Source organism: Triturus cristatus, chromosome 6 (assembly GCF_964204655.1).
Source record: "Triturus cristatus chromosome 6, aTriCri1.1, whole genome shotgun sequence".
NCBI classification, from domain to species: Eukaryota; Metazoa; Chordata; class Amphibia; order Caudata; family Salamandridae; genus Triturus; species Triturus cristatus.
The window spans coordinates 856,892,432-857,180,789 of record NC_140589.1 but is presented as its reverse complement, the minus strand read 5'-3'; the positions used below and the strand labels follow the sequence as shown (position 1 = coordinate 857,180,789).

The 288,358-nt window shown below is 44.1% G+C and overlaps 1 protein-coding gene across 1 annotated transcript; it reads right to left on the bottom strand.

Annotated features, from left to right (window-relative positions):
• Positions 1-88,695: 88,695 nt before the first annotated feature.
• LOC146817963 (uncharacterized) lies at positions 88,696-243,056 on the bottom strand. Its single transcript, XM_085609276.1, has 5 exons — positions 243,039-243,056; positions 227,651-227,743; positions 119,760-119,872; positions 100,312-100,516; positions 88,696-89,868 (listed from the first exon to the last, which is right to left on the bottom strand). The coding sequence occupies exons 2-5, from the start codon at positions 227,730-227,732 to the stop codon at positions 89,744-89,746; spliced, it is 525 nt and encodes a 174-aa protein (XP_085465402.1). The 5' UTR covers positions 227,733-227,743; positions 243,039-243,056; the 3' UTR covers positions 88,696-89,743.
• Positions 243,057-288,358: the final 45,302 nt, after the last annotated feature.

Sequence of the window (288,358 nt, the reverse complement as noted above, 5' to 3'; positions counted from 1 at the left end):
TTTCTATTGGTTGAAAACCAACCCTTTTCCAAAAGTACCCTTCCCCCAACTTGACTTCTGCCTAGTACCCTTCCCCCAACTTGACTTCTGCCTGCTACCATAGCAACAGCTCACGGAACACTGCTGTGTGGAGTTAGGTCAGAAGTTCGCCACACAATGTTTCAATTCCACAGAGCAAGAGTGCTTGACTTTTCAAACCTAACAGCAAATCCATAGTACTGTTCTTTGGTAGCACATTTTTTTGTACCAATACAAAACATGCTTCTATTAGTTTACACATACAGCCTAGTTTTTATTCTAGAATGGTATGAAACAGCCAATCAGTTCTTTTTGTTTTGAAAAAAATATGTATGCCTCCATTTCCAAACTGTCTTTCTTTTCATATTGCCATTCTACTGAAAGACACCTCCTGAGTGCATCCAGTTCTCCTTTGAAGATGTTCACAGTGTGGATTGTAGGGCACAGCTATGTCTTCTGGAGTGAAAAGTTTGCAGAGAAAACAGATATGGTGAGAGACCTTGCTTTGCCAAATGTAGACATTAAATGGATTGGTCAGAGAGGGTTAAAGTGGCACCAATTGATGCCATTGGTGAAATCCTTCATGCAAATCCAACACCCTGACCTCATAATAGTGCACTGTGATGGCAATGACCTAGGCACTTTGACTGGGGTAGGTCTGGAAATGCTTATGAAGGACACCTTTGCACAACTGTTTTCACTTTTCCCTAAAACTGCCTTTGTGTTTTCCAACATATGCCAAAGGCAAAAATGGAACTGGTCCAATCATTTCTGTCCGCAGATTGACAAAGCAAGAAAGCACGTCAACAAATCTGTTTCTGCTTTCCTCCGTGACTATGGTATGGGTGCCATTTACCACAACAACTTGCGTTATGACATGCAAGACATTTATAGAGGAGATGGTGTGCACTTCAATGATGAAGGGAACAGAGTCTTCCTCTTGAACCTTAGACTCTGCATCGGTACTTACTTGTAGGTACCACTAAAAAATCATTTCATAAACACAACGGCTCTTTTTAGAGCCCCCTAATATCTAAACACTTAAATCTGAATTTCATTTATTTTTTTATTTTTTTTTTCTACCGTACGCTTACCGTAAGCTTACCGTACGCGTACCCCGTGATTTTTTTAAAAATCAATAAATGTTTTCTTTGTACTTTTCAGTCCTTCTTTGACCCCCTCACAAATGTAAGGGGGTCTGTAACTCTCCTCATTGCCCCCTTTTCTTGTTTTCACTCTTTTTTTTCTGAGTGAAACACACAAAATGGCAGCCGCCGCTTCCTGGTTTCGGCCGATTCGAATGTTTACTAAGATCTAACAGCCAATCAGAATCGCGCTCGCGCACGCCACCGTACGCGTACCGTAAGCTTATGGTAAGCGTACGGTAAGCGTACCGTAAGCGGGCTCAGATATATATATTGATTTAAAGGCTATTTTCTCAGAATCTACTGAACAGATTTACACCAAACCTACAAAAGGCACTTCCTTGACATAGGGACTACCTCTCTGCCAAATTTCTAGTAATTCTGTTCAGCCGTTCGGGCTGTAGCTCGTTCTAAAGGTCCTATGGAAAAATGCATGGGAAAAACGCGTTTTGGGACCCCCCTTTTATCTCAGCCCCCGCTTGACGTATCCCCCCGAGACTTTCAGGGTAGGAGCGGAGCGTAGCGCCCCACCTATTTTGAGAAATTCGCGAGGATTCATCGACCGGCGCCAAAGTTATTCAAAATAGAATGTTGCGGATTTCCTATGGAAAAGGGGTCCTAACTATAACTACCTACTGGCGACCGCCAGTAGGTAATATATATATATATATATATATATATATATATATATATATATATATATATATATATGAACCAAATGCTCTCTCCAGGTAGATAGAAAGCACGACACAGCTCCGGGGTACAGAAAATGGCTTTATTGAATTTCTTGCGCGCGGTGTCACAGGTCCATGAAACGCTTTTGGCAGACGCGTTTCAGCCTTGATTGGCTTTCCTCAGTGCCGGTTTCATGGGCTCCTTGTTGTCCTTGGGGGTCAAACGCAGATGTTATAATGACCACTCCCTGTCAGGTGATTACTTGCCCCTCCTCCATCTCAAGGGTGTGTCAAACCTCTCGCATTCATCCTGCCAGGCGCATTGCATGCTGGAAGTTGGAGTCCTCTAGGGTTGCCTCTTAAGTAATGACGGCAAGCCCAACACCAAGTGATGTCCCAATAAATATTGGATATCGGGCCCCACACCAGCTTGAGTGCCCAGGGGGATGCAAAAGCCATTAAAGGATCCCTTATCAGGTAATCAATTTACCTCCTCTCTCCCCGTTGCAGAAATCCAGCTTCAGTAGTCCATCAAACTGCTGGGGGGGTAGCGTGTGATTGCAGTACAATGCAGAGTCCAAAGGTGCCGTTTTAACCACGTTACTCCTGAACGAGAGGGCGTGTCGTGAAGCCAGCGACAGCTTGCTGGCAAAACATGAACCAAATGCTCTCTCCAGGTAGATAGAAAGCACGACACAGCTCCGGGGTACAGAAAACGGCTTTATTGAATTTCTTGCGCGTGGTGTCACAGGTCCATGAAACGCTTTTGGCAGACGCGTTTCAGCCTTGATTGGCTTTCCTCAGTGCCGGTTTCATGGGCTCCTTGTTGTCCTTGGGGGTCAAACGCAGATGTTATAATGACCACTCCCGGTCAGGTGATTACTTGCCCCTCCTCCATCTCAAGGGTGTGTCAAACCTCTCGCATCTCGCAGCGGACTCACTCTTGGTGAGTCCGCTGAAGTTACCACTTGGACTTCGATGCGGAGCGGGCTGAATGCTGTGCTTTTAAACAGGAGGCGAGGCTGTGGACAATTGAGGGGTGCCTCGTACGAACTTTGCTTCCCAAATTGAAAGACTTTGGTTACAACCCACTGAGGTTTAATTTTCTGAACCACCAGTCCCACAATGCCTAGCGCGATACTCACCTGTGCGCTATTTTTTCATTAAATACTGAGGGGATTGTCTGGTGGTCTCCAGTGCCATTTTCTTGTTGGTAAAAGCCCATGGAAGAAGGGCGTAATGCCCGAAACGCGTCGGCTGGAGCTTGAGGCCCGTGTCCCTGCTCGATCCGCCTGTGAGTTCACAGCCAGCCTGCGAGTGCTGCTCACGAAACGGCTGACTTTGAATCATATATATATATATATATATATATATATATATATATATATTTTCACAGAAAAAACCATAGGTTTCAGGGGTGTTATAGTTAGCTGCCCATTTCACTCGTACAAAACCATAGAAATTCCTCCGTTATAGTTAGTTATGCTAACTATAACTCACGCGCCTGCAATGCACTGCTGATGATGTCACATATTGCATCATTCATGACATGGTCAGTGACATCACTGATGACATCACTGATGACATCTCAAATGACATCACTGATGACATCATCCACTGAATGTGGTTTAGTTTGAAATTTAAATATGTATTATATATATAGCAATCTGTATTGAAGATTGAGTGGATATATAACTGTCTGGATGGAGGATTTAGTAGCTGTCAGACTGTCTTTTTAAGTGAGTAATTAAAAGTGTCTCACTTAATACATGGATTAGTAACTAAACTATGTGAATGTGTGCAGCACTGTCTCTGTTGTTGTATAACATGCTGCCTCAGTTGGTCACTAACTACATGAGTGTGTATATTAGTTATTGATTAGTTGGGTGAGTATTTGTATGGGACACTGAGTTTGTGTGTGGTTGGATGGGGTGTGTGTAACTCTATGCATAGATGTGTGAATGGTTGATTGACTAGGTGTATGGGTTTAAGAGTGCATGTGGAAACAGTTGTTTGGGTGACTGAGTGTATTTATTTGTGTGTTGGTGAGTGAATATATGTTTTAGTTGTACATCTTCAACAAAGTAAAAAAATAAAAGGCATTGTATGTGAGAGTTGGTGTATATAAATAAGTTTGTGTAAGAGTCAGTGATTGTGAGAGTAAATATATGAATGAGTGTATAATTGTAATGGTGCTTTTTTAACATATTAACGATGAGTTACTATGTGTTTGAATAAATGAGGTGTCGTTGGATAATTGTGTAAGTGAGTAAATTTAAGTGCGATACATTTTTTTCATGAGTGAGTAGGATGACTGCATAACCGACTAAGATGACTGCTGATGTGTCAATGTCTATATATGTGTATAAGTGCATTTGATAGTGTTCTATTAATTAATGACTGCATGTATAGATGATTCTGTTGTTGAATGGGTAGTTGTGTGTGTAGACTTAGGAATCAGTGAGTGGGTATGTAGTAACTGGTATTGGTGTGTCAATGGTTTCAAATATGGTACTCTGTATTTTACAGTGAGTGATGAAAGGTTATACTAGTGTATGATGTGGTGTATCAGATTGTCAAGTGGATGATGCCATCAGTGATGTCATTTGAGATGTCATCAGTGATGTCATCAGTGATGTCACTGACCATGTCATGAATGATGCAATATGTGACATTATCAGCAGTGCATTGCGGGCGCGTGAGTTATAGTTAGCAGAACTAACTATAACAGAGGAATTTCTATGGTTTTGTACGAGTGAAATGGGCAGCTAACTATAACACCCCTAAACCTATGGTTTTTTCTGTGAATTTCTAAGGTTTTTTAAATGCTAATTTCTAACTATAACGTCTCTGAAGCCTATGTTTTTTTCAGTGAATTTCAAAGGTTTTTTAAATGCTAACTTTTAAGTGTGATAGTAGTTATATCTATTTTTTGTACTGATTTTCTACAGTTTTTTTTAACTGTTTATTTATAAATATTTTATTCATTAAATAACATTAAATATTTTTCTGAATATTGCAAAAAAAAATTTTTTTATTAAAACTGAAATAGATTAATTTTCTTGTTTTCATTTTTTATTTGAATATATTTATATCATTTTCTTTAAAAAACAAATTCCATTTTTTTTTGCAGTCGCGCACTCAAAGTGTACACATCACGGTGGGTGCGCGCATTCTAGCCGCCATTTTAGAAAAGTCATGAAGGATCCGCGTATGGTGTGCGACGGCTGCGTGTTTTTCAGTTACATCATATACATTTAATATCACATGATATGCGCAAATGGTATGCGACCAGTCTGCGACTCCTGCTCCCGCGCATTCGCGACACATGCGCATTACGGTACGAGATGTTTGTGCGCTTGGGGGTCCCGCGTGACATCATATATGTGCTGGGGCGCGCTGGGTGCGCGACTCCAGCAAAAAAAAATTATGTTCCAAAATGATATGTATGTGTCTTTAATATACATATTCAGGCAAGAGATTATGTAAGATATTCATCAAAATAATATATTTGTACTTATAAGAAACTTATATTATTTTTAAATATATTTTCGCGAAGTCGGGTGCATGCGTCGTTAGTGCAGAAAACCAGGTCAGCAGAGCTGCTGTAGAGCCAGAGAACCAGGTCAGCAGAGCTGCTCTAGAGCCTAAGAACTAGGTCAGCAGAGCTGCTCTACAGTCATAGAACCAGGTCAGCAGAGCTGCTGTAGAGCCAGAGAAACCAGGTCAGCAGAGCTGCTTTAGAGCGAGAGAACCAGGTCAGCAGAGCTGCTTTAGAGCCAGAGAACCAGGCCATCAGAGCTGCTTTAGAGCCAGAGAACCAGGTTAGCAGAGCTACTTTAGAGCCAGAGAACCAGGTCAGCAGAGCTACCCTAGAGCCAGAGAACCAAATCAGCAGAGCTGCTTTAGAGCCACAGAACCAGGTCAGCAGAGCTGCTTTAGAGCCAGAGAACCAGGTCAGTAGAGCTGTTCTAGAGCCTAAGAACCAGGTCAACAGAGCTGCTCTAGAGCCAGAGAACCAGGTCAGCAGAGCTGCTGCAGAGCCAGAGAAACCAGGTCAGTAGAGCTGCTTTAGAGGGAGAGAACCAGGTCAGCAGAGCTTCTATAGAGCCAGAGAACCATGTCAGAAGAACTGCTTCAGAGCCATAGAACTGGGTCAACGGAGCTGATTTAGAGCCAGAGAACCAGGTCTGCAGATCTGTTGTAGAGCCAGAGAACTAGATCAGCAGAGCTGCTCTGTAGCATAAGAATAGGTCAGCAGAGCTGCTCTAGAGCCAGAGAACCAGGTCAGCAGACCTGCTGTAGAGCCATAGAAACCAGGTCAGCAGAGCTGCTTTAGAGAGCGAGAACCAGGTCAGCAGAGCTGCTTTAGAGCCAGAGAACCAGGTCAGCAGAGCTGCTCTAGCTGACACTGACTGACTGAGACTGACTGACTGACACTGATTGACTGACACTGACTGACACTGATTGACTGACACTGACAGACTACTCTCTACTACTGACTCTCTACTACTCTCTACTACTCTCTCTCTACTACTCACTCTCTACTACTCACTCTCTACTACTCACTCTCTACTACTCACTCTCTACTACTCACTCTCTACTACTCACTCTCTACTACTCACTCTCTACTACTCTACTACTCTCTACTACTCTACTACTCTCTACTACTCACTCTCTACTACTCACTCTCAACTACTCACTCTCAACTACTCACTCTCAACTACTCTACTACTCACTCTCTACTACTCACTCGCTACTACTCTCTACTACTCACTCGCTACTACTCTCTACTACTCACTCGCTACTACTCACTCTCTATTACTCACTCTCTATTACTCACACTCTACTACTCTCTACTACTCACTCTCTACTACTCTCTACTACTCACTCTCTACTACTCACTCTCTACTACTCACTCTCTACTACTCACTCTACTACTTTCTACTACTCACTCTACTACTTTCTACTACTCTCTACCACTCACTCTCTACTACTCTACTACTCACTCTCTACTACTCTCTCCTACTCACTCGCTACTACTCTCTACTACTCACTCTCTACTACACTCTCTACTACTCTCTCTCTCTACTACTCTCTACTACTACTCTCTACTATTCACTCTCTACTACTCTCTACTACTCACTCTACTACTCTCTGCTGCTCTCTAGCACTCACTCTCTACTACTTTCTCTCTACTACTCTCTACTACTCACTCTGTACTACTCACTCTACTACTCTCTACTACTCACTCTACTACTCACTCTACTACTCTCACTCTACTACGCACTCTCTACTACTCACTCTCTACTACTCTCTACTACTCACTCTGTACTACTCACTCTACTACTCTCTACTACTCACTCTACTACTCACTCTACTACTCTCTCTCTACTACGCACTCTCTACTACTCACTCTCTACTACTCTCTACTACTCACTCTCTACTACTCACTCTCTACTACTATCTACTACTCTCTCTGCTACTCACTCTCTACTACTCACTCTCTACTACTCTACTACTCACTCTCTACTACTCTCTCTTTACTACTCACTCTCTACTACTCACTCTACTACTCTCTACTACTCTCTACTACTCGCTCTACTACTCTCTCTCTACTATTCTCTACTACTCACTCTACTACTCTCTCCTACCCTCTACCACTCACTCTCTACTACTCTACTACTCACTCTCTACTACTCACTCTCTACTACTCTCTCTACTACTCACTCTCTACTACTCACTCTCTACTACTCACTCTCTACTACTCTCTACTACTCACTCTGTACTACTGATTCTCTACTACTCGCTCTCAACTACTCTCTACTACTCACTCTACTACTCACTCTCTACTACTCTACTACTCTCTCTACTTCTCACTCTCTACTACTCTCTCTACTACTCAATCTCTACTACTCACTCTCTACTACACACTCTCTACTACTTGCTCTCTGCTACTCACTCTCTACTACTCTCTAGTACTCACTCTAATACTCACTCTCTACTACTCTCTACTACTCTCTCTCTACTACTCACTCTCTACTACTCACTCTCTACTACTCACTCTCTACTACTCACTCTCTACTACTCACTCTCTACTACTCTACTACTCACTCTCTACTACTATCTCTACCACTCTTTACTACTCACTCTCTACTACTCTCTACTACTCGCTCTCTACTATTCTCTACTACTCACTCTGCTACTCACTCTCTACTACTCTCTACTACTTTCTACTACTCACTCTACTACTCACTCTCTACTACTCTCTACTACTCACTCTCTACTACTCACTCTCTACTACTCACTCTCTACTACTCACTCTCTACTACTCACTCTCTACTACTCACTCTCTACTACTCACTCTCTACTACTCACTCTACTACTCATTCTCTACTACTCTCTTTCTGCTACTCAGTCTCCACTACTCACTCTCTACTACTCACTCTCTACTACTCACTCTCTACTACTCACTCTCTACTACTCTCTACTACACCCTCTACTACTCACTCTCTACTACTCTCTACTTCTCACTCTCTACTACTCACTCTCTACTACTCACTCTCTACTACTCTCTCCTACTCACTCTCCGCTACTCTCTCTGCTACTCTCTACTACTCTCTCTCTACTCTTTACTCTCTATTACTCATCCTCTACTCTCTACCTTTCTCTACCTCTCTCTCTACTACTCTCTACCTCTCTACCTCTCTACCTCTACACCTCTACCTCTACACCTCTACCTCTACACCTCTACCTCTCTACCTCTCTCTACCTCTCTCTACACGCACACATATGCACATATATGCATATGCCTTTATATATATGTATGTGTATATATATATATATATATATTCACAGAAAAAACCATAGGTTTCAGGCACGTTATAGTTAGGAATTAGCATTTAAAAAACCTCAGAAATTCACTGAAAAAACCATAGGTTTCAGGGGTGTTATAGTTAGCTGGACTTTTCACTTGTACAAAACCATTGAAATTCCCCCGTTATAGTTAGTTCAGCTAACTATAACTCGCGCGCCCGCAATGCACTGCTGATGACGTCACATATTACATCACTCATGACATGGTCAGTGACATCACTCATGACATCACTCATGACATCTCAAATGACATCACTGATGACATCACTGATTAAATCATCCAGTGAATGTCTGTTTTTCTGAAAATTAAATATGTACATCTCAAGGTCGATGGAAGAATAAATGGGTATATAAGTGTCTAAATGGATGATTTGTTTTTGAAAAATTGATTGTGTAACTGACTGATTAAGTGTATCATAGTGAATACGTGGCTTAGTGAGTAATGTTTAAATATGTAAATATCTGTATCAGTCTCTCACTTAGTGTATAAGTGGCTGCATGGGTTGGTGAGTAGCTACATGGGTGTCTATATAGGTTATTAGTTGGTTTTTTGAGTATCAGTCTGAGTGTCTGCATGGTTTGGTGGGGGTATTACGTAGTGCATAGGTGCATGAATGAGTGACTCACTGTTTGTATGTGTTGAAGACAGCATGTGTGCAGGACTGTATGGGTGGATGAGTGTGTGCATGGGTGTGTTAGTGAGTGAATGAATGTCTCAATAGTGTCTTGATGAGTAACTACATATGTTTTAAACTAGTATATGTGACTATTGGTGTATATAAGTGAGTATATGTGAGAGTGAGAGATTGAAAGAGTTCCTGTATGAATAAGTATGTGTTTCTATAAGTGATTGTTTAAAAGACTAAGTATGTGTAAGTTTCCGTAGAAGTAAGTGTGGTGGTGTGTGTATAACTGTATATGCAAGTAAATGTATGTTTGATTCTTTATTAGCATGAGTGACTATGTGTGTGAGTAACTCTATGGATGAGTGGCATTGTGTAACAGGATGTATAGGTGTATGAGTACATATGATGAGTGAGTACATGTATGAGTGACTGTATAGGACTGTTGGTGAATGAGTGGATGTGTATGTGGATCTTAGAATTACTGAAGAGGTTGTTGTAACTGGTATTGGTATGTCCATTGTTTTGAAAATTTTAGTCTCTATTTTTGAATGTGTGTATCAAAGGTTATATTAGGGTGAGAGGAGGTCTGCCACTCTATCACAAGGATGATGTCATCAGTGATGTCATTTGAGATGTCATGAGTGATGTCATGAGTGATGTCACTGACCATGTCATGAGTGATGTAATATGTGACGTCATCAGCAGTGCATTGTGGGCGCGCGAGTTATAGTTAGCTGAACTAACTATAACGGGGGAATTTCAATGGTTTTGTACAAGTGAAAAGTCCAGCTAACTATAACACCCCTGAAACCTATGGTTTTTTCAGTGAATTTCTGAGGTCTTTTAAATGCTAATTCCTAACTATAACGTGCCTGAAACCTATGGTTTTTTCTGTGAATTTCAAAGGTTTTTTAAAAGCTAATTTCTAACTATGCCGACAGAGATAGGACATGTGAAGAAAGAAGAAAAAATGCACAGAAAGAAAAAAATGAAGTGCAGAAAGAAGCAACAGAAGTCCTCAAAGACGAAGAAAAGTGCAGGAAGAAGGATAACGTGCAGAAAGAACAAAAAGAAGAGCAGAAAGAATCCTTGTTGCAAAATCATCCTGTACCCTCAACTTTTTCAGACGGATACTGGTGGTAACTGAGTCTGACTAACCAGTCCTAGAGCCAGTGCTATGTTAAAAGACACTTAGAATACAGTGAAAACACCTACATACACTAGGGAACATTGTGCGTTGGGGTCCCCCTGTGATTAGCATGACCTCCTCTGTAAGACCCTAGTATATAATAGGGCAGGGGGATTAAAACTACCTCTTAAAACAGGCCACAGGGCGTTTTTGCACACGTTAACTCAGGCCCCGTCCCCTCCCTTCACCACTGTGTAAACACGCCATGTGTCCGTTTTTAGTTGGGAGATTAAGTTCATTTGAATCCTGAGGGTCCCTAGGGTCCAACTAGCCCACTAGGTACCTCCAGTAAGTGCCACAGAGCTGCGTTGCAGAGAGGTGTAAAAAGTGGCACAGCCTGGACCCCCTCTCTGCAACGCAGCTCAGTGGTGCTTACTGGAAGCACTTGGTGGGCTAGTTAGCCCCCAGGGGCCCTCAGTATTGAATGGAAATTATATCCCCAATTTAAAACGTGCCATAGTGCGTGTTTGCACACGTCACCTCAGGCCCCGTCCCCTCCCTTCACCACTGTGTAAACGCGCCCTGTGGCTGTTCTAAGTTGAGAGATTAAGTCCCCTTGAATCCTAAGGGTCCCTACGGTCACACTAGACCACTAGGTACCTCCAGTAAGCGCCACAGAGCTGCGTTGCAGAGAGGTGTAAAAAGGGGCTTGGCCTCAGAACACCTGTCTGCAGCGCAGCTCCCTGGCGCATACTGGAGATGCCTGTTGGGCTAGTTGGCCCTCAGGGACCCTCAGTATTGAAGAGGAATTAATTCCCCAACTTACAACTCGCCAGGGGGCGCGTTTGCAGAGTGCTGCAAGGAGGGGGCGTGGCCTCCGGCACGATGCCAGTCTTTTATTTATTTTAATTTTTAAGAAGGGGGGCTGTGTGGTTCCCCTTCTTATTCTAATTTATTGGCCCTGATGACCCCATCCCCCAGGGCCTGTCTCCTAATTATATTTTTTTACCCCAATCCCCAGGGACGGCCACTGTTTTTTATTATTTTAAAAAAATATATATTTATAGACACACCTAGGACATGCTGGACAAACCGTACGTACCTATCACCATGACGATTTGAGTGATATTCATTAAAAGGCGACTATGCATACAATGAATCCACGTGGAATGTATTTACACCACTAGTGAAGCTCTGACATGTCTGATGCCCTACCGTGCCTAATCCCGGTGGACACCCTTGTCGTTTATTTATACAAACATGGGTAGCTATTGACGGGCACATTTAATACACATGAACACCAAGCCATTCAAAGGGGATTCGACAAAAATTCGACCAAAACTATGTAAGAAACCCCCCTCACGGTTAATAAAACACACATCCACTGCCGGATGTGTAATACTTTTTATTTTACTCTCTGGAAAGGGGACGAACATCAGTTGAGACTCACAGCGCGCTCCTGGCAGAGCCCAATGCTGTGTTACACCCACCATTGCCTGCAGAGTGCCACACACCTCTGTGTTGTATTCCACCAGCTAGTGCATATGCTATGACACTCTCTAGCCCATGTGCACTGTAACACCACCCGTGAATATGTCATGCCACACTTGTCTTCGCACGGGTTATATTGCCCCATCTAACGTGCCTTCCTCGATGCCTATGTTATAACGCACAGTGCTATGCCATACATATTACAATCTGGGATCCATATCTTTGTCACAGTGCATATGCAACGTTACACTCCCCAGCACATATTTTATATTACAACTTTAGAGACTAGTTAGGTTACACAACACTGCCCTGTGCATATTACACTCCAAGGCGCACATCGCATAGCACACGCTAGTGCCTGTGCTATCTCGCGCTCTCCAATGAATCTGTCATTGCGCACAATGTATTGCATATTATATTTCACACCCGGTTCATCTTATATCACACTTTTTGGTGCATAGTTTATACCATACACTATATCTAGTTTTCATTTGGAATCGTGCTCTCAGGACTATGTTCTATATAACACTGTGTTCACCTACCCTTTTCACGGGCATTACATTTTGCGATAGGGGGTGGAGGGTCAGGGGGTGTTTCTGCCAAGTGAGCCCGGAGTCACAGTCACAAACGTCCTCTTCTTCCTGAATAAAAGTGAGATTATGCTGCATACTTGTTCATATTTTAAGTAGTTCGCACAGACACACGTTTTAAAAACAATAAAGTTCCTAATAACCGCCTTCTCTGAACAGTTAGCTTGCTGCCCCATCCCCCTCCTCCCTATCCTCTGTTGTGTGAATCCATGGACTAGCCTCCTCCCTCCTGCCATACATGGTCTGATGTACTGCCACTGCCCTCAATTTAGTATGATGTACCAGTCCCCTCCTCCTGCCCTCCATTGCCCAATTCTATGCCCCATCATTGACCTCCTGCTTAAACTCTGTGCTTAGCTTGCTGCCCCTATTCTCCTTCCCCCTGCCCTCCGATGTCTTTGTGCATGCCCCTGCTCCATCCTTTTTGCCCACCATGTTCCATGGACCTGCCACTCCTATCTACTCTGAGTGTTCTGTTGAGCTGCCACTCCCCTCCCACCTGCCTAGCATTGTCAGATGACTGTAACCTGTCCCTGCCACCTCCACCCTGCCTGTCCACATGCCATGCCCCTATCCTCTTCCTCCTGTCCTACATGGTCCATTGTACTGCCACACCCTTCTGCCCTCCCTGGTCTGTTGTGCTGCAACTGCTCCTCCTGCCTGCCCCGTGCGGTCTGTTGTGAGGCCCCTTCCCCTGAACTTTCTTGTCTGTGCACAGGTCCTGACCCTCCCTTCTATCCTCCATCGTCCTTTGTGCATGCCCCTGCACCCTCCTTCTTGCCCATCATAGCCATTGTGCTGCCACTAACCCTCCCACTTGCCATGCATGGTCTTCTGTGCTGCCATGGCCCCTCCCACCTTCCCTGTGTGGTCAGTTAGCTGCCCCTGACGCCCTCCCACCTTCCCTCCATGGTCTGTGTGTATGCCATCACAGTCTCACTGTTGCTCTTCATGGTGTGTCTTGCTTCTAGTGCCCATCCTGCCTGACCTCCATGGCTATCTTGCTGCTCCTGCCCTGCCCCCTTGCCCCCAGCCCTCTGTTTACATGTGCAGACCCCTACTCTCTCCCTCCTGGCTTCTCTGTTCCATTGTAATGCCCCTGATCCGTCCCTCCTGTCCTTTATGGTCTGTTATGCTGCAGCTTTCTCTCCTGTCTGTCCATTATGGTCAGCTAGCTACCATTGCCTCTTGCCCCTCTCTTCTCTGTTGTCCATGTGCATGGTCCTGTCCCCTCCCTCTTGCTTTCTATGGATTGTTGTGCTGCACTCCCGTCGCGCATGCCCTGTGTGGTGTATTGTGCTGCTGCAAACCCTGATGCCTGCCCTGCAGGGTCAGTTTGGTGCACCTCTCCATGTCCCTCCTGTCCTCTGTTATCCAAGTCCATATCCCTACCCCATTTCCTTCCATGATCCAATGTACCATACTTGCGAACATTTTGAACTTGGTAAGAGGGAGATTTTGAAAAAAAACTGGGGTATTGATTTTCCCCTTTGAGTTACATTGAAAAAGAGGAGATTGTAGACAGGAGACAGATCAAATAAAGCCCATTTGAGCTTAAAAACATTGGACGTTTCCTGGCTGAATCGGGTCTGTTGGCATGTATGGTTGTACTACCATTGCCTCTTCCTTCTGCCCACAATGGTCTATTACATTGCCACAGCCTCTCTTGCAAGTCCTGTATTGTTGGTTTGTTGCCCCTGCCCCCCTTTCCACTGCCCTCCATAGTCTGTTGTGCTGCCACGGCCCTTCCTGCCTGCTCAGTGTGGTTAAATTGTTGCCTTTGCACCCTCCTACCTGCCTTCAATTTTCAGAGTCCGTGCCCCTGGCCTCTGCCTCTCAACAGTATCCTAATGAACAACTAGATTGCTAACATTCTATATTTATTACAAAAGTGTGGAACGCCTGACGTCATCTTGATGTAATCAAAACTGTAATACCTAGAGCATTTCCTTTAGAAATTACATATATGAGAGGGTCTTATTGGCATCAAAATTATGGTTAGTGCTCTAAAAGACTAAAATAAGGACATATTTTCTGAGTTTTCAAATAGCGACAAAGCACTTTTAAATTATTTGTTATCTTTATGTTTTTTTATCCAGTTGACCACTTGATTAAATGTTGCACTTAGGGGAGAGGATGTGGTGTTACTTCCAGAACTGCAGACTTTGCACCTGGGGAACCAGGTTGGAGTTTCTGCTTCAGCTCGACATTCTGTGATTCTGGTCAAATCACTTAGTCTCCCCATGTCTACAACCAAAATGAATTTATTCTTGTGTGATGTAACCAATGCTCATGTAAAGCACTCCAATACCTGACAAGTCTGCACTATATAACACTGCAAAAACACAAAATAATAAGTGTTTTGCACACTTCTGTCATTGGGCTATATTTGGGCTACATCTGGGTGATTTTGGGCTACATTTGGGCTCTTTTGTTTCTGGTGGCCATCTTGGGAGATTTATTTGTTATGAAGTTTCCTAATTTCCTCATGTACTGCAGTCTCCTCAGTAGGAAATGCTTTCAGTTTTTTACTTTGATTCCATCATGAAGGCATTCAGATATGTCACACATTTGCCATACATTCTGAAAGTTAGCACTCTAGTTGCTCATTAGATCACTGTAGTAAAACTACTGTTCACCATGGAAGTCTGCTCCTGGTATTAACCCCTTCGCTGCTGCGGACATTCCGCTGCAGCGCTGGGGGGGGCAGGGGGGCAGCGCGGTGGGCCTGTGCTCATGACGGAGCCGCTCCGTCATGAGCCACAGTTGAGCTGTGCTCATGACGGAACGGTTCCGTCATGACTCCGCCCATTTGCGTTGTCGCCCCGCACAGGCGGGGAAACAGCGCCGCACAGGCGGAGCGGCCGCCGACAGGATTGTCATGACGGAACCGTTCCGTCATGAGCACACGCCAACCGTGGCTCATGACGGAACGGTTCCGTCATGAGCAGGGAAGGGGTTAAAACTGCATGTTTCAGTCTGCATGTCAGAATTTTTTAATGAAATAGAAGAGGATTTGAGAAGTCACTCAAAATGTGCCCTCATTTTCTTTCTTCAGTATTAATCATAATTTCTATGGCAAAATGAACCCCCTCATTGTGTTCCTTTTTAAATTAAATGTTTTAAGTGTTATCAGTTTATTCCAATCAAGATGGCTTCAGGTGTGCCATACTTTTGTCATAATAAAGACAGTAAGCGCTCTAGTTGTTTTTATGAACACTCTGGGACATTCTGTCATTGGGCTATACTTGGGCTACATCTGGGTGATATTTGGGCTACATTTGGGCTCTTTTGTCTCTGGTGGCCATCTTGGGAGACTTATTTGTTATGAAGTTTCCTAATTTCCTCATTTACTGCAGTCTCCTCAGTAGGAAATACTTTCAGCTTTTTACTTTGATTCCATTAAGAAGGCATTCAGATGTGTCACACATTTGCCATAAATTCAGAATGTTAGCACTCTTTTTGCTCATTAGATCACTGTAGTAAAGCTACTGCTCACCAGGGAAAACTGCTGCTGGTATTGAAAGTGCATGTTTCAGTCTGCATGTCAGAATTTTTTAATGAAATAAAAGAGGATTTCAGAAGTCAAAATGTGCCCTAGTTTTTCTTTCTGCAGCACTAATCATACTGGTTATCGAAAAATTAACCCCCTCATTTTGTTCCTTTTTAAATTAAATGTTTTAAGAGTTACCACTTTAATCCAAGCAAGATGGCTTCAGGTGTGCCATACGTTTATCATAAGTAGGACTGTTAGCGCTCTAGTTGTTCTTTGGAACACTCTGGGAAGCTGCAGTAGAACACAAAGGAATCAACTGACAGTCTCTGCCCTTGTTGGATGTACATGTTTTACTATGAATGTCAGACTTCATTCTCACATGACTGAGAAAGATAATGTGAATTTACAGAAAATAAGCTCTCAGTTTAGCTTATAGATCACCTTCCAAACCTCTGTGGGAAAAGCATGAGAAAATATTTTTCTCTCAATCATGATATCCCAGCAGAAGGCTTTTTCACATGGTAAAATCACCTTAGAACATACCACAGTTCCTAAAATGAGTATGGTACCATCAACAAATGATTTATAATGTAACTAAAGTCTTAAAACCTTCTATTAACTGCAATGCTTTTTAATGAGGTGCTATCATGTATATTGGTCCCAAGATGGCAGCTAACACTTCTTGGATGAAGTGCTGACAGCCAATCAGATCTCAGGATGAGATGTGTGGTTAGGCTTCGCCCACATATATATATGATTTTACTTTTGATTTTCTCAGGAACTACTGAACAGATTGACACCAGACCTGCAAAAGGCACTTCCCTGAGCTGAGGACTACCTCTCTGCCAAATTTCAAGTAATTTTGTTCAGCCGTTCGGGCTGTACTTTGGACTAAAGGTCCCTATGGAAAATTGCATGGGGAAAACGCGTTTTGGGACCCCCCTTTTTTCTCAGCCCCCGCTTGACGAATCCCCCCGGGTCTGTCAGGGTAGGAGCGGAGTGGAGCGCCCCACCTATTTTGAAAATTTTGCGAGGATTCGTCAACCGGCGCCAAAGTTATTCCAAATAGAATGTTGCGGATTTCCTATGGAAACACGGTCCTAACTATAACTATCTACTGGCGACCGCCAGTAGATAATATACATACATATATAAACATATATATAATCTGCATATCTATATAAATACAAATATAAATGCATGCATACATATACATATATGCATGTTATGTACATGAAATTTTGAAAAACACTAATAAAAGCAAAGCTAAAAAGCCACCTAATTACAAACAGAATTGCTTTAACTTAAACGAGGGTGAGACCTATTGCATTTTCAATGCTTGTTTACTTTGGTTCCATCAAGAACGCATTCAGAAGTGACACATTTGCCATAAATTCTGAATGGTAGCACTCTAGTTCCTCATTAGATCAATGTAGTAAAGCTACTGCTCACCAGGGAAGTCTGCTGCTGGTATTCAAAGTGCATGTTTCAGTCTGCATGTCAGAACTTTTTAATGAAATAGAAGAGGATTTGAGAAGTCAAAATGTGCCCTAAGTTTTCTTTCTGCAGCACTAATCATAATTTCTATGGCAAAATGAACCCCCTCATTTTGTTCCTTTGCAAATTAAATGTTTTAAATGTTACCACTTTATTCCAATCAAGATGGCTTCAGGTGTGCCATACCTTTGTCATAAGTAAGACTGTTAGCGCTCTAGTTGTTCTTTGGAACACTCTGGGAAGCTGCAGTAGAACACAAAGGAATCAACTGACAGTCTCTGCCCTTGTTGGATGTACATGTTTTACTGAGAATGTCAGACTTCATTCTCACATGACTGAGAAAGATAATGTGAATTTACAGAAAATATGCTCTCAGTTTAGCTTATAGATTACCTTCCAAACCTCTGTGGGAAAAGCATGTGAAAATAGTTTTCTCTCAAACATGATTCATGATATCCCAGCAGAAGGCTTTTTCACATGGTAAAATCACCTTAGAACATACCGCAATTCCTAAAATCAGTATGGTACCATCAACAAATGATTTATAATGTAACTAAAGTCTTAAAACCTTCTATTAACTGCAATGCTTTTTAATGAGGTGCTATCATGTATATTGGTCCCAAGATGGCTGCCAACACTTCTTTGATGAAGTGCTGACAGCCAATCAGATCTCACAATGAGATGTGTGGTTAGGCTCCGCCCAGATATATATATGATTATACTTTTGATTTTCTCAGGAACTACTGAACGGATTTACACCATATATGCAAAAGGCACATGCCTGACCTGAGGACTACCTCTTTGCCAAATTTCAAGTAATTCTGTTCAGCCGTTCGGGCTGTACCTTCGACTAAAGGTCCTATGGGAAAATGCATGGAGAAAACGCGTTTTGGGACCCCCTTTTTTTCTCAGCCCCCGCTTGACGAATCACCCCGAGACTTTCAGGGTAGGAGCTGAGCGGAGCGCCCCATTAGTTTTGAAAATTTCACGAAGATAAGTCAACCGGCGCCAAAGTTATTCAAAATAGAATTTTCAGATTTCCTATGGGAACTCGGTCCTAACTATAACTATCTACTGGCGACCGCCAGTAGATAATTTATATATAAATTATATATATAACCTACTGGCGGTCGCCAGTAGGTAGTTATAGTTAGGACCCTGTTTCCATAGGAAAACCGCAACATTCTATTTTGAATAACTTTGGCGCCAGTCGGCGAATCCTCGCGAAATTTTCAAAACTAATGGGGCGCTACGCTCCGCTCCTACCCTGAAAGTCTCGGGGGGATTTGTCAAGCGGGGGCTGAGAAAAAAGGGGGGTCCCAAAACGCGTTTTCCCCATGCATTTTTCCATACGACCTTTAGACACAGCTACAGCCCGAACGGCTGAACAGAGTTACTTGAAATTTGGCAGAGAGGTAGTCTACAGGTCAAGGAAGTGCCTTTTGTAGGTCTGGTGTAAATCTGTTCAGTAGTTCCTGAGAAAATAGCATTTAAATCAATATATATATATCTGTGGCAGCTTACCGTGCGCTTACCGTGCGCTTACGGTACGCGTACGGTGCCGTGCGCGATTCTGATTGGCTGTTAGATCTTAGTAAACATTCAAATCGGTCGAAACCAGGAAGTGTCAGCCGCCATTTTCTCTCTCGCACTCTGAGGGGGGGAGGAAAAACAAAGTTGGATAACATGAAAAGGGGCAGGCTAGACAGCTCCTAACCACATAGCCATGGTTAGGGTGTCCCAAAAGAACCCCCAAGGCCAAAAATTCAATTTTATTTTTTTGTGAAAAAACGCCGATTGCGCTTACCGTACGCGTACGGTAAAAAATAAATTAAAAACAAAAACAATATCCACATATTCCCCACCCCGTGTGCAAAAGGTGCCCGCAGGGCACCTTTTGTGCATGACATATATGTCAAAAGAACAATTAATAGATAACCTTTCACAACGAAACGCATAATATGTCCTCCGTGTGCGGACGGTGCGCGAAGCGCATCGTGCGTACATGGCCCATCGAGCGTAGCGTGGGCACGCGGTGCGCGTAGCGCACCGCATGCCCACCGTGCGTGCACGGCACTAACTGCGTAAAGTGGGCGCGCACGCCACGAACGGCGTAAAGTAACTTAGTATTTAAAAAACCGTACAAATTCACTGAAAAAACCATAGGTTTCACACACGTTATAGTTAGGAATTAGCATATAAAAAACCTTGCAAATTCACTGAAAAAATCATAGGTTTCACACATGTTATAGTTAGCTGGACATTTCACTCGTAAAAAACCATTGAAATTCCCCCGTTATAGTTAGTGCAGGCAACTATACCTCACGCGACCGCAATCCTCTGCTGATGACATATGTGTCTTTATGAAAAAAAAATATTTGTGATATATGTATAGCTAAAATTTAATGGAAGAAGACATGGGCAAATAAGTGTCTAAATACAGTATTAGCATCAGCAGAGGATTGCGGTCGCGTGAGTTATAGTTGCCTGCACTAACTATAACGGGGGAATTTCAATGGTTTTTTACGAGTGAAATGTCCAGCTAACTATAACATGTGTGAAACCTATGGTTTTTTCAGTATATATATATATATATATATATATATATATATATATATATATATATATATATATATAATTACTTACTCTCGGTCGCCAGTAGGTAGTTAAAGTTAGAACCTAGTTTCCATAGGAAAATACAACTTACATATATACCTATAAACTTAAGCCACAATTAAAGCCATCTGGAAGCAAACCCGAGCGTCTTAGTGCCTGTTTAGAAATGTGAATGGGTATATTGAAATATATATATGTGTTTATGTATTACCTACTTGGAGCCAGCAGTAGGTAGCTATAGTTAGGCCCTATTTTCAAAGGAGAAGTGTTTATATATTTGGTGCCATTTGATGACTCTTTCCAAAATCTTCTAAAAAAAAAAACGGTGTCGGTGATTCTTATTGTGCATTGAAAGTTTCACGATGATCCGTCAATCAAAGGGCCAATTATATGGGGGTGGTCAATAAAAGTAATTTTCCCATGTTAAATCCCCCAGAGATTTTAGACACAACCACAGCCTGAACTGCTGCACTGAATTGCACCAAATCTGGCAGAACGCTAGCTCTTGATTCAGAAAGTGCCCTTATTCGAGGTCGAGTCTAGACAGCACTTGCGCTACTGCTTAGCAAACTGTTGTATATGCTTTATGGAGTTTCAACTCCATTCATTGCTTGCCTTTGCTTTTCATTTGTCTATGTCAGTGTCCTTTAAAAATCCTTGCTTGATAGTGGTCGGTCCAGCCTTCTTGCCCCTCCGTTTTCTCTTCCGATCCTCCCATAGAGCAGGAACTAAGGACTGTCTCATTACACTATGGTTCTTTATCTGTTCCTTGGGGGACTATTTTTTCTAGGTTTCCTGCTCTGTTACCATTTGCCTGTGTTCAGCTTTGGCATTATAGCTCCTTACATTTATATATGGTATTCGTCCCTAACACCTCCTCTTAATGCTACAGTTATGTTAATGCCGCCTCCCACGTCGTGCCCCCCATTATGTTGTTTGTATTGATTTAATCTTTTAGCAATTTTAGATGTTCAGCGTCAGTTGGGATTTGATTGGCAGGATATTCATTTTGTTTTCAGTTTCTTTTAAAAGGAGGAATGAGCTTTTTTATTTGTTTCTTCCTTTCCTTCTGCTGTCCTCTTTCTATTTCCAGCTCTGGGAGATTGGAAGCAGCCAACCTGGGACTGGTTTCAGTTAAGTGAGTTCTTATTATTGGAGCCCACGCAGTATTTGTTATAGCACAAAGGACGCATCTGGTTTAATTTTTTAGGTCTTGCCTGCTGGCTCTTCCCCCACCTCCCACATCCCTGCATCAACTCCGAGCAAGAGAAAAGGCAAGAAGAGCTCTTAGAAGAGCTAAAAGTACTAAAGATCCGGAGTAGCAAAACAGAGAGGAGAAGAAAAACTCAAAGACCCTTTTAAGAGCCATTCAACTCTTCATGAGAGAGCTATTTTACTAGTAGCATTAGACCAATAAAATGAGTTATGACACTATGTTGCATTAATGTTTCAAAGCACACACAGCCAGCCAAAGCTGTCAAAACTACAATCCCTTGGTGACCGGGAACAACCAGATAGCCTGGTAGTCGGCAACTCACCAGGTAGGGTTTGAGTAAATTCGGGAGCATGCTCCAGTGTGATGAGTTTGCTTTTCACGATCACAAGATTACACAGTTGGAGGGCTTGGTCTGGCCACGAAGGAGGATGGCCACCTGAACGTGAAGCTCCGCTATGAGACGGACCCTTAATGGAGGCGGCGCACTTCATTCTTCAGCCAGGACCACCTTTGTCACAGATATGGCACTATATTGCAGCGTTCTCACTTGTGGCTGAATTTCGGACTCAAACAACCCTTTTTATGGTTAATTCTGACAGGAATACTTTTTGCTCCGGTAAGCGTAACCTGGGCCTTGTATTACGACAAAGCCTCGGCCCCCGCGTAACTGGAGCGCCCCCCCGCTGCATTCCTGAGAGGGCTGCATCATTCTGAGTGACGGAAACTGGCTTATTTCGCTCGGTGCCTCAGTAATTCTAAACCGTTAAGATGTTTCTTTGCCGTATTCATCAGTGAATGACTTTATGACCAAATGACCCTTTTCAAGGGCAATTTTGACTGAAACAAATGCTATTTTATCAAGCTTTTTTCAAGTATCGGAGCTCAGATGTTCCACTGAAGCACCTCACATGCTGTCTTTCTGCATTGCAATTACCATATGTTCCGTCAGAGCTTTTAACTGTGATTCTTTAAAAAAGCTCTCCAGCTCTCATCCAACAACAACTACAAAGAGAATCATAACGTATGGAGTTTCTTAGGTAAGCCAACACTATCTGTATTTCTGTGACATATTCCCGGAATGTCTCCAGATAGACTGATTTTGTTCATTAAAGGCATCCTTTCATGAGGGCACAACGTTATGACTACAGCATCTACGTGAGCTAGTGAAAAGAAAAGTTTTTCTGCTTTTGAAGTATTTTGTGTGAGGAAATTTTGTGCCGCACGCACTTCCCGCTTAACGCTTTGATCATCTTGTCAGCCTCATACTGCATTTTCTAAAGGTTCAATGATTTTATGTACAATATAACAACTAGTTATTTATACTGATATTGTTTTAAGTGACAAATGCAAAATATTTCATGTTATAAGATACTGCACGTTGTTATTTGCGACAAATAACGCTTGTAACTACCATTGGTAATAGGCTAAAATTCTTCTTTTACAAGAGCCTTCTGGATTAAGTGAGGTATACTTTTACATTCTCATACTTGCACATATATGCCTGGTCTTTGCAACACTTTGAAGGAAAGCATTTTCAGATGTCTAATCAAAAAACTGCAACAAAAATTCCAAACTGTCTTCTTTTACAGACGCGCACAAACAGTTGCGTACTATTCCTGTTAAAGGTTCACCTCCATCACCAACTAATCCATCTTTAGTCACCTCAACAGCAGAGTCTGGAGCAACTATGAACTGCATTTTACAGGAAATTGTATCTATCAGCTGCCGTCTGACAGAGATGGACAGCAACATTTCTTCCCTCACATCAGAAACCAAATCCATTAGAGCGGATATTGCGCAATTCCATAAAAAAATAGAAGGATTGGATCGTCGATTAACAGTAGTAGAAAATAAACTTGATTCAGCACAAAGCAGTGATCAAGATCTTCTGTTTATTCGCAGTAAGCTTGTTGACTTGGAAGATCGCAATAGAAGAGACAATATTCGCTTCTTCGGATTTCCAGAGAAAATTGAAGGCCAGAATGCTTGGCTATTCCTATGTAATCTTCTTCCTAAGCTACTTGGCACTACTTTTGACCCACCATTGGAAATACAACGCGCTCATCGTATTGGACCACCACGTAAAACTTTGGACACTCGACCAAGACCCCTAATTGCTTGTTTTTTGCGACATGAGCAAGTCAGACAGATACTAATGTTAGCCCGCACACAAAGATCCTACATTTATGATGGTCATCAAATACAAATGGCAGCTGACTTCTCGAGAGAAACTAATGAAAGAAGGAAATTATTCTTATCTATGAGGCCCCAATTACAGAAATTGGATATCAAGTATGGCTTGTTCAACCTAGCACGTTTCCGCATTACTAAAAATGGTGAGTCCAGAGATTTCTACAAGCCTGAGGATTTACAACATTTCCTTGACAGCCTACCGATTCAAGATATGGATGTACAACATGTCTCTCACAATCAGTCTGGTCACAGATCTGCACAACCTCAACAGTTAGCAGATAGCAGACATCGCAACCTTGAAGTTCGCCATCGAGGTAGAGACATGGAACACCCTTTTTGTGCACACGGTGATCAAACATCTATTTTACAGCCTGTAGTCACTTGTGCACAAGATCAACGTAGAGATAAGTCTAGATCTCCCTTGAAGTCTGAATCAGATGAAAAATAGGTATAGTTGTTATATACAATCCCCATAGTTGCATCCTCTGTTAATATCCTTTGTTATCAACTTACCTGGCTTATGGAGCTGAGCTAATACACACCTTCTATGTTTTACCTGTACCCTGCCTTTCAGCCGGGGGGGAAAAATGAGCATTACTTATTTATTGTACGTGCTTACAATATATTATTGAGGATTTAGCTTTATAACTATATTTAATATGTATCTTATTTGAGACCTTTGACAGAAGAATTACATCTCCAATGGGCCTTTGTGCATTACCTGTGGGTTTGTGGCAGTGATAATCCTCCTTTGTGCAGCAGTGTTCCGGTCCTTGCTTCGTCCCGTTTCCCGCCGCCGCCGCCCTAACACCTATAGCGGCCGCGAGTAAAGCCAGGACTACGGCTCCCAGTGTCCCCTGCGGCAGGAAGCCGCCGACGCCGTTTGCGCGCCCGGAGGCGCTTAAGAGGCAGACCCAACCCCGGCCGAGCGGGCCTTTGTGCATTACCTGTGGGTTTGTGGCAGTGATAATCCTCCTGTGTGCAGCAGTGTTCCGGTCCTTGCTTCGTCCCGTTTCCCGCCGCCGCCGCTCTAACACCTATAGCGGCCACGAGTGAAGCCAGGACTACGGCTCCCAGTGTCCCCTGCGGCAGGAAGCCGCCAACGCCGTTTGCGCGCCCGGAGGCGCTTAAGAGGCAGACCCAACCCCCTGAACTTCCTGCTGATAAAATTGAACCATACATGGCCCTGAAGAATAAGGTCATGTATTGGCTCTGTGTAAATAGACCCCTGCCACCTTATCTTGACGGGGAAATTATGATGGTGCGCAGAGTGGAATGGGTGGGCAGGAGTGTGAAAAATATAAGGGGTGACTGTATCCTCATAACTTTCAGGGACAAAGGGGTGACTAAGTTTCTGGGGGATGGAGGATGGGCTAACCCCTCGGATGGAATCCAATCTCTTCCCCTCTCTTTTTTTATCCAATCAAAGTACCCAATCTTGAATTAGTTCCTGTGGACCAAACTGAGGTCATGAGGGAAAGGGGTAGGGGCCCCTTTGGGACTAGAGTGGCCCCTCATTATGATCCATGCCCCCCTATCCATTGTCACAATAGGTTCAGTACCCTCGATCTTGTTGATTGACTGCATCCTGTAGGTGAGGCCACTAAAAACATCAGACCTCAGGGGGTGTGTCACACTCAGGCGGGAAGACAGGAAACTCTTTCTGGACAGAGTAAGGCACATGACAAACAAGTATGCTTAAGGGTAGTACCCACTGCTTCACAGGGGCTACTTCAGCAATTTGATTTGGCCTTGGAATGTGCTCAAGATTCTAATAGAATTGAGACTAGTATCGCTCCCACCCAATTAATGACTGTTAGTCTCCCCCTATCTGCAGAGGTAACAGAGAATGGGGGGGACACATCTGGACAATCCACACAGCTCCACATGGGCCAACAAATAAGAGCTAACAATATCCAAAAACCAGAGTATGGAGCGGGCCTAAAAATCCTATCCTGGAACTTGGCAGGTATCGGCCCATTGCTGGACTCCCCGGACTGGGGAGAGTTCATAGATGGTCACGACATATGCCTTTTTCAAGAAACCTGGGCAATGAAAGCATGTCATCGCCTTGGGTTTGTTACGTACTGGGTTTCGGCAGTAAGGGCCCTAAGGGGGGAGACCATCAGGTGGATTGTGCATTTGGGTAAAAACACATTTGGGGTGCGCAATCAGAGTAATTGATACTGGCTCATTGGATATTATGTGTATAGTCTTAATATTTGGGGATCACCCCGAGCTGAATCTAATTAACATTTATTCTCACCCCGTGAAGAATGGTAAAAAATCTAGTACCTTGTTAAAACTAGACGATTTCCTGTGTATATTACCCACGCAGGAACATTTGCTTATAGGTGGTGACTTCAACTGCCATTTCGAACCATTGAATGGTGTGTCCAGTTCAGTTACTCAAGAAGAGGATCAAGTATGGGTAATTCCCCCTTGTAATTCATATCCTATGAAGGGATGGACACCCCTGGATCTTCAACTCACCACACTAACCCTTACCCATTCCCTGAGGGCATGTAATGGAAGGCACCCAGCAGACAATCCTGGCAAATTCACATTCCAACGGAATAGTTATGCCTCCATTATAGATTATATAATGATTAAATTGGATATGTGGTCCAGGGTCTTGGATTTTCAGGTAGTAAATCGCAGTGAAAGAGATCATAATCTCCTTGTATCTATTCTGGAAGGCTATGATAATTCCCTATATCAACCTAGGGACACTAATCATTTACCCCCTCTGGTTACATCATGTGGAGGTCGGAGAGTTAGATGGGAAAAGATTGCCCAATCCCAAACTGAGCTTGGAGATATGTACAGGGAGATTTATCCACTTTTAGAGCGAGCTCTGGATCCTGCTGTAGCGGGAATTACCCCTTTTCATCAGGGTAATATAGGCTCTACTCATGCAGAGCTATGCGCAATCTTAGAGGGGTACTTTTATCGGGGAACAAGGAGGAACTCCCAAGATTTGAGAGAGAGATCTTTATGGTTTACCAAAACTTGTAGAGAAGCTAAGTCATCACTCCTAGTAAAACTAAAAGGGGGGAATAAGGTATTGATTAAGGAGGCGAGGGGTCACTATAAGAAAGTGATTACAGACGCAAAAAAAGAATGGGAGTATAATAGATGGGAGGAAATTTCTATCACATTAAGGAAAAAGGATTCCAGGGCTTTCTGGAATTTGGTAAAAACTGGGTCCTCTGTCTCCCAAGTAGCAGTCCAACCTAATTTAGGGGAGGACGTTTGGCGCCGGCACTATCAAGCCCTTTATGCCAGTAATCCAATAGCCCCAGAACCCCATGAATCACTATCCAGGCAAGCCCCTTTTTTGACTATGTGTGATGACGATCTATGCTCACTGGAAGAGGTTAAATTGGCCCTGAAAAAAGTCCTCCCTAATAGAGCACCCGGACTAGACAGGATACCGGGCGACCTGTATAAGAGCGAACAGGTTGTATGGGCTCCCTATCTACAAAATCTTTTAATGCAATTTTTTTAGGAATGCAACTGCCTCATACTTGGGCCGGTGCTGAGATCATCCCGATACATAAAAAGGGTTCGCCCCTGGACCCGGCAAACTACAGGCCGATTAGCCTAATAGACGTGGCACAGAAGATCTTTGCACGTGTTCTATTGGGGAGGCTCCAAGCATGGATGGATGAGTTTAACATCCTGACCCCCTTACAGGTGGGCTTTAGATCAAAAATGTCAACAATAGATCAACTGTTTAGATTGCAGATGATCTATTGGAAAGTTATCAAACTGGAAGGAGGTAGTCTTTACCTTTCCTTTGTTGATCTAAAGTCTGCCTTTGATATGGTAGACCGACGACAGTTGTGGGACCTTTTGAAGGGAATGGGTGTCCCCCCATACCTATGTTATCTCTTGGAAACTTTACACAAAGACACCTTTGCCAGGGTAAGGTATGACCAAAATGGCGAATTAACATCCCCCTTCCCCGTTGAAAGAGGTGTGAGGCAGGGTTGTGTGCTTGCACCGACCCTCTTCTCTCTTTTCTTAAATGGTCTTGTGGAAGAATTGCTAGCTTTAACAGATATTGATGCACCCAGGCTAGCTGGAAGGAAAATACCTGCACTAATGTTCGCAGACGATACTCTGCTCCTGTCCAAGACCGCCATGGGGATGGAAAGAGTCTTGGAGGGCTTCGCCACATTCTGCAGAAATAGGAACCTGGTTATTAATGTTAACAAGACCAAATATATGGTTCTGCATGCGGACACAACAAATTGTCCTATTCCAAAATTGGACAATCTGCAGTTGGAGCGAGTAACTGTCTTTGATTATTTGGGGTTAACACTAAGCAATAAAATGGATTGGGGAGCCCAGATATCGAAGGCCAATTTGAAACTGGTCCAAGTCACTGGGGGTATCCTGAAGATGTATAGGGACAGCCCGATAAAGCTAATCAGCCCGCTTGTAGAGGTTTATAAGGTCCAGGCAAGAGGTGTGGCGGCCTATGGCGCTGAACTTTGGGGCCATAGTGCAGTCCAGTTTTTAGCAAAGTCAGAAAACCATTTTATGAGGCAACTTTTAGCATTACCTAAGAGTACTCCTCTTCAGCCTCTTAGGATGGATTTTGGCATCCAGCCAATTGTAGATCTGGTTGCCTCACGCCCGGTTATGTACTGGCGTCGACTGTGGTGCACACCAGAACTTAACAATTTCAGGGAGGAATTAAAATCAATTATGACACTCCCAAGGGCTGGTACCATCCCGTGGCTTGCATATATTAAAAAGTTCTTAGGTGAAATTGGAAGGGAAGACCTTTGGCTTAATCCAGAGGAGACATGTGTTGCCCTACCAAAAAAATCGCTGGCCAAAGCGATAGAGGATCATAAATTGACCCAAATATTACGCTTAGAGTCCAGTACTAATTTGACCTCTGTATTTCTCGAAATGAAAATAAGTTACAGTTTTGAGCCAGCGCTGGACTTGATCCAATCATCGCTTGCCAAGAAACTTTATATACAGTTTAGGCATGGATCTCTTCCCCTATTTTGCAGGACGAACAAATGGGAAGGTTCTATAGGTTGATCCTGTCCAGGGTGCAGCTTGTATGAAGAATCTGAGGTCCATGTATTATTCTTTTGTAAGGCTTATACAAATCCACGCAAAAAATGGATCATCCAATTAGCTAAAAACCTTGGTGTAAGTAACTATAGAGACCTACACAGGGTAATGAAATATGATACTTCTCCCCTTTTTATCACAGTTACTGCTAAATACTTATTCTCAATGTGGGTCATAAGAAAACACCTAATACTGTAATGTTTTTCTCTTTTCTTGCAAGCCAAGTCTCTTTTTATTCTATCTTTGTCTCAAACATTATTTATTTTTTATGAATATAAATTGTACTAAATTATTCTTATATGAGAGGTTTTAAGATTATTGCTTATAAATGTATATCGTTTTTAAAGCTGATGTTTGTACTTTTATGGCATTCTCGCCGAAATAAAGTTTTCTGACTGACTGACATCTCCAATGATATACTGTACCGGTCATCTGTTATATTTTGTGATATAAGCTTTGAATAGTTTGATATTTTCATCTTTTATGAATAGGTTCCTTATCCATTCCTATGTTTTTGACACTCCCTCTTAGACAACATTAATGTTCATGTTTATAGTTATTTATCTTAGCACATTTTTTAATTATATGAATACTATGGAAATTGTATTTATGAATGATGACTTTAACAGTTCAATTTAATTTCTGGAATATATTTTTCATTTCTTTATTACTTTTAGGTATGTTTTATTGTTTACTTATGCTTTTTAAAGAAATGAATTTTCCCTCCTAACACATGCTATTATATGCATTCGGACCTCAGGGGTTTTTATTCTCTCTTTAGTTTTCCTAATTTATTGTCCTGTCTAATACTCATATTAACATTCTACTCTCCTGAGGGGGTTCGCACTCGTGGTGGTGCTCCAGTGAGCCCAGACCCGCGGTTAAAAGTTAAAAGTTGTAGCCAACGGACTTCTATCAATTTTGATTCTCCTTTCTATTTCTCACAGTTACAGTTATTCTGATTGCATAGTATAGTTTGATCTTCTTAATATATTCCTATAGGGTCTTCCTTTTACCTTTTCTTATATCTCCTTTTCCTTCTTTACTACATTTCTCACCCATAAGTTTCAGATACTGCACCTTTTCAACTTTTAAAACTCTTACTTTCTTACACTTGTCTATCACTTAAAAGCCAGAGTAACCTTCTTCCCATCCTACCCTATTCCCTTTCATTGTATTCCCATTAACATTTCTTCTTTTTCTGTCTGATTATTACATTCACTCTTAATTCCTTTTGACTGTATCCCATTATGGCTAATACTCATCCTCTATCTATTATTACATGGAATGTCCATGGCCTCAACCATTACATTAAAAGGAAGAAAGTACTTTCTTACTTACAGTCCAAACATGTAGACATACCTTTATTACAGGAAACACACCTTGATGAGATTGAATCTGCCCATTCTTAGCAGGCTTTACGGAGGATCCAGGTGAGATTAATAATATTATGCTTGCACATTATCAGACCATCTATGGCCAACTTCAGTCAGTCGATGATCTGCTGTTGAAAAAGTTTCTGCTTCAAAATCCACCACCCATGTTGATGAATATAGATAAAAATCTCATGGCCCGCTCGTTTTCTTCAATAGAGTTGGAAGAGGTGATAGAGAGCTTACCTAATGCCAAAGCATGTGGCCCAGATGGCTTACCCGCCGAATTTTATAAATTTTTCTTCAAGGCCTTCGGTGAATTCTTCCTCTTCTTGATAAATTCTATGCTAGATGGGGGGGGTATTCCAGAATCTTTTAAACAGGGAAATATTGTTAGCTTTCCGAAGAAGGGCAAAAACAAAAGGGATCCTAATTCTTATCGCCCAATTACATTGCTGAACTCGGATTACAAAATTGTCACAAAACTTCTATCTCTCCGGTTCAATGAATATGCGGCAAAATTGATACACGCTGACCAAAATGGATTTTTGCCGGGCAGACAGTTAGCTACCAACACCCATTTTCTTGCCGAAGCTTTGGATTATTTTGAAATTAAGAAAATCCCCGCGCTAGTTCTATTGCTCGACGCGGAAAAAGCTTTTGATTTGGTGGTTTGGAAGACGCTGTTTTGTATTTTGAAATCTTTTAATATTCCAACGTCTTTTATACTCTTAATTCAGAATTTATATAAGAATGCAGTGGCAAATGTAATTATTAATTCAACCGTGCCATGGTCCATTAATATTAAGCGTGGCACAAGGCAAGGATGCCCTCTATCTCCTGTATTATTCGCTTTTTTTATTGAACCCCTGGCAATTGCAATACGGAACTCCACAGATATCCTTCCTCCAATCCCAACTATGCCGGTGTTAAAACTTTATGCAGACGATATTATGCTGTTAATTAAGCCCACAATAGAAGTACAAATCAAAGTCTTCAAACTATTTGAGGACTTCGAAGCACTAGGAGGGTATCGAATAAACAGAGCCAAAACGGAAGTTATACAATGTGGGAGAGCTGTCTTTGACCTACATCCAGATATCCAAGGCTCAGCAAATTTCAACCCAAAAAGATATCTGGGGATTTTCTATTCCGCGTCGTTCGAAGATTTATTTAAATTAAATTACATGCCACTAAAGAAAGTTCAGGGGTTATTGACTCGTTGGAATATTCTTCCTTTATCCATTTTAGGTCGTGTTGCTCTTATCAAGATGTCTATATTACCATTGTTTAATTTTCTGTTTTCTTCAATACCATGCACTTTATCAAGCTCGTTTTTTTCTCAGGTTGAGTCCATGTTTACAACTTTTTTATGGGCAAAAAAAACCCACGTTTAGCACTTGGCACTTTATATGAAGATGTAGATCAGGGAGGGCTCGCACTCCCGAATCTGAAACATTACTACGACGCTTACTTTGCACAGTATCTATCTAGGTTCAAGCCTTTACCACAAACGCATTTTTATTGTAATTTCTTTTTTAATTTAATTTGTACTGAAACTCAGGTTAATTCTCTCATGCTATTGTTCAGGTACCCAAAGCTGGTACGATATAAATGTCTCCAATGTATTTTTAAAAGACGTCAGGCCTTCTTTAAAAAATATTCTATCCCAGTAATTAATTCAGCCACCTTAATAGAAGAAATCCTCCCCTTAATAGGAATTAAACAACCTACCCACTTGACATCAAAATGGGTGGAAGTCGGCTACTTTAAAGTATCAGGCTTCTTAAGGGATGGCAAATGGATGACTGAGCAGAAATTTCTCTAGGGATTGTTACGGATTTTATTTTGGTTAACTCTTATGGCTGTATATATAAATATCTAGTAGAAGTAAACCCCATCTCTGTTATGACCCAAAATCAGCTTGTAGAGGATTTGTTAGCCAAAGCAGTCAATAAGAAACCAGGGGTTTGGAAAACATTCCTGGCTTCTCTCAAACAACCGGATCTTGAGTCAAAAGCTATTAAGAAATGGGCTGATCATGAGAATTGTGTAGTCTCTCCTCAGATTTGGTCTACAATTAATAAATTAAATTTTTGCACTCTTAGAGGGGCCAATTGGCGTAGGATGTTGTTTTTTAGTAAGTGGTTATTGTATCGAACTCCCGCTGTTTTAGCCAGGATGTTCACTAACCAGTCCTCTCAATGCTTTCGATGCATGAATTATACACACGCCAATTGGTCACATATTATGTTGAGTTGCCCAAATATTAATATTTATTGGACTGAGGTATTTTTTTTCTTAGAACAAGAGTGCAATATAAAGCTTGAAGTTAACAGTAGGCTAATATTACTTGGTTATGACCCAGATCTTCTCTTCTCGGAATCCATGACTAGGTTACTTTACATAGCAATAGCGATCGCAAGGTCACTTTTGCTGCAAAATTGGCGTTCGGATTCCATACCCTCTGTTATGAAATGGGTTCAGAAGATGAGGAGGGTCAAAAAGAGCGAATATATCTATGCCGCACGCATTGGAGGCCTTTAGAAATTCGAGAAAACATGGGGTACCAAGTTTGATTTTGATTTTGATTATTAGCCTTGGGAGATATATGAAATTGCTATTAAGACGTGACTGAGTCAGGGGAGGCTTGAGCTTTATTACGAATTCTACTAAAGTTGCCTTTAAGAAATTTTTTTTGTCTTAGATTTCTAAACAGGCTGAGGATTTGAAATATTTTGTGATCTATTAATTAATTATCTGTGTTGTAATATAATACCATGTTTTAACTCCGGTTGCAATAAAAAATATAAAAAAAAAAAAAAAAAAAAGAGATTGAATCTGATAAACTCTGTAGAGATTGGGTGGGGAAGGTTATTCATAGCAGCATTCACAAACATGACTAAAGATGTCCGTAAATGCGGAGTTGCAATCCTTATTCGGAGATCACTTCCAATTACGGTTTCCAAGACCTGGTCAGACCCTGATGGTCAATATGTGTTTGTTAAATTGCATATAGGGAATTCTTACATTTGTCTTGGATCAAGCTATGCCCAGATTGGCACTAAAACATTCTTTTTTACTTCAACTGAATCGTCTTCTCACAGAGATTGATGCCTCACAATATCTCATTGGTGGGGACTGGAATGTGGTACAAGATCCTATCCTAGACAAAACTGGCCAGTTTGATAGAGCTAATGCAGCGGATAGAGCTATTTTAAAAGACAAACTTTGATAATGGTTTAGTTGACCATTGGCGTCTCAGTCACCCACAAGATACGGACTATAGGTTCTTTTCATCCTTGCATGGCACATTTTCCCGCTTAGACTACTTTCTTCTATCACACAAAGCGGTCCAATTGGTCACAGAGTCTCAAATTCTGGAGCGGCCTTGTCTGATCATTCTCCTGTTCTTTTATCTCTAGATTTAGGTTTATCCCGACCGGGGCGCAAACCATGGCGTATGAGCATCCAGAAATACAGGACACCCACGGGTAAACTTAAATTACAATCCCATCTCCAAGATTGTCTCTCCATTAATCAGGGTTCTGTCACTTCTAGGAGAACTGTATGGGAGGCAGCTAAGGCCACCATTAGAGGACAGTTAATGCGTGACGCAGCTCTCGTCAATAAGAATAATATGACAAAACAAGCAGAATTAGAATGAGACATTCAATATTATTCTCATTTATATATATCAGATCCCACTTTACAAAATCGCTAATTATTAGAGCAAGCACGCTTGTCCCTTAATGGTCTCTTTACATCTAAAACTGAGTATGCTTTAAAAAAGAATGAAAGGGAGACATTATGAACAAGGGGAAAAGGATGGGCGGTTGTTAGCTGCACAATTACGTCAAAGAGAAGCTGCAATGGCTATTCCAGCTATCCGATCGACTCAAGGTGACATACTTACAAGGCCCCAAGAGATAGTTAATGAATTTGCCTCCTTTTACCAATCTTTATATACTCCAAACAATCAAATTGACCTACATACGATGTCCTCTTTTCTAGCAAAGGTGAATCTTCTGCGTCTCTCTGATGTTGGCAGAGCTTTGCTTGATGGTAACATCACAAGAGATGAAATCTCCAAAGCTATTGCTGCTCTGCCTTATCATAGAGCCCCCGGACAGGATGGTTTTCCTGCTGAATTTTATAGATGGGCAGGTCATAATATGATTGATACTTTGCATGCTGCATTTCTCGAGGCTGATAAAGAATTGTCATTGGGACCTCTTTCTAATAAGGCAATTATAGCCGTTTTACCTAAACCTGGCAAAGACCCTCTTTTAAGTGGTAGCTATCTTCCTATCTCTTTATTGAATTGTGATATTAAGATTTTAGCTAGTATTTTGGCGTCTCGTCTCCGCAAAGTACTGCCCTCCCTGATACACAATTCTCAAGTGAGTTTTGTCCCAGGGCATTCCTCTCGGAATCATCTCCGTACATTAGCCCATACATTATGGTCTGCTAAACATCTTTCAGAAGATGCCTTGGCCCTCTCGCATGATGCAGAAAATGTGTTTGACCGCATTGAGTGGGAATATCTTTTTACTATAATGCACAGATTTGGGTTAGGTGATCAATTCATCGCTAAAGTGCGTTTATTATATGAAAACCCCTCAGCTCAGGTAAACTGTGGCGTATTTTTATCTACTACATTCCCAATTCGGAGAGGTACGCGCCAGTCTTGCCCATTGTCCCCCCTCCTTTTTCTCTTGGAAACTCTTGCTGCTGCAATCCGACAATCTGATGATATTATAGGTGTCCCCCTTCCAATTGGGCATTCTAAAATCTACTTCTATGCAGATGATATCCATCTTACTCTAACTGATCTTCCCCGATCTCTCCCATCCCTCCTTCAAATTATTAATGATTTTTCCTCCTTTTTGGGTTATAAAATAGATTGGGACAAAAGTGAAGCATTACCCATTTCGGATGGCACTACAAAGTCAGCAATTTATGGATTTCCTTTTCATTGGCAGTCTTCACATCTTAACCCCTTCCATGCTGCGCAAATTCCGCCGCTGTGCTGACGGTTTCTTGCGCGGGCGTGGTCATGACGGAACGGTTCCGTCATGAGCACAGCTCAACCGTGGCTCATGACGGAACCGTTCCGTCATGAGCACCGAAGGGGTTAAGTACTTAGGAATTTTAGTCAATAAAGGTTTGGAAAATATGGCTGCAGACAACTTAGCTCCTCTATTTTCTCAAATGCAGAGGGATTTTGATAAGTGTAAAGCTCTAGGACTATCTCTTTGGGGTAGAGTTCAAGCTATCAAATGGTCACTCTGCCACGTTTAATTTATATTTTAGGTATGCCTCCCCTCCAGATCCCTTTAGCTACCCTCAGATCAATAGATTCCAAGATTAAGCTCTTCATCTGGGGCTCAGCTAAACCGCGTCTTGCTGTGGCAAAATTAAAGGCCCACCAGTTATATGGAGATATGGGTCTTCCATCCATCAAACTCTATTCCCTTGTTTTACACATCTCCCAATTCTCTTCTGCCAGAAACTAAAGACATTCCGCAATGTGTCTCCATCGAGCGTCATCTTTTATCTAAGGATTCAGGTCTCTCTCTTTTATATGGTAGTGGCGCTAGTTCTTCTGACTTTAAAAATCCGATCTTATCAGTCATGCACAAATCTTGGCAGAGGGGACATCGCATATTAGGTTCAAATGCGCGTATTCATGTTAAGGCTCCCCTATGGTATAACTCAGCTATCTGTATCAATGGTCGCACTTTATCCTGGCCTTTATGGCAAGAAGCTGGCATTTATTCCCCAGATCAACTTCTCCATGATGGAGATTTTAAAACCTTCTCTCAACTATGCGAGGAATTCAATCTTCCTATACAACTCTCTTCTAAATACTCTCAACTTCAACAATGTTTGAAGAAGCACTTGGGATCTCCCCCTTGGTTGCTCCAGGCTTCTCCAATATTATCTTACCTTAATTTATGGGGGAAGTTCAAGGGAATTACCTCTGGTCTTTACAAAACCTTTGTGATTCCTCTTTTTTCGCAGTCTCTTTCCCACACTCTTTGCAATAAATGGCAATCCCGCTTATCTATTTCATATACAGTTTCTGAATGGGACCGGATATTGGAGTGATTGCATAAAGGAGCTTGTGAAGCAAGGCTTAAATTCTGCATATTTAAAATTCTCCATGACTGGCACTGGTCACCGATCAAATTACATAAAGCTGGACTACTCTTGCACACTAATTGCTGGAGATGTTCCAACTCTGGTTGCGACATAGCCCATATCATTTGCGAATACCCACAAATTAGGTCTTTGGCAAAACTCCGAATTCCACAATGTCATTATCTTTACCACTTACATCTGCCACCATCCTTTTACATGCTTTACGCCATTCTCCAAAACTTTCAAAGCCACAAATTTGTCTCCTTCATACTGCACTAGCTACAGCCAACATTTGCATTTTGCACCATTGGAAGTCTTCATCTCCACCTTCTCAGAAAGAATGGTTGGTGGCAATGATGCAGACGGCCTTACATGAGCGCACAATCTACAACCTCCAGGACCAAGTTGCCATTTTTCTTCAAACTTGGTCTCATTTTTTGGAAACTAAAATCGACGATGCTTCCAATTCCACTATCTCTTCTAATGCAAATAATTGAATCACTTAATTAACTATTTCACATCCTTTTCCTCTATTTCATTTTCTTACCCCTTGTCTCCCCCCCCTTCCTTACTCTGGCTCTATTTATTTATTTATTCTTTATTTTCATTCTCTCTCACTGTTTTGCTTTATGTTCCTTAACTTATTTTCTTTTCCTTTCACTTTTCATATCAACTTTTCACTCTTCTTTAAACTTTTGTAACCTGATTTTATCAATATAATTATCTCTATAAAGATATTGTTTTTACTTACATGCAAGATATATTCATATATTTTATATATTGTTATATATTATAATGCATTATAATGTATACATTGTCAATCTCTTTTCATGTTACTGTTACTATTTATAAATTCACTTATTTATCTATTTATTAATCTAAATATTAATATTTCAATATTTATACATAATGATTTCTTATTTAGCTTAGTTAGGTTTATCCGTTCCTATTTATCATCACAACGTGTATTTTCTATTTATCAATGATCTACTGTTTTACTAAATTGGTGTTTACTATATATTTTATTGTAAAATTCAATAAAAAATTTCAACACAAAAAAAGATTACACAGTTGGAGGGAGGGAAGCACTGGTCTCCATGTGGGGGAACCTGTCACACAGGGTCTATGTGTTTGTTTCTGGAGAAGGATGTGGTGCACCTGGCTCAACCCTTGTGCCACCCCCTCTCTCAGTTACTCATTAAGGGGGCTGTGATGGAACTTCAACGCCGCTGATCCCGGCCCATCAGCATTCCACATCCTTCCCGGGAGTACAGCTGCACGCCAATTCCAGCGCAGCCAGCACCTGGCTCCCACAGCAGAGAGAAGGCACATTTACGTTAAGCGTGGCACACTCAACCAGCAGTCCGCGATTGCATAATCCATTTCCGTGCTCATGGTAACTTCAGAATTATCAGATCATAGAAAAGATGTCATGGCCCCCAGTGTCATAAAACAAAGTGGCCTCTCATGCCCTGGTTTGATAGTTTAAAACAACTATTAATTGGAGTGCAGTGCGCCCTGGTGCCATTGCACCTGCTGCACTAATGGTATCCATGCCCATAGAGACGTTCTTATGCTTTAACTATGTGATTACGGTGTTGTTCGTTAGGAGAAGGGACTTTACCCACGCTTTTTTTAAAGATCAGTGTTAGACTTAAAAATTATGCAATATAATTTGTGTTTGGGACTATACATTTTACTCGCCCCTATATGCACCCCATCTTGCTGTACGCTCCATTTTGCTCTGTATTACTAAACCTCAATGTTCTGCCCCCCTCCTTGCCTACCCCCAAGTTTTCCTTTGATGTAAGTTACATTGTGATTCTACTTATTCTCGTGCTTTCTGTCACCATCTGCACCCGTCTCTGACCATGCATCCTATTATCGCACTTGAACTCCATACACTCATTTTGTGGAGTTTTTTTAAACACCACCAGGCATTTTATATCTGTTTGCTGTTAGCATTGCTTGTTTTGTATCGACCTCCATTCTGTTCCGTTGTTTGCAACATGCTTTCCTTTTTTTCTCTCCACCCATCTCCAAGCCTTCACCCAAACTAGATCTGCTTGCCCCACTGCTGCAATAAACGTACACACAACCATAGAGCATTAACAGTTTCTTTTTGATAAGATCAATTGTTTCTTACTGATCTTTCCTTCAAACATAAATACAAGTGGGTAGTTAAGTAGGGTAATTCTCCCTCTCCTCAGTAATCCCACTAACCTGCCTGGTTTATTTTTGGCTGTTTAAATGGTGGACACTTCATTGAGGAGTCAAGCAGCTTTCATTACCTTTGTTTCTCTTATTTCAACTCCTGTGTCTTTCTCCTAGGCCAGGGGTACTCACAAACTTTCTCTTGGGGGCCAAATTTACAGTGTGGTTTGTGGCCGAGGGCTGCACCGGTGGGGGCGGGGGCAGTGGGGGAGGGGGCGGGGCTAGAGAGAAAAAAAAAGTGACCATGAGGTTGAACACAGGCCCCTGCAGCAGACGCCTTCGTCCACTGAGCCACCAGACCCGGCATTCACACATCTCTATCTATCTATCTATCTAGCGCTGTCTCCCTCCCTCCCTCCCTCTATCTATCACTCTCCCTCTATCACTCTCCCTCTATCACTCTCCCTCTCTCTGTCTCCCTCTCTCTCTATTTCTCTCTCTCTCTCTCTCTCTCCCTCTGTCTCCCTTTCTCTCTCCCTCCCTCCCTCTGTCTCCCCCTCCCTCTGTCTCCCCCTCCCTCTGTCTCCCCCTCCCTCTGTCTCCCCCTCCCTCTGTCTCCCCCTTCCTCTGTCTCCCCCTCCCTCTGTCTCCCCCTTCCTCTGTCTCTCCCTCCCTCTGTCTCTCCCTCCCTCTGTCTCTCCCTCCCTCTGTCTCTCCCTCCCTCTGTCTCTCCCTCCCTCTGTCTCTCCCTCCCTCTGTCTCTCCCTCCCTCTGTGTCTCCCTCCCTCTGTGTCTCCCTCCCTCTGTGTCTCCCTCCCTCTGTGTCTCCCTCCCTCTGTGTCTCCCTCCCTCTGTGTCTCCCTCCCTCTTGTCTGTCTGTCTCCCTCCCTCTTGTCTGTCTCCCTCCCTCTTGTCTGTCTGTCTCCCTCCCTCTCGTCTGTCTGTCTCCCTCCCTCTTGTCTCCCTCCCTCTTGTCTCCTTCCCTCCCTCTTGTCTCCCTCCCTCTTGTCTCCCTCCCTCCCTCGTCTCCCTCCCTCCCTCTTGTCTCCCTCCCTCCCTCTTCTCTCCCTCCCTCTCTCTTGTCTCCCTCCCTCTCTCTTGTCTCCCTCTCTGTCTCCCTCCCTCCCTTTCGGTCTCCTTCCCTCTCGGTCTCCCTCCCTCTCGGTCTCTCTCCCTCCCTCCCTGTCACACTCACTTTGTTGGTCTCCCTTTCTCTCTGTCTCCGTCCCTCTCTGTCTCCCTCTGTCCCCCTCCCTCTCCCTCTCCCTCCTTATCTGTCTCTCTCTCGCTGTCTCTACCTCCCTGTCTCCTGCTCTGTCTTCCCCCTCTCCCTCCCTCTGTCGCACTCTGTCTTCCTCCCCCTTTAAACTCACCCCCCACAACCCGCAATACACACACACACACACGGCTCCCAGCACAAATTAAAACAAACTGGTAGTGGGTGCACATATGGAGGGAACACTGGTTATATCCTGGCAAGTTCAGTAGCATCTGGGGACATCCGGAGGCCACCCAATGCCCCAGGGGCCACCGGAAGAGTGAGGGTGGGGGTGGAGGGGGGGAGGGTAGGAAGGAGTGAGGGACACGGGAGGGGTGAATGAAAGTGGGGGGTGAGAAATTCTGGAATCAGGAATGAGACTGGAAAAAGGGAAGCCACAGAGGGATGGGAGAATCAGGGCTGGGGAACGGTGAGTGAAATAGCGTGGGTGAGGGAGGGTGGAAAGAGGGGACACTGGGGGGGTGAGGGGTAGGAAGGGGGCTCGGGCAGAGGGCCTTCGAGGGCGCCGGGAATAGTGGGTGGAATGTTGGGTGAGGTGCATGGGGAGGGTCCTCAGGATGGCGGGACACCAAGAAGCAGGGGAGAAACCGGATGTGGGGAGAGAGGTGAGGGTCAGGGGCGCGTGAGGGGGGCTGGAGTGCTGTTGAACAAGCCAGAGGATGGTGGGGGGCAGTGGAGGGGTCAGTTGGAACCGCAGGGTCGAAGAATACTGGAACGCTGATAGGATGATGAAGACAGATTTATGAAGCCCACAGATGCTCCTGGGAGTGACATGGCGCTAAATCATATTTTCGGAGAAGGCCGCCATACTCTGATCTGGCAAATCCACATTCAAGTGTTCCCGAGGGCAGAGGAAGCAGCGAGTAGCAGGAGTCCCAGCGCGTGCATATGAAATGGACCACCCTACAAACTTGTTTGCTAGTAAAATTACCAATGCTCGGGTGCAGTAGGCTTCTCTCTGTTCTGAGCCCCGGCCCAACTGCCCGCCAACCCCCCCCCCCCCGGCTCCCCCCTCCGTCACCTCACCCCGCTCTGATAAAGCTTCCCTGGAACGCACACAGCCGCCGCACCCACGTATTTCACAGGTCTTTTAAAGACCATTCACTTGTTAATGAGGCTTTGTTGTATTTCATCTCTTCTTAGCGCCCCTGCATCTCCTCTCAATCAGAGGGGAGATGCAGGGGCGCTAAGAAGAGGTGAAATACAACAAAGCCTTATTAACAAGTGAATGGCTTTTAAAAAAAAAATCGCCCGGCCCCCATAGCTCCGCGCTGCTGCAACCGGCGGTGCTTGCACAGGTACGATGTCTGCAAGGTCCGCGGGCCGCCAAGGAAGGCTTGCTAGGCCGCTGGCGGCCCGCGGACCGTACTATGAGTACCCGTGTCCTAGGCACAGTTGGATTTCTCGTTAAGCCAGCTGACTAGGAACAGGTAATCCTATTTTCAACTTGAGTGTGCTATTTATGGGGCACTACTTTAAAGTCAACCCTCGTGTTTTATTTAAAGTCTGTTTACTGTATTTAGCCCTGTGTGGTGCCTAAAAGGCATGTTCGAGAACTAACGAGGAAGTATGAATTCAGATTTACTGTGACTACATATGTATTCGTTCTAACACCTGCTAACGACGGCGCTTAGGAGTTCTCCATTACATTCAAGGATTGGTAAACCATCCACTGTCTCTTATTGTGCATGCAGTGAAAGCAACGCTACAGCGAGCAGCTGTGTGTGCATAGATAACATACACCCAGACAGGCATGCATGCACTGCCTGTGTGGTGCATGGATGCATATGGTCTGTATGCGTGTGGGCCATTCGAGTATGTGTGTGTATGTGCTATGACATGTTGCACGCGTGGTTGTTGTCTATGCACATATACTCCCCAACAGTGAAGCAATACCTGTTGACTTTGCTAATGATGCTATTTTATTGTGAGTGCGATTGTGAATTGTTGCTGCCCATGTCATGTCTTGGCTAATATTTTCTCTTCTGATGTATGCTGAAGAGCATACAATTCTGGTGGCATTCTCCTGTCAGTGTCTTCATGTGTTTTGCTCGTGCTCTTTGGAAGGGGTGTGCATAACTTTGCAGGTTGATAAGACCCCATGGGTGTAATAGTCAGCAGGATGTTTAGTTCCAATGTTGGCATGGCAGCCATAAAAAGCATGCTGGTGGCTATTTTATTTTTTACCTATGACATTTAAAAATTACTTAGTACTGCTCCCCAAGTCAGATTTACGTTTCCTAAATCATAGTCCTCAAACATCTTAAGAACTTTGGTTGACAGTTCTGAGAGTTCTGTTGGCTGGGAAACGGGAACTCAAAACTGACCTTTAAACGTTTTGCTGTAGTTGAATTTAGAAAACATAAAGGCACAGTAGGCTTAAGAACATTCTCTCTTTCTCACAGTACCATTTCGTGGCACCGGAAAATCACTTTTTAGACTCGCTATTAGCCTTAAATGACACAAACAGGCGCTTGAATCGTATTTCGTTGTAGTGTGAAATGGCCTCTGTTCCTTCCAAAATTTCGATCACTGTATGTCTCAGAAAAAATGCCACGCACTGAACCCAAACTTTAAAAAAACTGCTAATGTTTTTTTAAAATAAAAAAATAATTGTGTGTAGAACAGGATGGTGACAAATCTAATTGCTTCACTATGTTTTGATGCGCAGTCAAGCTATATACTAGTGCAGTGGACATACATGTTAGGGCGGCTGAGCGACAAGGAAAATAACAAAGCATTACTTAACAAATTATGTGTCTCTGCTTCTTTGGTAAAATCCTTCATCTGGTCTAGGTTTCTGACTGCTTTGTCAACTCGATGCAGAACGCATTGATGCTTTGCGGAGGTGGTTTGCATTGCCAATATGTAGCAAAGGCCAAGATGAAGCAAACCTTTCACAAGTATTGCAGAAACAACTGGAACCAAGCTGCACCTGACTGAAGAAGCCAAAATAGACTCAAAAGGTGGTAGATTTCTCCAAGTGTTGGAATTATAAAATATGTCACAGGAGTTTGTAGTAAGAGGTGCCTAGGTTAATTGTAAGACCAATGCTCACACAAACAGAATTAAAGTAAGAGCTCCATGCTTATACAATAGGCACTCTAGTCATGGTAGAGGGCCCAGCCCTTTGGACAGCTCGGAAAACGTAAATGAAAATGCATTCAAGAAGTGAGCGAAGTTTTACTCTATAAATCCATCATTGATCAATGAGGGAATTTGGTTATTAGTGAAAGAGCCTTAGTATGCTGGGCTCCAGGGGGTGGGGTCCCCGGGTGAAATTCAACCCAGAGAGGGGGGCCTGCAGCCCCCTTTCCATTCCAATAATTGGCTGGGCATCGCGGGTTGGATGCCTGGGGCCAAAGTCAGGCGGTCCCCTCCCCCATTTGGTTTAGGTCGAGTTCCAGGGAATGGGGTCCCTGAGGCCCAATTTTAAAATGTGCTAAACTGTGCACTCTTGTTGGATGCATTCTGGCCCTGATTCTTATTTCACAGAAATGAAAGGGGGAAGCACTTGCAAATATAAACTTAGCATGTGCCTTGAAGCTAGTGGAGAATGACCTCTTTGTAGTCTTGTTGTCTTCTCCAGAGGAAGATTCCTGTTATCATAGATTTCTGGATAAAGACGCACAACGAACAATCACATTGTAAAAACTCACACAAGGTCACTGCAGACATTTTCTCACGGTCCATTATGCAGCTGTAGTGCAGAATACAGACCAGACATTTACCCAATAAGGTACCACTTACTAATTAACCAGCAGAAAGTACTGAAGTTGGGTCCTCCTCGCCAGGACTGGTGTTCGGAGCACCGTCTGATGCTCTTGCAACAACAGGGTCTGTCTTTGCTACAGAAAGGTGCAATAGAGATTATTCCGCAGCAGAAAAGGGATCAGAGATGCTACTCCTGGTATTTCCTGATCCCAAAAAAGTCAGGCCATTGAGGCCTAGACCTCAGGGTTTGAATTTTTACCTTAAACAGGAGAAATTCAAGATGTATATATATACATACATACATAATTACCTACTGGCAGTCACCAGTAGGTAGGTATAGTTAGGACCATGCTTCCATAGGAAAAGCATTTTTGACTTGCCTATATTGTTGACGAATCTTCACAACATTTTTCCACAAAAGGGACCCGGTGATTCTTGTTGCTCATGTAAAGTTTCGGTGCAATTCGTCAAGCGGGGGCTAAGACAAAGGAGGGGTCAAAAAAGTGTGTCTTCCAAGTTAATTCCCATAGAGATTTTAGTCGCGCCTACAGCCCAACCGCTGAATGGAATTACACTACATTTGGCAGAAAAGTAGCTCTTGGCCCTGAAAGTATCCTCTTTGTTATTTGGTGTAAATCTGGTAGTAGTTTTTGCAAAATTAAAAAAAAAAAAAAAAAGGATATATTGCAACACGGCTCCTCTGAGGATCCGACAGTCCAGTGCTGAAATGTGATTGGCTGCCAACACTTTAAACCGGAAGTGTTGGCAGCCATCTTGGGACTCGGCTTCAGCCGAGTTCCCCAAAAATCATTAAAAAAAGGGAAGGGGGCAAGATAGAAATACCCTGGCCTCCTAGGCCTGTCAGGGGTCACCACAGGGACCCTACCTGGAGCAAAAAAAGCTTTTTTTCAAAAACAATTAAAAAAACTGGGAGGCCCACCACCTCGCTGGGGCCAGCCTGTGCAGTTTAAAGTAGGGGGCTGCCTCCTGGAGATAATAATGACCCTGGGTGCCGCCATCCCCCAAGGCCTGACTTCTGCTATGTCCTGGAGTGTCCACCCCTGAGACATTGCTGTGCCATAGCCGCCAAGTCAGAACAAACACTCTGCTTCCAGCAAGTGAGAGCTGATAAATGCTGCTGCTGCTTGTTGAAAGCAGAGGTTTTGGCAGGGAAACAGATAAAAGCATTGCTCCTGCATGGAAGTAGCTGCCTTTCAGCAGCTCCCTCAGTGCAGCAGCAATGCCAGCTTATGCAGGAACAGTCAGCTGGTTGAGACTGCAGTCCCAGGGCAGTGCAGAAATAGGCAAAATAAAGGTCAGAAACGAGCAGTACGAGGCTAAATAAAGGTCAGCATGGAGCAGAAAGAGGCAGGATAAATGTGAAAAATGAGTATAAAGAGGCATACTAAAGGTCGGAAATGAGCAGAAAGAGGCTGAAAAATGTCAGCAATGAGCAGAAAGATGCAAAATAAGGGTCACCAACTAGCAAAAAAAGGCAAAATAAAGGAGAGCAAGGAGCAGAAAAAGCAAAATAAAGGTGAGAAATGACCAGAAAGAGGCAGGATAAAGATCAGCACAGAGCAGAAAGAGGCAAAAGGGAGGTCAGAAACAAGCAGAAAGAGGCAAAACAGAGATCAGAAACAAGTATAAAGATGTCTGTTACTGCCTCATCGCATTGCTACCACAACCGGGACAGGGTCAGGACCACAAGACCCAGGCTCCTTTGCGGCCTGCTGCCGCCAACTTCATCATCAGTGCCAGGAGGCACTTCAAAATCCATTGCAGGCTCCCCCGCACAGGACACGCATGTGCGTGCCTGGGCCGTGCCCGGACAAAGCCCGGGCCAAGGGCGGGCCTGTCAGGAGGCACTTCAAAATCCATTGCGGACTCCCGCTGCACGATACGCCTGTTACTGCCTCACTGCATTGCTGCCACAACCAGGACAGGGTTAGGACCACAAGACCCAGGCTCGTAATGCGGCCTCCTGCAGCCAACGCCATCATCAGCGCCAGGAGGCGCTTCAAAATCCATCGCAGGCTCCCCCCGCGCAGGACACGCGTGGTCATGCCTGGGCCAAAGGCAGGCCTGTCTGCTCCCAACTGTGGCAGGACAAGGCTGCGCTGGGCCACCCCCTTGGTCCAACGGATGGGATAAAGAGCTGGCAAGAAAACCATTCACAATCATAACCTAATTATAAATACTAGCTTGGGATAATGGGTAAAAGGAAATTACGGTCAACTAATGAAAAGCATGCAGGCAAAAATGTGGCAATTACTAATTATATGAAAAGCGCCTTGGGACTGATTAATAATGAGATCCTTCAAGTGGAAGAGCATCTGACTGCTACAAAACCAGCACCTAATGCAGCTTTAAAAGAGACCAGGTCAGACTTGATAGATTTTGTGGATCCAGAACCTGAAACAGAACTCGCCTCGGAGGATCAGGGTAATAGCAAAAATAAGGAGGACAAAGTACCAAACATGGATAACCTAAAAGAAGGCTCTTGCATATCGATGCTCCCACTGGAGATATCTGCACTAGCAAACAACTCTGACTTGGTTTCCCCACCGTCCAAAAAGAGAAAACAACATACACAAAAAATTAAAGTACCACCTTCAAATCAGTCAATAAACCTGAAAACCAAGCTGAAGAAAGGAAAAAGCTCCCAAAGGGAGAATAAAGGAACAGGGGCGGGCAAATTAATAAATTATACGCAAAGTTTTGAAACCCTTTTTAAAGATTTGCACAGAAAAATTCATAACATTGAAAGACGATTGATGTTGGAAATTAAGTCAGTGCAAAAAGATGTCACCGATTTGACTGAAATGGTTACAAATCTACTGTCCACGAGAATTTCCCATATGGCAACACCGACTAGAGAATTGGACGAGAAGTCAAAAGCAGGGAAAAGTTTCCCAGTTGTAACTGAAAAAAACCTATCCAACGACAGCATCACAAACAAAGGAAGCTTTTAATACCCAACCAGTTGTAAAGCCAAGGGATTATAAATCAAGTAATATAAATTACAGAGGAAATGAAGGCATTAATCACGAGAACAAACTCATTGCGAATTGATGGCCAATGAAGCCTGGTGAGGTTTCTCTCCACCTACCACTCCAGGCAACCCCCTTTGTGCAGAGACATGGTGGACTCTAAAAAATCGGGTAGTTCATTGGTTCCCTTTAAATACTAACTGCAGCACTAATATACTCTATCAGAATATAATAATGCTAAGAAGAGTAAGTTGGGTGGGTAGTACAAGGAAATTATGTCAACCTTTCTGTTAAACATAAATATAATTTAGAAATTATGGAGTTAGGTGAACATGAGGGAGAAACCAGTGCCCAAATGTATGAAGGAGCGAGACCCTCGTCGAACATCGACCATGCCCTAGTATCAGGGAATTGTAAGGGACTAGTTGAAAATGTTTATATCCAGGCAAGTCTGTTTAGTGATCACCATCCGTTATTCCTGATCCTGAAACTAAGTTTGCCCCAACAAGAAAAGGTGTGTGTGGCCGCTGTTGATATTAAAACACAAGGAGAAAACCGAAATTTTATTAAATGGTCAGGTGTTAATCCTACAATATTTATGGAAAATACAATCCAAAAAAATCAAGATCATATAAACACCTGTTTGGATAGATATTTCCTAAACATAAATATTGTAAGTGCATTCCACAACATTGCAACTGCAATGTCTGGAGACTTAAAAAATAAAAAACAAGAAAAATAGCAATCATAACCGCAGATGGTTCGACCAGCAGTGCTCAAAATTAAATAAGGAATTAAAGGAAGCACTAAAAGCAAGACCTAGGGATAGAGAAACGATTTGCATACTAAGGAAAAATTACAAACAAACTCTAAATAGAAGAAAACTAGAAATCTGGGAAAAGGAATTCTATTTTGGAAATCAATAGAGCATCCTTTTTTTTAGGCTAAATCAGCTGCTAAAATAGAAACTTTAGTAAACCCTGAGGAATGGCTGATGCATTCTGAGCATATATTTTAGTGGATACTGTTAAGACAGCACCCTTCACCCTAGACGAAATTAAAAATGCCTTAAACAAAAGCGCAAATGGTAAAGCTGCAGGACCAGACGGGGTACCTATAGATATTTTTAAGTCTAATATTGACTTTTGATCATCAATTTTATTAAGTGTTTTTAATGCTACAATAGGAGGGGTGTTTCCTGCAACTTAGGTGGAAAGCATAATCGTACCCATTTTAAAAAAAGGTGATAGAGGGAACGCAAAATGCTACCGACCCATATCCCTGCTCGATTCAACATCTAAATTGATGGTCAGAATCATGTTTGTAAGATTGGAAAGCTGGGAAAATGAGAATAACATCTTAACTGACGCCCAGTATGGATTTAGAAGGGGTATAAGGACAGTAGAGCAGTGCGTAAACCTCGAGATATTGATAGGGAAATATACCCTTGCCAAAGAAGATCACCTGCATCTTTGTTTCGTTGACCTCACCAGCTCTTTTGGTTTAGTTAACCATGTTAAATTATGGCAAATGTTGCAAGGGATGGGTGCGCCACACAATATTATAATTTACTTATCACAAACATATACCCTTTTACCTTCAAGAGTTCGTTTTGGGGCAAAAAGAGAATGCACCTCCGATTTTAGAGTCACTCGTGGAATTAGACAAGGTTGCGTCCTTGCGTCCATTGTATTTTCTCTTTATATTAACAACGTTGACCTATTTCTGCAGAATTTAAATACTGATGCCCCTAGAGTTGGTACAGGTGTAACTCCAGTACTCTTGTATGCAGACAATGCAGTCCTATTATCAAGGACTACAAACGGGCTTCAATGTTTAATAGAAAGTTTCACGCAATTCATGACTGCAAAAGACTTAAAACTGAATCTTAGCAAAACCTTTGTCATGACTTGTGGGAAAAGTAAAATAAAAAGTTGGCAACATCACGTGGAAGGCGTACATATCGAAAGAATAACATCAATCTCATATTTAGGACTTCTCTTCAATGGAAATGGTACTTGCGGCGCACATATTGACCTATGTAAGTTAAAAATGTTACGATCCAGTGAGGGTATTTTTAGATTTTATAGGTACCCTACATTAGCAGTTCGCAATCCCTAGAATGGGCAAGTGGAGCTATGACCTCCCAAACTGTCCCTGTGATGGAAAGTCTTTACAGACTACATTGCACTTTATACTTGTTTGTAGTTTTTATCGGGATATCAGGAAATCTGTTTTAAGACCCCTATTTTTAGTTAACAAATTGTATTTTTACAAATCTGCTTTTAACTCTATCAGTAGCCTTGAAAACGGTAAAGTTATCAATGCAGTTAAAGTTTTAATACAAATGGCAATCAGGAGAAGAAAGGATTATTCCCATCTGGAAGCCTCAACATATGAAAGCAAGTATATTTTTTAAGGCTCCATATATTTTTGTTAGAAAACAGCCATTGCATTGCATCTTTGCGTTCTACCCCCTCAGAGTTTTGTTTACCTAATTACTGTGATTATTAATTGTGAAATTACTTATAATGAACTACTATTATGCACTGCACTTTGTATTGCGACTGTGAGTCTAAGTTTACATAACTATTGTCTTTTAAGGTAGAGATGCATTTCATATTCTTTTATCCTGAGTATGATCATGCACTGAACTGTTTTTAATAAGTTTACATTATTATTATTCATATGTTTACTGTGATTAATAATGTAGTGGTTATAAGTACAGACAAGCAAAGATGGAGTATTAATATGCATCAAATTGTTTTTAATTAGCATAAAAATTATAGTGATTAATAATTAGGCTATTTTTATTATTACAATGCTTTTATGGTTGTATATTATATATCGAATAAAGCTTGATTGAATTAAATTGAGTAGAAAGATGCAAAAAATAGATCAGAAATGAGTAGAAGTTTACAAAATAAAGGTCAGAAACGAGTATAAAGAGGCAAACTAAAGGTCAGCAACTAGCACAAAAAGACAAAATTAGAGATCAGAAACAAACTGAAAGAGGCAAAATAAAGGTCAGAAGCAAGCGGAAAGAGGGAAATTATAGGTCAGAGAAGGGTATAAAGAGACAACAGAGATCAGAAATGAACAGAAAGACAAAATAAAGGTCAGAAACAAGAAGAATGGCAAAATAGAGATCAGAAACGAGCAGAAAGAGGCAAATTAAAGGAAAGCAACAAGAAGAAAGAGGAAAATTAGAGAACAGAAATGAGAAGGGAGTCCTAATTTAGCTCAGAAACCAGCAGAAAGAGGCACAATAGAGGTAAAAACAAGCAAAAAGAGGCACCCAACAACCATCCGCAGCCAATGGGACATCATCCCCAACCAGTAGAGGGCCAGGAGGCGCATTTGCAGAGTGGCTGAGAAAGGGGTCGGGCCTTCAATGAGCTCTAGTCAATCCCATTGTGGGGGACTTACTGGTGGCACCAATAGGGGTTCTTGGCCCCCAAGGACCCTCAGCAGCCAAGGGGACATCATCCCCCAACCAGTAGAGGTCCAGGAGGAGCGTTTGCAGAGTGGTTGAGAAAGGGGGTGGGCCTCCAATGAGCTCTAGGCAATCCCACTGTGGGGGACTTACTGGTGGCACCAATAGGGGTTATTAGCCCCCAAGGACACTCAGCAGCCAAGGGGACTTCATCCCCCAACAAGTAGTGCATCAGGAGGCGTGTTTGCAGAATGGTTGAGAAAGGTGGCGGGCCTCCGACGAGGTCTCAGCAATCCCACTGTGGGGGGCTTACTGCGGGGAACAATTGGGATTCTTGGTCCCCAAGAACCCTCAGCAGCCAAGGGGACTTGATCCCTCAACCAGTAGTGTACCAGGAGGTGTGTTTACAGGGTGGTTGTGAAAAGGGGCGGGACTCCAATGAGGTCTCAGGAATCCTGTTTTGGGGACTTACTGGTGGCAACAATAGGAGTTTGTGGTCCCCAAGGATCCTCAGCAGCCAAGAGGACTTCTTCTCTTAACCAGTAGTGCACCAGGTGGTACCTTTGCAGAGTGGTTTCAAAAGAGGGTGGGACCTCCAAAGAGGTCTCAGCAATCCTGCTGTGGGGGACTTACTAATGGCAACAATTGGGGTTCTTGACCCCCAACTATTCTTAGCAGCCAAGAGGACTTGATCTTCCAACCAGTAGTATGCGAGGCGGCGCATTTGCAGAGTATTGCGAAAGGGAGTGGGGCCTCCAATGAGGTCTTAATAGTCTCGCCGTGGGGGACATACTGGTGGCAACAATAAGGGTTCTCGCCTCCGAAGGGCCTTCAGTAGCTAAGAGAACTTAATCCCTCAACCAGTAGCATGCCAGGAGGCTCAGTTGCAGAGTGGTTGTGAAAGGGGGCAGGCCTCTGATGAGATTTCAGCAATCCTGCTGGGGTGGACTTACTAGTGGGAACAATAGGGTTTCATGGCTCCAAACTATTCTTAGCATCCAAGGGGAATTGATCCTTGAAATAGTAGTGCGCGATTAGGCGCACTTGCAGAGTGGTTGAGAAAGGTGGCAGGGCCCACGACAAGGTCATAGCAATCCTGCTGTGGGGAATTTACTGGTAGTAACAATAGGTGTTCTTGTCCCCCAAGGGCCCTCAGCAACCAAGGGGACTTTATCCCCCAACAAGTAGTGCACCAGGAGGTGCCTTTTCAGAATGATTGCGAAAGGGGGCGGGCCTCCAATGCGGTCTCAGCAGTCCCACTGTGGAGGACTTGCTGGTGACAACAATAAGGGTTCTTGGCCCCCAAGAACCCTCAGCAGCCAAGGGGACTTCATCCACAACCAGTAGTGTGCCAGGAGGTGCGTTTGAAGGGTGGTTGAGAAGCGGGGCAGGGCCTCCAAAGAGGTCTCAGGATTTCAGGATTACTGTCAAAGCTCACCTTTCTTGACTATCACAATATACTGGCATGACTCATATTGTTCCTCCCAACACTGATGAATGAACAAATGTCTTGGCCCCTGACTTTTGACCAAATTGCCTGCTGGTGGTCATAGCTAGCTGCAGCTGGTGTTCCCCGGTTTGGTTGAAGAGGCTTAATAGATTTTACAAATGTTTTCCCATGCAAATGCAAGGTCAGGTTTCAGGCACCACAGAGACATCCAGAAACCCCACCAGAATAAGCATCAAGCAACCACCATAGATGACCTCAACATCAACCTTCTGGAAGACAGCCCTCATCAAATTAACCCCTTTCACCCATTACTCGCTATAAGCAATTGAATGTGACAATTGTGAACATTCTAAAACACCTTCTAGAAGACAGCCTTATCAAATGAATCATCTGCATCTTTTCCTCGCTATAAGCAATTCGAATGCTACCTTTGTGAACATTCTAAAGCACCTTCTAGAAGGCAGCCTCTTCAAGTTAATTATCGGCACCTGTTCCTTGTTACAAACAATTAGAATGTACCTTTATGAATGTTCTAAAGCAGTCCTATTGAAAGAATGTCCACACTTCTATCCTTTGCTTAGCCTCTTCACCTGTCACTTAGTTGTTTCCCGGCTCCCAGTACTCTGCCTTGACAGCTCCCTTGATCATTCTGCTTCACACCTGGATGGAAAAGAACAAGAAGAAAAGGAGGGACGCAGTAACATACTTGATTTTACTACACACTTAGCTTAGTCCAACATTGTGCTGCAAACAAAGGTAACCAGTGTTTTGTTCAACTCGTACATACTGTTGGCAGGGCTTTGCTAGAGAGGTTTTGAGTGAAGTTAACCACGCCCAATTTGCTTGTGGGTTTGATGCTGAAATCATACTAACTCCAGTTTCAAAAATGATGATAAAGGAGCCTCTACGGACAATCTAAATGAAAACAAAACAACTTCAAAACTAAAGGTTGATTGAGAGATGATCAGCTTCTGTGAGGTGATACCTTAAGAGATAGACTTAATACTAGGCTAAAGTCTTATTATTTGTTTGTTTATAGGTACCATATCTGCCAGTACCATTCATCAAACTGGTGAGAAGGCCTGCTGCAGTGTTGCTGTTGAGTGGTACGAGCCACAGCATTTTTTACTCTAAACGTTCTCACCATCTGAATCCCCTTCCCCCTGGGATTTGCCACTGGAACAATGCCTACTCCTGTAAACCGAGGGCAAGTCTTGGGAGGATTCAGGAACTTGCATCGCCGCACCATTGGAATCATCTGGGATCCAGGTAGGTGGCTTATGATACAGGAACCCCTCTGTGAGGGACTTACTGGTAGCAAAAATAGGGGCTCTTGGCCCCCAAGGACCCTCAGCAGCCATGGGGACTTCATCCCCCTACAAGTAGAGCACCAGGAGGCACCGTTGAGAAAGGGGGTGGGGTTTCCAACAAGGTCTCAGCAATCCTGCAGTGGGGGACTTACTAGGGGCAACAATAGGTGTTCCTGCCCCCTAAGGCCCCTCATCAGACAAGAGGAATTGATCCTTCAACCAGTAAGGCATGAGGAGGGCTGTTTGAAGAGTGGTTAAAAAAGGGGGCAGGGCCTCCAATGAGGCCTTAGCAATCCTGCTGTGGGGGACTTACTGCTGGAAATATTTGGGGTTCGTAACCCCCAACTACTCTCAGCAGCCAAGGGGACTTGATCCTCCAACTAGTAGTGTGTGAGAAGTGGGTGGGCCACTGATGAGGTCCTAGCATTCCCAATGTGGATGTTAGACCTGGCACCTTGGCGTGAGTCTCCCTTCCTCTTTTTGTCGCTGTGCCTCATGTGTTTTTATGGTGTTGGCCGCTCAGCGCGCTGTGCCACTGCCAACCAGTGTCGCGGTGCGAGTGCTCCCTATGTAAATTGTATATGTTGGTTGGATTCCATGATTGGATTGTTTGATTTACTGTCAGACCCCAGTAAAGTGCGCCAGGAGCGCCAGGGCATGTAAAGGCAAACACCGCTGGTGGGCTTGCAGCACGGGTTGTGCCACCCACCGAAGCGGCCGGTAAAATATGTCTAAGGTCTGCCATCGCAGAACCTGTGTGCAGTCTTGTACTGACATGCTGACTGGCAAGTGCCCACACTTGCCGGTCCCTAAAACCTTCCCTTAGCTGCATGTTAGTCACCCCTCTGGTAGGCCCACGGGCAGGGTGCGTTGTAAGCCTAAGGTAGGACAAGCCTGGATGCGTGGCATGTCCTAGTAGTGAATGACCACCATCTTGTTGTTCACTACTGCAAGGCTACCCTGTTCTCATAGGCCAGTATGGGCGGCCTGGATTGTTACACCCTATGATCCTAACCGACCCAGGGAACATGGTAGAAGATCGAGTTTAGTATGCCTGAACTCGGAATAATAAGGTACATCTTTTTGCAAGGTTTATTTTAATATTCCGGGTTTGCAAATGCCGCTTTTAGAAAGCTGGCCTTTGCTTGCCTAACATTTCAGCCCGCCTTTGCGTGATGTGTATCTGATGTCTGGCTGGTGTGAGTGACAGGGCTGGGGGAACCCAGATGGGCAGGGCTAGGTAGCCTGGTGGTGAATAGGACGATCGACAGGTAGATGGGTGGGAGGAGTGCTCCTATGCTCTGAATAAGACAGTACTCTGCCACCTCAATGCCGGCTCCGCCCCCTGTGGAGCGTCTGATGACTCTGCCCTGCACTCTGAAAGAAGAAGCCTGCATCGCGTAAACAAAGTGCTCAGAAACCGGACTGAACTAGGCAAGGGCCCCCCTGGCCTGGGAGAACAAAAGATTTGCTGTATAAATGGAGGAGCCCTGCTCCTGAGAAACTAGATCCGCTTTTGACCAAGAAGAATCTCTGCCTGAGGAGGAGGCACCGGGAAAGCTGTAGGAGGAAGACTGTCCCTATCCTGGGGGATTGGCCTGCAGTGGTGACCTTGCTGCCAAAGGGGAGAAGAAAAACTGTTGCTGAAGACTTTGCTTTATTTTTACTTTCAAGACTTGTGCTTTTTCCAAAACGATCTCCAAGGGCTTGGAACTGAGCTTGCCCCCTGAACTGAGCCCCAGGACCATTGGGCTCTACCTGATCTTCACTCGCCTGCTGCTGGACTGTGGTGTCCTTTCCCTCGCCGGAGCTGTGACCCTCGTGCCCCAGTCCCTCCTTGAGCCGTGACCAGGACTGCTTAGCCGCCCCTGCCTTGCGAAGAGCCTCGCTCGATCGGAGCCGCTCCCCCTACGCTGTGCTGGGCTGCCCCTGTCACCTCGCTCGTTGGAGGCTCGCTGTGCACCTTCACCCTCCCGCCGGAATCGGAGTTGTGAGCATCTCCAAGCCTCGGACGGCCCGGACGTAATCTGCGTGCCCGGCTGCCCCGCTTTGTTCACCCGCCACCTGCAACACCCCGCTCTTGTCGTGAGCCTGAAGATCAGACACCCATCGTGAAGTGTGGGAGCCTCGGACACCGCCTCGCCCTTCTGTCGAAGAGCCGCTGAAATCCCGCACCCACCTTCGCGTCAAGAAACAAGGTACTGTGCTTACGAACTCGACCGCGAGCTCGCATCGGATCCAGGGTCCGCAACGTTCTGATTTCCCGGTCATCTGCCGTGTGCTTCCCGGTCGCCGCCTCAGCACGAAGTGCGCTGAGGCCTACAGTTACCTTGTGCCCGCCTAAAGAACTTTCCGTAACAAAGAGAACTTTACCGTATTCCTAAGAATTGTGGCCCCATCAGTTCAACGTTACTGGGACTTGTATTTGAATCTGCTGAATCTACATAAAAGCTTATTTTTATATACTTCCGGATTGGTGTCCGTTTGTGGTGCATGCAAGGGGTTTACTGTATGTGTAATTGCATTTGCTTAACCGTGTACGCCTGAGACTTAGCCTAGACTGCTCGCGCCATGCACCTAGAGGGTGAGCAGGGGTTACTCTGGGGAGTCATCCTTCACCCTGACAAGAAGTAAAGGGTCCCTGCTTGTTGTGGGTTCACACCTGCGTCAACCAGAGCCCCCTCATTTCTAACATTGGTGGCAGCGGTGGGGATTTACGGATTTGCATTTGTGGTTTGCGTATAGTGAACCACTGATCACCACGTAGTGTGAGCAGACCAGTAACACAGCCACAAGACTAGCAGTTGTTTTTGTTTTGCCAAGAATCTCCGTTGTTAGAACCATGCCTGGTTCACTTCCCGCCGGAAGGGCAGCTTCTATAATCTCTGGATTTGAGGACGTAGATTGGGAAGAAAGCGCACTTCAGAATTATACCAATGAAGAGTTGAGAGGTTTTTGCTCCAAGTTCAGAATTGCCCAAACTGGATTGAAAAACAAGACCCAACTTGTGAAGGCGCTGAGGGCCTGGTATGAGTCAAAGGCACCAGAGAATCAGGTGGAAATGGTCCCACCAGAAAGTGTCCATGAGTTTGGCAGAGGCCTGTCGCCAGAGGAGTTGGCAGACAGGGCAGCAACCCGGGCACACGAAGTAGAGATGGCAAAACTTCATGGGCAGATGGATATGGAAAAACAAAGATTAGCCATGGAAGAAAAGAAACTACAATTAGAGCATGACATGAAGCTGATGGAGCTGGAGCTGAAAGCAAAAAGTTTGGAGCTTAATCCCTCTGGTGGCAGCACACCGCCAGTACCGGCGGAACCAAGAGTTTATATTCCCAAGGATGTAGTGAAGGAGTTCTTCAAGAATGACGACATCTGGCAGTGGTTCAGAGCCTACGAGGTAGCCATGTCTTCCCACCGGGTCCCTGAGAAAGATTGGGGAGCGGGGTTGTGGGGACGGTTCCTGAGTGAAGGGCGGGACACACTGGTAGATTTACCTGCTGATGTTCATAATTCTTACGCCCATATGAAGGAAGCATTGATGACTAGGTATGGGTTGACCCCTGAGTTATATAGACAGAGGTTCAGGGGTTGCACTAAGATTCCCAATAGTACGGATGTGGAGTATGTGACTTTCTTTTGCAGAGCGCTGGATGGTTGGGTAAAGGGTAGTAAGGTAAATGATTATCAAGGGCTTTTTGATTTAATGGCATGGGAGCACTTGTCCAGTAATTGTTTTCCTGAGCTACGCCAGCACCTGATCGATAGTAGGCTGACTAACCCGAGGAAGCTTGCTGAGGAGGCGGACCGCTGGGTCAGTACCAGGGTCCACAAGGGTACCGTGGGAGATTCCGCCAAAGGTGGGCAGGGTCCCCAGCAGAAGAGTGGGGGGGACAGGGGTAAACAGAAGCAGTTCCAAAAAGGGCCCCAAAATAGTCCCCAAGGGAAGGGTTCTCAGCCTCCCCCACCCCAGAAACCGACCGGGGCCCCGACAGGTCCTCCTGTTCAGAAGGGGCCCGTCAGATGTTACAGGTGTAACAATTTGGGGCATTTTGCCTCTGATGTAAAGTGTCCCTTGTTTGGTAAACCAGCACCCACTGGTGCTCCACCCCGGCAGGTGACTAGTGTAGCCTTGGGGGAGGAGAGGGATGTCCAAGGTGGGTGGGGTCCCGCAGAGATGTCCCTGGTCTCGCTAGGAGACCGTGAAGTGGTCCCTCCAACCCAGCTGTCTGAGAACACTAAGAAGTACAGGCAGTGGGTGACCATAAATGGCCATAGGGTGGAAGCTCTTAGAGATACAGGAGCCAGTGTGACAGCTGTCAGGTGTCACCTGGTGTCTCACGAGCAGGTAGTCCCCAATGCATTCTACCCTATTTTTGCCGCTGACAACACAGAGACACTGCAAGGTGGCTCAGGTTCCCTTTGAGTGGGGGGGGTCTCTGGTACTCTTCAGGTAGCTGTGAGGCCCGCCATGCCTGTAGACTGTTTGTTAGGGAACGATTTGGAGAGCTCACCTTGGGCTAAGGTGGAGCGGAGTGCTCACCTGGAGATGTTGGGTATGCCGGATTGGGCGTGTGTCACCACACGGTCCATGGCAGCCAGTAGAGGTACTCAAGAGGTCCTGGAGCCTAAGAGGGAGGCCCAGGAACCGGCCTCAGAGAGAAGGAGCAAGGGGTGCGGGAAGCCGGCCCCTGAAGTTCCCACGGTCCAGGAGGAAGCAGACCTTGAGGGGGATGCCCTGGAGCCTACAGGGGAACAGATAGCTGAACTGGGAGACCTGCCGGAGCTGACCCATTGGCAGCAGGAAGGGGGTCCCACCAGGGAGGACTTTTGCAAGGCACAGAAGGAGTGCCCTTCTCTCGTGGGTATGCGGCAGCAGGCTGCAGGTGATCAGTCAGGATCACATTTCGTTTACTGGGAGAACGACCTCCTATATACAGAGCCTAAGGTTGCTGAGCCTGGGTCAGCCCGTGCGCTGGTGGTACCCCAGGACTTCAGAGCCTTCCTACTGGGGCTGGCTCACGATGTGCCATTGGCAGGGCATTTGGGGCAGGACAAGACCTTTGAAAGGCTTGTCACCCACTTTTATTGGCCTCAAATGCGCAGGAGTTCAGATACTCACTGCAGGACATGCCAGACTTGCCAGGCAAGTGGAAAGAGTGGAAGGAAGCGGAAGGCTCCACTCCAGCCATTCCCTGTGGTCGGTACCCCATTCCAGCGAGTGGGGATTGACATTGTAGGGCCACTGGACCCCAGGACAGCGATGGGCAATAGGTTCATCCTGGTCCTGGTGGACCATGCCACCTGGTACCCGGAAGCCATTCCTCTGAGGACAGTGACGGCACCCGTGGTGGGACGGGCACTGATGGGAATTTTCTCCCGAGTGGGATTCCCTCTAGAGGTGGTGTCTGACCGAGGTACCAATTTCATGTCCAAGTACGTGAAATCTCTTTGGCAAGAGTGTGGTGTAACCTACAAGTTCACCACCCCTTACCACCCCCAAGGAAACGGGTTGGTTGAGAGATTCAACCGAACCCTCAAAGGCATGATAATGGGCCTAGAAGGACCCATGAGGCGTAAGTGGGACGTCCTCTTACCATGCCTTCTCTTCGCTTACCGTGAGGTGCCACAGAAGTCTCTGGGGTTCAGTCCCTTTGAGCTTCTGTATGGTCACCCAGTCAGAGGACCTCTAAGTCTGGTCAAGGAAGGCTGGGAGCAATCTCCCAGGAAACCTCCCCAGAATGTATATAGCTACATGCTGGCCTTCAGGAATCAGACTAGGCGATTCAGGCAACTTGTTGAGGCAAACCTGGAAGCCAGCCAGGAGGAGATGAAGTGGTGTTACGACCAGAATGCCACTCTGGTAGAGCTTCAGCCTGGACAGAAAGTATGGGTCTTGGCCCCCGTGGAGCCGTGCGCGCTCCAGGATAAGTGGACCGGTCCCTTTGAGGTGGTGGAGCGCAAGAGTCCTGTTACCTACGTGGTGGATCTGAAGTCTCCTAGAAACCCCTTAAGGGTCCTACATGTCAACCGTCTCAAGCCCCACTTGGAGAGGTCCCAGGTGGGCATGCTCTTGGCAACAGATGCTGGAATGGAAGAGGAGACAGAACCTCTTCCTGACCTCCTGTCAGCCAAGGAGCAAGATGGGTCAGTGGATGGTGTCATCCTCTCTTCCACCCTGACCCCTGAGCACAGAATGATTGTCGCCAGTTGCTGGGACAATTTTCTGACCTGTTTTCCCTGGTCCCTGGTGTCACTGATTGGTGCGTCCATGATGTGGACACTGGGGATAGTCCACCTGTGCGGCACAAACCCTACAGGGTGACTGACAGGGTGAGGACATGCATCAAGGAGGAGGTCTCCAAGATGTTTGCACTTGGGGTAATTGAGTCTTCTAGCAGTCCTTGGGCCAGCCCCGTGGTCTTGGTCCCAAAGGCTGCAGCGCCGGGAGCCACACCCGAACTCCGGTTCTGTGTGGACTACAGAGGACTCAATTCGGTCACTAGGACCGACGCACACCCCATCCCCAGAGCTGATGAGCTCATCGATCGGCTAGGGGCTGCCAACTACCTCAGCATGTTTGATTTAACGTCTGGGTATTGGCAGATCGCCTTGACCGAGGGGGCCAAAGAGGTCAGCATTTTCCACCCCAGATGGGCACTACAAGTTCCGGGTTAGGCCATTTGGGATGAAAAATGCCCCTGCCACCTTCCAGAGATTGGTCAACCAGGTGTTGGCTGGGCTGGATTCGTTCAGTGCAGCCTACCTGGATGACATCGCAGTGTTCAGCTCCACTTGGGAGGAACACTTGCGTCACCTCTGGGAAGTGTTGATGGCGCTGCGCAAGGCAGGCCTCACGATCAAGGCGAGGAAGTGCCAGATCGGGCAGGGTTCCGTGGTGTACTTGGGACACCAAGTTGGGAGTGGCCAGGTGGCACCCCTTCAGCCCAAGATAGAAACCATCCTGAATTGGGAGGCGCCCAAAACCCAGACGGAGGTGAGGGCCTTCCTAGGTCTCACCGGGTACTACAGGAGGTTTGTCAAGGGGTATGGCAACATGGTTGCCCCCTTGACAGCGCTGACTTCGAAGAAGCAGCCCAGGAAAGTGATTTGGACTGACACCTGTCAAAAAGCTTTTGAGGCCTTGAAAACTGCTATGTGCACGGCGCCCGTGCTCTTGGCTCCCAACTTCTCCAAAGGGTTTATCGTTCAGACAGACGCTTCAGAGCATGGTGTGGGGGCTGTTCTTTCACAGATTAATGAGGAGGGCCTAGATCAACCCGTAGCCTTGCTTAGCAGGAGGTTACTTCCACGGGAACAGAGGTGGAGTGCTATTGAGCGTGAGGCATTTGCTGTGGTCTGGGCACTGAAGAAGCTAAGACCCTACTTGTTTGGGTCTCACTTCCAGGTTCAGACGGACTACAGGCCCCTCAGATGGTTGATGCATATGAGGGGTGAGAATCCAAAGCTGTTGAGGTGGTCCATTTCCCTACAGGGTATGGATTTCACGGTGGAACATCGCCCTGGTACAGATCACGCCAATGCTGACGGTCTGTCCAGATTTTTCCGCCTTAGTGATGAGGAACTCCCTGGGGTAGGGTAGTTCTCCCCACATTTCAGCTGGAGGGGACACGTGTTAGACCTGGCACCTTGGCGTGAGTCTCCCTTCCTCTTTTTGTCGCTGTGCCTCATGTGTTTTTATGGTGTTGGCCGCTCAGCGCGCTGTGCCACTGCCAACCAGTGTCGCGGTGCGAGTGCTCCCTATGTAAATTGTATATGTTGGTTGGATTCCATGATTGGATTGTTTGATTTACTGTCCGACCCCAGTAAAGTGCGCCAGGAGCGCCAGGGCATGTAAAGGCAAACACCGCTGGTGGGCTTGCAGCACGGGTTGTGCCACCCACCGTAGCGGCCGGTAAAATATGTCTAAGGTCTGCCATCGCAGAACCTGCGTGCAGTCTGGTACTGACATGCTGACTGGCAAGTGCCCACACTTGCCGGTCCCTAAAACCTTCCCTTAGCTGCATGTTAGTCACCCCTCTGGTAGGCCCACGGGCAGGGTGCGTTGTAAGCCTAAGGTAGGACAAGCCTGGATGCGAGGCATGTCCTAGTAGTGAATGACCGCCATCTTGTTGTTCACTACTGCAAGGCTACCCTGTTCTCATAGGCCAGTATGGGCGGCCTGGATTGTTACACCCTATGATCCTAACCGACCCAGGGAACATGGTAGAAGATCGAGTTTAGTATGCCTGAACTCGGAATAATAAGGTACATCTTTTTGCAAGGTTTATTTTAATATTCCGGGTTTGCAAATGCCGCTTTTAGAAAGCTGGCCTTTGCTTGCCTAACATTTCAGCCCGCCTCTGCGTGATGTGTATCTGATGTCTGGCTGGTGTGAGTGACAGGGCTGGGGGAACCCAGATGGGCAGGGCTAGGTAGCCTGGTGGTGAATAGGACGATCGACAGGTAGATGGGTGGGAGGAGTGCTCCTAGGCTCTGAATAAGACAGTACTCTGCCACCTCAATGTCGGCTCCGCCCCCTGTGGAGCGTCTGATGACTCTGCCCTGCACTCTGAAAGAAGAAGCCTGCATCGCGTAAACAAAGTGCTCAGAAACCGGACTGAACTAGGCAAAGGCCCCCCTGGCCTGGGAGAACAAAAGATTTGCTGTATAAATGGAGGAGCCCTGCTCCTGAGAAACTAGATCCGCTTTTGACCAAGAAGAATCTCTGCCTGAGGAGGAGGCACCGGGAAAGCTGTAGGAGGAAGACTGTCCGTATCCTGGGGTATTGGCCTGCAGTGGTGACCTTGCTGCCAAAGGGGAGAAGAGAAACTGTTGCTGAAGACTTTGCTTTATTTTTACTTTCAAGACTTGTGCTTTTTCCAAAACGATCTCCAAGGGCTTGGAACTGAGCTTGCCCCCTGAACTGAGCCCCAGGACCATTGGGCTCTACCTGATCTTCACTCGCCTGCTGCTGGACTGTGGTGTCCTTTCCCTCGCCGGAGCTGTGACCCTCGTGCCCCAGTCCCTCCTTGAGCCGTGACCAGGACTGCTTAGCCGCCCCTGCCTTGGGAAGAGCCTCGCTCGATCGGAACCGCTCCCCCTACGCTGTGCTGCGCTGCCCCTGTCACCTCGCTCGTTGGAGGCTCGCTGTGCACCTTCACCCTCCCGCCGGAATCGGCGTTGTGAGCATCTCCAAGCCTCGGACGGCCCGGACGTAATCTGCGTGCCCGGCTGCCCCGCTTTGTTCACCTGCAACACCCCGCTCTTGTCGTGAGCCTGAAGATCAGACACCCATTGTGAAGTGTGGGAGCCTCGGACACCGCCTCACCCTTCTGTCGAAGAGCCGCTGAAATCCCGCACCCACCTTCGCGTCAAGAAACAAGGTACTGTGCTTACGAACTCGACCACGAGCTCGCATCGGATCCAGGGTCCGCAACGTTCTGATTTCCCTGTCATCTGCCGTGTGCTTCCCGGTCGCCGCCTCAGCACGAAGTGCGCTGAGGCCTACAGTTACCTTGTGCCCGCCTAAAGAACTTTCCGTAACAAAGAGAACTTTACCGTATTCCTAAGAATTGTGGCCCCATCAGTTCAACGTTACTGGGCCTTGTATTTGAATCTGCTGAATCTACATAAAAGCTTATTTTTATATACTTCCGGATTGGTGTCCGTTTGTGGTGCATGCAAGGGGTTTACTGTATGTGTAATTGCATTTGCTTAACCGTGTACGCCTGAGACTTAGCCTAGACTGCTCGCGCCACGCACTTAGAGGGTGAGCAGGGGTTATTCTGGGGAGTCATCCTTCGCCCTGACAAGAAGTAAAGGGTCCCTGCTTGTTGTGGGTTCACACCTGCGTCAACCAGAGCCCCCTCATTTCTAACAGTGGAGAACTTACTGGTGGCAACAATAGGGGTTCATGCCCCCCATGGGACCTCAGCAGCCAAGGGGACTTTATCCCCCAACCAGTAGCAGCCCAGGAGGCGCGTTTGCAGAATGGTCGGGAAAGAGGCGGGCCTCTGATGAGATTTCAGCAATCCTGCTGTGGGGGACTTACTGGTGACAACAATAGGGGTTCTTGCCCCCAACTATTCAGAGCAGCCAAGGGGACTTGATCCTCCAACCAGTAGTGAATGAGGAGGTGCATTTGCACAGTGATTGGGAAAGGGGGTGGGGCTTCCAATGAGGTATCAGCAATCCTGCTGTGGGGGAATTACTGGTGGCAACAATAGGGGTTCATGCCCCCCAAGGACTCTCAGCAGCTAAGGGGACTTGATCCTCCAACCAGTAGTGTGTGAGGAGGTACATTTTTAAAGTGTTGAGAAAGGATGAGAGCAAGCCCGCTGTGGGGAACTTACTGGTGGTAACAATAGGGGTTATTAGCCCACAAGGGCCCTCAGCAACCAAGGGGACTTCACCCCATCCAGTAGTGCACCAGGAGTCACGTTTGAAGAGTGGTTGAGAAAGGGAGTGGGGCCTCTGACGAGGTCGCAGCCATTCTGCTGTGGGAGAGTTACTAGTGGTAACAGGAGGGGTTCCTACCCCCTATGTACTCTCAGAATCTAAGGGGACTTAATTATGGGTGGCAGAACAATAATCCGCCTGCCAACAGAACTTTGAATTTGGTGCAGTTATTCAGTAACTCTGCAGAATTCCACAGAGTGAAACTCGGTGAGCTCCCCCCAGGCCTAGCAGAAAGAGGAAAAATAAAGGTGAGCAACAAGCAGAACGAGGCACAATACGGCCATAAGTGAGCAGATAAAAGGCAGAAAACAAGCAGAACCCACTCAGGCACTCATGCACCCACTCATAGAAAAACAGACACTCACACACCCACTCAGGCACTCACTCAGCCACTCACATACCTACTCAGACACTCACACACCCACTCACACATCCAGTGAGACACACACACACTCACTCACACACTCACTGAGACACTCATGCACTCTCACACACTTACTATCAAAGGTTACAGGTTACAGTTAGGAAATAGTATTAAAAGCCCTAGATATTCACTGAAAAAAACAAAGGTTACAGGGATGTAATTGTTAGGAAATAGAATTTAAAAAACACAGAAATTCACTGAAAAAACACAGTTTACAGGGACAACATAGTTAGGAAATATAATTAAAAAACCATAGAAAGTCACTGAAAAACCCAGAGGTTACAGGGACGTTATAGTTAGCCTCAGACCATGGAAATTCAGCAGTTATCATTACCCAAGCTAACTATAACCTATGCCCCCACAATGCACTGCCCATGACTTCACCTTTTTCATCGCTCATGACTTGTTCAATGATATCACTGATAACATTTCAAATGACTTCACTGATTACATCATCCATAGAACCACTTACACACCCAATGAAACATCTCATACTCCCTCTCACACCCCAACACAACCACTCACATACCCATTCACTCACCCATAAATATACTCACAAATCCACTCACCTACTCATACAGATATTAATACATGTACTCAGTCACCTAAACAGTCTTTGAGACAACCACATATTCTCCCATAGAGCTGTCACACTTACTCACCCACTAGGCATTCACATATCCGCTCACTCACCCATTGTGCCACTCACACATCCACTCACTCACCCATACACATATTTACATACCCATCCACACACCCATACAGCCACACAACTACCCTCACACTCACTCATACAGACACTCATGCACACTCTCATTCACCATGTACAGCCACTCACTCAGCCGCTCATTCACCCATACAACCACTAATGCACCTTTTCATTCACCATTTAGAGCCACTTACAAACCCACTCACTGGTACATACAGCCACTCGCACAGCCACTCACTTACTCATACAGCCACTTGGTCACCTATACAAAAACTTACACAACCACTCACTCAACTATGCAGTCTCTCACATACCCACTCACCCATCCATACACTACTTAATCACCCACTCACTCCCCACTACAGACACCCTTACAACCACTTATTCACCCACACAGTTACTCACACACCCACTTGTTCACCCATACAGCCACACACATACCCACTTACACTGAGATACACAGTTATACGAGCACTCACACAATATGTTTTAAAATAGAATCACTCATTGGTAGAACTAATTTAACTTTTGTGATACCTTAGTATATATCATTAACACTCAGAAACTTTTAGAAAACACTCACACTCACTGGATGATATCATCAGTGATGTAATCAGTGATGTCATTTGTGATGTCATTAGTGATGTCACTGACTGCGTAATGAGTGATATAATATGTGCGGTCATAAGCAGTGTATTGCAGGGGCGTAAGTTATAGTTAGCTCAGGTAACTATGACTGCTGAATTTCTATGGTTTTATACGAGTGAAATCTGAGCCAACGGTAAAGAGATGTGAAAATGCCATCTCCAGACCCGGTCTTGATTGCAAAGGTGTTTTTTAATCTAAAACTCTACTGTTGGATCTACTTTACCAGCATGCTCTGCCAAAGAACGCACCACATCTCACAGGTTTGAGGCTTTGGAAGGTGCTTCTTTGTGGCTACATATATAACAGTGGACTACAATTTTAATCCATGGTCATCCATCTGGATATGGACACCCTCCCTGGTTAGCAGTTGCCAATTTGGGCTGGACATATTTTTAGCTTCCCCCGCGCAACAACCCTCCCGTTATGATGAACTCTGGGAACTGTAGTCTATTACAGCAACTACAGAGGGTGTGTCATCATGTGATCGCGGGAGTGAAAGCTTCAACCAATGGGAGTTTTTTCCAGCATTTAAAGGTGTGGGTGGAGTAGTGCCGGGATTTCAATGCATCTGAGGAAGGCGGTTATGCCCTATTAAAGACTTCCAAGATATTCCCCGGTGTGGCCTCCAACTTCTCTTCAAATCGGAGGGTTTTGTTTGGAGATATATATATATATTTTCACTGAAAAAACCATAGGTTTCAGGGACGTTATAGTTAGAAATTAGCAATTAAAAAACCTTAGAAATTCACTGAAAAAACCATAGGTTTCAGAGACGTTATAGTTAGTTGGACATTTGACTCATATAAAACCAGAGAAATTCGCCTGATATAGTTAGTTGAGCTAACTATAACTCGTGCGCTCGCAATGCACTGCTGATGACGTCACATATTACATTACTCATGACATGGTCAGTGACATCACTGATGACATCACTGATGACATCACTGATGACATCATCCAGTGAATGTGTTTTTCTGTAAACTGTAAATATTTTTCTTATATATCTATGCCAAGGTCTATTGAAGAATGAGTCGATGTATAAGTGCCTGAATGGAATATTTAGTAGATGCATGTCTGACTCTAAGTCACCGATTGAACGTATGTTACTGAATGCATGGATTAGTGACTAAACTGTACGAATGTCTCTATTAGTCTCTCAGTTGGTGTGTAAGCAGGTGCATGGGTTGGTGAGTAGCTACATCAGTGTCTATATGGGTTATTGATTGTTTGTATGAGTATCTATATGGGTGTCTGAGTGTCTATCTGAGTGGGTGGGGGGTGTCTGACTGTGCATACATGTCTGACTCTGAATAGCTGTTTCACTGGTTCTATACATTCAAAACTGCATCTCGGAAGAACTGTATGGGTAGCTAACTGTGTGTACAGGTGTGTTGATTAGTGAATTGATGTCTCAGTTATATATATGTGAGTAACTATATATGTTTTTAGACAGTGTATGTGAGTTTAGGGGTGTATAATTGACTATATGTGAGAGAGAAGGATTGCAAGAGTGTCTACATACATGAATGTGTACTTGTATTAGTGATTGTATAAGAGAGTAAGTATGTGATAGTATCTATATAAATAAGGGAAGTAGTGTGTATATAAATAAGTCAGGTGGTGTGTATATATCTGCATAGGCGAGTACATGGGTGTGTGATTGATTTTTGGCATGACTGAGTAGATGTGTGAGTAACTCTATGGATCAGTAGCACTGTGTGAATGTATGTATAGGTGTATGAGTGGATATTATACTGATGTAATGATGAGTGACAGCATGTATCAGCGTATGTCCAGCTCACAATATATAGATAGGAATCAATGGAAGGGTATCTAGTATCTGGTATTGGTGTGTCTATGGTTTCGAAAATGGTAGTCTGTATTATAGAGTGGGTGTATTGAAGGTTATATTAGAGTGTGAAGAGGTGTGTCAGACTATCACGTGGATAATGTCATCAGTGATGTCATTTGAGATGTCATCAGTGATGTCATGAGTGATGTCACTGACTATGTCATGAGTGATGTAATATGTGATGTCATCAGCAGTGCAACTAACTATAACAGGCAAATTTCTCTGGTTTTATAGGAGTCAAATGTCCAACTACAACGTCTCTGAAACCTATAGTTTTTTCAGTGAATTTCTAAGGTTTTTTTAAATGGTAAGTTCTAACTATAACGTCCCTGAAACCTATGGTTTTTTCAGCGAATTTCTAAGGTTTTTTAAATGGAAATTTCCAACTATAACGTTTGTAAAACCTATGTTTTTTTTCAGTGTATTTCAAAGGTTTTTTTAAAATATCGAACTACTATTGTGCTATTTGTCATTACTACTGTTTTTTCTAACTTTTCAACTACATAAAATAAACTGCAAAACTACTATGTAATGCAATATATTTCACAAATGACAGTGAATTTTTAAATAATACAAACTAATTTAACATTCAGAAAAAAAAATTCTCCCTTTATTTGCTGTCATCAGCTACTACTTAACTTCACTATTCACAGTGCTGTCAGAGTAGTTTCATCATAAACAGCAGGGAAAAAAAACAATCAACTAGATTGTTAAAAAAAAACAAATCCCTAATTCTCACAAATATAATAAAAATTCAACACAAATAACACATCCAATACTATTTCCAATCTTCAAATCTTACCTTTACTTTGTAGTTTCTGTCAACATTTTCTCAATACACCGAATAATGTATCAAAGATTTCGCTTTGAAAGCATCCAGTATGAATTCCTTAAAGTATCTTTACACCTTCCCAAAAAGCTGAATGGTGCATCTAAAATCTTTGTTTCAGAAATATCAAGTATGAGTTGGGTAATTCATAAGGCAATCTCGGTATCATTTCCAAGTGTGTATCGTTGCAGTGACTCCAACCATTATTACACTTTAAATAAACTGTATAATGTCCACTTGTAGTACTTTCAGCATGGAAAACAATAGCAACTGTTGCAAAAGTTCTTCCAGAAATAGATACTTGACTAGCAACATTTTTAATTTTGGTTTCCACTTTTCTTCCATTTGGTCTACAGCGTTGTAGCATTATAATCAAATATTTTCCATATATTTGTAGGCATAATGTAGATAGCATTGTTCATTTACAACGAGAACAGATCATCTTGTGATGTGCTTCTTTTAGTAATTTGGAAAATGGTACAGATTTGCAGTCATGTATTGTCAAATATAGAAATCGTTCTCTGTCAACTATAGTGCTTGAAGTTAATGAACACTGTTCACATTTTGTAACTGAGACCAAATAAACTCTCAATCTGAATTCCTTAATCTTCTAGTACTCCAACCATAACCATCAGAAATTCTTGTGCATCTTGTTCTATATTAGCACTGAACGTTAAAGATCCAGAAAATGTACCCAACAGTTGGCGAATACCAGAAGGAGAATGGATCTTACTTATATCAGTTCTTAATTCTTGAAATAAAGTATAAAGTGCCGGTCATAATCTTTTTTCCTGACTTTCCATAATTTCACCATAAACATCTTCAAGATAAAATATAACGTTTAGAATAACAATACCATAGCAGTTGACACCAAAAACATTTTCTAATTGGAATCCGACAACATCATCACTTGTTTGTATTTTCTGCTTCTTTCCATCTTTTATTTTCTCTTGATTTTGTTTCTCCTTTCCAAACATAGTTGATTCTTCACCATGTTTGCGTTTTGAACACACAACACGTTTCTCATAAATAGGATATTCACCTAAACTTGGAGCATAAAGCCTTCTCAAACGATTATATTCTCTTACACAATTAACATCAGCACTAACCTTGTTCTCATCATAATCAATTAAATACAAACCAGACAACGTTCTAACTCGAGATAATGCAACATATACCATTCCCTCTTTAAACACAGTTCTTCCTACATTTATTAAAGCATTATCTACACTTAAACCTTGAGATTTATGAGTAGTTATTGCATATGCTAAACAGAAGGGAAACTGTTTTCTACGAACATACAAATCTTTTACAAGCAAAAAACATACAGCACAACACGCAATCTCTTTTACCTCTGTAATCTGATCAAATTTAACTTTCAAAAATTCAGTTCCATTTCTATTGTGATATTTCACAAAATCAACAACTTTCCTCATTGCTCCATTCACTAAACCTTCTTCTACATTACGCCTCAAAATTACCCGACAGTTTAAACATACATCTAAAATAAATTCTAAGCCAGCAGTTTTTGATACAGACTTTTCCAAAGAATCCTATTTAGTCTGTAGTTTTTCTGAAAGAAGAATTGTTATTCCTTGATGCTCGATTTTATCAATAGCTTCCATGGGAACTATTTCTTCATTTTCCAATTTCATAAGCTCTCTATTAAATGTATAACACTCTTCCACTGTGGGCATTAAGCAAACTATATACTTTTTTTTCTTTCATGTTCTAGTACATTACTTCTGCTGGTGTGTTTTCATTTGTACACAAGTTCTTTAGTAGATGACTTTGAAAAGCTTCTTTACCACGTTTTTTTAGGACATCAATTCTTACATCTTTTAGAATATTTCCATAATCTTCATCTCTTGCTTGTCGCATATTCTGAGTGAGTTCTTTATATTCAAAATTTAACGACAGATTCACATTTCCAATACTTCCCAGGGATTTCTTTGTGTCTTCCCGTAGAAGAGTTTTAAACACTGGTTCTCCTTTTACAGGTGTTAGTTGTAGCAGATCTCCAAATACAATTAAATGTTTTCCTCCAAAGGTAACATCATAATCTGTTTTTAATACCTGCTGCAATCTTAAGTGTACAAAAGCAAGCATTAAGTTTGAGACCATGCTCACCTCATCAATAATTAATAGTTTCATTTTCATCAGCACTCGTGACACTTCATGAGAAGCTTCTCCAAACAACTTCTGATATTGTAATTAACTATCATGCTCAACTGGTAACATCAGTAATCTATGCAAAGTAACTCCTTTAACATTGTGTGCAGCTAATTCAGTTGGAGCTGTTACCACAGAACATAAATGTGAACCAGTAGTTTTTTAAGACAACTGGTCAAAAGTTTAATTAAAACACTTTTACCTGTCCCAGCTTGACCACTGATGTACATCAGAAGAGGTTTAAAAGATGAACACACACATTCTTTTTTTTCATGCAACAAACCATGTTCTATCTGTTCTCTCACTTGTACATATATTTATTTCTGTTCGAAATTTAGTTGTTCTTCTAACTTTTCCAATGTAATATTCTCCTTGTGTGCTTGTTGCATTCCAATTTCGACTTCATTCATAGCAATCGCTGCTTCATTTTCCAGTATTAGTTGTCCAAGAGGATCTTGACTACATTGACCACTACTTTGACTATCTTGAGAACTTTAATTAGCTATTTCAGCTATTATAGTATTTTCCTGTTCAACTTCATCATTTTTAAATATGTAGGGAAAATTGTACATGCAATGCTATCTTTACATGCATTAAAAGAATCTTCGTAGCAGTCAAAGTCTCCAAGTAATTCACTTTCACTACGCCATGGTTTAAAGAGTTGGAGAAGTGCTAAATAGTAAAATTCTCGCTTATCTGGAGTTTCACAACTGAGTTTCTTGTGCTTTATAAGATTACCCTTTGCATGTTTTACGAAACAACCATGACATCCAACTACTGCATATCTTCCTTCTTTTAAATTCTGTTTAACATTTCGTTTGAAGCTGTAATGTTGAAGTACTTCATACAGACATAGCTGTTCCAAATGTCGACTCCTTTTCAGATAGTATGCGTCCAACATATTAGTTTTAAGAATGTCTGTACTGTCTGGTTCATTTGCTGCGAAGTATTCAATTTCTTCTAATGATTTCAACACTCTATTCAGTGAGCAGGCAAGACCTAAACTTACCCAAATGATTCCTCGAGATTTTGAATATAAATTTGAAGAGCACAAGCGGTCTGAACATTCATAGGATCCAATTTCTCGGTGGTAAAGCATTTTCAAAGTAAAGCTGTACAATTTTTTGCTAACGCTTTTCTCTTGGGCAATATCTTCCCACATTTGTTTCATCTCTGTTTTTTCTGATTTTGTTATGTACGATGTAACATAACGGGCAACAGCAATTGAGTTATATGCAACATACTGGATGTGCATGTTCCCATTCCACATTTTTAAAATGACTGGATTGTAGTCATTGATATACTTTGACACTTATGTTCTTTTTAAGTTGTAGGTATTCTTTGGAGATTTCGGAGTTATTGTGTGCCTTACAGAAGGAAAAAAATAATTTACTCTTCCTTTAAAAATGACTGGATATGTAAAACCAAACCGTCATTTGGTGTAAAATTTTCCTTTAGACTTGTATTTTCTTCTGCAGTACTTTCCACAACTGTGACTTTGGAAACGTAAAACTTGCTGTCTCAAGCTTCTATCTCCTTCTTCTCTCGGAATCTCACGTCACATACTGTTCGATGAAAGACAATACTGTTTCATCAGAATCAGTTCCAAATTTAGGTGCATCCTTGGCCTATAGTAGCACATGTATGTGAGGTGCACCTCTTGCTCGGTACTCCTGTCTCCAAAAGAAATCGGTAACTTCTCCAAGAGGTGGATTCTTTTTATTGCAGATAAAATACATCATAGATTGAAACCTATGATTAAAATATCTGCACACATTTACAGGATCCACAGAACACAGTTCACCAGGAGTCTTTATTTCTACATTTTTAGTATTGGAATTCACTTCTCTTAGAAATTCAAGCAAATCTTCCCATGCATACTCTGCACAGCTAAGTGTGACAAACCATGTTGGTGCACCTAAGTTACGTAACATACACGTGAGTTCTCCATGACGACAAAACCAATACTCATTTGTTCCACGTTGACATGCCATCAAATTGATTAAGTGTGCTTCTAAATTTTCATCTGTTTTTTTAACATTCTCCACAAATTCTTTCGTAGAAAGAAGTGATTGATGAACTCCAGTTTTAAGTATGTGGTTCAATGCATACGACAGAGAAGATAAATCACTTTTAAACAAAAGGTGAAATATGTATGGAATGCACTGTCGAAATCTAGGATCTTCAGAATATAATCTTGTTGACCGATATTCTGAAGCTGGAATATGTACAGGTCAGTCATCATATCGTCCACCTTCTCCAGTAGGAAACAGCTGTGGAAAACAACGAGCTTCCAAGCTATTCTCCCATACACTCATTGGAGTTCCCTGTACTTTTTTCATTTGAAATAACTCAATGCTGCTTCCTATTACTTCTTTTGAATGCAAAGGACATATTGTGTAATGTTCATAAATCTCTTCAGTCCTTGACTTGTCCACTTTCTCTATTTGACCACTTGAAATTTCACATTAATCTTCTATACGTATTACCTGTTCATCCACATTTACAGTTTTGTAAAAAATATTATTCTCTATAAGATATAAGGTAGCCTTTTTAACTTTATTAACATCCACAAATTCTTGCCATATTTTCCGACTCTTTGTTGGTACACCATTTACTAGAATGACTACTGCCTCATTTTCCTCTTTCTCTCCAGCAATAGTTTCAATATTTTTCTTAAAATCCAAAGGTAAGTACACCACTCTTCTTTTCAGCTCTCTTTGCAAGTCTCTTGGTGGCAGTTTACCCGTTTTAGGCTCCATCCGAATTTTAGTTTGGAAAGGATGAACAGATTGAATTAGAACCGACTCATGTATTGAATTCTGCCAGTTCCTCCGGAATAGGTACTAATTCAAAGTTATTATGTACTGCTCTAGCAGGCATTTTGTTCTCTTCTAATTTGTTGTAACAATATTTACATATACGTTGATCACTACCTAACTCAAATCGACCTTCCACCAACAAGTAAGTTGCAAATTCTTCCCACTTACTATTGTTCTCCTTTTCACTTTTCAAATACAAATCAACATTCCTAGTTTAACTTATATAACTACGTTGACAACAAACACAAACATAGTTTGGTATTTCAGAGCACACTACATTAAACCTTCCAATTTTTTCTTAAAACTGATCAGTGCTAATCACTTTCCCATCTCCTTCAACATCTGTAATTGTCAAACTTTCACTTTCTATTGACTGCTCTTCTGAACCAAAATATCGCATTTCAATACCATCAAACTTTTTTTTGAACATCTGATAAAGAACCATATAAAAGAGCTGTATTCAGTTCACTTAAACATAATGCAGGACTTTTTACATAGTACAGTTTCCTTACAAACTTCTGCATTTCTGAATGGTGTACTGCTAGCATCCTCAAGTGATGAAAAACACTTTTACACACTTTTCTTGAAAGACAAGCCAGAGAATGCCCATGTTTCTCAGTATATTTTCCTACATACATGGGTCTAGTCCTTGCAACAACTAAATCGTCTGTTTAATACTTTTCTGTGTATATTCTCGTAGCAAATTTTGCATTATATCAATAGATTCCTGTTGAATACTACAAATACTGCTACAACCACACTTATACACAGGAGCTTGTGTACGTTTCCCTTGCACTTCTTCAACTATTAACTCTTCTGCACTTTTACCAACCAATTCCTCTTTTGGAAGGAGACAACCATCCTGAACTTTGTAGCATCGACCTCCAGTATCAACTGCAAACGGTAAACTATTTTCCTGGAAGTAACTTTCCTCATTAAAAAAAGGCTCACTGCTAGACGTATGTTTCCAATGTCCACTAAAGATTTTGCAAAAGTTGGTTCTGTTCACAAGTCTTTTTCTTCTACTTTTCTCTTTCAACACTTTAATTACTTTATCTCATACTTTGATCCTCTTCAAAATCACAATGAATAACTTCTGTTTTAAAGTAAGGACAGTATCCACTATACTTTCGATACGCTGCTTCTGTTTGAATTGCAGCACTTTCTTTTTATATTTGCAGCATGTTCTCATTAAATTCTGAATCGCTCTAGTTCGAAAAAGTCTCTGACGAATTTCTTGAAATTATTTTTGTCTCCGGGTAACAGATACTGTTTCTTTATTATGTTTTCTTTTCCTTGTATTTGAAATGGAAGTCTCCTTCTCCTTACTTGGAAAATTCTTCTTTTTCCTTTGTGTGATGTTATTTTCATTAAATGTTGGTAATATTTTTTTCAGAAATTGTCTAGTATTTTTATCAGAAGAAACTGTTTATGTAGTGCTCTAATTTTTTGTAATTCCAGATCTTTTCTTTTCTGCAAATATAAATGCTTCTTTTCTGGTCTTTTGTCTTCTAGGCATTTTCAATTTTTTATCCAAACAAAATAATTTTCTGGAAAAAAAAATAGATTCAATTATTTTTTACATCAGTTCAATATATTACAATAATAACATACAATTACATAAATTCTACTGATGGCTTCTAGAGGCAGTGCTGCAACATAATGGAGCACGGCAGGGGAGCAGTAGGATGACGGGTAGTGCCATAGAACATACAGCAAGTATTTATTTAATTATTTACATACACCTTTGCAATTTACATGTAACTGCACTACCTCATACTTTTCACCTCTCCACCGTACTCCACCACCCCACACACTCCCTCTGCAACCCACCGCAGACAACTTTATAGATAATATTTTTAAAAATTGTAATCTATATTCTTAGGATGATATTACCAACCAAACAGCACACAGAAAAATTACCATTATTAGCCTAACAATTTTATCTACATCTCTGCAAACATAACACTGCACCCAAAGCTTTAACTGGAGGGGAGGGAGTCTGAGCACCGGCAGTTTATTTTTGGGGGCCCCAAAACGGATCTCTATGAGGCTCTATTTTCGGGCCTCGCAAAGGTAGTCCGTTGTTTTTTTTTTTATTATTGGACTGTAGTGAGACAGTGAGACCATGCACATTGCTCACTACTGAAAAGTGGAGACATCATGCCAGGTGAGTCGCGTTGTAGGAGAAAAGAAATCCTTTAAAGACAGTCATTTTCTCTCACGATTTCCCTTCTCTTTTTGCAGCGCAGGAGCAACATCATTGTGGCGTGATTAGCAAGGAGACCACCAGGCGCACAACGCCCATTGCCCGAACTCCCCGAGACAGCTTCGCAATAGCACACTCAGAGCCACACCGAGTACTTCACAAGTGTTCAAAAGACCATTTGCGGGGGCGTGGCCAAGATGGCGACCTAGTCGGACGCAACTCCCGGAGGCTCCTCGTTAAGGATCCCCCCTCCCCGGTTCACTGCCACTGAGATCCCCAACGGAGCTCCCCACTTCCGTGGCACAGCTTGGGCACACGGAACGCCGTCACCGGGAGCTGCTTGTACGGCCCGGGGCGGCGCGGTGACTCTCCTTTTGCCTGGCGCGTCCCGATGAAGATGGCGCCCGAGCTGCGCTCGGTGAGTGTGGACACCGCGGCGGGCAGCCGCTAGTTCCTGGAGTTGGGGGACGGTTCCGGACCAGCCGCGGACTCTGATGGAGGAGCCTGCTGTTCTATGAGGGCTGGCGGCTGCGCGTGATGGGGTGCTCCGGACATCGGGAGAGGAGCGGCCCGAGGCGGAGAGCCGGGACCCAGCGTGATCGCGCCCGGTGGGCCTCCATCATCAGGTGATCGCTGCAGCCAGGGCGCCGCGAGGCAGAGGCCGGGAGGTGGACTGAGCGCCAAGTGGTGGGCAACACTATCGCAGTCCTGTTGCCCGGCCGGGAGTGGCGGTGGGTGCGCGCCTGCAGGCACTAATCGAGGGTGAGCGCGAGGTGCAGGAGACCGGCAGGAGGGCCTACACAGGCAGAGAGAAGGACCTGGGCCTCCCAAGGTGCCTGTCCCAGCAGAAGGCAGCTAGCGGTTGCTGGACTGTGCAGCGCACACACTTCAGTCGCACACAGTGGCCCACTAGCAACAGGTGGAGGACGGCCCGAGTGGGTGTCGGGCCCCGTGGGCAGGCCCTCGCCAGAAAAGTAATAGCAGCCAGGGAGGGGTCCGAGTACGGAGGCCCTCTCTTCGCTCCCGACCCAGCTGGGTGGGCCGCCTCCACGGCGAAGGTTGGCTGAAATCGCTAGGCACCCCCACATGTGAGATTGGCAACGGTGACTGAGGACGCACCAGGGGCCTAAGCTAGGTCCGGATCAAATACCCGGTGCTTCGCCGGAATGCGGGGCCACCCGTCTGAGACCTGTCAGGCAGGAGCGCCTGCCGGTGAAGCGGCAGGAGAAGCGACGTGGTCTGGGGGGCGGCCCGGGCCCGAAAGCCAACATGCACGGATAAGATCCCCTGGACTGTCTCCTGAGCTCCTGGAGGGGGGCGAGAGCCCCCTGACCCCCTCTTTCCACCTCGGCGGGCACATCAGGTTAGTCCATTGCTGGGGGTTCGGCCGGGGGTCCTGCAGTGAGTGTGTGGATAAGCGGAGGTGAAGCCGTGGGACGATTGCGGAACAGGTCTGGCAGTGGAGCAGCGTTTCCTTAGTTAGCTGGACACTTTAGCAACCCCCGAGCAGAGGAGCAGTGTGTGACTAGAGGGCGCTGGTGGGGGCCGCAAGATGGCTGGTATGAGGAAGAAGGGGGAGAGAACACTCAAAGATATGCTCACCAAAACCTCTGCGCTGGGGGACGCTGCGCTGGCGTCCCAGCCCCACCCTGACCAGGAGCCGAAGGACATGCCTATCACTAGAGAGTTTCTGGAGAGGCTCTTTAACACGCTCCGAGACGACTTTCAGACTCTGAAACAGGAGGTTGCAGGTGAAGTCAGAGAAATACGCCGTGAGGTTGACGACCTTGGGGAGCGTGTAGCAGTCCTTGAAAATGGAAAACAGTCCAGGAGCGAGGAAGTAGAGCTCCTACAGCAAGAAATTATCTGCCTCAAGGAGCAGCAGGTAGACCTCCAAGCGCACACTGATGATTTGGAGAATCGGTCACGACGCAACAACATTCGCGTTAGGGGGGTGCCGCTGCGAGACGAAGGAGCAGACGTGGCTGGATACCTTCGGGACCTCTTCAGGGAGATTCTTGGTGAACCTTCGGATTTTGAGATTCGTATTAATCGAGCACACAGGGTGGGAACCGGGAGGTGGGCCTCGGCGCCTCCTGACATTCTTTTTTTTTTTTGAAACAGTTTATTACAGGTCTTAAAAGTATACAAGTATGGGCCCACAACCTTCCGGCCGGCCGCTAGCAATAGTAGGAACATACGACATATATTCATGGAGCACGTGGTATTACAGGAGGAGCATTTCTCAATAGATAACAATGTCGAAAACCACATCATCCAGGCCCCATTATGCGGTTTCATTTTAAATTAAGAACAACAAAAATTAAAACCACACCCACAAGGCAACCCACAATCAAAAATAGCAGCACGTGCTCCCCAAGAGGGGGCATCCCAACTATACACAGAAGTGTGAAGAGGGGGAAGAGAGCAAAGCGAGGACTGGGGGAACCCAATGCCCGGCAGCGGGGGAATGAGTCGGCTAAGGGGATGGGGCTGGCGAGGGATCAGGCAGCAGCGGTGGCGCGCAGATACCCCCTCGGTAGGCGTTCCAGGGGCCCCATACTTTCACCCATGTCCCAGGCTTACCCCTCGCCACATACACCACTTTTTCGCGAAACATGCACCAGTCCATGTGTTCTTTCCAGGCCGAGACCGTCGGGGGCCTCTGGGATCCCCACAGTTGAGCAATATCACGCTTGGCTACCATATATCCCAGAGTCACCCACCACGTCTGCGGCACTGAGTAATCAGACGGTTCCCACACATTTAACAGGCATCTTCTCGCTTCAGGCAGCAGCGCCACATGCGTAACCAGACGCAGCACCTCATGTACACCACGCCAGAACCCCTCTACCTCCGGGCACTCCCACAAAATATGCATAAAGGTCCCCAAAGTACCACACCCACGCTTACATAACCCATCTCCGGCATAGCCCATACGCAGAAGCTTTGGCCCCGTCATGTAGACCCGGTGGAGTATCTTGAGCTGGACGAAGCGAAGGTGAGCCGGTATGGCCACCTCCTTCGGGGAGGCCACCGCGGAGGTCCAGTCCTCGTCGTCCAACTCCAGCCCGTCGGCAACCCAAGCCGCACGAAGGGCAGTCAACAGGCCCGAGCGGTCGTTTATCAGCTTTTTGTATATAAGTGAGATCGTGCTGTCCGGGACGTGCCCATCCAGCACTCTATCTTCCAGGGGGGAATATTCCGGGATGGAGGCAACGTCCGTGAAGACAGAACCCAGCGCATGACGGACCTGCAAATACCGGAAGTATTCACTGCCCTGCAACTGAAATTCCGTCTGCAGCATATCGAACGTTTTAAATCCTCCCCTCGTCCAAAGATCCCCCACTTTACTGATACCTATTATGTCCCACTTCTCAAAGCCCTTAGAGGTCCACAGGGAACCTAACCGCTCAGACGCGTATAGTGGTGATGCCCGGGTCAAACGATCCTTCCACCCCATAGCTGCATTGGCCGCGTGCCAGACTTGCACCATGACACGCGTGGGGCCCGTCAGACGAGCGTCGGGCGCGCTAGAGTAGAGCGCTCGATTATAGTCGCCACCTGGCAGGAGCATCTTGTCCATTTCAAAAGCCGGGTTTAAGGCGGGCCCGTAGAGGCCATGGTTAATGGCAGCGAGCTGGGAGGCCCAATAGTACCGTTTAATATCCGGGAGGGCGATCCCCCGTCAAACCATGGGAGCGTCAGCTTAGCCAGAGCAATGCGCGGCCTCCCGTCCCAAAACAGGCGGCGTTGCAGACTCTCCACCTCGCGGAAGTAGCGCGCCGGGACCAAGTCCATAGTGTTCTGCAAAGCGTACAGAAAACGCGGCAGAGACATCATCTTGAACAATGCCGCCCGGCCGAGCGGCGAAAGCGGCAGGCGCCGCCAGCGTGCGACATCTACCCGCAGACGCTGGAGGGGGGGAATAAAATTCCGTTCATACCGGGCCTCCGGGTCCAGAGTAATGAAGACACCCAGGTACCGAAATCCCTGCGGGGCGATCTGGATCGGACAGCCCCGCGGGAGAATAGGAGCCTCCCCAGAGAGAACATACACACACGATTTAGCCCAGTTGATGACGAGACTGGAGTTACGACCAAACGAGTGTAAGACATCAACTAGGACTATAAGTGATTTGCGTGGGGAGGCTAGGTACAGAAGGATGTCATCAGTGTATAGGGATACGCGATCCTCATACTCGGGGGTCCAACGGAGACCACGGATGGAAGGCTCCCACCGCAGCCACTCCGCCAGGGGCTCCAAGGCAAGCGCAAAGAGAAGCGGCGACAGGGGACAACCCTGCCGCGTGCCCCGGCCCAGCTCGAACGGGGCCGATACTCTTCCGTTCACGACCACCTGTGCCAATGGGCCCGCATACAGCAATTTGACCCAACTGATGAATCCTGGGCCAAACCCGAACTTAGCAAGCATCGCCCAGATGTATGGCCACTCAAGCGTATCAAACGCCATGGTGGCATCTAAGGACGCCAAAATGGCCGGTTCCCGTATGAATGGGACGCGCGCAAGCACCCCATGCAAACGCCGCAGATTAAGGGCTGTATTGCGATGGGGGATGAAGCCAGACTGGTCCTGATGAACCAGATCTCCCACCACACCGACCAGTCGATTGGCGAGTACCTTAGCGAGAATTTTGGGCTCCGCATTCAGTAGTGAGATAGGCCGATAAGAAGTAACCCGATCCCGAGGTCTCCCTTCCTTGTGGATCACCACGATTGTAGCCAGACGCTGGTCAAGCAGGAGGGAGCCCGCTGACTGGGCCGCAAGGAACATTTCGCGGAGGTGAGGCGCCAATGTATCCGGTCGCAGCTTATACAGCTCGATAGGGATACCATTCGGGCCCATGGCCTTGCCAGAAGCGACCGAGCGTATGGCGAGGGCGATTTCGTCGGAGGTGGGAGCGGCGTCCAGCAACACCCTGTCCTCCCCGGACAGGGAAGGCAATGCGATATCTCTGAGCAGGGCACGGGAATCCTCTTCCGAGCAAGAAGAGACCGGGGAATACACCTCGCGGAAATACTCCGCGAAGCAGGAGACAATTTCTTCTGGTTCAGTTACACACACACCATTCGTTTTCTCAATCAGCGGGACCACACGATTCGCTCTTTCCTTTTTATCCAACCACGCTATCAGTTTACCAGCCTTATCACCCACATCATACAACCGCCCCTGTTGCTCTCTACTAAGGCCCCTGGCCGCCTCCGTAACGAGGGCCCTATAAGCTGCCTGCTTGAGCTGAAGGACATGTAGTGCAGCGTCCGTCACTCCATCTTCTAGATTACCCTCCAGCTCCGCTATTTCAGCCTCCACCCGGGTCACCTCCTCCCGCTCACGCCTCCGTGCGTGGGAAATAAGGGATAGGGCCTCCCCTCTAAGTACTGTTTTGAAGGCCTCCCATAGGGAGATAGCTGAAGGCACTGACCCCACGTTCTCCTCAAAATAGCGCTGGAGGGATTTAATCAAGTCAGCGCGAATGGTGGGGTCGCGCAGGTACCAGGAATTGATTGGGACCACCCTGCTCTCAGCCCTCGGAAAGACATCAACATGCAACAATAGCGGGGAGTGGTCCGAGATACCCCGTGCCAAATGGCGCACCTCCCCCACCCTTCCGACATGGGCCGCCGGGACAAGGACATAATCAAGCCGTGAGAGACTACCATGGGCCCCCGAGTGGAAAGTGTATTGCAACTGTGTGGGATGTTTTAAGCGCCAGCAGTCCACCAATCCCAGTGTATCCAAGAGGCCGGATAGACACGCCTGTGCCCGGGGGAGGTCCCTAGGGGGGTGACGATCCACAGTTCCAGAGACCACCGCGTTGAAATCCCCCCCCACCACCAGAAGCCCCCCCGGAAGGCCAAGGAGGAGGCGCCCCAGATCTGCAAAGGTGGTCGACTGCAACCCCGGTGGGACGTATACTGACACAAAGACAACCACTTTGCCCTCCATTCTCCCCACCAAGACAGTGTAACGTCCCCTGTCATCATGGAGCACCTCATCAATTTCTAACGGGAGCGAGTTCTTTACCATGATACCCACACCCCTCGAGCCTGACGTGAAGCCCGAGTGGGCCACAAGGCGGTAACCACGCCGATTCATGGCGCAGAAGGAATTGCCAATAAGGTGTGTCTCCTGCAGGAAGACCACATCAGGCGAGAGTCGCTTCAGATACTGTAGGACCACACCTCGTTTGATCCTGTCCCCCAGTCCATTAACGTTCCAAGACAACAAAGTCAATTCCCTACCCCCCATCATACACAAAGACCATCATTCGTCCCCCCGAGAGCACAGTAGAGCCTACACAAAAAAAAGGGTTGCCTTGTGAGAATAACAAACAACGCCCCATCCCTACCCACCCACCCCAACAAAACTCCCCCCTCCCTGCACCCCTGCATGAGCCCAGACAGCCCCCCCAATGTGCAGTGTGCCTGTCGCCCCATAGATAGCTAAACTAACTAGACCCCCAGAGGAGGAGGGAGAACCCCCAAGAGACCCCACACAACCTCCATAGGAGGGGAAATTAAGCAATCCGACGTATAGTCAAAAGTGGCATCATTTTTGTCCCGAGCGAGGCCTAATATTAGTCCCTCAGTCTTGATCCGGCGAGCCCTCTCCCCCGGCCGCTCCCCCCCCGCCACCCCGATCCCGATCTCCAGACAGAGTATCCAGCCAGTCCCCGGCCGTTTCGGGACGATCAAAAAAGTGTGTGCGACCTTCCACCTCCACTCGCAGCTTAGCTGGGAAGAGCATGGCGTACTTGATGTTTAGGTCCCGAAGACGGCGCTTGACACCAAGGAAGCTCAGTCTCTGCTTCTGGACCGCAGGGGTGAAATCAGGATAAAAATTAATATCCATATTATCAAGTCTAATCGGTCCCTGTAGTCTGGAGGATTGCAGGATAGCGTCTCTGTCCCGAAAATTAAAAATCCGGGCGATGAGAGGTCTCGGAGCGGCTCCGACCTTAGGCCTTCCCCCGGGAACCCTGTGGGCTCTCTCCACAGCAAAGAATTTACTCAGCCCCCGTGGCTGGAGATGGTTGACGATCAGGTCTTCCACGAAAAGGTCCGCCGCCGCTTCCTCACGTCCCTCAGGCACCCCGATGATACGGATGTTGTTACGCCGGGCCCGACTCTCGGAGTCCTCCAGGCGACGATCCATCAGCGCATTCGCCCGAGCAAGCCGGCGCACCTCCGTCTGCAGGGCCGCCACATCTGTCGTAAGGCCCGATGCGGTGTGGGCCAAAGAATCAACTCGGTCGTTGGTCTTGGAGAGATCGGCCCTTATCAGGCCAACATCTACGAGGACCGAGTCGATCTTCTGCGCCAGTGTGTCAAAACGCTGGCCCACAGAGGCCGTCATCTCGGCGATGGCGCCCATGACATCCCGCAAAGTCAGATCCGTGGGCAAATCGGGGGCATCAGTAGGGCCCTCAGGGGACTTGCGGGGCACCTCAGGAGATCCCTTCTGGAGGGTATAGCGATCCATGCTGTTGGACTGCTGGGCTGCGCCACGTCGGGTCGATTTTACCTTTGCCCGATTGCCATCTTGTTTCGTGGCCATGGTCCCAGTCTCCCGATCGCACCAGCCACGTCGTGAAGGGCAGGCAAGCCGGTCCACGGGCTCCGGGGGGGTGCCACCCCAGATCTGCGGGGCGGATCACAGCCATCGGGCAGGCGGGGTCCCCCAGAGAGGCCACACCAACACACAAAGCCCCGTGACCCAACCTCGCATAGACAGCCAGGAGGGTACGAAAGCGAAAGTGAAAGTGCGGGTTCCGCGAGCCACCAAGCCCTGCCCGCCGCTGTTATTCACTTCGTCACTGGATCGCCCCACAACGCAAATCCGGGGTTCGGCTAGGAGAAGGCCGCAAACCTCGATCGGTGGTAAAGTCGGTGTCCGAGGTCCGATTTGGAAGCGGAAAACGGGCGCCACCTCAGCTCGGGCTCACCAACACAGTCCCCTCATCTGGGACAGGATATGTTCAGGATAGTGATAGGAGGTCGCGGAGGTCCTCGGGAGCCTCGCACCTACGCGGCCATCTTGGTTGCGCGCTAGGCTCTTCCCCCCCTCCTGACATTCTTGCCTCCCTGCCGGACTTCCAGCTGAAAGAACGTATACTCAGGGAGGCCCGGCTGAAACAGCCTCTCCTATATCAGGGCCGGCCTGTGGCCCTCTTCCAGGATCTAGCTTCCCTCACCCTGCAGAAGAGGAAGGCATTCAAGGAAGTGACAGCCTACTTGAAAGACAAGGGTGTGCCGTATTCATGGGGACACCGCTTCCGCCTCATCTTCAAATGGAATGGCAAGTTGCAGCAGCTGCGCTCACTCCAAGAAACTTGCCATCTTTTGGGCCTAGCGCGCCGAAGCCGGGCGTCCTCCCCCAGCCCCTCGCAGCAAGCGACAGGGAGCAGATGGCGGAGGGTGGGGCGCAGGCGCTCGCCCACAGCTGAATCAAAGCCGGACGCAGTGGCTATATCCCAGGAGATCTCCCATCACTCGCTCCGTACTACGTGTGTGGGATGCGGTGGCGACCCAACGGAACCTTACTTCCTTCCCGTCGCCGCTCACGCCCTTATTTGACAACCCGGATTTCCCCCCGGGATTCGATACACGGGCATTCCCACAGTGGCGAGCTTCGGCCTGTAGATCTGCTGGACACCTCTTCGATCTAGACGGGTTCCTCCCATACACTGAGTTGTCTACTTGGCATGGGATCAGGGACCCCAAAAGATTTAAATATTTCCAACTTCGCCATTGGCTACTTCACCCCGACACGCGCACTTTGGTTAGCAGACACCTTACGACCTATGAGAAATGGCTATTATCAAAGCATTCTGACCGGAAGTTGATCCCTGACTTATACCTCTTGTTACGCCCACCGGCACCCTTGGAGCGCTCGGCGGGGCAGCGACGGTAGGAGATAGAACTGGGCAGGACCCTCTCGCTAAAGGAATGGCAACAGATCTATTATAGAGCGAATCACACTGCCAGGAACACAGCCAGCAAGGAAGCGGCAGTTAAAGTCACCCTTTACTGGTACCTGACCCCGGCCAGACAGCACAAAATTAACCCAGATCGGAGTCCCACTTGCTGGAGGGGCTGCGATGAGGAGGGAACGCTGACGCACATCCTCTGGGACTGTAGGGAGGTGACAGGCTACTGGACAGCAGTCCTCAATGATATCGACACTTATTTTGAAACCGAAATACCCCGCTTTCCTGCCTATGCCCTCCTAGGGTTGCCCAACTCACTCACCTTCCCATTGAAATCCATTCGGGGGAAACAAAAGGGGCTAGTAATGGGCGCAGCAATATCTTATCGCTTTGGGGCACGCAAACTCGTCCGACGCACACTGGGTGGCTGCATAAATTGTGGTATATTATTGGGATGGAACGGATACACGCTAATCTCACCCACTCCGCAGATTCCTTTCGTACTATCTGGCACCCCATCCTTTCGTTGTTGGCACAGGAATTTAACAAAGTCACATGCCCCAAATACCTCCGCTTGCTCAGACTTACTGACGCCCCTCAGTCCGCGAATACAGCTTAGGAGACACCTCATTGACACGCTCACACGGCACAGCTGCACACCGGTACCTGGGAGAGAAGGGGGGGAAGTTGGGGGAGTTGGGATAGGGAGGGAGGGAGGGGGAAAATTTTTAGAGCCCCCACATCCCCACTCTGCCTATTGCTGAAAGAACTAGCCTCCCCAAAAATTTCGCTCTGGTTGCGCCTTTGGAGATGACCACATGCAGCCGACTCCATCACAACCCTGCTCTCACCTTTCACAGGGTGTTGTTGTAGAGCTATGAAAACACACGCTTTGCCTGGTTCACTAAGGGGCATATTATCAAGAACGGCGTTAAAATTATCGCCGCTTTAGCGGCAGGAAACTGCCGCTAAAACAGCGATAATGAGCTTGATATTATACCCTTGTGAATTCCCATAGAAGCCCAGCTTCACACCACAACCTGGCTGCCTATGGGAATTGACAAGGGCATATTATCAAGCCCATTATCGCCGCTTTCACGTCTTACACTGAAAAGCTGCTTTACATTTCTTTCCCTGCATCAAAATTTGTTTAAAACACCACCAGAGAAGGGTGGTGAACTCTGGTCCACAAAGAGCAAATCAAAGCTTTCTTGTTCTTTATCAGAAACTTCATCTGCCTCTCAATGATTATTGCCAGCCTTTTCGGCCCCTTAAGAGGCTGGGTGGATGAGTATAATACGCAGTATTTAGGATCGGCGGCGGAGAGTGAGAGAAAATAAGGACGGATAGTTGAATAAAGAGCGACTGGATGGATGGCCAGATGGATGAATGGATAGCTAGATGGATGTATGTATGAATATATGGATGAATGGAAGGATAAATGGATGCATGGACCAGTACTTAGGATACACAGTGGGCTGATAGACGCATAGGATTGGTTCTGGAACAGATGTATGTATGAATATATGGGCATGTAACTGGATGGATGGCACAGTGCTTACCATAGGTGAGTGGGCTGATAGATACTTAGAATAACTGCAGGGACAGATGTATGTATGTAGGTAGGAGTGTCTGAATGAATTGAAAGATGGTTGGATGGAGCAGTGCTTAGGATGAATGGATGCAGGGCTTTAAGTGGGCCGGCTCTGAGCACCGGCAGTTATTTTCAGAAAAACTCAAAACGGGTCTCTATCGGGCTCTATTTTCGGCCCTTGCAAAGGTAGTCAAGTTTTCTGTTTTTTATTGCACTGCAGTCAGAGCATGCACATCGATGTGCGCATGCTCATTTTGCTCACTACTGACAAGTGGAGACATCATGCTACGTGAGCGAACGTAGGATAATTCGAGGGGATTTTCTTAAGCACACAATGCTAGTTATCTTCATGTAGACCACGCCCCTACTTGGATAGCCCACACCCCTTTAACAGGTTTGCCCCGCCCACCCCATTTAGAGCACCCACAGTTTTTTTCCCACTTAAGGCCCTCACTGCACCATAGTAACAAAGAAATGATCCAAGCTTCCATTTAAATGTACAATGGCACCAAGTTTCATAAGTTGCAATCAACGCTGGCAGCCTTCTACCATAGTGCAAGAGTGTCTATCAGCATGAAGATTTGTTATCCACAGAAATGTTGTGTGATTTGTGTAGCTGTCTGCTGGAACACTCATCACCAAAAGGTATTAAAACATGCAAATTTGCAAGAAAAACGTATACCATACCATAAACCGCTTTATAAATGGGCCCAGTGCCACTACATCACCCCCATCCCCATTCTTGCTTAACCTTACGAAATCAAAGAAAGACCCTAGCAAACCTGGTAGAGCCACTATAGCAATACAGGGATATCATTTGAACAAGTCTCTGCCGGAACGCCCAGCAACAAAAGGTATTAAAACATGCAAATTTCCAGATAAAACATGTACCATGCCATAGAGCACTTTATAAATTGACCCAGTGGCACTACATCACCTTTACTAGCTACACATATGCACGTTACAAATCTCCGTGTTATAATCAGCAACACCACCCTTCCTTTGCTTAACCGTACGTAATCAACAAGCCCCAGCACTCCCGTTAGCGTCACTATAGCAATACATAGCCTTAATTTCAACAGGTATCTGCCGGAATGCTCATCAGCAAAAGGTATTGAAACCTGCAATTTTCCAAGAAAAACATACACCATACCATAAGGCGTTTTATAAATAATCCCAGTACCACTACACCACCTCCACACCCGCCCTTGCTTAACTTTACGCAATAAAACAAAGAGCCCCAGCAAACCTGAAAGCTCCACTATAGCCATACAGAGGCTTAATTTCATCAGATATCTCCCGAAACACTCATCAGCAAAACATGTTAAAACATGCAAATTTGCGGGTAAAACATATACCATGCCATAGGGCGCTTTATAAATGGTCCCAGTGGTACTACATCACCTTTAGTAGCTAGACATCTGCACGTAACTAAAGTCTGTGTTTTAATCACCAACATACCCACCTCCCCCACCCCACCCCCGCCATTGCTTAACCGTACGAAATTAAAGAGAAACCACCACCATTCCTAGTAGCGCCACTATACCCATACTCAGGCTTAATTTTTAAAGGTGTCTTCCATAACTCTTATCATCCAAAAGTATTCAAACATGCACATTGGCAGGTAAAACATAAAGCATCACATAGCATGGTTTATAAATGGGCCCAGTGGCACTAGACCACCTATACTAGGTATACATCTGTATTTTAATAAAGTCATTTAAACACTCTGTACAGTGTATAGCAGAGAATGGGGAGAGTAAACAAAGTTGTAATTCCCAAACTTTTGATATACCATCCCTTTACTGTATGTATATTAAGGACATTAAATTGAATGAAAAAATTGACGAGTGTCTCAAAAGAGATAGTGAAACTGAGCACCGGTAAAACCGGGACTGCTTAAACACCTACGCATATTCAGCACAGGAACACAGCCTGACAATTACTATCACTTGTAATGGCATGTACTTTACTAATTTGTCAAGAAAGTCATACAGAAAATATACCGAACATTTTCATTTCTTTTTTATCTCTCACACATTTATAAAACATCTCTTCTAAAGAAACACTCCCCAACCACTTCTATTTCATAAGAACCGACAATAACTAATACCTTTACTACCATATATTTTAGTATATCTACCTTTTTATTATTCACTAGTCACAAACTACTAAAACTATTAACTATACCCTAATGCAAACCAGAAACCATGTTCATATTATATCCCAACCTATATTCAAATGATTCAAACTATGCGTACATATAAAAGGAACGTATCACTTTTACTATCTCCATCTCCTCTCCATGTAATCTACAAACACTGTAGACGGCCTCACAGTACAACAACCTACCAGGGGGCATATTATCAAGAAAGGCATTAAAATTATCGCCGCTTTAGCGGCATGAAACTGCCGCTAAAGCGGCGATAATGGGCCTGATAATGTGCCACCGAAAGTTCCCATAGAAGCCCAGGTTCACACCAGGACATGGGCTTCTATTGGATTTCTCAAGTGCATATTAACAAGCCCATTATCGCCGCTTTAGCGGCAGTTTCCTGCCGCTAAAGCGGCGATAAGTTTAGCGCCTTTCTTGATAATATGCCCCCTAGACTTATATTCAAATCTACCTCTCACTGTCAAAAATGAGACCACAACCTGTCCACATAACAATTCTGGCTTTGATTTTCTGCTTTTAACTTAATAACACATACATCTCTTACCCCCCCTTCCCCACTACTTCGATAAAAAGTATAATTTGCAAACGTGGGACATTTTGTTTATCTCGCCTGAATACATTAACAAACCCAAATTAACGCTGTACCTCATTTTCAAAACCATACAGTCCTTTAAAGATGACAAACTACATTTCTGCTTTGTAAAAAATTCCTAAACATATATAAAGTACTTATATAACAACAGGTCAATCTTTATGCATATTTTCTAACCAATATGAAGCACCACACTTTACTAACAGGATATTATTTTCAAATAAAAAATACTTTCAAACCTAAAAATATCACCTCAAATACTTAATCACTACTACAGAACACATAACACACCTTGTTAATTTCTACCTCACCTTTGTAGCTGGTATGTAGATTTCAGAGCCGATATGAACAAAGAATTAGTTTGGAAAATTTCATGAAGATTCACCAAATGACGCCAAAGTTAAAAGCAAAACAAAAAATGCTCTTCCTATGGAAACTTGGTCCTAACTATAACTACCTACTGGCGACCGCCAGTAGGTAATATATATATATTGCGATTTTCCTATGGTAACTAGGTCCTAACTATAACTACCTACTGGTGACCACCAGTAGGTGATATATATATATATATATATATATATATAAATAAAACAGCCAAGGTTGCTCCTTCCGGGATGCTGGGACCCATGAAGGGTGGTGTACATGCCGGCGGAGCGTGCCGGTAATTCAAGTATCCAAGTTCCATAACACATTAACATACACTCTCAGGAAGACAAGGCAATCACCAAGTATGGAGGTCCAAGTATTTAATTCACACAACGCATTTTGGAAGAAGCCTTGATCACATGTAAATGTGCACAATACAGCAGTCACTAAATAAAGTTTTCACCAAGACCATGAGCACAATGAAAATAGACATAGGTCTTAAAATAAATTGAAAATAAATTCAACAAACATCTAAACGGCCATCTTAGAATGGTGAGCTAAATTAGTGAAAAGCAGCATATTATGCATGATTAAACAATGATGTAAAATACAATATGCCCAAATGAGTTGGAGGTTCATGTTAAGAATCCTAATAACATATTGATTCGTGCAATTTCATCTCTAAATTACATTGCTAAGCACAACAAAGATATTACAGTAAGTCTAGTGTGTGTCTAAACAAATGAACATAGGACCAACATTACAATGGTCTCGGCGGCCATCTTAAGGTGGTAAACATAAATAGAGAAAAGCACACTTAGTTCATGATTCAAAGTAAAATACTTCACATGATATGGCCCATTTATGCTAAATGCTCATTAATAAAATCCAAAATGAATATAAAGATAGAGTTGCACAATTGTAGTGTGACAAAGTAGCAGTGCTATACCCCACTGTAATAATGCGCTTAGGCTAAAGGTCTAGAAGTATCAAATACATAAACATATCATAATAAATGAAGAAAGTAACCTAATCCAAGATAACAGTTAGTAAGTCTCCAAGTGGACCCCTGATAGAAGCGAAGCGCTATAAAGGCAAATTGCAAGTAAGCGCAATATAAATACCGTGCAGCTATGAGTAATGCGCCTAATGTCTGAAAACATAAAGTTAAAACTGCAAAGGTGCAGTCAGGTTGGGGCAAATGCCTATACCCAACTGAAAGGCAACTAAAAAGCTATCAATGTTAGGGAGCTTATCTCCATCAGTGTAATTCAAGGGACTCAGTTGAAGTGCCAACCGATAAAATCTGAAGGCACAAAAAGGCCCAACAAGGCCAGTGTCTCTCCTAATGAGCTAACAACAACCGAGTCTTAATTTATAAAAAAATATATCAACAACATGGCAGGTGCATTTCTAGGTGAACTGCTGGTGAACGGATACTTTAGCAATACCGTGTGAAGAGGTGCAGAATAAATCAGAGGAAAAGGGTAGGATGCCTGTGCCGGTGAATACATGTGAGGGGGCCCCTTCTTTCTCTCCTGTAGAAAAACATAAAACACAAAAAATTATTAAAATTCAGTTAAAATCATGTAACAACAAGTCACTCTATACTGTATACATAATATCAGAAGCACATTCTCGAAGGGGTAAAAGCAGAAAGACCTGAAAGGTTAAAATATGTAAGTTGCAAACACAGCCGTGTCCGTAAACCCACACATAATGTATAAACAGTACCCAACAGTGGGTTTATGGTCCTACTTTCAAGTGTATGGACAATTCCTCATCCATATTCAATCCTCCCGGGCTTTTAGTTTGAAAATCTATAATGTATCTAGATTCTCGCTGCCTGAGAGCAAGTATCCTATCCCCACCTCTGGGATTTCTAGGGAAATGTTCAAGTATCAGATAACGCAAGTCGGAAACATTAGAAAAATGGTGTTCATTGAAGTGTTGGGCGACCGATTATTTAGGGTCATTGTGAGTTATGGCCCTAATATGTTCCAAGACCCTCTTCTCTGCTGAGCATGTTGTACTGCCAATATATCAAAGTTTACATGTGCACTCGATGGCATAAATAACAAAACTAGTGCTACAGGTCAAGAACTGAGTGATTTTTCTGAATATACCCCTATATTCAAGAGTACCTTTAAATTTGCTTTGTCTGCACGCTTTACAGTGGCCACATGGAAAAAATCCTATGAGGCCATGACCAGCAGTGGTGGGGTAGTTGGTGATATCATTTTTGACCACCAGATCACGTATGTTCCTGTCCCTCCTGTATGTTATAGTGGGTCTCTCAGTTATGCATGTTCCCAAGACACCATCAGATTTCAGGATATCCCAGTGTCTTGCAAATATGCGTTTGATCTTGTGTGACTGAGTTATAAGTGAGAATCATCCGTGGACCCGCCCTGTCATCATCTACGCCGTCAGATTTATCTCGTAGAGTGTAGGTTCTCTCTACTCTTTCTGCATGATCCTTCGCTTCATTCAGGACCCAGTTAGGGTAGCCTCTGGTGCGAAACCTACTGCTGATGTTGTCTCTCTCATCCGAATACGCCTCAAGATTGTTACAGTTCCTTTTGGCCCTAAGCAGCTCACCGTAAGTTATACTCCATTTGAGTGCTTCAGGCTGGCTACTGAGGGCATGTAGGACACTATTGCCTGTCTCTGGGCAAAAGAGAGATTATTTTGAGTATCCCTATGGTATTTTTTCTTGCTGAGCCTGAGATCCATGAGTGATTTGATAATACAATCATGGAGTCGTATGTTATTCAAACTTGGGGATGCCAGTTATTTATCCGACACCTGCGGGGAAAATATCATATCAAATCTGGCAGCTGTGGCGAAGGACATGGGCAATGGAAATGGCGATTAAAGCAATTGGACTTTGGCCGAACGGAACATCAGAGCCCTCCAATTGGCCCAGTATTATCCAATGGCTGAAGTGGACACAGTATGATTGTCCAATCTCATACTGTGTACCATGAACAAGCTTCACAGCATTGAAAAGGCGATGAACACCGAAACGTGTCTGCTGTTAACAAATAAAGCCTGAAATGAGCCTGCGAGTTCCACAAATCGTATCGGAGTTGCTGTGTAGCAAGAGTTAGGTCCCACCCTCACTGAAGGGAGATAGCACCCGCCCCGAGTTTGAGGTGGGAGTCGTATGGTGAATATATATATATATATATATATATATATATATATATATATATATATACACTCCAACGCTCACCTTACTTAAAAAAGCAAGCAGGACACAGCTCCGGATAAAGTAAAGGATTTAATGAGCAAATTCCCAGCTTTTGCTAAACAGTCCGTGGAACTATGGCAGACGCGTTTCTGGCCATCATGGCCGTCATCAGTGCCGGTCTCACAGGCTGGTAAATTCATCTGTTGGCTCGGAGATCACTCCTGATAAGCAGTTTCTTAGCTCCTCCTACTGAAGTCAGGTGGGTGACATAATGCCGCTGGACTCCAGGAGAACTGCATGATGGTACTAGCAGTCCAACGTGATACCTCATACAGTGATGGGAATCCAAACACCTAATAATGCCCCACAGTTCATGGCGCTGGACTGTATACTGCATATTTCACCTGGATGTGTTGATTCAGCTCGCATCCTCGTCCGTATCCTTATCAGGCAACCACACGCTGCCTCCTCTCTCCCCTCGCAAACATAACAGCCCAGTGGCAGTAGTTTTCGCTCGGGGGGGCACCGTGTTTGTACTCGTCGTACTCCTCCAAAAGATTTGCTGAAAACACGGTGCTCCTGACCGAAAGGGCATGTCCAAAGCCGGTATCAGCAAAACCGGCTGTATATGCACTCCAACGCTCACCTTACTTAAAAAAGCAAGCAGGACACAGCTCCGGATAAAGTAAAGGATTTAATGAGCAAATTCCCAGCTTTTGCTAAACAGTCCGTGGAACTATGGCAGACGCGTTTCTGGCCATCATGGCCGTCATCAGTGCCGGTCTCACAGGCTGGTAAATTCATCTGTTGGCTCGGAGATCACTCCTGATAAGCAGTCTCTTAGCTCCTCCTACTGAAGTCAGGTGGGTGACATAATGCCGCTGGACTCCAGGAGAACTGCATGATGGTACTAGCAGTCCAACGTGGTACCTCATACAGTGATGGGAATCCAAACACCTAATAATGCCCCACAGTTCATGGCGCTGGACTGTATACTGCATATTTCACCTGGATGTGTTGATTCAGCTCACATCCTCGTCTGTATCCTTATCAGGCAACCACACGCTGCCTCCTAAACATGTGAGGATTTTCGGAGCAGGCGTTTTCGGTCAAAGCTGCCTCAGCGGACCGGCGGCACTGGCTGATTGTTCGGAGGTCGACTCTTTTGCCTCCGGTCTCTCAGCAGGGGCATCCTTTAACTGCAATGGCGGGGCGCGGTGGCAAGGGTGCTAAACAATGGGCTGCCCTCCCGGCTCCTTCTTTATCGACGATAACTGACCAGCCTCCCCCACGGCTTGAGACAGCGACAGGGAGTTGGACCAGTGGCACGGTGCTCTAAACGTAAACAAAGCACGTCGTGATTTACAAGAGTCCTATTGCATTGAAGACACAAACAGCACCGGCTCGATTGTCCAGCTGCTTAGAAAGTGAAAGTGCGCACGGTGCGCTAAATGTAAACAAAGCAGGTTGTGATTTACACGAGTCCTTTTGCATTGAAGACACAAAAAGACACAAACGGGGGTGAAGGGGTGGGAGAAGTCATAGACTGAGGGAGGGGGTGGGGAGGGGGCTGGGGGAGACAGGGAAGAAAATAGAGTTAGGAGTAAAGGGGCCAGTAGCCGTGGAAGGATACAAATGATGACTGAGGAGGGACTAATAAGCCTCAAACCAATCGGAAGGCAGCATTTAAGACAAAAGCCAACAGACAGAGAGTGGGTGGAGCTTCCACGAAGCCTCCACACTACAGTGTATACTGCATGCCTCGCAAAGCGATGGCAGCACATTCGTGCTGCATCGCTAGGCGAGACCTAAACAGCTGGCTTCAGGGGAAACCATTTGCAACTGCATTGTCCGCTTGAATAAGGATTCAAGGAGGGCTGAGGATACTGCTTACTGTGGAGCAGGGGTGATGAAATAAATCAATTCTCGAGCTGTGGCGGTTGCCGCATAATTATGGACTTGCCGCATTTGCCACTCAGTTCATCACATGCTGCCTAATCTTCAGATTTTAACAAAAGATATTCTAGCTCAAACAAGTCAAATGCTACTGAAATTACTGTGACCTGTGTTGCTGTGCAATTGAAGGCCTTATGCAAAGGTTGTCCAGTCATCTGTCAGTTGCTTATTACTGTATTTGGATGTTACACTGGTACTAAGGAGATAAAAAGTTTCCACAGACAGTGTTAACATATAAAAAATGGCAACATTATGAAGTAATATCACAAAATGTACCACATTAGGTTGCATAATTTGCCTTTTCTTGCCACATCATTTAGCCAATACGGCCACACAATTTGGTCCTTCCTTGCCGCATGAAGCCAGTGACCCCTGTTGTAGAGTTTGCCTCTTACTCCAGAGCACAGCCTGCGGCTTAATAGCTTTCAACCACTATAGTTGATATTGGTCTCTATAACTAGTAATTTACTGTGCATAACACTTAGATCATAAATTTCTTACAGTTCTGCATGCCCCTCTACTTATTGCCCTTCTATTCTTCCAGTTTTGTTTTTTTATATTGTGTCAACTCTAAGCTTACATTTCTCAAGGCCATTTTTTTTTTTACTGGATTTTAGAAAGATATGTTTGCAGGGTGGCGAACCAACTGCACTTAAGCCGACACAATTTTCGCCTGTGTTGAAGCAAACATGATTCTTCTTGTGATGCGTTCTTATATAAAGTTTTCCATTAATATGCTCCATATTGTTGATCACTTTGAAAAAACAGCATTCACTCTCTGCGTCCCTGCAGGACTGCACTCCACACCACACAATTTTATGCCACACAATTGTACAACTAACAATTCCAATCCAACCCACAAATTATCCACTCCACACCCCCCACATCCACTCCACTTCATAACACATGGGTAAAAGACATTGTCATTCACAACGCCAATAGCTCGAACTCTTGCAAAAGCGAGACCTATTGGCTTTGCCAATGCTTCTTCTTTCATGTAGGTTATCTGAATTAAGCATGTGCTCTGATTTAAAATTAAATGTGATGCACAGGGTCTTGGAAATGATACTAATATTAGCCAGTTTTCACCAACACTGATAGGAAGGATGTGGTCAAGGTTCTTTGCTCTTGCTGCTAGCCCAGCTGAGGCATGAATTGCTGATTTGACAACTTTGAAGGACTCTTTGATAATGTCAGCAAGATGACCATTACCTTGATCGATGTGCAACAGTGCCATTGATCAACCTGGTGATAGCCCCCTTCTGGGATGTTCAGTTTAATTTTCTTGAGAAGCAGGAGTTTATAGATGGATAGTTTCAGGGAATTAGCAAAGTCATCTTTCATTTTTAGAGTAGCTAAAATCCTGAACCCCCAGGGATTTGGTTGAAGCTACTAATGTTGGTATAATTACTAGATATTCGCATTGCTCTAGCTATCATTGAATTTTAAGTTGGGTATTGTCTGTGTAGAGCAGAAGAAACTATGTTTAACAGGGTGTAGGTTTAATTTGGTTTCAATTAAAAGGTCAATGAATTTTCTCTACGAGCATCATGCTTCCACTGGCAAGGCTGAATGTATTGTCCTTCCTGAACATAGGTTGGATCCCTAGGGCTGAAATATCGGAACAAACAATTCTGTGAATTGGAACTTGTGAGAAGTTGGCCTAGTATATGATGTTCACTAGTTAAAGTGGGCACCTTGCACCAGTCCAAACAACCCTTATGTTGATTTAAGAGGTCAAAGATAACCTTAGAAAGCTATCCAAGTGGTAGCTGTGGAGAGCAGCCTTCAGGATTAGTCTTAAAGGAATGGGAAGCAGCTTGTTTTACCAGAATGCAATCTTATTGTATTGGTTAAATGAAAGGAGAACCACACAGTAGTTATAAGAATATATATTTATTATTATAAACTACCTTAAATACCTCACAGTATCTGCTACATGCAGATAAACACAAAGCACACAATACTGCACATAAACAATCGTACGTAGCACTAATACACTGTGGGCTCCAGGGGGAGAACAAACCATATACTAAAATAGTGGTATAAGAACCACGACTCAAGTCAAGACGGTGTCTAGAGGTTGTAGAATCGCTGGGACCCCAAGGAACCACCCAAGATGAGTAAGTAGGGACCCCATGGAGGACGGGTGCAGTGTGAGAACACAACCGCGTTCTACGTGCAATTCAATGGGAGAGTCGTGGTTGCAGTTTTAAAAGTTTAAGGACCCTTCCCAGTGGATTATGAGGAAACCCTTTGGAACACAGAAGGTTGGAAAGCCACCCCACCCGTGGATACCGAAGTACCAGAGTTACCGATCCCAGGGAAGCTGGGTGCATAGGGCTGAAGTGGCATTGGAAACCGCCATCGTTCTCAATGGGAGTCTTCAAAGAAATGCCACTGCTGGAAAGAAGAAAAGTGTCCTGTGGAACCCACAGGTGGATTCTTGAAGGAAGGAACCTGAAAGCAGAGGGGACAGAGTCTGGGTCACTCACGAGTGGCCAGGGCCTCGGTTGACGAATGCCCACACATGTCGGGTGCTTAGTCTGTGAAGATGGAAACTTTGACTCTACAGCATCAGGGACAAGGAGACGCAGAGGATAATCAGGAGCCAGATTCAAGCTGTCCCACAAAGGATGTTGAGGGCTGAGGGGTCGGTGTCCGGCAGGAGCACCAACAAGCCTTGGCAGCGGCAAACCACAAAGAAGGTCGAGGTAGGTCACAGTCTGGCCCAGAAAGGACCGGGAGACTCACCACAGCAAGGGGAGTCAGGACAGGCCTGGAGCAACCAGGGTTGTCCAAGAAAATCAGTGTTGTACCTCAAATGGACCCACAGGCCGAAGGCAAAGGAGTCGTAAGGGGACCTCTAGCAGTTCCACAAAACAACAGCTTGCAGGGAACAGATTCAGGGGACCCTCCCAGGGAAAGGGTCAGGCCAGGGGGAGGTTACTCCCATGTCCTTTGTCCAGTTTTGCGCCAGAACAGGAGCCAACGGCTCCCAGGACTGGTTTGAACTGGACTATGCACAGGGCCACCAAATGTGCCCCTTGTGCAGACATTCAGGCACTTTGGAAGTGCACCCACCCAGCTCCAATACACTAAATCCTATCTGGGAGGTGGTCACACCTCCCTGTGACAGGATGCCTATTGTGCTGCCTTCCCCTGCTCGAGCTTGGCTCAGCAGCAGGAGGGCAGAAATGTGTCTCTGGTCGGCAGCAACCATTTTGTTTTGTCCGGGTCGAGAAGGCTGGACCAGGAAGACCAGGGATCCTATGAAGCTCGCTTCTGAAAGGTGGAATCATACCTCCCACACCGGTTACCGATGTGGAGGTATGATTCCAAGGTGTTTGATACCAAACACAGTATGGTTTGTTGCAGCCGTTTGAGAGTTTTACGCGAGCATATGATGCACCTCTACCTATAAGTCTGGCTGCGTTACCAACAACCTGGGAGAATGGTCTCCGAAGGCTGCAGAGGTGCTCTGCTCATGCAGGGGCACCCTCTCACATAAAACCCAGCATCCTGCCTTCAGGATTGTCAATGCCTGCTATAGGGATTACTTATAGGTTTTAAGTGTAGTGACCTATTGATATAGTAAACCTATATATAAAGTAAGTGGTGCATTCACCATCTTACACAGGCTGTATTGGCAGGCCTGTATTTCCATTTTGCATGGCCTTTCATGGGTGACATAATACATGCTTCAGCCCATGGGAGGCCTCTGGGGTACCGAAGCCCTGGGTACATGTGTACCATATACTAAGGACTCACAAGGGTACCCCAGTAGCCAATCTGGAGTGTACCCAAGTACATGAAATGACATTTTATGGAGAAAGCAGATAGACTGGGGTCCTGATTAGCAGGATCCCAGTCAGACTAGTCAAAAACAGTGTAACATAATGCAAAAAGTGGAGGTAACCATAAGAAGCAGATCCTACTTTCCTACAGAACTACTGAATCAGAATTTGCAATTTATAAATCAATATGTATGACGATTTGCTATGGTTCGCAATCGCAGAAAAGGGAATTGCAGTTTGTGACTATGAATCACACTCATTCATTATCCCTGTAGAGCACAAGAGAGGTGAACAACCTGAAAAGGAGGAAAGGAGAAATGTTGAAGGAAAGTAAAGCATGCATTCAGTCATCAGCAGTTGGAAAACATTGTTGAGGAATTTGTGGTTGCCAATGATAAACATTTTGACAAAGTAACTCTGACACTGGCACACTCAACCAAAAAACTACTCTAACATGGAAACAATGGCGCCTCCATGCAGTTGGAGTGACAAAGAGGACGGTTGACGAGTTTAGAAACAAGCATTTACAATGCAATGGTCTCGGCATTGTCAAAGTTAGAGCTATTGGTATTGCTCATGACATTGGCCTACTGCTCTCTCCTCTAAACTGTCAGTGCTTGGAGATATGTTCCCAAAGTGCAGCTTTGATTAAGGGCAGAGGTGGTAACATAGTGTGGACCTTTCCTGCTATACTTCAAATTGAAACATGCAGTTCAATCTATATAACCATGTTTATGAATCTTTCACAAGAAAGTATTTCCCCCCCAAACAGGCTATGACAGCAGATACTAGGTGCACAGCGTCATTTCTAAAACAAACAAAAAACAACAACAAAGAAAGAAAGAAACAAGAGAAATAGCAAAGTCGAGAATATCCTTCTTACTCTGTCGCTATACCTTATTGGGAGGCGGACACAGACTGAACTAACAAATGAGTAAAAAACATTTTCTTCTGTAATCGATCTAAATCGCTACACTTTAAAATTCGAACACTCAATGGTACACTCCATTCCAAGGGGCGCAGCAGGGAGCCGCCTGACTTAATGTCATGCAAACAGCAGCTCATCCATCCCAATTGGTCTCAATCGGGTGTCATTGAAGACTTTGTAATCAGCCCTTAATCTACCGTGGGGTAATTATTAGCACCCTATCAATCCCCTGCCCTTCTCCCATCTTCCTCATACCTCTTGCCCTCACACAGAAATGACCCTCACCCCGACAACAAACACCAAATGTCCTTTCCACCCAGGGCGCTGTCCCAGTCAATCCCATTCAGAGCCAGACCTAATGGCTCTCCTAGATCAAAAATGCTAGAGCCGGGCCTGCTCTAGACGAGAACACAAGCAACCCCACACTAGTTATATTAATTTGTATAGCACTAATCACCTGAGAGTGTATCCAGACATAAGTGAGGCGCTGGTTAAGCCGTGTGGCACAGTGAGAGCAAGGGACCCATATCAGCAGTGCTTTAAGCGGTCCGGGTCCTGCCAGTGTTCAGCACCAGCAGTTCTACAAAGCAGATGCTGAGATGGGTCCCTGTCGGGCTCTCCATTTTTACCCTCACCCTCAGGGTGGACAAAAAAATATTAACTCTGCAGCAGTGCCACCCTTCATTGCCTTTGATGCAACTTCAAAGAGAATCATTATAGGTCTTTCACACTCTCATCAACTCAGAACTGAAGCATTTTCAATGTTATTTACAACAGAGCCATAGTTACAGCTCTTTTTATCTTATGCAACTACCAACCACTGACAAAGCCAATAGTCCTGGCTTGTTATAGGTGTAATGTTACTTGTATATAATATCTGGATGCCCTGACAGACGCAGCAAAATACCAGTCGGACGTCACGCTATGCTAAGCACAGATTTTTAGCTTGAGTGTTGTGAGCCACACCCTTAACTACATCGGCCACACCCCTTTGATGAACTCCCCCCCCCCTCCCAGTTTATTAATCCCACTAAAGCCCTGCATATCAGTGCACAGCAGTCGCACTGAAGCTGCACTTTGCTAAGGCTAAAAAAGGCCAAAACTGGTCTGGAGCGGTTTGTGTTAACATCTAGAGGGAACCTGTCCTGGCAGTTCGGATCAGACAGTTCATGTTAGAGCACGACCAAGTTTGATTTGTATATGGTTGGCCTCTGCCCCGAGTGGCTTAGCAGGCACAACAAAAACCTGACTAGAAGGCGGACCACTGAGATTCATACAAGCATTCCAACCAAACCAATTTTCTACATAATCTCATACAAAAAAATTAGCTAAATCATTGAAATTGTGCAACATAAAGATAGCGTAGTGGTTACTTTGGGCCTTGCAGAAATATGTTTGCGATGCATAAGACACAGCTTTGAACCCTGGTACCCAGGCACAGCCTTTCCTCCTTCTGAGGTGAGAAACATAAGTGCCACTGTAATGGGCAATTATAAAATGGAGCTGAAGGAAGCTACTGGGGTAGTAATAAAGCCAGCTACGTTAACGAAGTCTGGTAAAGTCTTTACTCAGTCAGGTTTGGTTCACGGTGCAAACAAACACGTCTAATTCGGGGCCATGCATTTCAAAAGAACATGAAAGTAGCCTCGACATGTTAATATCATAAAGCTCTGAGGAGTAGAGTTTAGTCACATAAGGATATATTTGCAATCACCAGAGAGAGCGGCCATCAAACGCCGCCAGCAGAGTGCCCTGCGGGTCTCTCTGAATATCAAGCGGTTTCTGGGTAGAACACACAACTTTGACAGGAAAGCTCTTCCCTGAAGGTCTAGCGGTGTAATGGGTGTCTCAATGTTTTCTAAGGTCTAGCGGTGTAAGAGATGTCCCAATGTTTTCTAAGATCTAGCGGTGTAAGGGGTGTCCCGATGTTTTCTCCAGGCTGACCCACGCGTGTGTGAGGCTGAGAGGAAACTTCTTCCCGACACACGGAGTACATAAACCCTTTCTCCCTCCCGCGGTCCTGCCTTCCTGCTGCTGGAACGATGCCCCTCCGTCCATTGTTCGCAACCTGCCCACAGTGCGCGCGGTCCCCAGCGGTACTCACCCCGACCCGGGCAGGGATGGGCAGGGAGCCTCCCGTACGCCGCGCAGTACCCTTGGATACCCTGGACACATCCGCTTGTTGCTGGCTCTGGGGAGGGGTTTGGCTTCCAGCCTAAAGTTGAGCGAATAGGCGACGCAGCCAATTCCATGCTCCAGGGTGTGGCTGGACCCCGGGAGCACCGCGCATGCGCTGCCTCCTCCGGCATCTGCATGAAGAACAAATAAAACAGCTGTAAACCACTGCTTCCCCGCGACCAGCACTCAACCCCCAACTTTCAGTCAAAAAAACAATTACAGCTTTGCTACTGTGTAGGCTCCAATATTCATCGAGTCCAGTGCATTTCGGTGTGGAGTTAAACTTTAAACAACATAACACACCTCCGTGACAGCTTACTTGTTTTTTTAATATTGAGCCACAAAGGTATTGGAGCGCTTCACGTGAGCACCAGTTACATTACAAAGGACACATTCACGCGCTCAAATTGATACCTGTCCGACAGATGGCGCACGGCCGCCTCCGCACCAGAGATCTTCCCACGGTGCTAATTAAATCGCTGTGGAACATTGCGTGAAGGCACTCAGGCCCATTAGTGCCGCACTCTTGGGCTGCAATCCTTTGCAGCGGGATGTGTCAGAGCAGAGAGACAGGCATCGCTTTGAAGGAGCAATGGCGGGGAGGAAAGGGCGATAGTGACGTCTTTCTCCGAGGTCAAGCAGAAATGCCTCGGAGAAATGCAGCGTCATGTTCGGATTCGGGGCGTGTTTTTCTTTCTCTCCTCTTCCCATTGGCTGGAATGTTTACATTCCAGAGGAGAGAAAGAAAGTAAAAAACACACCCCCAAATCCGAAAAAGACGGGGCTTAAATGGACAGACGCCCCTCTCCTCCAATGGCTGGCCTCCGTTTAGGAAGCCAGCCAATGGAGAAGCGGGGCGGGTTCAAGCCCCGTACTAGAAAACATTAAATCTCGCGAGCAAGACTGCGCAAGCGCAGCCTTTGTTAGCCTAGACCTAAAAATGGTGTACTCTGCATTACATACCAGAGAAACTGACCAGAAGAAGTAGTGAAACAGCGAGAAATAGAAGAGGGCAACCCAAGGAACCACATGTTTGACAGTTACTGTTACCAATATATAATGGCCAGCTTAAAACCCAGCCTTTTGGAACACACAACTCTAGAGCACATGGCTAAACTGATCAAGAACATGTCAAGTATCCTCAAGGCACTGCAACAAAACTCTGGATGCATGTAAAACACATAGTGGAATGTGGGACATGCAGTCCTTTCATGCAGTTCCACAATATGAAAGCAAAATGTCAGTGAGTTCAGTAGTGTTAATCCGTAGACATTTTACATGCAAGTGCAGCATAGTACATAGCTAGACATGAAGATGTACGCTACACTTCTGTTACCTCATCACTAGCAGATTCGAAACATGTATATCAGTTGTGAATCCTACATGTACAGTAATCAGTGACTTTCTCAAGCAATCCCTCTGCCCAACAAACAGATGAGCCTGACTGCACACTCAAGGAAAAACGGGGGTTGGAAATAGGAGGTTAGAGCCGCAGTGTATCGACGATTGCGGTCCTGCAATTCATAGTGTAAGAAATTGGGTTGTTGGTTAACTGTGGTGTTAGGCCTGGTCAAGCAGAAATCAAAATCCTTGTCAGGGCAAGGCGCAAGCAAACTCCAAATTAACCTATGCTCACCCTCTTGGTAACTTAGCCCAGAGCAGTCAGGTTTAACTTAGAGGCAATTTGTTAAGTATTTGTGCAACACTTCAAACAGTAAAACTGGGAAAACACACCACAAAAGGAGCCCACAACAGATTTACAAAAATAGAGTGATTTTTAATTAAGAAAAACAAGACCAAAATGACAAAAATCCAATTAGTAGAACTGGAGATATTGAATTTTAACGTTTATAGTGAAAATAGCGCCAAAAAGCACAAAGCGCTATTGGGTATATCTGGTTGCGTTGATAACTGGCAAAGTCACATGTTCAAGCCAACCACGATGGAGTGTGGACTGGCTACAGGGACCCGATTAGGCTCGCTAAACAGAGTACCTTAAATCCTGGTTGCGGAGTGTTGTGTGGACCCAGGTCGGAGATGCGCAACGCAGCTGAAGCGATGCATCGGTCCCAGGATGTGCCGAGGCTGCGATGCGAGGTGCTGTTGCAATTTCATTGAATATCCTTTTGACAGGGCTTGCAATGCGAAGCCTGGCATCGTGGATGCGGTGCTCCGCTGACAATGTGTCAGTTCCGAGGAGCGGCAAAGCTGCGATGCGGAATCCGACCCCGCCAGGAGGCTGTCATCGATGAGAGATGTGAGAACCTGGGCAGTGGGTGCACTGCACCACCAGTGCGATGTGTGACTTCAGAGAAGCTGCGGTGGGCAATGCAGCTCTTTGTGACCAGTCTAATCTACACAGCAATGGTGATCTGTTGATTCTCTTCTGGGCTGTGCCACTCAGCCAAGGATATGCGTTCGTTCTGCTCAGGATGTGCCGCCCAGCAGAAAAGATGGCTCAGTTCTGCAGACAAGCACCTTAGGCCCACTACCAAGGGTCCAGGACTGGGGTGGCAGGGTAGATTCACAGATGGCTGAGTCCAGGTGCTGGAGTTTGGAAGTATGCTATGTCCCTGAGGCTTCAGATCAGCAGGCCATCCAACTAGCCCTTGGAGTCACTCTAGGTTCTGGGTTCAAGAGAGGCCGGTCCAGTCCTTCTCACCTAGGCAAGAGGGCAGCAGTCAGACTATCAGCTCAGCAAAGCAGGAGCCCTAAAGAGTGCAGTCCAGGAGAGTGCAGTCCTTCAGCAGTCCTTCACGGCAGATAATCCACAGGTCCTGAAGTGTACTGAAATGGTGGTGTCTGAGGTCCTTCTCTTATATACAATTGTGCCTTTGAGGTGGGGAGAAGCTTCTAGAGGCGTGCCTTTGATGTCCACAAATATGTTGCCTTCCCTGCTCTGTCTCCAGACTAACTACATGGGGTATGCCGCCCATTGTGCGGGGACTGGTCACAGCCTATTTAGGTGTAAGGGAGGCTGGTGTCAGCTCCTCCCTCCCATACTGCCAGTGATGGCCCGTTCAGTCACACCTGTGTTCCCATTGTGTGTGGATGTCAAGGAGGAGTACACAAAGCCCAACTGCCAACTACACCCAGTCATGTGAGCAGAGACAGGATGCAGGCACCAAATGGCTAAAGAAAGAAAATGCCAACTTTCTAAAAGTAAGAGTAATTTGAATAGCGAATGCACTCCTTGCCTTATCAGCTCGTTCATTTTAGCTGAAACTGCCAGGGTATATGCGTGCTAGCAGCGCTGTGAACCGTCCCATCACAGCATGTCTAAGACACTGAGAAAAAGCGCCGCTTTTAGCGGCTCCAGCTGCCGCACTGCTTCGAAGAGAACAAGTATTCCATGTAAACCAAGTAATCCATGCTAAACCAGTCTACTTGTCATGTTCGTTGTCTTAATCTCTATGTTTTTGTAGAAACAATCCGGAGACAGGTAGATTGCACTGAATATTTTTATTCATGCATTTTCAAAACACTTTCTGTAGCCAATCCAAGCTTAAACATGAGCGTGTGCAGTCAATCATATTCCACTACAGGACTTTCAGTATAACCTCATGCATTTCGAACCTGTGAGGTTCTTCGTCAGGGGTCGCTGTAAAAAATTAGAAAGATGTGCTTAGCTAGCCACTCTAAACATAACCTGCTCAGTGTCTATCAGAACCAAAAATGAAAATAAAAACCCTTGTCCCAACCAAAAGTGACTTCCCTTACCCACCCTCACAGTCACCCAAACAACTAAACAAGGACTGCCTGCTGCCCTGCTACATGAATGACTGACCTGCTGTCCTGCTGCTGGAAGGACTTCCTTGCTGCCATGCTGACTGAAAGAGGACTGGACTTGCTATTTGAAACCAGCACCACCAGAGTGACTCCAAGTGCATGTTTGCTGGCCTCCTGTGTGAGCTGCAAGGACATATCAAGCTCCAGAGACCTTAAATCCTGCACCTGGCCTCTGCCTGAAATGAGCCCTACTCTCCCCCCCCCCCCCCCCCTCCCAAGTGGTGCCCCCCAGGTCCCGGACCCTTGGAAGTGGTATTAGAGTTGCTGCTTCTGCCTAACCCTAAAACTTGGAACCAGGACCTACCTGCCAACCAATCCGCCCATGGTGTATCTCTGGTCGGCCTGACTACCTGGTAGCTCCGGTTGCGTGCTTCGCTGCACTAGTAAATCATGTTCAGCTGGACCGCTCACCGAAGGTATCTGGCCTTGTGGAGCCCTCATTGGCTACAGCCTGCAGCTTTGCCCCACTGTGGGATTTTGACTTCCAAAAAGGTGATAAACTCCGAAGGCAAATCTCTTTACCGCGACTCCGTCTAGCGGCCCACCTACAACAATGCCTCCTCCTCGGACACTGCTGAATGCCTTGCCCCTCTGAACTTTACCTTCTCTGAAACTTTTCTTGAACAATTCTACTAAGTCAGAAGGTAACTAGAGACCAGGCCCAATTCACCTTCTGTATCCAAACTCAGGCTCCATTGCGGTCGGCCTTAACTTTTGACTTTGCCCTAGTCTTGCGTGACCAGATACACATGTTGGCACTTTGTTCTCTTAGGCACTATTTTACACTTAAAACTTCAAACATTCATAACTCCGGTTCTGCTGATTGGGTTTAATTGTTTTGATGCCTTTTTATTTATTAAAATATAATCTATATTTCTAAACTAGTTTGGGATTGTTGTTGTATTGTATTTTTCAATCAATAAATCAATAAAAACGTTATTTCGGTCAGTATGACCTTAAAAGTGCAAATAACAATGCATACAGATTTGTTCAAAGACAGTTGTTTAGGGGGGCGTGGTCTGGCCACGCAGGAAGATGGCCGCCTGACGGGTGAGCTCCGCCGCGGGATGAGCCCTTAACGGACTATTCTCACCTTCCACCGGCTTTGGAATCTCCTCTCCGTGCCCTGCTGCAGCCGGAAGATGGGGGGCAGGATTTGGGCGAGTTTCGGAGGCATGACAATGGCTCTCTGTTGCTGACCGCCTCGACGATGTTCTGTGGTGATGTTGCCCGGCGCACTCTGCCTGACGTGTTCCTTCAGGCCGCCTCACTCTCCTCATGAAGCCGCGCCCCCGATGTTGACAACGGGCGCCTGCCTGGTTTCACTTTGGCCGCGCCTTCCTCAATATGCCTGCAGCAACGCCTCCTTCAGAGTTCAGGAGTTTCTGACAGGAACCATGATTTTTGCCGCGCTGTTCGTCAGCTACTGGTAGGGCTAATTTCTCCCATACTACTGTTGCAGCACCTTTGACGCGCATTTCGCACAGGATTTGTGCATTCCATTCTTCACACGGTCAACGGCTCTCTTGTAATTGGAATTTCTGGTTCCTCAAGCTCAGCTGAAATTTAAAAAAACGGAACCTTTCGTTCTTTTGAGAGTTGTTTACCCTCATCTTCACTGCAGCTACAATTTTGCGCTTTTTGACTATTGTTTAAGCTGGTGCTTCATGAAAATGGCTCTCTTTAGAGCAGACTGACTGACATACATTAGAATGTGTCTCCTCATAATGTCGTCATAGCGCTCTTGTCAACTTTTTCAGTCAGGAATTGTGTTCTCTGCTCCTGCATGGTCCATGACTAATCTGCATTCTGGAATATTGATTAATTTAGTCTCGTCATAATCGCAAATTTGTCTGCCACCGCCATAAGCGCACATACGCTGTTTCTCATTCTATTACTGCTATATTTCTGTGCCCTTTTGACTATAGCGATAAGTGATGCCTTGTTATTGCACAGATACCACTTTTTGAAAATATGCTTTCGCATTCCAGTGTTTGAAAGTGAGACATGGGTTTCTTCTTTTGGGGGGGCCAGTGTCCTATTATCATATATATGTACAGTTATTAATTGTGCTGCTCTGTATATTCCGACACTTTGCCATATTTTTTGTGCTCACATATAAGTATTTCATCACACGGAAAGACGCCTTCACGTATTTTCAAAGTTTCCATCAAGCCTATTCTTCAAATGTCTGCTCCCAAGCAAGGAAATAAGACTCCTAAACCACTTCTTTTCGCAGAAGCTCTTAAACAGTCTACTACTATGCCAACGAAAGGCAATGCATCCTCCTCGGCCCCTTCACATCACGCTGCGCCCTCTAATGGTGGGCAAGCGTCGGCGGCAACTATGCAGCGTATTCTGCATGAAATATCTGAGGTTAGTCGCCGACTAGATGACATGAACCTTACAATCACGTCCTTGGCTGAGGAGACCAAATCAATTAGAGCAGAACTCACCAGCTTCCATGTGAAGGTTGATTCCCTGGACTCCAGAGTTCTGGCAATGGAGAAACGATTTGATTCCCTTCCAAACAAAGAACAAGACCTTTTATTCTTACATAGCAAGCTCACTGATTTGGAAGACCGTAGTAGGAGGGACAACATCCGTTTTTTTGGTTTTCCAGAGCGCATTGAAGGACAAAACTCCAGTGCATTTTTGTGTCGTATACTTCCAAAGCTGACTGGCATTTCTTTCACTCCACCTCTGGAGATACAGCGGGCTCATAGACTTGGCCCTCCACGTAATGATCCTGCTGCGCGGCCACGACCGATCATTGCCTGTTTCCTTCGTCACGAACAAACAAGACAATTACTGGCTGCTGCTCGGTTACAAGGTTCTTTTTCCTTTGATGGCCATCGGATTCATATGGCAGCTGATTTCTCTAAGGAAACAAATGAGCGGCGGAAAGCCTTTCTCTCTATGCGACCTCAACTACGTCAATTAGGCATTAAGTATGGCCTATTTGAACCAGCACGTTTTCGCATCACCAAAGATGGAGATTCTAAGGACTTTTATGACCCAGAGCATCTTCAGCAATTCTTGGACTGTCTTCAACCTCAAGATATGGAGGTTTTCACTCCATCTTCGCAGCAGGATCAGTCCCATTCTCCCTATAAGTCTTCTACTCCATTGCCAGATCGCAGCAGACGCCCTCCTAGTAGTCCTCGGCCTCGTGGTAGGGACCTTGAAAGACTCCATCGCTCACAAGAAGATAGGAAATCTGCATCACAATCGGTTTCGTCGCCTCAATTCCCACAAGATCTGCAAAGAGACAAGTCTAGGTCTCCTCTTAAAACTCCTTCAGATGCGGACTGAATGATTCAGCCCTAGATCTCGGGGCAGGGACCTCGAACGACTCCATCGCTCACAAGAAGATAGGAAGTCAGCAATACAGTCGGTCTCAGCAGCCACATTCCCACAAGACTTACAAAGGGACAAGTCCCGCTCTCCTCTTAAAATCCCTTCGGATGCGGACTGAATAATACTCCCTCATGTGGGAAAAATCACTTCTTGACCTATTGGCAGCTTATCGTAGACTTTCGGTCCTTGCGGGCCTTGTTTATATTGTTAAATCATTATTATATTTTTGGCATTTTTCGCTGTTATAATATCTGATTGCCTTTTCTTTTTTACCTCTTTTCTCACTAGCTTCTTATCTTACCTCTTTTCCTTTTCACTTTGCCTTCTGCTATATCTCTGCCTTATAATGCTATTCTTTTTTCTCCCTGTATTTCTCACTTTTCATGTTACAATTTTATTGCATATTCTCAACTGGTTTTGCAGTTACCCGGGTGCATTGGCGCCTAATTGTTTGATTATAGTAGTATCACCTTATTTGCTCGTATGCATATTGGTATAGATTTTTGATATATGTGTATGATATGTTTTATGCGCTTAGGTTACCTCACATTTAATTACTGCAATATTTCTCCTCTTCTGTAGTGTTGCTTCTCAATCTCTATTTGGCTTTCTCTACCTTCTTCTGTTCTTTTTTTTTTTATATTGCTCTTTTGGGCTTCCCTTCTATATTATTAATGCCTTCTTAATTGCTTCTCTCTTTCTGTGGGGTCTTTTCCCGTGGCGGCGCTCTAGTGCGCCCAGACCCGCGGGTAACAGTTTTACGGTTTCTTGTTCTTTACTCGCTATTACTCCATAGTTTCTTTATTACTGTACTATTTTCTAAATTTTACCTTCTTTCGTCTTTAATTTTTTATTGTTTTCTTTATGCATTTCATCTAGATTAAAAGTACTACTTCCACTTATATTCTTTCTGTTTCCTCTTTCTTTTGTCATTTCTCTCCCTTTTCTTTTTGTCTGGTTCACCACGTTGTTTTGTGCTTTATATTATTTCCTTCCTCCTGATTTTTGCTCTATTCTACTATGACACAGGCACATTCTCTGAATGCGATCACTTGGAATGTACATGGCCTCACCCATTACATAAAGCGGAAGAAAGTACTTTCCTATCTCCAGACCAAACATGTAGATGTGGCCTTGCTTCAGGAGACCCATTTGGATGCTCTGGAGTCGGATAAACTTTGCAGAGACTGGGTGGGCAAGGTTATCCATAGTAGTGTTCAACAAGACGATTCCTCAGACACAGGCCCTCTCCGCAAATGTGGAGTAGCAATCCTCCTTCGCAAATCCCTCCCGGTCACTGTCTCTAAAACATGGTCAGATGTAAATGGCCGTTATGTATTTGCCAAACTTAAAATTGGAGAGTCTCACATTTGTGTAGGGTCTGTCTATGCCCCTACGGGTACCAAAAAAACATTCTTTCTCCAACGTTCCCGTTTGCTGCTTGAAATTAATGCATCACAATATTTGATTGGCGGAGACTGGAATGTGACGCAAGATTCCATTCTAGACAAAACTGGCCCATTAGATAGGGGCAATGCGTCAGACAGAGCCTTGTTGGGGGACATCATATCAGATATTGGACTGGTTGACCATTGGCGTTTTAGCCATCCAACAGATAAGGAATATACTTTCTTCTCTTCGGCCCATGGTACATTTTCTCGTCTTGATTATTTCCTTATTTCTCATAACACAGTTCAATTCGTTACAGACTCCTGCATCCTGGAAGCGGCCTTGTCTGATCACTCTCCGGTTCTCCTTTCCCTTGATCTGGGTCTCTCTCGGCCTGGACGTAAACCATGGCGAATGAGCATCCAACGCCACAGGACTCCTGCTGGTAAGGCCCAACTGCAATCACACCTTCAAAATTATCTTTCTACTAACCAGGGGTCTGTCACCTCCAGCAGGACTCTTTGGGCCGCGGCGAAGGCTACTTTGAGGGGGCAATTAATGCGTGATGCAGCAATTGCTAATAAACAAAATGCAAGGAGACAAAGTGAGCTCGAATCTGATATACAAACATATTCTCGCTTATACACCGCATCTCCGTCTCTACAAAACCGCAAATTACTAGAGCAAGCTCGAATGGCCTTAAATAGCCTTTTTACATCTAAAGCAGAATTCGCTTTACAGAAAATGAAAGGCCGGCATTACGAGCAAGGGGAAAAGGCGGGAAGGTTATTAGCCGCGCAGCTGCGTCAGAGGGAGGCGTCCATGGCCATTCCGGCCATTAGATATACGCAAGGTCACCTGTGCACGAAACCTCAAGACATCGTTAATGAGTTTGCCTCTTTTTACGAATCTCTTTACACCTCCGATAGTAGAATGGACTCGGATAAAATGACAGCATTTCTTGCAAAAGTACATCTTCCTTCTCTTTCGGCGGAGGGCAGAGCCATCCTAGAGGGTGAAATAACCAGAGATGAGGTCTCTAGTGCGATTACTGCCCTGCCCTATCACAAGGCCCCTGGTGAAGATGGATTTCCCCCTGAGTTCTATCGCTGGGCAGGTCACAATATTATTGATACCCTACATGCCGCATTCCAGGAGGCGGATAGTTCATCTTCACTAGGACCTCTTTCTAACAAGGCTATTATTGTTGTGCTTCCAAAGCCAGGTAAGGACCCCCAGCTCTGCAGTAGCTATCGCCCCATCTCTTTATTGAACACTGATATTAAGATCCTGGCCAGCATTCTTGCTTCGCGTTTGCGTAAGGTCTTGCCTTCCTTGATACACCATTCTCAAGTAGGCTTTGTACCGGGTCGATCCTCACGGAACCATCTGCGTTCTCTGGCCCATGCATTATGGTCGGCTCAACATCTTAAGGATGATGCGTTAGCCCTTTCACTTGACGCAGAAAAGGCGTTCGACCGCATTGAATGGAATTATCTTTTCAAAGTCATGGATAGATTTGGTTTAGGCACGAAATTTATTGATAAGGTACGCTTATTATACGACCATCCTTCTGCTCAGGTAAACTGTGGTGGGTTTCTATCAGACACCTTTACCATTAAGAGAGGGACACGTCAAGGATGTCCACTATCCCCTCTTTTGTTTCTTCTGGCTATGGAGCCCTTGGCCGCCACCATTCGTCAATCGGATGAGGTCTCTGGTGTCCCCCTTCCAATTGGACATTCTAAAATATACTTATATGCTGATGATATCCTACTCACCCTTACTCGTCTTCCCCGGTCGATTCCTTCTCTTCTTCACATTATTAATGATTTCTCCTCTTTTTCAGGATATAAGATCAATTGGGACAAGAGTGAGGCTTTGCCCATCTCTAACGGTACCACCAAAGCAGCCATTTTTGGATTTCCTTTTCATTGGCAGCCTTCACGCCTTAAATACTTGGGTGTCCTCGTTAATAAAGGATTTCAAGATATGGTTGCAGATAATTTATCTCCTCTTATATCCCAAATGCAACGGAATTTTGACAAATGGAAAGCTTTGGGCCTTTCTCTTTGGGGCAGAACTCAGGCGGTTAAAATGGTTACCCTTCCGAGATTTATATACATTCTAGGTATGCTTCCTTTACAGATCCCTCTATCCTTACTTCGATCAATAGATGCCCAGATTAAAACTTTCATCTGGGGTACTATGAAGCCGCGACTTGCTATCACTAAGTTGAAGGCTCACCAATTATCTGGCGGAATCGGTCTTCCTTCTATTGAACACTACTCTTTGGCGTTACATATTTCCCAAATCTCATATTTTTTACCTGGCATCAAGGATTTACCACAATGGGTTCAAATAGAAAGACATCTTCTATCCTCGGAATCAAACCTTTCTCCTCTGTATGGTACTGGCTCTAGTCGTTCTGACCCAAAAAACCCGATACTATCTGCCATGCATAAATCCTGGCAGAGAAGTCATAGATTATTAGGCTCAAACTCCAGAATACATGCTAAGGCTCCCTTGTGGAATAATTCGGGGATCCGTATTAATGGCCGTATGTTATCCTGGCCTGAATGGCGAGATGCAGGTATTCTCTATCCGGATCAACTCCTACATGATGGGGATTTTAAGTCATTCTCTCAGCTCAGGGTAGAATTTGATCTTCCCCTTCATCATTCTTCCAAATACCTTCAACTCCAACAATGTTTAAAGACCCATATGGGAACTTCACCATGGCTCCTGCAGGATTCTCCTATATTATCCTATTTGCACATTTGGGGGAAATTTAAGGGTGTTACTTCTGGTATATACAAAATTTTTTCATCTCATCTTTTTTCTAAATCTCTTTCACATGATCTCCAGCGTAAATGGCAATCTCGTCTCTCCATTTCCTTTTCCGATGCTGAGTGGGATTTGATTCTAGAGAATTTAAATAAGGGAGCTCGTGAATCAAGGCTTAAATTTTGTCTTTTTAAAATTCTGCATGATTGGCACTGGTCTCCTGTCAAATTACACCAAGCTGGTCTTCTCTCTCATTCTAACTGCTGGAGATGCTTCAATTCAGGTTGTGATATTACTCATATCATTTGTGAATGTCCTAGTATTCAACCCTATTGGACTTTTATCGGTGCTACTTTGAAATCTACTATGCCCCTAAAATTGCCACTTACATCTACTAACATTCTCCTACATGACTTACGTCATTCCCCAAAGCTCACGAAGCCACAACTCCGTCTTTATCATACTTCAATTGCTACTGCCAAAATATGTATACTGCGTCATTGGAAATCAACTATGCCTCCATCACAGGAGGACTGGTTGGTGGCAATGATGCAAACTGCTTCCCATGAACGTACAATCTATAATCTTCAAGATCAAAACGACACCTTTCTTCGAATATGGTCTCAATTTCTTAAATCAAATGCTGCTGATCCTCTGGCCTCCACTTCTACTCAAACACACTAATCAACTTTCACTTTTCTGTCCTTTGTTTTTTTCTCTTCTCTCTGTTCCCTCACAATCCTTTGCTTCCTCCGTTGTGGTATTCTTCTGTTTTTATTTAATTATTTTTTCCTTTGTTCTATTTCTTTATATTTCCAGCACTCTTTATTCTACTATGTTTTTCTTCTCTCTCTTTTCCCTATTGCTCACTCTTATTACATGTTATTCTGGGTTTTGATATCTTCGTTGCATTAATTTGTATTTATCTATTTAAACGCATATTTATATCGTATTTATTTATCAATTTCTTATTCCATGATTCCTTCTAACATGTAATTATTCTCTTTTATTTACTATTGCATATGCTCTAATGTATTTGTCTTATAAAATTCAATAAAAAATTTCAACACAAAGACAGTTGTTTAAACAAGAGTAGGCATAACTTGGCATACATATTAGTCGATAAAGATTACCTAACACAGTTTTAGGATGTATTGTATTTTTACTTTACCACTGTTTGAGTGCTGCATAAATACTTTATACATTGCCTCTAAATTAAGCCTGACTGTTTTTGCACAAAACTACCAGAGGGTTATGCACAGGTTAATTTAGTGACTTTTGTGTTTCATGCTTACCAGGATTATTGCTGTTGCTTGAGAAGAGTTTAAACCCCTGTCTACCAATTACCCAGTTTCTTGCGGTATTTTTAGGTGAAATTTTACATCAGCCTACTAATGTAAAGGTTTTTAAGCAATGCCTCGATGTATGCATTCATTAAAATCCACAGAAATTATTAATAGTTTCATTTTGCACATTGTAAAACCTACCAAAAAGAGTGCCTAATAATGACATTCTGTCAGGACAACTTGTGCCTGTGAACATGCATTTTCTTTTGTTTAATTAAGGCAATCAAATGCCTTGTTATCTAATTAAAACAGCATAAGTCATTTCGCAGACAGCAATTACCTTACAGTGGGAAAATGCAAAGTATCCCAGAATTCTTTGGTGACAGGCCTTAGGGGCCATCAGAAAAGCACATAACGTGTTTCTTTGAAATTACAGATGCAGCAACGGTCCTTTTGCGGCATCTCTATTTACAGATATTCTGTCACATTAAAGGCTGCATTTATGACAAAGGTACAAAGGCCCTTTTTCATCAGCCCGGGGTGGTTATTTTATGTGTCGATGCAACTGTTTCTAGCATCACATCGGAAAAAGAAATATGTTTCCCTTCACCTACGAGTGCCTGGGGGAGTTTTTTTTTCAGCGACAGAAATGCATTTTAATGCTCACTAGCACAGTCTAAATAGAATTGAGAATTTAAAAATGTTCTTGATGTCTTTTCTGCCGTCATTTAGAAATCATCGACAGCTGTAAACTATCAGTGGGGCAGTAAAGATTCGCCTTTCTTTTTTATTTCTTTGCAACTTCATTTGCATTCCCGTATTTTATTGAACAGCCATGTTCGCTCGTGTGATATACTGTTACTCCCTCTATGCTGAAATACCCTTCAAAACTATTCTCAGAAAGATGTGAAAAATATTAAACAGCATGCCTATACTCTATCAGGAAGTATATGCAGGTTGATTAACTGTGCGCATTATCTTCCAGACAGACATTAATGAAATTATCTCTAGTCTTAGCACTTTGATTGGGTGTTAAAGAAGCACTGTAACCAAAAAGCGTTCAATATTCATTATCTCAATTGATCTGATCTCAAAACACCGTGACTAGTGACTTAATTGTACTCTTTCTTTGTGTCATGGCCATTAGTCTTTCAGAATTTTTTGGCAAACAAGAAATGGTGGGCCTTATTTACAAGAAAGTAATGCAGCGTGGTGCCCAAGCTACTCGGCTGCTCCGTGCCGCATCACTGTCAAAGCACAGGGATGCATCATATTTACAACAATATGAGGATCCCTATGCTCTCCCCTGCACTTGCGCACAATTGGCTGCCATGTGCCAAAGCAGGGACCCTTGTACCATGGTGCAAGGGTGCCTGCGTTGCGGGGATGATTGTTTTTGTGCAAGAAGGGACACCTTCCTGCACAAAAACAATCACAAGAGGTGTTTTCCTCTTTCTATGCATGCTGCAGAATGCAGCACGCATAGAAAGAGGGACAAACGGAGAGAAATAAAAGTATTTCTCCTAGTTTCGCCTCCTTACGCCTCCCATGGCGAGGTGTAGGCTTCTGGTGCATTCACAGGTTTACAAAACGTTGTACATCTAGGAGTGCGGCAGAATCCATGGGTTTTCTGTGAGAACACCCACAGCAACTCCCATGGCACGACTCTTTCACCTAAAGTGCTGCACGAATAGGGCCGTATTTATAAGGCTTTACGTGGCCTTGTAAATTTGGAGCACCACACCCTGGTGCTGGTGCGTTAAAAAAACGTGACACACTGGCGGCACAAGGGTCTGTAAATATGCCCCTGTGTTTTTGTTACTGCCTAAAGGGATTATTTAGAGTTTTGTGGATGCAGAACAGCCACCAAAAATCAGTGGATGTTCCATCCGCTCCAATTACAGTGTATACATTTACATCATGTATCAATCTAGAGTAGTATTTCACAGTAGCTATGAGCCAGGAGAGCAGAAAAATATGTTTTCAAGACTGCTTTACCAGCTTCTTTCCTCATCCTGCCTCCGTTTCTTTGAGTCTATGTTTGCCTATCGAAAACAGCTCACAGCGTCAGGGAGTCTTCAGAATCACCAAAACATGCCTGAACTGGAATAGAAAGTGAAGAGGTATATCCATTCGAAAAGAAAGGGACAGCTGAAGCGAATTCCAGCAGAAATCTGTATGGTGTCAGTCTTAATCTCTTGGTCATAAAGCAGTTTGCATTGCTTTCTTTTTTAAGTTTAAGTTTATTGAGACCAGCAAGAAAATACAATACACAATGAAAATCCGGTCAGAGAACATGAGTACTTATGTTATGAACAATAAAGGATATTAAGCATAAAGGGTACAATAAACATGGTGACCTAGAAAAGAAGAAGGGAGAGAGAAAAAGAAAAGAGGGGGAGGGAGGGGGAGGGAGCAATAAGAATTTCGTTGGGGAGAGTTCAGAGCAATCAAGGGCAACAAAAGAGGTAAAATGAAGCATTACATTGCATGTATTGTAAAACTCAAACGCATATAGTGATGTAAAGGGAGGAGTACAGTATACAAGAACAATAATAAATTATTCAAACAAAAGACAACGAAATTAAATCAAGGCGGTTTGCGGACATCATCCGATGTTCTCACAATAACAGTAATGGGAGTATTTGGGGGGGGGGGAAGCAGATAAATATGTAGTGAGAGGAAGCCATAACAAATCCCTTTTAATTGCTAGTGAAATAGGGGTAACATAGTTGGTGTCAAGTCTGTGATTAAAACAGATGGCGTTCCACCAGGCTCTGTAAGTGACTTTATCCGCGTGTTTCCAATTCAGGGTAATTAGATGTAAGGCTATAGCAATTAACAAATCTATTAACTGACAATGTGGTGAAGGATGAGGCCATGAGGGGGATAGGGAACCAAGGAATATATTTGAAAGGGAAAAAGGAACTTTAGTGTTAAATATCTTGTTAATTTGAGACCAAACTAAGAGCCAGAATTTAGCAATGTAAGGGCAATCAAATAGCATATGTTTTAAGTCAGCCTTTAAACATGAGCAGGACCAGCAGTGTGATGAAGTGGTGGAAGAAAAGGAAGCCAATTGTGCGGGTGAGTATAATGCACGGTGGTATACAAAATAAAGAGTCTGAGTGGTATTGGCCGCCCGCGAAGTTTTATGAATCTTTAACCACAGCTTATCCCACAAAGGGACAGACCAGGAATGTAGTAAATCTTTTTCCCATGCCAGCTCAGTCCTTGTTTTGCACCGCGTTGCCAGAGATAAGAGACCATTGTAGAGGGAAGATGCAGAAGGGGAAGCGTTTATCAATGGAAACAAAGTAGAGCAAGTTGTGGGGAGGTTTGGAGAAGGTGGGAGCGATGAGAGATATTGGTGAAGAGAGGGAAGCAGAAGGTCATATTGCTTTTTACAGGAATTAGGAAGGGTAAAGTCAGATTTAAGGACTGAGAAGGGAAGAGGTGTACCGTCCATTAAGAGTTGGGAAATCCATTTCAAGCCCTTGGAGTGCCATATCTTCCAGTAGAAAGCACGATTTTTAATACGTAGTAACTTATTATGCCAAATAGGTTGTTGAGAAAGTGAGTCACGTGAGGGATAAGAGGCTGGTAGGAGAGGAGTTAAAAGTTTTCGCGTGTGAGAGATAACAGGGTGACGCAAAGAAGAAGTGTGCGCAGAGAAGGCAAGGGATTCCAAAAAGGCGAAGGGGGAAGTAAAAAACTTCTCGATGTTAAGCCAAATTGGAGGATAGGTAGGAAGGTCCGAAGAAAGCCATGAAGAGGCTTGTTTCAGGGAAAATGCGTGGTGATAAGATTTAAAGTCAGGAAACTTAAGCCCACCATTTAATTTATCTTTTTTAAGAGTAGATAAGGCTATCCGAGGGGGTTTACCTTTCCAGAGGAATTTTAGTAAAGTGCGGTCTAATATCTTAAAGTAATAATCTGGGATGTGTACAGGAATCATTGAGAGAGAATATAAAATGACGGGGGCAAGCATCATCTTAATGGAGTCTAACCTACCCCACCAAGAGAGAAAAAGAGGGTGCCACTTGGTAATAGAGTCCTTTAGCTTCTTAGTAATGTAATCAAAATTGTGTTTGAGAGTTTTGGAAATAGACGGGGAGAACCATAATCCTAAATATTTTAATTTAGAGGATTGCCAGGAAAAACCGGTATGATCAAAATAGTGTTTAAGACACAAAACATTGAGGGGCAAGACTTCACATTTATCACGATTTAGGCGGTATCCTGAGAGTTTTGAAAACGCATCTACTTGGGAAAGGAAAGGAGGAAGAGAAGTATCGGGATTGGAGCAGTATAACAGAATATCGTCTGCATAAACAGACATTTTGACTTGGTGGGTACCTAAATGGAATCCTGTAATTAGGGAGTCCTGTCTGATTTTGGTAAGGAAAGGCTCCAATGCCACTACAAATAGGAGAGGGGATAGGGGGCAACCCTGCCGTACACCTCTTGAAAGAGAAAAATAATCGGAGACCTTACCATTAGCAAAAATAGACGCTTTAGGACCAGAGTATAAGAGAGAAATAAAGGAAATTAACTTAGAGGGAAACCCTATCCATTGAAGAGCGCGGAACATAAAGTCCCAGCCAATCCTATCAAAAGCCTTTTCGGCGTCTAAAGCTATGGCAGCAAGCGGGTAGTCTAAGGAAGAGGCCTTGCTAAGAATGTTAAAAAAGACTCTAGAATTATCAGAGGATAAGCGACCTTTTACAAAGCCCGATTGCTCCGAACCAAGAAGCTCAGGTAAAATTGGGTCAATACGTAAGGCAAGAATTTTAGCAAAAATTTTATAATCCGTGTTCACTACAGATATCGGGCGATAGTTTTTACAGAAAGAGGAATCCTTGCCTTCTTTGGGGATTAGGCAGATCATAGCATCTTGGAAGGTACCTTGAGATGATCCGTTTGCGATAAAAGAAGTAAACAAAAGAAGAAGTTGTGGGAGGAGGAGTTTCGAAAAGTGTTCATAAAATTCGATGGTAAAACCATCAGGACCAGGGGTTTTCCCTCGCCTCAAGACCGATACGGCATGAGAAATTTCTGCTAGTGTGATATCTGACTGCAGTGAATCAAAATCAATATGTTGCGAGGGAGGAGAAGGGATGGATTGGAAGTAGGAGGAAAGATCAGATTGAAGAGGTTGGGCCTCAGGGGTGTAGAGAGTTTTATAAAAGGAGACAAACTCATTTAAGATATCTTCATCCTTGAGAAGAGTGTCACCATTGGAATTCTTCAGAGACTCTATCCTAGTTCTGTCTCGCCGAGATTTTAGATAGTTGGCCAGTAGCTTCCCCATTTTATTCTGACCTCCATAGTAACGAGCACTACACTTCAGGAGATAAGAAGAAGCCGCTTCTGTGGATGCTTTGTTGAAGGTAATTTTGGCAGTGATAAGATCTTTCAAAGAAGCTTCAGAGTACGAGTGGTAGTAGGCGTATTCTAATTTTTTAATTTTGGCAAGCAATTGAGCCGATTGTTTCTCAAAAACTTTTTTCTTCCGAGAAACAAAGTTAATAATAAAGCCTCTGGAAGCTGCTTTAAAAGAATCCCAAATCATAGCAGGGGAGGAATCATGAGTAGTGTTTATGGTGAAAAATTCTGACGAAAAAGAACTGAACTGGCTGGAAAAATTAGGATCTGTAAGTAGTGAATTATTAAAACGCCAACGTCCAGCACCTGGGGTGTGAGGAAGAAGGTCAAAATCAACAGAAACCGGGGCGTGATCTGAAATTAAAATGGAGCCTATTTCTGAATGAAGTACGTGTTGCGTTAGAGGTTTACTTAAAAAGAGGTAGTCAATACGGGATTGTGATTTGTGCGGGGGGGAGAAAAAGCTATATTCACGGAGTTCAGGGTGACATAGTCTCCAGATGTCAACTAAAGACTTTTGATGGATGGTGGAAGCAAATTGTGAGTGCATTTTGTTGTTTACAAATCTGACTGGGGAATTCCTATCGAAAATGGGATCACAAACTTGATTACAATCACCCCCAAAAACAATATAATCATCTGTAAGGGAGAGCAACTTATCAGAAATATGCAACCAAAAAACATTGTCAACTGAAACTGGAGCATAAACGTTGAAGAAAACCACTGGTATTTTGTCAATAAGTAATTTAACAATTAACCAACGACCTTCAGAATCAGTTTCTTGAGAAATCACCGATACATTAAACTTTTTATGAGTAAGAATAAGAACACCATTTTTCTTACCTAAAGCTGGAGAAGAAAACACATTACCTACCCAACATCTTTTTAATTTAGATGCTTCAGCCTCAGGAAGGTGGGTTTCCTGAAGGAAAGCAACATCAGATTTTAACTTTGCTAAGTGGGAAAGAACTCGTTGTCTTTTAATGGGATTGTTCAATCCTTTAACATTCCATGTGATAACTCTGAACTTGGCTGGATGAGATTGAATTCAAAAACCATGAACATACAATGCGATAAATAGGGTTGAGATTGGAAAGAGTAGAGAAATGAGAACTCAGAAATGTACAAAGAAGAAGATAAGAGAGGAAGAGATTAAAAACAATGGTATTAAGAAATTCGATAAGGGATAAGGAACAGAAGCAAGGAATATGGATTTGCAAATGACCAAAGAAGGGGAGAAGGGGGTAGAAAGAGGGAGGCGAAAGCGGGAAGAAAAGAAAAGGAGAAAAGAAAAAGAAAAAGAGGAGAAGAGAAACAATGACAGAGAACAGCACAGAAAGCATAAAAGTAGAATATGAACAAAGGGCATACTTACATGAAGAAGATCCAAGAGAACAAGGGGGAGGGGAAGAAGCCACACGAGACAGACAGCCCATCCAGGCTGACCAGACGGAGGACGAGGGGGAAAACGCCAATAAAATAGGATATCTACGGATGCGAGAGGGAACAAAAGAACAAAAACGTTAAAAACTATTTAGCACAGTAAGCGATGAGGAATAGGGGAGTTAAAACAGAGCAAAACGATTAGGTACCAACTCAAATTAAATTAAGAAGACCATTCAAACTAAAAAGAACACCAAAGAATACATGAGGGATGGTGATAAAGAGAAACAATGAATGAAAGAACCATAAGAAAAATCATCAGAACATCAAGTAACATTTGACGACGAGGGTCCCGAAGCTTCCATGGTCTCCGTCCTGTGAAAGTTTATGAAACTCTGTAACTGCTGCGGATCTTCATAGGATGTTGTCTTGTTATTAAACGTGACCTTAAAGAGGCAGGGGTGAAAAAGACCATAACGTGCTCCCATGGCACGAAGAGTAGGTCTCATATCAAGAAAGGCCTTACGTCTGTTGGCTGTGGACTTGGCATAATCTTGAGCGAAAAACAAAGTGGCACCGGACCAGGTGACTCGTTGAGAGGATTTGGCCGCTGACAAAACCTTTAGCAAGTCCGTGTACTCCAAAAAGTACAAAATGACACCTCTCGGCCTCTGTGAAGGAGATGCACTCGATGGAAGACGCCCTAACCTATGGGCTCGCTGAATGTTGAGAGCGGTGTCTTCTGGCATATGGAGAATTTTGGGTAGGAAAGTTTTAAAGAAAGTAGGAGGGTCCGACCCCTCTGATCCCTCCACCAGACCATAAATACGCAGGTTATTCCGCCTATTACGGTTTTCAAGGTCCTCAACTTGGCGTTGAAGGGCAGACACTTGAGATTGAAGGTGAGAGACATTGGTGTTAGTGTCCGTAAAGGAAGACATGTGACTTTCCACTGCAGTAATTCGTGTATCAAGTTGAGCCCAAGAGTCAGTGAGGACTTGTAGTTTATTATTTGTTTCCTCCATAAAGGGACGAAGGGCCCTGATTTCTTCCAGTAGTGTTTCCATAGAAATAGGCGAGGTCGATTTAGGAGGAGAAGGTGGGTTGTGCTTTAGACGTTTGGTGACAGACTTCACAGCAGGTACTGGCGAGGGAGAGGGATCCATATTCTCCGTGGGGTCTTGTGAGGATAACAGTGAATCCTCTAGTTTGGAGAAGGCAGTAAAAACTTTTGAATTTTTGATAAGGGTATACTTGGGCGCAGGGTGTTTAGCAAGTGAGCCTTTCGTTCTCCCCATAAGAGGCAAGTCCAACAGTCCAGGTGAGCGAGAGGGGCAGAGACGTGACCCAGAAGGAGAGTATCACTAGTTAAATGGTTAACATCACTGTCAGATCCAGCAAGTATCAGAAAGCCTCATTGAAGCGCGTGTTTGAACTGAGTTAGAGAAATAGTCATTGAATTGACGTATCCGTAAAAATGAGGCAGTTCCATAAAATCATTTCAATATCTGAGACAAGAACACTCGTCAAGAACAGCCATGAATGAGGAAGAACTGTGTTATCTGAGGAGAACAGTACAGAAAAACACTCTCGTGAAGTGCGTGCATAAAATGGCGGCTGAATCGAAGAAGAAGACGCTACACAAACTACGCACCTTTCGTATTCTCCAGAAATATGTCATTGAGATTGTCCAAAGTTGGTGAAGAAATGAAAACAAAAGCCAGAGTTGAGCAGAATAATAGCCAAAAGGGAGAAAAACCAATTTTGCAGCATGCTTCTTCAAGTCAACAGCTTACATTCTCCTCAGGCGAAAAAACAAAATGGCGGCCATTCCGAAAACGGGGCCTCCGAGGGAATTAAAGAGGATTAAATGCAGCTTACTGACATAGCGACTGCAAAATTCAGTGCTCCGGATGTTCAGACAGCCTGTCCTCACTTTGTGGCATCCTCGTACTCGTAATTACGAGAGAAAAAAATCGGCGCTATCCTCCCGACCCCGGGAGCGTCAGGGAAGAGCCGCCATCTTCGTAAGGCGTTAACCACGCCCCCTGCATTGCTTTCTGAGCAGGTCCCGGTGTCTGCCTCCCTGTTGCTTGCATGGTTTTGCTTCCCCGATACTGCTGTTGGTTTACCAGTCTCTTTCTCATAATGCTTGATTTTACCACATCCTGTGTGCCTAATCCTTTGTTATTTGTTATTTTTGCTGTCATTTGTTGTCTTTGGCGCTGTTTTCTCCTCCCCCACCTGCTCTCCTACCGACATATTGTTCTGGTTTTATGTCATTCTGTGCTGCTTTTACCCTATTCCTTGGTTACTTGCTGTATCTGCTGTTATTTTTTGGATTTACTGTTTTTTTGCTCCACCCACCCACTCTCTTCCCGCCTTTTTTTTTTATCCTATTCAAGCCAACTAACAGACTCTCATGTCCACAGCTCAAAATGAACTCTTATTTCCCTATACTTATACTCTTTGGGTTCCGGAGAAGCGTGCTACTCGCCCAAATGAGCTTCTAACACCGCGTAAGTAGCAGTAAGCCCTATATAAATACAATTACAATAAAATACAATCTCTTGCATGGCCATCAGCAATAGTGTCATGAACTCCCCACTCTGGCAGCTTGAGAAGGGGTTACCCACTGGGCGGTTCATAGAACATAAGAGAATTTTTTTGTTTATAGCTAATTTAACCTTGATCAGAGACTGCTAATCTTCAAACAGAAATTCATAAATGCCACCGACAGATGATTAAATGATGGAGCGCGGGGGGGGGGGGGGGGAGTTTGGGGCAGAGGCGCAACTAGAGCCAAATTTCGGGGGGGCTAAGAAAAAATTTCGGGGGGGCTGAATCTTAAAGCAATAGGCAGAGTGGAGCTGATTTCGGGGGGGCTGAATCTTTAAGCAATAGGCAGAGTGGAGCTGCAGGGGCTCTTAGAAGGGGTGAAACAACAGCGAGGCCTCATTAACATGCAAATGGTCTTTTAAAGACCTGTGAAGTGCTCGGGTGCGGCTGTGTGTGTGCCGGGGAAGCTGTCTCATCCCGGGCTGCCACACACAACGGGGGGGGGGCTGAAGCCCTTTGAGTCCAATGGGTGTTACGTGTCGGGGGGGGGCGAGGAAACAGACCAAAAGAGGGGCACGGCTTGGAGGGGAGCTGATGGAAGAATGGCTGGAGGGAAGAATGGATGTATGTGAGATGGGTGGAAAGGGTGATGGATGTATGCAGAGATGGATGGATGAAAACAAGGGTGAGGAATGGATGGATAGAAGGATGGATGGAAGGTAATTAAGAGAAAACGGCTGCTGAGAAAAGTGGATGAATGAGTGGATGCTGGGTCAGATATAAAGAACAAGATAAGGAACGAAAGAAGGAAAAATACCTGAAAGTGGAATGGAGGGAAGGAAGGATATTTTATAATTTCCTCATAGAGAGAAATCCCATGCATGACTGCTGGGCCCGCTATTTCATTCACTTACGCACTGCCATTCGGAATATGGTTTGAATCAGGGGCGTTTTATTTTTCTGCTTATTCCATGACAATCAACCTGGGTTCAGGTCAGCTAGTGGCATTGAAACAAGCCTTGACAAGCATCAGAAAGGAACACGTCTTGCCCCTAGATAACTGAAACGCAGCCCTTGTACTCTTTGTAGCCTATGTGTAAGAAATTGGGGTTTTAGTTGAAGAGGTAATCACCCACCTCAAGTAGAAATCACAATCATGTCAGGGTGAACCACAAAAGTCACTACCTAAACCTGCGCTCTACACCCTGATAGCTATGACACAAAGCAAACAGGCTTAACTTAGAGGCAATGGGTAAAGTATTTTATGCAGTACCGGAACAGTATTAAATTCAAAACACTAAACAAGAAAGAACCCAAAACAAATTTTTAAAAGAAAGTACATTTTTATAAATAAAACACAAAAATTACTTAATTTGAATAAGGAGGGCTGAAGGTATGAAATTACAAAGTTTTAAATAGAAATAATGCCAATAAAGCGTTGAGCGCCAAAATAGTCAACTGGTCGCAGTAGACTGGGACTTATGGATGGTTTGAAGCTAACTGCAATGGAGTATGAGTTCGCTACAGAAAAGTGGTCAGAAATAATACCTTTAGACTAAGGGCGTCATCATGAATTTGGCGGTGCGGGAGCGGTAATGCCCTGCTCCCGCACCACCAAACCCAGTTGAACCGCCCACCAGATTAGGAGTTTTCTCTGGTCTGGCGGGCGGTTCTTTGGCGTTCCCACAGCGATGCCTATGAAATAAGCACTGCAATGGGTACATCTAAATCGGTACCTGCACGACATGGACTAGTGCAGTCCATGCCTTGCAAGTACAAGTGGGCATGCACACAGGAGAGCACGACATGTGCCCCCCTGCAAGCACCCCATGGCGCAGAGGCACAAAGAGGCCCTGTTGGCCCCCTTTGTTTCCTCACCGCCACACTTTTCATGGTGGTCACACCAACATGAAAAGTGTGAGGGTGAGGAGACTCGCAAGATGCTTGGTGGGGCTACAGCTGCCCCGCCAAGCATATTGCAGCCTCAAGTCTGCCACCAATAAGGATCGTTGATCCCTGGTGGTTGTGGTGGCCCCAGGGCCACCAGACCACCCTGGCTGTACTAGGGTGGTCGAAAGACTGCCACCACCGCACACCTATGAGTCTGGCGGTCCGTGGACCACCAGACCCCTAATGAGGCCCCTAGTCTCTGAAATGAAAATCCATAATCTTCAGTGGGGCAAGGCAGCAGTCTGTAGCCAAGAAGGGCTCCACAATGTTGGTTAGCAATCGTACAAGTTACTGGGGAAGCTGTTGACTTCTAGCAGGAAAGCTCAATACAGGAGAAATTCATATTTTGCACCCAAGGAAGGGAAATCACTGGCCTGATACTTTGGTGCCTTTGCCCAGTGAAGATTTCTACATTCCAGTCGCACTTTGTCACTTTTGTGTACCCCAGGGCCCAGATTTACTAAGATGTTGTGCCGGGGATGTGTCACTTATCTAGCATAAGCCCGAGCCAAAATCTATTTTAGAATTTAGAAAGCCATGCAAATCATGATTTGTGTGGCTTGTCGTGGCTTTGTAAAAAAAAAAAGTAACAATGCAGCACACAGCGCTGCCTTGCATTACCTTGCGTGAGGTAGGTGTTACGTGGAGGGTGCATGGGCATTCTTGTACATCCACTGATGCATTTTGAGGTAAACCCATATTTACTAAGGCTTGTAAATATATGTTTGCAGCAAAATGGTGTGCCTAACAGAGGCTGGTGTAACGAGGAGAAATATCTTTATTTCTCCTTGTTATTTCCTCTTTGCATGTGTGCTACATGCAGCAGCACACATCTAAAGGGAAAATAGCCTTGAATATAGTTTTTGTGCAGGAGCATCTCATTTCCTGCAAAAAACAATGCTGTAATTCTTGCGTTAGGACGCAAGAGTGCCTGCATTGGCATTAGACAACCATAAATGCACCAGGGCTTGGAGAGGGCAGAACTGCTCTCTCTCTTTCATGCAATGCAGCACAACATCACTTGCTTTGCTGCATTGCAATAAACGTTAATAAATATAACTCCAGATTCCTCCAGCAAGGCATGGCTGCAGGCTGTAGGAGAAGAGTGCTCGAAGAGGCTGGATACCTTCTCTACAAGGTCCAGCTGAATCAGATTTACTGCTGTAGAAAAGCTCTAGCGAGGGAAACCTGAATCGTAAGCCCAGTCCAGGGTTCCAGGATCTCAGGAACAGCACTTGAGGGTCAAGACTCACTCCGGCAGAAGTCAATAGCAGGGTCCAGGGCAGGTCAAGTTGGAACTGGTCAGCTGAACATGAGGTGAACGTTATGACCTCTGGAGTCCACTTCTTTGTCCCGGAGGAAGAGAAGGTAGATTTCAAAAGTGCTATTTTCATCTCTCAGACAGTAGGTTCAGTCCTCTCCTGTTCTTCCTCAGATCCAGTAGTGTTCTGAAGAGGGTACTGGGGATACCACATTTATCCCTGGCACCAGCTCATGGGTATGGGTGATTCCCGACTCCTTCCTAACCAATTGGGCAAACGTTCCCATGGGTAACCTTATCCAATTCCACAGTATCCCACTCAGCCCAAATCCAAGATGGTGAACCCATTCTCCCCTGTGCAGAGCCTGTGTGGCCAGACTACAGAGGTGTGGCCAGGAAAATTAGCAACTCTCCACTGTGGGCAGCACACTCCCTACTGTGACTAGACACTGGCTGATTCGAGGAACAAAGAATGGACCTGGGCAGATGGCCTCTGCATCTGAATGAGACACAGTCATTTAAAGTTCCCTCCTGGGCATTGCCCAAATGGTCAGCCAGACAGAGAAACAGACCCCCCACCACACACACACATGCACAAGTCTTTGTTTGAAGTGTGGTGTAAAAAGGGGCGTGGCCTCAGAACAACTCTCTGCAACGCAGCTCTGTGGCCCTTACTGGAGGTACCTGGTGGGCTAGTTGGCCCCAAGGGACCCTCAGGATTCAAGGGGACTTAATAGGGACATTATAGTTAGAAATTAGCATTTAAAAAACCTTAGAAATTCACAGAAAAAAGCAGAGGTTTTAGGGACGTTATAGTTAGAAATTAGTATTTAAAAAACCTTTGAAATTCACTGAAAAAACCATAGGTTTCAGGCACGTTATATTTAGAAATTAGCATTTAAAAAACCTTAGGAATTCAGATAAAAAAAAAAACAGGCTTCAGGGACGTTATAGTTAGTTGGGCATTTCACTCATACAAAACCAAAGAAATTCGGCAGTTATAATTAGTAGAGCTAACTATAACTCACGCCTCCGCAATGCACTGCTGATGATGTCACATATTACATAACTCATGACATGGTCAGTGACATCACTGATGACATCACGGATGACATCTCAAATGACATCACTGATGACATCACGGATTACATCATCCATGTGATAATCTGATGCACCTCCTCACACCCTAATAAAACCTTTTATACACCCACTCTAAAATACAGACTACCAATATCGAAACCATAGACAAACCAATAGCAGTTAGTACATACCCGCTCAGTGATTCCTAGGTCTACATACACACATCCACTCAATTACCCATACAGTAACTAATACATGCAGTCACTTATCAATACAGCACTATCATATGCACTCATACACCTATACATACACTCACACACCACCACCTATCCATAGACTTACTCACACACCTACTCAGTCATGCAAAGAATCAATCACACCCATTTACTCACCTATACAGTTATACACAGACCACCTCACTTATGTATACAAATACTAACACTTACATACTCTCTTATACAATCGCTGATACAAGCACCCACTCATTCATACATACAGCCACTCTCACAATCACTCACTCTCACGTATAGTCATTTATATACTCCAAAACTCACATATACTGCCTTTCACATATGTAGTTACTCAGACATATACCACTGAGACATCCATTTACTCACCAACACACCTATACACACACTCACCAACCTATACAGCCCTTCACAGGTACACTCTTGAATCCATACACCCAGTGAATCACCTACTCACATATCTATGCACAGAGTCACCCACCCCCCACCCACTCACACAGGCACTCAGGCACCCATACAGATACTCAGACAACCAATCAATAACCCATATAGACAGTCATGTAGCTACTCACCAACCCATGCAGCCGCTTATATACCAACTGTCAGACTGATACAGACATTTACACAGTTTACTCACTAACCCATGCATTTAGTAAGATACACTTAATCAGTCACTTATACAATCAGTCACGCACCTACTAAATCATCCATTCAGACACTTATACACCCACTCATTCTTCAATACACCTTGGCAAATATATATATAAAACATATTTAAACTTTACAGAAACACATTCACTGGATGATGTCATCAGTGATGCCATTTGAGATGTCATCATTGATGTCATCAGTGATGTCACTGACCCGGTCATGAGTTATGTAATATGTGATGTCATCAGCAGTGCATGTCAGCAGAGCTTCATAAGGGCATGGAGCTTAGTCCAAGCACAACATAAAAGGGCAGCAAAAAGCTAATTGCTCAGGAAGCTTGCTAGCCACAGTAGGTTAACTATAACATGCGCCTTCTCCATGCACAGATTATATACTTTCATATTACATCACTTATACTACTTTAAATCATGGCACTGATAACACCACTCATGACATCTCCAATTGCATATTTTATGAGAACACTGTGCTGGTAGTAGTGGCGAGTTATAGTTCATGTACTGTGGCCAGCTAGTTCACAACACTGTGCACAGATGTGCATGAGTTACAGGACGTTTCGGATGGGGCACAATTTATAACTATAAGTTATAACTATAACTTTTGAATTTCTAAGGTTTGTGCAGTTTAATTTGGTTTGTACAGAAAGAATAAATCATGGTTTTCCAACTATATTTTAATTTTATAAACATATGCTTCAAATCATAGATTGGAACGTTGTCAAGTGGAGTTTCATTGAGTGGAGTGTCACCACGTGGCATCTTGTCAAATGGATTGTCATCAGTTACAGTGTTGTACAACGGCATAGAGTGGAGTATAGTGTAGTAGACTGGTGTAACAAGGAGTGGAGTACAGTAGAGTGTCATAAAGCGGAGTGCCGTTGCATGCAGCATTGTAAAGTAAAGTGGAGGAGAGTGTAATACAGTGTAGTGTTGTACAGTATAGTGTCATACAGTGATGTGTCGTACAATGTTGTACACTGGAGTGCACAGGATTCCTCTCATTCAGCTGGCAGAGGAACTGGGAGTTAAAGTTGTTGCTTATGCCGACGACACCCAGCCCCCGTTCACTTGGAAAACATAAGAGGCATCCATTGCCCACGTTAAAACTTGCTTGGCTGTGGTGTTCAATTGGATTACGTGAGCTCAGCTGAAATGTAATGAGGATTAAACCGATATTTTACTCTTTGGGGAGTTACTTCCGCTGGTCTGGCATACTTTCTGGCCGGATGAGTCTCCCAGGCCCTCACCTACGGGTGTCCTAGCAAAATATCTTGGGATTTGGTTTGACGAAAAGCTTAGTTTCTGCAACCAAATCAGTAAACTGATAGATACCTGTTTTGGCATCCTAAAGCTTCTCAAAAAATGTCTGCCTCTTTTGCCCTTAGCAGCGAAAGAAATGGTCATCGGAGCCCTCGTTACCTCCCCCATCGATTATGCGAACGCACTGTATGTTGGCCTTCCCAGCTACCTAATGGAAAGACTTCAGGTGGTACAAAATGCTGCTGCCAGTCTGCTTTTTTACCTCCCCAAACGTACCAGTGTCAGGCAGCATCTGCGCAATCTGCACTGGTTACCTGTGAAGGGAAGGGTCTCTTTTAAGGCCCTGGTAACTGCTAACGTTGCGCTCTATAATTATGGCCCCCTCTATCTCAGGAAACACTTTCAGGTTTATACCCTTAGCAGACACCCGCCTTTCTTTAACATGCTTATGACCACTATCCCTAGATTCTACCTGAAAAGAAAGGGTGGAAGTTCCCTGGCCTGTTTGGAAGCTATGACCTGGAACTCCCTCCCTTTTGACTTGCGCAGCTTACAGAACTCTACCCAATTTAGTAAGAAACTCAAAACTTTCCTTTTTACCTGAGCTGGTTCTGGGTCTTTACTGTCCTCTTTCTCTCTTCCTGCTGACTCTTGGGCTCGTGCCGGACACTCTTTTGAGTAGCTGTGCGCACTATAATCTCCGATAACATAACAGTGGAGTGCAGTGGTGTAGAGTGGAACAGCATACAGTGGAGTAGAGTAATCTAGGGTGGAATTCCATGGAGTTGCATGTCGTAGAGTGGGGTGGCATAGAGTGTAGTAGAGTCGCATAGAGAGGAGTATCGTACAGTGGAGTGTCGTCATTTGGAGTCTCATGGCGTGAAGTGTCACAAAGTAGAGTGTCACGGAGTGGAGTGTTTTCAAGTGGAGTGTTGTCAAGTGGGGTGTCGTACAGTTGAGTATGGTAGAGTGTGGGAGGGTGGAGCAGAGCTGTATGTTAGAGAGGCATACAGTTGAGTAGAGTCTTCTAGTGTGGAGTGGCGTACAGTGAAGTAGCATGTCAGAGTACAGTGGAGTGCCATGCAGTGGATCAGATTATCGCAGAGTGGAGTAGAGTAGTGTAGAGTGGAGGAGCATACAGTGCAGTAGAGTCTTCTAGAGTAGAATGGCATGGAGCGAGGTGACGTTTCATACAGTGGAGTGGAATGTTATAGAATAGAGTGTCGTACAGTGGAGTGGCGAAGAGTGGAGTATCATGCAGTGGAGTGCCATCGAATGGAGTGTCGGCGAGTAGAATATTATAGAGTGTTTTAGAATGGAGTGGCAAAGAGTGGAGTAGGGTCGAGTAGAGTGTTGCACAGTGGAGTGTCAGAGTGGAGGGTTATAAAGTAGAGTTGAGTGTCGTAGAGTGGAGTGTTGTGTCATACAGTGGAGGGAATGTCCTAGAGAATAGTGGAGTGGTTTGTTATAGAGTGTCCAACAGAATAGTAGAGGGGCATAGAGTGGAGGCGCATAGAGTGAAATAGAGTTTTGTAGAGTGGCATAGAGTATTGCAGAGTGGAGCAGTGTAGTGTGGAGTAAAGTGTCATAGAGTGGAATGGCATGTCATAGAGTAGAGTTACATGGAGTGCAGTAGAGTGAAGTGGCATAGCATAGAGTGAACTAAAGTTTCATAAAGTGAAGTGATGTGTCATACAGAGTAAAGTTGAGTGGAGTAGAGTGTTGTAGAGTAGAGTGGCATTAGAGTAGAGTATTGTAGGGTTTGGAGAGGCGAGTGCCAGTCGTAGAGCCCAGTGGCATAGAGTGGGTTAGAGTGAAGTAGAGCCACAGAATGGAGTAGTATGTCAGAGGAGAGTGGAGTAAAATGGGGTGGAGTGACAGAGGGAGTTCAGCAGACTGTCAGAGTGGAGAAGAATTTTGAGGAATGGCATCAAAGGAGTAGAGTTTGTACAGTGGAGTGTAGGGGCATAAAGTGGAGCGAAATGTTGTACAGTGGCATAGAGTGATGTAGAGTGGACTTGTATAGAGTGGAGTAGAGTGTCATACAGTGTCGTAGAATGGAGTGACAAAGTGGAGAGTCATACAGTGACGTAGAGTGGGATAAAGTGGCATACAGAAGAGAAGAGTTGAGTGGAGCTGTGTATCATAGATTGGAGCAAAGTGTCATAGTAGAGTGGCGTGCCATACAGTACAGTGGCATGCAATGGATTAGAGTGCAGTGGTGTAGCATAGAGTGGAGTAATATATCAGAGTAGAGTGGCCTGTTGTAGAGTAGAGTGGTTGGCATAGAGTGTCGGAAAGTGTCGTAGAGTAGAGTGGCATAGAGTGGAGTAGAGTGCTGTACAGAGGAGTGGCATAAAGTAGAGTGTGGTTAAGTGGAATGGCATAGGGTATTGTAGAATTGAGTGGCATAGACTGGTGTAGAGTGAAGTGGTGTTGAGTAGAGTAGCGGGATAGAGTGGAGTGGAGTAGTGTGTCATAGAGTAGAGTGAAGTAAATTGTGGTGGAGGGACATTGACGGAGTTGTGTAGACTGGAATAGAGGGCATCATCATGATGCCCGGAGGTCTGACAGCCGGCCGCCATTGCGACGGTTGGGAGACCGTCCAACAAGCATGTGTCGGTCTGACCACTGTTATAGGATATGGCCACCGTTGCTGGCATTTGGAAAGTTGCCATCCCACTGCAGTGGCATAGCTCGGCCGTTTAGAAGGGCCACGGCAGATGCCGCCATGGTGCAGCATCTTCTGCACATCTGTGCACTATGTGCCATGCACCATGTCATGCATGGCACACCATGCACGGAGGTGAGTGAGGGCACTACATGTGCCCCCAAGGCCACTTTTCAGTGGCCTATAATGGCAGGGGGCCCTTTTTGGGGTGCCCCACAATCTTTTCCGACAACCCTTTCATGGCAGGGTTCTCGCCATGAAAAGGCTGTTGGAAAGGGATATCATAACCCCGATGGCGGCGCCTGCCTCGGCCCGTCCCCATTGTAGGACGCTGATCCAACCGCCGCACCATCGGGATCTATGATCCTGGCAGAGCCGGCAGTCTTGCGTCCGATTGATTAGGGTCCGACTGCCAGTATCATAATACAGCAGTTGGACCGGAGGTATATTGGTGAGTGGACCGCCTCCGATGGCCTGTTGGTGATCCGACCACCTGACATCATAATCAGGGCCAGTGTGTCATACTTTGTCTTAAAGTGGACTAGATTGTGGTACATTGCAAATACTGGAGTAGAGTGCTATACAGTGTAGTGCCATAGAGTGGAGCAGAATGTGGTAGAGTGGAGGGGCTAAGAGAGCTGCAGAGTGGAGTAGAGTGGAGTTGGATAGAGTGGAGTGGCGCAGATTGGAGTATCATACAGTGTTGTATCATCGAGTATGGGATTGTAGAGTATTGTGGGATACATTGTCAAGGTGTAGAGTGTCGTGACATAGAGTGAAGTGGTGTTAACTGTTGTGGCATAGAGTGTTGTGGCGTAGAGTGCTGTGGCATACAGTGTTGTGGCGTACCGTTGAGTGGTGTAGAGTGGAGTGGCATAGAGTAGAACAGTGTAGAGTGGAGTGGCATGCAGTGGAGTGGAGTAGAATGGAGTGGTGTGTCCTAAAGTACATTGGAGTGGCATAGAGTGGAGTGGCATAGAGTGTGTCGTACAGCTTGTTCCTCCTTGGTAAAACTGTGCATTTGTTGGACAACATTAACATCAGAATTATGCCAGACTGATTCTGTGCACAAGCTCAGGATATGTTGGCCTCTATCCCTGCTAGCCCACAGTGCAGCATCTGGACCAACAAACCATACAGAGTAACAAATGCGTGTGCAACCTTAGAACATGACAACCCCGATCCCCCAAGGAAATTGTGGAAACAGATGAAAGCTGTACTAAAACAAATGTAAAAACAATTTAGAATTAAAAGAAAGCCAGATTAAAAGATGTCTCACAACTCAAAACTGCCAGATTGTTTATGTGTTCCAAGAGGTAGATGAAACAGTGTTGTTCCCAGCAACTGCTGACAATGTTCCCAGAGGCACCCCTTGAATCAGATCCATGGAGCAAACATGTCCCTATTCATCCCCCGCAGAAGCCGCCAAAGGAACAGCAGCCAATGCAGGATCCGCAGAAGCTGAGCCAAGATCCAGGCCACCAGGAGCTGAAGCATCCCAGGGTGGCTCATAGAATGCATTTAGAAGCAAAAGCAAGCACAAATGACAATAGTACAAGTGGACTGTTAATGGGCTCACCAGTAGGTCAATGTTCAAAGACCAAACCAGTTGCATTCCTAGGCATTTGTCCAGGGCGCACTCAAAAGTGCACAGAAGACAACGGAATACGGGCTGCATGCAGTATAGCCACACAGGCCGAAAAGACAAGAATCAGTGTTCATTTAGTTCCTAAAGCAAGGGTGAGCCAAAACACTGTACCATGCATTCACAACACAGGACCACGTGTGGAAGTGCCAGTTCCATTTGGCCTCTTAGTGGGACATCCATTGTGGAGCAGAAAAAGTAAAAGCAAAGTCCTGACAATCTGGAACAAGACCAGTGGAGGACCTCCAAAAATGCTTCCCAGCATGATGGAATAACTCTGAAAACTGTCGGAAATGTACTAACCAAACCACAGCATATTTCCTTGAAAAAGTACACCACTCTTGGGGTTCTAGACATTTTAAAAGTGCACTGCAAAAGTTCCCTAAAATGTAGTGGGAAATCAGTGCGAAGTAGTGGCTGTATCTCAAAAGAAGACCTTGCAAGTTGAAGATCAAACGTCTCCTTTGAATATGTTAAGGCCACATCCTTCACCAGATAGGCGATGCCAGTTTCATGCCGCTGCAGCTCTGATCATTCAACATCAAATAACTCCAGTTTGAGAGTAATCTGATAGCCGAATGTATCACAGCAGCTGGAGAACCTTTCAGATTGCAGGACATATTTGCCATGGACACATTACATGTGCCATGAAATGAAACCTCCATACACACCAAGGAATGCCCTTAAAGTACTTTCACAGTCAGTCTCACTAAGAAAAACTTCACCCTTGCCATTCCTACAGCAATATTTAAAAGGTAAGATCCACAACTCGTGCACATATCCTTCTCCTAGCTCTTCATTTCTGCCTACCTTATGGTGTTGTAAACAATATTGGAAGTGAAATGTCGAAATTGGCAGTTAAATAAAGCCCTGAATTATCCAATCCACGGAAGGTATTTCTGCAACAGTAAATGGTATTTTTCCCACTTCTCTGTGTGTAACATGGTGTGTATTTCGTCCTTTCTTGCCATGATCGTGTGCTGTTTTTTTCAGATTGTAAGGTAAAAATAAGCTTGTAGCACTAAGGTGTCGCCATGGTATGCAACAGCCATAAAGTGTCTGAAGAGTCCAACATTATTGATCTAAGCTGTGACTGCCTATGCTGTCAAGAGGACCTCGTGCTGTATGATGTCTATGGTAAAAGAAATACATATGGTATTTGCAAAAGTTCAGTAGGACTGAATTTATCATACCATACCCTAGTCCAAACAATTCCATCAGTAACCGGAACAAGAGAAATGGTCACCAGGAAAGGGTCTCTTCGCACTTTGTGTGATGAAGAATGGGGTGTTAAAATCAAGTTTACCAATTGTGCAGCAGAATATTCTGGGAGATAGTGTCCATTCAGAACCAGGAAAAAAGACTGTAAGAAAACCCATCCAAAGAACAAGATAAAATAAGGGAATTATAATCCACAGGTATAGCCATGGAGAAACAAAGTACGTCTTCTTCAGCAAAAAATAGAATACACACAATCTAAATCGGATACGTGGATGTGGCTCAGATTAATCCAAAACAAGTCCTCAAAATTGATAAAGTAGGCAGAGGCTAGTCAATCTAGTTTTGGCAGCTCTGGAGGCTGTGTAGAACTTGGAATTGACTAAAATTGTGGTACATTGATGTTAGCACGATCCAAATTGGGTTTCAGAATAGAATTCTGTGTTTGTGGACCAGGTGTTTGTATTGCAGTTATTGATGTAGAGCGTAGAAAAGATACTTCATTATTTGCTCTCTCTAGCTGGGGAGTTAAAGCTTCCTCGCTAATCAAAGCCTCCAATGGCACCTCCTGTATAGTAGTGAGAGGAAACAGGTTACTACTCGGGATCCCACATGACCTCCCTTGTATTACCGACCACAAGATGCGGTTTGATGAGATCAATTGACACAGATCTCCTGTGTTTTAAACTAGCAGGGATGGTAAAAGTACAGTTCTGGGAGCTGTAACAGCCAGGACAGGTAAAGGCACTTTGTAAGATGGCCCAAATTCTTTCTTGTTCACTATTTACTATTCACTATTAATCAGTTCACCAATCTTGGGGAGCCAACCAGAAGTTGCTGGTGCTGCCTTCACTTCTCCAGTGGTGGTGCTTTTTACTTAGACATTGCTTTGTGCTCTCTAGAAGCTATTCAGTGTCTGTAAAACAGACAAACATGGGGGCATGGCCAGCCAAGAGGACCGAGCGGACGTAATCTGTATCGGCTCTGTGGCCACCAAAGAAACATGCAAGGGAATCATTTGTAAACACCCTCCTAATACCGATCAAAAGAAAAGAGCGGATTATGAGGAGCAACAAATGATAATCCCTGGCATTTCCCAGAGTCCGTATCGCCGAGATGTGCTCAGATGCAACACGTGCATACTGAAACGCAGAGACCCAGACCCTAACAACAAGAGAATTGAGTGACCCGGACAGCCACCACACATCAGAATAAGGACTCACCGGGGCAATAACGGCAGACCTCCGGGGCTGGGCAGAGGCGAAGGCCATGAGACAGCCGCTTGGTGGAGTGAACTTTGAGTGCGGGAGCCTTGCGAGAATTGAGCTGGTCACCTGCCACTGGATGATGAGGGTTGTGCACAGGAGCCCCAGCCTTGGCGATTGAAGAGCAGTGAGTCCCCCTGAGGTGCCATGTGATGTCTGCAGGAGGGGGGCGCCATTCAGAAACTGGCACGGGATGTAAGGGAGGACTTCCAGGCTCTGCCTGACTTTAAAATGGTGATCGTAAGGTCCACGAGACAGCGGTGAGCTCTCCAGCGGAGGCCCTCCAGGAGCAACTGATTTGCTGAGGAAAGGGGTAATAAGTAAAAAACATCCAGAACGAGAGAAGGATAAAATGATGTACCAATCAATTGTGCTTGACATTAAGATGGCAGACCGGGACAGAAAATAGGATACCAATAAATCAGTGCTGGTTCTTGAGGAGGTGCTCTAACCACAAGGAAGACCTCTCTTTATTGAGGTATAGGACTGAGGCGGAAGAGCAGATGCTAACCCCTTTGGAATTATCTGACACATAGTGGCCACTCTCGGCCGGGCTCCGGCATGCCTAGCTCTTTCCCAAAAAAAGGAACAGGGGTTACACGAGAATGCCTTCCACTAGATCCTTCTCCCCAGTGTCGGTGGAGGGGAATAGAGATTACTCTATGCCGCCAAAGAAACAACAAAATAATAGAGTGTCTTACTACTTTGGCCCCACAGAGGTTCGCAGTAACCGCCAAAATCTGATAAGAGAAGACGCAATTTTGCTCACCAAAAGGATCTCCTGGCCTCCTTACGTGAATTAAAAAAGGAGCTACGTGATGAGCTGAAAACAGACATGCCACATCCCTACAGACTAGTAGAAATAAAGTTCCCTTGGTGAAAAGTTAAATTAAAGAACTAAATCTTTATAACCACAAACTGAAGCCCATGTATTAGAACATATACAATATTAAATAGAACCATACCAGTTGTAAAGTTAATATTAAAAGATTATAGGTTATATAAGGTTCTCTCTCATTCTCCAGTTATATTGGAGACCAGTTTGAAAACTAGGTGGGTTTTTGGATTCTCTTACTCCTAATGTCTTTATAGGGTAAGGAGGTCTGTAAAAAACAACAGATATCTATTATGATTAGCCCATTTAATAGAACATAATAGGGCAATTATGTAAGATGGCATGAGATATAATTCTATTATGAAATAATAAAACCAAAATAAAACTTTGTTTTTAGGTAAGAGGAAACAATTAAATATACAAATAAATCTACTCCTACCTCTATGTTGGCAATGTACCATAAAGATTTGTAACAAGTGTATAATAGAGATTGGCTAAAGTGACAGTTGTTGTTTGTCTATATAAATGAAAACTAATACATTGTATTTTCCAACAGAAGTGAATTATAACAGCAACCAATCAGTGCCAAAAATAAGAGAGACGTATTCTGGATCTTGATAAAGATGGATGATTAGATAGAACCATCGAAACGTGTCGACGCTGCACCCAACACAATCCGTGGGAACAGCTTCTCCTATAGATATAGAACGATTAGATTGTATCTAGGACGAGCTAATGGAATTTGAAAACGCATGTGTTATCTAATGACAAAATGTGCTGTCTGTTTTTGTCTCTCTGTTAATTGTGTGTTGGAGTATAGAATTTAGGCATAGGTTATTTTGTGTTTTCTTCTTAATTAGTGTAACCCTGCATTACTATTCTGCATAAGTTTTGTCCTCAAATGAAACAGGTTTTTATCAAGTGTGTTTGACATATATATGTATTTGGCATATTAATTCGTGTCATGATTACAGATGGCTTAGGTCTATTTTTAATTGTGTTTTTTAATAAGAATATAACTTTGTAATATTACCTTTACAACTGGTATGGTTCTATTTAATATTGTATATGTTCTAATACATGGGCTTCAGTTTGTGGTTATAAAGATTTAGTTCTTTCATTTAACTTTCCACCAAGGGAACTTTATTTCTACTAGTCAGTAGTACCCTATTCCCCTGGTTGGTAAAAGGGGTCCCTCTCATTTCTATTTGACACATCCCTACAGAACCTTAAGATCGACCTCAAGGAAAAGCTGTTAATGCTTAGACAAGATGTGCATCCAGTAGGGGGCAGGGTGGTTGACCTGGAGACTAAAGTGCAAGAGTTAGAACAAGGTACCGACCGGCTGAAGAATACGGTGCAAACTCTCAAGATGCAACTACAAGCAGTTTTACTCAAAACTGAAGTTATGTAAAAACAGATCTCAAAGGGACAATATTTGAATTTGCGAATCTGTAGGAAATAGTGGAGGGGCTGGATCTACAGGCATTCATATTGGGCTTGATCATCAAAATCTTAGGTCTAAGTGCAGCTAAAATTAAATAGAATGAGTGCACAGACTGAGAAAACTACCAACAGGAGAAAACCAGAGGCCCGCGATATACTGGCAAAGCAACACTCCTTTAAACTTAAAGAGGCCATCCTCCAAGCAGCAAGGAAAGTGGACAAGGTGGACTTCCAGGAAGCATCTTGCATGTTATTTCAAGACATTGCACCACAGACTTTGGTGTGTCGCCAACAATTTCGAACAGTCACCGACTAATTACGACAGGAAAACTTCCGCTACAGATGGACATTTCCCTTCGGACTGGCCTTTGAATATCACAATAGAGCTCACCATCTCAGGGAGTTCGAAGAGGCCATGACAATCTTAGGCTTAGAGATGCCAGAGAGTGGACGAGGATAGGTGGATTGGAAGCAACGAGAAAGAGGCCAGGGGGAAGCGGGGATAGCTCCCCATGGCTCTCACAGCGACCTCCTAAACAGCAGAGGAAATATTGAAGCGCTGGCAAGGGCGGATTCTGCGAATCCTTGGCACCTGGGGTCCAGTGGGCACCTGGACACAGGTCATAGAGCACAAGGAGCCACGAAAACTGATAACCCACAATGCTAAAGCTACCACAGACAGAAAAGATACACCCGGTTGATAAAGGGACACACCGTTGACTTCTTTAACCCCTTGCGTGCTTATGATGGAACCATGCCGTCATGTGTCACGGGCGGCAGGTGCTCATGATGGCGTGGTTCCATCATGCGGCTGCCGCTCCACCCATGCGACATTAATTCCCCGCCTGTGCGGGCAAATTAATGAGCGGGCGGGGTCATGACGGAACCACGCCGTCATGAGCGCGCACCGTCCGTGACTCATGACAGCGTGGTTCCGTCACGAGCACCGCAGCACCACGCTCACCCCCTAGCCCCCCCCCCACACAGCGGCGAAATTCACACCGCGGCGAAGGGGTTAACAATAGGGGTAAGCAGACCACGAGTGGAACTCTCTCAACTTTAACTTTAAGTGGGCTCTGGACCCTTGCAACACCAGCCACTTTACAGCCAAGGCACGATGATGGACCGACTCACTCCACATGACCGTAATGAACAATCACCTAAGGTTCACAAAGGACCCGTTGTACCTGAAGGTTTGATTTTGGGGGTTCTGTGGATGTTTTTTCTTTTTCTTCAAGGTACTCAGTGGACAGAAGAACATAGACATCAACTGACATATGCAAAGATTTGGGGGGTTGCTACAGGGGGAGGGTTGCTTGGGAGTGAGGGGGGAGGAAAAATGACAAGTGGCCATTTGCATAAAACTTGTGGGGCTCAGCCCCGATCATAAACATGGTAGTCACGGTTTTAACATGGACTGTGAGAGGGCTGAGTGCTCCGTCAAAGTATAAAAAAATGGCAATATTTGCTAGACGGACATCATGATATAGTTGGTCTGCAAGAAACATATCTCAAAACATCGGATGACCATAGACTGAGACATTACTCTCTCATGTATAAATCATCTAGCTCGACCAAGCACAATGGGGTGGCACTGCTGTTCCACATATCATTAAAATTCAAACCCGAGGGCTAAAAGATGGACAAAGAGTGGAGAGTGGTCATGGTAAAGGGGCGCCTGCGGAGAAAACTGTGCACTGTGGCAGCGATCTATGCCCCAAACTCTAATCAGCTGCCTTTCTTAACAAAGACGCTAGCGCTCCTGGGGGGCTTTGTAGAAGGGGAGATAATCCTTATGGGCAATTTTAACCTTACATGGCACTCGGGATCAGATAGTACACACCCACACAGGTCCCAAACGGGGAGCTTTTCAAAAGCGGTGAAACATGCAATGCAGGGCTTAGGTCTCATTGATAGCTGGCGTGAGACTCTCCCGATGGACAGAGACTACTCAATTTTCTCACATATACATCGCTCATCATCATCATCTCTGACCACGCCTGGTGGTTCTCTCTCTAGTGTGGAGGGACCCGACTCAAAATATATGCACACTGGTTTTTCGAAAGATGATTTCCGTAGAACTATAAAAGAATATTTTCAACTGAATGACCCTCAAGATACATCTCCCTCTAACAACTGGGATGCATTTAAAGAGGTTCCTGACGGGCCAGTGTTTGCAGTAAAGGCAGCGCTAAACAAACAGCAGACTGCCAAGCGCCTAGCATTGGAGACAGAACTCCATACAATTGAACAAGCACACAAGACATCCCCCACTCTAAATCTCAAGCATAAAGTTACGGTGGTTAAAGAAAAACTAAATTCAATATATTCAAGCAGGGCAGAGCTGATGCTCTTACGACTAAAACAAATATCATACACACAATGCAACAAGGTGAGAGCGCATTTTGGTGCACCAACTCAGAGTGAAAAAGGTAAAAGAGTACATCAATAATATATACAACTCCACAGGTGACCCAGAGAAGTCAGATCACCGAAAGGCAGCGATCTTTGGGCAATTTTACAAATCACTATGTACAGCTGAACCCACAAACCCCCAATCGCAATCAGATTATCTGGACAAAACAGACCTACCGCAAATCACACCAGAAAAAAATGAGCGACTAAGAGAACCCATAAGCAAAGAGGAAGTACGGCAAGACATAGATTTCCTAAAACCCCCAGGGCCAGACCAATTCATGGCATGCTTCTATAGAACATTTAGTGCGGAGATGGTCCCACACCTGACTTCCCTGTATAACCATAATGCCCAAGTTGGGCAAGTCACAACGTCTTTCAATGAAGCACTCATCACAGTTCTCCCAAAAGCTGGCAAAGACCTTACACTTTGTAGCTCCTACCACCCCATAGCTCTTCTCAACCTTGATGCTAAGCTCTAGTCAAAGATTTTGGCCACACAAATGGAAGATTTAATGCCAAAGCTAATTCATCCAGACCAATCAGGATTTATGAAGAGGAGACAGACCCATGATAATGTACGCAAAGTCCTACATCTCATAGAGAAAACAACCATTAACGGGATTTCAGTGGTCTTGCTCGGTTTGGATGCTGAAAAAGTGTTTGACCATGTGGATTGGGCTTTTCTTTTTGCTACCTTAAGGTGATTTGTTTTTTGTGAGACCTTTATCACTATGATCCAAGCGAACTATGCTTCACCTAACTCGAGGGTCTTAGTGAATGGGGTAGGTGCGGAACCGTTTAGATTGGAAAGAGGTACAAGACAGGGATGTCCACTCTCACCCCTTCACTTTGCCCTGAGCATTGAACCCCTTGCAGCAATGATAAGAGCCAATCAGTCAATCAAAGGGATCACTTTTGGAGCGGAGGACCACAAGATCTCCTTATCTGCAGATGACATCTTGCTCCCCCTGACAAATCCACAGAACTCATTGAAGGCCCTACAAAACGAATTGAGACTACATGAAGGGGTGGCTGGCTTCCGCATCAATCTATCAAAGTCTTTCCTTTTTAACCTAACTCTCTCAGAGGGAGAGATGGAGACTCTCATCCTCACAATACCCTTCCAATGGGCAAAGAAAAGCCTTACATATTTAGGTGTTAAACTGACACCTAAGATTTTGCAATTATTCAAGGCTAACTAACTACCCACCACTTTTGGATAACCCGAAAGCTGACCTAAAGAGAAGGACTCCCCTTTACTTATTATGGCTCTGTAGAATTCATGAGGTCAAGATGGTAGTTCTGCCTAGATTTCTGCACCTCTTCCAAAGCCTGCCCATTGACCTCAAAACTGGGTTTCTGAAGGTACTCCAGACTACCCTCACTACATTGATTTGGCAAAATGAACATGCTCGCCTACCCTTCAAATTACTTCTAAGCTCTAGAGCGGAGGGAGGGTTGGCCCTTCCAGACTTTAATCTCTATTATAAGGCGGGACAGCTTCGGGTCATCACGGAGTTATCCCAGAGGGTGTCAGATAAGCATTTGCTCCACATGGACAGGGCAATCATCTGAAGGGTCATCTGAGAACTACTGTGGAGACCGAGGGCTGACCGCCCTCCCAATGCTTTTCTTAGTACATTGACTAGAACTGTCCTAAGGGTATGGGACGAAGTGCTCCGGAAAACGGCGTGGGAAACCTTTCCCTTCCCTTTCACCCCAATTCATTACAACCCCGAGTTACCACCAGTGCTACACCCGAGACCGTTTGATGCATGGAGGGAGAGAGGGAGGCTGCCTGATATTATCATATCTTTTTCACAACACAGACACATTCTCCTTTGAACACTGTCAGGAAGATTTCTCCCTCCCTCCGGGGGGGGTGGGGAGTTTTGTTGCTATCAACAACTACGCTACTGGGCACTGCACCCAGCTATTAGGGATATAGCCATTAGGGAGCTTACCTCCCTGTAGAGCTTTGTGAAGAAGACAGCAGGCACCAAGGGAATTATTACCTTTCTGTGCGATTTTTCACTACGCACAGCACCTTCATATCCACCTAACTATATTGTTTCTGGGAGCGCACCCCGAGCCATAGCATTTCAGAAGAAGACTGGGGTGCACTATGGATGGACATATACAAACACAACCACTCCCTAGGCCTTCTGGAAGCACATTTCAAACTCCTGTATGACTGGTAACCGGACCCCACAAAACTGAAAAAATACATTCAAACTACATCGGACCCATATTGTAGGGGTTGTGTGTTCTTGGGCGACTTCCGTCACATCTGGTGGGACTGCCCAACCATTCGCCCTTTCTGGTCCGAAATCTTAGCCCAAATTAAAGGAATCCTGGGTTATCGTGTGCCTGACACGCCAGCCTTTGTACTATTGGGGCTTAGATCTGACTCCCTGAAATACTAAACAAATGCGGATAAAGGGGTGTTGTGGCTGTGCCTGAGGGCAGCAAAGATGGCAATGGTGGCTGCATGGAAGAAACCCGATGCTCCAACCTTGACTCAACGTCACATCCGCCTCTGACAAGCGAATACTATGGAGCGGATGAGCGACAGATTTAGGGACGATTTTAAGAATTTTGAATATACATGGGGATCCTTAACTAGCTATCTCTCCACAGGCCTACCCTTAATAGCTTGCCCATCACAGAAGCAAACTCTACACCTCTTTCAATTTTTATTAGCCCCTCAAGGGGCATCTGAAACACCCCAGGACTACTTCAACCTTGGCACACCCACTAACATCCGGACAATTACAGAAAACACTACTACACTTCTGGAACCACGATTGAGTACCTTGTTTTATTTCTGTTAATTTTCTGACTTATTTCCTGTTTGTATAAGGGAGGGAGGGGGCAGGAAAAGGAAGGAGGTAGGGTCGGTAAGGGATAAAACGTGGGATAACAAGCAAAAAGGACCATCGGAATTGTGTTTGAAACTGTCTCTGGAAATAGCATTGTAAGCAGAACCGAGGGTCCTCATGTTTTTTGAATGTATCTTACACTTTGAAGAAGGAATACAATAAAAAGATGTTTGCCAAAAAAAACAGCCAAACATTCATTGATGTCAAAGGGTGTTTCTGCCACCACTGTGCTGGGATTGTCGAGGTCAGTTACCCACATCCTAACCGCAACCATGATCTTTTAGGGAGTCTGACCACCCAGGGATTTTCTAGGCAGATTGTTGAGGGTTCTCTGGATGCCATATAGGTGAACAACCCAACTGTGAACTGAACCTAATACGCTTGCTGTTAAAGACTGCTTTAAGTCTCTGTTCTTTCTCTCCGCTATGGAATTTACCTCAGGATGATAGGGTGAAGAATACTGCATGGTCATACCCAATTTATCCATGGTGTCTTTGTAAGCCTTAGAGGAGAAGGAGGACCCCTGGTCCGACTGGAATGTGCCAGCTGTGCAATGTCCCAATAAAGACTTGCAGATCTTTGATAACAGTTTGGGTATCAGCCAATAACTCTGGTCAAACCCATAGGAATTGAGAGAAGGAATCCACTGCAACCAACAAGCATTTGTAAGCCCATCTGATTACAAGGAGCCGCAGTGATCCAGAGAAATACAAACAAGTGGCTTGTTTGAGATCAATAGAGGTGTCTGTGGTGGACATGCTATTTTGGAACCCTTCACCTGCTAGCAGATGTTGCATTTAAGGAGACAGTCCCTGCTCTGTTTATAAAGATTTGGCCTGCAATAGCTTTGCGGCAATAGTGAAATTGTAGCCACCATCCCTGCATGTGCAGATGCTAGGTCCTCATGTGCTACTAGTATTAAACATAATCTGCAATCTGAATTTGCTATTACTTTCTCTCCCACTCTGGGAATATGAATCAATTATATATTTTGCACACTTAACTGGTAGGAGTACTTTGCTGGAAAGCATTTCGGCAAGTGGGTGTCCTCACGTATAGTGTTGACAGCCGTCATAATGTCTCTATCTGTCCTCATACTGGAACTAGTAATCGCAGTGACAGCAGCAGTTTGCACTGTTGTTTTTGTGGCTTAGTCAGCCATGGATTTCCCTGCAATGTATATTCCAACATGTTCATGACTCAAGGTGTGAATCACATGAGTCTGTGGCAAGCATTCTTTCAGGTCAGCCACTTGTTCCCAAAGCGTTTTGTGCTTTATGGTGTACCCTTTGGAATTTCTGAATCCATTCTGGCTCCAGTAGTGTAGATACTCATTGTGAGACTGGACACAATAATATGAATCACACACTGAGTGTGGGGAATCCGGGATCTGTATTTTCTAGTGCCAGAATTAGGAATTAGAGCTCTGAGTTCTGCCAGCTGTGCTGTGCAATCACCTAGTGATTGCATGTATGTCTTTTCAGGTTAGAAGTATTGCTGTTTGTCCCTGTAGCAGGCTGTGCAGAACAGTGCAATGTAATCATTCTGATCAAGAGACATGACTTCATGAGGCAGATGGTATTCATTTTCGTATTGCAGGTATGCTTGTGTTTGCAGTGTAGAAACAAATCTGTAGTCTACATCTGTTGCAATGAGAGAGTTGGCCCACTTTATCCATATTGGATGTAATGCTTTAGCGTTGAGAATGCTGACTTTCATGACAGTCTCTAAGGCTGGCACAGGAGTCGCAACAATTATTTGTTTGCGCTGAACCAATGCTCTCTCTCCACAGCAGTCTGTACTGCCATCAGAATCTTTTCTGTTAGTGTAAAGCGCATCACAGCATTGGTGTATAAATACGATCTATATGCAATTGCTGCAGTGTCGCCCTTGTTGACTATAACATAGGTATATCCTGATGCACCCACAATGATCTGGATCACCAGGTTGGTGGTGTTTACACATGTGTGTAAGTGTTTTGAAGCTAGCATATCAGCTTGTACTGAACATAAAACATGTGTGTGTTCAGTTGTTCAGTGTGTGCTTGAAAAAGCTGAATTAATCAAGTTATAGAAAGGTTTAACCCATTCTGCATTGTCTAGAATTAAACTTCTGTCAAAATTTAGAAATCCCAATATGGACTGTACTTTCTTCAATGTGTTTGTTGGTTGTAGAAGTGCACACTTCTCTAAGAAATGTGTAACAAGGCTTTTTCCTTCACTTGATAACTCATATGCCAGAAACAGGACATTGAGGTGGGCAAACTTTGATTTTTCGAAGTTGAATTTGTAGCCCATGTGAGCAAATCCCAGAACTATGCTATCGCCACTTGTCAAGTGTGTAGAAAAAAAAATCATTTGGTATATAAATGACATCAACATATGACAATCCCAGCTCGTCAAATTTGTGTAAAAGTTCTGTAACCCGGGCTGAAAACAATTCAGGGCTGTTCTTATACCCATGGGCAAATGACAGAACTGTTTTTGAGCACCAAGAATGCTAAATGAGGTCAAGTCTCTGCTTTCAGGTGCTATATATTGGCAGAAAAATTCATTAGATATCTAGTGTTGTTTTGTATTTTTTACACACTATATTGTTCTTTAGTGCTGCTCAATGCGCATTTTGTGCTGCGAATGTATGTATAGCTGTGTTTAGATGTCTGTAATCTAATATTAGAGGATATGAGTGGTCTTTTTCATAACTGAAAACAAGGGATTATTCATAGGAGAGGTGCAACTTTCCATTACACCTTAATATTCAAGTTGTGTGAGAATCTACCTAAATTATTTTTAGATTAATCTTTAATGGGGTATTGCCATTGAGGTTGTGGGGTCGACCTCACTGGTATTACATAAGGGGAACCGTCATCCCACCTCACATGGTTGTGGTATAACGCAGGAGCCTGCACTAATGCCCATTCTTTTTAGTATGAATGTTTAACCAATTCTGAGACCAGGTAGGAAAAAGCAGATAATATTGCCATTGCTCCCTCAGGACAATCCATCACGAATTTAGGTGGCCAATCCTTTTCGGCCAAGAGAATATTGAGCCAAATGTCATGTTCTCCCAAAAGAGAACATTAATGTATCTCTTTACACTCCCCTCCCTTTTTTATTCTTAAATTAGCGCAGAAGAGTGTAAACGAATCAACAGAAATTTTCCCAAAACACCGATTATTTATTTCAATATGCCATAATTACAGTTACATTAACCACCCAAAATGTAAAATGTCATACAGAACATTTACAGTTATTCCACCTCATTCCCTAAGACTGTATTTAACATCCAGTTAATTTCCAATAATTCCTCCTAGATATACCTAATCTAAACATCGTTCCCTATCTATTCACCCAATTCGACAATAGGGCCAGATTTTTGCCCCCCTTTTTTGGGGAATCCTGCCCTTGCGGCCATACAGGCTAGTCTCCAAGTGATACATTAAGAGTATATGTGTCAATTCTTGATGAAGGTTGGGGGGGTTAGGTTTTAGCCACACAGACGCAATGCAGATGCGCACCTCTGCCATTGCAAACAAATACAAAGCACAGCTAAAAAACATATGATACAAATCTACATATAAACTATTACGCTGCGGATAGGTAACACCCATACAATGTCCCCATTTAGCGATTTTTGCAGGGGTATTATATAATTAAAAGGTGTCTTATAATGTTGCACATGGAAACCAGTGAACAACAGCATCAGCAGCCCCATTTCTAAAGACTGTAAAAACAAAGCTATGTTAATACCCAATCAATGCCCCAAATTCTCCGTCTGTCTCCCCACATCATCTTGCATAAAACCCATTAGTAGCTGATAAAGGTTACTAATGCTGCAGTCTGCTGCACCCCCCAACAAATCAATCAATGAAGACTTCTCCCCACATGCGCAATCCTTGGAATATTTCATCAAAAAATCTCTAAATTGGAGGAATTAAAATAATCTCTTTTATCGAGGGAAAATTAATCTTGCAGTTCCCCAAAAGACTTCATCTGAACACTTATAAACACATCTCCGACTTTTTTAAGGCCACCTCAAGCCCAACTACTGCAATACTTATCACAAAAAATATCTGGGAGGATCTGAGCATTCCATAATTGTGCATAGTAACTATAGAGCCCAAAACCAATTTTATTTCTTCAGCAAGAGCCACAGTTTGAACACAGCCCTAATTGTTTTGAATGTAACTTTTTAAAGTAGCTCTGCTCCACTATCTTCAAAAAGGAAGCCTGAGCAGCCTTACCCCAAACTAAATTATAAATTAGTGGGAGGTACTCCCCCATCACTTGCCCAGGCCGTTCCACTATTATTAAGGTTTGCATGAATTGTAAGGTGGCAGACCAATAATAATACTTAAAATTAGGCACAGCTAACCCACCCCTTTCCTTTGACAGCACTAATAATTTAAAAGCCCTTCATGTCTTAGCAAATGTCTATATAAAGCAGATACCTATAGCTTCCATGGGTTTAAACCAGCCGTTCAACATCCAAAGGGATAGCCCTAAAAAAGTACTATACCATGAGGAGAAATAACATGTTAATAACATTACATCACCCTACAATTCAAAGATGTAAATTGTCTATGCAGTATAAACCTTGTTTGGTGTTCGTTAATACAGGGCCAAGTTACTTTCAACAATACAGCCCACCTTACTCATAATCTTAGCTCCCAGATAGGTCACTTGGTCAGCCCTTCACTCATCATCGAAGGAAAATGCATAGTTAGCTAATATCTGTCATTTTCTCTTATTCAAAAGATATCCGGACACATTTTGCGAGTCTCTTCTTCCACCACTTTCAGAGCAACCTCAGACTTAGGTGTTACTATGGCAATCTCATCGGCATAGGCCAGTATCTTTGTAGTAAACCTATGCCTTTCTGATGGCACAATTGCAATATTGTTAATTAGCTTTCTTGTTAATGGAGCTATATGTAATTCAAAAAGCAGGGGCGAGCAAGGCCACCCCTGCCTTGTGCCCCTTGAATTTGAGAAAACTTCGGATTCTGACCCTGCAATTTGAAGCCATGCAATAGGATTCTTATCAATGGTGCATATAGCATTAATAAATCTTGGGCCAACATTATTCCTATCAAGCACTGCCCAGAGGTAATCCCAAGCCACCCGATCAAAGGCTTTTTCAGTATTTCCTGTTAAGAGGTGAGTAGGGCATCTATGGATATACAAAAGAAAACTACTCAGGCGATCCATTAAATAAGAGCCCAACCTAGAACGTTGGTGACGCAATGGTGTGTGGGTTGTACCTCCTCAGCAAAACTGTGCGTTTGTTGGACAACATACATGTCAGGATTGTGCCAAATTGATTCTGTGCACACCGTCCAGATTTATTTATTTGAAAAGTTTTATAAAGCGTGAACATGACCCATCTGGGTATCAGAGCACTGTACAAAGTGGCATATGAAAGAACAAATGAAGTAATTTAACAATCACAAATTTCAAGGGAGGCACATATAAGGCTAAAGGGGGGGCAGGGGGGAGTCAGCCATTCTAGATGGACCTGTAAAGTTTCAGCAGAGCAATAGATCAAAAGGACACATGAGAAGAAACATAATACAATTTGAACAAAACGGTAAATAAGAGGATCAGAACAGGAGACAGAAGTAGATTGAGATGGTATCAGGGCTAATGCTGTAGATGGTCATTCAGGAGTAGCCATTTGACATTTTTTTTTTTAAGGCAGTAGATGGGTTGGATCTGATCTCAGGAGGAAGAGTGTTCCATATTCTAGGAGCAAGACCAGAAAAAGCACAATTTTAAGCTTGTTTCTTCTTGAATTTGGGAGGTTTCCATAGTAGTGTGTTAGAGCTTCTTAAGTTCCGAATTGAACCACATAGCTCAAGTTTTTTTGCCAGGTAAACTGAGATGTTGTAATGAATAGCTTTGTGCATCTGCAACCTATCTTGAACCGGATCCTAGCTTCAGTGTTCAGCCAGTTTAGTTGAATAAGGTCTGGCGATATGTGATCATGTTTTCTGGAGCCTGTGTTGAGTCTGACCGAAGCGTTCAGAGTGGCTCTGAGTGGAGCCAAACTAGGTTTAGGTAGCCCAGCAAGGGTCACCAACCAATATTCCAAGTGTGAGATAACGAGGGATTAAACTGCTGGCTGGATGTCCTCGGGTGGAAGGAATGGCTTGATTTTCCTGATGGAGTTGGGCTGAAGATTGGCTGCCCTAATGGTTGAACTGATGTGGTCTTGCATATTAAGGTATTTGTCCAGGGTTATACCTAAAGATTTAGCAGAGTCACCAACATGAGGGGTGCAGTTAAGAGCATTGAGTTGTTTGAGCCAGTTAAGGGTAAGAGCAGAGTGGTCGCGGGGGGCAATGAAAAGGAATTCTGTTTTGAGAGTATTTAACAGTAGGTGGTTATGAAATAGCCATTGTTGAGTTTTTAGGAGTGCATCATTTAGAGTTGGTATGTCGTCTGGAGAGTAGATCTTCAAATACAGTTGTGTTTCATCAGCATACATATGGTAATGAATGTTAAAGATGTTCAGAATATCGGAGAGCGGTTCCATGAACAGGTTGAAAAGTGTGGGCGAAAGAGCGGAGCCTTGAGTTACTCCAAAAGTAACCGGGGTACTGGTTGCAAGGAATTGGTTAACTTTGATTCTTTGGGTGCGGTTCTCTAAGATAGAGGGAAACCAGTTTAGACAGGGCCCGATAATCCCATCCTATATTGAAGAAGATGAATCAGGTTTTCATGTTTGATGGTGTCAAAAGCTGAGGACAGGTCAAGAAGGATCAGAAGACAAGAGACGTTTTGATAAAGGGATCTCAAGGCGTCATCTACAATCTGAGTTAGAGCTGTTTCAGTACTGTGCCCCGCTCTGAAGTCCGACTGATATAGGTCAAGGAGCTGAAATTTCTCTATGTGGTTGCAGAGTTGTGTGTGGACGTATTTCTTGAGAAATTTAGCTAGAGTCAGGATACTGGTGACCGGATGGAAATTGTTCGGTTCAGTTAAGTCGCAATTGGGCTTCTTTGCGGTGGGAGTGACTTGACCCGTCTTGAGGCAATCTGGAATCCTCCCATATAAGAGAGCTTCTTGAATGAATCGGGATCAAAGTGGGAGAATGGCCAAATTAGGATCCTTTTAAAACTTGGCCGGTAATGGATCGCTAAAGTGATTGGAAGGTTTTAAGGACATGTTGGCCTACATCCTGGCAAGCCCACAGTGTACCATCTGGACACCTAACTTTACAGGGTAACAAATGTATGTGCAACCCCAGAACATGACAACCCTGATCCCCTGAAGAAATTGTGATAACAGATCTAGAACCCTTTCATTTGGACTTTCATGCAGACCCAAAGAATTACACAGGAAGTGTTCAGCAAGGCGTTTCAATATTTATTGAAGCCTTGCGATTCTTGTATCAAATAAGTGCGCTGCAATAATCAATAGAGTGAAACAGGTTAGTGTGATTAGCATTATGAGAATAGTGAATAAGATACACATCTCCACCATTGTTCTAAGACAGTGAATATATGCAAACATATAAGTACTGGGTATAGTGTACACCTACCTAGCGTTCTCTAACCTAGTCTTGCCTAGGGTGGGTAATCAGTCAAATCCCTACCCATGTGGTCTAAGTCTCCATTTCCTGCAATTAAGTGTCATCATGCTGTCCATATTGGTGTAGAGCTGGACATCCCTTGTGTTGGTAAGCAGGAATCAGCTGAGCTGGATTTCCGGGCATGTAGCGATTTCGCAATGTCAGCTGAGTGCTTCTCTCCCTCAAACAAGGAATTGGTTCCGTATATATAACAAACAGCACCCATGGGGCCATATCGCAACCCCAGTCAGGCTGCATTGTTTATTCTTATTGAATAGCATCATCGCCTACCGGAAAATAGCATAAATTTCATTTGCGCAGTAAACTTTATACCTTGTACTGAATGTTCAAGGTGTCATGATAGTGTGCTTAGGAAGTGGATATGTTAGCAATGCCGATTTGGAAAATGTTATCCTCCATTGCCACGGATGCAAATGCATGTCAAAAGTCACTGTGTTTAAAAGAGCCGGCAAATTAAGAAACATGAGCATGTATATGGTGGTGTTTCTTACTGGGCTTATCCTGATCACGTGACAACTGGAGTGGCGTACAGTGGAATAGTGTAGAGTAGAGTACTGTAGAGTGAAGTGGTGTGTTTTAGAGTAGTGTGGAGTGGCATAGAGTGGAGTGTTGTAGAGTTAAGTGGAGTGCCATGTCTTTGAGTGGCATGTTGTAAAGTGTCTTATAGTGGAGGGAAAGGAGTGAAGTGGTGTTAAATTACTGTGACATAGAGTGCCATGGAGACTTGTGTCATAGCGTACTGTGTCGTAGCATCCAGTGGAGAGGCATAGAGTGGATTGGCATAGAGTGATGGAGACCAGTGTCATAGCGTACTGTGTCGTAGCATCTAGTGGAGAGGCATAGAGTGGATTGGCATAGAGTGGATTGGCATAGAGTTGAGTGGGTTACAGTAGCGTGTTAAGTGGGCATAGAGTAAAGTAGAATGTCGCAAATTTGCATAGCGTGGAGTAGGTTGTCATAGAGTAGAGGAGAGTAGAGTATTGTAAGGGAGCATACTGTGCCATGGAGGGGGGTGTTGTGGAATGGCGTATCATAGAGTGGAATGGAGTGTCATACTGGAGTGGTGTAGAGTGCTGTAGAGGGGAGTGGAGTGGAATGTCATAGAGTGAAGTGGTATGTCATAGAGTAGGTTGGTGTGTCATAAATTGTAGTGCTGTCATATAGTGGAGTGTCATGTCGTAGAGTGGCATACAGTTGCGGGGCATAGAGAGGGGTGTTATGGAGTGCTCTAGAGTGTAGTGGCATTGCGTGCAGAGTAGAGTGGCATGTCATAGAGTAGCATGTAGCTTAGGGGAAGATGTAGGACCATTTTTTGCAGTGGCATATGGGAATTCGGCCCGTTTGTGACCGCAAAATTTGTCAGCCCCATGTACAAACCATATTTTGTGACTCTCTAACCTATTAGCGACTCACAAAATATGGTTTACGATTTGCTATTAGGAATGGGCGTGTAAAGGGCGTCCCTTCCTAATAGCGAGTCTGTCTGCAATGTATGATTGTTTTGCGGCCGCATTGCCGGTCGCAAAACACTCGCAGTTTACCACCCTTTTCAAGAGTCAGCCACTTGCAAACGGGAAGGGGTCACCAAGGGACCCCTTCCCCTTAGTGAATGGGTGCCAAAATATTTTTTATATGAAACTGAAAAGTTTCATTTTTCTTTTTTAAATGCATCCTGTTTTCCTTTAAGGAAAACGGACTGCATTTAAAAAAAACAACAGTTTTATTAAAAAAGCAGTCACAGATGTGGTGGTCTGCTGACCCCAGCAGACACCATCCCTGTGAGTGCTAGCCATTCCCAATGGGGTCGCAAATTGCGACTGCTTCATGAATATTAATGAGGCATGCAACTTTTGACCCCATTGGGAATCGCAAACAGTGTCACTTTTGCGAGTCACAATTCAACGCAATTTGTAACTCTCAAATGTGAATGTTCATACACCTGGCCCTTAGTTTCTTAGAGTGTAGGGGCATGGAGTATCATAGAGTGAAGTGGGAGGTGACAGAGTTGAGTTGTGTGGCATAGTGTGCAGTGGTGTGGAGTGTCAGATTGGTGTGTGATACAGTGTCTTAGAGTGGAGTGGCATAGAGTGGAGTGGAATGCAGTGAACTGGGATATCATAGAGTGGAGTAGACTGTTGTAAAGTGAGTGTCCTGTCGAATAGTGGAGTAACGTGTCACAGAGTGGAGTGGTGGGTTGTACAGTGGAGTGGCAAGCCAAGTTGTAGAGTGTTGTTTAAACAAATGTATCAGAAAAATGACTTAACAGATTTATATGAAATTTGGCTGACTGAACAGATTTAGATGACATTTGGCTGAAATATAGATCATGGAGTGGAAAGGATCCTTTTTGATAGCAGATCTAAATTGGTTCAGTAGGTTTATAGTTATTAGGCACAAAAATGTAGCGACATATTGAGCCACCGTATACCATGATAATTTTGTGATATACCTTGCTACATCATGATGACAAAACAGTATATGATTGGGTAATGACAGCCCTTACAAAATAAAAAGGTAGCCATGTTGTTTAAACCACACATAGGGTCTGTTTGCGAGTTTGGCGGTGGGGAAGCGGGTGGCATGCTACCCCCCACTCCCCCATCACATTCAACCACCGACTGCCCACGAGATTAGGAGATTTCTCCTGTTTTGGCGGTGGTTCTTTAGCATTCCCTCAGCGGTGCCTTATAAAAGGGCACCAATGGGACCATCAGAGCACATTCCTGCACAGCATGGACTGTGAAGTCTATGCCGTGCAGGAAAAGGGGTGCATTCAAACAGGGGGGCAGACCATGTGTCCCCCTGCATGCCTCCCATGGGCAATGAGGCACCAGGGGGACATGTAGGCCCCCCTTTGTTTCCTCACTGCCACCCTCATAAATGCAGCCTCACTTACGTAGCTAGGGTCATAGTGAGAAAACTTGTAATATGCTTGGCGGTGCCACAGTGGCGCTGCCAAGCATATTTCTGCCTCAAGACTGCCGCCAGGGATCGTAGATCCCTGGCAGTTGCGACAGTCTACTTACGGTCCCACTGCCGTACCATGGTGGTCACACCACTGGTGGGGCGGTCCCTGCCTGCCACTGCACCTTCACCATGGTTTTGGCAGTCCATAATCAGGCTCTTAGTCTGCGTCTTTGGTTTAAGGGGAAGTATACTATAGTATAGTCGCCGTTGGCTGCCTGTGGGGAGTGTGCTACAGTACCTGGCCACAGGCCTGGCTGTGGTCAACCCACCTCCATGCACAGCCAAAGGCAGTGCGGGACAGGAAGTTGGCTTTACGTACGGCAATAAAATATTACTTTACATTTAAAACTAACTTGAAATTCACTGAAAAAAACACAAATGTTAAAGTATTGTTATAGTTAGGTGTTATAAAAAATATGAATTTGGTTATAAAAAACCTAAAAATTCTCTGAAGAAACTAAAGGTTAAATGATGACATAGTTAGATGAATATGTCAGTGACAACATTAACATTTCAAACTAAAAAAGAACACAGAAATTCACCAGTTATAGCTAGCATAACTAAATATAGATTGTTCCTTCGTCATGAACGGCTTCTGACCTCACGTATTACATCATGACATGTTCTAGGATATAATTTATGGCATCACTCATGACATCTCAAATGACAAAGCTGAACCTCTCTGAACAGCTATAATGATAGCGAAGCACTTGTCATGAGTTGCTTTCATTCCTTCCAGGGTGGCTTGGATGGTATTTTATCAATTTTAAGCTGTACTATTGTGCCTGTACTGCTAAAAGGCTTTTGTAATTTTACAGCTTGGCATGTATGGCACTGTGGTAATCCTCTGCTGAAAGATTTTGCTGTAGAGAGGGCAAAAGACTTTGTCCCTTTCTAGACCCGTGTGGATTAGGGATGGGCGATAATTCTGCTCCTCTGGCGGAGTTCTCAGAGTTTTGGCCACTCATGTTACACTCGTAACAGTGAGTTCCGGCACTCTCCACTAATCCCCGCATGGTGACGTTTTTCTCACATGTGGCTTGCCAATGTGAAGTTGGCAAATGTGAGCAAGAATTGGCATCCCTTAATGCGATTTTCAGACGCTAGGACAGCACCCAATGAGATTTTCTCAACGTGGGCGGTTGCAAGCAGTTGCGGCCGGTCAAGAGAAAGAAAATGTACTTGAGCGGCAGCAAAGAAGCAGCACACTCTGGAGAGCCACATAGTGTTGTTTCCGCAGATTTTGCAGTGCAGAACAAGCTTCCGGTGCAAAAGATCATCGCACAGTGCCTATTCAACCCGCTCATGTAAGTCTGTGGAATCTATTGGAGTGCTTATGTAAATACGCAGAATTCTGAGTATTAAAACACCACAAGTTCTGCCCACCCCTTCCATGGATGTCACTGTGGTAATCCTATGCTTAAAAACTTTGCTAGAAAAACAGACACTTGAGGTGAGCAAATTCAGAGTGTCTCTGGTGTTGTAGGGTGCTCTGTACAGGAGCCGCTATCCACTGAAACTTGGGAACTACTCAGTTCTAAGCCTCAAAGGATATTGTTTTGACATATAACCGGTCGCAACTGGGTATTATAATTAGGTCAGCTGTTCCATAGGAAAAAGCGGTTTTTCTGTTGCTAATAACTTTGGCTCTGTTTGATGAATAGCCACAAAACCTTCCAAAAGGGTGCTACTTTTTTACAAGTTTGTGCATGTAACATTTCGGGGTGATTTGTCAAGCGGGCACCGAGGAGAAAGGAAGGTTCCAAAATGCAAAATTCCTGTGCATTTTTCTATGACTTCAGTAAGAAGGGCTACAGCAAAAACCGCTGAACAGAATCACAACAAATTTGGCAGGAAACTAGATCTTGGTCCTCAGATTGAGCTTATTTTTTTTTTTTAATTAAGAGTGGAAAATAATTGTATATCTGGATGGTTGGAACCGTGAGAGGCTAGTGATATGCTTGCGGGAGCACCAATTTGAAAATATAACATTTTGATTTGCTCAGGAAGCTTTTTTTCCCCCTGGGCCAATTTGCTGCTGTGGGAGTCAGACTTCTGCAGTATCCAGTGCTCTGACTGACTGCCTAAAACATGAGAAAATGATGCTGGAAGCCCCCCCTGGTCATCAATTTTAAAAACCAATTAGCAGATTTTGTTTGATTGGAAAAAAACTATTCAATAATTAAGGGGAGGGTGGCATGTGGCCGCTATCCCCGAGCCATTAAGGGTCCTGGGGAGCCCACCACCGGGGCTGCATTTAAAACTGGGAGTGGGCATGAGGCCCCCCTCCCCCAGCCATAATAGAATGCCAGGGTGTCCACCCTCAGGGCCGATATTTGCCAAAGAATGGGAGGGGGTTGAGCGGCCCATTCTTCATTATAGGCCATGGGGACCGCATCCCTCTCTTGCTGTGTCCCAGGAAGGCCACACCAAGGACACAGCAGTTTCCATGCCTACACGGGTGGGAAACTTGTGCTTGCTCCCACCTTGTGGCAGCATTTCCAATACTCCCACTAAACAGGAGCAAACACTGAGTCTGCTCCCAGTGGGTGGGAGCTTTGAAACTGCTCCCGCCATCTTGGAGCAGACTTGCATTCTGTTTTTCTGCCTGCACTGATACGGGCAGGGAAACAGAACAAGTATTGCTCCTACCTGGAGTGGCATCCCCTTTTCTTTTTAGGAGGAAGGGGTGCATTACCCCCTACCCCAAGCCTCTGAGAGGCCCAAGGGGACCAAGTCCTCTTGGGCTGACCTTTTAATGAAGGGAAGGTGGGCCACACAGCTCTCTTCCTCAAGCCGAAAAAGGCCCAGGGGACTCAATACTCTGGGTCTGAACATAACTTAAAAGGGAGGGAGGTTACACGGTCCCCCTCCCTGAGCCTCAAAGGGCCCCAGGGATCCAATTCTTGGGGTCTGGCTCAGTTACTGTGCCCTGGCGAGCCCACCCCCAGAACACTGTTGTTTCCCTACCGGCACTAGCGAGGGCAGGGAAACCTATGTTTTCTCCTGCCTGGCTGGAGTATTTTTAAATCACCTGCCACACAGGAGTAAACATGCCTTCCCTCCCTGAAGCAGTGCGGGCAGGGAAGGCATGCCTGCTCCCAGACGGTGGGAGATTTAAACATGCTCCCGCCGGGTAGGAGCAGACTTCAGTTTCCTGCTGGCAGCGATGTTCCAGGTGTTTAAATATACCATAATAAGCATTGCCATCCAAACCACATCTCGGATGAGTCAGTGAAAGCAAATGGATGTAATGCAGTCAGTAGATCTTGCCATGAACGTTCACCCTACAATCTGCCATATCAGTGGCCTCGTAAGAAGACCCTCTGAACCAAATTGATGCACCTCCTGCTGAAAATACAACAAAAGGTGATGAGTGACACCCTTTCAGAAGTCTTATTCACTGCAGTCAGTCAGAGGCACATTCAAGTCCATCGTTTGTCTACTCCTATCAGTCGTGGTCCTGCTCCAGTAGAAGCAATGCAGACCAAGCTGCCTGCTATGGCTCTCTAATTGGGAACACAAGCAACCCAAGCTAGAGTTCAGCCTTTTTGAGCCTCATAGCAAGGTGAGGTGCAGCTTAGATTCTGTGGCAAAGTGAGTATAATAGGCCCATGTACCGGAATTGCTTTGGCAGGTGTAGACTTTATTTTTTCAGAATGAGACACCATGTGTTTGTTAAAGTCATCTTGTGTGATAGAGCGAGGTAAACAAATATCCACACTCTCTCAATCTCAGTCCAACTTTCAATGATATAATACCCTCGTGTATTAATTGAACCAATATATATATCTCACATTAGGTGGGTGCAGAGGGCACACTGGTGTCTCAATAAATATTGAATGTGTAAAACATCATCCGTAGTGAATATTTTTCAGCCGCTGTCTTAGTGCGCTACAATGATTACCCATTTAAACCCTTTGCTCTAGAGAAGCATCTGGTTCTCCATGAAGGTTGTCCTAGACTCATGCTGACACTGAGCTACAGAAAAATATACACCTGGACTCATGCTGTGAATGAAGTCCGAAAATTATACCCCTGGAGCCCTTAATCTGGCAGTTGCCTTTCTATCCCTGCTCTACAAGCTAGGTTGTTGCCTGTAATTTAAGATGCATGCAAATGTGGGCCCAGAGGGCAATCAGAAGTAGGTCTTGGATTTGAGCATGCAATGCCCATGTTATCTATGAAGACAGCTGGGAATGATGGATCATCTAGCACTGCCATTTGGAGTTAAATAATGGATACTCCATTGGATCCATTTCAGTGAATGATGTAATTCCAGTAATTGAAATCTGAACTCTGGAAAGGCCTTCAAGATAAAGATGCTTCTATTCACATGTTTTAAAAGTTTTTCCTTCATTCTATCAACCTATATTTGGATCTGTGATCTCCACTCTTTCCCCCCTTTGCAGTTCGAGGCATATATCCACATTACTATTCACTTTTGGTGTGAGGGAGCCAGCCTTCAATGCAGTGTCCTCTTTCCTGGGGCTTCAATCACAAGACCTAGATTTCAAATGTGAATTGGATTTGAGCATGCGATGCCCATGCTTATCAGGAGCACTACCTGTGAGCTATATGGGTAATAAACGGGCCAGACTGCTGACTTCATGAGCAGTGTGACTTTTTGAGAGAGGAAGGGGCATATCATCATTTTAGCGTTAAAATGTTTAACGCCGGCTATCGCAGATAATTATCGCCATGCTAGCTCTGTATTAACGCTCAGCGCAATGGCGATAATTATCTTAGCAATAGCGATGTTTTCCATGGAACATCGCTGGTTTTCCAGCGATGTTCCATGGAAAACGGCGATACCCTTGATGATAGGGGCCTGCGGTCTTAGCCACACAATCCACCCCCCATGTTAAGTATGTCTTAGTCAGGAATTTAACAGCCGTTAAATTCCTGCGTTAAGGCAGACTTAACGCGATTTTAAAAAAAATTGCTACCCTTCCTTGATAATATCGTGAAGCTGCATTCGCGATATTTTCCCTGGTTGGTTTTACAGCCACACCTACTTTGCATCTCATTAGCGATGCAAAGTTAGCCGTGCTGGAAACGGGGGCTAAGTCGGCAAAACACTTGCTAGTGTGTCCTTGCTGATTAGGCGATAAAGTTATCGCCGCTTTACACCCGAAAACGGACGCTAAAGCGGCAATAAGTTTATCGCGTGACCTTGATAATATGCCCTGAAGTTATTTAGCATTGGGGGATCTTCACTCCTTCAAATTACATTGGGGTTTAATGGTGCTTAGTGTATGGGGCTACAAGTAAAAATAAAAGCAAATGTCTCTTAGTTCCCAGTGAATAAAGCGTCAGTCACCAGGGCTATTAGTCTTGATGTGGTCTTTTAACTGGGGGAGATGTGGTTGGCAGAAAATGCTCACAGGGTCTTGGACAGCTCGTCCTCCATCATGGTGGAATGGCTGAGGGGATCTGCCCATGCATGAGGTGAGGAGTCAGTAGTGTGTCCTCGAGACTCCCACAGGCCTTGAGTTTAGCCCCAGAGACGTTGATGTAAAACGAGAGGGACAGGTTCTGTAGGCCGGGGTGCTTCTCTGAGACAATGAGCGGGGCTCATGCTCCCCTCACATACAGGTGAGAGGGAGAAGGAGGGGGTGACCATCTCAAGATGGCAGGCAGGGTACGAAGGAGGAACAGCGACGGAAGACAACATGACATCCAACATGCACATAATCATACCCACGGGGTGTCTAGGTAGAGGAGATGAGAAGCCTGCAGTACCCAAGAAACTCTATTGTTTGCGGCAATTAAGGGCATCAGTGCTCTGTTCGGTAGACGCCACTTACTTTTGCTTTCTCTTTCGGAGGTCCATGGGACAATGCAGCAACGTGAGCGTCTCTATCACCATGAAGAACCTGAGACATCAGTCGAAGTGTATTAAAACAAGCTGAGACGGGGGAGTTGGGGCAGGCAAATAGTGACCTGGGAGGGGTGGTGGGGACAGGCAAGCAGTGTTGTAAGGGGTTGCGGAGATGGGTGGAAGGAAGCAACAATAAAGGAAAAAGCAAAAAAAGCTAACCCAAACCTGAGCAGGAAACAAAGAAGAAAATAGTGCAGAAAACTACCAGATAAGTAGCAAAGTTTAGTAATTGGGCAATGCTCCGTGGGAGAAAACAAAATAAAAAAAGGAGGGACAAAGACCAAAGATTAACCACTAGCAAGCAAGCATTTTTGAATGACAATCGAAGGGACGAATAAAAAGGCAATGTGAGGACTGTAATCCCAAATCCAAGCCCAAATCAGGGTTGGACTCCGGGGAGGTTAGGAAGCACAGGGAAGTGTTTTGTATTTTTACTTTAGACACACATATCCATGGATTAACCTTGGAAATTACGTGGGATCAAGCCATACGCTACAACAGTGGCTAAGCTTTATCTTGTCGGTCTCATTTTTCCCTTAAAAACTGCAGAATGACACTGATTATACACCCTAGGGAAGCCTGCGTAATATCTCTGCTAGGTATCCATTCCTTAGCAGTCTGGGCATTCAACTACCCGTTTTCCGGTTTTATACCTTTTTAACTTTATTACTTTTTATCATCTTTTTGTATTAAGATATGGTGATCTCCCACGTTCGGGCGTAGTTACACACCCTCTTTGCTACATTCATGGCTTTCTACCAATAGCAACTACAGTCCTGGTGTTCTTTACACACACTTTAAGATAGTCGCCAGAGCGCCAGGGTATCTAGAGACATACATCACTCGAGACTGCGATCACAAACCCCATGTGATTCATTATTCAACCTTTAAAAATCGCAGTATCTGGTGCGGTCGTTTCGCGGCACCCGGGACCATTTCCAGATCTCCAGCGGCAGTCACCAGAAAGAGCTGTTGGAGTGGAGACTCCCCACGGAGGTAAGCGCCCTTTTCTTGCCCCCCTTTGCATATATCCATTTCCGATACTTCTAATGTTTCAGAGAAATATATGTATAGCACCTCTACGTACAGTCTCATCATTGGGACCTCATAGTACAATATCGTGATTCGTTTTACACCCTATCAAGTTACTTTACTACGAAATACCTCCTGCACAGACCCGGATGCAATCACATCCTGACATAGATAGGGCCTCCACAGACTCTCACCCAACTAAACGGCACTTCTGGTAGTGCAATTTTTTTAATCCATAACCTTACTCTTAGTACGACATGATCATACACAATGCAGATTGAATTTCCAATTCCTTTTTCCCTCCCCATTTTTTAAAATATAGCATTAACTTTACAGGCACATCACCCTAACCAAGCGTCTATTGATATCCCGACTTTGAAATATGGAAATGCAGCTCGACTAATACAGAACAAACAGCCTTTATAAGTAAAGACCATTTAACCCCTAATATTATTACCATTAGCTCTGTGAGTTATAGTTAATGTGACTCTACAATTTAACAATTCATTTGTTGCAGCAGGACAAATCCGTGTTTATCAAATACAGAAGAGTTTTAGCCAGCCTTTTTTCTACTATGATTGCGAAGTGACTTTTCCAGTTCACTGTGACGTACTACATTTTGGTAAGCAATTATGATATCAGCATAAGTAAATTTACAATATGGACCTTTGGTCTAAAAGCACCTGCAGCCGTATTCTTACCCCCCCATTTGTGCATAAAGGTTGGAGTATGAGAGGCTCCACCATTTTCTCTTATGTCATTTTCAGATCAGAATCTTATAGCTACATGATCTCTAGGGTGTTTTATTAAATTAATCCTTTCACCCAGAGACTTGGTAGGACTAGCTTATAATAGATTCAGACTTCTGTATTTTTGCATCGATAGATAGGCTTGATATTCCTTTCCTTTTCATTTAACAACGTAGGAGTCCTAACTTTACTACTCCTAAACTGAGAAAAATCCCAACTTTAAGAGTTTTGGTATTCACAGAAAGCATTTAGGAGTCCTAAAGTTAGAACTCCTAACTTCTGTGAATACCAAAATGAGTAAATGCCTTCTGTGAATACCAAAATGAGTAAGTGCCTTCTGTGAATACCAAAATGGTAGTAAGTTTAGGATTTTGTCTTAAGTTAGTTCTGTGAATCGGGCCCATTATGTCGTGTATAATGCAATGTTAGTATCTACAAAACGTGTTGGTTACGTGGTTATATGTTATTTGAGAGGATTGCATACAAGCAAGTTTCTTTAAGTACGAAACCTTGCTCCATCACGTATCAGGCACAACTGTCCGAATATATCTAGGTACGACAAACAAGCTTCTGAATTGCCCCAAAAGTCAACCATAACTATCGAAACAGAATAATAAAAAAGGCGAGGAAAAGAGCATGTAACAATTGTCATGAAGCCTTACTTGAGACTCGAATAAACCAGGAAAATTCTAAACACAAATGGAAACGATTTCAGCGCCTCTCTTCACTTTCAAAGGCAGATGAAACATCAGGGATTTACTAGTCCACACTCACATGTAAATACATAACCAGATTAATGTAGCCACTATATTATGGGGTCTCTTAGCTATAATGGGACATTATCCCTGCGGCCGGTGCAGTGCATGACCCTTCACGTTAGTTATGTACTAAGAGACCATGGCACATTAGGACACATACTAATTGCAAAATGGACTAGGTGATTTATATGCTCATATGGTCTCCTCAACATAGGCATGACATCCAGGAAAAAATACACACAAACTGAAAACATAGAAGCAACATCAGATGCCAATGTCATAACAGCAAACTGCCCATGTTTTGGTGCTCACCCACAGTGTGAATGCCATTAAATGATGCCATATAGGACAGTGTTAGCACTATATTTGGTAGAGGAGGGATATGATTTAACAGCTAATAAGAAGTCTGTAATTTTAGGGTTCTAGTTGGAATGTGGACCAGCCTTAATTAAGCATGGCTGGCATCCATAACTACAAAACAATGGGATAACAGATAGTCATATGCCAAGTACCATTGACACGCCTACCTACTTGGCAAAGATCAGAACTGCACACAGTAGCATGATAGCTGTCCTATAAGGCTCTGGTCAGTGACAGTGCTTGGAGGCTCTTGGTACAGGACACAGTTCTTGCCCTATATTGCCATGTGCTTCTGTGACCACTGTGGATGGTCTGCTGCTATGTCTAGTGGGAACTTTGCACATTTTGTGGGTTCTGACCAATATCCCTGCCCTCTGAGAAAGACCTTCAGCCACACTTCATGCCAAGTACCACTTCCCTTACTATTCCATAAATAGCAGTTTTTATATTCCAGATTGCCATGTATTCCCTATGGGAATTTCAATCTGCAGCTAATATTTCAAGATCGTATGTTGACACAATTACACTGATTCACCACCATACGGAATCAAAGTTAAAAACAAATTCGCAAAACACTTTCTATGGCTTCACATAATACCAGTACCAAACTACTGGGGAAAGATAATAGCATTCAACCAAACCTTTTAGAGAGAGCATATTGCTTATTTAAGCATAGTGAGAGCTGGGGTCAGGGACATCTCACTCCAAATTTGTCAGGGAACAGAAATTGTGGGTTTGTCAACTTTAGGTGAAAGTCTCGAACCAGTCATGACATTCAACAGTTTTTTCCAGAAATAAGGTACATTTTCCAACCGTCTTGGAATTCGCACTGGATACTCTAGAAATCTGGTGTACACATTCAGAGTATTTTTTTTTCTATGACATGTTTTGCAAAGTGGCTTAAGGTTTTGGAAATTGCTGTGGGAGGAGACAATCAACTTCTACTTCTCGGGTGGGATGAAGACAGCTGATTTCTCTCGAGCTTATTTGCATCTTTTGCATTATAAAACTGGGGAAATGTACTCTCTCCATATTTTACTGCATTTTAAAAAAACTGTGAAATAGTATGCAAGCTACTTGCTCCATATTTTGCCTAGGTGCAAATACCATTTGCTCCGTTTCCGATTACAGAAAGAACGAGCATAGTGCAGTGGTTTTTCTTCTTCAGTATTGCAAAGTTTCTGTAAATATTTTTTTCTTTTTCTTACAAAGCGCATAATATGCTGTACTCTATGAAAGTGCACTCTTTTTTCCCCTGGAAAATAATTCAGACCCTAATTTAAAAAGACTGACCGGATCAAAAGTAGGCCGACAAGGACACATAGGCCAGGCTACTAGTGGGCGAACAGCAAACCAAAACAAGCATTGGCATAGCCAATAGGTCTCGCTTTTGGGACCTTATAGATGTTTAGCCACGCAACACTTGATTTTGTTGCACCAAGGATATTGTGCAGGATAACTAAACACTTATAGGGTCCCAAAGGCGAGACCTATTGGCTATGCCAATGCTTGTTATGTAAGACACTTTCAAATCCGACTGTAGTCGTCCAGAATGTCTTGCAGCAATGCATACTGATTCACCCTGTAGTGTAATGAACTCCAGCAGTAGATTGAATAAAGGAACATACTGTTCTAGATGTCTTCTGTATGCTAAAATCTAAATTTTCAGGGAGAAAATTGTTCAGAGAAAGAGAACTGAAAAGCCAATATTTTTGATTGTACACGCAGCAACTGTATTTCCGCTTATTGGCCTGCAGTTCAAGCCGTCACGCTGTCTCTAGCAGCAGACATTGGGACATCAGAGACTACTGCATTACATAATGTCATGCACAATATTACAACACCATTGTGATGTCAAGTTCTTATTACAGGCAAGTGCAGATAGGGCACTTAGACTAAAATAAGTAACTGAGATATGGGTTTTAGAAAGCTAGGCAGGCTTTAAAATATTACATTTGCTATAATTCAGTGCAAAATGTAAATTCGAGTATTGTTTAGAGAAAAGCAGATTTGGAGTTCAGGATGCAGTCAGCGCCTTTGAAGCACACGATTTTAGGTGACATCGTTTTAAATATTAATTGCTCTGCACCCCAGTGCTCCTGCATGGGCCCAGCAGTTTAGGGAAAAATACATTTTCCATCTCACCGCATTGTAAGGTTACGAAGATGAAAACAACATGTGCGTTGCGGGCAACGCTCGGGAAAGTTTTCTTGTCCTAATCTAAATAAGAAATCCTCAGTTTAGACCTACAGTTTAGACCCTAGGAGCAGAGAGCCAGGGCGGACAAGAAGAATGGAAAGATATGGGGCACACGGAAGAGGCGAGGGAGAGGATTAGCGGGAAAAATAAAGGGGCAGATTATTAAACCGTGAAAGTAGCAAGATAAGAGGAAGGAAGTGCAAGCATTGGCCACGCTGCCATGAAAGTAACGTGGCCGCGTGGCCATGAAAGCGAAAGTGATCGCAGGGACGCGCTCTGTGGTGGGGGAGGGGCAGAGCGAGGCGCTTGGGAGAGCACTGTAAGACTTTATGAGCCATGACGGAGGAAAGATAGATAGTGGCTGAGCACGTGCATGCACGTGTAACCGCAAGCTTGAGGCCAGCAAAAGCCACTGGTAGCACTTTGAAAACCCACTAACTAAAAGTCATGCAGCGCATGCGCTGGCTCAGGTGAGACCTAAAAATACTAACAAAAACGAGTCTCAGGAGGGAAGGCTAGTGGTTTAACACAGGTCACTAAAGCCCCTGCTAAAGGGGCCCCACAACTCTTGAGGGGGGCTCATTCAGCTCAAGGCCAATGAATAGTGGGACGAGAAAGACAACCTTAGGTAGAGAAAATAATAGAAAGATAGAAAAAGACAGAGTCAAGGAAATAGCAAGAATAGATACAGATGGTGGGGAGGTCCACCTACAGGCACACTCCTGTATGGCATGAGCAAGGAAAGCATTTTCCTTCTCAAGAAAAAGTATTCTCGGAAATTATCGGCTTCTTTTGTGTGGGCTGGAGATACGCATTAAAACACAGATGTCACCTAGTGAAGATGACTGCAGGGAGGAGGTGCGATATTTTATCTATAAACCGAAATGCTCTCATTTGCAGGTCTGTCTCTTCAAACCAGTTGTCGTCAGCTGCAGCTGAGAGACTCTCCCTGACACACAAGGCTGCCAGAGAGGTGCCCGCGGCAGAGTCCACTGAGAAGTGAAAAGGCCTTATCTTAACTGGGCTCATTAAACTCACAGCGATCGTCCCTACTCCCAGGCAGCCCATAGTGATGTGTGGGATGCAGCCTTGTTTACAAGACAAGATGAGCACAGGGACGCAGCCTTGTCTACAAAACAGGAAGAGCACACTTGAGTGGTGATACAGCAAGAGGAAAGGAGTTCATCAGAACAACAGATAACCTGTAAAGCGAAAGGAAACTGTACTTGGCTGGTGCTCTTTAGCCTACAACGGAAGTGACCCATCGGCTTCACAATCCAATTGAGAAGCAGCAAAGAAGCGCAACACAGCATTCTGCCTATGGGAAGCAGCAGGCGGGAAATTGTTTTTTTTTTTTATTACAACAGGTCTTGCAGACAGTGCTTGCACGCTGAAGCTTGACCTAAAAAGGGAGGACAGGTCAGGGCTCCGGGGCCCGATGACCTCTCTGTAGCCCTATTTAAAAATGAAAGAGAATTTTGGGCCAAGACTCTTACACCACGTTTTAACACTTGCCTAAAAGCACAAGCAATTAAAAAACCTAACAAGATCAATCATCTAACCAATTTTGTTTTTTTAAATGGAGACAGAATTAATCAAATTACAGGCATGTCACCTTAATAGACGCTGAGGCAAATGTTATGCAAAGTGCATCTTACTAAATCTGGTAGGCTGGGACGAGAAACAAAACCGCATTCCTTTAGTTCAGACTTGCTTACTTGATAACTCAAGTACAGAGCTAAACATCTTACCTCTAACCATAAAAGTGGGAAAATAGAAAACAAGTCAACACTATACTCCATTTTTATAGGTTTCAAAGCAGCCTTTGACAACATCCAACTTAATATACTCTGGAAAAATCTTCAAAGATGGAATATCTCTTCCTCTCTGCTGAAAGCCATGCAGGCATTATTCACAAATACATGGAGTTCAGATCAAAATAGGATGTAATGGAACAATGTCCAGAAAAATAAAGATTCATAGCAGCTGACAAAGGACTGCATGCTGGCCCCTAATTTCTTTGACCTTTAAATTGAAGACCTGTAGGAGGTGATCAATCAGTTGCAGGTAGATCCGCCCAACAAGATAATCGAGGCATGCCAGTACTGCAATATGCGGCTCAGGGCCAGCTTTAGTGGTTGTGGCGCCCTGTGGGGCAATCTTTGTTGGCGCACCCCCCACAAACAAACATTTTTTGTGTTGAGCTGTATGGTTTCTCAACCACACATTAAATATATACATGATACATTTTATAGTATATAAAATGTATGCTCAAATATCATGTAAATGAAATAAGGATTAGATTGGGAACAGATATTACAATACCATCAGTCAAATATAACTTATATTTTAAAGCCTAAAACAATATATACATATCTGGTTTATGTAATTATTAACATTTTCTAACTTTGACATTCCCTTGTAAATATGCCCCCTAGTTTGGTGTGTGTGCGAATCCTGCATTGCCAATCCCTGGTGAGTTTTATTACTCCTGCTGAAACAAGGCCAGTGGACGTACCAATGGGTGAGGCAGACTGGCTTCAAGGGTCCTGTGACATCAGTGACTCTGTTGCTCTAGGGTGTGCTGCTTTGTAGGCCTGCCTGCAAGACTGGAGGTGAACTTCAGTATGGATTGCGTTGGACAGGCCTCCAAGGTGCTAAGACACCAGGGCTTCTAAGGTCTAGCAGCTGGGCCTTCTAATGTCTAGTATGGGAATGTGCTCCCTTGGGAGAGTGGTCTTGTGAACTGTTCAAGAAGGCTGAACCTAGTTTCCCAGTTCCAAATTCGTCAGCTCTGGCCATAGTGCCACATCCTCTCCCCCACTGAACACCAAACTGTCTGACTGAGAGACACTCGCACTGCCATCAGCTACAACCCAATTGTGCCCCGCAATAAACACATGGATGCGACTCAATTCAAGACAAGACAAGAGTAATATGTTGCCTAAAATAAACAAAAAAATGGGAACATCCTGGAAAAAGCAAACCCTCATAGGGAATGCAAGCATAAGCAAAGTATGTGAAACGTAAGCTGAACAACATGGTTACCTTAACACTTGTACACTCATTATTCAGAAATCAATGAGTGTTTTTACCTGAAAAGCTAAGGACATGACTGCAGGGCCCGAAAGGGACCTGTTTCAATGTCCATTGCGTATATTGTTACCAAACGTGAGCAGTATGGTTTAACCCCTTCGGTGCTCATGACGGAATGGTTCCGTCATGACCCACGGTTGAGCTGTGCTCATGACGGAACCATTCCGTCATGACCACGCCCGCGCAAGATTCCGTCAGCACAGCGGCGGAATCTGCGCAGCATCGAAGGGGTTAAAACGACCACATCCCTGTACACAGAGCAGTGGTAAACACTTTATAAACTAAAATAAGAAAAACAGCGGATAAGGATCACATTAAACGTTTTCCACTCCAGTCATCAACCAGGTATTGCAGTACCTCCTGGAATGGTGCACTTCCCCACCCGCGGAAAACAATACTGTTCAAAGAAAGACAAGAAAACGAAAGTAGCGCTTCACTACTACAATCTTTTCAAAGTGGCACTAATGTGTTTCCGTGTGAATGAAACCAATCTGGCCACTTTGCGACTGCTCTGTCATGCTTTATTTACTTCTTTCTTTCTTTTTCGTATTTAGAATTTTTTTTTCTCTTCCTCCCAAGGCTGCACTTTGGAACAGAAAAATGTCAGAAAAAGACATTTCCAGCAAAAGCATTTCTTTCATTTTCTTTGAACTATTTCACATGGGAACAAATGAAGGAAAGTAAAGGAAACAGAGGGTAAGAAACGTTTATTGAAGTCACAGTTTTCAGCAAGTGTGGAGCAGCGAGAGACAGACAGAAAGAGAGGGAAACAGATGAAGAGGAAGAAAGAGTGGGGAAGCTGACAGTGGCAGAGTAGGAGAAGTGGAATGGTTGGTTAGTGGTCTTACGAGTGGCTTAGACACGCCAGTACGTTTATTAAGGTAAGATTAGCCGTCACGGGGTCCACTAACCGTTCCACAGACTTTCTAATGTTTAATTCAGTCTCATATTTTCAGAATCTAAACATTTTAAATTTTGATTTTTCACAATGAAACCATTATTTAGCTGATACTACTAACAAGAATTAGCAAACCCATTAGGCCTGCCTTGTTTTAGATGAATGTGTGAGGAGACGCAAACCTATATAAACCTGTTAACTGACTATTCTTCTTAGAGACAAGGGTGCTGCAGTGTAACACTTGCTGTCTGACTAAGTGTTTATATTAATAGCAAAAAAATACACACAACCAACGAGGTCATGAACACTGCGCACTATTCCTATAGGGGAACACCCCTTTCATGAGATGTACATCAGATAGTAATTCTTACATAAAATTAGAACATGAAATTATACTTCAAACATAATATTTTAGTGCAAATCACATATTAGGTCATGTATAACAATCCAATGTAAATTCGCTTCTATTTTGTACAAACATAAATGATGTGATCTTGACATAATATAATCACATAATAATGGCATCAGAAACAATTTGGCATTGATAGTTGAAATTTTGAATTTTTTGAAGTCATGCTCGATGCATTTCGGGACTGATGCGTCCCTTCTTCAGGGGCAACCTATGAAATAAAAATGTCAAATTAACTGAGACGTATGTAAAGGTGTTTCACAGACACCACAGAGGCCACCCTTGTGAGTGAGAAAAAAGAGAGGAGTCATGTGGTCGTGATTAGACAGCTAGACTAACAACAATGTGAGGTCTTCAATCTAACTGCCTCTGTTGTAATGGATACCCTATTGTGTAGAAGAGTAAAACACTATTGGGCCTGCATGAATCATTTAGTGAAATAGTGATACAATGATAGATGCTAGAAATGTAACTGACTGAAAGTGAACTGAAAAGTGTGTGAATCAACAAGGTCCAGACAGTGAAACGTGACTGAGTGCTGATATACGTTAAGGAAAAGAGGTGAATGCAATTGGGGAGCTCACCGTTCGTGAGGGTAAATGTGGATAGCCTTCTGCAGGATGTTGAATCTAAGTTCCTGTAAAGGCTGTGCGGATGATAGTGCACAATCATAACGCGGTCCAAAAAATATTGATAAAAGTGAAAATAGACGCAATCGTTTGATAGCGATAAAGCTTACCACTGCAATGTGGTTACCGGGTAGATGAAAAGACAGCTTGCTGACATCGACGGTTTCTGTGAAGAGCAAATGAACCAGCGTTGGTATCAGGGCCATAATAAACGTGGAAGGCGCGAAATTAAACGATAAAAGAGCTAACGGGGGCATGCATGAAGCCGCCTACCTGAATATAGCGGAGATTGAAGTCTAATAACATAAACGAGAGACGACATTCAGGGCTGCTTTTCTCACTAAAACTGAAGATTAAACTACTACTGTACCATTCCAAACAAAGCTTATGCCCCACTGTGGGTGCCGCAAACCAAAGACAGAAAATTTCGATTGTGAGGCTATAATAAAGAATCAGTTCTGCACATTCTATGTACATGTCCTTTTTTCAGCTTAGCCCACCATAAACACCTCAAAACAAGAGGCACATTTACAATCCCCCTGCACCTCCAGAAGTCCCTTTTTGAATGACTTGGTGGTGCAGTGTGCTGGCCCATATTTACAGAGCCATGCAAAGCCACGGCGCGTGGCTTGTCATGGCCATGTAAAAAAGGCCCCCTTTCATGCATCACTGCCTGAAAGGAGAGTTCCATGGTTGGTGCTATGGGTGTTCCCATGCAACACCCATGGATGCTGGTGCATTCCCAGATTTACAAGGTTTTGTAAATGTTAATATTAATGTTATTGATATTTGTGGAGAACAACTGTCCTGGTGCTGTGTGAAGTCCTATAGAGGCCTAAAGACAGAGAGGCTATTATCCGAATTCAAGCAGAAAAGAGCCATGTTTTTAAGCCCTTCCTAAATGCAAGTAGGTTTGTCATGCATCTAAGATGTAGCGGGAGACCATTCCAGGCCTTAGCTGCGCAGGCCACAAAACTTCTGCGTTCGCGCCAGCCTCAGTTTAAGTGGAGTCAGGGGTGAAAAGACTAGCCCACTGTCCTGCCTTCTCCCAAAATGGCAGTCCCGTGCTTATACTGCGTATCCCGGGAGTGAAGAGCAATCCAATTCTAATTGTGCAAAAGACGCAAATATAGCAATTTCAAAAGTTTTAAAAGTGAGGCAAGTTAAGAACAAATGAAAACAGAAATAGTCACAGCACAAAATACCGCAACGTTGGTCAACTCCCGGCTCAAGCCTCAGGAGGACTTCGGTGAGCGCGCTCGCGCCAGACTCAGTTTAAGTGGAGTCAGGGGCAAAAAGACTAGCCCACTGACCTGCTTTCTCCCAAAATGGTGGCGGTCCCGCGCTTATACTGCGGACCCTGGGAGTGAAGAGCAATCCAATTCTAATTGTGCAAATGATGCAAATATCGCAATTTTAAAAGTTTTAAAAGTGAGGCAAGTTAAGAACAAATTAAAACAGAAATAGTCACAGCACAAAATACCGCAACGTTGGTCAACTCCCGGCACAAGCATCAGGAGGACTTCGGTAAACCTGGGAATGCATCAGATTCTAACGCCTCATCAGGTGAGGCGTAAAAGTGGCGCAACCAGGAGAAATGCCTTTATTTCTACTTGTTTTTTCCTCTTTCTATGTGTACTGCATTCTGCATGATACATAGAAGGTGTAGGGTGACCGACTGGAAAGAGGAAAATTCTGGACAGCGACAGTAAAAATTCAGGACAAAGGGTCAAAATTCAGGACAAAAATTCAGGACTAAAGGTCATTTTTAGGGACACATCTGAAGATGTTATGTGAATGTAAAATAGACAGCTGCAGAAGTACAAGCCAAAATAGGTTTATGTTTTTTAATTTGTGTAACACATGGGAGTTTTGAGCAAACATTCACAATTAGCTGGACAAATTTAAAGGTGGGAAAACTAGTAAACATATACACTCCAAGCAAAATTTGATAACCAACAGCAGAGGCAGATTTCACAATTCTACCCCTGCACCATAAATGAAAGCTCCAGAAGCATCGCTCTGTAGCTCAATACAGACTTAGAGTTCACAGGCAGTAGCACTACTAGGGAGTATGAAAAAGAGAGCGAAAAAAGGTGGGAACAATTAGAGGGCTATATAAAAAGAAGAGAGACAGAAGGTTGGAACAGTGAGAGTGCACAGTGAGAGAAGAGGAAAGCAAGCAAAGGTGGGCCAGCTGAGAGAAAGAACAGGAAGTGAAAAGAAAACGACAAAAGAAAATGGAGCAGACAAAAATGTAGAAAAACAGATAAAGAAAGATGGTGAGGGTGACAGAGAGAAGGTTGAAAAGAGAAAAAAAGGTGGAGGGGCATATAAAAGGTGAGGTGTGGGAAACTGAGAAAGCAATTGGGGGGGGAGAGAGGCAGATACAAATGGCTAGGTAGGGAAGAGGAGGGAAAAGATAGAGAAAAGGGAACCGAGAGGTGAAAAGTTTGAATAGGGAGTAAACCGAGATATAATGCGAGGGTTTACTTTGTAACTTGCATGTCAAACTTTTCAATCCCACTTCCAATGCCCCATATCTATGAAAATATGGTGCTACTCTACTCTTTCCTTTCACCCAACGCAGCACAGCAACTTAACTTACTGTGCTGTGTTGTGTGAAATGTTAATAAATATATCCCTCAAAGATTTGGCACAGGTGTCCAAAGTAACATTTTGTCTTGGTTCTTGAACAGTGCTCAGCTGCCTTTTTGGCTAGGCCTGGGCTACTAAAACAACATATACATACAGGCAGAAAATCACTGTTTGTTAACAGAGGACATTTTTAACCCCTTCCCTGCTAGGCCTTTTCCCGCCTGTGCTAAGCCTTTTTTTGACTATTTGGGATAGTTCACGCTTAGGCCCCTGTAACCTTTTGACCACATAAGGTATCCATGCCAAATTTGCGTCCTTTTCTTCCAACACTATGGGAATTTTAAAGGTACCCAGGGTTTGTTGATTCCCCTGGAGGGGACACATAAATTAGCCAAAATACAGCAAAAGTTTGTTTTTGGAGGGGGAAATGGGGAAAAAAGGGCTGCAGATCAAAGCGTCTGTTTTTTTGCCCGCAAACAGCATCAACAAAGGGTTTCTGGTACTGAAATCACCATCCTCCCAGCTTTCAGGGACTGACAGACATTTATCAGAATACCAAAATCTTTTACACAGTTTTGGCATTTTACTGGGACATAGCCTATTTTTGCCATTTTTTGTGCTTTCAACCTCCTTCCAGTTAATGGTAGAAATGGGTAGGAAAGCAATAATGGATCCTGGAAAGCTATACATTTCTAAATAGTACACACAATTCTGAGTTCAGCAAGTGTCATTTGTGTGGATCCTTCAAGGTTTTCTTATAGAAACTAACAGTTGAAAATAGGAAAAAATGAAAATGAGTCCAAAAAAACACAGCCATTTGTGCCAACGTTTTCACCTGTAACTTCTTCTAAGAATGACAGATTTTTAAAAGCAATAAACCGTTACATTTACTGGACCCATCTGGTTGTGGGGATATATAGGACTTGTAGGTTCACCAAGAGCCCGAGGAACTGAAAGCCAATAACTGAGCAGCATCTTGCAATAGTTTTTTTATTGTGTACCGGATATATAGCAATTTATTTGGGAAAATATAAATGGGCAGAAATCTATATGAAAGACACATATGTATTTTTGAAGTGGGAACAAAATATAGAGTTTAGAAACAGTAGCTATTTGCACATCTCCGAAATTGTGAGCACCTATACCAGCATGTGAATTATAAGACATTTTTCAAAGTGACTTCTTTTTTACACATTGACCTACATTTGGAAGGCAGAAATGCATTGAAAGCCAATAGATATTAACAGTTGAGCTACAATTCCGTGTTCCCCTAAGTCTCCCGATAAAAATGGTACCTCACTTGTGTGGGTAGGCCTAGTACCCGCAACAGGAAATGGCCTAAAACGCAACGTGGACACACCACATTTTCACAGTGAAAACTGACCCTTTTTTTGCAAAGTGCCTAGCTGAAGATTTTGAACCCTAGCTCTGCCAGCACCTAGGGAAACCTGGCAAACCTATACATTTTTTAGAAAATCGACACCCAGGGAAATCCAGGATGGGGTGACTTGTCTGGCTTTCACCAGGTTCTGTTACCCAAAATCCCTTGCAAACCTCAAACTTTGTCCAAAAAACCACATTTTCCTCACATTTCTGTGGTGGAAAGTTCTGGAATCTGCGTGGATCCACAAAATTCCACCTACCCCGCATTCCCCAATGTCTTCCAAGAAAAATGGTACCTCACTTATGTAAGTAGGCCTAGGGCCCACGACAGGAAAGGTCCCTAAACATATTGTGGAGACTTCAAAATTACCTATCACAAAACAACCTGGTTTTGCAAGGGGGGACAGCTGGGTTTTTGGCCTGGGCTCAGCAGCCATATAGAGAAATCTACTAAACCCACACATTTCTGAAACTTAGACACCCTGGGGAGTCCAGCGCGGTATGGCAAGGAGGGGTCACATGAGTTTTTGGTCCTGGGCTTGGTGGCCATCTAGGGAAACCTACCAAAACAACACGTTTCTGAAAACTAGAGACCCGTGGGAGTCCAGGGAGGTATGGCTTGCATGGATCCCCCCAAGTTTTCCTACCCAGAATCCCTTGCAAACCTTTAATTTTGTAAAAAAAACAACTTTTTGCTCACATTTCTGAAATGGAAAGGTCTGGAATTTGCGTGGATCTATGAATTTCCTATCACCCAGCATTCCCTAAGGTCTCCAGATAAATATTGTACCTCAGTCACGTGGGTGGGTCAAGTACCCGCGTCAGGCAAGGGCCCAAAACGTATTGAGGCGACATCAAAATTACGAAATCAACCTGGTTTTGCAAGAGCGGTCACCTGGATTTTTGGCCCCAGCTCGGCGGCAATCTTGGGAAATCTACCAATCCCACACATTTCTGAAAACTAGACACCTGGGGGAGTCCAGCGAGGTATGGCTTGCGTGGGGCCCCCAATATTTTCCTACCCAGAATCCCCTGCAAACCTCACATTTAGCTGAACAAAATCACCTTTTTCTCAAATGTCTGTGTGGGAAAGTTGTGGTATCACTGGGCTGACACAAATTTCCTACCATCCAGCGTTTCCCCAGGTCTCCCGATAAAAATGGTACCTCACTCGTGTGGGTGGGTCAAGTACCCTCAACAGGCAAGGGCACAAAACGTATTGAGGAGACATCAAAATTCAGAAATCAATCTGGTTTTGCAAGGGGGTCACCTGGGTTTTTGGCCCCAGGCTCGGTGGCGATCTTGGGAAATCTACCAAACCCACACATTTCTGAAAACTAGCCACCCGGGGGATTCCAGCGAGGTATGGCTTGCGTGGGCCCCCCAAAGTTTTCCTGCCCCTATCTGCCTCTCAGGGGGCAGAAAGGCTGTGGCAATTTTTTGGGTGTTGCGGGAACTGCTATGGCCATTCTGGGCAGCCCCCACTCCTATGTTTATATTAAAAAAATCCCATGTGCCTTGTGGGCTTTCTGCCCACCCCCGGGGTTAGATCAGGGGCTACTGCCCCATCTGCCTCCTGGGGGGGCAGAAAGACTGCGGATTATTTTTTTGGGGTGGTGGGGGCATTGGCATGCCCATTCTGGGCAGCCCCAACCCCGAACTTTGGAGAGAAATAATCCCTGGTGCCTAGTGGGCTTTCTGCCTTCCCCAGGGGGGCAGATAAGGGGCTATTGCCCCATCTGCCTCCCAGGGGGCAGAAGGACTGTACCGTTTTTTTTGGGTGGGGGCATTGGCATGCCCATTCTGGACAGCCCCATCCCTATGTATAATAAAAAAACAAAAAACCCTGGTGCCTAGTGGGATTTCTGCCCCCCCGGGGGGCAGATCAGGGGCTATTGCCCCCATCTGCCTCCTGGGGAGGGCAGAAAGACTTTTGCCTTCTTTTGGGGGGAGGGTGGGGGCATTGGGATGCACGTTCTGGGTAGTACCCATCCATGGTCTATAAAAAAAGAATCCCTGGCTTCTAGGGTGCTTTATGCCCCCCTCCCCGGGGGACAAAAGCAAAAACAACAATTGATTGATGGAATGGAGAACAATGTCATACATTCACCCCAGTACAGAGATCTGGGCATAAATCCATCGCTATTTTGCTCACCCTGCCATTCCATTTAGGAGCCAGCCATTTGCAAATTAGTCTTGAACCTGTGCCCAATAGGAATAGTCCGGCCCAAACTGCCAGGCCAGGTCCTCCCTGGACTGGAACCAAGCATCCTAGGACCAGTTTCGGGGTTTCTCCCCTCATCAGCCAGGATAGCTTGACTGCAGTGGCATGGAGAGCACGGGGCCCACATCTGGGCATACCCGTCCCACTCAGGGTGACAAATGCAAAAACAACAATTGATGGACAGAATGCAGATCAATGTCATACATTCACCCCAGTACAGAGATCTGGGCCTAAATCCATTGTGCCTAGACGTGGGTCCCTTGCTCACCTTGCCACTGGATTCAAGCTAGCTTGGCTGATGAGGGCTGTCAGCCTGAAACCGTTCCCAGGATGCTTGTTTCAGGTCCAGTGAAGACATGGCTTGGGAGTTCGGGCTGGACTGTTCCCATGAGGCACAGGGTCAAGAATGATTTGCATATAGCTGTGTCTGAACTGGGGTGGTGAAATGAGCTAAAGAACGATGATGGATGCAATCCAGATCTGTGACTGGGGGTGAGTGTCTTTAAAGTTTCAGCGCTACATCCATCATCTCCTTGTGTTTGCTTTGCATTGTGGGGGCATTGATATGCCCATTCTGGGCAGTCCCCACCCCTACGTATATTAAAAAAAATCCCTGGTGCTTAGTGGGCTTTCTGTCCCCCCTCAGGGGCAGATCAGGTGCTATTGCCTCCATATGTCTCCAGGGGGGTAGAAAGTCTTGGGGGTAGGGTAGGGGCATTTGCATGCCCATTCTGGGCAGCCCCCACCCCTTGCCTATAAAAAAAATCCCTGGCATCTAGGGTGCTTTCTGCCCCCCCCCATGGGGGGGCAGAAAGACTGTTTATAGCCACACTATATGGGAGGAGCAAAGGCCCTTGCCCAAGGGGCCGCTCCCCCCTCCCTGGTGGCTAGTGGGTGGATCCCTGCTTGGAGATCGCCCTCCTGGGGTAATCCCCAAGGAGGGATCCACTAGGGAAGGGTACCACTGGAAAGAGGAGATTCTCCCCTTTCCAATGATTCCTCTCCCAAGTGTTTTGGTGCTCGGGAGGCTGAGATAGCCCACAAGCACAGAAACAAAGAAACTGAAACTAAGTTTCATTTTCATTTTCATTGCAAGGACGTCAGCGCGCCATGCACGCGATCGGCATTGCAAAGGAAATGCAAATTGGCCTCGGGAGGTTGGGGAAGCTCTTCCCCAACCTCCCGAGGCCAATAAAAAAAAGGGAAATCCCTCTGCTGTATGGAGCAGAGGGATTTAGTGCCCCTGTTCTCATGACATAATGGTTCCGTCATGAGCACAGGAGCACTGGTGCTCATGACGGAACCATTCCATAATGAGCACTCAAAGGGTTAAACAATGAGTGGGAAATCCATCCAGGGTTCCAGCCTGAGGCATTTGGCTGGCAGGGTGCAGTGTGGCACTGGAAGATTCTGGTATTAGAGCACATTGGTCATGCTATGTAGGCGTTTCTACTTGTGCTCTTCGCTTTCCATTGACTGGAAATGTTGAGATAAAAACTTTATAGAAACACTGATTATGAAAAATGTAATTTCTCCATTCATAGACTATGCCTTCATACCAGCCGTCCCATCATCAGCTGCTTAAGTGCTTTCACCACAGGGCTGGGGCACTGCACAGGCTGCAGGAATGATAGCTATGACCCTGCATGGCTGAGTTTAGTGCTGGTGCCTGATGGTGTAAGAATATATGTTGCCCCCCCAAACACCTCCTTCTCCAAGGATTTAATCAGTACCACCCTCCAATGATGCCCCTCATCTCTCCATAGACCCACTCTCATGTATAGTTAATTGTCAAAGCTGCTGCCGAAAAGCCACAAGCCCTGCCCCACCCGCCAAAGCAGAACGCAACCACCTCAGATGCATACTACTCAACACCCACTCCGTCCACAAGCACGGCATCGAAATCTGGGACCTACTCGACTCAGCCTTCCCGGACATCGCCTTCCTAACAGAGACCTGGATTAGCACCTGCACTTCCCAGATCCACATGGACCCCAACACCACCCTCAGAGGTGCACTCGTCTACAGACCCCCCGGACCCTGGTCACAGTTCGACGCCATCTCCGACATCGTCCGCACGCAAGCTCTTGCTTCCCCAGACTACATCCTCCTCGGAGACCTGAATTTTCACCTCGAGAATGCCGACGACAACAATTCCCTCGCTCTGCTCGACAACCTCGGACTCAAACAGCTCATCACAACCCCAACCCACACCGCAGGACACACTTGCGACCCCATCCTCTCCGCCAGCAACCATGTCACCTTCAGCCGCTCCACTGAACCGCACTGGACCGACCATCGCTGCATCCACTTCACCTTCAAGTATCCCACCGCGCACCACCGCCCGCAACAGATCCCCTACCGCAGCTGGAACAAAGTCACCGAAGACCAGCTCATAATCACCCTTGCCCGAGACGAGCCAACAGACACCACCAACACCGACCCAGCTGCCTGCAACCTCAGACAATGGATCGATGACTGTGTCAAAACCCTCACCTCGATCAAAAACCCCTCAAACAGACGCACCGACAGAAAGGCCAGCTGGTTCACCACCGACCTCCAGGAATCCAAGCACCTCTGCCGAAGACTCAAGAAGAAGTGGCACCATAAACAAACCCCGGACAACCACGCTGCCCTAAAGAACGCCATCCGCAAGCACCACCAATTCATTCGAGCCACCAAAAGGACCTCCTTCAAGGAGCGCATCGACAACAACGCACACAACAGCAAAGAGCTCTTCAACATTGTGAAGGAACTCTCCAACCCCAGCTTCAATGACATCCCGCCGTCGCAAGACCTATGCTACTCCTTAGCCACCTTCTTTCACCGCAAGAGTACTGACATCAGCGACAGCTTCAACGCCGAGCCCCTCCCTACAGCCGCCGACATTGCAGACTCACCTCCCCCCAGCCTCACCAACTGCCTACTCTCCTTGACCCACGTCAACGACGATGACACCATCAAGACCATGAACACCATCCACTCCGGCTCACCATCCGGCCCCTGCCCTCACCACATCTTCAACAAAGCGACTCGCATCATTGCACCCCAACTCCGGAAGATCATCAACAGTGCTTTCGAGACCGCCAACTTCCCGGAAAGCTGGAAACACGCCGAGATCAAAGCCCTACTAAAAAAAAAACACAGCGGATCCAAAGGACCTCAAGAATTTCCGACCCATCTCCCTGCTTCCGTTACCGGCAAAAGTAATCGAAAAAATCGTCAAAAAGCAACTGACCCACTTGCTTGAGGAGAACAACATCCTAGACCCTTCCCAATCTGGATTCTGCAGCAATCACAGCACCAAAACAGCCCTCATCACTGCTACAGACGACAATAGGACCCTTCTGGACAACGGCAAAACCACGGCCCTTATCCTCCTGGACCTCTCGGCAGCCTTCGACACCATCTGCCACCACACCCTATGCACACACCTACACGATGTGGGAATACAAGACAAAGCTCTGGTCTGGACCACCTCCTCCCTCACCGACAGAACCCAGAGGGTTCGCCTCCCCCATTCTGCTCTGAACCCACCAAGATCATCAGTAGCATACCCCAAGGATCATCCCTCAGCCCGACCCTCTTCAACGCCTACATGGCACCGCTCGCCAATATCGTCCGATCGCACAACCTCAACATTGTCTCCTACGCTGATGACACTCAGCTGATCTTCTTCCTAACCAAGAACCCTGCCACTGCCAAAATCAAACTCCATGAAGGAATGAAGGCCGTCGCACACTGGATGCAGAACAGCCGCCTGAAACTCAACTCAGACAAGAAAGAGGTCCTCATCCTGGGCTCCAACCCCTCCGCCTGGGACGACTCCTGGCAGCCAGCTGCCCTGGGAGCTGCTCCCTCACCCACCAACCACGCACACAACCTGGGGTTCATCCTGGACTCATCGCTCTCAATAACCCAGAAAGTCAACGCCGTCTCCTCCTACTTCAACACCGTATGCATGATCTACAGGTGGATCCCCACCGGAACCAGAAGGACGGTCACCCAGGGCCCTTGTCAGCAGCACACTGGACTACGGCAACGCCCTCTGTGCAGGAACCACAGCCAAACTCCAGAAAAGACTCCAGCACATACAGAACACCTCCGCACGCCTCATCCTCGACATACCTAGCCACACCCACATCACCGCCCACCTGAAGGACCTGCACTGGCTCCCAGTCAACAAAAGGATCACCTTCAAACTCCTCATCCACGCTCACAAAGCTCTCCACAACGCCGGACCAGCATACCTCCACAAATGTCTCACATTCTACACCCTGAACTGCCAGATTTGTTCTGCCGAACTCGCCCTCGCCGCCGTCCTACGCATCCACAGGACCTCCACCGGTGGCAGATCCTTCTCCTACCTGGCTGCCAAGACATGGAACACCCTACCCACACAGCTGCGTCAGACCCAGGACCTGCTGACCTTCAGGAGACCCCTCAAAACCTGGCTGTTCGAGCAGTAGCTGCACCCCCCCACCCCCCTCAGCGCCTTGAGACCCACACGGGTGATTAGTGCGCTCTACAAATGTCTGATTGATTGATTGATTGAATTCTTTTACACTGCTATTCATTCCAAGTATGTAGGGTAGAGTAGGGTGTTGGAGTGAGTTATATCACACACATAAACAGACAAAAAGTCTTGTATAAGTCTGTAAGCCAATGTATAAGAAATGTTGCTTGAGACTGGGCCCACTGGAATTATTGAATTGTCCAGCTTCTACAATTTATTTTAAATGATAAAAACGTTACTAAAACACAGCAATGCATTGCCGTGCAGCAGAAGGCCCTTTGCAAAGAGTGACTGCTCACCTTTCTGTTGCTTATTGCTATTTTGGGTGTTAAACTGGTACTAATGAGGTGCAACCAATCCCCAGCAGTGCCATCAAGTTTAAAAACTAGCATTGGCATAGCCAATAGGTCTCGCTTTTGGGACCTTCTAAGTATTTAGTTATGCAGCACAATATCCTTGGTGCAACCACATCAACTGTTGCGTGGCTAAACACTTATAAGGTCCCAAAGGCAAGACCTATTGGCAATGCCAATGCTTGGTGTGGTTGTGTGTGTGGTTGTGTGTGTGTGTGTGGTTGTGTGTGTGGTTGTGTGTGTGTGTGGTTGTGTGTGTGTGTGGCTGTGTGTGTGTGTGGCTGTGTGTGTGTGTGTGGTTGTGGGTGCGGTTGTGGGTGCGGTTGTGGATGTATGGTTGTGGATGTATGGTTGTGTGTGTGGTTGTGTGGGTGTGGTTGTGTGTGTGGTTGTGTGTGGTTGTGGTTGTGTGTGTTGTGTGTGTGCAGTTTGGTGTGGTTGTGTGTGTATGGTTGTGGTTGTGTGTGTGGTTGTGTGTGTGGTTGTGTGTGTGGTTGTGTGTGTGGTTGTGTGGGTGGTTTGTGTGTGGTTGTGTGTGTGGTTGTGTGTATGGTTGTGTGTGTGGTTGTGCGTGTATGGTTGTGTGTGTATGGTTGTGTGTGTATGGTTGTGTGTGTATGGTTGTGTGTATGGTTGTGTGTGTGGTTGTGTGTGTGTGTGGTTGTGTGTGCTTGTGTGTAGTTGTGTGTGTGCTTGTGTGTAGTGTGTGTGTTTGTGTGTGTGCTTGTGGTTGTATGGTTGGGTGTGGTTGTGGTTGTGAAGGTGTGGTTGTGTGTGTTTGGTTGTGAGTGTGTGGTTGTGTGTGTGTTTGTGTGTGTGGTTGTGTGTGTGTGGTTGTGTGTGTGGTTGTGTGTGTGCTTGTGTGTGGTTGTGATTGTGTGTGTGTGGTTGTGTGTGTGTGTGTGTGTGTGGTTGTGTGTGTGTGTGTGTGGTTGTGTGTGTGTGTGGTTGTGTGTGTGGTTGTGGGTGTGGTTGTGGGTGTGGTTGTGTGTGTGTGGTTGTGTGTGGTTGTGTGTGGTTGTGTGTGGCTGTGTGTGTGCTTGTGTGTGTGGTTGTGTGTGTGGTTGTGTGTGTGGTTGTGTGTGTGGTTGTGTGTGTGTGGTTGTGTGTGTGTGGTTGTAGGTGTGGTTGTGGGTGTGGTTGTGGGTGTGGTTGTGGGTGTGGTTGTGGGTGTGGTTGTGTGTGGTTGTGTGTGTGGTTGGGTGTGGGTGTGTGGTTGTGTGTGTGGTTGGGTGTGGGTGTGTGGTTGTGTGTGGTTGTGCATGTGGTTGTGGGTGTGGTTGTGCATGTGGTTGTGCATGTGGTTGTGTGTATGTGGTTGTGTGGGGTTGTGTGTGTGTGTGTGTGGTTGTGTGTGTGTGTGTGTGTGGTTGTGGTTGTGTGTGTGACAGTAATACTAAAAGCATCTCAAAATAAAGGAACACAAACATCGAGTTTGTGGAAAGAGAAAGGACGTTGTAAGTCAAACGGGCGCAGCAAAGCATTAACACAACAACAAAACAAACAAGATCACTTAGCGAAGACTGAGTGCTGATAATGGATACACACAGCCCATCATCTTAAGAGTTCGATTGCAGCCAATGTGCACTCAAACCTGCCCCCTCCTTGTGAGTTGCACCCCATATTTCATGAGTTGTAACTGCTGCACCCACCATAGCGCTTTGAGATCTAAAGCACTACATAGGTCTAATCGATTAACCAGTCGTCAACATGCTGTGCTTTTAAAGAGAATGTGCCAAAAGTTTCCAGCTTCCTCATCATGTCCTCATGAAAGCGCCAACGAAAGGACTCCCTGAATGGTGCAACGGACATGAAGCAGCCGCTGCGATCAGAAATAAACACTGTGAACGTTGTCCAGTTTCACAGTAACATTTCCTTAATGTTCTTTAAGTCACAAAGCAGTAATACTAAAAGCATCTCAAAATAAAGGAACACAAACATCGAGTTTGTGGAAAGAGAAAGCACATTGTAAGTCAAACGGGCGCAGCAAAGCATTAACACAACAAAATGTTCTTTGATGTTCTTTGAACGAGAACATCAAAGGGGCGCCGCGAAAGTGATTGCGGGAGAAAGTGAAAGTGATCGCGGGCGCTTAATGAGCATGACGAGGTTTGCCAGCCTCTGCTCCTAAGCGCGCGCCCGCGCACATGCACTGTAGCTCTAGGCTGACCATGGTAGCATTTTTTGAGCCCTCACAAAAAGTCTCGCCAGACCAGCGCATGCGCTGGGTCAGGCGAGACCTAATGACAAAATAATCAAGCATACTATTTCAAAATGTGCTGACATCAAGCCACATAATTTGCCTTTTCTTGCTCCATAATTTACTCAACCCTGCCTCATAGTTTGGCCTCCCCTGATGCATAATTCCAGTGGCTCTGCTTAAAGCGATGAGGACTACAACTTGTAGGAGTCAAATGTTATCCATACTGGTGGGCATTATATGTTGAGACTGCTTAGTCTGGAGAAATTCAAAGTTAGGATTTAAAAAATAGCATAGTGGTTGGGATTGCGTTTAATAATAAGTAATTATTATTATCCAAAGGAACCCTATTTATCAATTTACAATAATGAATGATTAGGAAAATGCAATAAGGCTGTAAACCCGTGCCTTGCAGTTTTCTTGCTGCTATTTGCTTTTGATTCATAGCTCACTGTGCTATATTAGGAATGTATCATATGAACTGCAATTAACAAAAGAGTCCCTGTGACAAAAACAGTAAACAACTGTGCTGTCTACAGAAAAAAAGAATCTGCATGTTGCAAACTGTTCTTTGCTGGAGACACACTATGCCTCTGCACTACCTTATGATGAGTCAAAACTCAGAGAGACAAAACTCCGATCTCTCAAACAGATACATGAATCAGCAGAGTTAAACTGATGATTTTAGCCTATAAACTGCCGGCACAAAGGGATCTGAAGTCTGTGCCAGTGCCATTAACCCTGTAAGAAGTGTCAAAATTCAACCCCCATCCCCCCCCCCCCCCCCCCATCTTCCCAGGGCTTAGTCCCTGGTGAGATGACACCAGCCCCTAAATACAAGCAGAATGCCATGCATTAGGCTGGGACAGGAGTCTCAGCAAATTCTGTAACTGCACAGAGGGCACATTATCATCTCTATGCAGAGGCGCAACTAGAGCCAAATTTGGGGGGGGGGGGGGGAGGGGGGTTGCTAAGGAAAAATTTCGAGGGGGGGGCTGAATCTTTAAGCAATAGGCAGAGTGGCGCTGCAGGGGCTCTTTGAAGGGGTGAAACAACAGCGAGGCCTCATTAACATGCAAATGGTCTTTAAAAGACCTGTGAAGTGCTCGGGTGCGGCTGTGTGTGTGCCCGGGAAGCTGTCTCATCCCGGGCTGCCACACACGAGGGGAGGGGGGGGGTGCTAAAGTCCTTTGAGTCCAATGGGTGTTGCGCGCCTGTCTCTATGTGATAATCGTCCGGCAATCAGAAATAAAATCTGCCGATAGCAGTCTGTGCCAGGTCGAGGAGGGGCTGCTGCAGGCCCCTGACTTCACAGCAGGAGTGCTACCCACCCCTATAATGAGAGTTACAGAACTCTGAGGCTTCTTGCAGGGGGACAAGCGCAAGGAGGGGGCGCTGCCACCCCCAAAACTCGTGCCACCCCGCTACTCCCCTACTCGTTTGCACATTGCTGTTGCCAGCCTCTGTGGTTGGCTTCCAAGCTTCAATGTACCCGATAGGCCCATCGCGAGCAGTCGATTGTTTGAGTAGGAATCACTCACTGTTGAATAAGGGATTCAGGATACTGGGTCTCTTTTATGGGTACTCTATGACATGCACCAATAAGTGCTTTTGTGTTTTGATGCGTCTTGCAGATGACGGCCGCCTGCTTTTTAACACCTCATTCATTTAACATCTGCATAATACCACCTTAAGTAAGAAATCAAAAATAATATATGCCTTTCCTGTCTTCTTACCTTTTGTTATTCTGGGGGTATGTTAGGGTCATTTGTTGTGCTGGGCTGCACCTGCTAATCACTGAATAATAACGACTCATTCCCGGAGATTTAGCAGTGGAACACATGTATTTCATCTTTTTTATGACCCCCGTGTTCCCTTTATTCATTATCTGTAAAATGTCGACTCTCCCTGTCCCTGGCAAAGCTTCATTACCTTGCTCGGCTTCCGTTGTTTATTAGTTGCACACTTGTGTTCTTGTGTGTTTCTCCTTCAAATGACCGGCTCCTTCTCCGCTGGCGGGAAGCGCTTTCAACCGGCCGCATCTCTCCGGGGCCTCATTCTAGCTTGAACATCAAGCCGTAAACTAAGACTCGTTTTATGGCTCTGATTAAACAATTCTGCCAGCTTGCCATGCTATGTTGCCTTCTGCTGCAGGCTGGACCGAGCGCTGTTTATTGTTGACCCATCGCTGCAACTGAAGAGATATTTAGACCTCTGCCTTCTGCAGCCATCTGTTATTAACACAGACATTGATTACAAGGATTTTAGACAACAAAGAACAAGTGTTGTCAAAGCTTGAAAAGCAATTAGCTGGGGTCATCATCTTCAGTTTTGATGTACATGACGTGCGACTGGTTAAGGTTTCAGGGGATTAGTTTGATATCCGAGCATGCACATACATACTTGTCTCTAATACAGAGAATTAAAATGGCCGCCCTACATCTCGCTGAATTCCTTAGTCCATGGGTTCTCACAAACATTTTCCAGGGGGCCGCAAAGTTTGGTCTTTGGTGGGACCGAGGGCCGCACTGATGCCAGTGGGGGGAGGGGGTGCGTGTAAAGTGGCTGTAGGGGATGTGAAGCAAGTATATATAGGGGTTTAACTAAATTGCACAATGTGAAACCAGAAAACCTGGGATGAATCCCGGCTTCTCCACTTGACCAAATTGTGTGACTCTGGGCAATTGTTTTATTCCAATTTCTCACCTTTTTCTTCTTTATCACATAGAAGAGGACCTTGAAATACATGACTTCAGGATCCTGCTGTACAAAATCATATCCTGTGCTTGGATATAATCACTAATGGCATTGTTTTCTGTGAGTGTGCGGGGGCGGGAGGGGGGAGGGTGAAGCATGAAGGTTTCTAAAATCATGTTTGAAAACCACCACTTTCAAAACAATACTTCTGAATGCACTGCTATGATTTGATTTACTAAGGTTAAATGGTTCTACAGGTAATGAAATAAACTTTTTGAATTTTAAAAAGACACTCTTATTTTCACACGTTTCCCGTCTTTAAAAATGAAGGTGTTTTAAAGTTAATGGGCCTGATTACCACTTTTCCCTAACTGCAATTAACCTTTAAATAAGTGCTTCCTGTATATATATATATATATATATATATATATATTTTCTAATGTGATTGCTGAGTTGAGTAAACAGTAGTCCAGTGCTGTCGCTGCCCAGGGAGCCGCATGTAAAGGTCAGGAGGGCAAATGTGGTCCCCGGGCCCTACTTTGAGTATCACAGCCGTAGTCCTTAAGCTGCTTCACTCATCAAGCTCACCCAATCCAATATACAATATTCACCCATCAGCACTGCCCGGTACTCAGGGCCGGCTTTAGCGCTGGTGGCGCCCTGTGCGACAATGTTTGTTGGGGCCCCTCCCCAAAGTCCACCTCCACCACGGATTTTCTCACTAGCACCCTTTAACAGTCTCCATAACCACACTCTCTCAGATACATTGAATTAGTTATATAGCGCCACTCATACCAGTGTAGGGTGTCAGAGCACTTTGCATCACACACATTACATAGAGACAATCAATCATACGTGTTTTCAATCAGAGTATAGGAAATGTTTACATAAGCCAAAGGACTAAAAGTGTAGGAGTCACATGTCATCCATACTGGTAGGCAGTATAGTTTAAGAGTGCTTGGTGTGGAGAAGCACACACTCAAAAAAGAAACAGCATAGTCGGGAGTTTTCTTTAATAATAACAATCAATTTCTAGTCAAATTAACCCTTTATGCAACATTAATCAATATTCTAATGTATGCTTTGCAGTGTGAATGCAGTTCTGTGATGAAAGTTAATAGCTCACTGTTGAATATTAGGACTTTAAGTTATAAATTGCAAGTAACAAAAGGATGTCTCTTTTAAAAGTAGTAACCTGCTGATGTGTTCACATTATATGCACTCTGAAATCGACTTGGTACACGTTCTTTGCAGCAGGCATATTAACCCTCTGCACTAACTTCACAGAGGTCAAAACCTCAACTATACAAAACACTGAGCTCTCTCCAGGAAGATAATTAATCACACAAGTTATTTTGACATTTTTGTGAGGCCTGGCAATTGCCGGAGGAAAGAAACACTGCAGCAGGTGCTTCAAAAACATAATAAACTTGCAAACACGGCGCCCCCAGGAAGCCGGCACCCGGTGCGGTGGCACCGGTCGCACCGCCCTAAAGCCGGCCCTGCCGGCACTCCCCAAATTGCATTTGCAAGTATGTATTTGAATAAAGTTACCTGCACACAGGTGTGATGTTAGCTGCATACAGGTGTGATAAGAGCTGAAGGCATACAGGCCCCCATTAGAAGTCCCCCTTTAGTTCATGTGAATTCACTGACTCATCGGACTTATGATTTTAGCAAGAACATCACTGCTCACTGGTTTTATACCCGAAGATTTTACCTATTGCAATGGGGCAAAGTCTGCGGGTGGATTTATGTCACCTGGGGTACATCTGCGGATCACTGAATAATAGAGAATCAGTCAGTATATATAAATGACTGAGCCAGTATATGAGACAGTGTGTATTCCAGATGGTGGGGACTAATCTTTGGGCAAGTATTTACACAAGGACTTTTGAAAGTAAACCCACACACTATGAATATTGAAATGGGCAAAGTGCACACTAAAGGAGACAAAGTCACATTTTGGATTGATAAAAAAACTAATCAATTAGAGAAGGTCTATCCTCATGCAATGCCCCCAAAAAAGACATAAAACATTGGCCATATGCCTTCACTTGGGAATGGCACCACCCATTAAAAAATGTACCTGGGAAACTATATTTGCTAGCATATGTACCATGAAGCATAGTGCCACCTTCATTGGTGTTTTCCAGATGTACTAAAAACAAAAATGAACATGAGCCCACTCCAGCGGTTGATTTGGGTATGGAATTGGTAAGTATTTTCACTGCAATCTCTTCTATGGCTCTCAGCAACATTCATGGAGAACTAAAACTATTGGACATTCCTTAGCTTCATGCCATCACACAAAACTACCTGAGCAGCAATGCAAATTGCCTAAATTATTCCAGAAATGTAGACAACAGTAGGTTGAGATACCTTAGGCACTCATCGCTCGAATCTGCAACTCAAGCCCAAGACAGAGTGAGCACAAAACAACAAAAAACACCTTCTGATGGGAAAAAGGTTAATCCAAAAATACAGACTGGATCTCTATCAAAGTAGGAGTCCAATGGGACTAGTTAGCTCTTTACGGATTATGATGAAAGAAGAAAACCTTCACAATACAAGTAAATTCTCACATTTATCACAATACTCGGCAGAAAAAAGGACCGCAGTATCGTGGAAAAGCTGAGGAAGATTAGGGACAGCCTTGCTATACAGAGTTCATTGTGAAGAAGAAGAAAAAAGGTTTAAATTCAAATGCATATTATAAAAGGAACATTTTTTAAGTAGATGCATCCAGTGAAGTGGCATTCTTTGATCAGTATTTCTTACGTTTGCTTTCAAGCATTGTTATCCTTGGAGCTTTGGCGGGTCTACTTTCTCAGCCGGCTAATTTGCTTTCCTTTTAGTGAGGAACCTGAAAAAATCTTTCTTCTCACCGAGTGAAGCCCGCTTGAGTCTGTCACAAATTGAAGCACATCTACCTCTGTGTCACTACTCATTGAAGCCCGTCTGCATCGGAATCTGAACTCAGTACAGCAGAGACTGCCACTCAGTAAAGCCTCTCCATGTTGACCAATGAGTCAAGGCTTGTACCTGCCAGCACAGGAGCAGAATGCTTTGTAAGACATTGACTACTCTACTTTTGATTCACTTTCAGGAGCGGAATCACAAGAAGTATGAATCATGATCAGTGGTAGAGTGAACCCTCACTCTAGCAGCTTACGTGGTGGCTGCCACTGGACCCCTTCAGATGGTTAACTGGGTGCCAATACAATGTTACAGTCCTTTATTTGGGTTCTTCTCTCTGCTGGCCTGAAGACAAAAGTCTCATACATAAACCTGTTAGGGAATAACATGACATAGGGGCGTGTGTCCTGGGCTGACAAGGAAACAGAGAAAGAGACCAAAGAAAATAGGGTCAAACATAGACAGAGGAACACATTGGGCAAAAGGGGTAGCAAGAAAGAGGAACTATAATGGTGAAATGAAAGCAGAAAAGGTGAAAAGTAGGAAAGGTGAAAGAAAGGAAGGAAGGAAGGGTCACAGAATGAATAGATGAAAGAGTGAAATAAAAGATGACAGGGAGGATGAAGGGTGAAAGGGTGAATAAAAGTATAGATGTAAGAGTGATTGGAAAGATGTAAGAGTGAAAAGATAAGTGAATGAGTGAATGGCTGGAAGTATGATTGATAGATGGGGAAAAGTGAAAGGATGGATAAGTGAAAGGATGGATGGGTGAAAGGATGGATGAATACGTTAATGGTTGGGTGGGTGAAAGGATGGATTTAGAGGCGGATGGATGGCTGGTTGTTTGGAAAGATGGCTGATGGAAAGGTTAATGGATGGATACATGAATAGATGAATGGATGGAAAGGTGAAAGGATGATAGGGAGTTGGATCGAAGAAATATGAAAATACGAGAAGGTGAATAGAAGTCTTCTGAGGAGGGTAGCTGTGTGCGGTATGATTAGAGGTAAGGCTGAAGTGGGTGGTATTTTAAAAGTTTCCAGCTAACCTTTGAATATGATGGCAAGCCATCAACCAGTTAAGATTCTACTGGGGGGAGTAACATTGATTCGCTATTTGGCAAGAGAATGCCTTTAGGTTGGTAAACTTGACTTAATCCATAGTGACTTGAATGGCAGTGAAGAACAGAATAATTAGTCCATACTGACACTTTGCATGTATTTTGTTTGTATATTCATTTAGGCGGGAAAACCCTCATTAGCAGTTTGTGCAGATGTGTATCTGTAACACCTAGATCAATGATTACTTACCTGGTTTAGTTTTTCTCATTTTCCTTAATCAATCAATCAATCAGTCCCCAAATGGACCTACCTTACTTCTCACCTCAGAAGTCTCCACTGGCACCCCATCCACAAGAGGTGCCAGTTCAAGATCCTCACACACACCTACAAAGCTCATCACAACCAAGGACCATTCTACATCAACAATCAACTGAACTTCCATCAGCCCTCAAGGAACCTGCGCTCTGCCTCACTCTCCTGGCACACACCCTCTACATCCGACACATCCGCAGTGGTGGTCGATCCTTCTCCTACATTGCTGCCAAGACCTGGAACAACCTGCTCCTCCACATCTGGACAGAACCCTCTCTGGCGAACTTTAGGAAGAAACTCAAGAACCGGCTTTTCAATGGAGATACGGCACCCTCAGCACCCAGATGCCCTTACGGCTGACAGTACTGTGCTTTACAAATGACTTATTGATTGAATCAATTGATTCAAGGCCGACCACCAAATCTATTTGTTTACTCAGTTTCCTTTCTTGGCAAATGACATACTTGCACTTCTGTATATGTAGTAGCATAAAATCTTTGTACATACAATCTGATCGCACATTGTTTTACTCCTTTCAGAATTTGTTCGGTCTTACATAATGACGTGCGTTTTCTGTATCATGTCCGTGAATTCTACTCACTCCAGCAAGCAACCCCCAACTCTGCCTTACATAATCTGCTCCATTGACTGAGCTGAAATCTGGCTTTCATTTCTAGAAGATAAACCTATTTGTTCAATCGATCAAGTTTGTATTTTTATTTTGTAATGTGAACATAGTTTGGTGGTATCACTAGAAATTCAGACCATAATTATTGGAGACCTGTTAGTCCATTTTTAGGTGTAGATTTCTAATTGGACCTTTTGGCACACAGCCACAGGTAGGTGGTTTATTTATTGCTGTTCTGGGTATGCTCACCTTGCATGGAGAGCATCTTCAACAGGGACAGCTGCTCTGTTCTCCAGCTCTTCAGACTGCTTACCCTGAGCTGCGGCAGATAAATGACTTCTCAATCCTTATCAATGGTTTTAACAAGTATCAATTTTGTCAACCTAATCTCAGGTTTCTTATCATCCCTATGTGCGAGAGCCAGATCCCATCTCCTGTTTATCATCACAGTGCTGCTGTAGAAGGTAAAAGCTGATGTGTGTAGTATTGCCTATATATGTATTATTGTGCTGGTAGCACTAGGCACTATGAAGTGGGCCCTGCATAATACCAGCTCCCTTGAAAAATGTCTGAAGCTTAAATAATTCACAACAAAACAGTGTAATCTATACCAAAACCAGAATATTTTTGTCCGAATATTGTGTGACATAAAAGTTGGGCCCTAAATAGCAAAATATCGCCCTATTGCCGTTAATAAAAGAACATCTCCACCCAAGGGTAAACCATAGGAGACAATGTTTATGTCAGACTATTTTTCAGTATACTATATCGGGAGTGGTAGTATCTGAAGGGGGCTATAGATCTGATTCCAAGAGGCGTTTCATGATTAGAAAAACACAGGATAACTCATGTTTATTTGAAAGGAAAGATTAATTGCGTTGTAAATTTGATTTATTTTCCTGACACAGCAACACTTTTATTTTATTCTTGGTGCCTATTAAATCCCTTAATAACATGAGCATTGACAAAATTAAGCAAAGGAGTCAATTTAATATATTTAAATGGTTTAAAAGGGAAACAGACAGGCTGCCACCGAAAGGCTTTAAATTAAATCTACCTAACACATTATTTTGTGAATTTCACTGCAATTATTAAGAGCTAAACAATAATTATAGAGAGCTGAATATTTTCATGTCGAAATAGTGAGGTCAGGGTATGAAGATGGGAAGATACGTTCGTTATGTGAACAATGGGGAAATGTGTTGAACGTTTTAGATTTTCTTGTGGTTCACCAAATATCATAGGTGTGAGAACAAAAGTGTATGAAAATGAGTTAGTTATCATGAGGGGGCCTCCACTGGCGCAAGGCAACCAAAGTTGCATCAGAGGTAGAAAAGGGCAGGAACGAGCTGTATAATGTTAAATATGGAGCATTCCAGCCATTTCACGCAGCGCAGCAAGGTGGCTTGCTGCATTGCGCTGCATGAAAGATTGATAAATCAGCCCCTCAATGTTTAATTTTTACAGGTGTTAATTCCACCTAAGGGGTTAGACTCACGCACTCACTGGTATGCCTATTCGTAAGAATTAGGTAACCGTTTAATGGTGCTGATTTGTAAATCCTCCTCATATTGTCCATGACCAAATCTGTGGATTCAACACCTCCCTCGGGCCTTGTCATTGTTTCTCTCTTGGGGGCCAAAGAGTTTGTGACCGTAAACAGTTTAGCAATTGAAGGTTGGGAGCCGATGCCATCTTTGAGTGCTCCCAACCCCGGCAGACCTCCATATGTTTTATTTGCTGCCCCATGCCTCCCGTTTACCGCTCAGCATGGTGTCCACATCAGAGGTCGACATCCCCAAATTGGTGGGTCCAGTGTTGCCTGGGGCAGTCCTTTTCTTCGTCCCCCTCGCGCCATGGGCCGCCATGCTCGGCCCTTAGCAGCGATACGCCTCTTTTAGAACCCGCAAAATATAATTGGGGGTCGCGCAGGAGAGCGGCTGCAGACTTGAGTGAGAAAGGATACAAAAGCGCTATTGAGGCCGTAGCAGTTTGCGGTGCATTCGTAGTGGTACCAGCACCCGCCCTGTTTTGTTAGCGACGGCGGCTTCCTCCAAGAAGAGACAGAGGTTTGTGAGGCGACGTCCCCAGACTAGGCGGCATAGCCGATGGCCGAATTTCCTCGCGGCGCAGACGTCAGTGTAGCAGAGTGTTACATGGGCGCCATCTTGTTCCGAATTCAATTATTTCTAAGTCAAAGTAACGTTTTCCTTTTATGTTATTGACTGGTTTAGGTTTAGTTGTAATTATGTTTGGCAGTTATGTCATTCTTTGGAAATAAATGTTTTCCAAACAATGACATAACTCCCAAAAATAATGACAACTAAACCTAAACCAGTCAATAAAATAAAAGTATAAACAACTTTAACCAATAAAACCAAACAATTAAATCAACAATACAAAAGTAAATAGGCAGAAATTGTTACGAAATGTAATCTCACCCAAATAGCGAGTAAAATAATACCTAATGATCTCAATTTCTACAAACTACAACCAAATCAGCATTTAAAAAAAAAACCTAATGTTATTTTTTCATCCAACGAAAAAGAAAGTACCTGCTCCACATTAGAGCACCCCCAACGGAAAAGCTGCAAAACTGTGTGAAACATATTAACAGGATGTACATGTAATCATACAAGATAGAAGTTGCATAATTTTACATTTAAATACCAAGCGCACAAACTTTAAAATATTATGTATATTTCAACACTTACACTACTTTCAGACATAATGACAGGGGAAACAATGTACATAACTTCACAGAAAAGCAGTTACTAAATCACTTAAGCTACACGTACAGCTAAGTAAGTGCATCAACAGAAAATATAAACTGTAAATGTACCAAATATTATTCTAAGACAAGCTATGGGAGGGCAACTACAAAAAATGGTGTTATAATTTATGTAACAGAGCAGTAACGCCCCCCAAATGTGACAGAAATAGAATAAAGGGAGATGTTTCAAGATATAAGAGAGGAAAGCACTAGTTCCCAGTAACGCACAACGAAAATCCTTAAAGATATACTGCCTAAAGTCTCTGAAAACATCACAATCCAACTACCATCTATCCCCATCTTAAAATGTTTCATTGCACAAACTAAAAAAGCCACCAATGATACTTCGCCTGCCAAGACATACAAATACCAGAGCATTTAACAACGACACATAATGAAGAACCTTTCCTTTAACATGAAAGCCTAAATAATGAAAAACAAATTTAATATTATCCAAAGAAAATAACTTACTAAAACGTAATCAATGTTCAAAGTGAATAATGGATGGGCCCTTCAAAATATGTCCCAAACCATTCACTGATATATACACCATACATGGTCAATCAATCAACCTGTGAGGGTCTCAAGGTGCTAGAGAAGCTGGCCGCTGTGTGGTGGTCTTCAGTTGAACATCCAGGTTCTTTTCTGAATTGCTGGAGTGAGGGGGCAGTCCCGAGGCGCAGAGGAAAGTTATTCCATGTCCTGGCTGCCAGGTGCAAAAAGGAACATCCGCCGCTGTTGGTTCTGTTGAGGGGGGTGGCCAGAAAGAGAGGTGTATCGAGGTGTCTGGTCAATTAGTGGAAGGTCAGTCGTTTTGGAGGTATGCTGGTCCTTCATTGTGTAGGGCTTTTAAGCGTGTGTCAGTATCTTGAACTGGTATCTCTTCTGTATTGGGAGCCAGTGTAGTTTCCTGAGCTGGGGTGTGATGTGGTCCTTCTGGAGAGGTCGAGGATCAGACTTGATGCTGTGTTTTGTATTGTCTGAAGTCTCTTCAGGAGGCGTGCAGTGATTCCTATGTAGAGGGTGTTTCTGTAGTACAGTCTGCTGGTGAAGAGGACAAGTGTGATGGTCCTTCTGGTTTTGACTGGGAGCCACATGAAGAGATCTTGCTGAGCATGAGGAGCATGTGAAGCAGGCAGAGGAGAATGTATTGTGCTGCATTTTAATTGACAGCTTGCTGTCCAGGATGAATCAGAGGTTGTGGGCATGGTCTGTCAAGACTGGCTTTTCGGCCGAGTTCTATGGGCCACCATGTACCATTCCAGGGCGAGGTGTTGTTCTCGAAGATGAGAACTTCTGTCTTGTCCATGTTGAGTTTGAAGCAGTTGTCCTTCATCCATTCTGCAACGTTCACCATGCAAGTGTGGAAATTGCCTCTAGTGGTGGTGGGTTCTTTGGTCAGCAAGATGATGAGCTGGGGGTCATCAGTGTAGGAGATGATGTTGAGTCTGTGTGATCTGACAGTGTATTCCAGCGGAGTCACGATCCTTGGGGAACTCCACAGATGTTTTTGGGCTCCAACATGAACGGTGGGATATCGATCCTCTGGGTTCTTATTCTTCTGAAGACAGATTGTGCGATCCATTTGAGGGCGTGTCCCTGGATTCCAATGTGGTGGAGTCTGTGGATCAGGGTGGGATGTGAAATGGTGTAAAATGCTCCTGACAGGTCCAAGAGGATGAGGGCTGTAGCTGTGCTGCTGTCCAGGAGGGCCCTGATGTCATCGGTGGCTGTGATCAGGCCAGTCTCTGTGCTGTGGTTGGCTCATAATCCAGATTGGGAGGGGTCCAGGAGGCTGTGGTGCTCCAGCTGGTGGGTGAATTGCCAGTTGATTGCTTTATCAAGGTATTTTGTGGGAAATGAGAGCAGAGAGATGGGCCAGTTGTTTTTCAGTTTGGCTGGGTTTTTCAGATTATTATTGTTTTTAGGAGGGGCCTAGCCTCCATGTGTTTGTAGTCCTCGTAGAAGGAGGCAGATGCAAGGAGGTGTTCAGGACTTTTCTGAGTTCAGCACCGATTGTCTTGCTTCCAAGGTCGAAGATGTGGTGGGGGCAGGGTTCTGTGGGTGTTCCTGAGTGCACAGAGTTCCCGATAGAGATAGTTTCTTGTGGGGTGAGAAGGTTCCATTGGGTGCGGAGGTTTTCGATGTTTGTGCCAATGGGTGTGAGCTGGTTGATACTGTTGGTGGCAGAGGGTTAGGGTTCAAAGTTTTCGTAGATGGACGAGATCTTGAGAAAGAGGTCCGCAAGTGTGTTGCATAGTTCTTGGGAGGGCGTGAAATCATTCTCAGCAGCAGTGCTATTGGAGAATTCCTCTTGTGCTGGCTACAATGCAGTCTGCTAGGGCATTCTTCTTAGTTTCTTTCAGGAGAACGTGGTACTGTTTGAGTGCTGTTTTGAAGGCGGTGCAGTCTTAGGTTTTTTAGCTGACGCGCCACTTCCTTTCTAGCTGCTGGTTGATTCCCTGTGTGGCTTTCCGTTCCTTGGTGAAGCAGCTGGTCTTTTGGTTGGTCCATTGGTGTTAGCTGTTTTTGTTGGGGCGATTGGGTCAGCGCATTCTGTGTCCACCGGGAGAAGATTTTTGCTGCTTGTTGCATGTAGGGTGTTGAGTCTAGGAGGTGGGACCAGAGTGCGTTGGTCAACTTGGTGAATATCAAAATACAAATATCCATTTTATATATGCCCCACTACCAAATAAACAAAGCAGCACTTACTAAAAATCTCTTAAACAACATTAAACATACAGCAAATACCTACAGTCTCCAAAGTATAATCCTAGACTTTGAACAAGTCATGATTTAAACCCTTAAAAAAATTAACCCCCACACAGCTGCTATAATTTAAATCAAAGCATATGTGGACGCCTCCAAATATCTGCACCAAGATCCTGATTAGGAGTTTGGTGGTCCATAGGACAGCAAACCCGTAGTGGCGACCACCACAACCACACTGCAGGACCTCCTGCACTATTATAACTGTGGTGGTAGAACGGCTACGATCACCAGTAATCCAGGATCCCATGGCATTCGTGCAGCAGTCAGAGGCAGAAATATGCTGGTGGTGATGCAGTGGCACCATGAGCACATTGTGAGTTGCCTCAGCACCACCCTTTTCATGGCGGTGAGCCCGCCATGAAAGGGTAGCAGTGAGGCAACCAATGGGACCCTACTAGGACCCCATGCCACCTCAGGACCCAAAGGGTGCATGTGGGGGTGCACATGTAGTGCCTCTCTATTTGCACCCCCAGTTTCTGCATGGTTTGGCATTCATGCCACACCATATTGGAAGGTGCTGGAAGGTGCAGACGGTGCTCTGAGAGCAGCGGTTTACATGATAGGCTGTTCTGTGAACCTACCAGACTGATGTGGTCTGACTGCCGCAGGACCACCCACCAGACCAGGAATAAACTCCTAATCTGGTAGGTTGTTACACCATGGACTTGGCGGTCCTACAGTGTATGGTGCATTTCATTTATTGAAAAACTTTAAACTTTTTTAAATTTATATAAAAATAATGTATAATTTTTTTACTTTTTTACAATATATTTTTATTGAATGGTTTTAAAAAATATAGTTTACACATTTATACTAAAACGTTTATGTGTTCAAATGTATTGCCATTAATACATATTTTATTTAGTATTGAATTAAAATGTATTAAAATATTAAAATAACTAAATAAAAATAAATGTGTAATCAAATAAATATTATCCAGAGCATTTTTAAATTTTGAAAGTTCTATGTAAATACATTTGAATTATTTTACTTTATTACAAGAATTTTTTAAATATTTTTATTTTGTAAATTAGTTTAATAGATTAATTTATTTTAATTAAAATTAGTTTATGTTTAATACCATTTATATATATATATATATATATATATATATATATATATATATATATATTCAATTAATAATACATTTAAATAAAAAACAATAAAACAACAAAATACATTTTAAAATTGTAAAATCTTAATTTGGTCATCATTACTTGCATAGATCTAGTAATCCTAGAAATGTTTTCAAACACCATCAGTGGGAACATTGCCCTACACCACCAAAAAGCAGTTTAAAAACGTTGGCACAGACGTCTTCATATTTTTCAGGGTTTAACATTTCTGACCCAGCTTCTTCTTATAAGGTTTCACCTATATCTGCACAGAAAAATATGTTAAACACCAAACAGATTTACTCTACTTCCTTTATCACCCAGCTGTCTGAACAGGGTTTTGAATTATGGATGGACACTGCAGACTTGAAATCAATCTGGGGTTCTAGGGACTGGCAAGTCAAGGGGACAGAAGCACTGTTCAGAGCATGCCTCATCCCACAGCAGATGATTTTTCTGAAACACACTGTGCAACAGACTTCCTGTCTTGGATTAGCTAATAATAAGGACATGAACACAGCCCAAATTCCAACGCCTCTTAATATCGAGGCGAATTTTACATCAGAAAGAGGGGCTAAACTAGATGACATTTTGCAGTGCAATAGATCAGGCCCCAATTGGAATAGATGGCTGGTTTGGCCCACAGACACAAATATATGTCAGGAGAGATTCAGGGGTACCACCAAAGGGTTTGGTATCCAAAGGCCAGACCAACGCCAGCGAGACTTTTAAACTCCAGATCGCAAGGTCCTCGGCTGAGATACAGGCACTTCAACATGCAAATTGCCCTTTCCATTTCACAGTCGTATCTTTAAATTGGCTGATACGATGGGTATTGTACACCTATTTAAGACTATAGATTCCGGACTGTTAAGCACCTTTCAGACGGTTCTCGGACTTATACCAAACTTTATACACTCCGTCTTTGGAAGCATTTTTGGAGGGCTTCCGCTGATTCTGTTTCTAATAGCAAGAATTCTGATTGCTACCTTTCTGCTGCGCAATGGGTGTCCCAGCCATCAAGGTAATGGCAACAGCTCTCCTGGAGCGCAAATACTGTGATCGCATGGTACAACATCTGGACACACCTTGCCTGCAGGAACTGAGCACCTCATGGTTCCTGTCATTTAGACCAGTCTGGATGGACTGTATCTTACCTGTTCTCCGATGCCTGTTCTGAGGAGAAGAATGAGTGTTGGACCTCTGTCTGGCACTTCCATCTGTTGTGCCACCAGACATTGATGCTTTACTGGACTCGATAACGGCCCACGTTCTGCAGTGTCCTCAGCTCATTCCCATGTTATTGTCAGCATTCTTAGAGCCACCACAGGTAGTTTCTGCTCCTGTTGGTATGGATACCGGCTCCCCCGCCAACACTTAGGCCTCGGCTATGGCATCTGCTGCAGGCAGTACGGAAGATCATCTGTGCTCAATTGACATTCTTTGTGAGGTGTTACAGAGATCATCGAGTGTGTATGCAGGCAACAGCAATGTTGCGTCTACCAGTGAGGATACATAAACATTTGGCACATCACACGCCGGAAAGATTTGGCATTTTTCCTTTTAACAAAATTCCAAATTGAAACCTTTTGACCTGCATGGCTTTCAAATGCTTTTAGTTGTTCAGATATATACCCAGACTCTTTAGAGCCAGGGCTTGAGTGATTTATTTTTACGTAAACTTTTTAAAGGGTTTTTGTTGGACTTGGCCCTTTTTGCAGTGTCATCCCTTAAACTTTTTGCCTTCCTCCTGTATTTTTCTCTGACCTGTTTGTTTGGTTTTATGACTGGGCAAATTTGCCACTGTTGATCAGTGCTAAAGTGCATATGCTCTCCCTATTGTTAAATTAATGTACTGAATTAGGGACTCCGTGATTAGCTTATTTGATTCAGACCCTAGTATAGTGCACCATGTGTGCCCAAGGCCTGTAAATCAAATGCTGCTTATGGGCTTGCAGCACTGATTGTACCACCCAGAAAAGCAACTGGTAAAGTGTGTCTCAGGCCTGCCATTGCGGAGCCTGTGTGCAGTCTAGCACTGCCATGCTGACTTGGTAAGTGCACCCACTTGCCAGTCCCTAAACCTTCCCTTTTCTTCATATCAGACACCCCTAAGGTAGGCCCAAGGGCAGGGTGCAGTGTAAGTATAAGGTAGGACATGCCCTGGTGTGTGTGGCATGTCCTAATGGTGAATTACAGCCATTTTTGTTTTTCACTATTGCAAGGCTATCAGTCCCCATAAGCCAGAATGGTCAGCTTGATTATAACACCTTATAATCCTAACTGACCCAGGGAACATGGTAGAAATTCGAGTTTAGTATGCCTGAACTCAGAATGATAAAATACATCTTTTAGTGAAGTTGGTTTAAACATTCTGTGTTTGAAAATAGCACTTTTAGAAAGTAGGCATTTTCTTACCTAACCATCCTGCCTGCCTCTGCTAGCTTGTGTATTGTGTGTCTGGTTTTGTGAGTGACTAGGGCTGAGGGATACCAGGAGACAGGGTGAGTTAGCACAGGACTGAATAGACCTATCTGTATGTAGAGTGGTGGGAGGAGTAGAACCTGGGTCTGAATAGGGCTGTGCCTGCCTTCCACAATGCTGGCTCCACCTCCTGTGGTGCGTCTGATGTCTCTGGCCCACCCTGTCAAACAAAAGAAGGAGTCCTGTAAACAAAGTGCTCCAGGACTGCACAGAACTGGTTTGGACTAGGTACAGGCCCCTCTGCCTTCAGAGAACAAAGGATTGAGTAGTATAAATATGGGGACCCAGACCCCAAGATTTAGATCACTTCTGGAACAACAAGACAAACCTCTGCCAATGAGAAGAACCAAGGAAGATGTAGGAGTTGGACTGCCCCCTGCCAGTGTGCTGTGTTGTTGGGTTGGCCTGCATTGGTGTCTTCATTGCCAAGGAGAGGAGAAGGAACTTTTAAAGAACTTTCATAATCTTGCAGAATATTAAGGGCTTGAACTTGGGCTTGCCTCCTGCTGAAGTCTCAGGGACAAAAGACTTCACCCCCAGCTCCCCTCTGAATTTCCTTGCTGGGAATTCTGTCTGCAGACGCCTGCGTAGCGCAGGGAGCTGAAAGCGCGACTCAATGAGAAGAAGCGTGTTGCAGTCGCAGCTGTTGGTGTCGCATCGCCGGAGAAGCGTGTCCCCGCCACAGAGGTCGCCGCCTCTTCACCAGAGAAGCCTGCCTTTGGCAAAACTGTTTACCGACCCATCACCGGAGAAGCGTGTCACCGTCGCAGAGGTCGCCGTCGCATCTTGAGAGAAGCGTGTCGCAGGGCCTGTTGGGGCTCCAAAGTTACATAGTTCGCCGCACAGCCGTTGGGCGTGCATGCATCATATTCACATCGTTGCATCCAGGGCACCATCTTATCGCATCGGATTGTCTAATCGCATTGAGGTGCCATCTTGTTGCATCATAACCGGAACGCAGTATGAGAATCAATGCATCACTACCTCTCCAGTAAGGACCAAGACGCATCTCCTACTCTGCACAAGCATTGATGCGCGACGCATCGTCTCCCCAGAAGCAAGGATCCGACTCATCACCATCCCTGGGAACCTTTTGTTTGTTTTGCGTCACGCATCAAGGTACTTTTGTGAGAAAGGTGTCGCATTTATCACCAACTTGAACTCAGTTACTTCTACCATCTTTAAGTCTATTTTGAGTACAGTATTGTGGATGTTTGTCGTTTGTGGTCTTGTGTTAAGTTTATATAAAGGATACTTATTTTTATAAAACCTATTTGGTGTTCATCTGTAGTGTTTTCACTGTATTACTGTGTGTGTTCACAAATGCTTAACACACTGCCTCTGAGATAAGCCTGTCTGTTGTGTCAAGCTACCAAAGGGGTGATCAGAGCTTATCCAGTACTGTAATCCCCTTTCCCGGACTTAGAAGCAAGGGTCCCTATTTGGTCAAAGGTACCTACCTCTGTCAACTAGAGTCCCCCAGTTCTAGCAGTTTTTAATGCTTTTTTTTACTTCTCTTACGGAGCTTTTATTTTTTCCATACAAACCTCTAGACGCCTTGGTAGTACGCTAAAATCTAATAATGTCGTCCATTCGGATGAGGAGTGGGGCTTTTATTCCATATAGGAACCCCCATATAGGTCCAGGTAACATCATAACCCTTCACCTACATTCTCTCGTATTTTACATACATAATGGATTTGAGGGACTGACCTTTGACCTAGTTACAATACTATACACAGTACGTAGGATCTTTCCCTGAACACTGGTCTCATAAATTATGCATGAGGATTCTTAGAATCACAGCAGGACCATCATCTACTGCACAATAACTAAGCATAAAGTTAATTCCCGACGTCATCCTAAGTCCGACACTGGCACAGCAAGGTAAAACCCCCTGGGGATACCTTAGGGTATATAAACATCACATCCTGCTGAAATAATCAGAGGAGATCCCGACTTCCATGCCGACACTGACGCGAGAAGAAGAGGGTCTTGCATGTAGACACTCCAGCTCGCAGTGGTCTGAACGACCCTTGGGGCGTCCAACTCGAGACCAGAACGGGGTCCTGCAGACTCACATAAGGTAATGGGGTTGGCTTTATCCGAGAGGGATTCTTGGCTTTACACCTACTCACATGTTGGGTACACTTAGGTACATCTAGTTAGGGTGCATCGTGGGAGTACGCATTTTATTGCCATGTATTTTAAATACTTGTCTATATTTGTGGTTTTAGCAAAATGGTAGAAACCTACCATATGTTTACTTGCTTAGTGCTACTACTCATTTATATATGCAACTGTTTACTGGTGATTTTAGTGCACTTATTTTACACTAGAATAACGATTGTTCAATAAATATTCATTGAGAACGTCCCAACTGTTGATTCTGTGTATCTCTCTGAGAAAACGTGAGCACGAGTGATTGAGTGAAAAGTGAGCTACTGTTTCCACGGTCCTGAGGGATCAGGGTTGTCATGTTCGATAGTTGCCAAGAACTATTCTCTCCTTGGTAAGAGGAGGTTATAGTGGCATTGCGAGCCAGCTGGTACACAGGCCAACATAACCGGTGGGGGTACTGGAATCAGTCTGGACACCAGTCCCACAGTGTATGTTGTCTAAACATGCAGATCCTCTGTAGGTCCTATAGGAACTACACAATAGTCCAGCCCGAACTGCCAAGCCGGGTCTTCCCTGGACCGTGAATAAGCATCCTGGGTCCGGATTCGGGGTAACACCCCGCATCAGCCAGGCTAGCTTGAATCCGGTGGCAAAGTGAGCAAGGAACCCACGTCTGGGCATACCCTGCCAAATTAGGGCGAACAAAGCAAACACAAGGAGATGATGAACGGAGCACTGAAACTTTACAGACACTCACCCCAGTCACACATCTGGGTTGAATCCATAATTGATCTTTAGCTCACTTCGCAAACCCCAGTTGCGAACCAGCCATATGCAGATCAGTCTTGACCCTGTTCCTTATGGGAACAGTCTAGCTCGAACTGCCAAGCCAGGTCTTCCCTCAACCATGAATAAGCATACTGGGACTGGTTATGGGGTAGCACCCCTCATCAGACAGGCTAGCTTGAATCCAGTGGCAAAATGTGCAACAGATTCAAGTCTGGGCATGCTCTGCTAACATAGGGTAAACAATGTAAACACAAGGAAATGATGGACGGAGCGTTGAAACTTTTCAGACACTCACCCCCAGTCACAGATCTGGGTTTAATCCATCATCGTTTTTTAGCTCACTTCACCACCCCAGTTCAGAACCAGCCATATGCAAATCAGTCCTGACCCTGTGCCTCATGGGAACAGTCCAACCCGAACTGCCAAGCCAGGTCTTCCTTAGACCGGCAACAAGTATTCTGGGACCAGTTTCAGGGTAACACCCCTAATCAGCCAGGCAAGCTTGAATCCAGTAGGAAAGTGAGCAAGGGACTCACTTCTGGGCATACTCTGGAAACTTAGGGCAAACTAAGAAAACACAAGGAGATGATGGATTGAGAACTGAAACTTTTCAGACACTCACCCCTAGTCACAGCTCGGGGTTGAATCCATCAACGTTCTTTAGCTCACTTTGTCACCCCAGTTCAGAACCAGCCATATGCAAATCAGTCCTGACCCTGTGCCTCATGGGAACAGTCCACCCTGAACTGCAAAGCCAGGTCTTCCTTAGACCGGAAACAAGCAACCTGGGACCGTTTTCAGGGTAACATCCCTCATCAGCCAGGCTAGCTTGATTCCAGTGGCAAAGTGTGCAACGGATCTGTGTCTGGGCATACCCTGCCACGTTAGGGTGAACAATGCAAACACAAGGAAATGATGGACGGAGCGTTGAAACTTTTCAGACGCTCACCCCCAGTCATAGATCTGGGTTGAATTCATCAACGTTCTTTAGCTCACTTTGCCACCCCAGTTCAGAACCAGCCATATGCAAATCAGTCTTGACCTTGTGCCTCACGGGAACGGTCCAGCCCGAACTGCTAAACCAGGTTTTCCCTGGACCAGAAACAAGCATCCTTGGACCAGTTTCGGGGTAACCCCCTCTTCAGCCAGGCTAGCTTGAATCCAGTGGCAAAGTAAGCAAGGGACCCCCACGTCTGGGCATACCCTCCCAAATTAGGGCAAACATAATGAGATGATGGGCGGAGCGCTGAAACTTTTCAGATCTTCACCCCACAGTCACAGATCTGGGCTGAATCCATCATCGCTCGTTAGCTCACTTCGCCACCCCTGTTCATAACCAGCCATATGCAAATCAATCTTGACCCTGTGCCTCATACGAACAGTGCAGCCTGAACTGCCAAGCATGGTCTTCCTTAGACCCGAAACAATCATCCTGGGACTGGTTTCGGGGTAACACTCCTCATCAGGCAGGCTACTTTGAATGGAGTGGCAAAGCAAACAGGGGACCCACACCTGGGCATACCCTGCCAACTTAGGGCAAGCAAATCAAACACAAGGAGAAGATGGACAGAGCGCTGTAACTTTTCAGACCTTCACCCCCAGTCACAGAACTGGGTTGAATTCATCATCGTTCTTCAGCTCACTTCGCCACCCCAGTTCAGAACCAGCCATCAGCAAATCTGTCTTGACCCTGTGCCTCATGGGAATTGTCCAGCCCGAACTGCCAAGCCAGGATTTCCCTGGACCGTCAATAAGCATCCTTGGACCAGTTTCGGGGTAATACCCCTCATCAGGCAAGCTAGCTCGATTCCAGTGGCAAAGTGTGCAACAGATACATGTCTGGGCATGCCCTGCCAAGTTAGGGTGAACAATGCCAACACAAGGAGATGGACAGTGCGCTGAAACTTTTCAGACACTCACTCCCAGTCACAGATCTGGGTTGAATCCATCATCGTTCTTTAGCTCACTTTGCAACCCCCGTTCAGAACCAGCCAAATGCAAATCAGTCTTGACCCTGTGCCTCATGGGAACAGTCCAGCCAGAACTGCCAAGCCAGGACTTCCTTAGACCGGAAACAAGCATCCTGGGAACAGTTTCAGGGTAACACCCCTCATCAGCCAGGCTAGCTTGAATCCAGTGGCAAAGTGAGCAAGGGACCCACCTCTGGGCATACCCTGCCAACTTAGGGCGAACAAAGGAAACACAAGGAGATGATGGGCGGAGCACTGAAACTTTTCAGAGACTCACCCCCAGTCACAAATCTGGGCTGAATCCATCATCGTTCTTTAGCTCACTTTACCACCCCAGTTCAGAACCAGCCATATACAAATCAGTCTGGACCCTGTGCCTCATTGGAATGGTCCAGCTCGAACTGCCAAGCCAGGTCTTCCCTGGACCGAAAACAAGCATCTTGGGAATGGTTTTGGGGTAACACCCCTCTTCAGCCAGCTAGCTTGAATCCAGTGGCAAAGTGAGCAAGGGAACACACTTTTGGGCATACACTGCCAACTTAGGGCAAACAGAGCAAACACAAGGAGATGATGGGTGGAGCGCTGAAACTTTTCAGACACTCACCCCCAGTCACAAATCTGGGCTGAATCCATCAACAATCTTTAGCTCAATTTGCCACCCCAGTTTAGACCCAGCCATATGCAAATCAGTCTTCACCCTGTTGCTCATGGGAACTGTCCAGCCCAAACTGCCAAGCCAGTTCTTCTGTGGACCGTAAACAAGCATCCTGGGATGGGTATCGGGGTAACACCCCTCATCAGCCAGGGTAGCTTCAAAGGTCATTCTCCAGGCTGCTCACCAGGCACAGCCTTAATGTAGAGTGATGCTCTACACAGCATTGTTGGCTCCAGCCAGCAGCAACCTCAACAGAGGCACAAAGAGGTGTGAGCTTTCTGTACCTGGCTATTATCAACCACACTGAGGAGTGATCAAGGGAAAAACAAGAGCTTGGCCTCAGCTAAGAGGTCCCTGTCACCTTGAACAACAGAGACTCAGTCCCATCAATCAACTCCACAGTCTACCAAATGGCAGTGCTTCACGAAGACTAACCAGCAGCTCCTCTTAGCAAAAGGCTTCATTGAATTTCTGAAGGAGACTTGACTCTTCTTTCCCCACATCATTGTCTTGGTCTCTTCCTACAAGCTTCAGGAATGCCAAGAACATATTTCCACTGTCTAGGAAAATAGCCTCACCTTCATCTTGTGCTCAAGGCCAGGCTTGGGATACTCTAAATAAATCCCACAATCCTCTATTACCCTGGTTCACTCATGCACACCATGCATGTATAACTCACGTCACAGCCACAACATACAATTGGGATGTTAGTACTAGCATTTAGATTGGCGCATAGAAGTGGAATTTTATATGAATGGGTAAGTAGACCCCCAATCCAGTCACACAGATTGAAAGGTCTAGTCACAATTATGAATATGCTGGTACAGTGCCACTACCGCACTGTGTAGTAAGCACAAGACAGGGACAGTAGTCCATTGTATGTAAAAAGAGGGCATGCTCTATCTAACCCCCTCCTCCGGCCAGAAGATAGGTCTAGGACCTCCCTCATGTCTAATGTGCATGCAAAGTTAGTTTGAGGCCAAGGGCCAAAATCAAAAATTGAATACCAGATACACATAGTCTGGCACTGATGGCAGAGAAACACAACTGTACACCATGCAGGGGGCATTCCCATCTTAATATACATTTTCTGACTCATTACAAATTGTTAGGAAAAGTGGGTGCGAAATGAGCGTTTACCCTTCCTAACAATTTACAAAAGAACGCAACAGTGGTTTGAAACTGAACTCCATTTGTACAGTATTGTTTGAATATAAAACTCAAAAAGGTGTGGTGTCAATTTGCTGAGTAGAAGCTGACCGTGAGGGACAGCTTACAATTTGTGAATATGGGCTTTCGCCACTGGGGGAGCACCCAGAGGACCAGGGGGATGACCTCCACCTCTCATGTCCTTCACAAAATGCCAATTGTTTTAAGGATTGCAGCCCATCTCCAAGGGGACAGGAGACAGGAAGGAAGCCCTTGTGGTAGGACTCACAAATAGAATACTGCCTCATTTATACTAGTGCAACACCATTCTGCAAATCTTACTGAAAGTCCACTTTGACTTGAGCAATATATACATCTATTGCATCGCAAAATAAGCCCTATGTCCCCAAAACAAGAAGTGTTTGTGTGTCCTGAGTCACAAGATCCCTTGCAATGTACTGGAGCCACCATAAAACAGGTGTGCCCATAATAGATTCAGAAAGAACAGACCCATGCCATATTTTCACAATAACGACTATAAAAGGGTGCCTCCTAGATTCATTGGGCTTGATTTGTAAAGACAATCATAAATCTCCAATCGTGAGTCTATACCTATGCATAATTGAAAATATAAACATTTCAGGAATTCAAAATATTTATCAACTCAGGTGAAAATCTTCAAAGTACTAATGATGTGACTAAACTTTTTTTGCTCCACAGGGAAAATAATTTTACCCCTAAGGAAATAAACTGTTCTCCTACAGAATGTTTGTCTTTGTGATCACCTTCTCATCCAGAAAAGGACATACTCCTGCTTTTGTCAGTAGTAAATTGCCCTTATCAAGAGTATATTTCCACAATTTTCCAAGATTTCGAGAGGTCAGGGAAGAGTTTGAGAATAACCGCAAATATTTAAGTGGGTGTGCATCAACTCACAGAAAATTCGACACCCGGAAAACCCACTCCTCACCCTGTGAGTACTGCTACTCACAAAAAAATAGCATTCCATTCTAAAGACAAGAACGGCATTGGTTCTAGTAACTAAATCATACTTTAGAACTGTTTTTGTGTATGGCCTTATGTTACTGGAAAGGGTGGGATGATTTGGGACTAAACCTGGGCAGACTCCTGATACACTCCACACAGATCATGAAACATGTTTGACCTTGAGCATATTGTGTAATCATGGACTCTCAACCCTGTGAGGGAGGATAACGTTTCTAACCAGGACCTTGCCACCTGGCAGCTATGTATGTGTTTTTCACGTCACATGAAAGGTCTGTACACACTTCCTTGGCAGAACAGCGCCCCCATAGCTCCCTGTGATTGGAATAACATTTAGAGTAGTATATATCAGCATTAGGAGGAAACAGACAAAAAAAAGTTGTGTGCTCCCCCACTGGGCCACCATGATTTTTTTTTAAAATGTCCTATCTGTTTTGGGGAGCGGCCCCTTGGGCAAGGGTTGCTCCCCTTGAGGGAGCAATTTGTTTAGGTGGGTCTGCCCCCTGTGCCCACTAGGCCAACAGGGATTTTTTTTAAATTAAATTAGGGCAAGGGTCGCTCCTCTTTGGGGATCATTTATTTTGGCAGTTTCTGCCCCCCTTGGGGGCAGATCGGCCTTGTGAGTCTAGGGGGGCAGAAGCCATTAGACACCAGGGATTGTTTTAGTGTTGTTGGGGAGCGGGCCCTTGGGCAAGGGTCACTCCCCTTGGGGGAGCAATATGTTTTTGGGGAGCTGACCCTTCAGCAAGGGCCGCTCCCCTTTGGGTAGCATTTATTTGGGCCGTTTCGGACCCCTTGGAAGGGCAGATCGACCCAAATAAACAATTTTATTCTATGGCCACTGTTTTTGTGTTGTTGGGAGCGGCCCCTTGGGCAAGGGTCGCTCCCCTTTATGGGGTATTTATTGTGGTCGTTTCTGCCCCTTTGGGGGCAGATCGGCCATGTGTTTTCAGGCCCATCTGTCTCCTAGGGGGGCAGAAGCCAGTAGACACCAGGGCTTTTTAAATGTTGGTGTTGGGGCCCAACCCCTTGGGTAAGGGTCACTCCCCCTTTATGAGGGTGAATTTTTTGGCTGATTCTGTTCCCTGTGGGGCCAGATCGGCCTTATGCTTTTAGGCCCACCTACCACCTGTGCTTGGCTGGTGGATAGTATGGGGACTAATGCATTATTTGCTTGTAATGTTTTATTTCTCCTGTTTATTGTAGTGTAAAGCCTTTGATTCCTGTTTGCGATTTTGGCAGTGGTTGTTCTGCAGTTTTGCGTAGTTGCATTTTTTTGGTAAGAAAAACATTTTTGTTGTATTTACTCCAAATGAGTTATTGTCATGCATGAATGAATTTTTTTGTAAGTGGTGTCATAATGACAGCATATTTAGTTAGTGTTTTGAGAATTAAATTCTTTACGATGTGTTTTGCATTGTCTTATGTGTAATTTTCTTTTCATATTCCTTCTTAGTGGGATATTGTTGATCCTTACTGTGTCTGTGCAGAGTAGGTGGTGGTGAGTCTAGCTGCTTCTGGCAAGTGAGTGGTATAGTTTTGGAGTATATTGGTCTTTCTGATAAAGACACATTTTGTTTATTACTTATTTTACAAAGTGTTTGTTGTTTTTGACTGGTTTGACAAGTTACCTTTATTGGTAAGGATTATGGCTAGCCGTAGAATGACTGCTCAGCAGGTGGTTGGTATGCTTCTTGAATCTTTCTCTAAGCAGGATTATGAGACTAACAGTGCGTCTGAGGGAGAGGAGGGAGGGGAAGATTCAGCCAGTAAGTTTTCTCTCCACATGAAATCATCGGATGATGAAGATACTCTCAGTGCGGATGAAGGTACTCTCATTGCGGATAAAGTGCCTGTTTTAGAGGGGGACACTGATGTGCCGATGGTGCAGCAAGAGACATCGATATTGCAGCCTGAGGCTTCAAGGCTTCCTACTGGAGGTACTGGACTCTGGGTTGAACCAAACATGGTGCAGCCGATGTTGCCTGCCTTTAGTGTGGATACAGGGTGTAGAGTGGATTGTGAAATATTTTTGCCTATACAGTTTTTTCAGTTGTTTATGGATGATGTATTTTTGGCTGAAATTGTTGAGCAGACTAATTTGTATGCTGAACAGTATTTGAGGGACAACAGTACCACACTTAAGCCCCACTCTAGAGCTGCCCGGTGGACTCCCACAAATCTGGATGAGATGAAGTTTTTGGGTTTGACCTTTTTGATGGGCTTGATAAGGAAGCCGTCCATGCCTTCATATTGATCTACCAGTCCCTTGATGGCAACGGCCATATTTCCTGCGATTATGACCCATGATCGGTATTTACTTTTGCTTCAGATGCTGCATTTTGTTGATAATACTTTGGCATTACCACAAGATCTCCTTGACTGTGACTGTCTTTTTAAGATTCGGCCTGTTCTTGATCACTTTGTAGATCGATTTTCAGAGATCTATACTCCAGGGAAAGAAATATCTATTGATGAGTCTTTGGTCCTGTTCAAGGGCCGTTTGGTTTTTAGGCAGTACATCCCTAACAAGAGGGCACGTTATGGAATTAAGCGGTATATGTTGTCTGAGAGTAGGACAGGATATGTTTTTAATTTCCGTGTGTACACTGGTAGGGATTCCACTATTGACCCCCCTGGTTGTCCGTCCCCTTTTGGAGTTTGGGAGAATTGTGTGGGATCTCGCTAGAGGGCTTTTTAACAGAGGACACCATTTGTACCTTGATAACTTTTATGCTGCTGTGCAATTGTTTAAGGAATTGTTCAAAGTGGACACTTTTGCTTGTGGCACAATCCGCTCTAACCGTAAAGGTTATCCAAAAGAGCTTGTTTGCAAAAAACTTAAGAGGGGGCAGTGCAGTTCCTTGCGTAGTGATGAACTACTAGCTGTGAAATTTGTGGACAGGAGGAATGTGTACAGGCTGACTACCATCCATGATGAAAGTACTTTACCTGTGGATGTTTGGGGTCAGTTTGCTGAAGTACACAAACCTGTGTGCATTGTAGACTACAATAAGCACATGAGGTGTGTTGATAGAGTAGATCAGAGGTTGGAACCTTACATTGCTGTTCGTAAGGCTTACATTTGGTATAATAAGTTGGCCATCCATCTCTTCAATCTAGCAACTTTCAATGCTTTTGTTGTGTACAAGGAGTGTTCTCCTGAGACAAAGTTGACTTTTGTTCAGTTTCAGCAGTATGTGATAGGCAGCCTTGTTGTTGTGGAACAGGCAAGTGTTCCTACAGTTGGAGTGGTGGAGGATGTGGCTAGATTGAAAGATCACCACTTTTCTGATTTAATTCCTCCCACGCCCAAAAAAAACAATCCCTGTAAGAGATGTAGAGTCTGCTTGCGCAGAGGTGTGCGGAAGGAGAGTCGTATGCACTGTGCCGATAATCCTTCTAATCCTGGGCTGTGTGTGCCCTCATGTTTCAGATTGCATCACACTAAAAAGAGTTTTTGGGTGCAACCGTGAGTCTAATAGTGTACTGCCTGGTCTGTATGGTTTTATATATTTGTTCAGTTTCACGTTTGGCAATAGAATGATGTCTTTAGTTACTGCTGTTTTTGTAGTTGCAGCTTTGTATCTAGTTGCAATTGGTTTGTGTTTTCTTTCTTGTTTAAAAAAAATGTATGACGGTGTGTGTGGACTGGCGGTTGGCTGGTGGTGTACGTGGACTGGTGCTTGGCTGGCAGTGTGCGTGGACTGGCGCTTGGCTGGCAGTGTGCGTGGACTGGCGCTTGGCTGGCAGTGTGCGTGGACTGGCGCTTGGCTGGTGGTGAGTGGGCTGGTGCTTGGCTGGCAGTGTGTGTGGACTGGTGCTTGGCTGGCAGTGTGTGTGGACTGGTGCTTGGCTGGCAGTGTGCGTGGACTGGTGCTTGGCTGGTGGTGAGTGGGCTGGCACTTGGCTGGCGGTGTGCGTGGATGGGCGCTTGGCTGGCAGTGTGCGTGGACTGGCAGTTGGCTGGTGGTGTGCGTGGACCGGCGGTTGGCTGGCAGTGTGCGTGGATGGGCGCTTGGCTGACAGTGTGTGTGGACTGGTGCTTGGCTGGCGGTGTGTAAGTAGTGACTTGCTGCTGGTCACTACACACACTGCTAGCCAAACGCCTCTCTATGCTATCCGTGAGCTGGTGTGGTTGCTGTGTCAGGAATGTGGGCGTGTGAAAGTGATGACCCCTTGAATGGCGCGGTCTGCTGGTGTGAGTGTTGTAATATGCTGGGCCCTCGGCTGGCGATGTGAATGGTTTTGTATGTGTCACACGTATGAAAGGTGTAGGAATGGCCTATAAAGAGGTTGGTGCCTTGTCGTGGCTTTACAGCTCACGAGCTGTGAGTCAATGGTTCAGTTTCCCGTCCTTTCAATTATTAACAGTGCATTTCATTTTTGTGAAATCTCTGGTTAATACAACTGTATATACTGAACCATCACTCACCCTCGTGCCAAATCCAACCATTATGTCTGTGTGCTTGAAGAATAGGTGGTTGTGCAGAAATATTGGTCTTTTCTGTCTTTCTCAAGCAGGGTGTACCTTGTCCCTTTTTGTGAGCTTTGTAATGTGTTGGTTTCGTGCCTAGTGGTGTGAATGGTCTTGTGTGTATCACGTATGAAAGGTGTGTGAATGGCCTGTAAAGCAGTTGGTGCCTTGCCGTGGCTTTACAGCTCAAGAGCTGCTAGTCACTGGTTCAGTTTTTTGTCTGTTTAATTATTGACAGTGCATTTCATTTTTGTGAAATCTCTTGTTAATAAAATGTTATATACTGAACCATCACTCGCCCTCGTGCCAAATCCAACCAGTATGTATGTGTGTTTGAGGAATAGACGGTTGTGCAGGAATCTGTCTCTTGTAGTCTCTCTGCCAACGTGTACATTCCATCTAAGAATAACCTACCAACTAGATATTGTCGTAAAGTAAACATCCATGGGAGTACATGGTGATGTCTCTCTTGTGGATACCAACATGTTATCTTACCCATAATGTCCTGCAAACTTCAAAATGTCTGTCACATTTTCCTTGCATTATTGTGCCAGAAAGAAACAACAACTGTCCTATACCCGCCTTTCTCCAAGTATTCCAATAGAAATGGTATCTCACTCACGTCGGAGGCCCAAGTACGCGGGACAGGCAAGGGCCCAAAACGTAGTGAGGCAACATCAAAATTGCCTATCTCAAAATGACCTGGCTTTGCAAGGGGGGGTCACTTGGGTTTTTGGCCCCGTGCACGGTGGCCATCTAGGGAATCCTTCTAAACATACACATTTCTGAAAACTAGACAACCGGGGGCTTCCAGGGAGGTATGGCTTGCATGGATCCCCCAACGTTTCCTTAGCCAGAATCCCCTTCAAACCTCAATTTTAGCTGAAAAAAATCAATTTTTTCACACTTTTTTGTGTGGGAAAGTTGTGGCATCACCGGGCTGACACAAATTTCCTACCACCCAGCATTTCCTCGGGACTCCCGATAAAAATGGTGCCTCACTCATGTGGGAGGCCCAAGTACCAGCGACAGGCTAGGGCCCAAAACATAGTGAGGCGACATCAAAATTGCCTACCTGAAAACGACCTAGTTTTGCAAGGGGGGTCACTAGCGTTTTTGGCCCCGTGCTCGGCGGCCATCTAGAGAAACCTACCAAACCCAAACAATTCCTTACCCAGAATTTCCTGTATATGCTGTATATGGAAGAAGTGCCGATGCAGGGGAACTTCAGCTTTAGCTTTCTCATCTCATGCATAATCTTCATAGAACTTACTGTCCTTTTCATGCTCCAATGAGTGAACTTTTTTCAGAGGTTTAGTTTTCTACCGTTTCCCTGTATTTTTACACCCTCAGGCTGAGATTTGTGTATAACCAACTATTTTTGAATTTGTAAAAAACCTTACTAACCTTCAATTGATTGTTAATTTTGGTTCTTGTCTAGCCGTCAGGGTAACACTGTATTTCAGTTGATTTATGAACTTTTAGTCCCCTCTATGCTTCTATACTGATCGAAAGAACCATTGGAAAACAGACACTGGACAAGAACTGGACAGGTGGGTCCCGGCTCTTACAGTTGGGAGCAGAGTTGAATGGTTAGCACTTTAAGAGGGGAGAATCTAGAACCCGAATCTAGAATAATCCAGAGCTCTGACGCAAAAAGTCCCCAGGAAAATCACTAATGATCGTGAACCAGAGAGGACAGAGTCTGATGATGTGCTGTAAGAACAGCAGCAAAAGGAGGAGTGAGTATTAATAGGGTATCTTTGGATTGTGTTAGATTGCTGTGGTGATTTGATTGTATGATGTCTTGCGAAGTTGTTGCGAGAAGTGAGCGAATGGGATTGTAGGGTCCAATGTAATCTGAGGAGTTCACTTATGGTTATTAGGCCTTGACTTGGCCTGAGATCCCAGGATATTTGAGGTTTAGATGAAACCGAGATTGTGATTGTCTGCTGAGGAGTTGCGGGGTTGTCATGAGACGTCGTCGATAGTCCCACCTAAGACAGGGAACTTTTTGTGAATGGGATGATTGTGAATCATGTATTAGACCTTATATGCAAAGGGTAAGCTGTATTGATCCAAGTAAATCCCTGCAGGTTGAGGTTCTGCTGTAAGTGTGTATGCTTATATGAGTGTGTATCTTTTTTATTTTAGAAAGGCAGACAATTACAGATATAAGATAATTGTGTGAGTGAATGCGTAAGGAGAAATTGTGAAGAAAGGGGTGTTGCTGCAAGGAGTGAGGGTGAAGTCGGATTTCGCCGCACTTGGAGAGGGTAGTTGGTGTAACACCACGCTGGGATTCGTTGACAATTATTCATTACATCCAAGGTGTTTGAGATCGCATTGCCACCTTAATTGATTTAAATCGCACTTGGATTGTTGCGTTTCAGTAGCAGGAAAAAAACATGTGATGTATTAGGGTTTCCCGAGGTTAGTTTCGAGGGGGTGAGGTTATCACAAGAGTGAGCTAAGAAGCTCCACCAGAAGACACACCAGCTCATTATACGGAAACAAATGTAGGACTCAATACTATTATTTGGCTTCAAAATTGGCACAAGATCACTGAGAAAGAGGAGACATTGGCTTTTCCACACTATGGCACTTTCAAGTTGGAGATACTTAACCAGTTTAGGGGAGTGTTGTTTGCAATGAAAGATTTAACTAGGCCTACACTGTTTGAGATGCTTAATTCATGGATGCATGCAGCTCATGCTAGACAGAGAGAATGCTATCAGGGGAAGATGAAGAAAAGAATGCAAGGTAACTAAAAGGCACAGTGGGATGCTAAGTTACAGAGATGGAGGGTAGACATTTTCGAGTCAGAGAGATTATAATCTGCATTGATGAGGATGCAAGAGAATAGGAAAAAGGAGACAAATGGGAACGATGAAAGTGACACTGATGATAGCCTGCTAAAAGGACCGCTGGCCGAACATCCACCCCCTTGTAGTCCACTACAGGATAAAAGCGGGAGAACCCTCCACAGCACTGGGAGTGAACTGACATTTACTGTGTTATCTGAAATAACAAGATACCCTCTGAGAAGCAGGAATCAAGTCAGGGGTGGCACTTTATTAAAACTATTAAGTAACAAGTGTTAAAGCCACATCATTAATCAAGAAAAAAAAACAATCTAACAAATATTAAATCACCATAATTCAAAGAGAGAGAGAGAGAAATTGAATAGCAAATGCAATGAGACAGTATAACCTCATCTAATAATAAATCGATCAATAAATCAAAGAGCTAGCTGGGAGCACTTCTTTGTGAAAGACCTCAGGTAAAACATTGTGGTTAGTCCTCACCTCTACTCTGGGTCCATCTTGTTATTCTAGATGGCAGAGCATCCTGTTTTGCTCTTCAAGATCTCAATGTACTGTAAGATGTGCACGCAAAGGACAGGGGCTTGTTGACTTGTTTATAAGAAAAGGCAGTGATCTGAGATTATTGGCCTTCACATGAGAAATACATAAAGAAGGGCATGAGGCCTACTGCCTCTGTAGATGCTCAAGGCAGTGTGGACAATTTAGCACAATCTTGTCTATGGGCTGGCAGGGACATTTGAGACTCATTCCTCAGATGTGGGCAGAATGGGCCTGGGGCACTATATGGTAAAACTAGACCCTGCTTCAGTGCATCAGCAGCAACAGCTTGAGGCTCTGGTGTTGTGGGAAGGATATCAACAGGAGTAAGGTCAACAGTGGAGAGAGATGCCAGTCATGATTGGGCCTATTGTTCATCAAAACATGTGGGCATTGAAGGAACATCACGAGGCATGCCAGCAGATGGTGGGGTGGGGTTCATCTCATGGCTCCTGTAAACTCGAGTACTTCATGTGGAGCGACAGCAGGCCCTTCAGTAGACCAAATAATTCTGATGTTATGAGGCCCCTACCTGTGAGAAATGCGGATTTGGACCTGACAGTGTGGACAATACTTTCTAGTTTACAAAGTAGCATGCCTCGGAAAGAAGGGGGCATGACAGAGAACCTCCAGCAGTAGCACATCTTGGATGTCTCAGATGTAGAGTTGTAGCTTAGAGATTACAGTAACACCATGGCAAATCAAAATATACAAATGAGCCAGGGTACTATAAAATCTGCAGTGAAGGCGAAACTGGTAGATGTGGTAAAGACGAGCACTGATTAGGGCGAGATAATTAATGGAAATATGGCACTTGATCAAGTAGAGACATATGAACCTGACAAATTGCTGTTTATGGCTAAAGACAGACGCATGAGATGTTGATTAAACTGGCTCAGAAATATGATGTAGATTTGACCCGAATAAAGATGTTGCAGGGCAATCACAGGCTTACATACAATGATCAGGAGATAGAGGAAAAGAGGGTACCAGGCTTAAAAAAAACACATTCGGGAATTCGTAATAGAGATGATATCATGGAGTATGTTAAACAAATGGAAAGAGTTGGTTGAGGAAGATAAATGCAAAGAAGGTGTCAGGGGAGCCACATCCTTCAGGGGTGGAGGCAGAAGTAGAGGCATACCCGTTATGGGAAGTGCCTAGTGGGGGTTATGTACATATGCCTTGGAGTTGAGGTGATCTTGCTGCCTTCACCAATGAGTTTCCGAAGTTAAGAAAAAAAACTGCTGAGTAGTATAAACAGGTTGATCAGTTAGTTAAGATTTTGAAGGTGTTGTGGATTGATTTGAACACATTGTTTGAAACTGTGGTCCCTAGTGATTGGTGGTCTGCGTGTAAAATACTCATAGAGTGGCCTGAGAAGGAGCCAGATAGGAACCCAGTGACTCATGGTCAGTCGCTGATGGTAATGAAGAAATATTGTCAGGTGATCATGTGGTTACATTTCAAAATAGCCCCACAGGATATCGATTTTGCCAAAATTGATAAAATAGCCCAAAGAAACTGTCCATTAATATTATGAAAGACTGTTACAGGCTTTCAAACAATATAGTGGACTCGATACCCTGAATCCGAAGGACAAAGGACAATTTGTATCTAAGTTCATAACAGGTTTGAGACCCGAGAATAGCCTCATGACCGTGGATGAAATTGTGCGCTATGCAAGGTATGCAGCGAAAAGTTTGACTTCAAGCATAAGAAACTGAAGGAAAAGCTGATGTTAGTACAGATGTGGAATGCCCAAAAAGGATGAAAGGCACGGGCACCTGCTGGAAACATTCCTCATGTGCAGGGAGCTCACCCCATCGGAATTCAGACGCAGACAACTTGAGGGTTAATAGGACAAGGAGGAGGTAGAGAAGGCCCTTTAGACCCAAGGACTGGCCATGTTGAAGAATTCCACAATGTCATTTTTTGAATAAAGTGGGGCATTGGAAGAGTGAATGTCACCTCAACCCTGCAAACCAAGAGCATGGGCAGCATGATGTTGCCTAAATACAGACCCTGAAGAGGCCGAGATCTCGGAACATGGGGAGATTCCGGGGTCATGTTCTGGTACCTCAAACCCCAATGATATCGCAGGCAAATCGAACTTATCAGATGCCTCTCATGGAAACCATTGATGACTTTGGTTTTGACTCCTCCTTCTGACAGTGCCTTAAACGGGGCGAATGACTGTACACTTGGTGCAGTCTTGCAGGTGGACCAGAGAGGACCCTACATTAGTGCTGATGTTGATGGCATCCGATCACATTCCTATTCAATACTGGCGGTACCCACTAAATGTAAGTACAGCAGAGGACACAAACCTACCCCTCTCGAGAAGATCAATCCAAGTTGTAGGTGTTGCAAATAAGATGTCTAACCCTCTAACTAAAGAGATATCTGTGAAGATTGCGTCCTATGAGGATTGACACCAGTTTGTGGTGTGTGACTCAAGTCCTGTATGTATATTGGGTTGTGACTTGCTGTCTAAATTAAATTGTGCCATATACTGCACCCCAAAGGGAATAGAATTGCAAACAAAGGATGAGGATATTGCTTTCAAGTTGGTGAATCAGAATTTGTGTGTTACCATGTTTTCCCTGTTAACAGTAAAAGATATGCCTATTGACCTTAGAGACACTGTCTCAACAGTGTTGTGGGACCTCACAGGGGAAGAGATAGGACTCAAAGGAGTTGAACCAGTTTGTATACAGATTAAGCCAAATGCTGAATTTCCGAGAACCCCATAGTATTATTGGACACCTGAAGCTGTGGCGGGCTTCACACCTCTATCAACTCCATGATTGAACAGGGCATCCTGAAAGACATCCTGGAAAATTCATGTATTTCCCCTATTATGGGTTTGCAGAAGCCTAGCGGCAAGTACTGCATTGCTGATGATCTCCGAAAGATTAATATCATTTTGGTTCCTTGTTGTCCTGTGGTATTGAATCCATGAGTGATACTGTTTCAAATCCTGTGTGAAGCAGAGTGGTTCAGAGTTACCAACCTTTGCCAAGCCTTTTTCTCGATCCCACTACATGAGGAGAGGCCAATTTTTATTTGCTTTCCGGCTGGGAAACCGTGTCTTAACATGGTGTCGTATAACACAAGGGTATACCGAAAGTCCATCCATCTTTAACCAGATTTTGAAGAACCATCTCGAGTCCCTAGTCCTACCCCACAACTTGGTTCTGGTTAAATATATTGATGATTTTTTGATTGCATCGAACACAAGAGAGGCTTGTAAAGATTATACCATTGCGTTGTTGAACCACCTGGCTGACAATGGACATAAAATGACCCAGAGCAAACTTCAGTTTTGTTTGCATGAGGTACAGTACTTGGGACATCGAATTGAGAAAGGCAAGAGGAAGGTATCACCAGAATGGGTATCAGTGATCATGCAAATGAACCCGCCGCACACTCAGAAAGAGGTCAGGATGTTTCTAGGAATGGTGGGCTGCTGATGACAGTGGATCACAATTTTTTCTCTGATGGCCAAGGCCTTGCACACTTTGACACACAATGACGTATCAGATCCGGTGCCATGGCATAATGATTGCTTGCTTACTTTCCTGGAGCTGAGAGAGAGCCTGTGTCTTGCTCCAGCCTAAGGAATACCTGATTACAACAAAGCGTTTTTGCTATTCTGTCATGAACGAGAGTGTTGCGCACTCTCTTTCCTCGCCCATTTGCATGGAAGTGCCCATAGGCCAGTGGCCTATTTATCTGCTACAGTAGATCCTGTACCTCAGCATTGCCTGGATGTCTCAAATCCGTTGCTACAACTGGTGTCAGTATTGAAAGGTGCAAGAGCATTATGATAGGTCATCCATTAACTGTATATGTTCCTCCCTCAGTGGAAATGTTGTTAACCAGGACAAAGATGCAGCACTTAAACAATCGGATGACCACATATGAGCAGGTCATTTTGGTGGCCGACAACGTTACGCTGAAGTGCTGTTTTGTGTTATACCCTGCTACCTTGTTACCTGTTCCAAATTCAGAGGGGAGGAAAGCAAAGACTATGAATGCCTCAATGTCACTGAAGTGTGTACCAAACAACGTCCTGACATTGTTGATGAGACACTGCCCAATTCTGATCATGTCCTGTTTGTCGATGGCTCATGCTTAAGAGATAATGAAGGAAATGTGAGGGCAGCTTTTGCTGTCTATACTGTTTCTGGAGTGGTGGAAGCCACATGGTTACAAGGCGTATACTCCGTGCAGGTGGCTGAACTCAGTGCCTTGACCCGTGCATGTTCTGTTACTGAGAACCTCTGAGTGACAATATACACTGTCAGCCAGTATGAGTTCGCAGTAATTCAGGACTTCGGACACTTATAGTCTCAAAGGGGTTTCACAACCTCATCTGGGTCTTCCATCAGAAACAGGGAAATTGTGAGAAGATTGTTGGAAGCATTACAGTTGCCGAAGGAAGTTTCAGTTGTAAAGTGCTGAGCACACTGCAAGTGAATGAACTATGTTACTGCTGGAAAGAATTAAGCAGATGAAATTGTGCGGTATTGTGTTATGAATGCTTGTTCTTTTAATACAGAAATGAGAAAACAGAAGTGACCAATTTCAGTGTGATGTTGGCTGTTGCTGATGCTTGGGATGAGATGAAGCATCTACAGGAAGAGGTTTCTGAAGAGGAACAGTCAGGCTGGGTCAGAGCAGGTTATGTGAAGAGAGAGGATGATATCTGGATGTTGACCGATGAGAGAGCAGTTCTGCCCAACTGTTTACTGTACGCGATAGCAGGGCAGATTCATGGTGCAGCACCTATAGAAAGGATGCGATTGTGAGGGTGTTTAGGCAGACATGGTTCAATCCAAGGTTTTGCATGGTCACAGAAGCATAGTGTTATTGATGTGTAACATGACAACAAATGAATGCAGGAAAATGGTCTGTTGTTACATTGAGCCACATAGAGAGGTCAGGAGGACCTTTCAACAGGATGCAGCTGGATTTTGTCAAGATGCCTATGTGCAATGGATTGAGATACATTATGGTCGTAGTGTGTCTATTCTCCCCATGGGTCGAAGCCTATCCAACTAGAAGGTGTGCCAGTCTCACAGTAGCTGAGCTATTGTTGAGGGAAGTCATTCCGAGGTTCGGATTTCCAAATACTTTGGAGTCAGACCGAGGGAATTATTTTAATAATGAAGTACTGAAAATACTGTGTGCAGTTTTGTGGGTGGAACAAAGGCAGTTACAGGCCCAAAGCCTCGGGAATAGTTAGACAGGTCAAAGGTACTCTGAAATTGAGATTAGCAACGGTATGTGCTTGGACTTCCATGAAATGGCCCGATGCATTGCCCCTCGTGCTGATGAGTCTGCGCAGTATTCCTGATAAAGGAACTGCCTTGTCCCCTCATTAGGTTCTTCTGGGAGAGCGATGAGAATGCCTGCCAATGTGCTTTTGGATATATATAAGATGCCTTGGTTCTTGACTACTGGACGGGATTGGCTGATGTGGTTCATTCTGTGTCTCATGGAGTTGAAGCAGCTACTCTACCAGTGTCGCAAGATCTCGGTCACGATTTGACTACCAGTGACTGGGTGCTCATAAAAAGACTTGCTAAAAAGAATTGCCTCAAATCCTGCTGGCATGGTCCATACCAAGTGATACTGGTGACTATGACTGCTGTGCAGGGTGACAGAGTGCTGAATTGGGTTCATGCTTCTCATACGCAAAGAGTACTAAACACCTCTGAAGAAACAGCTCCTGTCAGGAGAATTGATGGACATGGCCGGAGGGTCATTCCAGAGGGCAAGCCAAGCTGTAGAGGAATCGGCAGAGGCTGAACGAGACTTAGAACAATCCAAGGGGGGTGCTGTTGAAAAAGACACTGCTCCTGAAGGAGAAAGAGCAGTGGTGTCTGAGCGAGTCTGACCTCGACAAAGGAGCTAGTGCAGGAAAGAGGCAAGTGCAGTCGAAATTAAGGACATGCTTGAATGAGACCTGGCCAGAAAGGGAACAGAGAAGAAATCTGAGACTTGCATCTGGGAGATGCTTGCATCAATTGCTGAAACGTCAAAAACCAGACAAAATGAGTCTGAGGGTGAGATGAGGAATTCAAAGAGGTCCAAGAGAGTTAGGGTGCCTTGTCGGAGGTACTCTTCACCTGAGTGTAGTTACCTGGCTGCCAATGCCAATGAGAGTGAGTTACGGGACATTAGTGCTGATAATCGAAGTCCTGTTGAAGATTTCAGGGTCTGATTTGCATGCTCTTGTTTCATTGGCCATTCCCTATCCACCCATATTGAGTGGCCTACGATCTCTGATACTGAATGGCATCATGTTCCCTCCTTTGGGCATAGAACCAGCATTGGCAGAAGAAGCAGAGTTAAGAGAGTTGAGAGCTAAACTGTTGATTGAAGAACAACTAGGTTCATAGCTTATTAGAGATATTGGGTGAACTTTGATTAACTTTTCTAAAAGTGATTAAGAAGAAGATTACCTAGACTTGAGTGGATGAAGAATAAAATTAGGGGTTACACCTAGAAGAAGACGAAGTAGGGTTAAGGACGATTTACAAATCTTGTGTACATAGACTATAATAAAAGAAAAACTAATAGAAAAGGACAGAGGGAGAAGTGTTAGAGACCCGCTTAAGAGACTTTGTGTTTCCTGACTTGTTGGAATGGAACCTAACAAAGGAAAGAGGCTGCTGTTTTCACTCGAATTTGAGTCTGAATCTGCTTCAAAATGGAGTCTGGAAATCTGAACCATAGGTGCAAATGTATCATAGGCACACTTATAACCATTGTAGTGGTAGTGATAGTAGTACTAATAGTAGAGTCCGTTTTTAGGTCTTCGGAAAAGAGACTATGGATTGGTGTCCCCGAGGTGGTTTCCCCTATGCCAGGGGTTCCAGAAAGAGGTACTCTAGCATCAGACAAAGAGTTTGCTGCTCAAGGAGAACAACATCTCCATGTAGATTTGTCCAAGGGCGATTCCACCCTTAATGCTTATGCTAGGCTTTTGTATGAGTTTGTAGACACTATTGAAGCTAAGGATTTGCATGCAGTTACCCACATCAATAGAGGAAGGCATCACCTATCACCACTTACCTGTGACTTATGGCATTAGTTGTAGTTTGCACCTTAACATGTTTTATAAGAAGGGCCACTATGAATATTATTTTTCCAACTATGATGTGGTACTGTCTGAAGTGCCAGTTTACAAACACTTGAACAATTATGATACAAGGAAGATGATTGCAATTATAGGGAATTACTTTGTGTCCACTGCTACGTTAGATACTGCTTATGCCCACAGACATAACGTGACTTGTATATCAACAGATGTAGAGAAGAAGTTCATAGATCAAGTAGAAGATAGATCTAGAGTTGTAGTTAGAGAAGGGAATAAACCTTACATATCTCCTCACTGGACAAAGGAAGAGTTAGATCACCATGCTACAGAGAGTTCAGGGCCATTAGCTTTGGATTGGCAACACAGAGGGAGACTGCGCATCCATCAGGCTGAGAGTGACCATACGTTTTTAGTTCATGGTCATGCAAAATGTTTTTGGATTTCACTGCCCATGTTATACCCGGTGTGGGAGGAGTTGTGGGAGACATCTTTGGAGCTATGATACCAAGTTTAGGAGTGTTGTTGAATGATATAAAAATTAGAAAACTGTCCACTATAGTTGATAGGCTATCCATTGACACTGCTAGATCTCTGTTGTTCATAGATGGCAAGATGGTTTCGAACAGGGCTATTGTGATGCAGAACCCGCTTGCTTTAGATGTTTTGCTTGCAAAAGAAGGTGGAGTCTGTTGAATGCTGATGGTCCAACAGTGTTGTACTTACATCCTTGACAAGAGTAAACACTTGCAGAGGTACATTAGTAACGTAACCAACTTAAATCAAGATTTGAGGGACTTAGCTACGGAAGGTGTTTGCGATAAGGTTAGAAAGTGGTTTGCAAGTCTAGGAAGTGGATTTTTGGTTATATTGTGCGCCCTATTTTGATTATTACCATCTGTATCATTATTTTGGTTGGTATGGTGAGAGTATATAATTGGGATAGGGTGAGACAAAGGGAAAGAGTTTAGAAGGAAAAATACAGAAGAATAGAGAGGTTGCAGGACAACTATTCCAATAATTTGAGGCGTACGGAAACGTTCAGACAAGGGAGGATGGCAACCACATCTGTTTAGATCAATCCTTCCGATACATCACTATCCTAAATGATCATTGCTAGGCTTACATAATGAGATAGGATGATTAGTGATGACTTAACGTCATCAGAGGAGGGACTGATAGAGTGGAATATTTATACCCTACTTGGGGTATTTGTTAGGAGTGCAATGTAACCGCATGTAAATTGCACTCACATATTATTCAATGTTATGAAAAAAATTAGATGCTAGAAGAAAAGTGAATCAAGTAACACGTTTCTACGAACTTAGTACGTTCTAAAGTAGAGATTGATAATCAATGCATTCAACTTGTGGTGGAAGATGTAACCAATGCAATTTGTTTATAGGCCTCATTAGTTAATGTGACGCAATGATGTATTAATTGTGTTAGACGCTTTTCTAAGCTAATGATGTAGATGCAAGATATGTGTTAATGTAGTTAAGGGAATTATTCCTATTGGAGGCTAATCGTTTATGTAATTCCTAACATATGCAGCATGGTGAATTCATTATTTTAGCCTAAGCTGTAGGCCAACATTTGCAGCACATTGAAATGTCCTTGCTTCTGAAACTAATGTTTAAAATCTTTTGTCAGTTTCGTAGAATGTTTTCCGTCTCACGTTTGCATTTAAGGTGGACAATGTTTGCTAGTGAAGAGTAGGGGGATTCCTGCCACAAACTCACCTCTCTTGCTTATCACAATATACCAGTGTTAGAAATGGGATTTCTGGTTGGCTAAGGCTTGCGCCAAAGCCAGGCAGAAACCACCACTCTAGTCAGGGCAAGGAAGTCACACGCCAAAGATAACCCCTGCTAACTCCCTTGGTTGCTTGGCACGAGCAGTCAGCCTCATCCCGGAGGCAATGTGTAAAGTATTTGCGCACGCACACAGCAACAACATCCCAGGCACACCACAAAAGGAACTCCACACAAGGTTAAATATAAAAATAGCCTTTGTATTATCATAACACATTAGAATAGTACGCACATAGTATACATGGGGCTGTCGTACTTTAGAATTTGGGACCGCGTAGGAGACAGGGCCCTACCCCTGTCTATCCTGGTAGTAGTGAACCGCGAATGGTTAATGCGGTATGTACGAGTGCTTTCTGTAACGTTTTAGCTATGAAGGCACTGTGTATACGCTATTTCACATCACTGCGTGGGTTCCATTTTGTATCGGTGGCCATCTTATGGTTGCCCTCACATAGGCTATATAGCATGAAGCTAAAACGGGCCTTTTAGAGCACATGTGCCTTTCCTTGACTTTTCTGTGACCTGGGCAGCTTGGCTCCGCTGCCCCAGGTCAAACTGGTCTCACGAGTTCCCCGTCCTCTGGCCACCTGTGATTAGTATCAGGGTTTGACACACCATAAAGTCTTTTCATCCTACACAAGCCTCCAGCTAATCTCTTTCACACCTGGCTGTTCCTGCTTTATGGCTTGTTTCCCAAAACAGGAGATGCTCATGTTTATTGGGGCCTATCGATATCTGATGTGGGATCTGAGCTTTGCTGTGTAAATAATTGCGGGCTGGCTTAACTGGAATGTGGGATGGTCATCATGACTCTGCTTTTTCGTTTGTAATGTGTACTTGTGATAGCCATATCGTAAACCTAGGAATGTATGCCTAAGGCAGGAAATTCTGTATTTAAGGAGAAGCCCGTGTCTGTGATTTGCAGCAGTCTCCTGAGAACATACACGCTGTTGTACTTCTAGGACGCCTGTAATTGGTCTGCAGCCAATAAACTGATCTTTGACTTCACCCAGAAGACTCTGTGTTTCTGTAGGTCTGAAACAGGAAGAACCCCGAAGTCATAGGGTGTGTTCCCCTGCACCGCTGGGCTTAAAATACCCAGTACTTCAGGGCCACCTGGCACTAGGTCATATTTACAAGGGATTATTTACACCTGACAGGGCCAACTGGACCACTGTCAGTACCATCACAAAGTGAACTTAGTAAATGTAGAACTTATCATAAACCTAGAACACAACCAGTAACTACTGGTAACCACTGTACTTAGCATCAGCCTGTAACATAAACCACATTATGCACAGTATCACATTAGGTGCCAAACGCATCTTACGCCAACCTCATCAGCATAAACACATTATGCAATTCTCTCACAGGTCTAAACACATTAGACCCTAACCTCCTAAGCATAACTACATTAAGGGCGTAAATCACACAGTGGAACATAATCTCACTAGCATAAACCATGATATGCAGAGCAACCTCATAATCATAAACCACAGTTTAGAGGTATAACACAGGTGCGTAAATCATTCTACCTGAATCACATTTCCTAGCACCCAAAATCACAGTGGGGCCTGGCGCCCTATTAACCTAACAAACCCCCTGGCCAACTGGCCATCTCAAAAAGGGGCTCAAATGCCCTATGTTCACAAAGTCAGGGCTGCTGCCTAGGTAGCGACAGTCAAGGGTGCGCACTTTGCGCAGGCCTAAACGTAGAAGCTGTGAAGACAGATGGGCGCGAGGGAGTGTGTTTCACTCCTGAATTCAAACCATGTCCCCTAAAAGAAAAGACCTAAACAGTGCAGCTGCCCGCTACTTGCTGGGTAGCCGGAAATGGGGAAATGAGGCATGGGCTCTCAGTGGCCCTTTAAACAAATGTGCCCCCTTCATCGGAGCCATGGGGCTCTGGAAAACAATCAGCATAACATGGGAGCCACCTAGGCTCTACCAATAATCATGTCCTATGGAGCACACTGGCTCCTGAAATAATTAGGCCACAATAAAGAGAATGAACTTGCCCCCAAAACGTGGAGCGCACTAGCACTTTTTAAAATGAAATATGCCCCGAGGTTGGAGCAATTGCGGGGGAAAATCATGGGCCCCTCTGGGCTCTAAGGATCATGAGGCCAAACGTTGGAGCAGCCCTCTGCAAAACGGGGCTACTCTGGAGAGAGGCACCGGCGCAGTGCCTGGACTACACCCCCACCAGCCGGCTTTACTCACCGGCTCTGATGCGGGGCTCATCTCTTCACCCGTCAGCCCAGCTCTTCACACGTGGTGGAGGCTCTCCCTAAGCCATGGGAGCCCCACACAGGCAGGCGCCATCTTCCTCCCTCCAGGCAGCTTCTTCTCCTCTCGCGGGGGTGTGTGCGGAACTTCCCTTCGAAACCAGAAGTCCGGCCCACTGTCAGGCACTACGGTGCGTGTCTTCCTGCTGCGATCGGGCCGGTGGCGGTGATATCTTCTTGGCGGGCACAATGAGGGGTAGGCTCCCTCTAAATTGAAAATATACAGCGGGTGAGCACCCGCTAGTGAGCACATAAGCGGGGTGGGCACCCGCAGTTAAATTCACATGACGGGGGAATCCCTATGCTGAGGGTTCCCTCAAAGATGATCGCAGCCCAGCGCTGCAAGGGCAAGGCACCGAGGTTCCTCCTAATAATAAAGGGCAAATTAAGATAAAGTGCTCCCAGGTGCTAGGGATAAAAGCACAAAGTCCAAGAGTCCCAGCAAGGCAGAAGGGTCCCAAGAAAAAGTCCTCCAGGCATCCAGGGGCGGGGCAAGGCCCAGGGAGGTAAGCCTTCCCCTGAGCCCCAGCAGCAGCACGCCCCTGGTAGATTCAAGTCCACAAACAAGAACATTTTAATGAGGTCACAGCATTTTCCTTTGTTCTGCAACTGTAGGGCTAGGGGAGAACCAGATACAACTGGTTCAGGGGCACTTTGTTTTGCTCAGCTCCCCTCTATATTCACAGGACAGGCCAGGGACATCAGACGCACAGGAGGTGGAGCCAGCATTGTGGAGGGAAGGGCCAGCCCTATTCAGGTCCCAGGTGCAACTCCTCCCTCCCATCTACATGCAGATCTCTCCATTCACCACCGGGCAGACTCACCCTGGCTCCTGGAATTCCCCAGCCCTCTCAGCTCCTGTCAATCACAAGCCAGACATGCACTCCACATCAGACAGGCAGACACACAGAAATACCAACTTCTAGAAGTGGCACTTCTCCACTAGTCACCATAAACCATAAATCTGCGTACACCATTGCGCAGCATTTATTCTCATGAGTTCGCACATACTAAACTTGTTACAAACAATTAGAATGTGACCTTTATGAACATTCCAAAGCAGTCTAATTTACAGAATGTCCACACTTCTCCCCTTTGCTTAGCTTCTTTGCCTGCACTTACCTGTTTCCCGGCTTCCAGGACTCTGTATTGCCTGCTCCCTTGATCCTCCCACGACGACCTCACTGCAGAGAACATCCTGCATTAGTCTTGCACCTGGATGGAAAAAAGAACAATAAGAAAAGGAGAGACACATTAACATACTTGATTTTACTACGTGCTTAGCTCGGCTGCAAAATTGTGCTGCAAACAAAGGTATCTAGTGTTTTTGTTCACCTGTTACATACTGTTTGCAGGGATCTGCCATAGAGGACTTGGGTGAAGCTAACCCCATCCAAATTGCTTGTGGGTTTGATTCTGAAATCATACTCACAACAGATTTGAAAATGTTCAGTCACGCACATTAGGCACTGCACCTCAGTGGACCAAGACATTTACAGAATAAAATCAAATTTTTCATTCCTACAAGGTGCTTACGATCACTCTACCAAGCGAAAGCCAGGATAAAGTGCATAAGGAAAGGGAGGGCAGGTGGACGTTCATTCTCATATCTGGCAGCAAAAAAGTGGAATGCACTACCTCAAGACCTACGCCTTACAGCAGATTATCTGTTTTTAGGAAGAAACTCAAAACCCATCTGTTTCCTGGATCCTAATATCTGTCAGATCCACTACTCCCGCTGGTAACTGTACAACAAATTCTTGCTACCTAGCACCACGATATCCTTCGGGAGGATTGTTAGCGCTCTATAAATAGATAAATAAAAAAATGGAGCCTCTACAGACAATCTAAAAGAAAACAAAACAACAACAAAATGAAAGGTTGGTTGGTAATTTGAAAAGCTGTTGTGAGGTGATACCTTAAGAGATAGAGTTAATACTAGACTAAAGCCTTATTATTTATTTGTTTATAGGGGAAATATTTGCAGGTACCATTCATCAGACTGGTATGAACACCTGCTGCAGTGTTGCTGCTGAGTAGGCGAGCCTCAGCATCTTTGAACCCAACTAATTTCTCCATCTCAACCCCCACACCCCTGAGATAAGCCACCAGAGCAGTGTCGGCTTCTGTAAACCAATGCCATGTCTTGGCAGGATTCGAGAACTAGCGTCACCGCCCCATTGGAATCATATGGGATCCAGGTAGGTGGCTTATGACAATTAGATAAGGTTGTGAAATGAAGGATTTATAGTTATCCTGGCCTGAGAAAGATAAGGTGGAAGGAGGTTTTCACAAGGGAGAAGGAGCGACGACCAATGACGAACTGCTTCCAAGGGGCATTCATGGAGAAGGCTGTGAAGGGAGTCGATGTCATGGAAAGGTTTGTGGCTGAGCCCATTGTGGAATACATGAGAAAAAGGCTTTATGGGATATTTGCCGAGTACAACTTTGAGTATATGATGCTTTGCTGAGAGGTACAGAGACCACTTGCATGCTAGATTACTTCCCTTTTCTGTTTGTGTCTTCATGCCTCAGACCCATCTCATGGTGCAGTGACTTCTTGGAAAGGCTCTACCCACTGACAACTTTTCTCTTGCAAATTATTTGCTTATATGCTAACTTAGGGATACCACCTCTAGAGTTAGAGTAGGGATAGTTAAAATCTAATGCTGTATATGGAAGAAGTGCTGATGCAGGGGGAATTGAACTTTTGCTCTCTCATCTCCTGTATGATCATCCTAGAAATTGTTATTCTTTTCATGCTCCAGTGAGTGAACCTTTTTAGAAGGGTTGGTTTTCTTCGGTTTCCTCTGTATTTTTATACCCTTATGCGAAGATTCGTGTATGTCCAACTTTTAAAGAATTTGTAACAAACCTCACCAACCTTCAATTGGTTGTTGATTTGGTTTATTGTGTAGTTGTTTGGGTTACACTGTATTTCAATTAATCAATGGCCTTTTACTCCCCTCTACACTTCTATGCTGCCAAAAAGAGCCATGAGAAGACCTACACTGGGCAAGAACTGAACAGATGGGTCCAGGGTCTTTCAGTAGCAACAGCATTTTATTCACTGCTTTGTGGGAATCTCAATACTATTAACTAACCCCGGGCGTAGCACTACGCTTCGCCCACGTAGTGTACGTAGCGCTGCCTGCTTCGCACTTTCCGAAGTAGGCTAAGCAGGGCAGCACTACGCACACGCCGAGGGCGAAGCGTAGCTGCTTGCCACCCGCCACCCACCTCCCGCCTGCCCTCCTTTTAATAATATCAGCAATGAAAAATAAATTAAAGTAAAGCGACTTACCGTAAGCGCGGCGTCTCCGGGGCTCCCTCTTTCTGTTTCTAATTTCTTCTGGCAAATGCGCATGCGCGGACACCCGCGCATGCGCATTTCTTGCGAGAAATGCGCATGCGCAGGCGTCCGCGCATGCGCATTTGTCAGAAGAAATTAGAAACGAAGAAGAGGGAGCCCCGGAGACGCCACGCTTACGGTAAGTCGCTTTACTTTAATTTATTTTACATTGCTGATATTATTTAAAAGGAGGGCGGGCGGGAGGTGGGTGGCACGTAGTGGGGCTACGCGAAGCGCGTAGTGTGCGTAGATTTGGGCACACTACGTGCTGCTTCACGTAGCCCCACTACGCCCACCCTTACTATTAACTCAGTTCTCATCCACTCTAATCTTGTGTTCTTGGCAGAATGTATTTTCTTGTATATTGGCAGCACACAGATTGAAAAGAAAGTGCGGGATACAAGTTTTAGTGAGTGCAGGGCCGATCAGCTCCAGCTTGAGTACAATGGCAGTTGGATGACCAGGTGGCACAGCTCCAACTACCACTATACTCCACCCCAACATCTTGGCTCAGACACAGACAGCAATGAGGAGGGCATTAGCTCAGCAGCCATCTTGGATATGAGTAGCCCCATTGCTTTCTGTACTACTTTTATGGTTTGCCATCTTTATGCTTGGGGTGCTGATACTCAATGATAACCTCCACTAAAAGATCACTGTGCTTGATGTTGTATGCTGGGTTAAAGTTGATGCTCCATTAAAAGGATGTTCCGTATTCACCACTGAGTGCAATGTGCACATCAGTTTCAACTGTGTCATGGGTGATCTCGACTTGCTTAGCGGGTAGCACCAACAAGCCTTGACAAATGCAACCCACGCAGGAAGTCAAGAAGGTGCAGGGTTGGGACCAGCAAGGTCCAGGACACTCACCATCAGCAGTGGAATCAGGGCAGGCCCTGAGCAATCATGGGAGCCCAAAAGAAACAAGTGTGGCACTCAAATGGACCCACAGACCAGAGGCACTGGAGTCGTGAGAGGACCCCAAGCAGCTCACCAAGAGATGCAGGCCACGATGCACACAATGTGGTGTGGCTGAGATTCTGGTCACTGGAGGTGTGCGAAGTTGGGGCTACTTGGAGCCCGAAGATCTTCTAGCAAGGATGTCAACAAGCCTTTGCAACTGCAAAGGGACACCATACCCAGGGGTTCGGTTAGTGCAACCCCCACAAGGACTACAGGCCTCAAACTTGGTGAGAGGGTAGAGCAGGCCTCGGGAGCTGACAGAATCTACCACCTGTGTTGCGTAGCCCACGGAGTCTGGAGGAGCTCGGGATCTGCAGACCAGTCATCTTCGGTGTGGTGCCTGCGAATGGAGGGGAGTGACTCCTTCACTCCAAGGGAGATCACTTTGGTCATTCTTGATGCTTCACAGGCCTTGGAATGTTCCTGTAGGATGCACAAGCACAGACAATGCAGCAGACTGGAAGGGAGACGTAGTCAGGGAGGTGACGTCATGATGGAGCCGAAACCACGGTTCCTTATGATGTCGCGTTGTCAATGGATTCTCGGTCACCCACGTCGAGGATCGGCTCCGCGATGATGAGGTCGGCTTTGGAGTCGATGTGGCACAGCAGCTGGCATCGGGCCCACGGCACAAGTCGGAGCTGTGCTCACGGCATCGCTCGCTGGCGTCGATGTGGCACGACGGCCGGCGTCTGGTCTACGGTGCAAGTTGGAGCAGCACTCACGGTTTCGGTGTAGAATATGGCATCGCTCGCCAGCTTCAGTGTTGCAAGTTCCTTCTGTAGCAGCTAGAACCGCAGCTCTAGATGCAGGCAAACAGAAGGGGTGAAGTCTTGTATTCTTGAGACTTCAGGCAGGAGGCAAGCTCAAGTTCAAGCCCTTGGAGATCTTCCTCAAGAACAAGATAATGAAAAGCACAAGCAGTCCTCTTCTCCTTTCTTTGACAATCAAGCAACCACTGCAGACCAACCCCAACAACACGCAGCATAGGGGTAGTCTCCTCCTTCAGTTCCACAGTAGTTCTCCTTATCAAAGGGGTCGTCTTGATTCCCAGAAGTGATCTAAAATCTGGGGGTCTGGGTCCTCCTTTTATACTCACAAATACTTTGTCTCTGAAGGCAGAGAGGCATGTACCTAGTCCATACTGGTTCTGGGTGCATGCTGTAGGTGCTCAACTTCTTCCTTTGAGAGTGTGGGCCAGGGTCCTCAGACGCACCACAGGAGGGGGAGCCAGCATTGTGGAAGACAGGCACAACCCTATTCAGGCCCAAGTGCTACTCCTCCCACCACTCCGAATGCAGATAGGTCTATTCAGGCTAGTGCTGACTCACCCTGTCTCCTGGAGCCACCCCAGCCCCTGTCGCTTACAAACCAGACATACAATACACAAGTTAGCAGAGGGAGGCTGGGTGGTTAGGCAAGAAAATACCTACTTTCTAAAAGTGGTATTTTCAAACACAGAATGTTAAAACCAACTTCACTAAAATATGTATTTTATCATTCTGAGTTCAGGCATACTAAATTCGTCGGTCTACGATGTTCCCTGGGTCAGTTAGGATTATAAAATGGTATAATCAAACTGCCTATTCTGGCCTATGGGAGCAGGTAGCCTTGCAATAGTGAAAAAAGAAAATGGCTGAAATTCACTATCAGGACATGCCACACACATCAGGGCATGTCCTACCTCTTACTTACAATGCACCCTGCCCACATGCCTACTTTAAGGCGTGACTAACATGCAGAAAAGGGAAGGTTTGGGGACTGGTAAGTGGGTGCATTTACCAAGTCGACAAGGCAGTACCAGATTGCACAATGGCTCTGCGATGGCAGGCCTGAGACACACTTTCCGCGCTGCTCCGGTGGGTGGCACAACCAGTGCTGCAAGCCCACCAGATGCATTTGATTTACAGGCCCTGGGCCCACGTGGTGCACTGTACTAGGGTCTTACAGTAAATCAAATAAGCCAATCATGGAGTCACTAATCCATTGCAACAATTTACAATAGGGAGCACTTGCACTTTGGCACGGAATAGCAGGGGCAAAGTGCCCATAGCATCTAGACCAGAAAAAACATAGTAAAAAACACAGGAGGCAACAGTGAAAAAATGGATGGAAGACCCCGCCAATGGTGCCAGGTCTAACACTGTGTCATGTCCTTCTCTTTCAATTCACAACTTCTACATTATCCCTCTCTCTTTACCCCTCTCTCCTGCACTCTCTCTCCCTCCCTCCCTCTACTTGTTTGTGCATCTCTAGATACCTACCACCTCTTTATCTCAGCTCACTCTACCTCATCCATGTCTACCTCAGTTCTATTAATACACCTGTCTACCCCACATCGCTCTCTCATTATATCACTCAGCTCTCTTTCTATCTCCTTCTGTGGCTACCTCCTTGTTTCTACCTTCCAATTGAAGTCCCTCTCTGCCTCACCTCTCACTGCACCTCACTGTTAACTTTCCATTTCATATCTCGGTTTCTCTTCTCCGTCTACTTCACATCTCTAATCCCACTCTTTCTCCTTTTATCTCACCCTTCTATCACTGTCAATCTTTCTATAACTTGCCTCTTTCATCCCTCTCTCTGCCTCTCCACTGTCTTCTTCATCTTTCTCTCCACCTCAGATCTCTCACTGCTTCATCTCTCTCTAACCCATCTCTCTCTCTCTTTCTATCTAACCTCTGTTCCCTTGACTTCAACTATCTCACTCCTTTCTACTTTGTCATTATATCTCTGTCTATACCTATTATTCTTCATTATTGCCTCCTCTATCTACCTCTTTCTATCTGTCTCTGCATAGCCTTCTCAATTTCAGTTCACCCTCTCTACTTCCTATCTCTCACTAACTGTTTTGTTTTAATTTAGATGCCCGTACATAAGTTTCCCTGAATCATGTCCTTATATAGGCAAAATTCGCATTGCCCTTATTTAGGCATAGAATCCCAGTCCTTATTTAGGCATTAGCCATGCAATCCAAATACAGGCATGGTCTCCTACATCCATCCATCCCACGTCACAATGAGTTGTTAGAAACCAGACCCTTAAGCCGTCGGGACTTTCCCTAGCTAGGATTATTCATTTCTCCAAGAACTCTTCTATTATGCATGAACTGCTATTCCTTAAGGGTTCATCCATGACGTCTTCCTCTGCCCGGCTTTACGTCAATGCTAGCATTCCTAAACACCTTCCAGGTATAAATATACCTTCCCTTACCATGGCAAACCGTGGTACAGCTCGGCACAACTTAACTGCGCAGTTCGCAATGGCAAGTTTGGAAGAGACCATATCCAGGTCGGTTAGCAAACAAGGTTTATGTGTTGGGGTTCCCAATCATTTGGGGATACTGGGCCATATACTGAGAAGGAAGGAGGCGGGTCATGTTACACTCATTAACTAGCAGAGTACTCAACACCAACTCTCATGTATGTGGGATTACAACTGAACAGGTGCTAACCTGCAACATGAACTTTGACTGCAATTTGCCATCAAGTAACCATTTTCGGTTGTATTTTGGTACTTGTAGTTTTGGTATTTTCATTAATAAACCCTCACTACAAGTACCAAAATTCAAAGATAAAATGTCCCTGAGCATCTCAGATGTTTTATGTTCAACTATTTGCGAAATAGTGTCATTCAGTGTCAAACTTGAGGCATATAAATGTCACACAATGAACACTGCAAACTTAGAATTGTCACACATGTACATACTGAAAACTTGGTAGTTATGAAAAAACATTTATACTTTCAATACCAGGAGCTCTAACGTTTACAAATTCGAGACCAATTACATTGCATATGCTTGTTTTAACAGGAGTGCCGGGTACTGTAAAGTGCCTACCGGCCTCCTGTTTCCCTTTTTGCTCTACTGCACACTGTGTTTTTTATTTTTTAGTTTACTCATGCTGGGGTTTACACAGCACTACATAGCTCATTGGAGCTCCTTCACAGGACTTTTTCAAGTTGCACTAAAAAGCTAGGATCAAGGCAGAGTCCAGGCAAGTGTGATTAGTGTGCCCACACAACATTTGCCATGCCCTGTTCCACTCAGCAGCAGCTCTATGTTCTTTTAAATGACTTTCTTTGCATTGGGATACTATAGCCATTGTTATTTACGACCTAATAAATGCTAACATTTTACCAACAACTGTAATGTGGCAGAAGAAGAAGGAGTCACAATTATTGCAATAAATATGTGCTCGTTTTTTTCTTTTGCAGAGCTTTTACTATTGAGATTCCCAGCTCCAACATTCCCCATTTTTATGATTAATTAAATGAACTCCTTTAATTGCCTTATCAACTTCTTGCTTTCTCAATCTTGATTGCAAATGCACCATTTGCGACTCTTTTTTTCAAAAATGTTTCGGGGGTGGGGGGGAACCCCACAGAACACCTGACAACAGTCGAGCTTGCGCGCTGTGCTCGCTCACCACAGGTCACTCATTCCAAACTTGCATGCCCTACCACTTTCAAATGTCACCAGCTGCCACTGGTTACACTGCTAAAAGCAATATAAACTTTAGAACCGGGTGCAAATCACAATTAAAATGCAATTCAAAGGGAAAGTAATGCAAACAATGCTTTACAAGGGAACATCATCACACGGCGCATGCTGTGATTGAAAAAGCAACAAAATAACAATGTGTTCTTGATTTAGATGCCATCTGTTCCTGTTGTTCATTGCACCCACCCCCCTTTGTTTGTCCTGTTCACTACCGCTATTGTTGCTTGCCTGCCCTCGCCGGTCTTATTTTATAGTATATTCCATCACGGTCATAAGAAAGAGGGAATTACAAGTGTCAATAATTTAATGCTATTCTTCACGAGCATTTGTTGACAGGATCGGAGCACGGAACGTCTCCCTCCTGTCATTCTGATAACGGAAAATAGCACAAATCCATGTCACAAAGCTCAGTATAAATTGACGAGGCTGAAGTTACCACCTCGGGCTTTGTTTATAGGACACCATGTTCCAGCCCTTTTATTTAGCGACATACTGGCTTGTGGGAGTTGAAGTCTGTGTGCTTCCATTGAAGCAATTAGACTGAGATGCCTTCTCCCAGTAAATTGTAACAGAAAATGCCACAAGCGACAGGTTCACAACTTCAGTTGGGTACCCAATTTTAAGTCCATGAAGGGGAATCCACCTAGAAATCTAAATCCCAGGATAACAAAATAATTTATGCTGGCAGATGGATTCCCAGTAGTAAGTCACAATTTAAATTACTACGTTTAGAGAGGTCCGGCACAGGATGTGCAGGAGGAGCAGCCGAGGGACACTTGGATGCTGACGAAAGACATGATGTAAGTAGTATTTCTTCTGAACTTTTATTTTTGTGACTTGAGCTATGAGAAGAGGGGGAGGGAGATAAGTATAGTTGCTATAAAAGGGACCTGTACAAGTCACAATGGTTTTATTTTCTTCTTTACCAGCAGTTTTTTATTTGTTAATTTGCGATGTGAAATGTATTTCCAGTTTGGAATTTCTAACAGACTTGAAAAACAGCAAGAGGATGGGGTGGCGATACTGTTTGGAGTTTGGGTGTTTAAATTATCACAAATGATTTTGTTACTTTCTAAAAAAAAACTCTAAAAAAAAAAAAAATCTGACTACAGTTGTAACTTGTTTGGATTCACAACTTGTATGTGGCTGACATTATCAGTGCATTTGGTGACGAGAAGGCATGTAAAGTCATCATTAATGAACACTGCTCTTGCAAACTAAATACAGTGAGTAAATGGTGGCACACAGAACAGTCTTTTTAAGTGAGGAATTATATTATTTTAAGATACCGCAGTGAATGGAACATAGCGCATCTTTTTGAAATAGCTAAGAAGTTATTGCTCACTGTACCCAAGTTACATGAAATAGGAAACATTAGTTTTGGGTGGCTAAACAAATGATGTAAATTTTTATTATGTTTTATCTTCTTTGCCTGCAAGTTTTGGGTCAGTCAGTAAATTGTCTTAAATGGGTACGGCATTTTTTGTAAGGTACACATCTAAGCAAAGGTTACATAGGTGCCTTCCATTGTGTTTAACATTCAAAGCTACTGTAATTATGTCCACCTGTGCCTTCCGTGTTGTTTCTCGCCCCGCCCTACGTGTTGTTTCACCAATGTTATGCTTCATTCTCCAAAGTTAAACGGGTATGCAGGTCCTAGCACGAGGGATGAAAGTGAAGTTACAATAAGATAATATAGTAGGTTGTGCTCAAAGAAGGGAGGGAATGGGAATCCCTCCTTTCAATATTATGGCCCTCACACACTCAGACCGCTGTGTGTCATGCTTCATCATAGGGCATGCTCCTCGTCAGGTCGACGCTGCAATACCAGACGGGCACCCTATGAGGGGCTCTTTGGCGGAGATCTTTGATTCCTTGCCGTTAGGTGCAGTGGGTGTAAGGGACCTAAAAGTGTAGATGTGTGTGAGGTTGAGGTCAACAGACCTAGTAAATTAAAACAGGAAGAGAGAGATCGGATCAGACAGAACAATTTTAATGATCCTGTCTCCCAAGCTGGTTAAAAATGGAGTGGCGACTACCTGAAATGATGTTTCAGGGTGTTGCGCTCAGTCTCTTGTGGTCGACATGTTTCTTGCCTGTTAGTCGGAAGGATCAGGTGGTAATTCTTTAGAACCAAAAATGTGAGCTTCTCCATCTACACTACATGTGTGGTATTCGGGTGTACTAACCACAATATCCCACAATGGACACCTAAAGGTGAGTTACCTCCATTCCATTAGGCCAACCTAATGGAAAACAAAACAGTAAAATTTAAACATGGATCGTCAACATATGAACTCCAGTTTCCACTGTCAATCACCTCATAACAGCCCACACAACAGTGTTGTGCCCCATCTGGTGTAAGGAGGTAATGGAAACTGTATTCATACAATTTAGGTATAGTGCAATGCATTCACACTATTATCCGTGGTGATACTTGATCAGGTATAGCATCCTGAGTGCAGTGGTAGCTGAAAAGGTGTGAGCTCTGGACTCCCTTAAACGCTATTGGAAATTGGCCCCATCAAGTTCCGGCAGGTTTAAAAGACACTCTGAAACATTCCATGTCCTAGAAGCATAAAGGGGGACCAAGAAATAGCTTGTACTATTAAAACCAAACAGTAAGAACGAGGCAAATGTTCAGAGGAAACAACGATGCGGTTGTGCGCCTTGAGTAGATTCATGGCTGAAAAGGTGTATAGTCTGGAGAACGGTACACTCCGTATTCGACCCCCCGGGAGAGAGTGTCCTGTGTCCATGCGGTAAAAATGCACCCGGTTCTGATGCTCCAACCCGCTGCGTCCCAAGCTATGGGAACACAGAAGGTTAAAACTTCAAATAACGAGTGGCAAGACACCGTTGTGGGCCCAGGACAGTTTGGGTGGGGTTAACCTCAGAGCAGCATGTGTCTTCTATTATGGCCAATAACTTCGAGACTTACCTTGGAGTGCAGAGCCGGCTTCATTCCCCACCTTCACCCTACCTGTTGCTTCTCCCCACGTGAGTCTTCCGTGTTTCAACTGCCTAAAAAATTATGCTTTTATGCTACATTTTTTAATTTAATCGATCCAGTTTGTATGGGCAAATAAAAAAAAGCAAAGCCATTGCGAGACCTATTGACTTTGCCAATGCTTGTTCCCTTCTGTTCCTCCCACGCAGCAGGGACTAAGTACTGTTTCATTCCACTATAGTTTTTTTAAGTGTTTTTTGGGGGACTTTTTTTCTTGGTTTCCTGGTCTGTTACTGTTTGCCTGTTTTCAGCTTCGGCACCATAGCGGCTTACATGTAAATATAGCATTCCTCCCTCCCACCTTCTCTTAATGCCACAGTTGTATTAGAGCTGCCTCCCGTGCCATACCAACTGCTGCATTTATTGTATGTATTTAGCCTTTTTGCACTTTTCATTTCCAGCATCTATTGAGCTTCTTTTTGGTTGAATATATGTTTTGTTTCAAGATTTCTTTTAAAGGGATTGGGCTTGTTGAAGTCTTGTCTCCCACTCCCCTTGTGCCTGATTCTCTCGTCCCATCCCTCACCCCTGCTGCCATTTTACAAGCCTCGTAGGAGCCACCGTGGTACTGTACTTTCAGGTAAGTTTGAAGTGAAAGCACTAAGTGGTGCCTTTCCTTAAAAATGCTCGTTTCCGGTATAGCTGTTTTTTTTCCACAGATTTTGCTTAAAAAGGGTTCATAGCTATGCAGACAGTTTGGTTGTATTGTACTTTAAGGTACATTTACAGTAAAGGCAGAAGTGATGCTTTTACTTAAAAATGCATGTTTTTTTTCTTCACGACAGTGATACGTTTGTACCTCCCAAAAGAAACATTAGAACGGGTTTCAGAATCAATTAACTACCTTAAAAAGCTGCTGCACGATGAGCTGCGATCAGGGCCGGACTGGCCGTAGCGGGCACTGGGCAATCCCCCTGCAAAATCGGCCCTGTAACAAAATCGGCCAAAAACCGGCCCTGGCAAAGAGCTCGGCTGCACCCCCAAGCCCCGCGGAGGGGAAGTGGCCAGCCGAGCACTTTGCCAGGGCCGGTTTTGGTTCCCAGTCCGGCCCTGGCTGCAATCTTCCATGTCATAATCCAAGCTCAGCTTGCGACTATTTCTGTCTGAATGGGAACCTGCCCAAGCACCGCTTATGTACCCTGTCCTTCCCAACCCCATTTCTTTCATCACAGTCTATCCCGCTCCACTCCCTGCTGTCCTCAATTTACTCTACCCAGTTGTTTCTCCTAAGTAATAATATCTCTGAACATGCTGATTTCGTTTTGCCTCTTCACAGTACCCATTGCAGGTTAATGATCTTTTTGCACATAGATTGCTTCAATAATATCTTTTAATGTAGAGCGTTATGCTTGAAAAAGCAAAAAAATAACGTTAATAGTTTGGGCTGCTACTCCAGGGCTGGATATGTGGGCTCGCACAATGTGAAAAACACATATATAGTATCCCAAAAACAAGACTTATTTGTTATTCCTTTCTTAAACGATCTAAAGATGCAACGTGGAACAATGCATAGTTTTCTGATGTGAACAGTGTCACTGGTGTGTACCGTGTGGGATGTTTCATTTCTACCTAAATCAGCTTATTTCGCTCAGGTGCACTTCCAGCACTAAGGAGCGCTTTGCTTTTCACTGCTCGTGCCCTTTTTTAGGTCTCGCCTGACCCAGCGCATGCGCTGGTCTGGCGAGACTTATTGAGAGGGCTCCAAAAAGTGCTACCAGGCCAGCCTAGAGCTACAGTGCATGTGCGCGGGTGCGCGGGCGCGCGAGCAGCGCTTTACCGTGATTACTTTCGCGGCCACACGACCGCTTTGATGTTTGATTGCGATCGCTTTCGCGGCTGCACGCCCGCTTGGCATAGCCAATAGGTCTCGATTTTGGGACCTTATAAGTATTTAGTTATGCAACTGTTGCATGGCTAAACACTTATAAGGTCCCAAAGGCGAGACCTATTGGCTATGCCAATGCTTGTTTTTTTTAAATATTAAATACCTTTGAACCGGCTGACAACTTGGCACACACTTCGACCCAACTGCAATGCTAGCTGTAGGCCGCTAACCAAATTGCATGCAGTATTACTCTAACAATTACTCCTAATGCAGAACACTGTTCTGAATCCTGAGATTATGCATGTTTTACCATCATGACCACCTAACCAGGTTAGGGTGCAAGCACTCATTCATGTTGTTTAGAACGTACAAGTTATTTTGTAAATATGAACTTTAATTTACATTATATTTACAAGTGCAATATGGGATCCATTTCATCGCATTTCTCATGTTGATGTTTCACAAATGCAAATTGTGTAGGTGAGTAGAATGTCTCATACCTTGTAAGTCACTTTCTCTGAGCAATAACATTGATATGTCCAAATTAATTGTCTACGTGTCCTTTAAGTTAGCCAGTTAGTTGTTCTTGACCTCAATGTATAGAGTAGCCTTAACATGGTGTCTTGATACTATCAGTCTCATGTTTCTGTGATATAATAATTGTAAATAATTGAGTTATTGTTTAGATACAATTTTGCAGGAGAGATTGGATCTATGATAATGAATCCCTCCGAAGTATGTTACCAGCCATGTGGATGGTCTGTCAAGTAAGTATGTCCTTATTAAAAAAATATCATAATATGAGCCCATTCCTGGTATTAATCATAACGACTCTGCTTTAAATACTGACACACGCCATCAATCTAATGGTCCATTGCTGCCAATAGTTCCCTATTTTCCCTTCTTTCATTTTTGCACTCATTTTTGCCTTTATGGTCTTATCGGTTTTACTATCCTCACTATTTTACAGTTCTATTTTCACCATTCATGTAATGATCAGAACAGTTTTGGAGCACCTATTTACTTTATTCTGCCAGCACCTGTGAACATAGGTTTCTCCCCCCCTTTTTCCTACCACCTCCCCCTCGTTCCCTCCCCCGGGTTCCACCAATCATTACTGCATGAACTTTAGCATGCTGTAACATCACATCATGGCTTGACCAAGAGCTAAATCCTGGCATTTTAAAAGACCAGAAACTTTTGCATATGGCGATACGGATGTAAACAGGACTTATGAATATGGAGTCTTTCTCGCTCTTTCCGTTTCTCGATGCCTGTCTTTCACTGTCACCTCTATTTTTGTCTCTCTCCAGTGGCAAAGAAAATGGTGCCCTCAGAACTGTGATTGAGCAGCAAAAAAACAGCCATAATCGAGGATCATAGAACCCCTCATTGCCACTGCACCTGCTGCATTATTGATAGACACCCTGCTGTCTGCCTCCTGCTTTTGAGCCCCCTCGCTTTCTCTCTCACAGACACAAACACATGCCCTGCTCTAAAAGAGATATGTAAGCATGCGGCTGTAAAAGGCAAATGAACACATTGGAGAGCATGCCGATTTGTTGTTCTAGGTAACATTCTGGCAAGATGTGATACGGGGCTGGATCATAGCTATTCTACACCTGCGGCAGAGTTGCCCGGTGTGCCTGTTATATTATACAGTGGTATTCTTTTTGGTCAATGTTTGGTATCCTTTTCCCACTCACTTGTCTTTTTTTTTTATCACCCAAAGACACAGATCTGGGGCTTAGCTTCAACCTATTTGTATGTATTTTTTGACACCAAAAAGGCAAAGCTATCCACACAGTTTCATGCCACAAAATTCAGCTCCACACATTTCCAATCCGCACAACATAATTCAACACCAAACAACATAATTCAGCTCAACAAGACAATTACAAAACACACCACATACATCCAATCTGCACCAAAGAATTCCACATCTTGCCACAAAATTCCACAGCACACCACAAAATTAAACTCCTCCTCATACCACTCCGCAACATAAAATACCATTCCACAAAATTCCACTCCATAACACACAATTCCACTCCACATAATTCTAGTACACTCAGTAACACGTTTGCTATCCACATATTTCCACTGCACACCATGCCACATAATTCCACAGCACAAATCCACCCCACCCCACACAATTCCATGGCACAAAATTCCAAAACTAAACTTCGATCAAACCCACATAATTCCACTACACATAGCACATGGGTAAAAGATATCTTTTACAATGCCAATGCTATAACTCAAGCAAATGTGAGACCTATTGCATTTCCAATGCTTGTTTTTACCTCTTCCTGACCTCAATTTTTTTTAGGTCTCGCCTGACCCAGCGCATTTGCTGGTCTGGCGAGACTTTTAGTAAGGGCTTCAAAAAATGCTACCATGGCCGGCCTACAGCTTGCGTGCATGTGCGCAGGCGCATGCTGACGAGCAGAGGCGCCATATGGCTTTCCTCGTCATGCTCATTAAGCACATCGCGTTCACTTTCCCAGTCACTTTGCGGTTCACAGTGATTTATATACTTTGCATTGCATTGCTTCCTTCAGCTCATGTGCGTGAGATTCCCATGTTTTAAAAGCAATAATTATCTCTGGCTTGGAGAGAAGCTGTCATAATAAACCTTAAATGACAAAAACAGTGACATGACAAAAACAGTGACAACGAGTAATCACTTAGATAACCCAACGTTTACACAGGCGATTCCAAACACAAAGCATTGCTATACTCGAGGCTCATAGCAATGACCTTTAAACGGAGGCAGAGCTTACAAGACAATGTTTAAAACCAGCAGCATCTGAAAAAGTGTCCACTGGCACGTAACGGGTATGGTAGTTAAGTTACCTATGATACTCAAAAATGCACCTCGTTCACCGTCTCAGTTCAGCTCATCCACAAATACAGAGTGGGGACATCCGACTCCCGACATCATCCGAAACTGTAAAGAAACAGTTGTTTTCCCCAAAGCAGACATGACAGACTAGTACTGGTAGAACACCACTAACTCGCACTCACCACAAATCCGCTCGGTACACCTTCCCCAGCCTAATCCAGATTCGCCTAGTGGTAGTTTAAAACGGGGATTCGGGGTCACACGACCTTGTAACAGGGTCTCACTTTAACTCAAAAAGCCGCTTACCTGTCACCTGGAAAGAACAACAAATCCTGCAAAAGGCAGAAAGGAGGCAGGGGCGCGCTGGCGTGATGTTCTCAAGAAACTTCAAAGTCGGTCACCCTAACCGTTCAGCCAGTACCTTTCGGGCTTCACAAGGTCTCTGACCTTGCAAATAAATGGGCTGGAGAAAGGTACACCGCAGATAAAGAATTTGTTTTAAAAAACAAAGCCGTCTCCGCTTTTCAAAGGTGTTTGGAGGACCTGCTAAGTACAATAACCCCTCCGTACGTTTACTGAAAGGATCTTTTGCCCTGAGGCTGCAGCAGCCCGGGCTACAGAGCACGATTGGGGGGGGGGGGGGAGTAGGTTGCTTAATGGGTTAGGATGCTAAAGCTGTGTGAATGCTTATAGATAGATTTTACGCCCCCTCCCTTGGTAGCGTCCAGTTGTCACGTGTACGGAGCCGCCTAATAGAAGAGGGTGTGGTCCCACTCGCACCTAAACATAGTTTATTGATGAACGCCGAAGCATACCCGCGCGGGTCCGAGAATGGAGATTCTAGCGTGGCAGCAACTTAGTGAGAGAGGTGAAAGAGAAAGTATTCTCTGGTATTGGCAGGACATGCTTGAGTGCCTGCCTGACGTGAAGGGCTGCACTCAGCTCAAAGTCGCAAAACGCTAGTAGAATAAATAAATACCTGCAGCTGTGGGCGAATGACTGCGCTAGTACACGATTGGTAGAGCATCTGTGCGGTTCATTGCCAGCATAAGTTTTCGTGGCACGTAGGTATTCAAAAATACAGTGCGCCTGCAGGCAAAGGGGATAAGCAGGGCTAGTGGGCTGGGTCCTGAGTTATAAAAAACAGGCGCTGGGATGGTTCCCTATCGGTCTCTTCTCGTGAAAAAAACATCTTACCTGGCAGGCAGTACCAGACCTCGCCGGCCTTCGTGGGACTCGTTTGATATTTATCTTAAATCCACAGGGGGCAGAAGGCGAGGAGGACATTGTGTAGGTGCAAATGTAACACCTAATTAGTCATTTCCTGGTCTGCAGTCATGCTGACCAGTGGGTGGGGTCCGCGGTCAGTTGTGAGTGGGAGAGATGGAGGCGGGAGATGCTGATTGTGAGTACACCCTGCACAGACTGCTGAGTAAATTAAAGAGGATTTGGCTCGCATTGGTGGAGGCAGACGAAGCAAGGGAGGCAGTTTGGGCTTGGATGTCTACATGTGCCTTTCTCCTGACTTCGGGCAGTGCTGGAAAACGGTATCTGCGCCAGGTAACTACAAACGCGCCAGCAGCGCATCCCGGAACCTCTTTTAATGCTGTTGTTTGTTTTTGACTTTTTTACATTTCAAGCATGCCTGCCCCCCACATTTATCCCTCTCCGTCTACTGTTAATGTACTGGGCAATAAGTTTTATTTTTTCTGACAGGTGTTTATTTCATGAGGTGCTTTTAAAGAGTACCTGAAATAAAGACCGGGGCGGCTTGGTCTCTCTGTACCACCCAATAAATAAACCCCATACATCGCCCCCACAAGCACGCTCATGCACTTTCTTTATTATTGTTCAATAACCGAGCCTGTGCCTTTGTTTTCAATTACAAAGGTCACGAAGAAAGAGTAGATACTGTTAAAAGGAAACAATCGTACAATACAATTAGAGCTGAAACGGTTTTACAGACCGATAAAGCCAGGCCCTTTAAACCTCGCAACTCCCCTTGGAATTTAAAATGGGCTAGTTAAGATTCGCCATGGGGAGAGAATGTGACATCAGTCTGGAGTCTGGGCTACCCATTTCTGAGCTGGGGGACCAGGTTATAATCTTGGCTTCGGCTCGATATCCTGGGGAAATCGAGTCATTATCCGTGCCTACAAAAACTGAATTTGTCCTTGTGCAATGTAACTGGTGCCATGTCTAGCGTTCCAATCAATAAATAGCTTAGAGTTGAATTTGCGCTATGTCAAAACTGGGAGGGTACTCCTCCCCCCCCCCTCCCCCGCAGCACCCCCTACGCCTGCAGATTATCTCCATAAGGGGCCCTTTCAGTTATGCGCAGTTTACTTGCGCCCTTTTGCGCATGCAGGGTGGCCAACCAGCCTACTGAAAAGCGTTGCTCCCCGCACCCTTCCAGCCAACCCACTGTAACTGCCCCTGGAGTTCCATGAGAGACCACTTGTCCATCCCTCTTTGGCGAACCCATTAAAGAATGGTGCCGTCCTCTGAAGACATTAACTTTAAAGGTCACCAATCATGACCTTACCGCTGACCAAGGAATAGCACTATAAATACGTCAATAAAACAATTTATGGTAACATAAATGATGAACCTGTCAAAAAAAAAAGACAACCTGTAACAAAAAGGGAAAAACATGAACATACATGATGAACCTGTCAAAAATGACAACCTGTAAAACAAAAAGGAACAGACCACTATACACCACAAACATTCAAAAACTCTGCTTGAGGGGATGGTGGGTGGGTGAAATTGAATGCAGCCTCTTAGCGAGGCTGAGGAGCTCTCAGTGTAGGCTGTGGGGGTGGCGAGCAAAGAGGGCGTTCTCGCCGCTCACCGGCCTTTTGTTTACCAATTCCCAGCCGGGAGCCGGTTCTAACCAGCCCCTGGCGTTTGGACGAAGCATGCACCGGAAGTGATCACTATTACTTCCGGGGCGTGAGCCGGCAAACCAATCCTAAGTGAGGCGCACCCGTCGCATCCCTATTGCGTGCGACCTTGCCCGCCTTCCCGTAGCGTCATCGGGGACCGGCACGACCGCCATACATGCGGCATGTCTGAAGACGGCCCCTGCCTTACTATATGGCCAGGTACGGCCTAGACCCCCCTCTTCCTCTGACTCACAACCCCTATTAATGGCCCCCTTCCCAGTGCCAAAGTTGCCCGCCTCCCATTTACCCCTAAGGCGGCAAGTCAATTATCACAAGGGATTTTGATTTAGGGGTCGTTAATCCCTGGCCGTAATTATTAAAAATTAATATCCAAAACATTTTTATATACATTATGTACACAATACGCAGAAAGTCCAGTGCATTACATTGATAGGAACATATGTCGTATTTGCTAACCTTAACATACTTCTAATACATAGACATTCCTATCCGAATCTAAGCATTCTATAATCAAATAACGTTATTTTTCTGCGTACCCCTATTTGAGCCTACGGCAAGGTCAATAACTGTGGCCAGATCCTGATCAAACTATGCCCCCACTCCAACCGGAGTGTGCATGCGCAAGGGGGCCTGTTCACCGGGAGGGTACTCTTTCCCCCCCCCCCAGAGTAACCCTACGCCCGCAGATTATCTCCATAAGGGGCCCTTTCAGTTATGCGCAGTTTACTTGCACTCTTGTGCGCGTGCAGGGTGGCCAACCAGCCTACTGGAAAGCGTAGCTCCCCTCCCCCTGCACCCTCCCAGCCAACCGGCTGTAACTGCCCCTGGAGTTCCATGAGACACCACTTGTCCCTCCCCCTTTGGTGACCCCAACTGATAAAATGGCGCCGCCGTCTAAGGACCTTAAATTTAAAGCTCACCAATCATGACCTTACAGCCACAGGCCTGCATAGTTGCCCGACTATCAGGCCCCCCATCACTCAACAAAAAAGATCGTGCCCTATCTCTTGACCCAACTAACCATGCCATAAGATTCTCCATAAACAGTTCATTACCCAAATTGGACAAAGGGACGCCGTCTTTTAGGAAGCACAGCTCCCCCCTGATGCACCCATGGGCGATCATCTGTAAATATGGAGCCCAAAATAACCTCTCCATTTTGGTATTGATCCTTTTCACAGAGTGGTTCAATGCCCTCACAGACTCTTCCCCTCCGCCATTGGAATCTCGGGATCATCTGTGACCAAGCCAGGATGGACCCCGGACATAGCCGTGCCAACCAACCCACTTCAGTGATCAGTGTTTCAACCAGACCCCTAGTATCCCAGATGTACCAGGCCGTTCCCTCCCAAGTGTAGGATAATAACCCTAGGGCGAGCCCTTTCCCTGTCCAGCAGATCTAACACTAGGCCCCTGAATTGGTCAAAGCGCAGTCCACCCTGCCCATGGAATGATAACCTAAAACCAGCCTGCCTTGCTCTCTTCTTGTAATTGCCTGAAAGAAAAAATTTGCGTAAACGTCTCACATATGAATGACCAATGACCCACACAACGTGTGTTCTCTGGTCCCAGGCGTGCACCTGTTCTTGTGTAGATCCAGACTGTTGCTGCACCGCCACCAGTTTCCCTCCTGCGTGACAGGCTTGAGAAACTGTAAGATGAACAGAAAGAAAGTAGCATCAGCAAAAACCGTCCCTGCAGTCTTACAGCATATGCAGCTGCGCACAGCGCTTATAGCAATTAGAGGACCACCTGCCAATCCTCTGCACTTCACTCTTAGTGAAACCCCTTGCTGTCGCTTCGGTGGCAACCCCTATCCTGAATGAGTGTGTTCCAAAGCTGCTGGGGTCCAAACCTGCCTTCTGCACTGCCATATCCATGACCCTTTTAAATTGAAATCTCGTGAGTGGGGTACCATCAGCATGAATTAACAATGGCCCCCCTATACCTTTGGGCCTGTGTGCCAAAAAGGCCTCTAGGTTGGTGATATGGCAGCAAATGTCCCCCTGTGCACGGCGCAGCACCCCCCCTTCCCCAAGGGTCTCCTGATCGGTCTTTGATCTCTGGATTGATAAGAACATGGAGTTGCCCTTGATCCTGACATGGCTAAACTGCAGCCCACCCTGCTCATTCTGTCTGTTCTTTGAAACAGTTCCCCAATCCTAAAAACGCCATAAAATGCTAGTGAAAAAGCGGCGCTGAACAAGAAAAGTTCTTCCTCGGTATTGCAAACCTGGCTCAGAGTCCCAAGTATCGTTGCCAAGGTATTAAAACCTATTGGCGGCCTTGGGTCCGGCTGCAAACCTTGGAGGCGCTGCCACCCCGTCAGAGCTTTTCTGACTGTGAAATTATTAGTGGGGTCCCCCTGGCCTTTTGCTTGCGCGAAGAAAGAGATAGCTGCTACATGTCACCTTGCTGCTTCCACTGAGCGCCCTTCATTTTTCAATGCCCCCAGGTAAGAGAGAACAGCCCAGTGTCATGCCACCTCCCCCCACCCTTTCCCCAAGAAGTTACAGTAAGCCCAAAACGCCCCTTCGTATGCCCTCCTGGTTCTGGGTGCTAGGCTAGCTGCCATGAGGTCCGGTAGTTGGGGGTTTTGCAGCAGAGTTTACCAACTCTATACACGCACACATACACACAACTTTCGCTTTGGCCCATATACATTCATACATTCAATGAGCTAGCAAATATCCGCTGGTCATCAATTTTGATTTACCTTTGAGACCTGTTACACCAGTATCATTACCATTTCCCTGTCTCCTTATGTAAATGTACTTTGTCGAAAGATCTAGTTGTAGATTAGAACAGGGAGGAAACAATAACACATTTAGCCTTAGTCTTAAGAACCACAGACTCAGTAGGAGTTTTAAAGTTTTATCTGAATTAATAATTGTGTGAGTCAAATCAGAATACACATAGATACACCAAATTCTCCATTAGGAAAAACATAGTACAGTTAGCTTATAATCAATTCACATTAATTAAATTCTTGTGATGACACTAGTACCTGAGGAGAGAAAGAAAAGAGAGCAAGTACGGAGCATAACCCCACAGAACTATATTTACCTAGAATGGTGTGAGGACCTAGACATCAGAGTATCAAGGATTCAGGACAGGTTCAGGACCGGGAAGGTGACCTCTTCTAATGTAACGCCAGCATTGCACACCTCTCTGGTGCTACTCTCTCCGGCTCAGGCACGTCCGGACCCCTTGCTAGATGTGCCTCCTCGGTTATTCCACGATTCTTCCCTAGTGTTGGATTCTTCAGTCAGATTGCAGCAAAATCAGGCAGCATCTCAGCATAGCATCAGCATCTCTGCCTCAAGTGTATCTAACTAACTAAAATTTACCTCTGTTATACCAATTCAAGTGTATGATCCACCCCCATATGTTTCAATTCTATGTACACCCCTAAATTTGATTGGGCTAGGAAGTGGGGTGAGGACATCACTCCATACTAAGTGCAATAACCTTCTTTAGTTCTATTGTCTAATTCCACGCCCCTTAATTTTTAATACCCACAAGCTTTATTCCCAAAAGCATTCCATATGTGGATCGATAAATCTGTAGTACAATGTTTCGGCTTCTTCCTTTCGTAGGTTCAAGAGTTGAGCTTCCCATGTCCTTGCTGGGCACATGTTTTGGCAACCATTCAATGATTTCATTGGTCTCAAGACGAGGATGCAGCATGCATGCGTAGTTGCCGCAAAGGGATAGGGACATCGGTCACCCTCCAAGGACCAAATACGAGCTATTAATAAAGTCAGAGAAAAACATGTCAAGCTATAAGGAAGTGACTCTGGATTTTGAGATTTGATTTTTGATTATGATGTTGATTCTGTAAACATGATTTACTCTATGTACTATATCTTGTATAAAAAGATCTGTGGAGCTAACAAATAACTGAATGTGCGTAATGAAAAGTATAATAAAAAATATATTAAAAAAAAAAAAGAAAAACATGTCAGAATACAAAATTAAATGAATTCACTGTATACCACTTACTTCTACTCTAACCCCATTTACTTAACCCCTTCGATGCTGCGCAGATTCCGCCGCTGTGCTGACGGAATCTTGCGCGGGCGTGGTCATGACGGAATGGTTCCGTCATGAGCACAGCTCAACCGTGGGTCATGACGGAACCATTCCGTCATGAGCACCGAAGGGGTTAATATATCCTTTGCATTAATTGCTTAGTAAAACTTGCACAGGTTAGTTTCAGCACAGCATGTGCGTTAATGCGAGGGTTTCAAGCAGCCATGTTAAAAGCTATTGCGCAGCTGCAAAGATTTCCCACCAAGCGACAGGAAATGTCATACTACGTAGATGCAGTAGACACATGCGCAGAAGAGTTCCTGTGTTTTTTGGCGGCCATTTTAAGGACACACGGGTTACAGGTTAGTAAAATACATAGAAAAGCTTCCCCTAGATACAAGATGTAAAATGTAGTGCAACGTTAGTACTAACAAACATGTTGGTTATAGCATTACAGGTTATTCGAGAGGATTGCATACGAGCAAGTTTCTTTTTATACAAAACCTTGCTCCATCAATCTTATGCCATCACTAGCTTTTATTAAATCGGATGCTAATTTTAGCATTGTACCATTTCGATTTCCTCAAAATCTTTCATTCCTTCCTTTATCCTTTTTAAATTGTGATCTCTTCATTTTCTTGTAGATATTAACGTTAAATTCTTCAAGTCGTCTTTCATCTAATTTTCTTTTTCTACACTTCTTATTCACTTCGTACCTCTTTCTTTTTCCACAGCATTTGTGGCAGCACATTATTATCAGAACTAACAAAGTTATGCCCATGATCGGCAATAATATTTGACCTAAGATACTTTTACCTATGTTAGAAAACCAACCACTGATAGTGGAAAAACTATTTGTTATTTTCTTCCATACATTGTCAACCTCCAGTGGTTTCAGTTCCTCTTCCAAATGTGTAATATTTTTAATATACCTTCCAATTTCTACACTTTTGTCAGGAATGTAAGTGCAACAATGTTGCGCTTTCAACATTTTACAGACTCCACCCTCTTTCACTAAAAGATATCAAGGGCAAGTCGGTTTTGCAAAACCATAGATCTAAAAGCAACTAATTCTGTGTTGATCAATTAAAATCCTCCAGCAGTGTCAGTAGATAACCGATCAACTAATGTCGACAATTGACAGATTTTTCAAGAATTCAGCAGAACAACCACTGAAGGTATCAATGCACCAAAGATATCACCTGCTATTTCAGAAAAACTTGCTCTTTTATATCTGGTTAGTCCATTACTGTCATTATTGCATCCAGTGATTCTTTTAACATGATTAACTTTAGGGAATACTATTCCAAGATGTCAACTCCCGTACCAATGATCAGGCAGCCTAAAATAGTCTTTGTTTCCACAAATATAATAAATTCCAGGAAATACTGGATCAGTTCCTCCTTTTAGTCCCCAACCCCGAATTACTAAGAAGTTATGTTCACACTCACTGGAACCAATACATGCATTGTTATATTCTGCTTTTAGTCCATGGAGACAGATTTTCCCTTTCTTTTCAAAATCCAGTGACATAGCAGCATGAGTCTTACCAGTTACCAAAAGGTCTTCCTTCTCAGCCCATTTAGGTATTTGAGGTTTTGGTTCAGAGGCCCTTCTGTGGAAATCCTGTCTCCTCTGTTCTACTAAATTAAGAAAAATCTTCTCTTCTTAATGTAATTTACATGTTAAGTTGCGTTTGTGTGCATCAGCTATATCTATTGCCTTCATTGTTAGGAAGTATTCACCCATGAGTTGTGAGTCTCTAGTACTAAGGACGGGGTTCATGCTCTTTCGCATAGGGACCTCTGAAAATATTACATCTACATTTGAATAATAATACTGCAGTTTTCCAGTTCAATAAAATAAGCTAGCCAATACACTACATGAAATAGCATATGTCAAGGGTAAATGTTGATAAATTACCCCTTCAGCTACCGGGTTTGGTAATTTCATGCAAATGTAACAATCACTAACTTCCATTGTTTCTACATAATGTACTAATAGATTTGCAAATACATTTAAATCACTTTTGTTTTTATTCACAGTGTAGTGTAAATCTAACTCATCTGGTGTTTCTAAGTCTACTCTATTTCCATTAATGTTTGCTATCTTTGTATGGATATTAGTACTATTCTGTTTGATCGTAACCATCAAATAAGGAATAGCTATTGCTAATATTACCCACATTATGAGGACTAATATTAAGCTACATATACAGATCCTACAGCACTTCTTTATACAGCTTTGTTTTGGTTTTCCAGTAACTTTATCATCAGACATTTTTGGACGAGAAGATTTGTCTCTTCTTTAATTCAGAAAGTTGGTATGAGATAACACCTTAAGCGCCTTCTCTCTTTCAAGTCGGTCTCACTTCTTCATCAATTTGTTCAACATTCAGTTCTTTGTCACTTTCTTCATTTAAGTCGAGGTTTTCAAAATCTTCGAGAATGACATATGTCCATTCAGGACCCTTGAACTTGTTGTTCAATGTCTTCAATCATTGGCTCCTTCTTTTTGGTGTTACAGTGGAAGGTCCAGATTGACTAGATACTTTGTTTACTTGATCAGGTTCTTCACTGATTGTCTTAAGGCAGTATTTCAGTCTCTTGATAATCCTTGGCCAATTATCACCCTTTCGACTTTTCTTAGTTCTCACTGCACTGTCAGTTTCTTCAAGGCTTCTTTTATTTGCGGCACAATTTTATCATCTTTGTCTTTAGATTTCCTCTCTATCTGACCTTGTCCAGGGCTTATTGTTTTAGACTGTTCTGCCTGGATATGTTCATCTACCTCAATCTGACCCTGTTCAGGATTGGTGATGTTTGTTTTTTCTTCTGAAATCCTGAACCGGTGTATTCTATGTCTGTCTGGTCCTTTTCAGGTCTTCTTACCCCTTGACCTTCTTCTGCCTGAACGTTTTCTCTAAACCCTACCTGTCCCGCCTGAGACTCAAGAATGTGGCTTTGTTTTTCTTTTGTCTGAGTATATTGTTCTCTCCTTAACTGTTCCTGCTCAGGTTCCCTAATAGTTGTATCCCTCCTCTCCTGAGCGAGTTCTTCTACACCTGACTGGTTCTCACTCTTTTCCTGTCTGTCTAACTGTGTTTGGCTTCTAGTTCTTACAAACACTTCAGGTATGTCCACCACTGGGATCCAATCGTCCCGATAAGTGCTTGGTTGTTCTTGGGCAGCTACCTCAGCATCTTCTATAGGAAGGTCTTCAGCTGCGCAACCTTCAGCAACTTCAATTTCTCGTGTCAATTGAAACTCTTCTTTTTCAGGAGCTGGTACCCTTATGGTATGACTTGCATGAATCCAATTAGGCAATCCTGCACCCTTTACAGCTGTTGAAGTAGTTAGCATAACCTGATGCGGTTTGTCCCACCTTGGTGCTAGGCACGATTCTCGAGTGTGATTCTTTACAGCTACCCAGTCACCGGGATTCAGATCATGCGCTTGGCTCAGCTGTCTGTTGACTGCGTCTTCCCCAACCTGATGAGAGATAGAACGCACTCTGTCAGCCAACTTTTTGCAATAGTCAAAAACCAAGTCATCAGTTATATTCAACAGCTTGTGTCCTGGTACAAATGCTTGTCTCATTGCTTTTCCCATGAGTATTTTAAGGGGACTCAATCCAGTATTTTTGTCTGGAATACTTCTGAGTCCCATCAGAACAAGAGGTAAAGCATTAGGCCATTGCAGTGAGGTGGATGCACACACCTTTCCGAGTCTTGACTTGATTGTGCCATTCAATTGTTCTACCACCCCAGAAGCCTCTGGACGGTAAGAGCAGTGCAATTTTTGTTCGACTTTGAATGCTTCACAAATTAGTCAAATTATTTCATTATTAAAATGAGACCTTCTATATGATTCAATCGTTACTGGAAAACCAAATCTAGGGTTGAGTTCTCTTAATAGGAGTTTGGCCGCTGTCATTTCTTCGGGTCTGGTATACTTCCACCCACTTTGAAAATAAACAAACTATGACAAGTACATATTTCAACCCTCGACAGGCAGGCAGTTGAATAAAGTCTAGTTGAAGTCTTACAAAGGGAAGTTCTGCCATTCCAATCTTTCCCATACTAACCATGGTTTTCCTGCTAGAATTCATTTGTTGACATGTTAAACATCTTTGGCAAAAGCTCTCTGCTACATTCCTGAATTTTGCGTTAAACCAATCTTGTCTGAAAAGTCGAATCATAGCATCTCTGCCCACATGCGTGTCTTCATAATACATTCTAGCCATAGGTGCAAGCATACTGTCTGGCATTACTGGTCTGCCTTCATAACAAACCCACATACCATCTTCTGTCCTTCTTTGACATCCTATTTTTACCCACTCTTCCTTTATTCTCATTTCTACTGCATCCTGCAGATCTTTTACCTCCTCCCTGGTTCCCACTCCAGCAAGTCACATAAGTTGGCAGCTGATTCCACAAGTTTAGATTTTCTTATTTAGTGCAATTTTATGTCTTGCACAGTGTTGGGCCACCTGGTCAGCATATCGGTTACCAGCTGTCACATGGTCATCTCCTGATTGGTGAGCAGCATACTTAAGTGTCGCCTCTGCCATTACAAGCGTGAAACACTGGCCCATGTCTTGCTATGCTGTCCCGCCCTGTTGTCAATCCGCCGAATCCATCCTAGACCCATTCTCCTCCAACTGGGCAAGCGGACAGCTAAGGAGGTAGTCCTTCAGCTATATTTACTGGACACGGTGAAGCACATGGCTAATTTTGCTAAGTTCATATATCATGCCTGACAAGCCCTAATGGACTGGCTAATCATGGCACAGCATGGTACTCATCCAGAGGAAGGCAGTATGCATGCTGCCCCCCACTAAAAACTTGCCCAGTGCAGCCAAAGGAAGAACATTTTATTGCGTATCAGAAAACGAAACACCAAATGGTGGTTTTAGAATTAAGCCATATATATATATATATATATATATATATATATATATATATATATATATTATCATTTTATTCAATTTTATTTATTCTTTTTACATTGATTGTTTCTTTTTTGTATTGGTTTTTATTAATCACACAAATAAATTGCCATTGGTCAGTACACCTCACTATAGTCACGCTTTCAGCCCCCAGTATTATTCTCTCTTATTTTGTTAGCCTACTGGGAGTAAGGTACTGCGTTCGGGTTTTGGTCAGCAAAATCACAACTGAATGGGGAACATACACCCTTACAGGGTGTCCCATCAAAATTGACTCACTTTGTTCTGTGCTCACACAAGTTGCAGCTACAGCTTTCAGACAACCTGGCAATGCACATGCCACAGGGTCTAGTGTTACAGAAAAATATACCACCGGTCTTCGCATTAATCCATGTCTCTGCGTCAAAACTGAGAGTGCATAATTATCTCTCTCATAGCAGAACAATGCAAATTCTTTTGAGTAGTCTGGCATTCCCAAAGCAGGTGCTTCACACAATCAATTTCGTAACTTTATAAATGATTCCATGCTTTCATCATCCCATTCGATGCGGTCCTTTGCCCTCTTTTTGGTCATCGGTATCAAAGGTTTAGCTAGTAAAGCAAACCCTACAATCCACTGCCTGCAATATCCTACAATCCCAAGAAACATTCTTATTTCTTTTTGGGTTCGTGGCAACTGCATTTGTCTTATTATTCTGATTCTTTCTGAGCTCACCTTTCTGATTCCTCTCTCTATTTGATGTCCCAGGTATTTGACTGAGTTTTTACAAAACTGAAGTTTCTTGGGGGACACTTTGTGTCCACCCTTTGCCAAGTGAATGAGCAATGCAATTGAATCAGTGATAGTCATCTCGTGTGTTCGACGCCACCAATAGGTCGTCAATGTACTGCACCAGGACTGACTTTCTGGGCAACACAAGAGATTCAAGACTTTGTTTGAGAATCTGATTAAAGATTGAAGGACTTTCAGTGTACCCTTGAGGCACACGATTCCACACGTAAACATGTTCTTCGAATTTAAATGAAAATAAAAACTGACTATCTGGATGCAATGGAATAGAAAATAATGCATGACATAAATCGATTACTGTGAACCAACCTGCTTTCCATGGTATCTGATAAAGAATCACAGCTGGGTTGGGCACTACTGGACAACATGGTACAACAATCTTATTAATTTTTCTCAGATCTTGAACCACCCTATATTTCCCGTTTCTTAATGCCAATTATAGGTCTACTCCTTATTTCTTTCAAAATGCCTTGTTCGACTAATCGCTCAATCTCTGCCGCAACACCTGCCTTTACTTCAGGACTCCTTTTGTATTGTCAAGTATTCGGATAAACAGCACCTTCTTTCACTGTCACTTTTACGGTATCTACATTTGCCATTAATCCTATTTCTTTTCCAGTAAAATCCCATATCTCTGCATTTACAGTCAGTTTGACTTCAGCAGGTAATTCATCTTTGGTTATCATTGAGTACATTTAATTTACTTCTGTCCCTTGTTTAGCTAACATGAACTTGTAAACTCCATCTTCATCTGGGGTTTGTATTGCGACACCATTCGGTGTGCAATATATGGTGCAATTCATTTTGCACAACAAGTCCCTTCCAAGCAAGTTTACAGGACTTGAGTCACAGACCATGAATTTATGCATTTCTTTAAAATTTCCAATCCACACTTCCATTGGTGCTGTGATCGGGGTTCTAATCTGTTTGTTTGAGACACCTACTGCTTGGATGGCTTCACCCGAAGAGGGGCAGGTTAGGAATGTCTGCTGTTGTCACAGTAGACCTAGTAGCACCAGTATCCAACAAGAAAGTGATATAATTTCCTTCTACTTTACCTTCTACGTTTGGACCTGACTGATATACCGGTAGTAATGCACCAAGTCCGTACTCCCCTTCCTCCCCCCTCAGGCACCGTCATTCGTGCTCATAATTGAGTAGTGGGTCCTGCAAAAGAAACTGCCATGTTACAAAATTTTTCTTACCACTTCCTTCTGAGAATCCAGTGTCCACATTGTACTTGGCTTGACTCACAAAATTTGGCTTAGGGGCAGGTGGCAATTGACTCTGAAGATCTATACCCAGTTGCGGTTGACTCATTAACACCTCATTCTGCGTCTGTGGATTTAAATTTTGATTCGGGCCATTATTAACTTGTACGAATTTACACTCGTTCATCCAATGCCCCAACTTCCGCACCCGTGGCAGGGAATCCTTTTCTTTGCCTCTTCCCTGTTCAATCTTCCCCGTGGCTTAACCCCATTATTTTTGCTTTGACCTTGTACCTTTCCTTGATTTTCTGACTGTTTATTGAATTGAAGCTCTTGCTGTTCAGCTAATTTTACTTGAGCCCACATTACTTTTTCTTCTAAGGCTTTTCGTCTGTTATCAATTTCATCTCCACAATATTTGGCATACTTTAAAATTTCATCTATGGGCTTTGATTGCCAACATAACATGTGCTGCTTAATCATTTGTGATATATCCAGTCTTAACCCTGTCACAAATTGATACACAAAACGAGTCATATCCTTGTTCTCTATATTTCCAAACCCACTATATTGGTTAAACACCTGTAAAAGACGTTCGTAGTATGCATGTACAGACTCATTTTTCTCTTGGGTTGTTCTGTCTATTTTTACCCAATCAGTTTCTTTCGGGGGAATTTTACTCTTCAGAAAAGTGATCACCTGGTAATATTTTTTCATTACATCTTCTGACGGGGCTCCTGTCTTTGAATCTCTTGGATACTCCTCAGAAGGCCAATCTATAGTAAATTTACACTCCGTCCAAAAATCCGTGGGTACTACTATATCAAACAGACCATCCAGGTCTTTTAATAAAACCTTTAAAACTTTCACAAACCTCTCAACTTGTCTGTACCACTCCACTGGTTTCTCTCTCAGTTTAGGGAAATCATTTGTAAATGACAAAATATCCTGTCTAGTCCACGGCACATATACGTACCCCCTTCAGGGTACTTCACTCATCGGATACAATCTCTCAACCTTTTCAGTTTCTCTCATTGTATATTCAGATGTCATTCGATTTGCCTGTGTTTCTTCCTTTTTCTTTGTCCATCTAACTTTCCATTTCTCAAGATCTCCCTATTTTTGTAATAGAAATAATAACTCCCTGATCTGTAGCTTTCTTCCGGACATATTCATGTTTTCCAAATCTTTGTCGGAAAATTCTGCTCTATATGGTTTCTGCAATACCTTTGACTTTCCTATGTCAAGTACCATTTCAGATGCCAGACTTGTTAGTTTCTCATGGAAAGTTGTTTGTGTTTCGTGTGATGCTTCTGCAAATAAACAGTAACTCTTCCTCACTGTATGTGTTTAATCGGTCTAGACCCACATTTCCGGCAACCATTTCTTCCAATTCTACTCTCAATTTGAAAATACCTAATAATTTTGGCTGTGATTTTGGCTTTTCTATTTCTTGAGACCATCTCTCTATATCTTCTGGGGTTACTATTGTGGCACTTCTAGTTCCTGTTGAGGTTTCCAATCTAACTTCCTTTGAACAACTGGGCAAATTTCTCCTTGGTGTTTCCATTATTGGTTCTCTCATGGGTAAATCCATTCATGATATTACTGATTCACATTCACTTGCTTGATCATCTATTATTACCTTTTCTTTTCTAGGTTCTATGCTTGGGGTAGGTATTACAGGAATTTTGGAACAGTTTGACATTTCGCAATACAATGAGACTACCGGACCTATGGTCATTGGTATGGTCAATGCTCCAGGGTGTGCGTTCATTTGAGCTATTTTCTGGATCAATTCATCTCTATTCTTACTTATTGCTTCCTTTTCCTTTTCTTGAAGTACCCTGTTTGCTGTGTCATGTACTATTTGTGGAACCAAAGGTGTTCTTATCGTGGCACTAGGGGTCATTCTATTGAATCCTTTATTATAAGGTGGAGGACTTTTCATCAATATGTCTTCTAAATATCCTTCTTTTGCTTCTCCGCTACCTATCATGGTTAAGTGCTTGGCTTTCTCTGTACGTTTACCTCCAGTCTGCTCTTCTGATGTTAACACAGGATATAAACCTTCTACCACCATGGCCTGTCTCCATTGCTTCATTTGACCATCTCTAGTCTCTCGGGGAAATTTCGGATAATATTTACTTAGAGTCCTATTACTTCATGGTCTATTACGTTGAAAGGCTTCAATTTCCCGTTCTTCTAAAGCCTCATACTGAGTCAATCTAGGTCTGGGTTCTAATTTATTCATCAGAGTTCTTAAATTGTACAGTATTCTCCCATTAAAGCTTCTGTACTCAGGAAATGCTAATATTCCATCATCTTTTGTGCATTCTAACCAATTTTCTAACCATACACAGGTATGATAGCCTCTTTCCACCATCATGTATAAGGCAGGCCTATTTGGGGGAGGTATAAGAATCCCTTCTCTACTCTTAATGGGTTTATCCTTTTTAAAATAATTCTTAACCTTTTGCATAAACGACATTTTTCTCTTTTCTCTGTACATTGCGTGCTTGTGTTTTTTAATGTACTGTTCGTAAGCAAACCCTATAAATCTTCTGTCTGGACGAGTCCCTGTTAATGTTGGATCGTACATGCAAACTATCTATTATTATTCTTGGGATTTCTATTTTGGCAACCAATCAGATGCTTGCTTTAATTCTAATGATTCTCCAATACCAGCACGTTTTCCAGTCTGAGGACCAATCACCTTTTACACTGCTCGCACCCCCAGCTAATGCTTGCGTGGCTTTTCTGTGACGTCCATATCACTCCTTGCTACTGACCCCTCATTTACAATTTTGCATCAGCTACACGACCGCTGTTTCAACCAATCCCAGCGCGGCTCTCAGTGACGTCAATGCAGCACTCTCAACTTATCCCTCCTTTACATAGTAATGCGAAAACTTATTCTTCTCACAAATTCACACAACGTTTCATTAATTAACAATGTAGAAACATTCACTATTGTGTCTGACGCACTAATTCAAAGAATAGTAAGATTTCTTTCACTACGAGTAAAACCCTTCCGTTTACGCTTCACACACTACGAGTAAACTATTCTGCTAACTCTTCACACAAGCATCAGAGAACCTGCTACTCCTTCAGTATTACCGTTTCTTGGTGATATAAAACTAAATTTAAACCAGCGAACTCCTTGCTACCAATTATTCTCACAAACATACAGGAAATTATTCCCTAACTTAGTGCTTCTAGTCCTGCGTAACTTTCAGCACTTTCGCGATCCAGACCAATAACCTCACTGCAGTGTGTCTTCCATTCACCACCCGCTATTCAATATTCGCCGGAATTTCCAGACAACATAAAACAATACGTAACAGGTTTGGTTAAAACATAAATCAAAAATTCAAAATTTGCAAATACAATCTTCGCCTAACTAAACTAACCATGCCTCTGCTACCAAGAAAAACTGATGCAGCAGAGTTTGCCAGCTCTATACACACATACACACAACTTTAACTTTGGGCCCATATGCATTCATACATTCAATGAGCTAGCAAATATCCGCTGGTCATCAATTTTGATTTACCTTAGAGATCTGTTACACCAGTATCATTACCATTTCCCTGTCTCCTTATGTAAATGTACTTTGTCGATTAGCAACTGAAGGCTCGCATTACCTTATAGTGATGTCTTCCGCATAATTCTTTTTTTCTATCAAGATGGTAGTGATATGGATGACCTATGGAGCTCATGTAAGTTAATCAAAGACTTTGACTGTCAACAAGGCAGACAAATCCTTCTTTAGATACTTGTTCTAGAAGTAGTTCTTCGGAGTAAAATATTGCCTTTGGGGATGGAATGAGTTGTCTTACGTTTGAGTCATTGACTTCCTTTCTCACAGAGGGCAGCTCATTTATTCGGTTTCCCTGCACTCTGTATGTGGGACACTGATACTTATGACAGATGGATGTTTATGATACTCTGTGTTCTTTTAACTCCATCCCACTTTCAAAAGGAGCCCAATGCTTTCAGTGGTTCCGAGTACTTTCCCATTACACCTCCTGCTTGGCTTGCATTCATAAATAGATGGTTACCTAGGTCATAATTGCTGATGTCTAAACCACCTGTGCCATCTTGACCCAGGGCAACTAAGTGCTGCCCTGACATCATAATGCTACAGCAGAATGTCATCTTACATGAGGGCTAATCAGTTGCCTAGAAAGCAATAATATGTTATCATGGCATTGAAATGTGTAGCAGGGTAGACCGGACACCCAGGTCAAGACTAAGATGGCGAGATGATAAAGAACTCGTCACTTTTTGAGACTTATGAATTTGTTTGAAGGTGTGGTTGATAATAATCTTGACTAACCTATTGCTTAACTGATAGGCGTGCTAAAATGAAGAGATTAGAATCTCTTATTCATAACTATTATTCCCCTAACTCTAGCATAAAACTTTCTCCCTCAAATTATCAGATGACTTAGTTGCCATTGATGTACCATAACCGAAAAGAATTTCAGGGAGAAGGGTACACTGTCACTTGGCTGGCAAGCAGATCATTTTATCTACATCCTAAACTAGGTCCTAGAGTTCTGGAGGAGTGGTAGCAAAGAAGGCATAGGATTGAGGAATGTATACTTGGTCGAAAACAAAAACTGAAATTTGACTTTTTAGTGAGCTGTGGATTTTCACAATTTCACAGACGCCATAGTACAGAATATTAACGCTTTATAAAAATCACTTTTTTGTTGTATTGCCTGAGATTGAAAATATTCAAGTTTTAATAATGTACTAACAGTGGACTTTTCCATCTGCAGAATATACTGAATGACCAGCAGTGGCAGTGTTGCAGCAGAGAATTTCCCAGCATTGCTGATTAAATAATCAAAAAGAAAATCAGCATTCTATATTCCTTCATCAATATCTATGGTATTTCAATCTCTCTTTTAATCATGTCTGTCACCCAAAAAAACAAAATCACCATTCTATATTCCTTCATCAATTTGTATGGTAAGTCAATCTCTTTTTTAATCATGTTGTTTGACACTAAACAAAATTAATAGCAACTGAAGGTTTGCAGTACCTTAGAGTGATGTCTTCAGCATAATCATTTTTTGTCAAGATGGTAGTGATATGGATGACCTATGGAGCTCATGTAAGTTAATCAAAGACTTTGACTGTCAACAATGCTGACAAATCCTTCTTTCGATACCTGTTCTAGAAGTAGTTCTACAGAGTAAAATACTGCCTTTGGGGATGGAATGAGTTGTCTTAAGTTTGAGTGATTGACTTCCTTTCTTACAGAGGGCAGCTCATTTATCCTCTTTCCCTGCACTCTGTATGTGGGACACTGATACTCAAGACGGATGGATGTTTATGATACTCTGTGTTCTTTTAACTCCATCCCACTTTTAAAAGGAGCAAAATGCTTTCAGTGGTTCAGAGTACTTTCCCATTACACCTCCTGCTTGGCTTGCATTCATAAATAGATGGTTACCTAGGTCATAATTGCTGATGTCTAAACCACCTGTGCCATCTTGACCCAGGGCAACAGGCTAAGTGTTGCCCTGACATCATAATGCTACAGCAGAATGTCATCTTATATGAGGGCCAATCAGTTGCCTAGAAAGCAATAGGATGGTATCATGGCATTGAAATGGGTAGCAGGGTAGACAGTACGCCCAGGTCAAGACTAAGATGGCGAGATGAGAGAGAACTAGTCACTTTTTGAGACTTATGAATTTGTTTGAAGGTGTGGTGGATAATAATCTTGACTAAACTATTGCTTAACTGATAGGCGTGCTAAAATGAAGATATTAGAATCTCTTATTCATAATTATTATTCCCACTAACTCTAGCATAAGACTTTCTCCCTCAAATTATCAGATGACTTAGTTGCCATTGATGTACCATAACCGAAAAGAATTTCAGGGAGAAGGGTACACTGTCACTTGGCTGGCAAGCAGATCATTTTATCTACGTCCTAAAATAGGTCCTAGAGTTCTGGAGGAGTGGTAGCAAAGAAGGCCTAGGATTGAGGAATGTATACTTGGTCGAAAACAAAAACTGAAATTTGACTTTTTAGTGAGCTGTGGATTTTCACAATATCACAGATGCCATAGTACAGATTATTAACGCTTTATAAAAATCACTTTTTTGTTGTATTGCCTGAGATTGAAAATATTCAAGTTTTAATAATGTACTAACAGTGGACTTTTCCATCTGCAGAATATACTGAATGACCAGCAGTGGCAGTGTTGCAGCAGAGAATTTCCCAGCATTGCTGATTAAATAATCAAAAAGAGGGGGAGGAGCCTAGCGCTTGACCAAGATGGCCGCGTGAGCCTTGAGCTCCCGCTACGCTCGTGCCCTCCGGCAATCATCTTGTCCTAAATCCTGATTTTAGTGCACAGAATCCTGCAGATGAGTCACAGCTGGGGCGATTGACGGTGTCCGGGCCAAGATCGCCCACCGGGGACCGAAGTTGTGCACGGCGGAAGATTGCGGCCTACCTCCGAAGGATGCCAGGGGCTTGCGTTGGCAGGATGCCCGGCCACTAATTGAACAACAGCGGCCTTGGGAGGTGTGAACTGACGGTCGGATGCCGCGGCACTTTCACTTTCGCTTTCTCGCCCTTTGTTTGCTCCGGGTTGGGAGTGCGTCATACAGATCTTCTGTTGTCTGGAAGACCTCCACCCGGTCCTGACTGGCTGTTGAAGAACTAGTCGTCCCTGTCTCCTCTACCTGAGTGGGGGACCTCCTCTTGAGACTGACCGTCCTGCTGTCCGAGATGTCGACCAAATCGGAGGCAGACAGGTCGGGGAGGCTATATCCAATCCAACAATATGGATCGTTATGCTCAGCAGAAGGGGTCGCCTGGTGGATCGGGAGAGTCGCTGGAAGCACAGAAGGCCGATTCATCCCCAGAGTTATCATTGCAGGATATCAAGGGGGCGATAGATGGGATGCAATCTTCGATTGGGCGACAGTTCGAGACCCTGGCGCACAAGGTGGACATGATTTTGGTCGATGTCAACTTGATTCGCGCGGACCTGGGAAAAACCAATGAGCGGGTCAAGTCCCTGGACCTCAAGACTACTGGCCTCGTGGACGATGTCTCGGAGCTCCAGGCTGAGGTCCGCAAGCTACGAACCGCGAATGACCTCTCCGCTCGCCGGTTCAAGGACTTTGAAGGTCGGGCCCGGCGCAATAATGTGCGCATTATTGGGGTCCCGGAGACTAAGGAGGAGCTCTCCGTGGACCTCCTCGTCGAGGATCTGGTGGTGAATCATCTTGCGCCAAAGGGCCTCGGCAGGTTTTTCGCAGTGGAGCGGGCTCACCGAGTGCCTGGCGGACGGCCTAAGGTGGGAGCCCCCCCGCGGCCGATTGTCGCCCGGATCTTCCACTTTCGAGATCGGGACGCTATCCTGCAAGCATCGAGGGTGACAGGCCCGGTGCCTTTTCAAAATGCCTCTGTGAGCTTTTACCCTGATTTCACCCAGCTGGTGCAGAAACAGAGGCAAAGTTTCCTGGGGGTGAAGCGGCAGCTTAGGGACATGGACCTGAAGTGTGCCATGCTTTTCCCTGCTAAGCTGCGTGTGGTATATGAGGATCGGACTTTCTTCTTCGAATCGCCGGACATGGCAGGGGCCTGGTTGGATGCACTCCCTCGGCGACAGCCCGACCGGGACAGCGTGGATGGGGTGGAAGGCGACCGGGATGGACAGAAGTGATACCTCTGGTGCTGGCCTGCTTCTATTCAGCCCTGGACAGTGACTCGCATCTTATTGCAGTAATGGGAGGGCGGCGGGGGGAAGATAGGGGCACTTTCCTCCCTTGGGGTGCTTTTTGTAGATTTGTTTTTGGTAGGGCGACAGGCACACTGCAAGTTGGGGGGGCTTTGTAAGCAGACGCAGGGGTGCAGGGTGGGGGGGGGTTTCAGGAGGTTGGAGTTGTTGTTTGGGGTTGTCTGTTTTTCTTGCAAGGCGTAGCAATGACTGTCAGAATTGTCCGATTGTGGTTCTCTGGGGGTGGGGGAGGTCTCTTTGTGTTCAGGGATGGGGGATAGGGGCTTAAATGTACTCAGCTGGAATGTTAATGGCTTAGGGGACCGTATAAAGCGGGGGATAGTCCTGCAATTTTTTAAACGGACCTTGCCAGATGTGGTCCTCTTGCAGGAGACCCACCTTATAGGGAACATGTGTTATGCACTTAACAGAAAGGGCTACAAATTAATTGCTCACTCGGGGTTTTCCTCGGGCTCCAGGGGTGCGGGCATACTTGTCAGAGCTTCCCTACCATTTGAGGTTGACTCCACCATTGCTGATGATAGGGGGCGCTTTGTGGCCGTGTCGGGGAGGTGGGAGGGCAGAACGTTGTTTTTGGTTTCTGTTTATGTCCCTCCTGCCTTGCAGGCCTCCACGTTTGCTGATCTGGGCAAGGCCTTGTTGGAACTCCCCGAAGGGATGCTAGTGGTGGGAGGGGACTTCAATGCGGTTGGTTCTGGAATGCTAGATAGGTACCCGCCTAGAGACACCGGGGGGGCTCAGAAGTGGCTTCCCGACTTTATTGATACTTTTGGCCTGGTAGATTGTTGGAGGCTGCGGCACCCCACTCAGCGACAATACACCTTCCACTCCGGGGCCCACGGGAGTCTCTCCCGGATTGAGTATCTGCTCACTCTGGCGGCACACGCCTCTTTGGTAACTGAGGTTAGGCACATGGCACGGGGCATATCAGATCATTCACCGGTGTGGGCACGTCTGGACATAGGCCGGGTGGCGGGGGGCAGGGGGGCTCCCGTTAACCCCTGGTACTTTCGGGACCCCAAGCTGCGCAGCGCGTTGCTGAAGACAGTTGGCCACTATTTTCGAGAAAACCAGGGCTCAGTTGACTCCGCGGTGTCCTTGTGGGAAGCTTCTAAGGCTGTACTGAGAGGAGAAGCCTTGTCCCTGGTAGTGGCCGCCAAGCGAGGTGATACAAGTGGAGGACGAGATAGCGGCTTTAGAGTTGGCCTTGGAGGGGGATGTTGAGACGTCCACGCTGCACAATTTGAGCCTGAAGCAATTGGAGTATAGGGATCTGGTGACAAATGCCGCCAAGACCCTCCACAGGGAGCAGCAGGGGCAGTTGTATGATGTTGGTGATAAGGCCGGGAAATTGCTGGCATGGTTGGACAAAAAGGAGCGTGTTAATCGTGTGGTGCCGGAGTTGTTGACGGATGGGGGAGAGGTTGTCACTGATCCCGACGGTATAGTCCGGTGTTTCTCAGACTATTTTCGTACGGTATACGCCTCGGTCTCGGATAGACCGACTGAGGACTCGTGTGATCTTCTGCGTGACATCGCTCTGCCCTGCCTTTCCGCCATTGATAGGGAGGACCTCGATGGTGATATCACTGTAGACGAAGTGGCAGGTGCTATCCGTGCGTTGCGCTCCGGCAAGGCTTCGGGCCCAAATGGTCTCCCGATAGAGCTGTACAAGCTTTGTCCGGATAAGTTTGCTCCTCACTTGACCGCCATGTTCGTGGAGGCGCGGAGGAACGGGTTTCTTCCGCTCGATCAACGGCAGGCGACGATCGTGGTAATGCATAAAGACGGAAAGCCCCGGGATAGGTGTGGTTCCTATCGGGCGATCTCGCTCCTCAACGCCGAGCCGAAAATCCTTGCCAAGATTCTCACGAACCGCCTGGTCCGGGTACTTGGCGACTTGATCCACCCGGATCAGTCGGGCTTTATCCCGCACCGTAACACTGCACTAAACCTTAGACGCCTCCATGGAGTGATTGCCAGGACGGGTACGATACGAGAGCCGGCTATTGTGGCGTCCCTCGACGCCACGATGGCCTTTGACATGGTAGAGTGGGCATACTTGTGGGCGGTGCTGGCCAAATTCGGCTTCGGGCCTGGATTCGTGGGGTGGGTGAGGCTGCTCTATGAGGGGCCTCTTGCAAGCGTCGTGGTGAACGGGCGGGCGTCGGCACCTTTCGAGCTCGGGAGAGGCACCCGGCAGGGTTGCCCCCTGTTGCCGTTGCTGTTTGCCCTTGCTCTTGAGCCGTTGGCGGCGTGGATACGGTGGCACCCAGATATACGTGGGCTTCGCTGGTCGCCTGACCACGAAGACCGTATTTCACTCTACGCTGACGACATTCTGTTATATCTTGCCTCGCCTAAGAAATCTCTGATAGTGGTCTGTGACGTCTTGACATCTTTCGGTAGAAACTCGGGCCTAGTCATTAATTGGGGGAAGTCACACTTGTATGTCCTGTGTGGGGATGTCCCGCCTGCTCCGCGTAACTGTTCGATCCAGATAGCCCAGCAGGGCTTTTTGTATTTGGGGATCTATATTTCCACCGACCCCATCTTGCGCTACGAGAAGAACTTGCTCCCTCCCTTGGCGCGCCTGCGGCCGGATGTGGCGGGCTGGCGGCGATTGCCGCTCTCCCTCCTTGGCCGCGCTGCACTGTTTAAAATGATTTCCCTTCCCCGTTTCCTCTATGCCCTGCAGAATACTCTTGACCTGGTCCCGGCCAGGCATTTCCGTGAGATCGAAAGCCACCAGCGCGCGCTCTTATGGGATGGGCGTCCTCGTATCGCAGTCGCTAAGTTGACGCTTCCGTGGTACGACGGTGGTATCGCGCTTCCAGACATTCTACGTTATTACTGGGCCACCCAGTTGAGCGCGATTAACCATGGTGTCTATGGTCCGGCGCTTAGCCCCGGCTTCGCCATGGACCGCTGGTTGCTCCGTGGGGGTAATTACCACAGAGCGTTGTATTCGAAATCGTCGGACCTCACCCTCACGGGGCCCACCAGAGTGGCCGTCCATGTGTGGAAGGTGGCGACGGACTCGCTGGGCTGGAGGGGTAAGCTTACCCTTGCCTCCCCTCTGTTTGACTCCGAGATTCTGGGGAAGCTTTGGCGCACAAAAGGGTTCGAGAAATGGGATTTGATTGGCATATCCAGGGTTGGAGACCTTTTGGTTAAGGGTAAGATAAAGTCGTTCGAGGAGCTGCAGAAGGAATACGAGCTGGGGAGCACGGAGTTCTTCCGTTATGCACAAGTGCGCCACGCCTTGTGGTCAGTCCTTGTGGAGGGGGAGAAGGTGCCCGAGTCCTCTCCGTTGGAGGATCGGATCCTGGATGGTCACATGCCAGAGAGCACGATTTCGCTCATTTATAAGAAGCTTATCAATGTTCGGGCGGATCTTCTCCTAGGGTTGCGCGCCCAATGGATAAGGGACGGCCTTGAACTAGATGATGAGGATTGGCAGTACGCAGTTTCTTCTCCCAAAGAGGTCGCTATCCCCGCGCGCCTGCGGCTGGTGCAGCTTAAAATACTCCATAGGGTCTACGTGACGGGGCCCAGGTTGGTCCACATGGGTTTCTCTGAGGAGGGCCTATGTAAGGGAGGCTGTGGTATGGTGGGTACCTTCCTCCATATTATTTGGGAATGCGGTGCGATAATGGAGTTTTGGAGGCAAGTCCACGAGGTGATGGGGGAGGTGACAGGAATTGTTATGCAGCCTGAGGCGCGATGCTGTCTCCTGAATGTCTGGAGTCCTACTGACCACAACGTGGCACAGACTCAGTGGGTGACCCTGGGGAACATGGTAGCCAAGCGCGATATCGCTCGGCTTTGGGGCTCCAATAGGCCGCCCACATTGACAGCGTGGATGGAAAACATGGACTGGAGCATGTTTAGGGAGAAGACAGTGTATTGTGCTCGGGGGCGCCCTCGGAAATGGCATGCTGTGTGGGGGCCATGGAACCAGTACAGAGGGGACATATGCCTGCCCCCCGACCCGGATCCGTCTGAGGAGCAACTTTCCCCTTAGTCTTTTTCCGGCTTTGACTTTCCCGCTGATATGTGATTGTTTCTAGAGTCTCTGCCTTTCCCTCCTTTCCCTTACTATAGATCTGTGCCTGTTGGACGTGATGGGGCTCGTCCCCCCTGATGGGAACCTCTCTTGGTGTTTACAGTACCTTTCGCCTTGCTTGTGTTTAGGGTTGTATTTATGTTTATGCAAAATAGAACCTTTGGCTCTCCTGTCAGTGATATGTGGACGCAAGCATGTGTTGAATCTCTAAAGCTGCCGTACCTCCGGGTTGTCGGCTGAATAGCTGTGTCACTGATCTAAAATAAAGGTTTTTCAAAAAAAAAAAAAAATAATCAAAAAGAAAATCAGCATTCTATATTCCTTCATCAATATCTATGGTATTTCAATCTCTCTTTTAATCATGTTTGTCACCCAAAAAAACTAAATCACCATTCTATATTCCTTCATCAATTTCTATGGTAAGTCAATCTCTCTTTTAATCATGTTGTTTGACACTAATCAAAATTAATTGCAACTGAAGGTTTGCAGTACCTTATAGTGATATCTTCCGCATCATAATTTTTTGTCAAGATGGTAGTGATATGGATGACCTATGGAGCTCATGTAAGTTAATCAAAGACTTTGACTGTCAACAATGCTGACAAATCCTTCTTTCGATACCTGTTCTAGAAGTAGTTCTTCAGAGTAAAATACTGCCTTTGGGGATGGAATGAGTTGTCTTTAGTTTGAGTGATTGACTTCCTTTCTTACAGAGGGCAGCTCATTTATCCTGTTTCCCTGCACTCTGTATGTGGGACACTGATACTCAAGACGGATGGATGTTTATGATACTCTGTGTTCTTTTAACTCCATCCCACTTTTAAAAGGAGCACAATGCTTTCAGTGGTTCAGAGTACTTTCCCATTCCACCTCCTGCTTGGCTTGCATTCATAAATAGATGGTTACCTAGGTCATAATTGCTGATGTCTAAACCACCTGTGCCATCTTGACCCAGGGCAACAGGCTAAGTGTTGCCCTGACATCATAATGCTACAGCAGAATGGCATCTTACATGAGGGCCAATCAGTTACCTAGAAAGCAATAGGATGGTATCATGGCATTGAAATGGTTAGCAGGGTAGACAGTACGCCCAGGTCAAGACTAAGATGGCGAGATGAGAGAGAACTAGTCACTTTTTGCGACTTATGAATTCTTTGAAGGTGTGGTTGATAATAATCTTGACTAACCTATTGCTTAACTGGCAGGCGTGCTAAAATGAAGATATTAAAATCTTTTATTCATAATTATTATTCCCACTAACTCTAGCATAAGACTTTCTCCCTTAAATTATCAGATGACTTAGTTGCCATTGATGTACCATAACCGAAAAGAATTTCAGGGAGAAGGGTACACTGTCACTTGGCTGGCAAGCAGATCATTTTATCTACGTCCTAAAATAGGTCCTAGAGTTCTGGAGGAGTGGTAGCAAAGAAGGCATAGGATTGAGGAATGTATACTTGGTCGAAAACAAAAACTGAAATTTGACTTTTTAGTGAGCTGTGGATTTTCACAATATCACAGATGCCATAGTACAGATTATTAACGCTTTATAAAAATCACTTTTTTGTTGTATTGCCTGAGATTGAAAATATTCAAGTTTTAATAATGTACTAACAGTGGACTTTTCCATCTGCAGAATATACTGAATGACCAGCAGTGGCAGTGTTGCAGCAGAGAATTTCCCAGCATTGCTGATTAAATAGTCAAAAACAAGATCAGCATTCTATATTCCTTCATCAATATCTATGGTATTTCAATCTCTCTTTTAATCATGTTTGTCACCCAAAAAAAACAAAATCACCATTCTATATTCCTTCATCAATTTCTATGGTAAGTTAATCTCTTTTTTAATCATGTTGTTTGACGCTAAACAAAATTAATAGCAACTGAAGGTTTGAATTATCTTATAGTGATGTCTTCCGCATAATAATTTTCTGTCAGGATGGTAGTGATATGGATGACCTAGGGAGCTCTTGTAAGTTAATCGAAGACTTTGACTGTCTACAATGAAGACAAATCCTTATTTAGATACCTGTTCTAGAAGTAGTTCTTCAGAGTAAAATAGTGCCTTTGGGGATGGAATGAGTTGTCTTAAGTTTGAGTGATTGACTTCCTTTCTTACAGAGGGCAGCTCATTTATCCTCTTTCCCTGCACTCTGTATGTGGGACACTGATACTCAAGACGGATGGATGTTTATGATACTCTGTGTTCTTTTAACTCCATCCCACTTTTAAAAGGAGCACAATGCTTTCATTGGTTCAGAGTACTTTCCCGTTCCACCTCCTGCTTGGCTTGCATTCATAAATAGATGGTTACCTAGGTCATAATTGCTGATGTCTAAACCACCTGTGCCATCTTGACCCAGGGCAACAGGCTAAGTGTTGCCCTGACCTCATAATGCTACAGCAGAATGGCATCTTACATGAGGGCCAATCAGTTACCTAGAAAGCAATAGGATGGTATCATGGCATTGAAATGGTTAGCAGGGTAGACAGTACGCCCAGGTCAAGACTAAGATGGCGAGATGAGAGAGAACTAGTCACTTTTTGAGACTTATGAATTTGTTTGAAGGTGTGGTTGATAATAATCTTGACTAACCTATCTCTTAACTGGTAGGCGTGCTAAAATTAAGATATTAGAATCTCCTATTCATAATTATTATTCCCACTAACTCTAGCATAAAACTTTCTCCCTCAAATTATCAGATGACTTAGTTGCCATTGATGTACCATAACCGAAAAGAAGTTCAGGGAGAAGGGTACACTGTCACTTGGCTGGCAAGCAGATCATTTTATCTACGTCCTAAAATAGGTCCTAGAGTTCTGGAGGAGTGGTAGCAAAGAAGGCATAGGATTGAGGAATGTATACTTGGTCAAAAACAAAAACTGAAATTTGACTTTTATTGAGCTGTGTATTTTCACAATATCACAGACGCCATAGTACAGATTATTTACGCTTTATAAAAATCACTTTTTTGTTGTATTGCCTGAGATTGAAAATATTCAAGTTTTAATAATGTACTAACAGTGGACTTTTCCATCTGCAGAATATACTGAATGACCAGCAGTGGCAGTGTTGCAGCAGAGAATTTCCCAGCATTGCTGATTAAATAGTCAAAAACAAGATCAGCATTCTATATTCCTTAATCAATATCTATGGTATTTCAATCTCTCTTTTAATCATGTCTGTCACCCAAAAAAACAAAATCACCATTCTATATTCCTTCATCAATATCTATGGTATTTCAATCTCTCTTTTAATCATGTTTGTCACCCAAAAAAACAAAATCACCATTCTATATTCCTTCATCAATTTCTATGGTAAGTCAATCTCTCTTTTAATCATGTTGTTTGACACTAAACAAAATTAATTGCAACTGAAGGTTTGCAGTACCTTATAGTGATTTCTTCAGCATAATAATTTTTTGTCAAGATGGTAGTGATATGGATGACCTATGGAGCTCTTGTAAGTTAATCGAAGACTTTGACTGTCTACAATGCTGACAAATCCTTATTTAGATACCTGTTCTAGAAGTAGTTCTTCAGAGTAAAATACTGCCTTTGGGGATGGAATGAATTGTCTTAAGTTTGAGTGATTGACTTCCTTTCTTACAGAGGGCAGCTCATTTATCCTCTTTCCCTGCACTCTGTATGTGGGACACTGATACTCAAGACGGATGGATGTTTATGATACTCTGTGTTCTTTTAACTCCATCCCACTTTTAAAAGGAGCCCAATGCTTTCAGTGGTTCAGAGTACTTTCCCATTACACATCCTGCTTGGCTTGCATTCATAAATAGATGGTTACCTAGGTCATAATTGCTGATGTCTAATCCACCTGTGCCATCTTGACCCAGGGCAACAGGCGAAGTGTTGCCCTGACATCATAATGCTACAGCAGAATCTCATCTTACATGAGGGCCAATCATTTGCCTAGAAAGCAATAGGATGGTATCATGGCATTGAAATGGGTAGCAGGGTAGACAGTACGCCCAGGTCAAGACTAAGATGGCGAGATGATAGAGAACTAGTCACTTTTTGAGACTTATGAATTTGTTTGAGGGTGTGGTTGATAATAATCTTGACTAACCTATTGCTTAACTGATAGGCGTGCTAAAATGAATATATTAGAATCTCTTATTCATAATTATTATTCCCACTAACTCTAGCATAAAACTTTCTCCCTCAAATTATCAGATGACTTAGTTGCCATTGATGTACCATAACCGAAAAGAATTTCAGGGAGAAGGGCACACTGTCACTTGGCTGGCAAGCAGATCATTTTATCTACGTCCTAAAATAGGTCCTAGAGTTCTGGAGGAGTAGTAGCAAAGAAGGCATAGGATTGAGGAATGTATACTTGGTCGAAAACAAAAACTGAAATTTGACTTTTTAGTGAGCTGTGGATTTTCACAATATCACAGATGTCATAGTACAGATTATTAAAGCTTTATAAAAATCACTTTTTTGTTGTATTGCCTGAGATTGAAAATATTCAAGTTTTAATAATGTACTAACAGTGGACTTTTCCATCTGCAGAATATACTGAATGACCAGCAGTGGCAGTGTTGCAGCAGAGAATTTCCCAGCATTGCTGATTAAATAGTCAAAAACAAGATCAGCATTCTATATTCCTTCATCAATATCTATGGTATTTCAATCTCTCTTTTAATCATGTTTGTCACCCAAAAAAAACAAAATCACCATTCTATATTCCTTCATCAATTTCTATGGTAAGTTAATCTCTTTTTTAATCATGTTGTTTGACGCTAAACAAAATTAATAGCAACTGAAGGTTTGAATTATCTTATAGTGATGTCTTCCGCATAATAATTTTCTGTCAGGATGGTAGTGATATGGATGACCTAGGGAGCTCTTGTAAGTTAATCGAAGACTTTGACTGTCTACAATGAAGACAAATCCTTATTTAGATACCTGTTCTAGAAGTAGTTCTTCAGAGTAAAATAGTGCCTTTGGGGATGGAATGAGTTGTCTTAAGTTTGAGTGATTGACTTCCTTTCTTACAGAGGGCAGCTCATTTATCCTCTTTCCCTGCACTCTGTATGTGGGACACTGATACTCAAGACGGATGGATGTTTATGATACTCTGTGTTCTTTTAACTCCATCCCACTTTTAAAAGGAGCACAATGCTTTCATTGGTTCAGAGTACTTTCCCGTTCCACCTCCTGCTTGGCTTGCATTCATAAATAGATGGTTACCTAGGTCATAATTGCTGATGTCTAAACCACCTGTGCCATCTTGACCCAGGGCAACAGGCTAAGTGTTGCCCTGACCTCATAATGCTACAGCAGAATGGCATCTTACATGAGGGCCAATCAGTTACCTAGAAAGCAATAGGATGGTATCATGGCATTGAAATGGTTAGCAGGGTAGACAGTACGCCCAGGTCAAGACTAAGATGGCGAGATGAGAGAGAACTAGTCACTTTTTGAGACTTATGAATTTGTTTGAAGGTGTGGTTGATAATAATCTTGACTAACCTATCTCTTAACTGGTAGGCGTGCTAAAATTAAGATATTAGAATCTCCTATTCATAATTATTATTCCCACTAACTCTAGCATAAAACTTTCTCCCTCAAATTATCAGATGACTTAGTTGCCATTGATGTACCATAACCGAAAAGAAGTTCAGGGAGAAGGGTACACTGTCACTTGGCTGGCAAGCAGATCATTTTATCTACGTCCTAAAATAGGTCCTAGAGTTCTGGAGGAGTGGTAGCAAAGAAGGCATAGGATTGAGGAATGTATACTTGGTCAAAAACAAAAACTGAAATTTGACTTTTATTGAGCTGTGTATTTTCACAATATCACAGACGCCATAGTACAGATTATTTACGCTTTATAAAAATCACTTTTTTGTTGTATTGCCTGAGATTGAAAATATTCAAGTTTTAATAATGTACTAACAGTGGACTTTTCCATCTGCAGAATATACTGAATGACCAGCAGTGGCAGTGTTGCAGCAGAGAATTTCCCAGCATTGCTGATTAAATAGTCAAAAACAAGATCAGCATTCTATATTCCTTAATCAATATCTATGGTATTTCAATCTCTCTTTTAATCATGTCTGTCACCCAAAAAAACAAAATCACCATTCTATATTCCTTCATCAATATCTATGGTATTTCAATCTCTCTTTTAATCATGTTTGTCACCCAAAAAAACAAAATCACCATTCTATATTCCTTCATCAATTTCTATGGTAAGTCAATCTCTCTTTTAATCATGTTGTTTGACACTAAACAAAATTAATTGCAACTGAAGGTTTGCAGTACCTTATAGTGATTTCTTCAGCATAATAATTTTTTGTCAAGATGGTAGTGATATGGATGACCTATGGAGCTCTTGTAAGTTAATCGAAGACTTTGACTGTCTACAATGCTGACAAATCCTTATTTAGATACCTGTTCTAGAAGTAGTTCTTCAGAGTAAAATACTGCCTTTGGGGATGGAATGAATTGTCTTAAGTTTGAGTGATTGACTTCCTTTCTTACAGAGGGCAGCTCATTTATCCTCTTTCCCTGCACTCTGTATGTGGGACACTGATACTCAAGACGGATGGATGTTTATGATACTCTGTGTTCTTTTAACTCCATCCCACTTTTAAAAGGAGCCCAATGCTTTCAGTGGTTCAGAGTACTTTCCCATTACACATCCTGCTTGGCTTGCATTCATAAATAGATGGTTACCTAGGTCATAATTGCTGATGTCTAATCCACCTGTGCCATCTTGACCCAGGGCAACAGGCGAAGTGTTGCCCTGACATCATAATGCTACAGCAGAATCTCATCTTACATGAGGGCCAATCATTTGCCTAGAAAGCAATAGGATGGTATCATGGCATTGAAATGGGTAGCAGGGTAGACAGTACGCCCAGGTCAAGACTAAGATGGCGAGATGATAGAGAACTAGTCACTTTTTGAGACTTATGAATTTGTTTGAGGGTGTGGTTGATAATAATCTTGACTAACCTATTGCTTAACTGATAGGCGTGCTAAAATGAATATATTAGAATCTCTTATTCATAATTATTATTCCCACTAACTCTAGCATAAAACTTTCTCCCTCAAATTATCAGATGACTTAGTTGCCATTGATGTACCATAACCGAAAAGAATTTCAGGGAGAAGGGTACACTGTCACTTGGCTGGCAAGCAGATCATTTTATCTACGTCCTAAAATAGGTCCTAGAGTTCTGGAGGAGTAGTAGCAAAGAAGGCATAGGATTGAGGAATGTATACTTGGTCGAAAACAAAAACTGAAATTTGACTTTTTAGTGAGCTGTGGATTTTCACAATATCACAGATGTCATAGTACAGATTATTAAAGCTTTATAAAAATCACTTTTTTGTTGTATTGCCTGAGATTGAAAATATTCAAGTTTTAATAATGTACTAACAGTGGACTTTTCCATCTGCAGAATATACTGAATGACCAGCAGTGGCAGTGTTGCAGCAGAGAATTTCCCAGCATTGCTGATTAAATAGTCAAAAACAAGATCAGCATTCTATATTCCTTCATCAATATCTATGGTATTTCAATCTCTCTTTTAATCATGTTTGTCACCCAAAAAAAACAAAATCACCATTCTATATTCCTTCATCAATTTCTATGGTAAGTTAATCTCTTTTTTAATCATGTTGTTTGACGCTAAACAAAATTAATAGCAACTGAAGGTTTGAATTATCTTATAGTGATGTCTTCCGCATAATAATTTTCTGTCAGGATGGTAGTGATATGGATGACCTATGGAGCTCTTGTAAGTTAATCGAAGACTTTGACTGTCTACAATGAAGACAAATCCTTATTTAGATACCTGTTCTAGAAGTAGTTCTTCAGAGTAAAATAGTGCCTTTGGGGATGGAATGAGTTGTCTTAAGTTTGAGTGATTGACTTCCTTTCTTACAGAGGGCAGCTCATTTATCCTCTTTCCCTGCACTCTGTATGTGGGACACTGATACTCAAGACGGATGGATGTTTATGATACTCTGTGTTCTTTTAACTCCATCCCACTTTTAAAAGGAGCACAATGCTTTCATTGGTTCAGAGTACTTTCCCGTTCCACCTCCTGCTTGGCTTGCATTCATAAATAGATGGTTACCTAGGTCATAATTGCTGATGTCTAAACCACCTGTGCCATCTTGACCCAGGGCAACAGGCTAAGTGTTGCCCTGACCTCATAATGCTACAGCAGAATGACATCTTATATGAGGGCCAATCAGTTACCTAGAAAGCAATAGGATGGTATCATGGCATTGAAATGGTTAGCAGGGTAGACAGTACGCCCAGGTCAAGACTAAGATGGCGAGATGAGAGAGAACTAGTCACTTTTTGAGACTTATGAATTTGTTTGAAGGTGTGGTTGATAATAATCTTGACTAACCTATCTCTTAACTGGTAGGCGTGCTAAAATTAAGATATTAGAATCTCCTATTCATAATTATTATTCCCACTAACTCTAGCATAAAACTTTCTCCCTCAAATTATCAGATGACTTAGTTGCCATTGATGTACCATAACCGAAAAGAAGTTCAGGGAGAAGGGTACACTGTCACTTGGCTGGCAAGCAGATCATTTTATCTACGTCCTAAAATAGGTCCTAGAGTTCTGGAGGAGTGGTAGCAAAGAAGGCATAGGATTGAGGAATGTATACTTGGTCGAAAACAAAAACTGAAATTTGACTTTTTAGTGAGCTGTGTATTTTCACAATATCACAGACGCCATAGTACAGATTATTTACGCTTTATAAAAATCACTTTTTTGTTGTATTGCCTGAGATTGAAAATATTCAAGTTTTAATAATGTACTAACAGTGGACTTTTCCATCTGCAGAATATACTGAATGACCAGCAGTGGCAGTGTTGCAGCAGAGAATTTCCCAGCATTGCTGATTAAATAGTCAAAAACAAGATCAGCATTCTATATTCCTTAATCAATATCTATGGTATTTCAATCTCTCTTTTAATCATGTCTGTCACCCAAAAAAACAAAATCACCATTCTATATTCCTTCATCAATATCTATGGTATTTCAATCTCTCTTTTAATCATGTTTGTCACCCAAAAAAACAAAATCACCATTCTATATTCCTTCATCAATTTCTATGGTAAGTCAATCTCTCTTTTAATCATGTTGTTTGACACTAAACAAAATTAATTGCAACTGAAGGTTTGCAGTACCTTATAGTGATTTCTTCAGCATAATAATTTTTTGTCAAGATGGTAGTGATATGGATGACCTATGGAGCTCTTGTAAGTTAATCGAAGACTTTGACTGTCTACAATGCTGACAAATCCTTATTTAGATACCTGTTCTAGAAGTAGTTCTTCAGAGTAAAATACTGCCTTTGGGGATGGAATGAATTGTCTTAAGTTTGAGTGATTGACTTCCTTTCTTACAGAGGGCAGCTCATTTATCCTCTTTCCCTGCACTCTGTATGTGGGACACTGATACTCAAGACGGATGGATGTTTATGATACTCTGTGTTCTTTTAACTCCATCCCACTTTTAAAAGGAGCCCAATGCTTTCAGTGGTTCAGAGTACTTTCCCATTACACATCCTGCTTGGCTTGCATTCATAAATAGATGGTTACCTAGGTCATAATTGCTGATGTCTAATCCACCTGTGCCATCTTGACCCAGGGCAACAGGCGAAGTGTTGCCCTGATATCATAATGCTACAGCAGAATCTCATCTTACATGAGGGCCAATCATTTGCCTAGAAAGCAATAGGATGGTATCATGGCATTGAAATGGGTAGCAGGGTAGACAGTACGCCCAGGTCAAGACTAAGATGGCGAGATGATAGAGAACTAGTCACTTTTTGAGACTTATGAATTTGTTTGAGGGTGTGGTTGATAATAATCTTGACTAACCTATTGCTTAACTGATAGGCGTGCTAAAATGAATATATTAGAATCTCTTATTCATAATTATTATTCCCACTAACTCTAGCATAAAACTTTCTCCCTCAAATTATCAGATGACTTAGTTGCCATTGATGTACCATAACCGAAAAGAATTTCAGGGAGAAGGGTACACTGTCACTTGGCTGGCAAGCAGATCATTTTATCTACGTCCTAAAATAGGTCCTAGAGTTCTGGAGGAGTGGTAGCAAAGAAGGCATAGGATTGAGGAATGTATACTTGGTCAAAAACAAAAACTGAAATTTGACTTTTATTGAGCTGTGTATTTTCACAATATCACAGACGCCATAGTACAGATTATTTACGCTTTATAAAAATCACTTTTTTGTTGTATTGCCTGAGATTGAAAATATTCAAGTTTTAATAATGTACTAACAGTGGACTTTTCCATCTGCAGAATATACTGAATGACCAGCAGTGGCAGTGTTGCAGCAGAGAATTTCCCAGCATTGCTGATTAAATAGTCAAAAACAAGATCAGCATTCTATATTCCTTAATCAATATCTATGGTATTTCAATCTCTCTTTTAATCATGTCTGTCACCCAAAAAAACAAAATCACCATTCTATATTCCTTCATCAATATCTATGGTATTTCAATCTCTCTTTTAATCATGTTTGTCACCCAAAAAAACAAAATCACCATTCTATATTCCTTCATCAATTTCTATGGGAAGTCAATCTCTCTTTTAATCATGTTGTTTGACACTAAACAAAATTAATTGCAACTGAAGGTTTGCAGTACCTTATAGTGATTTCTTCAGCATAATAATTTTTTGTCAAGATGGTAGTGATATGGATGACCTATGGAGCTCTTGTAAGTTAATCGAAGACTTTGACTGTCTACAATGCTGACAAATCCTTATTTAGATACCTGTTCTAGAAGTAGTTCTTCAGAGTAAAATACTGCGTTTGGGGATGGAATGAATTGTCTTAAGTTTGAGTGATTGACTTCCTTTCTTACAGAGGGCAGCTCATTTATCCTCTTTCCCTGCACTCTGTATGTGGGACACTGATACTCAAGACGGATGGATGTTTATGATACTCTGTGTTCTTTTAACTCCATCCCACTTTTAAAAGGAGCCCAATGCTTTCAGTGGTTCAGAGTACTTTCCCATTACACATCCTGCTTGGCTTGCATTCATAAATAGATGGTTACCTAGGTCATAATTGCTGATGTCTAATCCACCTGTGCCATCTTGACCCAGGGCAACAGGCGAAGTGTTGCCCTGACATCATAATGCTACAGCAGAATCTCATCTTACATGAGGGCCAATCATTTGCCTAGAAAGCAATAGGATGGTATCATGGCATTGAAATGGGTAGCAGGGTAGACAGTACGCCCAGGTCAAGACTAAGATGGCGAGATGATAGAGAACTAGTCACTTTTTGAGACTTATGAATTTGTTTGAGGGTGTGGTTGATAATAATCTTGACTAACCTATTGCTTAACTGATAGGCGTGCTAAAATGAATATATTAGAATCTCTTATTCATAATTATTATTCCCACTAACTCTAGCATAAAACTTTCTCCCTCAAATTATCAGATGACTTAGTTGCCATTGATGTACCATAACCGAAAAGAATTTCAGGGAGAAGGGTACACTGTCACTTGGCTGGCAAGCAGATCATTTTATCTACGTCCTAAAATAGGTCCTAGAGTTCTGGAGGAGTGGTAGCAAAGAAGGCATAGGATTGAGGAATGTATACTTGGTCGAAAACAAAAACTGAAATTTGACTTTTTAGTGAGCTGTGGATTTTCACAATATCACAGATGCCATAGTACAGATTATTAACGCTTTATAAAAATCACTTTTTTGTTGTATTGCCTGAGATTGAAAATATTCAAGTTTTAATAATGTACTAACAGTGGACTTTTCCATCTGCAGAATATACTGAATGACCAGCAGTGGCAGTGTTGCAGCAGAGAATTTCCCAGCATTGCTGATTAAATAGTCAAAAACAAGATCAGCATTCTATATTCCTTCATCAATATCTATGGTATTTCAATCTCTCTTTTAATCATGTTTGTCACCCAAAAAAAACAAAATCACCATTCTATATTCCTTCATCAATTTCTATGGTAAGTTAATCTCTTTTTTAATCATGTTGTTTGACGCTAAACAAAATTAATAGCAACTGAAGGTTTGAATTATCTTATAGTGATGTCTTCCGCATAATAATTTTCTGTCAGGATGGTAGTGATATGGATGACCTATGGAGCTCTTGTAAGTTAATCGAAGACTTTGACTGTCTACAATGAAGACAAATCCTTATTTAGATACCTGTTCTAGAAGTAGTTCTTCAGAGTAAAATAGTGCCTTTGGGGATGGAATGAGTTGTCTTAAGTTTGAGTGATTGACTTCCTTTCTTACAGAGGGCAGCTCATTTATCCTCTTTCCCTGCACTCTGTATGTGGGACACTGATACTCAAGACGGATGGATGTTTATGATACTCTGTGTTCTTTTAACTCCATCCCACTTTTAAAAGGAGCACAATGCTTTCATTGGTTCAGAGTACTTTCCCGTTCCACCTCCTGCTTGGCTTGCATTCATAAATAGATGGTTACCTAGGTCATAATTGCTGATGTCTAAACCACCTGTGCCATCTTGACCCAGGGCAACAGGCTAAGTGTTGCCCTGACCTCATAATGCTACAGCAGAATGGCATCTTACATGAGGGCCAATCAGTTACCTAGAAAGCAATAGGATGGTATCATGGCATTGAAATGGTTAGCAGGGTAGACAGTACGCCCAGGTCAAGACTAAGATGGCGAGATGAGAGAGAACTAGTCACTTTTTGAGACTTATGAATTTGTTTGAAGGTGTGGTTGATAATAATCTTGACTAACCTATCTCTTAACTGGTAGGCGTGCTAAAATTAAGATATTAGAATCTCCTATTCATAATTATTATTCCCACTAACTCTAGCATAAAACTTTCTCCCTCAAATTATCAGATGACTTAGTTGCCATTGATGTACCATAACCGAAAAGAAGTTCAGGGAGAAGGGTACACTGTCACTTGGCTGGCAAGCAGATCATTTTATCTACGTCCTAAAATAGGTCCTAGAGTTCTGGAGGAGTGGTAGCAAAGAAGGCATAGGATTGAGGAATGTATACTTGGTCAAAAACAAAAACTGAAATTTGACTTTTATTGAGCTGTGTATTTTCACAATATCACAGACGCCATAGTACAGATTATTTACGCTTTATAAAAATCACTTTTTTGTTGTATTGCCTGAGATTGAAAATATTCAAGTTTTAATAATGTACTAACAGTGGACTTTTCCATCTGCAGAATATACTGAATGACCAGCAGTGGCAGTGTTGCAGCAGAGAATTTCCCAGCATTGCTGATTAAATAGTCAAAAACAAGATCAGCATTCTATATTCCTTAATCAATATCTATGGTATTTCAATCTCTCTTTTAATCATGTCTGTCACCCAAAAAAACAAAATCACCATTCTATATTCCTTCATCAATATCTATGGTATTTCAATCTCTCTTTTAATCATGTTTGTCACCCAAAAAAACAAAATCACCATTCTATATTCCTTCATCAATTTCTATGGTAAGTCAATCTCTCTTTTAATCATGTTGTTTGACACTAAACAAAATTAATTGCAACTGAAGGTTTGCAGTACCTTATAGTGATTTCTTCAGCATAATAATTTTTTGTCAAGATGGTAGTGATATGGATGACCTATGGAGCTCTTGTAAGTTAATCGAAGACTTTGACTGTCTACAATGCTGACAAATCCTTATTTAGATACCTGTTCTAGAAGTAGTTCTTCAGAGTAAAATACTGCCTTTGGGGATGGAATGAATTGTCTTAAGTTTGAGTGATTGACTTCCTTTCTTACAGAGGGCAGCTCATTTATCCTCTTTCCCTGCACTCTGTATGTGGGACACTGATACTCAAGACGGATTGATGTTTATGATACTCTGTGTTCTTTTAACTCCATCCCACTTTTAAAAGGAGCCCAATGCTTTCAGTGGTTCAGAGTACTTTCCCATTACACATCCTGCTTGGCTTGCATTCATAAATAGATGGTTACCTAGGTCATAATTGCTGATGTCTAATCCACCTGTGCCATCTTGACCCAGGGCAACAGGCGAAGTGTTGCCCTGACATCATAATGCTACAGCAGAATCTCATCTTACATGAGGGCCAATCATTTGCCTAGAAAGCAATAGGATGGTATCATGGCATTGAAATGGGTAGCAGGGTAGACAGTACGCCCAGGTCAAGACTAAGATGGCGAGATGATAGAGAACTAGTCACTTTTTGAGACTTATGAATTTGTTTGAGGGTGTGGTTGATAATAATCTTGACTAACCTATTGCTTAACTGATAGGCGTGCTAAAATGAATATATTAGAATCTCTTATTCATAATTATTATTCCCACTAACTCTAGCATAAAACTTTCTCCCTCAAATTATCAGATGACTTAGTTGCCATTGATGTACCATAACCGAAAAGAATTTCAGGGAGAAGGGTACACTGTCACTTGGCTGGCAAGCAGATCATTTTATCTACGTCCTAAAATAGGTCCTAGAGTTCTGGAGGAGTAGTAGCAAAGAAGGCATAGGATTGAGGAATGTATACTTGGTCGAAAACAAAAACTGAAATTTGACTTTTTAGTGAGCTGTGGATTTTCACAATATCACAGATGTCATAGTACAGATTATTAAAGCTTTATAAAAATCACTTTTTTGTTGTATTGCCTGAGATTGAAAATATTCAAGTTTTAATAATGTACTAACAGTGGACTTTTCCATCTGCAGAATATACTGAATGACCAGCAGTGGCAGTGTTGCAGCAGAGAATTTCCCAGCATTGCTGATTAAATAGTCAAAAACAAGATCAGCATTCTATATTCCTTCATCAATATCTATGGTATTTCAATCTCTCTTTTAATCATGTTTGTCACCCAAAAAAAACAAAATCACCATTCTATATTCCTTCATCAATTTCTATGGTAAGTTAATCTCTTTTTTAATCATGTTGTTTGACGCTAAACAAAATTAATAGCAACTGAAGGTTTGAATTATCTTATAGTGATGTCTTCCGCATAATAATTTTCTGTCAGGATGGTAGTGATATGGATGACCTAGGGAGCTCTTGTAAGTTAATCGAAGACTTTGACTGTCTACAATGAAGACAAATCCTTATTTAGATACCTGTTCTAGAAGTAGTTCTTCAGAGTAAAATAGTGCCTTTGGGGATGGAATGAGTTGTCTTAAGTTTGAGTGATTGACTTCCTTTCTTACAGAGGGCAGCTCATTTATCCTCTTTCCCTGCACTCTGTATGTGGGACACTGATACTCAAGACGGATGGATGTTTATGATACTCTGTGTTCTTTTAACTCCATCCCACTTTTAAAAGGAGCACAATGCTTTCATTGGTTCAGAGTACTTTCCCGTTCCACCTCCTGCTTGGCTTGCATTCATAAATAGATGGTTACCTAGGTCATAATTGCTGATGTCTAAACCACCTGTGCCATCTTGACCCAGGGCAACAGGCTAAGTGTTGCCCTGACCTCATAATGCTACAGCAGAATGGCATCTTACATGAGGGCCAATCAGTTACCTAGAAAGCAATAGGATGGTATCATGGCATTGAAATGGTTAGCAGGGTAGACAGTACGCCCAGGTCAAGACTAAGATGGCGAGATGAGAGAGAACTAGTCACTTTTTGAGACTTATGAATTTGTTTGAAGGTGTGGTTGATAATAATCTTGACTAACCTATCTCTTAACTGGTAGGCGTGCTAAAATTAAGATATTAGAATCTCCTATTCATAATTATTATTCCCACTAACTCTAGCATAAAACTTTCTCCCTCAAATTATCAGATGACTTAGTTGCCATTGATGTACCATAACCGAAAAGAAGTTCAGGGAGAAGGGTACACTGTCACTTGGCTGGCAAGCAGATCATTTTATCTACGTCCTAAAATAGGTCCTAGAGTTCTGGAGGAGTGGTAGCAAAGAAGGCATAGGATTGAGGAATGTATACTTGGTCAAAAACAAAAACTGAAATTTGACTTTTATTGAGCTGTGTATTTTCACAATATCACAGACGCCATAGTACAGATTATTTACGCTTTATAAAAATCACTTTTTTGTTGTATTGCCTGAGATTGAAAATATTCAAGTTTTAATAATGTACTAACAGTGGACTTTTCCATCTGCAGAATATACTGAATGACCAGCAGTGGCAGTGTTGCAGCAGAGAATTTCCCAGCATTGCTGATTAAATAGTCAAAAACAAGATCAGCATTCTATATTCCTTAATCAATATCTATGGTATTTCAATCTCTCTTTTAATCATGTCTGTCACCCAAAAAAACAAAATCACCATTCTATATTCCTTCATCAATATCTATGGTATTTCAATCTCTCTTTTAATCATGTTTGTCACCCAAAAAAACAAAATCACCATTCTATATTCCTTCATCAATTTCTATGGTAAGTCAATCTCTCTTTTAATCATGTTGTTTGACACTAAACAAAATTAATTGCAACTGAAGGTTTGCAGTACCTTATAGTGATTTCTTCAGCATAATAATTTTTTGTCAAGATGGTAGTGATATGGATGACCTATGGAGCTCTTGTAAGTTAATCGAAGACTTTGACTGTCTACAATGCTGACAAATCCTTATTTAGATACCTGTTCTAGAAGTAGTTCTTCAGAGTAAAATACTGCCTTTGGGGATGGAATGAATTGTCTTAAGTTTGAGTGATTGACTTCCTTTCTTACAGAGGGCAGCTCATTTATCCTCTTTCCCTGCACTCTGTATGTGGGACACTGATACTCAAGACGGATGGATGTTTATGATACTCTGTGTTCTTTTAACTCCATCCCACTTTTAAAAGGAGCCCAATGCTTTCAGTGGTTCAGAGTACTTTCCCATTACACATCCTGCTTGGCTTGCATTCATAAATAGATGGTTACCTAGGTCATAATTGCTGATGTCTAATCCACCTGTGCCATCTTGACCCAGGGCAACAGGCGAAGTGTTGCCCTGACATCATAATGCTACAGCAGAATCTCATCTTACATGAGGGCCAATCATTTGCCTAGAAAGCAATAGGATGGTATCATGGCATTGAAATGGGTAGCAGGGTAGACAGTACGCCCAGGTCAAGACTAAGATGGCGAGATGATAGAGAACTAGTCACTTTTTGAGACTTATGAATTTGTTTGAGGGTGTGGTTGATAATAATCTTGACTAACCTATTGCTTAACTGATAGGCGTGCTAAAATGAATATATTAGAATCTCTTATTCATAATTATTATTCCCACTAACTCTAGCATAAAACTTTCTCCCTCAAATTATCAGATGACTTAGTTGCCATTGATGTACCATAACCGAAAAGAATTTCAGGGAGAAGGGTACACTGTCACTTGGCTGGCAAGCAGATCATTTTATCTACGTCCTAAAATAGGTCCTAGAGTTCTGGAGGAGTAGTAGCAAAGAAGGCATAGGATTGAGGAATGTATACTTGGTCGAAAACAAAAACTGAAATTTGACTTTTTAGTGAGCTGTGGATTTTCACAATATCACAGATGTCATAGTACAGATTATTAAAGCTTTATAAAAATCACTTTTTTGTTGTATTGCCTGAGATTGAAAATATTCAAGTTTTAATAATGTACTAACAGTGGACTTTTCCATCTGCAGAATATACTGAATGACCAGCAGTGGCAGTGTTGCAGCAGAGAATTTCCCAGCATTGCTGATTAAATAGTCAAAAACAAGATCAGCATTCTATATTCCTTCATCAATATCTATGGTATTTCAATCTCTCTTTTAATCATGTTTGTCACCCAAAAAAAACAAAATCACCATTCTATATTCCTTCATCAATTTCTATGGTAAGTTAATCTCTTTTTTAATCATGTTGTTTGACGCTAAACAAAATTAATAGCAACTGAAGGTTTGAATTATCTTATAGTGATGTCTTCCGCATAATAATTTTCTGTCAGGATGGTAGTGATATGGATGACCTATGGAGCTCTTGTAAGTTAATCGAAGACTTTGACTGTCTACAATGAAGACAAATCCTTATTTAGATACCTGTTCTAGAAGTAGTTCTTCAGAGTAAAATAGTGCCTTTGGGGATGGAATGAGTTGTCTTAAGTTTGAGTGATTGACTTCCTTTCTTACAGAGGGCAGCTCATTTATCCTCTTTCCCTGCACTCTGTATGTGGGACACTGATACTCAAGACGGATGGATGTTTATGATACTCTGTGTTCTTTTAACTCCATCCCACTTTTAAAAGGAGCACAATGCTTTCATTGGTTCAGAGTACTTTCCCGTTCCACCTCCTGCTTGGCTTGCATTCATAAATAGATGGTTACCTAGGTCATAATTGCTGATGTCTAAACCACCTGTGCCATCTTGACCCAGGGCAACAGGCTAAGTGTTGCCCTGACCTCATAATGCTACAGCAGAATGACATCTTATATGAGGGCCAATCAGTTACCTAGAAAGCAATAGGATGGTATCATGGCATTGAAATGGTTAGCAGGGTAGACAGTACGCCCAGGTCAAGACTAAGATGGCGAGATGAGAGAGAACTAGTCACTTTTTGAGACTTATGAATTTGTTTGAAGGTGTGGTTGATAATAATCTTGACTAACCTATCTCTTAACTGGTAGGCGTGCTAAAATTAAGATATTAGAATCTCCTATTCATAATTATTATTCCCACTAACTCTAGCATAAAACTTTCTCCCTCAAATTATCAGATGACTTAGTTGCCATTGATGTACCATAACCGAAAAGAAGTTCAGGGAGAAGGGTACACTGTCACTTGGCTGGCAAGCAGATCATTTTATCTACGTCCTAAAATAGGTCCTAGAGTTCTGGAGGAGTGGTAGCAAAGAAGGCATAGGATTGAGGAATGTATACTTGGTCGAAAACAAAAACTGAAATTTGACTTTTTAGTGAGCTGTGTATTTTCACAATATCACAGACGCCATAGTACAGATTATTTACGCTTTATAAAAATCACTTTTTTGTTGTATTGCCTGAGATTGAAAATATTCAAGTTTTAATAATGTACTAACAGTGGACTTTTCCATCTGCAGAATATACTGAATGACCAGCAGTGGCAGTGTTGCAGCAGAGAATTTCCCAGCATTGCTGATTAAATAGTCAAAAACAAGATCAGCATTCTATATTCCTTAATCAATATCTATGGTATTTCAATCTCTCTTTTAATCATGTCTGTCACCCAAAAAAACAAAATCACCATTCTATATTCCTTCATCAATATCTATGGTATTTCAATCTCTCTTTTAATCATGTTTGTCACCCAAAAAAACAAAATCACCATTCTATATTCCTTCATCAATTTCTATGGTAAGTCAATCTCTCTTTTAATCATGTTGTTTGACACTAAACAAAATTAATTGCAACTGAAGGTTTGCAGTACCTTATAGTGATTTCTTCAGCATAATAATTTTTTGTCAAGATGGTAGTGATATGGATGACCTATGGAGCTCTTGTAAGTTAATCGAAGACTTTGACTGTCTACAATGCTGACAAATCCTTATTTAGATACCTGTTCTAGAAGTAGTTCTTCAGAGTAAAATACTGCCTTTGGGGATGGAATGAAT

What these genes read in the sequence shown, in the direction of transcription:
- LOC146817963 (XM_085609276.1), bottom strand. Translation starts at nt 227,732, where the DNA reads ATGCAGGATGTTCTCTGCAGTGAGGTCGTCGTGGGAGGATCAAGGGAG. An exon ending in TCCTGGAAGCCGGGAAACAG is followed by an intron (nt 119,873 to 227,650) that starts GTAAGTGCAGGC and finishes TCGCATCCGTAG; the next exon opens with ATATCCTATTTTATTGGCGT. An exon ending in CCATCCCTGCCCGGGTCGGG is followed by an intron (nt 89,869 to 100,311) that starts GTGAGTACCGCT and finishes GTTTTTCTACAG; the next exon opens with GAGAGAAAGAAGGGGCCCCC.